We start from the raw sequence: 248657 nt of genomic DNA on the forward strand, positions 1-248657 counted from the left end.
AATGAGGTGATCGACATACATTTGCTCCAAACAACATTTTTTTAAATTAAAGTAGCAAATGTTTTTAATTCTTTTTTGTACTATTGAATTTAGTACTACTGACATTTTTTTGACAGCTGAAAACTAACGCCGTCAGTCACGCTGTCAGACGCTGTCAGTGATGACAGTCTGTCAAAAAATAACTCAGTACTCGTTTTGACAGTTGACAGTTCTTAGGCAAATTTAGCAAACCGCTGAATGACCACTCTTGGTGCAAGTGAGTGTGTGTGTGTGTATGTGTGCCATAATCGATCAGAATGTCACCATCCAATGGCGGATGTGCTTTACCGTCGTGTAAACACTAGCCGGTGACATAACGGTGAACAAGCTTAGCCCGAAGGTGTGGCGTCTAAATTTTCGACGCCATCGTAACATGTTCCTACCTGGTGTATGGATTGTGCACGCCTGTAACCGTGTCACAATGTCACATTATCTTAGTAAAACAAAAAATCTAGTAAATGTCAAATTTGTTTCTTGTCACTCCAAATCGTCATTTTTATTTTATTCGCATTGCAATTAATTGGTTAAAAATAAAAAAAAGGAAAAATCACAGAAACAAGCTTAAATGAATACAGATCGGAGGAAGTAAAGTACTGTGCTGTCCGTACAGTTGACGAATACGGAATAATAATAATACAAATACTAATAACAATAGTCATGTAAGAAGGGATAGAAAACAGGGTAAGGCGGTTTCAATCGCGAGCGGTTTCCTTCGAAATGATCAAAGCGAGCGCGCGCTGATGGGTTTGTTGATTTATTTATTTTCATTTTTACCCCTTTACCCTCTGTGGGGGGAAGGGGGGGGGGGGGCGAGGGCTTTCCCCTCATCCAATACATCTCCTTCCTTTCATGTTGTGTGTAGCGCTTTTGCTACCATTCCGATCGGCACACTCAAATATACGCACACACACACATATACACACACCTTACCACCTCCCTCAGGTTATGCCCACTGAAATGCGGGAAAGTGACATCAAAAGATTGCAACACAGACGCACGTGAGTAGCAAACCGACAGAAGCCAATTTCACTCCCCTCCTCCCAGATAAACCCACCCATCTCTCTTCCCGCCCACCCTACCACCTTATCGGTCTTATCACACCGAAAAGGGATTAGTAATTTCGGTATCAAAAGTTAATATTCCTATGGACAGGAAAAGGGTTGGGGGAGGGGGCGCCGGCAGAGAGGAGAATTGATGAAGCGAGGCTTTGAGGAGGCACCATAGAGCATAGGGCGGCACTAGCCACAAAGCGCCAAATCCTTCAACAGAGCCGGCTGTCGGCTGTCGGCTTGTTTCAAGAAAACCCCCCCCTATTCGATCATTTCACATCACCTGCCATGTCTGTTCTTCCCCTACTCGCTTTCCTACTCCCCATCCCCCCCTTAGCAAGGTGTGAAAGGTAGCCGGTTGCAGATAAAGCGCAAGAGTTAATTAATTAAAACGCGCACAATTATCGAACCGGGTCACTAGGGTATTGGAGATGGTGAAAAGAAACATTTTACCAGCCGGCAAATCAACCCCTGACAGGTTGTATGTGTGTGTGTGTGTATGTCCGTGTGTTTCGAGAACCAATGGCAACTATCAATACACGTTGATCTCTATTTGACATTCGAAATTAGGTGTTGTCCTGTTGAAACGAACTTCCCCCCTGTTCTCTTATTCCCCCATAAAGGTTTTGTATTTTTTTATATTTCCAACATTTTTGTTTTATGAAACAAAGCGTACGAAACATACAAACATACACGCGCAAAATAAACAAACAAAAAATACTCGGACTTAACCGACACAAAATGCTGGTACAAAATTCATTTGGGTTCCGAGCCGCCCACTTAGGAGCTTAAAATGCGCTCGAAGCTGTGATACTTCATCTCGGCAAAACATAAAGAAACAAGCGAACAAACAAACAAACGTAATACAACTTCCGTACTGATGAGAAAGCAATGAAATATCCTTCCTTTCTATTGCTTTCCGAACGATAGCTAGTCTGACAGTGTTTCCTATACCTTTTTGACATTTCTTTTTCTCCGCAACACCATCATAAACAATAACACACTCACATATATAAATACACATTCACACAAAAATACCGATCGCGGCCGGAAGCTCGTTTTAGATGCGCTAAAAAAACTATTCGGCGAACAAATGGGGAACACCACCACATGTACGAAGAAACAGAAGCAAAGGCAAAAACAAAAACAAAAAAAACAAAAATGCAAAACGACTCTACTCATGCGGTCGCCAAATCAGCTATCAAAACCAATTAACGGTGACGGTGGTGGTAGTGCCGAAGTTACAGATTAATGAAAAAAAAACACACAATAACTTAAATAATAACAAAAAAAAAGTATGATCTTTAACAAACAAACGAAAAAAAAACAAATTCTACAATACAAATTATTATAATTACTGCAGTACATTTAATGGTAATACTAATAATAAATATAAATGCTTTTAATCATATCCTGAAGGAGATGGAACATACTGATTGCAATGATGATCACTCAACAACAACAAAAAAAAACATACAGAAGAGTGGGCAAACAAACAAAACAAACAAAACAAACAAACGAACGAACAAACACAAAGGAACAACAAGGGTAGTAGCCATGTTATTTAAATACATGCATTGCTGCCGTTACGAAGCTTGTGTTGGTGTAAAACATGGTATAAAAATTTGGGGCTTTTAAAATGTTTGTTTTGTTGCGCCATTAGTTACCTAGACCACCGTCTAAGGTGCAAACAAATTCATCTCTGTATTTGTTTTAAGTTTGTATATAAAGTAAAGGAACGCACGCCATTCGTTAAGTACATCTTCATTTTCACTATTAATTGGTTCTTGTTTCACAATATACTGACACACGTATACACACACATTAGCAATCTGTTGTAATTTTTTGAAAAGTGCAATACACTGAAACAGATCACTCCTTCGGCCGCCATTTTGCCCCGTTCTTCATTTTGTAAACCATGGTACTATATAAGAACACAAGAACACAAATGCACGAGGAAGCGTTCGAGGGAGCTTTTCCGAGCAGGATGCATATAGCTAGCAGCTGGTTTGTTTTATTCTTTTGTTCGGTTTTGTGTATAAATTATGAAAGTGATTCAAAAACACGGTACGCTCCTTGGGAAGAGCGAAATGTGAGCCAAAAATTAAAAAAAAAAGAAAACCCGAAAAGAATAGTAAATAAAATTGCATTAGAAAATGCGCGCTCATGTATATCATGCGAAGAACAACTGGCGTAAATCGCTATTAAGGCGTAGATTAAGGCTTCTACAAGGTGAAGTGACAGGTGAGAGTGAACGTGAGATACAATGAGATGGTGATGCAGCACTTGGTGCCGAGGTGTGAGCTGCTGAAGCTTTTACTCACACAGAAACCCTTCAAACAGTCGGCACACACCCTGGCACACAATGTTTGACAAAACCTGTTTGGCGTTTTCTGTGTTTTAGGTGGCTTCAATAATTTCCATATGAAAACAGTTTTTTGAAAATAGAAAACGAAACACAACAACAACAACAGCAAATAAAAAAACAACTAATTCTCACTACCACATCTTCGATTGATAGAAGTAATCGCTCTATAGAGTATATGTTACGAGCAGTAAGGAAAACAAAAAAAAAATAAATCGTACATCTCGTATAGTAAAACTTAAGCAAGAACGATGAAAACCAAAAAAAAAAGGATAAAACAAAAGAAAGAAAGCAAAAGCAGTGAAAGACAAATAAGACAGCGGAACCAAAAAAGGAATAAACTAAACAAAAACCAAAATGAGAGGAAACAAGTAAGAAAACAACCCTCCCTCCCTCTGTTGTTGTGTAGAGGAAGAAATGGGCCAAAGTGGTCAATAACAGGGAAAACAGAAAAAAGAAACACACACACACATTACATAAATACACACAAATATGAAGAGCTGCACATTTGTGCCAGTTTTCTTACGTGACGTCAAATAAAGAAAGTTAGTTGGTGGATACGGCTTCCTTTCAAGCCCCCCAGCCCCCTTGTTCCCACTGGTCTGATAGAGGATTTGATATATAAGTGAGGCATGACTTTGCTGGAATAATGTAATTTAAGAGCTGTACAACACTGGCGCTGCTAAGATGCAATCGGAAACATCCATTCTAATATTAGTACTTTGTATTTAGTAATTAAAAACAAATATATATATATACATATATAATTTCAACCTGTTTGCTGTCTGTGCTACTTGTCCCTCCCCAAAAAAAAATTGCAACCCCCACAACCACCACATCTCGGTGGCTCGCACAGCTCGCGCGTTCCATCGAAGGGGTGTACACATTCGAGAACTAATGCCTTAATCAGCTACGAATTCGAATTTCGTGTGAAGAGAGCGTGAGCTAAAAAAAAAACAATTTCAAACCATACGCTTTTGCCTCCTAGTGGCTGGACGATTGCAACAGTGTCGGACATGGGCAAACATCTTTGTTTATCTGTCTCTTACTGTATGCGACCGTGGCACGGGGACAGCTGACGTTTGGTTCAAAACTGCATCCGCAACCAGCCATGGGGTGTCTACTGGTATGAAGCTCAGTTTCAAACACACACACACACAGTAAAACATGTATAGAAATATCTTATCGTATATTTAAAAATAATAAAACCATTTTCACTGAAGTTTTTATTTCCTTTTTTGATTGCTTTTTTTCTTATTTCATACAGGTTTGTTACTTAATTTTGTACCATTCTGTTTGTATATATACATTTTTATAATTTTTTTTTTAATTTTTTTAATAACTGAAGAGTTTTATGTTTTTTAATTAATTTTTCCCTGATATTTATTTGTTTTAGTACAACAAAGTACTAAATTAGTACTATGTACTAAAAAATTACTAAGTTTAGTTATACATCACATGATGTATAACACTTTTCCGAGTGACTTTGTTATACGTCGTATTTATTTGTTTTCGGTACACAAAAAAAAGTAAGCATCACTGCAGCCAATGTTGTATTTTTGTGATTAAAAAAAATAGCTCGAGCTTTGATATATGTTTAAACTTTGTGTCAAGAACCACTTCAATATCTTTCCAATACAACAACAACAAAGGAGGGAAAAAAAGAAAACAAAACAGTAAGATAACACAGTTCGTGGGTTTTGTTTTTCTTCGTTTTTCTCGCAATGAAAGTGTACAAGGTGGAATGATATTTAGAGCTACATAAATGACCCACCCATAAGAATATTTAATTGGTACACATTAATGACAACAAAATGGGGAAAAAAACAAACAAACAAAAAGGTGGGACATAAACAAGGCATAACACTTTTCTAGTTTTCCACTACAACCATCGAATGTAAGTATGCAATGAAGTAACTAGAAATGCGCAGCGCACCACTGATTTAGAACACTGAGATTGCATTTTTTGGGAATAGGCAAACCGTAATCAACTATTATTACTAGACGATTTAAAAAGATTTAAATAAAATAAAAACAAAAATAAATAACCTACAAAACCCTGCTCAAATGGAAGAAGAAAAGGAAAAACAATATTTGAAACTGAGAGCATGTGGAAGAGCTGTGTAAAATACGAGATTAATAAAAAAAAACATAGAATTTCAGGTTGAAATGGAAGAGCGAAAAGAAAAAGGAACAAAACAACAGACACACACAAAAAAAAGACAATTACGCACAATGACAAATTTACTTTTCTTCTATTTTTTCTAATAGCTGAATAAGAAACGTATGTGAGGGCTGGAGAAGGAAAAAATACGATTGAAATGCAAAAAGAAAAAAAAAACACATACACGTTACTGGTAAACGCTGTAAATTGACCGAGTATTATAAGTTTCGGGTTGATGCAAAACAAACAGAAAATGGATAGATGTTAAAACACTCGGCACCAAAAATACACGACAACACACCTGTACACATATCTATGCCATTGTCATTACAGCCGAACACTCGCACTGAAGGTACTAGAATTAGCAAGAATAGCGAGAAAATAAATAAATGGGGAAAGGAAAAAACAAAACCTTCCCCGCGCCCCCGGTAAAGGACATGAAAAATCTACAACAGGAAAACAGAAGAACAACAAAAAAAAACCAAAACACACATTCTTTATTTCTCTTACATTAGAAAATTATCCATTTTCTACGTATGAGTAACGAGACAAAACAAAAAAAACACCTATGGATAATAAAGTCGAACAATATAAAACTACAAAATAAACTAATTACGTGACTAGTTTTACTTTATTTTGATTTTCTTTTTTTTCTTTCTTTTTTCTATTTAAATCTGCTCAGCGCGATTTGCGTGAATTATTTCACACGAAAACTATTCCGCCTAAAAGTATGCAATTTTCAAAACACTCGCATCGGCTCGCGCGTGCTCTTTTTTGTTTGCCTGTAAGCAAACCGGTTTTTACGATTTTGAAGCTATTTTTGATATAAAAAAATAATTTTAATTTTATACATAACAATGGAATAGATTATGATCCGTATTATATTTGTTTGGTATATTTTTTATTGTTATTCACACCCCCAATTCGATAGTTTTATTGTCGCGTAACCTCAAACAACAAAGGGGCTATTTTTATAGGCGCGCATCAGTTACACAATTTTTTATGTTGCTCGTCAAACTTGAATGTTTTTTTATGTAATAGATGATAATGTCAAGTGTAAATTTATGCATAATCATAAAAAAAATCGCAACGTAAAACCCAATGACCGTTCCCCCTCACAATCTTCGTTAAGTTTTTCCAAAGCTATAAAACGAAAAATCGTCAAATACGATATTTGATTATTTGTAGCTTTCTGCGGTGTTTTTTTTGGAAGCAAAATTTCCTTTTTGGCGGAGATATAGTTTTTTATTGTTTATTTTCGATGCCCAAATCGGTTTTTCGGTCAATAGTGTTAACGCGTCTATTGAAGGGTTAAAAGTGCGATAAAAAGGGTTTTTTGTTTTTAGGGCAACAAAATGGTTGCGTAAAGAAAAAAGGGGAGAACTTTATGTTTGCTGTATTACTTGCCACCAAGAAGGATACGGGCGTAATTGTATGCGAGCGTGTCCGAGCGGCCCCAGGTCCCATTAGCCATCAGCCGGTGCCAGTAGCGATTTATGTGGTACGGGTAAACGATACGCAAATGGCACAGTAAACCCAAGCTGACGGTGTACAGCAGTATGGAAATGGGCACTTCACTGTCCAGCCAACGGACGGTGCCACATTTGGTGAATCGTGCCGAGCGCATGTACACTAGCCAGCCGAGCTCCGCCAGCTCCGTGATGGAGAAAGTAAAGAGCAAATAGTTCGGAAAGCAATAATAAGCCAAACCGGCGCATAAGCCACCAATCGCGCTGCGAACGATGGCCGAAGGTCGTTTGGCCGATGGTCGCGTTGCCAGCGTACAGTTCGCGATTTCGTAGATGGATTTGTAGCACGTTATAAACCCGAACAGGCCCAAATCGAAGCGCGTCAGCACGAGATGGCCGAGCCCGATCGGATCGGTCAGGAGCATCGGCATGCGGGGAAGGAAATTCTTCACCAAGCTTACCGCGAGCGCAATGTACACCGAGCGCATCATGGCCGTGATGATATGCTGCTGACAGTTGGTCGGTGACGGTTTGGGAGCTTCCGCATCCTGCGGTACATGCCGCACGGCGCAGTGACCATCCGGATAGGTGCAAGCGAACCAGAACCGTTCCAGCTGCAAACACTGCCGTGCCGCCATGATGCCCGCACTGAGCAGCGCGAAAATGGCGGTCGCATGGAGTCGAGAGTTGCGAAGGTAAGTGACTGCTGGACTGCGCGCACGTCTTATAAGAAACTCGATGTACTGCACGGCAAGGGTGCGGAATAGCGAGATAGAACAATGTAGTATCGTTGCTTGGGGGTATGGTTGCTGCAGCGCGTTACCGAGCGTTACCGAGCGTTACCTACCATGTTGAACAAACCGATACCCTGGGCTCGGACGATGTGCCTCGGTAGATACTTCGCCGTCAAACCGCCTGCTAGTGAAGGTATCAGCACAAACCAGGCCGCCGGAAACCGACCCATACACTTGCTGCGTGAAACGGGAAAAACACAAAATTAAACTCAATGAGCAGTCAGCTTTGTGCACAGATCGCACAACGGCAAGGAGAAACTTACTAGAACAGACAGAAGGCCAAGAAGCTACCGCCTGTCATTGGTAAGCCGGCCAAAATGCATCGCGCGTACTGCCGTAGAAAGTTTCGCCACACTTCCGGATCATTCCATTGCCGCACGCGGAACAGCATCGGAGTCTGTAATTGGATGGTGGTTCGTTTAATCACAATAGCAACGAAAAAAAAAACAACAGCAAAACAACACTTCATACTGTACCACAACAGCTGGCAGATAGTGGCGTATACCTCCAAGCACACCCTCCACGAAGAACGTACACCAGGCGGCGCCACAACTTTGATCGGGATGCAACACATCACGGCACGTTTTGTCGACCGTTACCAGCCGAAAATGTTTACTCAACTGACCCATTCTAATGACACTTGCTAGGCGGAAAAACAAAACATAGATTTAACGATAAAAGACACCACCGAAAAAACCCCGAAACTACCCCCTTTTTTACCCGATAGGGTGAACCAACTTATACCAGGAAGTGTGCGGAAGAAGAAAAAATAAAAAGAACGGTCCGTAAAGCAAGGTGAAACTTTCTAGAATAAATTGACTAATAAAGCTGCACACAGCACACGTAACGGACGTGTGGCACAAGACACAAAAAGGAAGGTTGACGAATGGGTCAGTCTGGTCGCAGCCAAGGCAAAATCCGATGGTTTCGCGTAAACACAGTGTAGAACGTTTTTGGAGCAACACAGTTTCCTTGTGTTGACACGTTTGAAAATTTAATTTAAATTAAAAAAAACACATTAATTGTGTTTATTTATGTTTAAATAATTACTTACTTTTGAATGCGTTTTAGAAAAAAAAAGCTTCAAATTTCATCCCATTAGGGTAAGTGTACCAATTGTTGTGCTAGCACCAATTGTTGTGCTATCGTTGGAAAAATGGATAATGTGAAAAAACCAGGATGATTTGCAGTCCCAAAAAAATTTCTTCACATAAGTTAACAGATTTCCTTATTTTCCCATACGTTTCATTAATTTCATAAGCTTATTTTTCGAAAAATCACGATTTTTAGTTTTGCTGTCAAAAAATCTGCAATATCTTAACGATTGTCTAAAACATGACCATTTTTTTGTTTTCAATTTTTAATGAAACTACAGCCCAAAATCGACATCAAAAAATTTTAAAAACTAGTTTATGGCTCACTTAAGCTAGAACCACAACGTTTTTGATAATTAAATGATACGAAATACATTATTTATCGTATTTAAAAATAGCACAACAATTGGTGTATGGAAAACCGGAATGCACCAATTGTTGTGCTATTTTCATGTTGGTTGTTTGTGCTGTCTTAATTCACTGATAAACAAAGTGCGTGTATTGGAGATAAGCATATTGACTTTCGGCAACCTTTATTTTGTTAAAATGAGTGAATTAAACAATAATAACAGAATTATTACATTAATTATTCACTACAAAAAAACTAGTTTTAACTGATACTTTGAACACACAGCCTACTGCCATCATTTTATGCTGACTTCACAAATTTCTGTCAAATCAAACCAAAATTTGCCTCTCTAAACCACGATTTTAAAATCAGTAAAAAACGTGTTTATTCTATATTTTTGAGTGATATTAGTTATCAAAAGTTCCTAAAAAACATTAAATTTCCTTATTATACCCATTAGCTTGAGTGAAATCAATTCAAATGGTGATTTTGGACTAGCACAACAATTGGTACACCTATAGCACAACAATTGGAACACATAGCACAACAATTGGTGCATTGAAGAGGTTTACGAAAATGACTATAACTTTTGATTTAAATGTTTAAATTACAAAATTTAAAAACGAAAATACGTAAAAAACGTGTGTCTATCGATTGGACTCTTGTTTACGAATTTTAGTTAAGCAGTTTTGCCACAAACGTCGTTCTTGTGAAAACGCTGTACAAACTCGTCCATAATTGGTACACTTACCCTACTAATGGGATTTTTCATTTCATTTCATTTCATGCAATTTATTGTTGGCCTTAAAAGTTTAACAATGTGTAACTTAAAAAAGCGAAAAAAAACTAAAAACTAAAGTAAACTTAAGCAAAACTAACGTCTATGAAATAGGAAGGATCCCGTGAACAGAAATAGACAACAGGTAGTGTGAGAAGTGCAATGTGTACAATGTGTACAACTTTTAACCTGAGCGATTGTGATTGTCTCCGTGGCAGAACAGGTAAGTGACACGCCATTAGTACGTCCCGTACTGGGTTCAATTCTTAACGTTAATGTGGCGTGATACTTTCGTAAGCGTTATACGACAATCGTTAAAATAAAAATGGCTGAAGGGGTTAAAAAAATCGAATGTACCAGATTACATTGAATCACCCGAAGAGTTCATTTAACGAGTTATTTTTCTCATAACGAGCACATCAAACTACTAAGGAAATACCCCTTTTGATGAGCAATACATATTGGTGACTGAGTAATAAGATTGAAAAAAATGACTTGTCATAAAATATTGAGGAGTAGCTCAGACTTGAACTTGTGTCGCAGGCGTCCAGTGTAGGAATGGGTATAAAAAACAATTATGTATATTGAAGAGTTTCTACCGAGAGCACATACAAGCCTAAACTCCTATAAAAGGTTAAAGAGTTACTGATGTCAAGAAAATTAAATTCTGCAACAGAAAATAAAACAATTCCTCAAGGAACTGAAGTCATTTGGAAGCTGTTAACAGTATCACAACAGCTCCACCCAATAGCGGTAGTTTTGGTCTGCGGCAGGAATTCCCTAAACCGCTCCCAATCGGCATTATCCCAGGCTTTTTAGAGTACGCATCATTTCCATCAATACATCTCAACTTTGGGACTACCACACCTACTCGGGCCATGTAGACGACTTTAGACAACCTAAAAGGACTCTACGGGTTTGGTTGTCCGGTGTCTTTTGAATGTCATGACCAGCTCACCGGAACCTGACGAATCGAATTCGCTGTACAATAGTGAGTTGTGAACTCGTCTTTTCCCTTATTACCCGTATAAGTTTAGTCCAGGTAGGGTTGAACCAACATTGCTCCATCTGTCACTTACAGACTATACGATATACTAGCAGAGACAGAGGAGGAGACACTTGGAAAGATAAAGATGGAAGAACGTCCAAACTGATAGAATTTTAGAACCATAAAACCTAACCTAACTTTCTTAAAAATCACAAAATCTAAGCCGCCTATATGACTCTTGGAAGAATATAACCCACAATCGCATAGAAGAAGAAGAAGAAAAAGAAAAAGAAGACACTAGCTCTATTTAAAGGTAGTATTTCTGCAGGTATTCGTGAAGGTATTACTCATGCGGGAAATTCAAAGTCCTATCCGATCTCTCTCAAAATTCCTTGAATATTTCTTCCAGGAATTCTTCTCCTCCGTTTTATGCTTATCGCATTGGATCCTTTTCTACTCTGCCAGATTTAGTTTCTTTTTATGTTTTTGCTACTCCTTCTTCGTATCAAGTCCCCTTTCTGTAGGTTATATTCCTGGGAATGCTCTTATATTTTCTCTTTGAATCCTACTCGGAACATAACCTAAAATATATAAACTGTTAAAGCAAATACGAAAAGAAAAGATAAATAAAAACAAAACGACTCGAGTAAAAAGTGAAATTTCCCACCAGTCAAGGTGATGACAAATGATCAAAAATTTAAACAACCACGAAACACCTTTTCAATGGCGACACACTGCTTTCACTCGTAGTACAGCGGCAGGTAATAATGTTTGTTGAAATAATTTGGCAAATTATGTTGGCTTTGGCCGGTGTTGCCGGAGCTAACTGCGATGTATGTTTTCTGCTCTCCATCCGATCGCCACGAAACCCCGCGCACGCGTGCCGCATGCGTGGAAAATTGAGAAGTGATGATCTTTTAATTGTAAGCCACCAGAAACAACCTTGCGATTACAGATATAGTGAAATCTTGTGCGAACCACCGGTAATCTGTTTGCTAGACTACTTCTCCAAACAAACAAAAAAAAGCCATGGCATATTTATATTGACCTTTGCTATAATTCGTATCGGCTTGTTTCCATTTTGGAAGTGATCGTCAACCTAGCCCGTTACATGTTCTTCAACAAACCTCCCCCCCTTTGCCTTGCCGTTCCTCATCTTACCTTTAATTCTCGCTGCATGCCCATCTGCAACTACGGGCCAAACGGCTTAAACTAAACTTCAGCAACTAAGACGGCCTATGGGGAGATGCCCAAAAACCACTTCTCAATGGAGAAGAAAAATTAATTAAAAACCAATCAATTGGAGTGGTGTAGTGTGTCGCCGCTTGAAAAATGTTGGTGGTACAAAGAAAATTGAGAAAAATGGACAACATAAGAGCGCCTGTTTGGGTGGCGGTGACGACGCATGATCGAATGAATTTGATGCCCGTCAGCGAAGAAGCATGAGATTTGTGAAAAGTATGAGAAGGGAGGGAGAGGGGGAGAAGACGGGAGGGTAGATTTAGGTGGCTCTCGCTATGGCTCGTCTATTAGCTTGGGTTTGATGTGTATGATTTTTTTTTTAGTTTGAGCTGTCTCCTTTGACCCTTAGGAAAACAAAACCGCTAGCAGTACGAAAAAGAAGGTGAAAAAATAACAAACGAAATGACAAACTAACTTAGCTGGGAGGCAGACAGAGAGCATAGCCAAGGTGGGAATTTGTGCTATGTTAACCTTGCCGCTTGTGATTAAACAAAATTAATAGCTTCCTATAAGTGACAGCGAACAAATCTGAAAGCTGATGAGGTAAATAGTAACAACACTGGTAAATATTTGTTTCATAACTTTAGTTAAATTAGGCATAACTAATTAAGCTGCCGCACGCAACAGAAACCCAGCAGCATCTGCTACCAAAGTGGAACAGTTTCAATAGGTCCCAATATAATCTTACCGTCCGTCTGAGGTCTTTTGTCATGTGACAAGCAAAACACAAAAAAAACAAAAAAAAGTTTAATAATTTCAAATATAAAAATGGAAACTTTTTCCCCCTTTTACAGAAGCTTACAAACACTGCACTCATGTTAAGAAGAAGAGGAGAAAAAAAAACGATTAAAGTTGCCGTGAATAAATCGAGAAACCAACACATTAAACCCGTGTCTAATCACATAGTAACCGCTCGTTTTTCGCATCGATTTGAGAGAAGAAAAAAAACATAATCTTGACATTGAACTATCGCAAACGCGAAACAAACCATAATGCATATCCCCGGAACGAGATTAATATGTTTTTAATATTTCGGTTCGGTTGTTTTTTTTTGTTATTCATTTCATTATTTTGTTTGTGTGTTTAATTATCTATTTGATTTTTTTATAACTTTGTTTGATTTTCTTACTTTTTTATTGATTCTTTTTATTCTTTTATTGTTTTAATTAACGTTTTACTTACTTTTTTCATTATATATTTATTTATGTTCTAGTGTACCAAATATTATGTTTAATTTAGTTTTGTTTTTCTGTTTATTCATTTATTTTAAAGTATTATTTCGTTTCAGATGTTAAACTTCCAATTATAATTATCTATTTCTTAAAGAAGATTATTATCTAAAAATTAATATATTTTTTAACCAAAAATGTAAATGTAATAAAAATGTATAAAACTGCAAAAACAAGGTTTTTAAAAGTTTTATTTAAGTAAGTTCTATTTATAACATTTTAATGAATAAAAAAAACAAGACGAAATATGAAGAAAGATAATAATAAATATAAAACAAAACATCTTTTATCGCTGCTGATCGGGACTTGAAGCTGACTTTAAATAGTAATTGGAAATTTTTATCTTCAAGATCAGCAAGAACAAGAACAAGAGATCTTGGTTTGTCATTTTAAGCTTTGTTTGAGTTTATTTATCTATAGCTGGATACTGGAGACTACGGCCTGGGTAGGGTTTGATACCGGTCCAGTCGTGTAAAGTCTCACGCCGCTTCCAACTACACTACGGGGCCATCACTTAGATCATCTCATCTGCTTAAGAATAAAACATTTTCTGCAGCCAAAGATGTAAAACAAAAAATTAAAATATACAAAATAAAATAAACATAAAATAAAATAAAATAAACATAAAATCATAATTCCTTAAAGATTAATAAATCAATTAACCCATTATGCACAATGTAATGCATCAATAAGAATTTAAAAAAAATATACAACCATAAATGAATCAATAAACAGCAAATGAAAACAATTTCATTAACAAACAAACAAAACCATCAAAAGAAAAAACAATGCCAATTAACCGATTGTGTTAAAATCAGCTTTTAACCCAAAACACTGTATCAATTTTCATAAGGCACGAATAAATTCGTCACAGCTTACACCTCGCCGGCGCACGTTGCGGGCGTTTGATGGATGAAGGATGAAAGGATGTAAACATAACAAACAATTAATTATATCTCGATCATCCGTTCGCGGGCCCACAATTATCAGCCCTTAGTTTCACGCACCATCAACACCCCCCTCCCCCCTTTTTTAATATGTTTCCATTACAGCAGGCAATAGGTGTTTATGGACAAACACTTTTGTTTGCTCTTTCTCCAGCCGCTTATAGGCGACCAATTAAATAGCCGAATGGGACCGAATGTTCCGTCGAACGCACAATCGTCACCGCTCTGCTGTGCTGTGGATCGTACGCAAAACCGAAATCGGGTGCAGAAGAAGAAGAAGAAGAAGAAGCAGACCTGCACCACACACACACACAACACGGACCCGCGTTCGTCGGTTTTCCATCGGCTAAAGGTCACCGATCGCGGTTCGGTACCGCCACCGTAAAGGCTTGATTTTATAAATATCGGTCCGTCGCGTACGTCGCGCCCAGATCGTCAACGTACGTCGCGTGGACAGTGTGTGCGCGCGCCCCGGGCAACCACACTCCCGAAAGCGTTATATCCCGAAAACGTGTTACATCCCGAACGTGTGCGTACCGTTACGGTGTAACGGAACCGTTTAGTGCAAGTTACATTTGGAAAGAAGCGACAGATAATGGTGTAACGCACGGGGGTGTGTTTAACGGTTGGAAAATTTAAAATTTAAAATTCAAAAAAGTGTAAAAGTGTGGGAATTTTTTTCAAAACAGTTACAACATTCCCAGTTACATCCCAGTACCAGTGCTAGCGAGTGTTCGGAATTTCGTTTCGTTGTTTTTTTCTTGCGTTGAAGAGAAAAACAATTCAAAAAAAAATCGTTTAAAAAACAAACGGAAAACACGCCAGACAATATGGAAAATTCGTTCGCTTCCGATCGGTGGACGGTACGGCGGGCAACCGCACTGTTGACCGTGTTTTCTCCCCTGACATTGGCCATGCTGCTCATACTGGCGTTTGTTTTGCTGATGTTCAAGGCGCGCCGGGCCAAGATGGTGAAGCTGATTGACCAGATACCTGGCCCCGTTTGTATGCCGCTGGTAGGCAACGGGCTGCAAATTAATGTTGGCTGCAAAGATGGTAAGCAAAAGCACAGAAAACAAAAAACAAAAACCACCCATTTTGCACGGCCAGTTATCAACGATCAACAACAAACAGCTGCTGCCAATAAGACAATAATATCATTCAAATTTGGAACGAATCAATCAATTAACGGCGCCAAAATGTGTGTAACGTGCGGCAGACAAGGCTGTGCGTTACCGTTTGCAAATGCGTACAGTGAACCGTAACGCCACGGCCATCACACACTTTTGATCAAACAGCTGTTCACAGTAGTGAAAAGGAAATTTTAACCAACACAAAAAAGGAAAAAGAAAAGAAAACCCGAAAATTAAAATATCCAAAAAACCAAACCAAAAGTGAGAGCGAAAAGGGTGCGCGCTGCATGCGTTACGTAACGCCGCAGCTAATCCATCCGGAAACGTCACTCACGGGCCCTGCGAGATACGCCGCAGCGCAGTTGCAGCGTTGCATATACGTGCGTTGCCATATCACACCGTTTTCATTTCGCCGTGCATGTGATGAAAAATAAAAAAAATGTTTTGAAAAAAAAAAAACAATATTGCCACGATCTTTGCCCATTTATGGGGCGCTATGTTAATTGCTCTCGCGCGTTGCTTGCGTTACGCATCGATGCGTCGCTTATCTAGACCCTTGAAAAACTAAACTCATCGTTGAAATGAACCGCAATAGGGTTATATGGATGAAATCGGGTGTTGGCGTTTTTGGTGTTTCCGTTGGCTTCCGCACCCCACTTACGCCCCCGCGGTCCGTCCCTTTAGCTGATATGCTGCTGGCGGGTATCAAATTAATTTTATTCCAACATTGCATTTCCATCCTCCTATTGGTGTGGTGATTAAGGTGAGCATCGTTTCTCACCACCATAACCACAGCAGCACATTCGCACATCGATGTGGATTTGTGTGCGTGTGTGTGGTTGTGTGTAACGCACAGTAACCTACCCGCTGGGATCATCGGTTCGTATCGATGGGCCCCCGTAATGGGGCGATGAGCAGTGATGATTGGAAATTTTTATTTTTTTTTCTTTTTCTCCCTGTCCTCCTCTTCACCACGATGGTAACGCAACGCCGGGATTACATGTAGGTCAGGTATAGAAATTCAAAATATATTATAGATACCATTAGGTAGGGAAACACCACCCGTGTGACCGACGAAATGATGAGATAACGTATGCAAAACATGAAACTAGGTTATCACACATGAATAAAAGAAACCAAGCGTGGAGTAAGAAGATAATACCTCCGCACGGAAACTCTATCTATTTGCCCTTTTTAAAAAAAAATGTGAAAAAAGTTTCCACCAACTTTTGCCGTGCGTTTCGCTTGACACTTTCTAGGTTAGAAAACCCTCATTTTTCGACACGACCTTGACGACACGCATGCTAATTTACTGTTTGTGTCTTCAGTTTTAACTAAATTAATTAATGTCAAAACAAAAAAGCAAAAAACAGAGCGTTTCTAATCGTTACATAATGGATGCAAATTTTGAATTGAGAGAGAGTGAGATTTACATGTTATTTGGAGGTTATTTTTAAATAAAAACCTTGATTTTTGTTTTGTTTATTTAAACGTTGTGGGGTTTTTAAAATGTTTTTAGTGGGCTTATAAATATTTTGAAGGTGTAATAAATTAAAAAAAGATAAAAAAGGCATTTGAACTTATATTATAAATTTATTATATTTTAATTTTAGTTTTGCAATGATTTTATCTCGATTGAAGAAAAAAAAACTTTCCCACCCTTTACCATTTTTAAATTTTTCTATATTTTTTTCCAGAACTGTTCGATCGTATTATAGCGTCGAGAAAAATGTTTGGCCGCCGACAAGGTATTAGCCGCGTCTGGAACGGTCCCATACCGTACGTGTTAATTTCCAAAGCTTCCGCCGTTGAGGTAAGTACAGGTCAAACATATTGCTTGCGAATGGTAAAAATGGATTTGAAACATTAAGCTGGCGCACCTGGAAAGTGCGTGCAATAAAGGGGGGTGGTGGGAGGGGGGAGGGGAACACACTATTACGTGACAAACTGCAACGGCAGGAATTTGGGGGAATTTTTACAACGAAAGCATGTAGAGCGGGTCCCGCTAGAATCAGCAACAATCGTAGTTGCTTAGGTAGGTGTATATTTTTTTTCGTTTTTGTTTATTTATTGCGGGTTAAAATTTGAGCTGTTCAACAAAATTGATAGCACCTGTTAAATGATGGTGATTTTTTGAACAGCAAATAAAACAAAAATATTCAACTTTTTTTTGTTTCAACGCAATTGCGTTTTCTGGAACTGTATGTACAGCAGTAATCGCATGGTACTGGTTCGCTCTCACGTTATCTTCTTATATGGCAAATAGTCTCTCTCAATCGTATAGCTTATATGGAGTAGTGAGTAAGCGCGCTGCTTCCCAATCACTAGAATGTGAGATCAAATCTCGAAATTACTCCAAATTTCTAAAGTCTACTTTCTCCACTACACTGCCAGAATTTGAACTCTAGAACGGGAGAAAAACGTGGTTGTGAGTGATATATATAGTGATTTTGAAATCACCAAACAAAACTTGACCCATCCAAAAACAAAAAATGTTGACGTAAGGTGGTCTCAAGTAAGGGAAAAACACGTCGCTTGTGTGCGCCCACGGGGTGATTTTTTAATCATCTTAAATGCTTGCGCTATTACGGTACCAACATACACACAGTGAAGGCGAGAAAACTACTCATCAATTTGGAGGATTTCTCTGTCACTTCACGTTCAAGGTGAAATTGCGACGAATCTCAACGTGGCAAAGAATAGTGTCCCATTGTAGTATTCTTACGCCACAAGCGGAACCATCCAAAATGTAGACTGACATTGAGCTTTCTCTCCTTGAATTAGTTACATTTTCAAACAAAAGGAAAATGTTCCATGACGTGGTGGTGGTGGTGAAAATTATTCATGCAACGTGTGTTTTACTTGTATTTTATGTACTTTTTTTGTCTTTCTTTTTCTTCCACAGCCAATACTGAGCAACCCGAAGCTGGTGGAGAAGAGCAACGATTACGAGTATATGAAGGCATGGCTGGGGAATGGTTTGCTTACGTCACCCGGATACATCTGGCATCCGCGCCGCAAATCGTTGACACCGGCGTTTCACTTCAAGATACTGTCGGACTTTGTGACGATCTTCCAGAATCAGGCGGACGTGCTGATCGAGAAGCTGACGGAGCACACGGTACAGGGTGAACCGTTCAACATCGTGCCGTACGTGACGCTCTGCGCGTTGGATATTTTCTGCGGTAAGTTTTCAGGATGTACGGTGTGTGTGTCGCTGGATTGTCTAATTCAAGGATTTTTCGTCTAACTTCCAGAAACTGCCATGGGATGTCCAGTATATGCGCAAAAGAATTCCAACTCGGAATACGTTCGTGCTCACAAACAGTTAAGTATTGGAGAGAAGAAGAGAAGCAGCAGATCCAGAGTTCTTGAACTCTTGAAGAACATCTTGAGAGAAGACCTAAGATATTCGTTACCATCACTAAAGCTACTCTTTCAATACCTCTCTGGTCGTTACAGAATTGGACAAGTAATACGAAACCGGTTGCAAAAAATATGGCTCCATCCAGACTTTGTCTTCAAACGCACCAAAGAGTTCCAAAAGCATCAGGAATGTCTGAAGGTGTTGCACAACTTTTCAGATCGTGTTGTCAGGGAACGGAAGGAAGAACTTCGGAAGCGTAAACAACAGCTAGATCAGAATAATAACAGCAACGGAAACAACCAGAGTAGTGATCCGGAAGGTGATTGCAGTGTTCTTCAGGAGGGTATATACAGGAAGAAACAACTTGCCTTTCTGGATCTTCTGCTCGAGGGTTCGGGTTTGTCGGATCTGGCGATCCGTGAGGAGGTCGATACGTTCATCATCGGTGGCCATGATACGACAGCGGCCGCCATGGCCTGGATACTGTATCTACTAGGTGCCGCACCGGAGATACAGGATCGGGTCATACAGGAGATCGACGAGGTGATGGGCAAGGATCGGGACCGTCGCCCAACGATGGCGGAGCTGAACGAGATGCGCTATCTGGAGTGTTGCATCAAGGAGGGTTTACGGCTGTACCCAAGCATACCGGTAATTGGACGGCGCCTGACAGAGGACGTGCGGGTCGACAACTACACCATACCGGCCGGTACTACCGCGATGATCGTCGTGTACGAGCTTCACCGCGATGCGTCCGTATTTTCCAACCCGGACAAATTCAACCCGGACAACTTCCTGCCGGAGAACTGCATCGGTCGGCATCCGTACGCGTACATCCCGTTCAGTGCTGGGCCGCGTAACTGCATCGGCCAGAAGTTTGCTATACTGGAGGAAAAATCCGTCATCTCCGCTGTACTGCGCAAGTTCCGTATCGAGGCGGTCAACCGACGGGAAGATGTACAGCTGCTGTGCGATCTGGTGCTGCGACCGAAGGATGGGCTAATAGTGCGACTTCACAAGCGAGACTAAATGTGAGCACTCCCACAAGTATCAACGCCACGGAAACGGTACACGAAACGTGGACTGGTTGGTTGGCAGCGTAACATCTCAGTATTACTTTGACATTCCCAACATTGTACGCGAGGCTCTAAGCTAATGCAAAAACGGGGGGTTGGGGAAGATGTACAAAAACTCAGATTTTAACTGCTACGGAGCTACTGTTTCCATCAACTCTCTTGCTTCGTCTACTGCTTTCCACTTGTAACGTTATCCATGATCTTGCACGTTGTAAGAAACCATGGTATGTCGCTAATATACTTCGCTCTACCTGCAACGGCACGGTCTTTCGCATCTAGCAGTATTAAAGCGTAGTTCTTTTCTTCTACTAAAGCGAAAGGACGAAGGAAACCATGCCACCATTACAAAGCGATATATAGGTAGCAGTGGTTACTATTTTCGAGCGAATCGGGTTGAAAACCTCTCCGACATTTAGTACGACAAGACTTCTAACATGTATCTACTTTTTATACGTAAAAGGAACAAATAAAACTATGTGGAGGAATTTGCTTGTTCGTACTATAAATGTTGTTGGAAAGAATTATCTGTTTATGATTAAAAAAATATCCTAGATGACAGAAAAAATAAACTTTAATGACGTTTAAATTTAAAATGAATGTGCAAATGAAGGCTTTGAGAACAAAAATATTCATTTGTCTCTCGCACACTCAAATTGATTCTTGATCGCTTATTGAATGATTTAAATCCAAAATGGAGCAACTCTTATTGAGTGTTCGGAAATGCAAAAAAGAGTGAGTCGCAGAGAGTGAGTGAGTGAGAGAGCGAGTTAGTGAGAAAATGAGTTAGTGAGAGAGTGAGTGAGTTAAAAACTCCAAAGAGTAGTCACAGGATTATTTTTTGGTGAATCACAAACGAGTGAGCAAAATATCCAAATCCTTATAACTCTTTTTCATTTTGTTTTAACTCTCTGAAAAGAGTCAATATTCCCATCGCTAATCACAAACTCAAATTGATTCATGATCGCTTATTGAGTGATTTAAATCCAAAATGGAGTAGCTGTTATTGTGCGTTCGGAAATATAAAAGAGTGAGTCGCAGAGAGTGAGAGAGTGGAATCGTGGATCCACTCCGACTCCGTGTATGGAAAATTGATTCCGACTCCGATTAAAAACTAAAATTGACTCCGGTGAGTTTGGACGAGTACAAGCTCGATCGATTCCTAATGGGTGCGATCGATTCCGGATGAGTCCGATAAGACTCCGGCAAAATTTTTAATTTACCCATCACTACAAAAGAGTAGTAAAAGGATTATTTTTCGATGAACCACAAACGAGTGAGTAAAAGATTCAAATCCTTATAACCATTTTTTTCACTTTGTTTCAACTCTCTGAAATGAGTCAATATTCTAATCGCAAATCACAAACTCAAATTGATTCATGATCGCTTATTGAGTGATTTAAATTCAACATGGAGTAACTCTAATTGAGTGTTTGGAAGTACAAAAGAGTGAGTCGCAAAGAGTGATTGAGTGAGGGAGTGAGTTAAAAACTCAAAAGAGTAGTCAAAGGATTATTTTTCGATAAATCACAAATGAGTGAGCAAAAGATTTAAATCCTTATATCCCTTTCTTCACTTTGTTTAAATTCTCTGAAAAGAGTCAATATTCTCACCGCTAATCACAAACTCAAATTGATTCATGATCGCTTATTGAATGATTTAAATCCAAAATGGAGTAACTCTTATTGAGTGTTTGGAAGTACAAAAGAGTGAGTCGCAAAGAGTGATTGAGTGAGGGAGTGAGTTAAAAACTCAAAAGAGTAGTCAAAGGATTATTTTTCGATGAATCACAAACGAGTGAGCAAAAGATTCAAATCGTTATAACCATTTTTTTCACTTTTTTTTAACTCTCAAAAAAGAGTCAATATTCTCATCGCTAGTTTATACACCTTTTCTCAAAAAAAAAATCACTCATGAGAGGCGCAAGGTTTAAATCCCAAAAACTCGTGGCTTTCTAACTTAACTCCTCACAACCTTACTCAATTTTTTTTGTATAACATGTAGCATACTCTTGGTCTTAATCTCGATTAGATAAAGTTTTATGTAAATTACAGCTATTGCATACCATTACAATCGGAATAGCTCGTGTTACAAACCTTGGATTTAACAATCAACCAAATCAAGTCATCTAGTGTACAAAATATCACTACAATGTCGTTAAATGAAACGTCATCAATAAAAGTTGAAGTAAACAATAAAATAAAAAATATCGTTTTAAAACAAATAAACATAATCTATGGAAATTAAACGACGTTGAACTTCAAGCTACTCAGTGTGGTGAAGAAAAAGAAAACTATTTGGCAAGAAAATGAAACCATCTACCTGAACAGCGGAAACACTAATGAGGCATAATTCAGTGCTTACCGAGCAGATAAGGAATTTTCGTTTTTCCTTTACGTTGTATTTCCACACACACAACCTTTCGTTTCGGTCATTCGGACGCATCTGCACCATGATATCGTTTCGCCGCCTAGTGTTGTGGCTGAGCAAAGACAATAAAAAAGAGTTACAAACATACACAGAAAAAAAATACACACCTTCGTACGATCATCTGCACGGTGATGCAAACGGTTAACATTAATTGATTTATCCACCGGTTTGCCAGCTGCACACTGAAGAAAGTGTGAAGCATGTATTAACACCATTCAACGGTTTCGGAAAATTGCCTAATTGATGCGACTTTAATTAATGGCATGAAAATGATCCTTACCTTTTGCAGATGTTTAGCATTTATTGTGCATTTCTAGTGCGCGTTATGCGCCTATTTCGGGTGGATGGTTGAATTACGCATTAAGGGGGACAGTTAATGGCCATTATAATTTTTCACTCGAATAGTTCTTACGGTAGGGATATTTTTGCGTAAAACGGTACGGTAGTGTATGAGCGTTAGTTTGCTTATATATAAACACTCCGAACGTCATGCTTCCCGTTTTAGTCGACGATTAGTTGCTAAAGGTGCTAATAGTGTATGCGCTAGCGGTAGTGAAAACAGAAATTGTGCAGTTTCTAGTTGAAGTTGTTGACATACCATGGCTTACAGTGAATCAGTGTTTACCTCCGCTATTGGTTCGAATAGCTGGACTAGACAGCAGTTCATGGAAAGTGTACCGAAAACGAGTGTTTTGCTGCTAGTGAGCTTCATCTTCATTGTGTGCTGTTTGGCTGCGTACCTGGAGCGTTATCGTCGTTTGGTGCGTCATATCAACCGTATACCCGGTCCGGCCACACTACCAATCATTGGCAATGCACTACTGATCAATGCTGACCGGGAAGGTATTAGCAGCACAATCAACCATTCCTACCAGGAAGTGTTTTAGATGTCGAAATTTCCTTGGTGTTAAGAGTGAAAAGAAATTAAACGCAAGAATGGATGTTTATTTACCGCTGCCCGCGAAAGACTAGACGGCGCAACATATTCTTTGTGCGCGTTTAAGCGTTTTAAGCATTTTTCGTTCGTGATTAATTTTTTTTTTACAATTTCGAAGCGTTGAAGTATATTTTATTATTTACTTTCGATCGTACTGTAGAATATACTAAATTTGAACTACCTTCGAATTTTTTGAACCCCCAAAAAATATGATTAGAAAGGAAGCGTTTCAGTCAAAATAACTGGTACGGTCAACCTAGTGTTAAACCACCCAAAAATATGCAAAAATGAGTGAACATTTGTTTAAAGTAATTTTCAAAATTAACACTAGCACTACTAAGCGTTTGAAGCGTTTTTCATTCGTTGTTTTTTATAAACCAATTTTGAAGCGTTGAAGTATATTTTATTGTTTATTGGAGATCTTACTGTAGAATATATACAGGCGTCCCCCGAGTTACGACTGTATTTGGGACCGAAAAAAAAGCCCGAAGCAAGGCGTAAGTCGAAAACGTCGTATGTCGAGAATACACCGTTTATAACCATACGTAGAGAGTCGATAATTCAAATATTCTAGAGGAAATAATAATCTAGAAATCGTTTTGAATAGTATATTAATTGATCTTTTCCTTAAAATATTTATCGAGAATGTATAAGTCTATTCCTACAATTTAATTTTTAAATTCAGTAAAGACCATGTTTTTTAATATTTGCTGGTGAAAATAAAAAAACTGACAATTTGAGCAAACTACTATCAAGATCAAAATCGTCGTATCTGCGAATCGTCATATCTTGAGGGGGTCGTAACTCGGGGGACGCCTGTATATGTAAAACTCATGTTTTGGAACTATCTTAGAATTGTTTAACCTCTAAAAATAATTTGACGAAAATGTCAAAATAACTGGTACTGGTCAATCTGGTGTTAAACCACTTAAAAACACAAAAAATGAGTTCACATTTCTTTAAAAGTAATTTTTCAAATTAAACACAACGGTTAATAGGTTAAAACCGTACACGTGTTCAAGACTTCACCTATTGAGCAGAATTTAAAACCATGTGATATGCTGATTGCATACTTTTAGGCAATATTTCCATTTGAGATTTGAGTATGAGAGTTCACGAAGTAATTTCCGAACGATTCAAACGATGTATTAAATCCATCAAATTTGCTTAATATTATCATTAATTTATGATATTGACAAACAGGCACAAATTATTGTGCGGAAGAGCTAAATAAAATCGTTATTCAGCCAGAATTGGGGGTGCGAAAGATTATGTGATGCGCGTTGCATACACACAGGCGTATTACGGATGCGTAAATGAAATATTTCAAACCCGACAACAAAGTAATTTTGTTTCAAAGGTGTGAAACTTGAACAAAATACGAACAATTTAATATCGTCTGGTGAATAAATTAAATAAAGTTAAATTACAATGCAACAAACATATTGAATATTTTGAAGCCAAAACTATTTAAACTAACGGCAAAAGGGTAAATGTAAATCATATTCTCACTTTCCGGCTTTTTTTCCTTTTATGGGTCAGAACTCTTCAACCGTATTATTGCTTCCCGTAAACTATATGGAAGACGGCAAGGTATCACTCGGATCTGGAATGGGATGACACCTTACGTACTTATATCTCAGGCGCAAGCAGTCGAGGTTCGTATATCCGGTTGTTGATTTTATCTTCCCTGTTAAATCTAACCATTTTTTTGGTGTTGGCTACTAATTCCGTCCCCTACAGAAGATTCTCAGTAGTACGAAAAACATTGAGAAGGGTCGTGACTACGAATTTCTACAGCCCTGGCTCGGTACCGGTCTGCTGACAAGCCCCGCCAGTAAGTGGCAACATCGTCGGAAGATCCTAACTCCTACGTTTCACTTTCGCATCCTGTCGGACTTTGTGGAGGTGTTCAACAAACAGTCGACGGTGTTGGTGGAGAAGCTAGCGCAGGAGGTAGACAACGTGGAGGGGTTCGACTGTGTGCGCTACATCACACTCTGCTCGCTGGATATTATATGCGGTAGGAATTTAGAAGATAGTAAGCGTAACGATGATCAATGGATCGCTATAAGTCATTTTTACACTCCCTTCAGAAACTGCTATGGGATGTCCAGTGTACGCACAGCAACAATCCAACTCTGAATACGTTAGAGCTCACGAGAAGTAAGTCGTTTATTGCTCGTCTTTCTGCAGCAAAAACGCTCCATGTAATGGAAATGATTTTCACATTTCAGAATTGGACAGATAATGCTCAATCGGCTGCAAAAGCTCTGGTTACATCCGGACTTTATCTTTCGCTGCACTCAGCAATATCAGGAACAGCAAAAGTGTCTGGACATTTTGCACAAATTCTCCTACCGCATGATCACGGAAAGGCGTTCCATCATTCAGGGTGGTCTCAAAGAATCGGATCTCCTGGTGGACGGGAACAATAACAGTGAAGCGGTAGAATCTCTTCAACTCTCCACGACGGGTCGTAAGCAACTCGCATTTCTCGATCTCCTCATCGAGGCGTCCGATGGTGGACGAGTACTTTCCGATATGGATATACGGGAGGAAGTGGATACGTTCATTCTCGGTGGACATGATACGACCGCTACCTGCATTTCGTGGACATTATTCTTGCTCGGGACGGAACCTTCCGTACAGGAAAAGGTGCTGGAAGAGATCGAACGTGTTATGGGTGGTGATAGTGAACGGTGGCCAACAATGCGCGAGCTGCACGAGATGCGTTATCTGGAGGCGTGCATTAAGGAGGGACTTCGGCTGTATCCAAGCATCCCGATCATTGGACGACGCTTGACGGAGGATGTGCGACTTGCCGACCATGTGCTACCGGCGGGCACGAACGCCGTCATAGTCGTCTACCAGCTACACCGTGATCCGGCCGTCTTTCCCAATCCGGAACGCTTCAATCCAGAACATTTCCTGTCGGATGCGGCGGACGCTAGCTCCCGGCAACCGCGTCATCCCTTCGCTTACATCCCATTTAGTGCGGGACCACGCAATTGCATTGGGCAAAAGTTTGGTGCACTGGAGGCGAAGGCAGTGCTCGCGTCCGTCCTGCGACAGTATCGTGTTGAAGCGGTCGATCGCCGGGAGAATCTTACGCTCTACGGTGAGCTAGTACTTCGCTCCAAGGGTGGATTAAAAATACGCATCACAAAGCGTAAATAATTTTATAGCAAGTGTTTTGCAGGATGTGATTTAATTACTAGAGATTTATAGTTTAAGTGCATTTAGTACATTTTTTTTCACTATTTTTAATAGCGCAAATGTAGGCAGTAGGAACGAGAAAACATCATCAGTAAAGCCTTTCCTATGTATGTCTGTAAAGACTTCTTATTTGGCACTATAATCTCTAGATCTTTTTTGACTTGTCTGTCAGATCTAGACTTTGTTCCCCAATTGCTTCTGAAAAATAGAGTGGAAGAATAATTCAGATCGACCAAGAGAACATTTTCTCAATCTCAAACAATTAATACAAATTTATAAAATTATGAAAAGAAAATTTTTTCGTACACAATATACTCCTCATAATAAAAAAAAATAGTGTCAACCAACATATGGTGAGATCAACTCCAAAGGCAATACCGTATTTTTCTTCTTCATTTTTTTAAAGAATACAAATTGAAAGAAGTTCAATACAGTGGAGCACCGATTATTAGGGTACCTTTTATCCGGCTGTCTCATTATCCGTGCAGCTTCTGAAATGACAGCTTCATATGGAATCCACCCATGTCTTTTTTTAATGCATCAGCATTTTCCAAGGAACAGTATGTACACCGTGTATAAGAGTAATAGATTTCTGGAAAAAATGACTATTGTTGATACCATATTTTCATTGGCTCAGACTTGAGAGGTTCCGGATGTAACTCTACTTCGGTCTTAAAACTTCGGAAATTGAAGAATTGTATAAACCAAGGATCGGAAGGATCTTCAAAAACTATCATGTTTGGAACATATAGGCGAGGAAAGCGCATAGAAGTGGATAATTAATAGATTCTAATTATCCTGGATACGAATTCAAAAGCGACACAGGTATTTTTATAGAAACAACATTCAATATGAACGATGAATCTAATTCAGAATCAGAAGATGAGTGACTGAAAAACCCCTATAGAATTCAACTCTGCAAAATCATATGCTGATGAGTTGTTAGAATTCATGGACAGCAAGGACAGCTAGGAAAAATAAGAGAAAATATTAAACTGTATTATATAAACGCAAACATTGTAAATCTTTTATCCGTGCTCTTCGATTATCCGGCCACCATTAGGTACAACATGCCCGGATAATCGGCGCTCCACTGTATTAAAAGAAAAATGTTTGACATTTGCTAACGTCTGTTACCCTTTAATTGTAAGTGTACTTGTTTATCTTTTACATTCAACTATCAGATCAAGTCCAGTGGTTGTCAAGCCAAATTGCATGAAACTTGTATGTTTGGCCGTTTGGCTTAAAAAAATGCATATCAAACTTTATAATCGGCGGAAAAAACATTCTAGTACCAAACAGTTGGAGAATGGGATACCGCAAGGTGTTGTCCTTGCTCCAACTCTGTTTCTTATAAGCATAGAGTTCATTTTAAATAGAAGAATTTCACATAGAATCCATAAGGTCCATTTTTTGTGGAGTCCATTTTACGTAGAAGAATTTTACAAAACGAAATAAATGGTTTACGTAAATGGTCTACATCAAGTGAATATGATATCGCCCCTGCAAAATGTAAAATATTGCATATTTGTGAAATTCGGCACAATAAGACACCTACATTAATTAAATTTAGAAACATCACCATCCCAAATGTTCGTAAAGCATCAATCTTAGATATTATCCTCGACTCTAGGTTGACTTTTTCAGCTCATTGCGCTCACACATTAAGTTGACTTAGAAAAATTGTATTATTCTCTTTAAAATAATAGGATGCGGCAAATGGAAGCTTTCATCAAAAGAGCTAAGGATTCATGGTTTGATCTCACAAGTCTACAAATCCTCCAGATCACCAAATAACCTCGAACTGGAAATCGTCCCTAGAATCACAACCATCCTATAGTCGACTGGTCGATGAAACGGTGTCTTCAAGCTGAAGTGAATTCTACTACAGCAAACCAATTCTTCAAAGAATTGAGAACGGAAAAGTACAATCAACATCATCACATCTATACGGACGGATCTGCCATAGAAAACGTAAGATATAAAGACCTATACGTTCAGATTCTCGACGTCAAACATATCCTTCAGCTGGGTTCCAAGTCATGTAGGAATAAAAGGGAGACGTATTGGCAAAAATGGATGAGACACTATCTAACGAAGATAAAAATGAAAGAAAGATACTATCCTTTCTAAGGAAAATAGGAATTTACGATCAAATCTAATGGATAATATATTTCGCACTGTAACTGAATATAACTGAATTCGATGTATATGTAACCTAAAAAAATCGTAGAATAAAGAGGTGAAGCCAGCCATAAAAGGCTCAAACCTCTATAATTTCAATAAAAAAAGAAAAAAAAATAAATAAATAAAATAAAATAACATAAAATAAAAAAAATAAAAAAATAATATAAAAGAAAATAAAATAAAGTAAAACAAAAAAAATAAATAAAAAATAAAAATAAATAAATAAAAAATCAAATCAAATAAAAAAAAATCAAAAAAATAACATAAAATAAAAAGAACAAACTTTACAACGCGATTTCGATCTACGCTGAAAAAATACGTTAATTTTTTGACACAAAAAAGATAAAATACAGACAATTTTCCCACTGCCAAACAATGGCCAAACAGTTTATGAGAATTTTCGGAATCACTTACCGGTCACAAGAAGAGGATATTACAAAAATTGATAAAAGGAAGCAAATGAAGTGACACGTTGACGAAGTGTCAACGCAAAATGCCAAGAAGATCTGACAAACGCTTGCGCATCCTTCATCGCACGCTAAGCTTTAATGTTAAAGCATTTTTACGCATTTAATAGATAATTAAACATGCTTCTTACCTGCTTATAGAACGCCGATAGAGAATATCGAATTGAGAATGGAAGTTTGATAGAGAATGACCTTGTAGAAGCACGTGAATTTTGCATATACACTGATCACAAGCCACTGATAATCGCATTTTAGAAATAATGAGCCAACACTACAGAACAACGCCGATTCTATTTCATCAGCGAATTCACTAAAGACATTCATCTTATTTCTGGATAGAAAAAAAAACAAAATCGCAAATATGTTGCGCAGGAACGCAACTAACATAGGAAGCGATCGATTACCAACACAATTGCAAAAACTTGACCGCACTGAACGACACTAAAAACACTGCTTTACCTACACCCACACGCACATACATTGAGCAGGATTGAGCGCGATCAACACACAACACGATCGACTACTAACACAAAAGCTTTTAACGCACCTTGCGACACTGAAACATTTCTCTCTCTCTAAAGCATGCACACACTAACACATCATTAGACACCGAATGAATGAACTATGTCCGGTAAAAGGACGCCACTTTTTTGGGGACGCCGCCGCCATTGCAAATTTCAAACTTTTCATACGCGTGCCGCACAGAAAATGAATTATAAAACGAAAACTGCACAACATATTATACAATTAAGCACAAAAATTGCAAGCATTTCACACTCTTTAGCATTTAATAAAAAAAAAAACTAAAATCATTCACTACAAGCACACTACACACTAAGGCATACAAGCGTACCAGAACAAAGGCTTTACCACGTGCTTTCACTCACTAAATAGTTAACTAAAAGCTAATGAAATAATTATTGATTATTGATACATTCTGATCAGGGCGGATAATTCGAGTTCGAAACGTTTCAAAAAGTATCTTTAAAACACTAGCAATAAATCACTTCCGAACAAAAGCCTTACCACGCGCAAGCTAATGATTGAATAGAAAGAGTACATCGACCTTTAAAAACTGCAACCATTGTGCCACAACCGTAAGCGTTGGAGATTTAGGTGCGACCGCGACCGAGTTTAGAACAAGACTGCGTAAGCCGGGAGAATTTGTTTCGTTATCAGTAACACGCACTTACACACAAGATTTGCAATCTTCTGCAGCGAGAGAAATTAACTAATGAGCGAAGATAAATGCACACACTAACACAGCGCCGTTGCAAAAGCATTACCGTACACTGAAATCGCACGCATCTATCGTTACGTATCGATGCCCGAAGCGATCGACACGAACACACACCTTCTTACGGCGGACCGCGCTTAGAATAGCTTAAGAGCAAAGACTTTCTTCATTAGTGTTAGAGGCCGTATGTATAGACGCATTTAGAACCACTAATCGCGCAAGAAGATCCTCTCCCAAAAAAGCACTACGTACAGTGGTTGACAGAAAAAAAATCGCATACTACACGATTTTATCTACAATATCTTGGAAGGGCGGGAGGGAGGGGGATGTGGAGAACTGCTCGACTGTTGTAATAAAAAAATTTGCTCGATAGCGGAAAGTTAAAAACTGCTCGAAAGCAGCACGAATTATACTTAAGCGCCCCAAACCAACATGCAAAATTATTCGCTCTCTTGAATTCAGTATTACAACGGAGTAAGTCATCATTAAGATGCGTAACATCAGTCAAAGAAGCGTAACACATCTCTTCAACATGGAATAAAAGAAATGTTTTAAAATTGCACTTTTACTACAATTTATAATTTGGTCCTTATCTCGGAAAGGAGGGAGGGAGAGCGTTGGGGCATGTAGGGAACTGCTCGTCAGTTGTAATATAAAATTCTGCTCGGTAGTAGAAATTTAAAAACTGCTCGAAAGCAGCACGAATTATTCTTAAGCGCCTCAAATTTACATGCAAAATTAATCCCGCTCTTCCATTCAGTACTACAACGGAGTAAGTCATCACCAAAGATGCGTAATACATCTCTTCAACATGGAATAAAAGAAATGTTTTAAAATTGCACTTTTACTACAATTTACAAAGCCATTACAACTTCATTAATTGATATTTGCAAATAAAGCCTTGATATATTATCCGTCATAAAGCTGGCTAAAAGTTCGTGCATTTCATTATGAAGCCACCCTTTACCAAGCGACTGAGGACACTACACACCGGGAGGTAGGAAAGCAAACAACAGAAAAAAGCGTTTTTTCTTTCGCTAGTGTTCTTCGACTGATAAAACAGCAAACGATTGCATTATGCTAGCCACCGGTGGTAACCTCGACTGCTTATTAAATCATCGACCGCTAATGATCAACCGATCGTACCGCGCGCGCGCGCGCGACATTCGCAGAAGTAAAAGTTTAGAGCGCTGTTGGAACTGCGCAGATGCATGCGAACGTACGGGCGACCCCACGGGAAGTGAAAAGGAAGCTCGGAATAAGCCTTGATCGGGTTGGACCCCGGTTGGAGCAAAAACCGTAAATAGCAAATACTCGAATAAAGGTAAAGGTACCAACGGTGCCAAGAAAATGGATTCACCTGGAGTGGAAGTGATTGTGCCCGCGTACGAATCACCCTCTAATTGATCGACATCCACACAACGTACAACGGTACAGTTCGGTACACCGGAATAGGCATGGTGCACACTTCAATCAGTGATCGTGTGTCTGTCTGTGCCCTTCCTGAGATTGACCCGTGTACCTCGCTACGAGCTAATAGGGGCTAAGGGTAGGTTATGTCCATTTAATGGCGCACAAGGTACAACCTGCGGTTTTCGGGCTGTTCACCCTGCGGCTTACTGGAGTGTCCTGTCCTCCGCGTGTCTTGGGAGTTGGGAGTTGCGGAAAAAAGGATGTGATACTAGCGACCAGATCAACGACACCGGACCATCGGTTCGCTGTTCGAGGGATGGGTATACACATTCAATCTCCTTCCTTCAAGACTCCTGCCTGCGGTGATCGATTCTGACAGGTTCAAGGGCATCTGGACAGTTTTATACGCTATCCCGCGGTGAGTGCCGGATGTGGATTGACTGTTGACCCAACCGTGAAAGGCGTCGGAACAGAGAGCTAATGTAGCAATGGAATTGGAAAATTCACATGTTTCTGTCTTACATACCATTACCGTGTTCGGTGACGGACATCGGAGCTTGAGGTCCCTTGGAAGTGACAATAACCAGAGTTCCTACCATTCCGGGAATGAAAACGTACGCAACTCTCTATACATACACGAAAACAAAAACATTAAATCGCACAAAATTAAGTCAACCGATCGAGACGGATGAGTGTAGTCCGGCTGTCGAACACGGACCATAACCGTGCCTAAAAGGTTGAAACAAATCAACCTACAGCAGAAGGTGATGGTGTATTACTGTTGGTGGCCTCGGAGGTGCGAAGTACACTCATTATTAATGATCGTATTAGCACGCCCGTACCGGTACGATACGGTGCGCGATGACAGATGTAATAATCTTTTAAAAGCTTGTTGAAGAAAAATTTTACCCTTGCACCGTATTATTCTTCATCAGCATTTCTCACTCTCAAACTTCTACGGAGTGGGGCGCTAATTGATGTACACCCTGAAGAGGGAGGGAAGGGGACTCATCGTGATCGTGAGCTTTGCGAGGAACACAAAAAAATGTTCACCAACAATTGACAATCGAAATCATAAACCATTTCCTATTTTCAAAACCTGCGTGACCTGCAGCTTCGTACTTGATCACAACACCTTCGCACTGACGAACTTCCGCCCTGAAGGTACTCGTCTCTGTATCTCATCAAGAGCACGCCACACTCATTAATTTTTGATTTTCTTTCCCATCACATCTATGAAAAAAAGAAAACAGAAACAAAAACCCCAAGCGCAAGTTTGTCTTCGTCTTCGATACCCCCTTATAGCTGTTTGTTATCGAGGACAGAACCAGGAGCACGCAATGAAGAAATAAACCACTGCAACCGATGGATCGTTTCATACGGTGGCCGTTGCAAAAATGCAAAAAAAAACCCGACCGGTCAAAAGGGTAACGCAAGCAATTTTCTTGTGGTTCAAGCAGCGCCGCGCCCTGTTATGAATGAGGTCTTAATTCCATGCATATTATGGGGAGTAATCGATTTATGCAATTAGCTTTAATAATAAATACATTGATAATAATGATAACACTAATAATAGCTTCCTCATTGCCTAGGCATTGTGGAATGATTGTTGACATTAAAGTGACGTGCAGGACGGCTCCTTAATTGGCTCTTTAGTTTCAATTTTACCCCACCGGGTGGAAAGCATACAGATCTTTTTCCTTAATTAGCTTCGAGTTTTAACTTAATAAAGAATGTAAACAAGACGATCGTTTTTTTAAATGGAACAGTACACTAGTCAAGCTTTATCCGAAGTTAAAGTAAATATTTGAACCAAAGCGTTTAATCTATTCATCTTGACTTGGGCTAATGGTATGCTTCTTTTATGTTGTCTGGTGTTATTCTTATGACATGATCAACACACCGGAAATCCGTAGTAGCGAAGGGAGAAGTTTTGATCAAAGTTCTTGTCGAGCGAGTCTTCTTCAAAGTTCTTGCCAAGAGCGTGAAAGAGTTAGACTAACTCAAGAGAGTCTTCTCTAATCTTCTTCCTTGGTTCTCTCACGATTAGAGCTTGTGGTACGCACTCCTATATTCCTGATTGTCTCTGTCTCTGTCTCTCTTCTTGGCTTAACAACTTCTAAGGCCACAACGTCCATTTCTGGCTTACTAGATATGTTTTATAGTCAGTCCTTGCTACTGGAGAACGATCCGGATGGGATTTGATACGCGGTCGTTGTCGTGTGGAGGTTAAAATCGAATTGACTCAGCCTGATCTAGGTCGATGTGTTTTTCTACTGTTAGAGATGAACGAGTCAGAAACGAGTGCCTTCTTGAGAGGACATGTAATCTTCCTAGGATATTCGCTAAACAGAATATTTCTTCTACTAAAGTAGCCTGTACCATCACCCACTAGAAAATGAAAGCAACATAAGTGCCCATGGAAAACTATCGGATGCATTAATGTATATAAAGCACATTCTTTGCTGCATCTTTTACTTTTATGGAGTCTTCTGGATCGTGGATATGGAATCCATGGCATCCACAGTATTTCTTCTTCGATACTTCTTTGAATACTGGATTTATAAAGGTTTTACTCTCTTAATGACTTACGTTTCAGAATTCAGAAGTCAGAATTTGTAAACAAGAATACTAGTCTCTGATTGCTATAGTTAAGGCTTTGGCTCTGACCATGATAGAGTCCGACTCGGAAGCAGAGTATCAGTTGACGGTGACAATCTCAAGGTGGTAGAGGAGTATTGCTACCTTGGTACGATCGTAACTTCGGACAACAGCATGAGCAGCGAAATCCTAAGGCGCATTGTTCAGGGAAATCGTGCCTACTAAGGGCTTCACAAACTCCTGCGATCCAGAAAACTCCAGCAACACGATTGAAATGCACGATATAGCGCACACTGATAGGTCCGGTAGTCCTCTACGGGTACGGGTCCTGGACTATGCTAATGGAGGACTCAAAGGATTTAAGGATTATCTTTGGCGGTGTGTGCGAGCAGGGCATGTGGAGAAGGAGAATGAACCACGAGCTAGCTGAGCCGTTTGGCGGTGCAGATATCCTCACGGTTGTCAAAGCTAGGGCACGTGATGAGGATGCCGGATTCATGCCCTACCACGAAGGTGCTCGTAGGAGGAGGAGAGAGTCGTGGAGGAGCACAACGAACTCGTTGGCTGCATCAAGTAGAGTTCAACCTATCGGAGATCGGATGCAGTTCCTAGTGGATCTAGTTTCCTGGAAACGGATTGGCAACCAGGTCATATCTTCGCGACGTGCTCGTCCACGAGCAATACAAGAAAGAAGAAGGCTTAGCTTAAGTTTTCGTTGTCAATTTTTGAACAAGAATGCCCTTATCCCTGGCACAATAGCAGCTTGATGATCTCACAGCGCCTTAAGAGTATTCTATCCATCTGGTGGTGTTTATCTTGTTGAACGTCACACAATATTACCTTGAGATAAAGCTAGATGAGACTTAAAAATATCATATCCAGACTATCAACAACTCGCTAATATAATATCGGTTCTTGAGGTTTTTGTTAGGTTAAAAGAATCCATCGAATGCAACGTATTGGACAAAGACTTTTACAGTGCTCTTTGGTAAGTACTACTTTTTTACACTTTGCATTTTACGTGTTTTTTTATGACAATTTAGCTCAAGTATGGGTAAACCCTACTCATTAAGGAGTGAAAACTTTTTTGCACTACTTTTACATTACTCTTCGAATGGCCCATTGATTGGGGCGGTATTTCAAAAGGCCCGACACTTCCTGTTCCCTAGAAAAGGACATCATCGATGGTAGTAATATCTCCAACCATATCACCTTCTGTCAGTATCTGACAGCTATAAAGGACGTTAAATTTAATGAGACAACTATTTACCGCCACTACATTGCACAAGAGAAAATAAATTAAAGCATCGACTAGAACAGTTGTAGTGACAGTCGACCTCTCACGTCCTTTTTGCAGTGTAACCATAAACAAACAAAGGAAAACCCCGTGCGGTCGTGACATTCAATGTAGCGTAGTACTAGCAGCGAAATAGTACCATATCGCTAACTATAAATGAATCAAGTACCTATCAATAAAAATACCGAGCAAATGCACCAAACCCAATCTAGTTAGACGCAGTCGAGCATGCAAGGTCTTACCTTAACATTGTCTTTAAGCATCCTTAGCCCTGACAGTTAGTCGTAGTGAAATGACAGAAATAAACAAAACGAAACATCCTAGAGCGGTTCAACGCAACCGCACGTTGATCGGCACCGTTTCACCTGTGCCACCGGGACCGTTCTACGACCCGATCATTCCCGAGCGTTACTCTCGCACACGAACCGAGTCTAATCCGTCTCGCTCGTTCGCGCTCGTGCTTGCGTTCGTGCGTACGCACAGCATTCGTCATCTCTGCCTTTTCGGGGCGATCTCTCTCCCCGGTTCACCGAATTGCGGCACACGCTCTGCAGACGGGCTAGCTTATAAATATTGGACTATCGGAAATGGGCTAAGTCAGTGTGCGGTGACTACTGCTCGACAGCTGACACAGATTTTTGCGCGGCTTTTTTTGCGGGTGAGGCGATATCCGTCGAAGCACGTTTCCCGTGACGTTTGTGCGAGTGTTTGATGTTGATTGTGTTTTTTTTAGTTTCTCCTTTATTTGTATGCACAGAAGCATTAAATGTGCAGTAAAGCAGTGAGACTGCTAGTAGTGAGCGAGCAAGTGCGTGGCGTGGTAAAGACAAAGAACACTAAAGTTTAAGTGCTTTCACTTAACTGCGCGCTACCGGGAGTCCAGCGACACAACAAAAAATCCAGCACCAACCAAAAATTCTAACATCTATCAAAAAAAAGCACACAAGTACGTGCGGCGCACCTTTAAAGCAAGCGTAACCCAGACCGGATCGATTCGTGCTTGCAAATATTCAAACCACATTTGAACAGTCGGCAAGCATGGAGGGCCTACTCGGTGGTAGCCTGCTGTTGAGCAAGCTGTCCAAAGTGTTCACACTGTTCTCGCCCGTCACGTTGCTGCTGCTGACGACCGTATCCTGCGCCATTTACGTGTACAACCGACGGCGGGCCCATATTGTGCGGAACATTGAAAAAATTCCCGGCCCCGCTGGGCTACCGATCATCGGCAACACGCTGCATATCAACGTAGATCACGATGGTGAGTAGATGATGCATTACGGTGACCACACACTACGCGGGTAGAAAATTTGGTTGAAAAAATCTCCCATACCCCACACCCCGACCTTGGGGACGTGGGTTCGTTTCTAAGCAGCAACCTAAAGATACTCAGCTTCCAAACACATTTAGTCGCAGCGATAAAAAAAAACCTTCGAACCGCTTCCTTGTTAACAACCTGCTGCGGTTCACTTCCTGCTTTACGAGTCGTCAAAACTCTAATCAGCAGCACAAACAAAATCCATGGAGGCTGTGAATTTTTTGGCGACGTATACTAAACCGAACCAGCAGCGTTTCAATTGAAGCATTCACACACACGCACACACATAGAGGGTCGGAAAGGGTCTTCCAAGTCATTCACCACCTCTGGATCATCACACCCCACTGGATATGGGTTAACCATCAATGCGGCAAGCATCCTCCACAACAAACGAACGAGACGATATTTTGTTCCTCTTAGCAGCATGTTGATGTTTTATCTATGCGTGTCTAGCTGGGGGTTTTTTTCTCCCCCTTTGCTGGTGACGCATACAAACGAGCTTCCAAGCATACGATTTGCATTTCAAATTGTGCTTATCGGTTTTGAAACGCCCATATGTTCTTTCACTCTTTCACGTGTTTGCAGGTTGTTTGGATACGTGACATAATATCAACTTTTTTCTATTTGTGGGCCAATAGAATTGTTTTTAACAAATAAAAAAAAACAACAGTAATAAAACTTTTTTTTTTATAACCAACAAATCAATGTACAACATCATTTTCATACCGATAAAAAAAGGATTTAATTGATAAAATGGTCAAAATAATTGGTACAAAACGAAAGACTTGCAATAAAAACAAGCGACGAACCCGCACGTTCATAATCTTTTCGTATCGTACGCGCGTTCGCGCTGCTACTGGGAAGAGTAAACGCCCAGTGTGTGTGTGATGGTGGTCAAGGTGAACGCAATTACTGTCTGCACAAGTGTACTTGAAACCTGCACTCCACCTGCACGTGTGCACGAGCACTTTCAAGTTGAATGAATTCGAATTTTCACTGTCAGGGGTAAGTTGGCATCCATTGGCGGTATTGGCTTCTCGGTACTGTGCAGCAACAAAACGGGACCATTACTGCTTCACTTGCGCATAAAATAGAAGGGCCCCGTGTGCATTGCGAAATGCCCCAAAACGCTTCGTATCGGGTGGTTACGGGTTGTCGCCGCATAACATATATCCGCCCTCGTGTGCATCACCTTCAAACCGGCCCAAAAGTAAGCGAGCCGTCTGATCATGGTTGCATAAGGCGGGCCAGTAGTAGTAAAAGAAAAATAAAAAAAAACCTAATCACTTTTCCTACTTTTAACCATACTCAAACGCTACGGATACCCGGTCACCCGGTGCCGATTCATTCAAATGCGTTCGTACAGCTTTTTTTTTGTTAGTGCTTTCGTAAGATCTTACCAATCTCCCCGACCCGGTGGTAAGCGAACCAATACGCAACCCAAAACATTTCGGCGATGTTGTTGTGGTGGATAGTTCGAACAAATGAAACTAGCCGTTTAAAAAAAAGGAAAAGAAAAAAAATCGATACCAAACCACGCCAGACACAAGTTTACAATACATTGTTTTTTTTTTTTTAGTTATTCTCCCTTTCCTCTTGTGCTTTTTGTACGAAAAATAGGGAGATTTCGGTGAAGGGGTAAGTTTTCTTCGCTCTTCTTCTTTGCTTTGCTTTTGATCAATCACTTGTCGAAATGAAACCCGCTTTCAAGGAGGGGAGCGAATGTTTTGGCCCTGCTCTTTTACCTCCTCTCCCCACCCCCCCACTCCCTTCCTCCCTTTTCTTCCCACCCTTCCCGTATTGCATTCTGGCATACGTTGTACAACCTTCTCCTAATCGTAAACCTTTTATTTTTCTTGGTTTTGTGGAGGAAAGGGGAAGAGGGGAGGGGGGAGAGAGGAGGTCTTAGACCTTAGGAATATGCAGCATTATGTCACCATAATACTAAAACGATGAAGGTTGTTTTTTTGTACATTTTTGTTGTTGTTGTCGGGGTACGATCAAATCCGGATAAAACGTCTCTTGCAAAGTTGTGTGTTTTGAAAAATGATAAATATGGCTTATTGACGTACACATTATTCAAACGTGATGATTTATCTTTGCTGTATTTTTGCACATCTTTCGCAAGGTTAAAAAAATGTTTTTTATAACCAACAAATCAATGTACAACATCATTTTCATACCGATAAAAAAAGGATTTAATTGATAAAATGGTAAAAATAATTGGTACGAAACGAAAGACTTCAATAAAAACAAGCGACGAACCCGCACGTTCATCCACTCATTGAAAATTCCTTTACGAAATTAAACAAAAAAAATCTTTTTTAAATTATAAATACACAATAAAGCAAAAATATTTTATATTTAAAAAAACACACACAATTTTAAGTGTCGTGCGACATCATTTCACAAATGTCGACTCCGTGGGCTGTATTTTTTAAAAAACCGATTGTTCCGAATCACGCTGCCACGCTGGTGGCATTCGCATGCGTTTTGGGAGCAAATCTTTTTCAAAATGCCATATGACGAATGGGAACGATGGTGGTTGGTCATTTGATAGAAACGGTTAGTTCACGCTAACCAAAAGTCTATTGTGTTTTTTTTTGGGTGTGTGTGAGCAATGGCGCAAAACACGCATTTTCCCAGCATTTTCTTTACACACCGCGCAACACAGATGTCGTTGCGCTGGTCAGCTGTTGCACAATGCACAATGCTAAGGTCTTTCACCCAAAACGAAGGAGAAAACAAAAGGCACAGTTTCGGGCGCAGTGATGCAAAAGGATGCACGGCTAGACGTGGTTAAGAGAGCAAAAAAAAAACCAAAACCGGTATGGTACGTCTCGTCCGCAACCTAACCTTGACGTGAAGCGTCCAAGATGGAGCGACACATTGTTTACCAGAAAAAAGGGCAACGGAAAAAATGTTATTTTCTGATTTAAAAATAAAACAACATCAACCAGGAACACAAACGTTCCAAACGCGACCGATTAAGATGGTGGTAAACGAAGAAAAAGAAGAAGAAGAAAAAAGAAGAAAAAAGAAGAAAAAGAAAAAGAAGAAGAAAAAAAGAAGAAAAAGGAAAAGAAAAAAAAGAAGAAGAAGAAAATAGAACCTTCCAACTTCAATAGAAACTTCAAGCAAAAAGAGTAAAATAAAGACGAAAAATTCAAAAATTTCAAAAAGAATAAAGTTACCTTAACAAATTCCGGAAATCGGGCGAAAAAAAGCAAAAAAAAGAACAAATCAATTCATCAGCAACCGTTTAATCGTATTGACTGCATCGAATAGGTTTCCTTTTGTTGGGTCGTATTTTCTCTCCACGGTTAGCTTGTTTTTTTTTTTTTGGAAAATCCACTTGCGTCAATCTGAAATGAGTTGGCAGATTAATGTTTTGCGATGGTTTTTTTTCTTCTTTTACCAAAACCGAAATAACACTTACTTGGTATGATTTTTCTCGTCTTTTAGAAATTTTCAACCGCATCATCGCTATTCGGAAGCTGTACGGAAGAATTCAAGGGTTCAGCAGAGCCTGGAACGGCCCACTGCCGTATGTGATGATCTCCAAAGCGAGTGCTGTCGAGGTAAGTAGTAGTTGGAAAATAAATTAATAAAAACTTTTTTTTTCATATTTTAAAATAAAAAATGTTTATCCTTACCAAAAAAGTTTCTACAAAGAAACAAACACATCAAAAGGGGTGGTTGGCGTTATTATTTTAGTCGCCATTTTTGTTCGACCATCTAGCGATGCAACAAGAGGAAGTGTAACAAAAACCTTCAAGCAATCGAATTCGTTCATGACCTCGGCATTGTCTCCTATGACTTTTGTTGATTAAATAGACACGATGGCGCTAAACAACGCGTTACTTCCGAACATGCCGCGTCAATAAAGCGGCAGAGGTCACCTCACCCGCCGGCCAAACCCACCTAAGCAGAGGAAGAAAGAGCAAAAAGCAAAAAAAAGAATTGGGTTAGCAGTGAAGGAAGAAACGAAACACGGTTTGCCACTCAAATCCAACGTTAAAACTGCTGGAAAATGGCCGATCCGTGCAATAAACGTATCGTAAATTTTGTACTATCATGGTTATATTTCAAACCACTAACGTTTATATTTATATTCGACTTTAACAACCTTCATAAGCGTTTTCCGCTTGTATAGCAGTCGTATAGAGTGTCCAAGTGGCCCTGTAGATGTGTACAGCAAACAGTGGACGATCTTTAAAAATTGAGAAAACTCCCTTTCGACGCATTTGTGTGTGTGTGTGTGTGTTTGGCCCTGTGTTCGATAGATTAAAATGTGTGTTTAAGTTAGTCTTCATTTGAGACGTTTTGTTTCGTTTCGATTTTTTTTTAAAGGTCACCAAGCCGAAGATCAAACTTCTTTTGTCGGTGAGATTTTTGTGCCTTTAACCTAAGCCTTTAACATTCTTACCAAAAAAAAACGCGGAAAAAGGAATACATTACCATATGTTGTGTCTGTGGGCAGGTTGTTTGGCTGGTGTGTGTCTTATCACAAAACTCACAACAAAAGTGAACGTAAACAAGTTTTTGCCAACTGGGCCTGCAAGTCCCAGGTCACAAATTCGTGGCACCGGATTAGGATACAGAATCAAACCACAAAACACAAACGCATCTCGAACCTTCTGGATCTCTTCCAAAAAAAACACCAGACAAAGTAGCACACAGCGTGGAAGTGGAAGAAAAAAAAGAAACCAAGAATAACGCGTTTGACGTGGAACGCTGCTGCAGCTAACGCTATCACAAAATAACTAGTTACCCCATTACCAGATACGAGTGATCGAATATTTAGTAGCACAAATAAAATTTGTGTACAAAAATATGTTAAATAACGTTTGCTTCCTAGACAAACTTCATGTTTAACATTCCCGAAACAAATAAGCATAAGCATCATTAATAGAATGCACACCAGTTAATATTAAAATGCAAAGCAGTTTACTAATACATTATTCAGCATTGTACATATTTTTGTTATTTGTTTTGCTACTGCTGTGTATCTGTGTAGAAGAACTCACGTCACAACATGAATGTAGAAAATTTAAAAAATTCCGCATCATTTGCAATTCTGCTTTCGGAAGCGTTTAAACCGGTTAAGATATGTTTCCGTCCTGCTCTTTCCATCTATTCCGATGACTATCGTCATGTGTGACGGTATGCTTCTAATACGCATGCTACGATTAAGAGTGTGTCTTTGTGTGAGTGTGCGTGTTTCGTGGACGTAAAATCGTCTAGACTTTAGCGTCGTATTCGGTTTCGATTTGCAAATTTTTGACAAAGAACTATTAAAAACGAAGCCAAAAAAAAGAACTCTATTCTGGATTCATCTAGTGAAAGTTTTCGCAACTGCAACTAGCCACCATTTACAGCCACCAGAAAAACAGAGGTCGATTAGATAAAACAAATCATTTTTAATCACACTCCATTATGAAGCGCTACAAACACGGCTAAATTTCAATCAATTAAAAAGAAAAACAAAAAACAAAAGAAGAAATCAAACAGCCATGTTAACGATTGTACTATAACTACGCAACAAAGCTTGCCACGATGTTGAGTTGGTGGGGTTTTTCGTTAGGCATCGTTGGACTGACTTCATTATACATTTATTTATCTCTTTGACAGAGGTTTTTGAAGCTATGCCCAGTTCACACTATGCTATCTTTTTTTTTTCCTGCTTCATTTTGTTGCAGGTAATCTGTACCAATAGTGGGCGATTAAAATTATCTTTTTCGATTACGCATTTACGATATTTTTTTCGTTTTTTTATTTTATTTTATTATTTTTTTTCATTTATATTTATTATTACGACATTTAGCCGTATTGTCAAATTTTTTACTTTTCTTAAAAAATAAATTCAAAAAAATCACAAACAGAATATTTTATCGAAGAAAAAAAAACAAAAAGATTAAACTTTGCAATCGGTGAAGCACACAAGGGAAAGTACACTGAAATTCAAACTACAGCTAGTGACTGCTACTATGTGTGCGAGCTTAAAACGCTTTTGCACAGCAAAACGCAACAACCTTCAAAAGTGCTCGAATACAACCAATATCGTGCGGGTAACAAAACAAGGAAAAATCAAACCACGTGTCGCCTTTCAATTTTTTGGGGTGCCAGAAGCAAAAAACCAAAAAAAAAACCCCCCGAAAAGAAAAGCATGTCCTCGAATCTGGACCGCGTCCGAAATAGCACCGAATTGCCCGTCTCTTTTTATTGCCAATCGACGCAGGCGTTGTGGATACATTTCAAACAGCACAACACAAGCTTTTATTTGGAAGGTTCTCATGCGCTTGTAGACACGCGATCGTCACCGGACATATTGGGTGAGCTAACGTTTTGTGATAGAGCACATGCAGATGATGTCTGATTTGTTTAATTTAAACAGCTGGAGATTAATTTAGTATTCAGGAAGTATTCATATTAATTAAAATCAGGAGCTAACGTCTTCTTTGACCGTTTGATTTCTTATCTACTCCAAGTTTCAAGATCGACCAATGCACTATCCTCTCCTTGGTAATGAAAAAGCAGAAGAACTTAAGCCACATCACAAGTTTACACTGCAGTTATTACCACCGTAGACTGTCTGGGCAAATATTTCGTGAGAAGAGAATACTCTCAAGGTATCTCAAATCTTTCCAAACAGACACTCAGCTCTACTGCAGAAGTGCATGCCTTTTTTATCTTCGTATTCTTAGAAATAATATCGCATTGTTGATACGGCTCCACAGAATGGTGTTAATTTTGTGTATAGCAAAATAAATTTATCGAAGCTATTAGAAGCATTCTGTTCTCCTAGCCGGAGCTCGCAGAGATACCTAGTTCCAAAGTCTTAGAAGTAACTGTCAAGAAGAACCTATCAAGTCTAACAAATCTGGGAGTACTTGCCAACAAGAACGGCAAATAAGAAACATTGTCAATAATGGCTGTGAGGTTTTTATTGGAGAATCATTCGTTCTCGTTTCGACACTCAAAGATTGATTTGACTATACTTTGAAAAAAATAGTACAAATACTGATTATAGTATATGTATCCAATATTTTTGAAAATCTAGTCTTCTAATAGGGGAGATCTGGTGTTAGACATGATATCTCGGTAGAAAGATATAAAATCCCATCCGGACCGAACTCGCAGTATGCAGGAATGACTATCTTAGAATATTCTCTAAGTGGACATAATGTCCAGGAAAGATCTCTTGAAGTTGCAGTGACAAAAAAGAAGAATAAGTCTTCTCTAATGCGTGCCCAATAGGAGCATCATGCAAATGTATAATGAGCATCCGAACTTAACCTTGAATATTTGAATATCTGATCCTTTTCCTCGATGGAAAGGTGAAACAAACATACAACAGCGACATAGACAACAAAAAAAAGATATCTGATTTTTTTCTTGTATTCAGGTAGGACGGCCTGGCCGTATTAATAAAAAAGAAATCTGATGTTAAATTTTTGAATCCTCCTAGAAAACGAAAGCGATTCACCAGTTTAATTTATGCGTTATCTGTTTACTTCCCCGCAGCGCATTCTCGGTAGCCAGAAGCATATCGAAAAGAGTCACGATTATGAGTTCCTGAAACCATGGTTGGGTACGGGTTTGCTTACCAGCTCGGGCAAGAAGTGGCATCCGCGCCGCAAGATCCTGACACCGGCCTTCCATTTTAAAATATTGGACGACTTTGTGGACATCTTTCAGGAGCAGAGTGCGGTGCTGGTGAAGCGCCTGGAAGCGGAGGTGGGCAACGAGAACGGATTTAACTGTTTCCCGTACGTAACACTGTGTGCACTTGATGTGGTGTGCGGTAAGTTGAGCTGATGCACGATTCACATGCATTCCGTTATTTCGAGTTATTTACGGGGGTTTTATTTTTTTTGTTTGTTGCTCCACAGAAACGGCCATGGGAAGACAGGTGAATGCACAGTGCAATTCTGATTCCGATTACGTGAAAGCTGTGTACCAGTAAGTTGGGCAAACTGCGCCAGAAGGTTGTTGTTGGCTAATAATAACATACCGTTGTGTCTCCACAGAATTGGAAGTATCGTGCAAAATCGGCAGCAAAAGATTTGGCTACAACCAGATTTCATCTTCAAGCTAACGCAGGACTACAAGAACCACCAGAAGTGTCTCGGCATACTGCACGAGTTTTCCAACCGCGTCATCCACGAACGGAAGGAGGAGATCCGGCAGCAAAAGTTGGTCGATGACAAGAACAACAACAATGCGAACCGCAGTATCGACGCGAACCAGGACGGTAATAACAACAAGGATGACTATCTGTCGCACGAAGAGTTCGGACGCAAGAAGCGACTCGCCTTTCTCGATCTGCTAATCGAGGCATCGCAGGATGGTACCGTACTGTCACATGAGGATATCCGCGAGGAGGTGGATACGTTTATGTTCGAGGGTCACGATACAACGTCGGCGGCCATTTCGTGGATTTTGCTGCTACTCGGTACGGAGCCTACCATCCAGGATCGGATCGTGGAAGAAATCGACCAGATCATGGGCGGTGATCGGGAACGCTTCCCGACGATGCAGGAGCTGAACGAGATGAAGTATCTGGAGGCATGCATTAAGGAGGGTTTGCGACTCTACCCGAGTGTGCCGCTTATTGCACGCCGGCTGACCGAAGACGTGGACATCGATGGTTATGTACTGCCGGCCGGTACGACCGCCATGATTGTCGTGTATCAGCTGCACCGCAATCCGGAGGTGTTCCCGAACCCGGACAAGTTTAATCCGGACCACTTTCTGCCGGAAAACTGTCGCGGTCGGCATCCGTACGCGTACATACCGTTCAGTGCTGGGCCGAGAAATTGTATCGGCCAGAAGTTTGCCGTGCTGGAGGAGAAGTCCATCATTTCGGCTGTGTTGCGCAAGTACCGGGTGGAGGCGATCGATCGAAGGGAAAATCTCACACTGCTCGGAGAGTTGATTTTACGCCCGAAGAATGGTTTGCGCATACGCATTGCACGACGCAACTAGTGCTAACGGTGAAATGGTACCGTGTATAAAGAGCTAACAAATATTAGATCGCTAACAATTAGCCTAACATTTAGCGTTTTGGAGCATTATGACAATTATGTAATAGCTATGTAAAAGATAAACAGAAAGGTACAAGATGCTCAATTATGAATAAATAAACGCGTTTATTCATAATTTGAACGATCTGCAAAATGTACTGCTTTCTGTTGCTTTTTTCTTCGAAATCGATATTGGATGGGATTTTGGTGTAGTGTGTGAATAATTTCGTATTCCTTTTTTATCTATATAGTGTGTATCTTACAAACACACACATAACAAACGTATGTATATATCGGTTTTTTGCATATATATACATAGTAATATAAGCTGTCAACAATCGTCAACAATTGCGTACATGCAGGCGTACCGACAACTCTCACTAGCACCTAGACTATAATGCAAACACAGTCTTGAGCAAACATTTAATTTACAAACGGTTCCTGACGACAAAATGAAATTCAAGAGCCAAAGCATTTCTTATATACCAGCAGCAAAATTGGGAAGCTACGTACTTTTACCAACGCGTGGGAGTGATTTATACAAGATAACAACTAGGGTAATAAAGTAATTAGACGTTTATCCGTAATCTTGTAACATTTTCTACAATTGTTTTCGTTTCGCAAATTTGTCCGAAAAATACAGACATCAAAATTAAGTCTACGGAGTAAGGTGTCAACTCCTGATGTCGTGAAAGCTTCTACATTCTTCCCTCATTTAGGTCTCGCCACCGGAATTCTATTTTTTCCCAATTATCCAAAAATCTACTACTTCGCTTAAATTTCTCTCCTTTTTCATGCGATACCAAAAGTGTTAGTTGTAGAAACCCAAGGATAAACAAGTTATAATGGAATGTAATGATAATCATAAAATAATATTATCATCAGTAGTATGTGAATGTCATCTTCAAGGATTGAGGAGTAGAATCGAGAATCCACTCGGACTCCGCATATGAAAAATTGAATCCGACACCGACTAAAAAACTAAAAATGACTCCGGCGAGTCCGGTCTAGTCCGACTCCGAGTTCGATCCAGTCCGAATGGTTCCGATTGATGCCGAATTAGTGATGAATAATCCGGAGTGGAATCGTGGATCCACACCGACTCCGAGTATGAAAAATTGATTCCGGCGAGTCCGATCGAGTCCGGTCGAGTCCGGTCGAGTCTGGTCGAGTCCTTTCGAGTCCGAATGGGTTCGATTGATTCCGGTCGAGTCCAGTCGAGTCCGGTCGAGTCCGGTCGAGTCCGGTCGAATCCTGTCGAATCCTGTCGAATCCGGTCGAGTCCGGTCGAATCCGGTCGAGTCCGGTCGAGTCCGGTCGAGTCCGGTCGAATCCTGTCGAATCCTGTCGAATCCGGTCGAGTCCGGTCGAATCCGGTCGAGTCCGGTCGAGTCCGGTCGAGTCCGGTCGAGTCCGGTCGAGTCCGGTCGATTCCGGTCGAGTCCGGTCGAGTCCGGTCGAGTCCGAATGAATCCGATTGATTCCGGTCGAGTCCGGTCGAGTCCGATTGATTCCGGTCGAGTCCGGTCAAGTCCGGTCGAGTCCGGTCGAGTCCGGTCGATTCCGGTCGAGTCCGATTGATTCCGGTCGAGTCCGGTCGAATCTGGTCGAGTCCGGTCAAGTCCGGTCGAGTCCGGTCGAGTCCGGTCGAGTCCGGTCGAGTCCGGTCGAGTCCGGTCGAGTCCGATCAAGTCCGGTCGAGTCCAGTCGAGTCCGGTCGAGTCCGGTCAAGTCCGGTCGAGTCCGGTCGAGTCCGGTCGAGTCCGGTCGAATCCGGTCGAGTCCGGTCGAGTCCGGTCGAGTCCGGTCGATTCCGGTCGAGTCCGGTCGATTCCGGTCGAGTCCGGTCGAGTCCGGTCGAGTCCGAATGAATCCGATTGATTCCGGTCGAGTCCGGTCGAGTCCGATTGATTCCGGTCGAGTCCGGTCAAGTCCGGTCGAGTCCGGTCGAGTCCGGTCGATTCCGGTCGAGTCCGAATGGGTCCGATTGATTCCGGTCGAGTCCGGTCGAATCTGGTCGAGTCCGGTCGAGTCCGGTCAAGTCCGGTCGAGTCCGGTCGAGTCCGGTCGAGTCCGGTCGAGTCCGGTCGAGTCCGGTCGAGTCCGGTCGAGTCCGATCAAGTCCGGTCGAGTCCGGTCAAGTCCGGTCGAGTCCGGTCGAGTCCGGTCGAATCCGGTCGAGTCCGGTCGAATCCGGTCGAGTCCGGTCGAATCCGGTCGAGTCCGGTCGAGTCCGGTCGAGTCCGGTCGTGTCCGGTCGAGTCCGGTCGAGTCCGATCGAGTCCGGTCGAGTCCGGTCGAGTCCGGTCAAGTCCGGTCGAGTCCGGTCAAGTCCGGTCGAGTCCGATCGAGTCCGGTCGAGTCCGGTCGAGTCCGGTCGAGTCCGGTCGAGTCCGGTCGAGTCCGGTCGAGTCCGGTCGAGTCCGGTCGAGTCCGGTCGAGTCCGGTCGAGTCCGGTCGAGTCCGGTCGAGTCCGGTCGAGTCCGGTCGAGTCCGGTCGAGTCCGGTCGAGTCCGGTCGAGTCCGGTCGAGTCCGGTCGAGTCCGGTTGAGTCCAGTCGAGTCCGATCGAGTCCGGTTGAGTCCGAATGGGTCCGATTCATTCCGGTAGAGTCCGAATGGGTCCAGATGTATCCGAATGGGTCCAGATGTATCCGAATGGGTCCAGGTGAGTCCGGATGGGTCGAGATGAGTCCGATCGAGTCCGACTAGTCATGGGTAAATTGTAAATTTTATGAAAACTGGTTTATAACTAATTACTGGTTAATATTCCTATTGTTTAGTTAGAACAGATTGTAAAAGCTAAAGGAAATAATCGAAATAATCATGGAAAAAAATTGAAGACAAATCTTTTCTTCTAATGAATATTAATAATTTGTATTTACGTCGTTTGATACCTGGGTACATTCATCATTACTTTCTGCTCGCACTTGATAGTAGGCCAATAAAGGTGAATCATTATAAATCCAGTAAGAATGAAAATTTGCCTATTTTCGCTGAATGGAAGCGCCTTGACACCGCTAGGCTAATAAACGATAATAGTGCCCCCCGTTTTTGCCTATATCGTCTATATTTTTTTTAATTCCCATAGTATTGCCTGGTATTTGTAAACCATATTGAAACGGACGAAAGTTGTATCGTTTCATTACACGGTTTGATAAGCATGATTGATACGATTACCTAATAGTTGATAGCCTTACTTTAACGAAAACAAAATCGATTATTTAGCGTACTGTTCAGCTGTTGTGATTCACAATCGGTACGATGCGTCCACGGTGTAATGTGTAAACCAAATCTGCACAATCGGTACACAAACGAAACCGGACAGCAAAAAAAAAAAGCATACACGCACGATTGTAAAGGGTGTATATATAAATGTAAAATTTGTGTGTGTGTGTATAATTATACGTAAAAGTGTAGAGATGTATATAAATATAAACCTTTGCGCGCCACAATCGCTACAAACACATATAAACAATCGCATTAGCCTAGGCCTTGCTGTATCGGAACACAGAGCAAGAATGAAATATTAAATTAGCACAGAAAAAAAATAACATGCAAGCTCAGTTGACGAAAAGTCCACCACAAAAAAAACCCATAAAGGATTGCGTGTAGCAAAATCCTTTATGAAATGCTTAACACAACCCGAAACAGCAAAACACAATAATTTTGCCTAAATAATGTGTGTGTGTGTGTATGTGTGTTTTTTTTTTGTTAAAAAAAACTTTTCCACATCTAAGCTTCCGGGTGAGGTAAGAAGCGCACTAGTTTTACTGCGTTCGAAGTTTGTTCGGATCGTGATAGTGTGATGGTGCCACGCTCGGGTGTGGCGGTGGCGGAAAACATCTAACGTGCTCGACGTTCGATCCTTCGATATCGTTGCTTTTCAAATATTTGTTCAGCACGGCAAAGATCTGCGAGTTCAGCACTTGGAAGCGACGGATGCGATCGACCATGCGCTTTAGATTCTATGGGGGAAACATAAAGAAAAAAAGATTTAGATAAAGAAACTAAAGTAGCTATAAGCATGAGATACATACAATACCCTTCACCGTGTCATCCTTGCCGTCGACGCGTTGCACGCGTAGAATGTGATAGCAAAAGTCCAGTGCTTCAAACTTGCGCTGCTGGTTCAGCAGCACGATAATAGTGCAACCGGCCCAGTGAAGACCTTCGCCAAATAATTCTCTGGAGAAATAGGTTACAAAACACACTTCATTAGCAAAACTGTTCGTTACCAGATAAAACCTCGTCACGTCAAACACATACTCGACCATATATTCCGTGCCTGCGACCGGTATGCAGTAGACAAACTGTAAAGCTGACCAGAGCCGATGAAATTCCGAACATTCGTCAATGTTCATCACACCGTTTATTGGTGGCGGACCCATCCAGATCGGATCGTCCAGAAATGATTTAACGCGGCCGAGGATTACCTCGAAAATGCTTAACCCGCAGCATAAACGTTCGCGCGTCAGCAAATCACCTTCGCGTGCAATCATGGCTTGCTGTAAAGTAAATACGAAGTAAAAGGTTAAACCTTTTTTTTATATATTGGACACCTGTCAGTGTTTACCTTGGCCGTGCCCAACTTTTCCACATTCGGCACGATCTGCAGCGAGGCATACTTCGCCTCGAGTCGCTTCTGTTTGCTTTCCGGCTTCTCACCATCCTTGCAGAACGGTCTCGGCAGTATATTCTGGAACGGTGCGGCATGCAGCAGATCACACACCTCCTCCTGCGACAGTGCCTGCTCGATCAGCAAACAGAACAGCAACGAATTGCCCATCTCGCGGAACGATTGGAACAGTTCCGTTTTCGCATCCGGGTACTGCACGATATCGACCAGATGTGCCTGATAGTAGCTTAGCACACCGGGCGAACCGTAATCGCACAGCGGCAGCTTGCAGCATTTCGGCATTGCCGACATGAGCGTTTTGGTGAACTGTAGTAGATTGCCCTGTACGAGCGGTTTCACAATATCCTTCAGTATGATCTCCATCACGACCGCTATGCCCTGGTACCCGAGCAGGCGACAAATCGCATGGAAATGGGGCGCACCGACAAACCCACCGTACTGGCTGTACTGCGTCGAGTAGGCCGCATTCAATGGTTTCGAGCCCCACAGATAATAGTGCGACATGACCGGTGCCTTATCGCGCGTGATCGGTCCGGAAAAGGCAATCTGCAGCTTGTTCCGTACGAACCGGTTCGTTGCCGCATTGTAGCAATAGTTGGCGAGAAAATCGTAGTTCAGCTCGACGAACACATGCAGCGTAATACGCCCGTACGGTGCAAGCACGTTATGATTCGCTTCCTTCAGCATCGCATCGAAATCATCCAGTGCTAACCATTTCGACAGCAGCTTGTGACAAAGTTTGTTCACCGACAGTAATGCTTCCAGCTCAACCACACCGGTTATATCGCTTGCCTCAAACCGACAGATTGCCAGCTCCAGGCTCTTCTGCATATCGGCATTGATGCGCTGCGTAATCAACTTGTTCAGATCGATCGAACGACCGAGCAGCTGAACGTGCCGCTGCTTCAGCAACGTTTCGTACCGATTGTTGCGCGGGTACGATTGAAAGTTAAACCCGAGCACTTCACACTCGACGCGGAAACGCTTGTCGAGATAGATACTACCCGCCAACTGCTTATAATGGGCAAACACCTGCTCGCTGAGCTTGTACACGAACTGGTCGAAGCACAGGTTCACCTCCGCCTCTACCTCGTCGTACAGGAACTGCTTCCGGAAGATGGTGAGCGCGTACAGCGCCGAATCGTTGTACAGATCGAGCGGATACAGCACGTACTCCATCATCGACGGTTCCTTGGTGCGCAGTATATGATCCGTCAGTATCCACGGCATTGACATCTCGATCGGAAACTGGATGCGCTTTTCCATCGTAATCAGATCGCTACACTCTTCGTTGTGCTGATGGCGAACCGTGCATTTCTTTAACAGCGAGAAAAGAGAAACGGTTCATATATATTTTTGCAATATTTTACAGTTCGCGTTTTGTGTCTACCACCTAACTGTTTCTATTTATCGCGACAGGATTTAATTTTTAGAATGCTAATGATTTTGTTTTTTTTGCTTCGTTAACACTAGAACTTCCGGACCAGTCATTTTGACTGAAACGCTTTATTTTCATCACTTTATTTTTTGGGGTTAAAAAATCCTATGGTACTTGAAACATGATTTTTACATATACAGTAGAACGTGGATTATCCGGGGTGCTCGGGATCGGACTGATGCCGGTTAATCGATTTCCACGGATAATTCCTCAAATGTCAAGACCATTTATATATCTAGATAAAGCGTATATAGTATCCATATACTATACTATGGTGATCCTTTTGATGCTAAAAATGATTCTGGATCAAGCAAATGATCATCAAATAACAATTAAAATTTAGAACGTAAAATAAAATCAATTCAAATATATCGTTTGGTGACGAATTTAATAATTTTAACCAAACTGACATCATTACAAATGTTCACCACGGTTCAACGGTGTAAATTTTCGGCGCACGGTTAATCCGCCCCCGGATAATCGACGTTTTACTGTATATTATTAAGTAAGATCTCCAATAAACAATAAAATATACTCCAACTATTCGAAATTGTTTAAAAATTAACCACGAACGAAAAACGCTTAAAACGCTTGGTATTTCTAGTGTTAAAAACAGCCTGACCGTAATATGATTTAGAATGCTAATAATTGCAATATAATTTTCCGAGTAATAATGAAGTTACTGCCCATCAGAAATCAGAATATTGCATAAAATTTAAAATTCATAGAATGAAAAAAAAATATTTAAAATGGTTTTAAAACTTCTTCTTCTTTCTTGGCTTAATGACCTCTAAGGTGACGCCGATCATTTCTGGCATACTAGACTTGTTTTACCACATAGCCGGATAGTCAATTATTCATTTTTTCAAAGCGATCTCATGCAAGTTAGCATTAAATATTCAATTAAATTAATCTTAATCACCCTGTACGAAATATGCCTTAGTTGATAATACTAGCGTTACTTACATTCACTTTTCTGCCCATCGTCATTTCGAGATAAAACTCCCGATACCACAGCTGCGACAGATCGCAACACTTCTGCAGCGTTTCACTGAAGCTAAGCAAATACGTCCAGTAAAACGATGCCTTGTGGAATGCATCGATCTGGGACAGACAGGACCCGTCAATGTCCTTCCGGAGCGTACGCTTACCACCGGACTTGTCCGCTATTAACGATTCCAGCATCGTGCGTACCATGTACAGCTGGGTGGAGGATGGGCCCACATTCAGCCGGGGCACATTGATCGGGAAACCACTGTCCGGATCCTTTTTGCCCTTTAGGGCGGGATCCTGGGACGGTTCTGTTCCCTTCTGCCAGTCGGCACACGTTTCCCGCACGGACATTACGATCGATCGTATCAAATCTTTCTTGTTCTTCACCGCCTTCCGGAGCGGTTCGCGCAACACCAGCTGCACAAAGTCCTGCAGCTCGGCATAGATGCTGCGCCGTATCGCTTCGCACAGGACCGTTTCAATGCGTGCCATGAGCACCTGTAGTCCCTTGATCATTGCAATCACCTCAATCAGGGCAAACTTTTCATCCTCGGAATAGTTGTAACGTGTCGCCCGTTCGTACTCTTCCGCCTCGGCCGGACATTCCTTGTTCTGGTGGTGGTCGGTCGGGTGCAGCAACTTCCACGAGTACAGCTCCGTCACAACGGACGTCCATTCGGACAGTAGCTGCAAACCGCGCAACGCCAAATCGGCGGTAGATTTATTTTCCGCATCCGTCGCATTGTCCTTGTACGTGGTCGTTACCTCGTTGCTGTACCGGGACAGCTCCGAAATGTACTTCACATGGTCTTCCCGGATCGTTGGCAGATGCACCATCAAATCGGCCTGCGGGCTAATAGCGGTCGAGCTCGACAGCGGCCATTTGCTTGGATCAAAGTGTTTGCTACGCTTAATATAGTTAAACGGTGCAATCTGCATATCGCCAAACAACGGTACCACCTCCAAATTTTTAAATATACGATCAATCCGATCCAGCCGCAGCTTCTTCTTCTGGTCCAGCTTGTTAATGTTGCAAATTTCCGAATCCATCAAAAACAACCCAAAACCCATCACCTTCACCAGCATGTGCTTCTCTTCCGGCGTCATGTACATCTTCGAGTCGTACATATGGACGCAGATATTTACCACCTCCGACAGTAAATCCTCATAGCCCGGTATCTTCTCGAGCGTATCCTTTACCGTGTCGCGTATTTTATTCTGCGTCGCAAGAAACATGGACAAATTTTGTGACTCCTGCAAACTGTGCGAGTCCGTCATGACCTTCAGAAACTGGGCCGCCCGACGGTACGTACTGTAATCGTTCTTCACGCTCGACTTCATATTCTTCAACTCGTCCAGCACGGCAAACATGTTGATAAACTTCCCGAGCGTCAGCAGATACGCTTCCGATACGAAATCTTTACGCTTTTCCGCATGGCATAATCGTTTCACCTCGCCGGAAAATGCTTCTATCGCTTTGCGCTAAAAAAAACACCAAAGAAAGAAAACATTGAACATTCCAAAAACGGAATTGTTTTAATTTGCTTTTGTACGCAGTGCCGCAACACTGTGCCGAACAACTTCTTGCGGTAACTGTGGTAACCCGCTCGTATCGTAAATTGATTGTTTGCTATTTCTGTTTGAGCGTTGCTTTGATTGTAGTATTTGTGCAGGAACGAATGCTTACTTGAAAGTACATGAAGTTTAGCAGTTTGTTCACTTCCGGGCTGAGCACTTCCACTGTTTTCTCGTAGATTTCCACCCGGTTTGGCTGTTCGTTCGATTTCGGTTGCGGTATGGCTCGCGAACAGCAACGCCAGGTGTAAAGCATCACCGCATGCTTCTGGCCCTCGTCGAGCAGTTGATTCTAGTGGCAAAGTTTAAGAAAAATGTAAGCATAACATAACTTTCCCGCACAACGCCGGAAAAAGTGGATGCTGCGTGGCATGCCACATTGCTGTTTCATGCTTCACAGCACATCCATCCTCCGATGCTATCTAGGGCAGGCACAGGCGTGCGTGTGCGCCACCCCGATACCAACCAGATTTGCATGAGTGGTCGCTTCCTCGATGTATTTAGCGATTCCCGTCACAAAACCGTTCCGATCTTCGAAGTTTGTATCGAAGTTGGCTTGATACACCACCGAGCAGGGCTGCGCTTCGATGCATGGCTGCTCGTCGGGCAGGGGAAGCTCATCCAGCACCTCGACGTTGGACAGTGCATCCGCTAGCGTTATCTTTTCCTGAGCCATGGCGTTGGTAGTGATGCTGCTAACCGTACAACGGAAACATTCATTAAAGTTAATACACTTTTTGTTTCAATTGTATGTTATCATTTAAGCATAGAATGGTTGGGGTGCGATACACCCCTCTGTGAACCGTGGGTCTTCTAATCGTTCCCCTGGTGGAACGTGTTCCCGTACTGACTGCAGTCAATAAGTTTATGCATTTTGAATGCAAATAACTATGCACCTGCACCTGTTGTCGCCTCCAACTTCATATAATATACTTACCGTCAAAAGCAGAGATGACTAATATTGCCAATAAAGATGATTAATATTGATTGATGTTGATGGTTGAGCTTCATACAACACGAAACACTTTTTCCACTTATGCTAACATTACGCTATACACGATACACTTGGTAAAGAATGTAGAAATTCTTCACTTCATTTAATATAATTAATCACTCCTTCCATGCACGTACTTCTGTACACAAATCTATTTTTTTAACTTCTCTTTGGGATTGCCGTCTACACCAACGCCAGCGTTTTACGCTATCGCTGGCTTTGCGCCTGTAGTTGTGCGGTTGTGCATTGATCTGTAGAGACATTGAGTCTGTGCGTGTAGTTGTGATGCTAAACGACAGCCGTCAACGCCTTTTAACAAGGCACAGGTGCAGACGTATGACTCAGTGAAAAGAGCTATATTTCATTATTTTTTTGTTTTGTTTTCGTACCATAAATTATATTGTTTAAAATGATTGTTTATCTTATCATTTAAACTATTAATACGTGTATCAAATTTGTCAGAAACATAGAAAAATGTTGTTTTACTTCCAAAAGCAATTGAGAGTGAATATTTCATTCGTTGATCCAATAGTCATAAACATTTTAATTTTAAATTATCATTGGCTGTTTTTATGAGATAATTTGATAGGTTATTTTTATAAAACATTGTTAGCAAACAATACAAATTTCCATCGAGTTACGTTGAAAACACAAGAAATATGTCAAAAGATTTGTGCTTCCATTTTGACAGATTAGGACCAAAATCTTGTGAGCAAAATTTACGATCAGGCTATTCTCGTGTAAAAAAAAACTTTCCATCAAAATGTTAATCATTTTTTAGAAAGCAATGCATCCTGAATAAATTAGGTTCCGCATAATTAAAAAATCTTCTTGATTCGTTCTGTTCTGTCAAAATCCTCTGTTTAAAATGGCCGCAATGTGTCTGGATTGGTCTTTTCATTTAAAGGATCCACAGTGTGGAAGGTAACCGTAGCAACCTGCGCAAAAATCAAATAACATCAATGAAAGTAAAATGTATTGGCTTGTTTTGATAATCCTTAAAATTTGAAACGTGCTCTAAAAAAATACCTAAAAACGAGATTCACATGTTGCAACTAAGCTTTCAGTAGGCTGTTGCGGTGTATTTCGTTTATTAAGCATTCTTAAGCACCTAAAAAGCTACGATGGAGGTAAAATCAGATCAGCCGGTTTGTTATGAGCTTTGTGTACTGTGTCAGTTAAACAGCACCGATCGTCATTGCTTAACTGAGCGGATACAAACCAGCAATGGTTCGATAACAGACGTTATTTGCAAGCATTTCTGGTTGTCGGTAAGTATGTTGCTTTGTACGTTACACTATTCTTTAAGATTAACACCTTCTTTTGCTACCCTGCTTCAGGCATCCTCTTGCAAAGGGCGATACATCTGCACTACATGCTGGGACTTAACATTTTCCTTTCATCAATTCTACATCGAAATAGAGCGGGTTCACTCTGTACAATCTACAGCAACAATTAAGCAAGAGCCAAACATCACAGAACATAAGGAATTATGCCCAACCAAGCAGCCGGACTGGTTGGACGATGAAAACACATTGCTAACAATTGCAAATGAAGTATATGTAAAGGAAAACTACACGGACAGTGATGCGGAATCCATTGCCATCGAGGGCATTGATGGTACTGATCGGGACGATGTGTCGGAGAATGATTCGAATGTTCCTTTATCATCGCTCAAGCAAGAAATCATATCAACCCGCATCGCCTGCCAAAACAACACCGTTGAAAGGCCTTCACCATTCCCCGGTGTAGGACTGTCGTTATCCCGTATTAACGGCCGTACGCTTGAGAATATCTGTCACGATTGTTTCCGTCAAGCCAGTCATACGCAAGCATCGGAAAAAGTGACGCAAGCACGCTTTTCCTTCGCCGCGTTGCTGAAACACTATCGGAAAGAGCACAACAAGACCGGTTATGCTGTTTGCTGCAATCGAAAGTATACGCGTAGAACGTCGATAAAGATGCATCTACTGTCGCACGGCAGGAAGGTCGCATACTGCTGCATTCCGTGCGGGATAAAGTTTCGCCGACAGGAATCTTTGGACGAGCACAATCTGCTCATTCATACGTCGGAGGAGGAAAAACAGTTCAAGTGTGGTCAGTGTGATAAATCGTTCCCCACGGAAGACCTGTTGAAATCGCACGGAACGTGGCATGAAACTATTGCTAAAAAGAATATAAGTTGCAACATTTGTAACCTATTGTAAGTAGATTGCATTTTGTTTTTGAATAGTTTGAAAAACATTTACATTTTTCGTAGCTTCGCCAGTCAACCGTCGCTGAAAAAGCATCGTACACTGCATCACCCATCACCGGAGAGCAATGAGGCACATCTGGCTTCGGGTAATAGCAGTAGTACCGAACCGACCGAAGAACGGCTGGTTGCTACTAAGTATCGTACTCGCATTTCAGCAGCAAAAATCAGCGAACAGGACGAGCTTATCAAGCGCCACTGTTTATTAAATTGTACCAACTGTGATTACTTTGCGGAAAGCTTCACAAAGCTCAAGCAACATGCGATGCAGGTGCATGGTATGCAAAGTTGTCATGTCGCATGCTGCGATCGTACGTACAACAAGCGTCAATCGCTGTATGACCACTGCTTAGTGCATGAAAATCCCGACTGTTTCCGCTGTAACGTGTGCGGCAATAGTTATTCCAGCAGCCGTAGTCTACAGAGCCACAAATGGCGTATACATACGCCGGCTACCGAACGTCCCTTTTGCTGCGACGTGTGTGGCGAAACGTTCGTGAAGGATTACCTGCTAAAGCAACATCTCGTACATCATCTGGCGAAGCATAAAAAGCTCAACTACTGCAACGAGTGTAATCGTTCGTTTACGACGGCGACGGTACTCAAATCCCACCAGCAAACGTTTCACGGTGGAGGGTTCAACTGGATCTGTGATATTTGTGCGAAAGGGTTTAATGGTCGCACACTGTTTGAAAACCATCGGCTAACACATTCGATCGAAGGAAAGACACAATTGAAGCATCAATGCGAGCTGTGTAAGAAATGGTATGAAGGAGATTTTTTTTTTTGCTTAAATTACTACACATTTGAAAGAGTGTAATTAATTTATTTTTCTTACTAAACTATAGGTTGCGCAATAAAAAATCATACCAGCAGCATCACATTCGCTGTCACAGTAGCGGCGGACCGGTGCTGTGTAAATTCTGCGGCAAGGAATCAATCAATGCGAGCGCATTAAAGTCGCACATACATCTGCACCACACAGCACGGCCGGAATATCCCTGTACGTTTTGCAGCAAAAGCTTCAAGACGTCACTGCGCTTACGGGAGCATGAAGCCACACATACCGGTACGATACTGTACCGGTGCCCGTGGTGTCCCCGTACCTTTGCCTGTGGTTCGAACATGTACAAACATAAGAAGGCTGGCCATCCGCAGGAATGGGCCGCCTCGGTAAAGAAACGGTTTGGTGAGCGATGAGTGATCCACTTCACTCGGGCGGTTTGATCATATTTAGTGAATTAATGAAAAAAAAAATCTTACAGAGGATCCCGAAGACGGTTTCACAGGGTTGTTTGAAAAGTGTTCAAATATTTTTTCCTAACATGTATTATGGATTATCTCAAGATTTTGTTTTGAGGTTTTTAGGGCAACTGTTTTTTAGGTTATACAGAAATTAAGTATATTCAATTATGCGACATAGACAACAATATAGGAGAAAGTATTTGGCGTGATACTTAAACAAGACATAGTCTTCTTAGCGGCATACAGTTTTAACCCATAAAGAACTATTTCGTTTCATTATTAGTTCCTTTCAAATTTATCTATTAAAAAATCCCAATTCATCCAGTTTAGTTTTTTGAAACATATTCACACCTGCACCTTAAGTTATTCATATATAACCAACATAATAATTATATAACCGTTCAGCGACAATCCGTGTGTTGAATTTTTATTTTATACAAAACGTTTCCCCCCTATCTCGTGTATTGGTCCAAGTGCAGAATTAGATTAAATCACTTCGCATTCCTATAACTTACTAATTTATGTTTTTGAAGACAAATCTTGAATTAATTATCAGAATATCGGATGAGTGCAATAAATTCAATGAATCACTTCACAATTTAGTTACACTATTGATAGGGCGGCCCGGTGGTGTATGTGATAAATGGCGCAGGTCCACACGGCAGGACCGGGTTCAAATCCCATCCGGACCCGTCTCTTCGTAGCAAAGAGTGACTATCCCGGCCACTCGGTAAAAAATAAGTCTTAGTAAGCCAGAAATGGCCAGGCGTGACCTTAGAAGTCGTTAAAGCCAACAAGAGATTTATAGCGAAACACAAAAGGCTGATGAACAGTGTACAGATTCCAAAAGGTGTTGGCAATAGTTGAATTTTCCAGGTCTAACTGAACTGTTGTTAGGTTAAGCATTAATTTTACCAATACGACTGAAGGAATTATTGTCAGTTATTAATTTCTGAAGCATAATACAAGTTGCAGGAAGTTTGTTTTTTTTTCAAAGCCCATGTTATTATTCTTCACCATTTCCTAATCGCTTCTGTTTACTCCATCAGCTAGCGTATGAAAGGGATGATTATTGCACATTCCACGCTTAAGTCAGCGAATCCAATAACGATTGTTCCGCTCTTAAGCTGGAACTGCTGTCGGCGGTTCATCTGAGACTTACAATAGATGAAGCGGAAAAGCTGATGATCTTTTTTTTGTCGTGCGATAGTATTCAGAGGACGCTTTACACGCTTCAGGAGGTGCCTATCGCTCGGGCTATAAGATAGTTTTTTTTTATGTTACCATCTTAGTACTTCATGTGGAGTAGATAATATCATATTCAGGAAATGACTAGATTTACAGGATAACTTGCTCGGGCAAGTTAAAGTTAGTGAAAATCATCAATAATGAAGCATGAGTGTCTGAAATATGAAGAACTCCTCGATGGATTTGTTGAGCGGAAAAAGCAGAATTATATCTCTTTTAAAATTAAAATTAAATTATAAATTAAATTTTTTAAATTAAATTATATCTCTTTAAATTTTATTTAAATACTTGTAATAAACAAAACAAACGTAATAAATGGAAGCATACTCTACCAGGCATTTGGGTGAATATCAATGAACAGCATTATTGTTCGAATCTTTCCAATGCCCAGTTATGTCAAGTCAGTTTTATAATCTTTGTCTTCTTTCCATAGATTATGTTACATCGTGTGTTGTGTGTGTGTGTGTCTGTATGGGATTTTTTTCCCTCTTCTTCTCATCATCCAATAACTACCCATCGATGAATAGCATTTAGGCCACATAACAACATTGACATCGATCCAGACATGTGGCAGATTAAAATATTCATAGTCTTCCGAAAAGCAAATTGCGGGGTAGTACCGCACCATGAATGGAATCCAGTGAAAAACAATAAAATTGAACCAACAAAAGCTTCCTCGATTGTGGAAGGGAAAGAAAAAACATAACACACAAGCCATTGAGCAGATAGATATTACGAACGTCGGTGGACAAGACTCTACTCCTACGGCTGAATGAAAAGAGAAAAGAAACTTTACGGGTACGGGGGAAAGGTAATTTTTCAACACAAGTCAAAGCAGTACGGAGTAAGGAAAATGATAACAACGAAATGCAACATTAAAAAAAAATACACACACACATACAATCAATGAAGTGTGTACACTTGGTAATAATCTTAAAAGAATAGGCATGATCAAATAATGAAAAAAAAACACATACACAGCCTCCATTAAGGTGGGGGAAGGAAAAACGAATAGTGTGGAGATGCACAAGATGATGGCTCGTGTGAGAGGCACACGGAGGTGAAGTAAAAAAAAGTGCGAAAGATCGCTGTGCACATGAAGTAGAGCCGGGTGGAAATAGGTGACAGACGTGGTAAAGTACTGAAGTGAAGAGGGTCCAAGAAGCAAGCAATATGCACGGCACCGAGATGAGCGCTAGACATCAGTGACGGTGCCTCCTCACTAGCTCGCAGCTTGGGTAACTCCACTGGGTGCCGACTTCATGCCGAATCCGGACGCTCCAACGAGTATTGAAAGTGAAACGCTAATGGTACCTACTCACCAACAACATCTCCACAGAGAAATACACACACACTCACACACACACAATCAGTCAACTCCACACATACCGTCCTCTCGTCTATCATTTATTCCTCCTGACTTCGCATGCCGCTGTTGCTGCCTGCTGCTGCTGCTGCTGTGGGCCTGTCGACCCAACAACACTCTTCCTCCCTTCCTTTCTGACACCTCTTATGGGACCCTTTCTCGTGTGATCCTCTCTACCATCGCACTCCCCCCCCCCCCCCTTATTTTGCTAAACCCCCAAGCCCCAGTCACCCTCCCCCCGGTTGGCGGTGGCTGGTACCGGTTTTAGGAATGCATTCACCACCTCCACCGAAACACAAACGTGCGACGGTGCGCGCAGGAATCTGCGGCGCTACTTGGCCTTTTTTCGAGCGGGCTGGCCTGGTACGTTACCATACGGTCGACGCAACGTTCAGTAAGCCGCCGACTGCGCTTAAGAGTAGTTTGCTGTCCACCTCGTGCGGTCGTCGAACGTCGACGTCGACAAAAAAAACAAGTCACTTTAAAAGCTCTCCTACTGCTGCATACGGTAAGCACCGGTAGTGTTTTTTAAAATACAGTAGTCGAAGAAGAAAAGTAAGAAGAAGAAGAAGCAAAAAGGCTTCTAAAACCGTGTGTGCATTAGGGTTTACGAATGTTGAGCAAGCAACCTTCCAAAACTAGCTCTGGGGAGTCTTAAACCAGATCTTGGTCGGCCGGAACGGTGGCGACAGTCTCTCCCCTACTACCCAATTCAAGTGTGTCCCCAACTCCGGTGTGTGAACGTATACCCGTACTACTACTACTACTAATTTGCGAGCAAACGCGTATAACTCGCGCGACAGCATCACACAATCAACACAAAACCAAAGAAAAAAAGCTTCAAATGGAATTGGAATGCTGCGTAAAGATCAGGCCTCAGCTGGTTTGGCTAAGTTGGCGAAACAAGCCCGCGGGTATCTAAGGGCATTCAGCACGGGTGCTGTGAGTGTGTTTTTTTTTTCGCTTGTCTGCCTGCAGGTCGGGTGTAATTGTCTCTTGAAGTTGGCCTACATAGGGTCTCTGCCTTTACAACAACAACAAAAACAACCAAAACCTCGTGAGACGTAAGGCGTTGGTGGACGTGGTGCTAAAGTGTGACTACGAACAGATACAGACACCCTCAGGGTGGTCGCTTCTTCCCTATCTCCTCATCACCAAATCTCCTTATCCGTCGGTCATTCCCGATTTCCCATTATCTATCGTGCAAGAGTAGTTTTGAAGCATTGAAGTCTTTCGTACACCCGCCCCCGGGGAGGAAAGGACGTCACAATTGCAGAAGATTCGTATCTTCAGATACCCGAACTCCCCCCAAAGTTTTGCCATCACTGAGGAAACGCGTGTGAAACGTATCGGAGTGTGGCGGCTACTTCTTTCGCTGTATAACATTATCTCGTATCTCGAGTGTGCTGGCTTCCCGCGAAGGATAAGTGAATGTCTTGACCGTCTTTTTTTTTTGAAACTTTTTTTAGTTGTTGTTGTTGTTTTTACCTTCTAAATTGCAAACGCAAAACAAACAAACGCCAAACATCGGTTTGTACCCTCCCCCCAAAAGCATCGCTCAACAGTGCGTATCCTATTATCGAAACAACAAGGTAAGCTTAGGTATTGCGGTCTTGAGTACGTTGTGTGTTTTTTTGTTGAGGACCCAAAAAACCTTATCTGACCAGATTCTTGAACAACTCGCTTTTGTAGATCAGCTTTTATTTTCGTTAATGCTTTTGCGCACGATACTTCAGCACCGCCTCCACCTACCCACCCTGCCATCAATCAACCTTAAAAAAATGCGCTTTATAAGCGATAAGTGGTTTCATATCATCAGTGGCACAAAATTCCTTCATCCCGTGTTCTAGTTCGCATTGCTGCCTGAACGCACAGCACACGCTTCCTGGTAAGGTTTGCGCGACAGGTCGCACGAGCTAAGTGATAGCTAGTGTGGTGTAACCTTCACTTTGCCTATCTACCTGTTTTACACACCCGTGATCATCGATCCATTCGCGCTTTATATATATATATATGTGTATCGGTGTCCTTCACATTTTGTCGCCTATGCGCCTAGGCTTAGCGTTTGCCAGCTGCGCAAGGTATATAGAGGAGTAGTTTTCCCTTTCTTTTGAGCCGAATGTTTAACTGTGCACCGGTAACGAGCTGGGTAAAACCGGGCGGGAGGGTGAAAAATAAAGTTGGAAGAAGGCAACAAAACAACCGAGCAAAAAAAAACTAGTCTAGAAAGAGAGAAAGGAACGTGTATCCGTTGGACGTTGCGCTGAGGAATCTTGCTGACATGGTACACGACGTTCGAGAAACCGTACCCAACAACGATTGCCGTGTATTGGCTGCTTCCTTTTTGCATCAAAGTTTCATCAAATTGTTTATGTCTTTACAATGTTTATCGATGCTAGGAAAAGACGTTAGCCAAAGGCAGAAAAACAATCATTTGTAGCTCTGGTTGAGGATATGCGTGCGAAATGTAATAAGATCATCAATGACATCGGTGATCTTAGCTCAACTTTCATGCGGAAGCTTTTTGGGGGCAGTGCGCTCCTATTGCCTATCGGCACTGCTACCACGGAGACGCTTCAAGATGTCACCAGAAGTCACCAGAAATGGTCGGGGGGGGGGGGGGAAAGCACACGCGCAGAGATACGTTGTCCACCACTGTGCAGAGACATTCCTGTACGGTGTGTTGCTCCACCGAGCGTCTCCTCAATTATCGCATCTGTCATGTGTATGGTAAAGGGTTATGTAAGTATTTTGCCTGTTTTATTATGTAATTACAATACTGACCGAAGATGATGTGGAGCTCAGACTCCACATTTGATACCATACCATGCGAATCAAGCCAAACACGCTAGTATTGACTGGTAGTGTGACAACTGCCCGTCCATACACTAAGACGATTGGAATGTTGGTCGCGTTTATACAGCATACTTCGCAGGCAATAATCAAACAGGTCAAAACCTAACACCTTTTGACGCATATTGGCCACGCTGTTTTGGCTTCGTTTTTCGTTGTTGTTGTTGCTGTTGTGTGAAGCAATCTGGTGTAATACGAATGCATTTTGTTTTCTGTTTTCCTTCTTCTTGCCTTGCCATTTGAAAGCAAGCTTGGAGGTGCTTGGATTGCGCACTCTTACATTTCTCCATCTCATGGGAAACAAAAACCCAGCAGCCAATATAGTCAGGAGGCAGTTCTATTGTCTCGTTGCAGTAGTGATTTTTTTCCTTCTTCTTCGCTACTTCTTTGATGGTTATAGCTCGCGCTCTGCGCCCAGTGTGCAGTAGGCGAACGCCTGCTACGTCCACAATGGCTACCGGTGCTAAAGCTCAGAAGAAAAAAAAATGTGGATGTGGCTAGTAACACAAAACACCCGAATAGTGAAACAAAACCATCGAATGACGACACATGCATTGTCCATTATGTTCGGAACTAGTGTAAACGGTGTTGTGGAATGTAAGCGAACGTTTGAGAATATTGAAAGATCAATTTCTGCTCCACGCATATTGTTGCGGTGGTTGGGTGATGCTGATGTAGAGAGACCGTGCTATACAGCGTTTGTGGTTAAGCATTCCAGATGAAAACGTCACACGTTTTTTTGCTATGCAGTTTTTGGGGTAGTGGAAGAATGCTAAGGATATACACACACCCGGTGTTGCAATCTGATTGACGTCTATTGTCAATAACGCTTAGTGTGTCATTAAGCTGTTAATTTATACGCAGCTTACTACTACTTCAAAACCCGAACCTTGAGATGTCTATCGGTATTGTATTGTAATCTAGACACCTACTAAAATCTAGTCGTCTAAAAACCCGGTAGTGTAGCAGCGTAAACCACAGGCCTTCGTACACAGGAACCACTGAATCCCGGGGACATTTTTTGGTGGAGGAAATTCATTAGTAAATCAAACCTAACAATACCGCCATAGTAAAACGCATAGCTAGAATGGGGAAATGGAACGAACCAGTTTCGTACTTGAAAACTGTATTCTAACCACCGCTGTACAAAAAGCGTGATCAGACCTTCCGCAGGAAAGAGCAAACACATAAATCGTGGCGATCTGTCATCTGTGTATAGGTCGGCTGGGGAGCTCGATGATTCCTCTTGAAATCGTGAGTTGGCGTTAGTTCTTCGGTTAAGTTCATCTTGTTCTTAGAATCTAAAACAATCCGGCACGGTGTTGTTTTTTGTTTTGAGGTTGCGTCTTGTCTCCCATGCAATACGTCCCAAATCCCCAGAGTTCGTGCAATGGAAGTTGATTCTTGAAACCCAACATTCCAGATGGCATGCACAACACTCCAATGGCAATGGAGGAGTACCTCGCTTGCAACCCTTTCACACAATGTCGGTATGTAATGCATTCTCCCGGTTATTGTTCCACAAAATGTTCCGGCATTGTGCATGTTTGGTTCACGTGCTACTATCGTTATAGTTATTTAAGCCTTACCTCCTCCTCCTCCCGCTAAAGTAAAGCTTTTCTTAATCCACCGCGTGTGTGTGTTTTGTAAATCGAACTACCGAAACCAAGTCCGACGTTGTAACCTAGTGGTTCCGGGTGATTTCAAAAGCTCAGTGAAGTCTCTTATTTTCCCCACGTTTCTACAACTACTTTCATTGAATTCGCGAACAGGAAACAACGCGAGAGTTGTCGGTGTTTGAAGCAGTGAAGTGAAGGAGAAGCAACAAAAAAAGCCTTTGTACACTACGCCAAACAATCGCGCGTACGCGCGTAGATAGTTGGCCGTTTTCTTTTCTCTTTCGTCCAAAACAGTGTAAAAAGAAGAAAAGAAAAGCAAAAGAAAAAAAGCAGATTTGCCTTTTTGAAGACCTGCCGAGTGTAGAATTTGCAATGTAGTTTCAGCTCGTAATGCATGCGCCGCAACGTGCACGCACAATATAGTCGCAGCCGTAGCTTTTTCGCTTCCGGCGGTAATACGACGTCTTTTTTTTTCGTTGTTTGTTAGACATATCGATACGTATCCGTACAGTATCGCTGCAAAAAACAGGCCGAGGCTACCCGGTTCGGGAAAATCTTTGGCTACGATCGCGTGTGCCTGGGTGCATTTTGAAATGTCTATGTTAATTGCATCATTTCGCGCTTTCTTCCACCGTGTTTGCCACGTTTTCCCTTTTTGCATGAGAAACCACCCCCCTTGTATTTAGCCTGCTGCAGTGGTTAATTTCGTCGGACGACGTGTGTTTCGGTGGTTGGTGTTCAAACAGCGCATTGATTTGGATGGATTTTCCTCTGCCGGAGAACGCATCCGTGGTGCGCGCGTGTGGAGCAGGGGCGACCCACCGTAATGAGGACGGATCGCTAGAAATGGTTGTCCGATTGGTAAAACCCCGTCCCTATATGTTCTGTGGAGCGTGATAAGTAGATCACTGGTACTAAAAAGTGGTGCAAAACATGCCCAAAAGTGTGCTGCACTTGGGGAGCGAGGAATCATTTTCGCATACCTTCGCTCATTGCAGGGACAGGAAAGTTTCCGTTTTCGGACATGGGCAATCTCGGGTTGTTGTGGAGCAATACTACAACTACAGCAGGTAACATATCTCAATACGAGTAGACGGTTAATATATATTTCATACTTTCATACAGAGCAAGTTCATGTTTGAAACCTACTTTTACCAAGAATATTGAAGTTAAAGGAAGGGTGAAAAACCTACACGACACTATCTTAATGCTGTTTCACATGAAAGTTGCTGTTTGGGAGGTCAGCTAGTAGACTTCGTCAGGATATTTTTTTTCTGTAGCTGTTCTTGCTCGCTCAACATTCGTATTTTTGGAAGTCTCGAGATTTCAGTATATTTCAGATCTATCATTTTGATCTTTCAGATCTTCGAGATCTTCAGATTTCAGATCTTCAGATTTCAGATCTTCAGATTCCAGATCTTCAGATCTTCAGATTTCAGATCTTCAGATTTCAGATCTTCGAGATCTTCAGATCTTCAGATTTCAGATCTTCAGATCTTCAGATCTTCAGATCTTTACTTCCCTTACTTAGACACTGTTGTCTACATTCTGATAGGACCATGCAACTGATTCTGATGTATCTTCTTTAACTAATCTTCCTCAATACAATTCCTGTACAGATTTTATTCCCCTTTAGGATGAGGTGATGCACTAACCCGGTAGGAACGAAACAGTTGTCCGCAAACCAATTCCTCAATATACAAGAGCCTAACCATACCAAAGGCAAGCAGTACACGGTACGTAATTTAATTGCAAATATTAATGTATGTACCTAAACGCCAGTGTGTTTTGTAAATCTTTCCACAGCCGATTGGGAGATCGCCAAAGCACCGATCAGTAGGTGGGCGAGGTGAAACGTCATCCTCAAGTCATCGAAGCAACGAACGCAGAACCATATAGACGGCACACAAACCCCCCGGTGGGAGTCGTCTTGGGGTACCTTTTTTTTCGAGGGGGCTATTCTGGGCCGCCGGTATAGCAGCAAAAAAAAAGCAAAATCGGAGGCGAACGAGCACAACCATGTTTCCGGTAAGTCGTACGACTGTCATACATCTACTTATATGCATTGTTTTCGGGTTTTTGTGGGGGGGTAGGGTAGAGATAGAGCTGATCGCAGCATGGCGATACCGTTAGTAACGTTTTGTTGGGCGTTACACCCGCGTACGGGATGCACCTTCGAAACGGTAAAGCAATTGACGCTTGTCACTATACTATTTAGGTAGCTGGGCAATGGTTTGTGCATTCGGACCAGGTACATCACCAAATGGGTTGCACTTTCCGCTGGACGTACGTTTACTGACATTGTTTTGTTCCCATAAGCCGTTTTCACCACGACCAAGCGTGATTCATTAATGGGTTTTCGATCGGTAACCAAAAGTGCAGAAGGTTTAAAGTCACGGTAAAAAAGGGTTCTTCTATTACCACGCTATTCCAAAAAAAAAAATAAAACAAAACCGTAATGGCGGATGGATAGAATAGTGTGTCGCAATAGCCCAGAACCTCCTACCCCGGGTGAGTCACGCTTTTGTGCGTGATCATCATTCAGATCCGTGCAGTTAAATTGTACTGCACGGATGGATTTACAGCTTCAAGCCGAATTTAAATTCATGCTGAGACACCACGCACTGCAGTAATGGCCTTTCCCAGTCGACAGGCTTGTCGCAAGCGTTGTCCATTGCCCTCGCTGCGTAAAGCGGAGTGAGTTCATTTCTAACATTTCATCACTTTACTTTATTTCGTTTGTGGTTGTTTTTTAAGTCTATTTCTCTTCTCTGTTTTAACCTTTTCGCTCCTACCTCTTGATGATTGTTCATGTCAAACATATTTATTCGGTAAATGATGCATGGTGTTTGTTTTTCACCCCCGCCCCGGGATTTCTTCAGTTCTGGTGTGCGCACGTTTAAATATTTATTCACGCAACAGTTCCGTAACCGTGGCTGGTTGTAAGAAGTTGAAGCAAAAGTACTACCAAAATTAGCAACAGGCAGCACAGACTCATCATCATCGTTACCGCGGCGCAGTAGGCTAGGATAGTCGGCGAAAACTATACTTCACCCCGTCCGTGATTTAATCGTAATATAATTAAGAAGCAACAACTTTTGGACAAATGTTATCCAGGCCTCCATTAATGGGGCGCGCGCATTCCATCTAGGCTGCGTGCGGCGCGCAAAAAAAAAGCGAAACTTCTCACAGCCAGTAATTAGACTACAATCGAACCCAACAGCTTACCAGCCTGACGGCAACGGACGGTGTGTGGACGTGTGAAGTCGAATGAGATGGTTGTCTTCGGAACGATCAACCATGCGTTACACCGATAGGCAATGCATGCAGAAGATAATGAAAGCCTCTTTAAAGAGGTAACAACAACAGCAAAAAGCAAAAAAAAAAATACAACACTATTCGTTTGGCCTCGTAACCCAGTCATTCAAGAGTTAAGAGTTTCTCATATAGATTGCCATTTTTTTTCTTCTGCGTACTGTTGTTCGTGTAGTGAAGATGCGTTTCCTCTTCCTACCGAAAACATTACGTATTATTACAATTGCATGACTGTGCACACAACAGCCACACTACTACCGCCCCCCAAAGGCACAGGTTGATCGATTATGGTTAACACTTGTAATATGTTAATCTTGTGCGAAGCTTGTTATTTACTAAGCTGGATGCAAGGTGATTAGAAAGGAGGTTAGATTATTGCATTATTTACTAGCGTACGCGTGCCAACCCAAAACGCAGTTACTCTTGCAAAAGAAAACAAAAACTGTTATGTTCATTAAGAAAACAAAAAAACCTAACAAATTTTCTCTACCCAAAAAAAGAGTTTCGAATACTTATCGACAAACAGATGCTGCGCGCGAGCGTATGTGTTCATTGTTTGTTTGTTTTTCTAAAGTAAGAAGGCCACCATATATTGATTTGACCTTAAAGGTAATGAATTTGATTCGTTTGGACAATGAATTAAAAGCAAAAGTCAAAAATAATAAGTATCGGATCGGGTCGTAACGCTTCATCGCACACGGATGCGACAAAAAATGCGTAACGCTAACGCTCGCTGTTGCGTGTTGCGAACAGAATGTTGCGAAAGCGTTATACTCATATAACGGTGGCCAAAAAAAACCCCGTTTTCCAGTACACGATTGATCGAAATTCGAGCAAACAAAACACTAACGCTACCGTGTCCGGTGGCTGTCATTTTGTTGTGTGTGTGTGTAATCAAACAATTTCACTTTTCTATGTACACACGCCATTTGCATCGGTGCGGTAAGAAGTGTCACTTTCGCCGCGTTACGCCGTGTAACAGTGGTTGATAGTAAGTCAACAGTGTAACGTGTACGCTAATTAGTAACCCCCCTTAGTAGACTGCGCAGGATTATGAGCTAATCGTGTCAATAATCGTAAGGAATGGGACGGAACTGGGCAAGAGTGTGGTTACCAATTTCTATTCGTTTGCAAACGGGTAACCTTGTGAAATTGGGCGACCTGGTGTGATGTCACACACGCGCGCCCGAAGATCTTCTGCAAAATAGGCTGCGTTATGTCCGGTATGCGACCCGGTATGCAAACACCACGAACCGTCCCATCAATGAACGCAAATCTATTTTGTGCAAAATGTGTCAATTCTTATCGTTGTGTGTGGTGCTTTTTTTCCATAAACATCAGCTTCCAAAGCACACCCCGGCGACACAGCAGGGTCACACAAAACGTAGCTGTGAAACCTCGGGCTAAATCTATCGACGAATGTCCCGATTTAACGCCTAAATGGCCTCGAGAAATTATCGGGGGAGCGCATCGTTTTCTGTTCGAAAGGAAAATCGGCATACCGGGTAAGGGTGCCCGTATCAGTCAGCACCGCTCAGCACCATTACCGCTCGGAATCGATTTCTGGTTATGGGTCGGGTCCGCGCGACCATTATGTTTGTGTGTCCGCATTTTTTTTTTTTTTTTGGAAAACATTACGCTATTAGCCAACACGCCCGAAACATCCTGCTAGTGATGGAACAGGTTTTTTGTGTTTCTTTTTTTTGTTTGCCCTCTTCTGCTTTTTGTTTTTGTCATTTCTTCCCCTCGCTTCGTTTCTGCGTTTTCATCCCCTTGTTGTAGCTGAAGCACAACACTCCAAAAAAAAAAAAAAAAAACAGGGGCATTACGCAACGCCTTTTGAGCAATATCACCTTTAGCTCACTTGACGGTACCGGTTTCACCGCGCTTCTGGGGTTGGAATAGCGGAGCTGTCGGTTTGTGGTAAGCGAAAAGAAAGAGGGCTACCACATTAAGCAACCTGATTGCGGAGACTCGGGCGATGATTAGCCTGATACACACTGGCTGAAAAACTGATAACTCGAAATAAATTCCAAATTGTGCGACAGCAAAAACAAACCTCCCCCCCGCAAGATACGAAGCAAACAGAACAGGTTGCCATTTTGGGAAGGCCATTTTGGATGGGGCCATTTTCTTTTTTGTTTTAAGTTTGCACTGGCTGTAAGTACTTTTACTTCTAGCTTCCTCACGGTGAACGTTGCTCTCCTTTCGATAATCGATTTTTATCAACCGATCGCCAAGGTCCTTCCCTTCAATATGCGTGAGAGGGCCCTCCCCACAGAGGCTGTTTGCAGGCACAGATTAAAATCCCGTTTCCAAAGAAGATGGATGAACGGAGTATTACAGTTTGACAAAGGTTTCCACCAACCAAAAAAAAAACGAAATGAAGAATTTTTGTATTTTCACCACCCGAAAAAAAAAGTGCAACCTGATCCGCTGCACGGAAAAGGAAAGTTTACAACAGACATCATCTCATGTACAGGAGGGGTAATAGAGAAGGCAGAGATACGGGGAAGTGGTGGAAGCGAGGGAAAGAAAAAAAGGGAGGCGAAACCATTCCGCGCTCCCCGAAATGAGCGGTACGATAAATTTAACCTCCGCTCACCTTTCCTGTATCCATCTTGGTCATCCATGATGGAATTTCCGGATGACACACCTTAACCGCTGACACACCACTTCTTCTTGAAACCAATCAGTTTCACCGGTCACCTTACACACAAATTGTGTGTGTGTGTGCGTGATTCGATTTTTGTCCACCGATCTTTCTCCAGCCACACGGAACCCGGCGTTTCCCCGCCCCCTCCGTGTATTCCCGTACTAGCTGGATGGTATTCGGGCTGGTCTCCGTGGAGTATTGCGCGCGATCACCCATCACCATATCAACCCTGGTGACGGCAGGGGTTACTGCCGTTACCGAAGATTCGACTACAACTTTCACTTAGCGCTGCCGTACGGTTGTTGTTGCTTTCGTAATGGCAATCAAAACAACACACCACCACCACCACCACCACACAATGGCATAAGCCGTTTAGTTTCCCACATACGGTTCGGTGGGATGTTGATGAGGCGAGGGGGAGAATCGGCTCTCGCGTGAGTGAGGGGTAGCCAACCTGCAGCAATTTGGATCCGGGAAAGGATATTGGATGGAGGGAGCGTTGCCTTGTTTTTTTTATTATTTTCTTCCTCCCGCTTCTTCTGCCGTTGTGTTGTGTTTCGTAATACCCTGCCCCCCCCACCGATTGGTGTGAAAGATACTTTTTCTAGCCGAAAGAGAGAACGTGCCAGAAGTCATCGGACGTCGGACCCAAAATCAACACATGAGCTTTAATTATGCGCGTACATGCGGTTTTACAACCACGACGAGCGTGAAGGTTTTACTTGGCGAACGTTTACTCACCGCTTCAGACATGATTGCCGCCTGTTGAGGAATTCCTGCCATTCTTGGAAGTATGATGGTTTGACATTTAAGAAGTATTACTTATCGTGCAAATCAATCTAATCGGTGGACATTGGGTTCCGCTTCTCCACGGTAGAAAAATAATGGACGTCTAGACTTCTGACTTCGTCGATCATTATAACTGGATTTTCTGATAATATTATTCAAGGAAGAACAAAGGCTTGAAGCTAGCACTAAAACAGCTTGTCATAATCGTCGATCAAGCATTCAACAAATTATTTAAACCCAAGCTTCTTCGCTCCAGTCTGGTAAAAAGCTTAACGCAACTAGACACCGAAGATAGACATCTTGAGGGTGAGCTTTACCTACATCACCAGAACACTAATGGCGAACTCAAACGAACAAAAGGGCATTAAAGTCAATGAATTCTATGCCGCTTTTCTATGTGGGTTGTCTAATTCTGGACTCGGACTACTTTGCCCAGAGGTGCTAGGTTGTAAAGGATTTGTTTTCGTATATGGTCATGCTAATGGAGTTAGCGTCCATATACTCAGATATGTGACCGTATGACATCTTTTTGATACATTTGATGTGTGATGATCATAATCTTTGGAAAGTCTTTTTTTGGCAGTGTAGCGTTATGGTAACAACATTGGAGTTCTTTAGCTGCTTGATGAGATAGACTAGTAGGAAGATTTTTACAATGGAAGAAAGAATGTTTTTGGGCACTTTAATAGGTTACGAATTTTAGCACAATCATTTAGCATCCATACAATTCTCTTCCTACTCTTGTTGCGCAGCTTCACAGAGGAGCGGAGCTATTCTTGGCAATAGCGATTCTAGCATTATGGAGCGGCAATGAATCACAGGCAGCTGACAACAACCAGCGTGTCGTTTGCTACTACACCAACTGGTCCGTCTACCGACCGGGTACGGCAAAGTTTACGCCACAAAACATAAACCCATACCTCTGCACACATCTGATCTACTCGTTCGGTGGTTTTACGAAGGAAAACACGTTGAAACCTTACGACAAGTATCAAGACATCGAGCAAGGTAAGTGAACCCGGTTCCTCCATTTTGCACTCTTCAGTTCGATATTATTTTACCTTCCCACATTCGCATGTCACCAGGTGGATTTGCTAAGTTTACCGGCTTGAAGACGTACAACAAAAATTTGAAAACATTGCTAGCAATCGGTGGTTGGAATGAGGGTTCATCCCGATTCTCACCGTTGGTGGCGGATGCCGAGCGACGCAATCAGTTCGTGAAGAATACGATCAAATTTTTGCGCCAAAACCATTTCGATGGACTCGATCTGGACTGGGAGTATCCGGCATTCCGTGACGGTTCCAAACCGAAGGATCGGGAAAACTACGCCCAACTGGTGCAGGAGCTGCGCGAAGAGTTTGAGCGCGAGTCGTCGAAAACGGGCCGACCAAGGTTGCTGCTGACGATGGCCGTACCTGCCGGTATCGAGTACGTCGAGAAGGGTTACGATGTGCCCAAGCTGAACAAGTATCTCGATTGGTTCAATCTGCTGTCGTACGATTATCACAGCGCGTACGAACCGGCTGTAAATCATCATTCGCCGCTATTTTCGCTGGAGGAAGCGTCAGAGTATAATTTCGACTCCGAGCTGAACATTGTAAGTAGCTCCACTCTAGCCCTACATCTGTGTTTTCGTGCTGTATTAAATTGGTGTGCTTTTGCCGTAACGAAATCCCCTCTTTGCAGGATTATAGTGTGAAGTTCTACTTGAAAGCGGGAGCAGATCGTGACAAGCTTGTGCTGGGTATACCGACATATGGCCGATCGTACACACTGTACAACCCGGACGCTACAGATATTGGGGCGCCTGCCGATGGTCCTGGCGAGCAGGGTGATGCAACGCGGGAAAAAGGTTACCTCGCGTACTACGAGATCTGCTCGAATCTGAAGGATAGCTCTGACTGGACGGTGGTCCAGCCGAACTCCAAGGCAATGGGACCGTACGCTTACAAGGGCAACCAGTGGGTCGGCTACGACGATGAGGCAATCGCACGCCGCAAGGCAAAGTACGTCGCTGAGAATGGGCTCGGTGGTATCATGTTCTGGTCGATCGATAACGATGACTTCAGGGGTACCTGTCACGGTAAACCGTACCCCATTATTGAGGCAGCGAAGGAAGCACTGTTAGCTAGCACAGAGTAAGTGTCCGTACAGATTAACACCCGCAAGACAAGAACACCACGTACGGGAGGAAGGTGTAACGTTGCGCAAGCGCATCGCACTAATTGTGTTTTGTTTCGTCAACCATTACAGAGTGGGCATAAACGATGTTGCTTCATCGGGCAGACCGCGGAAACCGAATCGTTCGCGCAGTCGACCCGGTTCGGCAACGCGCAACCGTGTGAATACTGACAACAATAACGAAATTAAGGCATCATTCAAAACATCTCAAGGGCGTAAAGTAGCTCGGCCGGTACGTGTTACAACGACCAGCACCACCACCACGACCACGACGGAAGATTCTTTGTACATTGGCGGAAGAACCACCACCCCGCAACCGCCAACCACTCCTGATCCAGGAGCAGGTAGTTGTCGTTTCCCTTACATGCGTGTACAGAGACGGATAGACATTGAGACTAATATTTTTTTTTGGTTCAAATTTTGATTGTATTTTTTTGTCTGTGTAGACTTCAAATGCGAAGATGAAGGTTTCTTTCCCCATCCACGAGACTGCAAAAAATACTTCTGGTGTTTGGATAGCCCCAGCCTCGGTTTGGTAGCGCATCAGTTTACCTGCCCATCCGGGCTGGTGTTTAACAAGCTTGCCGACTCGTGCGATTATGCGCGTAATGTGATCTGCTCGAAAACCGTCGCAACGACATCAACCACAAGCACTACGAGCACCACGACGACGGTAGCAACACCGACAACGTCAACCACACAGCGGCCACGCATTACGGTACCTACCAATCGTAACAACTTCTTCAACCGGGGCACATTTACCACCACTACCACGACTGAGCCGACCGTGGAGGTAGACTACTCCGATGAGGATAACACTGAAACACAGCCGGAAGAAGATCCGAAGGTGATCAAGGAGCTGATTGCGCTGATCAAAAAGGTTGGAGGCATCGAGGAGCTGGAGAAACAGCTGCAAGCTCAGGAGGATGGTTCGATACTGTTGAAAGATGCGGAATCCGACCAGATATCGACGACAGCACCGACCATAAGCAAATCGCTGTACGAGCGTGTACTGAGCCGTACCGGAAACGTTGGACAAAAGTTCCGTCCAGCAATTACGTTCACGCAGCAGGATAAGACGGGTTCGCCGGCGGAAAACAAATACTCCTCCGTGGTGCGTAACTCCTACACGAACAGTCGCGTTGGGCCACAAAACGAAGGACTCGATCAGCTGCCAGAGTTTGAGGGTGTGTTCCGCGAAAAGCCCAAGTACGTAACGTTGCAACGGGTTCGCCCAACGAAGGCAACTTCGATCGAGGATCGGTACGACGATGATGACGATATAGATGAGGAAGAAAATCAACCATCTACGTTTGCAACGAACAAACCGACCTCGGTTCCGAAGTACGTCAGCATTAGACGACAGCGTCCGACAACGATCGCCGAGCAGGACAGTGAGACGGATGGTGAGGATGCGTCACAGGACGATGACAGAGAGCCGGAGAAGCCTTCTGCAGGCGGTGCGCAGTACAACACGGTAAATCGTAACTGGTTCCGCAAACCGACGGAAGCAACGAATGTGGCAGAAAATGAACCGGAGCGTTCGTCTCCCAATCGGTAAGTTTGAAACAATATGTAGCATATGGCTAGGTAGCGTAACGCCTAGTAACGTGTTGTCTAACTGCGGTGTCGTTATCTTGCGTTATCGTTGCAGCTATAACACCATCGATCGTAGACGGACGACCAGCATACCGTACACCAGCAGTAGGTTGCAGGATGCCGAACGTGATGATGTAGGCACAGATTCTTCTCTTTTGGTACCATCTACAGACTTCCAAACCATATACACTACAGCTTCCACCACCACGATCGATTCATCACAATCTTCAGAACCAAACTTGATACCTTACAGCACACGACAGTATAGTAGTGTTGAGCGCGTTAACAGCAACACCATTAGCAACGACAACGACCGAAGCGGCAATAGCGAAAGTAGTAGTAGTAATAGTAGTAACGATAGCGATAGTAGTACTAGCAATGGTAGCGATGCTGCTACCACCACCAAACCAACCAATTTAGCATTTTCAAGCGCTACTAGTGCCGCGAACAGTGACATTGCTGCCGAACTGCCGGTACAGCAGTACCTGTCGAATGTCGATTACCAGCCTAATCCGGAGGTGACTGACACCACTGTACCAATTGTTTCAACTTTGCACAAAACGGACGATGGTATTAATAGTGACGGTTCCAAAGCATCACACAGTGAGACGACGCTAGAGGTAACCACCATACTTAACACAGGTGAAAGCGTTACTGGTAGTAGTGTTAGCAGTCTGGACGCTGGTTTGGAGGGTAGTGATACTTTTGCTAATAACGATAAGCGCTTCGAACCACTGTACGATGGTGGTGAGAAAGCTTCCACCGACTACGAGCCGATCGTTACCGTCACCACCACGACCGGTGTACCGTCCGTGCCGACGACCCCGGTCCCAGTAACGGCTAGTTCCTTCACTAACGATGCTACTTCTAACTCAGTTTTCAAATTCACAAGAACTAGGAAACCAACGACTACCACCGCTACACTAGAACCTGTCACTAACCCTAGTCGGAACGTTTCCCCGGGAAGTGGTGGTGTTGCTCCGATAAAGGCAGCCCCACGCCCATTCGCAGCAGGCGCACGTCGCACACGTCCGACGCGCCTGCCAGACACTGCGAACAGCTTTGCTACCGCTTCCGCACCAGAGCAAGAGTCGACGACACTCCGATCGGTAAAGGTGAGTTTTTCCAATGCCCAGAGATTTGATCTTTCAGCAAGCCGGCAGCGTAGGGTCGGTAGCGCTACGCCCGAAAGTAGCGAACTTGTAGATGCTAGACAGATTAATGAGCAGTCCGTGACGCGGGCAACCGTGCACGGTAACCGGGGCCGGGTGCGGTTCCGTACCGCGGCCGAATCATTGGTCGCTTCCACACCGCTGTCGTACGATGAGCCGCAAAGTACGCGCTCGTCGGATAGGTTTGTTAGCACAACCACGCAAACTACGCGCCGCCGCTCGAGACCATCTACCGGAGAACTGGCCGCTAATCGTTTCGCAATCGGTCGCACAACAGCGTCTACGACGAACGCACCGACGGCCGAACCGTTGACAACCGTTTCCGATCGTGGTTCGTTACGGCGTGTTAACTTCAGTCTGTACAGTGGTCGTCGCACGAGCGATCCGGTAGCAACACCGTCAACCGAAGAGCCACACATCGAGACGGAAACGTACGGTAACGTGACACCGTTCGATCAGGCAGAAATTAAATCGTACACACGTATTGCGGAGGATCCGTTCATGACGCAGGAACGCATTTTGCTTACGCTCGGTACCGCACTGCGGTATGGGTTTAGCAGCCGTAACGAGCTGACCAGCGGTACACCAAGTCCCACCTTCCCGACACAGCCTGTGCAGGAGTATTCCAGCACACTAGCACCGGCCGCTCGGTCTACCTTTAAGGGCCGTCCGTTTGGACGTGAAAATCTCAACAATATGGTAAACAATGGGTTGGCGGAAAACTTAAATGACATGTCAACGGAACAGAATTTCAATGAAGAAACCGTCACACCTGACAGTAGATACTTCAACGAGCTCACTACCGTGTACAACGTGAATGCGGCCGAGGTTGATACAACTACGCCACAGCCGCGAAAGCTCGTATCGTCCAGCTTAAGAGATCGGTACACAGCCAGTAGCACTACGGAAGCCGTCGACACAACGCTGAACGTTGTAGTGTCTGAAGTTAACACGAACAAAACATTCATTCCTGGACGCACACGTCCAACGCGCCCGGCACGGCTACGTACGACATTGGATACTAGCACGGGGTCTACTGCTTCGGAGCAGGAAGCAACTAGATCACCCTCACGCAGACCGTTCGTGCCGAGAAAGCAACTGAACACTGACGGTACGATCGGGTCACGGTTCTCCCCAACGGACGAACCATTCGGTAACGATGTGACGGAACGTGCGACCGGTATATCAACTACTAAACGGCAGCGTACAAATCGTCGCCGTACTACCACTGCCACTACGGCGGTAACTGCTACCGCTACTGAGGAAAGTCCCGTAGCTAGACCACGTGCCTCATTCAGCACGGATCAACGCCGACAGCGTTTACCGGCAAACCGTTTGCTGAAGACCACGTCTACGACGACATCTACCGAATCGTTTACGGCGGAACCGACGTACCCGGACAGTAATGTCGCTAACTCGGACTTTACCACCGTCATTACAGACACGTCGAACGAAATAGCCCCTGGATACGATCTGCTCAACAGTGACAATTTGCTTAACCTGCCAAATCTTCGCACCAATGAAGATCTTGATGAGGAAGATGCGACCGAAACGCTTTCCACACTAGCCGTATCCGTTACCGAAGCTAATCCGAATGCTAACTTAGTGTCAGCCGGGCTTTCGCAGCAATCGAAACCATCGTACACGCCGCCTCAGAAGTCGGCCGACACGGATGGTACGCGCATTAACGATAGTCAGCAAATTGAGTCCGAATCCATACCGAGCCGTAGCTCGACACGTGTCTTCGGCGGTGGTGCGACTAGACGTAAGTTTACAGGCAAGTTTGTCACCACCGAAGCTCCGGAACCGACCGAACCGATAAAGAAGTTTGTACCTACGCGACGCAATCGTCCATCTTTCTCGCTAGCTCGCAATGGCCGACTGTCAACAACAACGGAAGAATCGCTTATTGCCACTACTGCAGACGCTGACAGTAGTGGTGTGTCCGCTGGTCCAGCACCGTTCGTACCATCACGCAAACGTAAACCACTGCTACTTGGCAGTCGCACATCGACGACGTCAGCCCCATCGAATGAGAATGCGAATAGCGACGATACTGTCCAACCGTCCGCACGTCCAACAAGGCGTCGACCGGCGTACTCACTTAATCGTCCCGCACGGCCACAAGCGTTTGAAAATTCGTTTGACAAAGCAACGGTCACATCGAAACCGGTCGAGCAGAAATCGATCAACCGCACCTCGGTACTGTTGCCAAAGAGACCGAACCTGTTTGCCCGTACAACGACCACCACTAGCACGACTACAGTGGCGCCACCTGGATCGGATGCTACTGACAGAACGACGCTCGACGATAGGTTCTCCTCCTCGGAGGAACAGCGCTACAGTGGTGAGGAAAACGAAGGTGACAATGAAATTCAACGTCAGGGTAAGAGATTGTTTGGACAGCTCGGTAATGATGCTAGCAATAGCTTAGTACCGCTGGAAGCGGAGACAGAGAAACCACGCACCGATAGTCCATACAGTGGGGTACGACGACCAGGATCTCGTGTCGGCCCAACACCGGCCCGTGTACAGCCAAACGCAGGCAGCAATCGGTTCATCTTCAAGAACAACCAACCAACTGCGACGGGTAATGCGGATGGTTCGGCATCTGCGACTACACAGCGCACATTTACAACTCGCACGAGGCGACCGTTCGGCAACGTTGGTGGCTACAAACCGACCGCGCAGAACGGTACGGTACTGAGCGGTGACTCAGGTGTCCCGGTTGCAGGCAGCGTCACTACACCCAGACCACGGTTTACTCCTACGACGCGCACGCGTCCAACGTTCGGGCGTCTACGCTCAACTACGGTTTCGTTGGCGAACAAACCGGACGCAGGTGTTGAGGGTGAACGCGCCCAGGTTGCCTCGACGCTGAACGATTTGGAACAGGGTGCAGGGTTTGCGACACGTCGCTATCAGCCACGCAAACCCACGAGCCGACGGGCGAACTTTACCTCCGTTAGCGTGCCGGTCACGTCGGTCGGTAGTGGCTTTTACAATGGGACGCGCGCCGGGCAGAACGTAACACAGCCGGCGGTGTTCTTACTAACAACGAAAGATACGGAAGAAGGAGTAGCACAGACGACACCACAAACGAACAAGGAGACAACGCTGTCCGCGGCCGAGTTTCCAACCGACGATACAAAACAGCCTCACGTTTCAACGACCGCTTTTACCGTTGCCGCTATCGCTAGCCAGAACGGTACGGATGAGCTAACACCAACCACCACCACCTCACCCTGGCTTCTAGAGACAGTAAACGAGGCCGAAAACACTACCTCGTACGAGGATACAGTCAACACATTCAGAACCACCACCGAATACTACACCGCATCCGATGAGACTCACTACACGACACTGAATACGGCTGACACGATCTACACGATTAATGATAATATCGATATTGATGATGTCAATGTATTGCAGGACCGTAGTAGAACGTCGACGACCACCGTCAAGCCGACCACGCTGTACCACGTGTTTTCGATCGATAAGGAGAACGAATCGGTACCATCGTCGACCGAAATTTATCGCACCGAGGAGCAAGAGATCGAGCTACCGGCCGCCAACAGGACGGACAAGCTGGTCAAGATACACCGGGTAGTTGAGATCTACACGAAGAACACAAGCAATCCGGACGAGCTGCCCGTCATGCAGAAGCTTGGTGAGATCAATCGCAAGATTATCATACGGCTTGTAGAGCCGAACCGTGCCAACAATCGTACCGGTAGTGCGACCAGTACGAGCAGCAGCAGCTACACCGCCTCCACGCTTGGGAGCGGTGCGCCGGTAACGGAGCGGGTCGTCGACGATGACGAGTTGGAGAATGGGCGTGGTCGCACCGTTGTACTGTCGTCGAACAGTGTCTTCACCGTGGAGACGTCCACCATACCGCTCGAAGGTTTGTTTGATCCGGAAAAGGGTGTTGGGTTCCCGACCACTGATATGCCACCGCAGTCAGATGCTGAGCAGGATACGCCAACTGTAGCACCACATCAAGAAATCGAGCGTATCTCGAGTGTAGATTTTAGCTCCGCTACCGGTGCTAGCCCACCGGAACAGGATGACGAATTGCCGGCAGTGACGCAACTTGCCGCGGAAACAGATCGCTACGTACAGGTAACTAGCTTGCGGCCAGACCTGACAGACGATACAGATACGGAGTCGGTCAACGATGACAGACAGAAGGGCAACGTGTTCAAACCACAGACGACTGACTATTATGGTCCGGGCGAGGAACTTACCACTATCGCGACTGTTCCAGTTGAGGCAGAAGAAACGACCATCAAAAGCGTTACGTTCAGTTCCACCAGGACGACACCGGTGGTGTCGTCGTCGACGCAGCGCGAAATCGTACACAAGTACACACTGCCGGCCGAGTTCTCCTTCCAGGAACCGTCGAGCGAAACGACCACCACCAAGACGACAACGACGACACCCGCAACCACCAGCTCATCTTCAGCTCCGGAGGTACTGACGACCACGGCGGCAGATCTGCCCTCCGACAGCAGTACGGTGGTCGATCGCGTCCAGTCGCTGGTGTTGCCGAGCAAAGAGAGCAAGAGAAAGTACACCAAGCGCCCGGAACCGGTCCTTACTGCGTCGCGGGTATCTGACTTTGCGTACAGTAAGGATAATTCCGCCGAAGCTGACAATGAGCGGGTGATCGCAACTACCGAACCACTGTTCGCGACGGAACAGCCGGTACCAATCACCACGACCAAAGCGACCAACACACGCCACTACACAAACAATCGCAAGTACGTGTCGTCGCTATCGTTGCGTCCGAACTTTAGCACACCGGAGGCAGCGCAGAACGGTAGCCCCTCCTACAGGAAGTCGAAAGACATACCTGTGGTGCCGCTACCGAAGGTAATTAGCTCGAAATCGTCGACGTACCGCGTACCGACCACTACCGAAACGACGACGACGACCACTACCACCACAACGACGCCCGCACCGATTACTAAGATAGACTTCAACATCAAGTACGTGCTGCCGGTCAATCTGCCCGATTCGAACTCGCACGAGCTGAAGATTGAAAGCAAAAATGACAAGTACAGCATACCGCTGTCACCGATACTGAGGCCCGATTTTACTACGCGTGAAATATCCGGCGAACGGCAAGATCGCCAGTTTTCGCCCGTTTACCGACCCGAGCTGGATAACGATGAGCTGACGCGCCAGCTTACCAGCGATGCCGATCCGGTCGCACTCGAGGCGGAACATCTCGATCGTGAAATACTCGGCGACAGTGTCGACAGTAGACAGTCGGCAGAGAATGGTACGCCGCTCGGTAGCGGTACGGCAGAACAGCTCGTCAGTCACAGTGTACCGTCATCGGCGGCCTACTTCTTGCGCCGTACGGCCGAGGTTAGTTAAGGAGTACCACGGAAATAAGGCGCTTGCGGCACCGACAGCGTTACAAAAATTTCAACCCCCCCTCGCGGGGGGAGTTCGAAGATGGTCCAAGATGGTCGTTTACGAAAAGCGCGCGAAATAGTTTGCAGTTTTAATATTACCTATATAACGTTATAATGAATGTGTGTGTGCACACTCTTGAACGGGCGGCAAAAGCACATTATTTCATTTGTGTAGGGCTTATGTGTATGTGACATGTGTGTGTGTGTGTGTTTTTTGCATGTGTGTTTGTGTACGTGTGTATGTGTGTGAGTGTATGTGAGATTTTGAAATTTTGAGTGTCGGATGTGGAAACGATCTGACAAAACCATTTTACTTAACAATCCCGTGGGTAAGCCAAAACACTCAACAATAACAACAACAAAGCAACAGAAAAAAATGGCATAAATTCGGAATAAGGAATTTTATCTAATTGTGTGTGTGTGTGTTTGTGTGTTATTGTTTTTTCTCTTTTTTATCCTTTTTTTCTCATTGCTATCTGATTAATTCTGCACCTACTTTCCTTGTTCTTTGATTTTGTTTTCGTTTTTTTTTTGCTGTGTTTACCTCACACCGTTTTTAACTAATTAATACTCATACCCTTTACACCGTTGTGCACACGGAGTGACTAATAATTGTTGCCATAGGACCGCCAAGAGGTTAGAAATTAATGTACAGAAGCAAAAGTCCTCCCGACGTTTAGTGTGAATTGCATTCCATTTGAAACGTACCCTCAAACCGTTACGTGCGCCCACTTAAGCTGTGTCATTTATCGATCACTAAGCACGCCTGTCAGTGATTGTCATTTTTTTCTCTTTATTTACTAACAAAGTTTTTTTTCTTGTTCCCGCCCCCTCTTCCTGTTTGACATCTATTTCCATGTCGGTTTTTGGTTTATAATTACATGTTGTGCGTTTTATATTTTACCCCCCAAAAAAAAAAAACAAAAAGATGTGTGCTTGTCGGTACCGACACTCAGCAACTACTACCATCGGGACAAGTATCCGTCATGAAACCGGTTTTGTGCAAAACGTCAATCTTTGCAAACAGTTGACAAGCAATTGTGAAGTGTAACGTTACGGAATGTTTTTTTTTTGTGTTGGTGCATGTTGACAAGTGGTATATACGCATGGATCGGCGGCTCCCGCAAATGGTTGTGGGCAGCAAACGCCATGAAACAATTTAACAAACAAGATTTAAAAAAAAAGCACACCTGTTACCTGTCACCGTAAATAGTTAATTTTATCCTTTCTACTACTGATATTTAAGTCGAACATGTGTACTTTTGAAAAAGGTGGTTTCTCATAATGTTATAGGTACAGAGTAAATACATCGATCTAGAATCACACCAGTACAACCAGTCGTATTATCCCGGAACAGTGTCAGCAAGGACAGACAGATACTACCGATACTGTCCTATTATTTATTCTCCACGTACTGTGCGCTCTTTTCGCAAACTTTTACTATCTTTACATTTCCCGCCCCAAAACTCGAAAGGGTAAAGTATTTCGAACTAAAAAAAACCCTTTTTGCTAATTTGTTGTGCAAATTAAATGTGTTTACAAAGCTTTGACGTTGGAAATGATCAATGTGACAGCTTCCCATGCCCAAAAGCCAAATATGGTCTCAGCTGTCATACGCTAGTCGTTTTACCTAAACAAGTTGTTAGTATTGCAGTTGAACATTGACAGTTGGACTGAACAAAAAAACACACACATGGAAGCGAATGGTGTGTCGTAGTACACACACAAGCTACGCTTTCTCACACTTCATAATACGTGATACACACGGTGTGAAGAATTGTTTCAGCAATGTGTATTCCGCAAAACCAGAGCAACAAAAAAAACACAACCAGAGTGAAATTGAACGATCGAATACCTGCCCTTAGTTATTACCTATTTTACAGTACTATTTTAAACTAGGTATAACAAGACGATTCACTTTTTAATCTTTACTGCTCAGTTCAGTTGTTAGTTTTACAAGTTTTTAATTCTGTGTGACACAATGCAGCATGCAAACAATTTTATTCGAACAATTTTTTAACCTGTTGTTTGTGCATGTTTTTTTTCTATTTGGACGATTAATTTTACGTCTTTATGCAAAACAAAAAAAAAAATAGAGTAACACAAGAGTACAAGTAAAGGAGAAAACGTTGAAGTTATGGAAGTTGTTGAGCTTGAAGAAGCGTTTTGGTAGTAAGGCCAAGTTTTATTTTAACACGTGTGTATATGGTTCGCGATAAAGTGACAGTTAGTGACATAGAAAATCGCTTTTTTTTTCGAAACATTTCACCAACAAGCAGAAGCAAGTGCAACCGGACCCGTCAAATACCGTTACTAATCGAATGCATTACTTCACCTACGTTACCTTAAACTAAGCTTGATGTCAAGATGTATAGGTTTATAGTACAACGCATAACAAACATTACGGCGGACAGGAGTACACAAAGATAGAACACTTTTTGTTTCTTTAAAACTAGAAAAAAACCCACTAACCGAAGCGATTTCTTAAGGGTAGTTATCCGAAAAGAAGTATTGTAAAAAAAAAATCACACACAGTTATAAAAATTACTCCCATACCAATGACAGTTTTGTACATTTTTAATGCACAAACAAAAAGACATACGGCCAGCTTTCTCGTACATCTTTTCGATTCACACGCAAAAAAAAAGTTTTTTTTTCGAGCAGTTCTCTCTAGAGAACTTATCTCAAAGTCGAGCAGCGAGAAAGGTCGTCGCATGTCTCATTGTGTGCGTACTGTAGAAACCATAACAACAGGATGACGCACTCTCGAACACTAAAAGTACTGAGTGGACAACATTTACCCCGCCCCCCCCACCTTTACACTACAAACACACACTAATCGTTTGCTCTTCACTCAGTTGCTGCAGAACAAAGAAAAAAAAAAGCAAAACAAACCGGTATTACTAAGGTAGTAACTATCATTATTCTTACAAACACCATTATCGGCAACACAGTTTTTGATTAGCGTTAGCTCTGTATGGTGGGGAACTGTGCGTAGAGAGAGAGAGAGATCCAAACCAACAAAGAGGAAAGAACGCGCAACACGCGATGGGGAATGTGTCGCTATTTCAGCACACTTTACATATTACACCATGTCAACGTAAATGTAACACTGTGCAGTAATATTGAAAGTGAATGTACAATAGTCTATTAGGTAATCATGGTTTAGAGTAGGCACAGACACTAACGTTAGTGTGTGACCATATATGCATTTAGGTGCCGTCACCAGGGAGGTAATTCTGTTGGCTTCCACAAAACACGACTGTACACTAATCACCGGCTAGTAAATGTACTTTCTATAAGCTGTAAAATATATTGCCTCCAACCAGTGAGCATGGTACGTCACGTCAAATATCAGTATCCGGGTGTAGGAGAAGGTGTTTGACTTCTGACAAACAATGTATCACCTTTAACACGAGGAAAGGACGAGATAGGGACTGCGTAGGATAACGCAAAAGCATAGCAAAACGTTACCGTTTCTTTCAGTCAGATGTGCAAATGATAGGTTATGGTTTCATTTTGTTTTTGTTTTGTTTGTCGCAAGATGGCGCAACTTTTGTAACGTCAAACGGAATGTTGCATACCAACATGCGTGTTGCTTCAGCTTTATTAGCCATTTCTTTGGAGTCGTGGCCTACTTTTTTTGGAATACAAAACAAAACCCCATACATTTCCCTATACACACGTGATTTGCTTTGTTTAGTATACAATTTATGGGACTGATTGAGTGGCGTGTTGCAACGAACGGCAACCGGTCATGATGTAAGGATTTGAGGAGGAGGAGGAGGAGGTAGAGGGGGAGTCTTAGTTTTGTCTGTCCAAAACTCTTGGATGCTTGTCTGTTGGATGCCATTGTCAGTGGAGAATCATTCTAGTATGACCGGTAATTAATCTTCAACGAAGCATGATCCAAACGGTCGAACCGTCTAACGAGCTAACGTCTTACGTCTAACGGCGTACCTTGAAAAAAAAAACCCCCCCGAACCACGGCATAAGCACAAAACAAATCAATAACAGTGAATCGATTGAAGTAGCACTTGGGCTGCAAAGCGTGCCTAGCTTTTTGTTTGCACTGAATCTCTGGCGCTATGCCTATTGGATGCAATTATAAATTCAGGGACAACCACCATTAACCACCTTGACAAAATGGAGTTTGTACGGCAAAATAGGTTGTGCGCATTTACATCACACTATTTCGGTTTTTTTTTGTTTTGGTGTAACGACTGTCTGAATATGCGCTGTAACTGAAAGTAGCCTGTGATATAAAACAGTCCTTGTGATATTAATAGCGTGGATGATTGCTTCATAAGGCCAAACCGTTGGTTATGACAGCGCTTTACACTTACCTGTCATTTCAGTCAGTTTTGTAACAATAGTTTAAATATTTATTAAGAAAGCGTATTATTATTACTAAACTGTGCCGTTAGCAGTTGCGTTACAAAACGTTACATAAAAGGAAACGGGAACGTTAACCTGATTTTTAACTCCAAAAATGGTACAACTTCCCTCGCAATAGGGGTTTTGCCTTAAAGCAGGAAATTGTGTTTCTTCTTTTTTTACTTAAACGTTTGTTGCACATGCCTCTCGCAAACATCTCAGCTGGAGGTAATTGCCTTAAACTTTACCTTTTTCGTTGGTTGTTGTTTTTTATTGCTGATGGCAACTTTCGAAAGGCAACCGTCGGAAGATGATAATGAAAGGGAACCATCATGTAACAGGAAGAAAATAAATTTAGCACCTTCTTTCCCATTCATCGAAGCTCCTACATGTATAAATACAGCTTGGCCTTTCACCATCGCTGACCAATCTTGCATCGTTACGTAAAGCGATGACAATAATATCTTCCCATTTACGGGGGGCGGAAAAGATGTCGAAAAAAACAACAAACAAAACCAAACAAATTCAAATCGATCGTTTGTGTTTGGCACCTTGACAATGTGCTTAGGGCAAAGGCGGACATCGCTTCGGTGTCACCTACACGCGGAGCACGACGTTCGATCTAATCGTTGCACCACCGAGAAGGCAGTCATGATTCGCTTGCAACGCGGAGAAAACTTTCAATTTCAAAACCGATCTCCGGACGCTCGAACGAGATTGAAAATGGGGAGAAGAAGAGGAAGAAGAAAAAAAAACGATTTACGTGAACACATTGACTATATATACGTAACTTTCTCTCCACGTTGGTGCTGTGCATTCCTTTTTTGCCCTTTAAGGTGAACAAAAGTAAAATTGGAAAAATAGCGAACTCTCCCCCCATCCATTTACCAACTTTCACCCGGTTTGATTATGGTGCCCAGGAATGCTAACCGGTTTTGATGCAAAATCAATCAATCCCGGGAGCAGCGACAACGCGGTGACAACAACAACCGCTTGTCGCCTTGTCGGTCGAGCGGGTATTATGCAATGCTTTGTTTATGTTAACACACAACGCAATATAGTAAGATATGATGAAGAGTTGAAGAAATCTCATAAGAGATGTAGCTAAAGGATCTAGACATCTGATAAAGATGGTAACGAAGAGCCTAATATTTTTGAGTTCCAATCTCGTCTAAAAGGCGGATAATGCTATTTTCACAAAAACCAAACATCTTGTGTACTGAATGAGTGAATAAATATAACATAGACAGCCTTCAAATCAAACCAAGAAAACTTACATTCGTAGATACGCGTGTACGACCAATACCCCAACGCACCTCCCCATGTGGAGGACCTCACTCTAGACAAGTAATGAATCATAGCAAAACTAATAGGTAACCTTGGGTCGCCTATAGCTAATGCTGATTTACGATACAGAGACAGATGGTTAGAGCCGCTAATAATCTCCGGTAAAACTAATGTATGCCAAAGTTGAGCCAGCAGTGTGAGGCAAGATGGCAACTCTAGTAATTAACAACAACAAAAAAACCACGTGGGTGTGACAAATTGTAAATCTTAGTCCACGCAGTACCTTCGCGTTGCGTTATAGACGTCGAACGCCCTATTGTGAGTGTGGTATGGCAACTAATACCTTCACTTGCATGATTAGCTATTCTGAAATCTAGCACATGGATCCAGATCTTACACGCAACCGTTCAACGTTCAGTGGAGCACATGGATTGACCATGCTGGAATGTTGTTTGCTCTACAATGTAATCTACTACTAAAAACCCACACACACACACACACACTGTTCTATATTCTATTCTTTGCAGAAAACGAAACCTTCCACTTACTATCTCTTATGTATGTATAGCTATTACTGAGGTATTCCACAGTGTGTAGTACTATCTAGAAGAATCTCTAAACGTTTACGACGACAACGTGATTTAGTCGGCACTCGAAGAATAAACACTTCCAAAAATACACACGCACATACACACAATTTGAATTTGAAACGTTTAAAGTACAATAAACTGAAGAAGCAAAAACCCCAAAAAAAACCTTCCATCAACTCCAAACACTAAAGTTGTGCAAACATGCTACACTTCGCCACCCGATCAGACGCCTGAATGGTAGACAGAGTTTTACCGCCAGAAAAGCCTAACACAACTGCGCTATTTGTCAATCTACATCTACAAATGACACTATGCGTCTTTGAGACACTTTGTTTTCTGTTGTTTGCCCCATATTCCATAATACAAAAACCCTCTTTAAGCGTCTAATTCAACCTCCATCTCTTTCCTTCTCTCTCTCTCTCTTTTTCTCCGTTTCACGTTTATCTTGTACTTTTTTCCCCCTTTATACCGGCGTCCAGGTGCGTCCACAGTACCGTCCGAGCTTGAGACGTCCATCCGTAGGTGGTAGCGGTAAGCCAAGCAGCAGCCAAACGTCCAGAGAGCAGCCAGACACCACGACCGAACGCACCAAGAGCACGCGACGCTCTGAAGTGCCCTCTGCCAGCGTCGAGCAGGCGACCTCCGATCAGCAGCCGACGACAGCGACGACGCCGTCACTGTTGGTGCGCCGTCGCCGTCCCACCACCGCCTCGAGCTATCTGGCCAAAATTGCGAACCGACAGCGGCCGACCAGTGTGATGTCATCGACGGAGGAAACGACCACCGTCGCCACCGCCAAGTCCGAGGTGTCGCAAAGCCGACCCGGCCGTCCGAATCTCACCAGCAACGGTAGCATACGGCGCAAATATGGACCCGCTAATAGAACCGGTTACACTGGCAGCACCACCACCGCAGCGGGCAGCGAGAGCACCACGATCCCCAACGCTACCAGCGAGACAAGCCCAGGTGCAGGTAAGATGAAGCAACTCCGTGTTTGTGTGTGTGGGTATGTGCAGATGAAAGCGAAAATAGTGTGTCACCTTGCCCTCCCTCCCGGAATTCCTCACTCAAGGGGGTCAGATGGGGCTCCTAGTTGGAGTGTACCTCGGCGGGCATACGGGCGAAGGTCGAACGGAACGAGTCTGGTAGATGATCTTCTTATACAACCTCACTCGTCGGTCATGCAAATATATAGATGGTAGACGCGTTTTCTCGCTCTCATGATTAGCAGCCAATTCGTTGCTGCAGGCGAAAGGGGGTCGAAGAGGGGTGAGGAGAAGAGGGGAACGGACGCCGCAGGCATCACCAGATGAAATCTCTACCGAAAGCACGCGCACGGGACACAACAACGTAGTTTTGTTTGTCGTGATGGAAAGTTTTGGGTATTCTTTTACCACGTCCAGCTCGAATTTCGGACGTGAAGATTTACGGCGAGCGATCATCATCTAACTTTCTGTTCCCACAACGAGCCGTTGACATGTCGTTTATGTTTCGCATAAAGATGGTTTGTCTTGGAAATTTAGTGTTTCATCATTTTTTTAATTTGTTTAGCTCACTGTTTAGGAACTATTGCCAATTTGCATTCAAAGTTGTGGATGCAATCGTTTCTCATGGACAGTTTCCCCCAGTAATGAGGAGCTATTTTTTATTTCTGTGAGGAATATCTTTGGAACTGGAATTTAAATCAATCGAGTAATATATCTATACTTCGGTGTACTCCAGAAATTGGTGTTCTTAAAAAGGCAATCGGTTAAAGCATCTCAAAATCCAACCAGTTGCCATCAGAACTTTACTCAGACGTACAAGTTGTCTTTGTTTGAAGAAGCTTCAATTCAGGTGCTCCAAATAGGAAGATGATCTCATGAAACTTATATTTGGGAACTACAAAATGCTAGTCCAAATCCTTGGTGAAATTCCATTATTCAACAAAATTGGCAGGATTTTGTTGAAGAAATGTTTGGCTTAGACGAAACTCATCTTAGACCATTTAGTGGTAATACACAATTCTAGTGCTCTTTTTCCTCCTTTATTACCATGGTTAATGAAATCACATTGAAATAGTATACTGACGACTACTCAGTAACGGGAAAACAAAATCAAGAAATGAGGAGATGGAGATTTCCTGAGAAAACCGAAAAAAAGCTGAAAAAGACTGTTGATCCCGAGGGAAATGTTTCTTTAACGGAAAAGACTATAAGCTTTTTGAGAGCTTTCTCACAAAAGTGTCTATACTGTCTATGACGTACGTAACGAGTTCCAAAACTCCTCATGTCATACAATCGAACCTTCCAAATGTGCTGAACGCATTTAGACGCATTAATCGTCTACATCACATTAGTTGATTCCTTCATAGCAAAATAATCGCTGCAATGCCCCTCCCCAACATGCATACCCCACACGACTGATTGCGACAAACGTCTAACTCCCACTTTCAACGTTTTGCGTAACGTTCGGGATTTGAACACAGGGTTTCAAGGTGATCGAGACGACAATTTTGGATTTTCAAACTGCTGCTGTTTTCCCTTCCCCCGCTTGCATACTTGCATAGTATTTGAATATTAAATCACCCAGCAGGAGTTAGTTTGATGTTTTCGTGTCGTTTTGTAATGCCTTAAAAAAAGGTATTTGTGTCGGCCGCCCCCCCAAAAAACCACGCGATCCTCTGTTGTAATAATGGGGACCGATATGGGAAGACGGAACTCAGCATCTGAATCTACATACACATGACTCGAATGAATGCGATGAAGAGGCATCTGCATAATTAAGCAATGATTTTTATCGACTTTTTTCTGTTTCATATGATGAAATTCACTTTGTCTGTAGGAACCAGCTATGCAAATCATGGAAGAATTCTTGATTTGCTTGTTTTTTTGTTTAAATTAAATAACTCTTCCCAGACATGCGCACACAAAGATGAACAGGATGTGTGTTCTGGAGTGCATCTAGTGAGATGATCATGTCGTCTTTGAGTTTAGCTTGAACGTAAGAGAATGATGGGCCCGGCCATTTTGCAACAGAAAATAATTTGCGGTAGAATCTACAGATTCTTTAGCGTTAATTGATTTGTTTTTTCCTTTTTTGTTTTCTCGTACATCTTTCTTCATTTTACATCATGAAAGCAGAAGTATCTACTCGACCGGTAAATTCATTGTTTAAACGGCGAAACAATGGTTCGCCGCTGACGCGCACCACAACACCAACACCCCTAGAGTCAGTTCCCTCCTCTACAGGGGCACCAGTTAGTAGCAAGTTCTTTAAGAAAAATAAATATCGTACCGGTGGGCTCAGTACCGGACCGGGTGCCGAACGTAACGTTAATGAGCAGCAAGCAGTACCGGCCCAGTCGCTCGATGTGTCCGGTGTCGATCAAAACATTGAGCCCAGTATACGGCAGAACAGTAAGCTGTACAATGCGAAGAATCGCTATCAGCAGATAGGCGAACATGAGGATGGTGAACCGATCGAGCAGGAACTGATCGATGCGCTTACCACACTGTCGCGTGCACCGTTGCCAATCGTTAGCACGACGACCGTTCGCAACGGGTACGAAGGTGTGGTGGATAAGGAGTGGGTCCGGCAGCAGCAGAAACAAACGCCACCGTTTGTGGCGGAAGTGAACGGACGAGCGACTACGCACAAATACAACGTTACGCACGACTATCCTAACACGCTCGCATACAGCGTCCCAGTACAGGCGACGTCAACGCACAAATTGCGTAAGTAGTGGTGAGGGGGATTTTTGACAGGTGTAGCAACGCGGTGATACATTTCTCCGCTTCTCTCTCCTCTGTGCAGAGACACCCATTCAGAGGCCCCGTATTGCGACGCACTCGGAGTATTACTATCAGCAAACGACACCAGGACTTATTTACACTTCACCGATCGCAACGGCAACGATTAGTCCACGGCAGGACACTACCTTACTGTCACAGTTCCCCCGAAATCATCAACCGGCGCACTACGAGAGGCAACCCAACAGTGGTAGAAGAAAGCAGAAGGATGACGTTACAGGACGTACCTATCGTCCTGCTCCAATCGATTACGACTACTACGATGATGGAGATACGCGTAAAGTGGGAAAATCTAGTTCACAGGTAAGTACCGCGTGCTTGGATAAACCATGACGCCATCTTGGATTCTACCATATTACTTAATAATTCGATTTTATCATTCACTCCCTCTCCTCTAACAGGTTAAAGTGATCATGCACGGACCAGGCATTATCGAGTGTCTCGATCAGGGCAACTTTCCACATCCGCTGTCATGCAAAAAGTTCATCTCTTGTGCCAAAATGGAGATCGGAGGCGTTATCGGTTGGGAGTATACCTGCCCGAAGGGTCTCAGTTACGACCCGGTCGGTGGCATCTGTAACTGGTCCGCCGGGTTGGGTTGCAACGAGTGAACGAGTTGCCCACCACCAACCACTACTCAATATATTTAAGCGTGTAAAACCGTCCATTATTTGGGTTGTAGTTAAATGAAGCGAAACCGAACACTAAGACTGGTGTCTGCTCTCTTCCTGTTTTTTTAGGGCTAGCATTTTATAACATCGTTAATTATGTAGCTACATACCTTCCGCTAGTGGGGTTTTTTTTTGGTTAGGGGACTAATACCTAATACCTAGACCTGAGTAACCACCTAGCGTTGGAGGATGAGCCAAAGCCGAACGATCAGACTTTAGAATTTAGTCATTTATTCCAATCTCTGGAGGCACACTCTCTGCTAATGCGAGATTAGCATTAAGCTTTTTTTTGTTGTTGTTTAGTTTATCCTAGAGTTGTGTGAAATATTGGGCGTCTACTTACTTTTAAAATGATATGACCATTTTTTTTTTTGCTTCTTTGTGATAAAGTTTAAAACAGATTTCTTCAACAAAAAACAAAGAAAAAAGCAGACGTTCGCTTGGCTGCACACTTACCCAGTGTTTATATCAACTTTTGTTCATTTTATCATACCTTACCATCATCGTTATGTTTAAGGCAATATTTAAATTTAAACAAAAAAAAAGTTATCAAACCAATATCTCGCTACTTTTGCTGAGTGATGTTTTCTTTCATTTTTTTGGGGATTTTTTTTTCTTCTTAATTTTATAATTTGTTCTCATTATTTTCAACCGCCTATAAGTAAGTGGTTTAAAGCAAAATCTACAGGAAACAATTTGTGAAAGTTAGTAATATTAAAATACACTAAAAAACGAAACCAGTAGAATGGCCTCCTCTAGTATGAGATATCTACAAGCTAGTGGCGCTTTATCTTACTCTATTGGGTAGAACGGCAACAAGGACTGATGAGCTGTATCTTACTCTTCATGCATGAACATTAAATTTGCAAACGCAACGCGACGACTTTTGTTTGCAACAAAACAATCTCTTTATCGGATAGCAATACAATACACAACATTGTTAATGTTAATTTACTCCATTTTGTAATAAAATAGACATACGACGAAACATATGGATTTGGGTTTGTCTTTCTTTTTGGTGCGTGCCGAAATTTTGAGTTTGAACTCTTATTGAGCTTCGACCGTCCTCTATCACATGGAGGATGAGGATAAAAGTGATTGATGCTACTCCACTACAAATATGAAAAAAGGAGCAGGAAGTCCCAGTAAAAGTTTACGATTTTCTATCGCGAGCTTTATCCAAAGTGAAAAGTTGAAAGATAAATAGACGTTCTGCCATAATCGAGGAGTCTATCATGAAGTCTGGAAGAAAATTAAAGATCCAATGGTTGTGCTATAAAACTTGAGATAAATGTTTGGTATTTGGTGGCAATCGGGGCGGGCGGTGGTGTATTTGTTAAACGTCGCCGGTCCACAAGATAGGATCGGGTATCAAATCCCATCCGGACCGTGCCCCTCCGTAGCAAGGACTATCCGGCTACATGGTAAAAATAAGTCTAGTAAGCCTAGACTAAGTCTAATAAGTCTAATAAAAAAAAGCCATAAATGGCCGACCTTAGAGGTCGTTAAAGTCAACAAGAGAAAGAGTGAGAGATCCAAAGCGAAAAGTAGAAGAAGAGTCTAGAAGACTAGAAGAGAGTTTTGGGCTAAATAAAATTATGCCATGGTTGTGCTATAAAATCCGACATAAATGTTAGCAGCTTGACGGTTATCATTGGTGAAGATTCCGTAGGATATAATTTATAGCACCGAGGATGGTTTGACATATCCCAAGACGCATGAGAACGACATGCAGTTACATTGCGAGGAGATCAAGTGTTCTACTGTGAGAACTTTGCCAATGATAAACCTTTCTAAATCCGGATAAAAAAAAAGTTTCCGGTATAGATTTACTTTGCGACGTTTCTTATCTTGTTTGGAGCTTTTTGTACATTTGCTAGAGTACTCACATAAACAATAGAATATCTTGTACGTGGTACAAAAAGAGATATTAATCCACCATAAAGCATATACGATTTAAACACTTTACCATTACTTTATGATCGATGGCTAAAAAAATGCAATGCTGCTAGTGTTGGCATCTATCTAAACGAATCCGATTGCTAGTAGAAATGGAAAAAAATCAAGAATATATATTGTTGCTATAAACTACGTACTTTTCATTTCGTAAAGAGCGTTACTAGAGTTACTGATAAGTGGAATATTAATAAGAAAATTCTACGTACTGGCAATGACATGGAATTTATTATAAAATAGCATTAGCTACAAGTACCGAACATCGAACAGTATATTGACTAGTGGGAAGAGAAACAAACGCTAAACTACATAGATTTGGAAAAATGTTACTCATATCTAAACGCGACAAAAAAGGTACGCTACGTACTATCAACAAACACATTTTAGACTAACAATTGAGCACTGTCGTAACATGAAACTGATAATACCATCGAAACTGCGCATCACCTTTATATAGCATGATGTTTACCCAAAAAAAAAATTATAGCATAGAATTATATCAAATGAATTTTGGTTTTCTTCTTCTTCTCCTTCACACATTTGCTAGAAAGTTGTCACTAACCGATTTTGCATTACACTAAGGCACATGTAACTCGTGTTTAAGGCATCAATGTACCAAATGTTGCGCGTACGCGACATGATGTGCACTGATTTTTTTTTTTTTTGCAATCTTTAGCCGCATCATTCATCCTTATTAAGCTATACCATGAAAGGTAGCAAAAATGCAAGTGTTTTAAAATTGAGCTCGTGAACTAGTGAATCATGTTTTTTGTTTTGTTTGTTTGGTTGTACAGCCTAGCTTAAGCGTACCGCATACTTGCTGTTCCAATCGCGCTCGAATACGGATTGCAACTCCTGTATGATTGTACCATTGGTATCGAACGAAGAGATCACCATACCGATGCCGGCTGTATCGATGAAATAATCGCCGGACCAGTTCGACGTACCGATGTACGCCGTATTGTCCGTCACCATGTACTTGTTGTGGTTGACCCGCCCGAACGGTATCTTCTTCTGGTCGTCGGACGCCGGCACAATAAACCGGCGTATCTGTATGTCGACACCGTTCAGCGCGTTCGACAGTGCTTCGAGCGAATGGAGAAAGTATTCTTCCGACGGTCGGGAATGGTCCCAGAGCGAGATGAGCAGACGCAACGATATCTTCCGCTCGATAGCCGCCTTACGCAGCGCATCATCGATGTAAGGCCAGTAGCTGTGGAATACGCAAGCAACGGGCCAGCGTTACCATCTTGTACTTGCATGCGTTACGCTACACCACTTATACTTACTGCGTTATGCGCGTGTAAAGCGTTAGTGGAAAGTAATCCATTACCGATATGTGTACGAAACGGTTTGCCTTATTGATAACATCTATTATAGCAAACAGATCATCTGTTCGCCCCGTAGGTGACATCATTGGTGGGGAGCTCTAAAAAAACATTACAGGTTTAGTAACAGCTGTCAGCTTATTTCGGATGGTCAATATCCAATATACTAAACCAAAAGCTTTTCTTAAATGTAAACAAAAGCAAATACTTAGAAATACTTCAAAAGAATCTATAAGTGTAACTTAAGTGTAAGAAACTAAACTAAAGATTCTCTTTATTTTAACTGGGTGTAAGTTTTAATTAAAATAAACCCAGCTTTTTCTACTAAACCAAATCATACATTAATATAAGAATATGATTGAGTCTTTAGTGTACTGTCTTGAGCTTTCTGTTCTATGGTTTGTCACTTGTCATGGTGTCTTGTTTGTCTTAAAAATTTCCCAATGTAAAGCTAATTAGCTTTTTGTCTCTTAAATAGATGATTAATTTCATTGCCGAAATGGATGAAATTAGAGATAAGTTTATATTTTCTCTGGTACACGACCAGCGGGTCAAAATCGTTAAGCAATAATAGCACTTGAAAAATAAATATTATTTCCGTCGAGCATAATAGGGTAATGTCAGTAATGATTATCGTAATAAAAGCCGTGTTCGATCAGCGTAAGTGTATTGGTCCGTTATGCAAAAATTATACTAAAAAATTTAACGAATATAATTCATAACACTAGAACTACCGGACAAGCCATCTTGACTGGAACGCTTCATTTTCATCACATTCTTTTTTGGGCGTTAAACAATGCTATGGTAGTAGAGCCATGAATTTTACATAAAAAGTAGAACGTTGATTATCCGGGGTGCTCGGGACCGCACTAGAGATGTGCAAAGTGAGTAAGAGTGAGATAGTGAGATGAAACATTGTATTGAACTTTTTTCAATTTTCAAGTTAAAAATATTTTTTTAATTTTTTTTTTATTATTTTTAATTATTTTTTTTTTAATTTAAAGCATGATTTGGGTGAAAAGAAACTTAGTTCAACCAATTGGCATTAAAATAAATCAATTTAGAAAATTTTACTAAATTACTCAAAAAAAGGTAAGGTAAGCCTTAGGAAAATTTCGAGTTGAATATATTTTTTTGTTTTTTTATTCTTCTTTTAATTTAAAGCATTTTTTGAGAGAAAAAAAACATATTGAAACAAATTCGCATTAAAATATATCACATTTATAAATTTTGCTAAATTGCTCAAAAATGCGGAAAATTTTACATTTTCTCGAACAGGGTATGGAACTTGGTTCCTCAAATAACTTCTGGCACATACATCTGAGGGCATGGCCGTCCAAGAAGAAAATGTAGCCATTGGTGCCATCTATCGACCACAAGTTAAAGATTGGCAATCCGTTGGATACCGACCGAGTTATAGGCAAAACTTGGTGCAAAAATGAAGAAAATTTTCCATTTTCGCAAACAGGGTGTGGAACTTGGTTCCTCGAATAACTTCCGACACAGACATCTGAAGGCATGACCGTCCAAGAAGAAAATGTAGCCATTAGTGCCATCTATCGAGCGCAGGTTAAAGATTGGCGATCCGTTGGATACCAACCGAGTTATAGGCAAAACTTGGTGCAAAAATGAACCTTATGAAATTTTCAAATTTTTATAATTTTTAATTTTTTTTTGTATTTTTTATTTTTTTAATTTACAGCATTATTGGAGTGAAAAGAAACTTATTTCAACCATTTAGCAATAAAATAAATCAATTTAATTTATTTTTTACAAAATTACTCAAAAAAAAGGTATAGGCTATATAGCCTTAAGAAATTTTTCAATTTTTTAGAATTTTTTTATGTTTTTTTTATTATTTTTTTTACTTAAAGCATTGTTTGAGTGAAAGGAAATTTTTTTAACCAATTGATATTAAAATAAATCAATTTATAGAATTTTGTTAAATTTCAAAAAAGACTCCTAATAACGACTCACTCACTCTGAGTTGATTCACTAAAAAGAGTTGTTATTCTCATCTCTAGACCGCACTGATGCCGGTTAATCGATTTCCACGGATAATAGTCACTCAAATATCAAGACCATTTATATATCTAGATAAAGCGTATATAGTATCCATATACTATACTATCGTGATCCTTTTGATGCTAAAAATGATTGCGGATCAAACAAATTAATATCAAATAACAAATAAAATCATTTAAAATTTATTGTTTGATGACGATTTTAATAGTTTTAAACACCCTGACATCAGTACAAATGTTCACCACGGTTGCACAGTTGTGAATTTTCGGCGCACGATTAATCCACCCGCCGGTTAATCCGCCCCCGGATAATCGATGTTCTACTGTTTATTTTATAGCAAGATCTTCAATAAATAATAAAATATACTCCAACACTTCGAAATTTGTTTAATAATTAACCACACACAAAAAAACGCTTGATAGTTCTAGTGTTAAAGATGACTATTAAATAAAATCAAGACTTACCGAGAAGTAAGTGTCCATTGCTGTTTTGCCATTGAATTCAACGTGCGCGGGTGCAGAATAGTTAAAGCTGGCGGTATACTCTTTCGGCCATTTCGGAGGCAATCGTGCATCGGGTGCACCCATATCCCAGTACACGTCGAATATCTTGGCTAGATCGTACACGAGGCAGGAACAGTTTGTGCCCAGAACGCCCAGCTCTTTTACCTGCGTTAGCGATCGCCAGTCCATGTTGGCACTGCCAAGATAGAAGTGCTGCCGGTCTATTATCCAAACCTTGGTGTGCAGCACACCGCCACCGATTAGGCGTGGAAAATCGACCGATCGTACCGTGGCGGCGCCCTGCTTGGCCAGCAGATCCGTATCCAGATTGGGGGAGGCGGACGTCGGTGCACTTTGGGCAATTTTCACCTGCAGCTTCCGCACCGTACCGGCTTCGAACAGTTTACGAAATATCATCTCACCTTCCCGGGCGGATGAATGATTATAAACGTCCGCACCCTTTAACGTCCAGTAGAACGATCCAATCTCGACCGTTTCTTGCGCGAGTTCTAGGAGCGTCATCCAAGCCTGGAAGGTGGTACGATACGTTGGACTGTCGTCGGGATACGTCATACCCTCCGGTATGCTTTCCACCAGCTCGATAGAACATTTTTCCGCACAGATCGGTTGCCCGAAGCGGCCCAAACCCGCACGCGTCGGTTCGTCCCCGGCACGCTCGCTATGATCCATCAGTGGCAGCAGCACCACCAGCACAATCAACACTAAAATGATCGATATCGGTATGCAGGAGGACCATCCGTTCTGGCTCCAGCGATTGTCCCGATATTCCGAACGCAGCGCTTTACTCTGATCCCACAGCTCAAAGTCATCCTCGGGACCGTTCACGGATGTTGCCTCATATCCGCCACCTTTCACCGCTTCCGATTCTTTGTCTATTGCCGGACTTTGGCTGCGACCCATGGTAAGCTGTAGTTTCATCTTTTCCTCTTCACTAGAACCGTGCGAGTAAAAGCACAGCCAAACCGAAGCTGCCGATGCTTTGATTATGGTAACCTCATTAAGCCGCAAAAACGGGTGGAAACAAGAAAAACACAATGGTTGATAGTTGTTTTTTGTTGTTGATAGCCTGCTATTGTTGATAGTGGGCAGCGAATGCGTGTTTGCACAACTGGCACACTTTTAACTTATTCACCAAATCGCGATAGGTAGCAACACAAAGGACACCGTGATGGCGACCTTGGCGAAATTTATCCTTTGCCGCAGCACGGTCCGCATGAACTGTTTGTTCCCTTTCTTGGCCGATTATGTTTTTAACACAACATATGTGTCCATTTGTGTTAATTTCGTATAGAAACAAGGATTAAAGTTCTTCACTTTTCACAGCTCTTCACACAGCTTGGCGTTAGCTTGGCGTTTGTTTTGGTCCGTGCAGCAACTGTCAAATGCGTACAGAACGGCCTGTCGCGTTCATTCGATGTTCATTTCACATAAAATGAACACTCGACGAATGGGAAGTGCTATTGATCGATTTATGTTTGCACGCGTATTACACGTTGATAGTTGAATGTTTTTCGTGAGCTTGCAGTTCATTTTGGCAACACTGTACCGGATTCGAACTTTGCAGAAGAACACCATAAAGGTTTTTTAATGCTGCTAAAGCACGCACATGTGTTTAATCAACGTTATTTTCGTTTCTTTTCTTTAAATACCACCTCCTGTACTGTTATATTATTCAAGAAAGGTAAATATGTCCATGCCATGTAAATTGGAATGCGAAATGCTTTATATCCTTTGTTAGCAACATAAGTTTTGCGTAGGTGACCCATCCATTTTCAAGGTACATGAGGCTTAAACTAAACAGTGATAGCTCGAACACGATGAGAGTGAAGTCGAAATAAAAATTAACCAATATAGGAAGAGAATTAATTTTACCAGTAATTGAATAGTTTATTCTCCACTGTACCATCCCCACGTCTCGTATACTTTAGTTCAGTACTTGTACGCATCGCCGTCTCAACTTAACACCGGTAGATTCCAGACAACGTTACCCAGCAGACAGCCGGTAACAAGCAATGGGAACCGTGGGCTAAACTGGCTGCTAATTACAACGTGCGGTTGGCACGGTTTGTACTTCAGTTCCCTCAGGATCTGCGGTTCATTCCCATTGCCGCTGTACTGTCTCGCGTACTGCATCTCGTTGCAGTGCTCATTAAACGCTAGCAACCGTACGCCGTAATCATCATGCGGCGAACATATCACCCGTCCATCAGGTGAAAAGCACGCCTCCCGCATATAGCCCTCCACCTTGTTCGATTCTTGGATGTAGTAGAGCAACCGGCCACCATCGGCTGGCACGTGGTTGGTCGCACGTTTCCTCCGCACGGTTGCTTCCGGTGGCCACACACCCTTCTCGTTGCTGATGGTGGTTCCGTTCCGTTCATCCACATTGGTTTCGTTTGGTGACAGTCTTAAGTGCGGTGTATCTGCGAGGTTTGGGCACGACGCACCCGAATGACTCGGAAAAACACTACAAATACAGTGCATTGTTAGGTGACGTCGGTTGGAAACGTTACCGCCGATTAATGCATACTTATTGATCACATTCCGTTGCGTATTACACCATGTCGACTCACTCAGCACGGCGCTGTTGAGTTGTCGTTTATTTTCATCCACAAAAACGTACCGATTATCTCCCTCTGGATACGGTTCTTGTCTCACCTCGAGCTCGTCTTCCCTTTCCGGATTTACGTTCTCTTGATCCGTGTTGTTTTCTTCTTCACTCCAACTTTGTATATCATGTACAACGGACCACTGCAATAAATAGAAAATTGAATTCAGAATATCTCCTCAATTTTTCCCCCAATTTCTTCTTGTTCTTCTTCTTTCATTCCTTGATTAAATTAACTCTTGTACGTTAAGGACGTACGTGTTACTTACCTCTGTTTTTTCGTCATACGAAATATTTCTACTAACAGCACACCAGCCTTGAGGATGTATCTAAAAATATATTAAAATTTAGTAATACCAGACATAGAAAGAGTGAGTATCCACTTCAAATACAATACGCTGTTGTACCAAGTCTTGCCAAATTTAAAATCATCCATAAAAGGTTAGGTTCAGCTCGTTTATAGGATAGAAGCATACATACCGTTAATCCGCTAATCATTTCCGCATCGTCACCGGGTGGAAAGTCGCTCACAAACTCAATACGATTTCTCTTTCTGCTGTCGGAGATCGCGGTAGTCTTGCGTGAAGCGGACGGGACCCGTTGCTTACGCATCAGATTCAATCGGTGAATGTTTGGCTGTGGAAAAAAGGGGTTGCAAACGATGAAAAGGTGTGTGGTAACAGGTGAGTTTGGTTCGCGTTGATGCAGACATACATAACGCAGCAGATAGAAAAAAAGCGAGAAACAGTACAAAAACTTACGCGAAAGTCGACGAGATCGCCGGCAAAGCGGGCAAGGTGCAGATCGTGTACAAGCATTAAGTAACCGTTGCTCGTGCAGAGCACCAGGCGTGTTTCATCCGGTGCCAGTCGGCACCGCATCAGTCCCGGCATGTACAGCAACCGCTGGTACGTACAGCCCTGCTCCGTGCTGTTGTTCAGCTCCCAACCGTACACCAAACCGTCCAGTCCGGACGAGATGAGCAGTCCGGCCTGTTTCGCGTACTCGATGTTCTTCACCCACCCGCTGTGACCGTTTAGCGTGCGCAGCTTCGTCGATAGGTTACGCGAATCCCACAATGCAACGGTGGTGTCATCCGAGCAACTGGCAAAGGTACGGGTGTCTACGAATCTGCCGCAATTTGCAAAACGTGCCAGCAGGTTAGGGAGGTTGATGTATTGCTAATGAGGTGTCGTAGTTGCTTCTGCTACATACCTGATGCAATTAACGCTTCCATCGTGAGCGTTGTCAACGGCGCATATCTGCTTTTCGGTGAGTGGATCAAACAATACGATTGATTTATATTCACACGCTGCTGCTAACATTGTTCTGTAAGAAGCGAAAAAGCAAAGATTGATTAAAAATAGAAACGCATTTTTTATTCTAATTCTTGATTTTAATATCGAACGTCTTCAGGTACTTCCAGAAATATAACTTGCCGACTTATAAGAATTTATTTCCAATATTTAGGCTTTTTTTTACTCGGTTAGAACGGCCTGGCCGTATCAAGACTTATTTTACCACGTAGCAGAATAGTCAGTCCATTTCTACGGGGGGACGGTCCGGATGGGATTTGAACCCGGTCCTGCCGTGTGGACGGGCGCCATTTATCACATGCACCACTGAGCCGCCCCTAATAATTAGGCTTGATTGGTCTAAAAAGTACAATCTCAGTTTGTGCTCCAGCTTAGACAAAGTACTTTAAGGTAAATTACAGCTAAAGGAAATTTTTTTTAAATTGCTTGAGAGAAATAGTTTTGTTTTCCACTTAATAAAGTAACTAACAAAAAGTACTGTAAAATACTACTGAAAACCTCTTCATCTCCCTCTCACCTTCCGGTTGGCTTTTAAATGAAACATCGAATGTTTTATTTTGCCCTATCAATTCGTATGTTTCTGCATGCCGGTATCGTTTCGTGCCAAACTAACCCCCAAAAGCGGTATCAGGTTCCAAATCGCAGCAAATGCGCGATCAGTTATCTGCAAACTCGGAAGTAATTCACGGTAAGCGAGTATGTTGCAGAAATTTAAACACAAACATTAACGTTAGCTTGCCGCACGGCGACGCTGTCTGGAGGTCCCGCGAGCCCGCACCGTCGTCGTGGGGTTATGGTCATGGTTAAGGCAATGCATGAAGAAGCAGCGCCTTGAAAAAAAGGGTAACCTGTACAACAAAGCGTTTTGCGATCGTGCCGCACTGGGCAGACTGCCGACAGACGGACGGCATGTACAGCAGCTGCTTGTGCTTTATCATCTACAGGTGTCTTTGGAAGCGGCAGAAGCCGTTTGCCGACTGCTCATCAACGGTGCGCGGTTAACTGCTATACGATGGAGAGGTTAGATTGTGGATCAAATTAAACGTTACATGATGTTTGGCTAGTAGCATGTTTACTGAGCGAACCTTTTTTTTACATACCATACATCCATCCCCGCGATTGACGTACGCGGTTGGTGGTGTGCTGCTTAACGTTATCGTCCAACATAGGAAAAGGTGTTGAATGTTGAGCAGAGTTGGTTTTTGCCTACTGAAAACTCGTTTCCAGCCACCCCGCCGACCAAGGTCGATCCGTCGATACCGGCTGTAGTAAATCCCAGGAAATTTACCACTGTTAAGGTCAAGCTAGATGGTCAGACTATCAAATCACCCTGCTTATAGTACACGATACACGGTGGAACGGCAAACAACCAGAAGGGTGTCTACAGTTCTTGCAAGATTGAACCCCAACGCCGCCACATTCTGGTTTGTTGGAAAAGCCCCCATGAAGACCACAATTAACCAGATTAACTCGTTATTCGGTACATTAATGGTAAGCCACTTTTTTTGTTGCCTTTGCTGGATGATTCACAACCAGTGTGTGTACTCCCCATTTGTTTGCGGAAGTCACTAAACAACAATAGGAAACGGTCGCCCCCCAAAAACAAGGCGACATCTTCGGAACTGATTCGTTTCGAGAATTCGCGATAAATTGATTGATATAACTCTTAATGATGTAATAATGGAAAACACACACCAAAAAATCAAGAAACTGGTTTACAGTACAGTAGATTGCCACCATTAAAAAGCCCCACCGAAAAAAAAGCAAATGCCCGCAACCATTTAAAAAATTGCAGAGAAGCATTAACTCCTAATGCGCCTCGTATCGTATGTCAACAGTGAAGTTCTGTGTGACGGTATTTAAGTTTGGGGCTTGTTTTTTTTCAGAGCTGGAAGTTTTTATTTGGCTCACCGCAATATGCGGATACGAAGCGAAGATTATTGTCGCCGTAGTTAATTCGCACAACCGCTCTAAAAAAACCGGCGTATCAAACCAAGCTCCAGCCACAGGTGGAGAAAACGCGGAAGCCGGATATTACAGTTGGATCTGCCACCGGAACGGAACAACGGTCGACTAACCTCGCTTCCAGCAGACCCGAAAAAAAAACGCCCGAACGGCCATAAACTTTACCTCCCCTACCACACCTGAGCAAAAAGCGAATGTTATGCCACCTTACTGTGACCCGTTCGGGTCCTCCCCCTATCAATTGCGAAACCCTCTAATGGAATCGATCAATCAATTACGCCAGGAAGTGTGTACGGGTGGCGAAGAAAATGCTAACTCCGTCCAAGCAGCAAAAGACACTACAACAAAGCACACATACATAGGTGACGCACCAGGTATCTTAAAAATGGGCGGGGGGCCCTTCTCCGTTAGTAGATCAAGAGTGGCAAGACGACAACAACGAAAAAATCGCAATACGACCACTAACAACAACAACAAAAAGTGTCGCCTTATGCGATCATGCGATCCAATTGAAACCAGAAGCAAATTTCGAAGGACGCCCGGGGGAGTTCAACAAGCCTTTTTCCGAAAGTGGAGGACACGTTTTAGTGACGTATTCGGTGTTGCGTAATGGTTGGCTACATTAACAATGTAATAATGGCATTATGAGAGCAATTACTGAGGATTGCAAATCTAGTGTCGAATCGTTCTACTTACCCATCGGGTGAAAACTCCAGGTTACAAATAGCGCCACAATCCTGCCCATACCGGTAGGGACGTGACAGATCGTTCGGCAGTAACTTTGGCTGCAGTGACCGGAAGATGGTACGATGGATCATGTCGGTGTCGCCAATGCGCGGTGGCAGACCTCGCTCCCGCCTGCGGTACCATTCGTGCAGAGACATGCTTTCAATGTCACGGTTATAGACTTAAGGGCCGCCACACCACAACACATTGGGTACTGGTTGCGCGTGAAGTGATGACGCTTCTCAATACTCTGCCACTTCCGTCCGTTTTTGGTCCAAGCCTGTAGATATTAAGCTAAAGCAAAAAAATATTCCGACTAATTTGATTGCGATGGTAAGACACCTATACGGGGTGTTGTATGCTAATGACAAGATTTTTGAATTATAATATTTCCTCTTGAGAGTTATGTGGACGTTCACTCTGCTTCCTCTCTTTGCACATTGAGCAGTTTTTGGTTTTCAAATCGGTTGATTGGTGAATTGATGGTGGCAATGAAGCTAACCGTCCGTAGGGACACCGTCGGCTGTAACTCTATCCGTCCGTATGTCCGTGTAACTCATGATCTGACACGTTTTTTTTGGGGTCAAACCTTAACGATTATACCCCGGAGTTTTTTTTTTCTCTCTACCTGCCGTACACGGATATATCATCCACCGACACTCAACACTGAACTTGAAATAACCCGACCCGTCGCATAGGTGTGTAATTAATCACCAACACATGTACTGGTTCGATCGCAAACGGCACCACATTTGACCCAAATTCCTTCCAAACGTGATCAGCAAGGGCAACGATCGTATCTGATCTACCCAGCCCGAATTAACCACCGTACACGCGTGGGGTCTAGCAAAAATGGTTCTAGATTAGATTTACAATGCAACGCAATGCATCACACCAGCATAGCCCAGTTAGTACCCCCGAAACCGACCTGAAGGCTAGAACCACCTTTATCTTCCAAAAGGGTACGGACGACGTTTACGCACACAATATGCCGGCAAACCAGAGAGTGGGCACCAGGTTACCATTCACTTTCGTACAGGCTTACGTACATCTCGAGTACTATGCGGTGGCGACAAATAGACACATTGGACACATAGTTGCGGCACGCGGAAAAACACCTTCGACCTTTCGCCCGGAACCGTACGTACAAACGGGAAGATATGCCCCGGGACAAACAAATGCGACTTCAACTTAAAGCGGGCAGATCAACTAAACTTCGTTTCCCTGTTCGAACACGAACTTCGAACATAATCAGTAATGCGCGGCGATCGACAAACCGTGCCGTTGCGAGCGTAAGAAGACGTCTATACTCTACCGCCACTCACCGTACAATGCTGGCAGCCCGCTGCGCAGCGTTACACCGTTTGGCAGGTTTAGTAGCGTTACGCACCGTTGGATTCAGTGTGCCGCCGCTGATACTATGCGGTTGGCACCGGACACCTGTTGGATTGGAAAGGGAAACCCATAAGATGCTTGCCGAAGAGCGAAGCTGTACCGCGCTAAACATTACCAACACAGTGACGGAAGGTTACAAGGTGGTTCGGTCATTTCCGAACGATCGTGCGTGCGATCGTGGGTTCGGGTTGAGTGTGTGTGTGGTTTCGCCGCACGTTACTGCACCGGTGCCATAAGAAAACCCCGGCCAATACTACATCTGCAATCAATCATTGACTTAGAGGTTTGTGATAATGGTGATGAACACGACGATAAATCTTAGCTTATTGTGCCACACTGATTCTTTAATATTTTTTCTTCATTTTTGGCTCATAACACGATCGAAGGAAGGGTTAAGGAAGATGTCTGCTACCTTAGTACTATTGCAATTTAAAAAGGTATGCAAAGATGCATTATTAAAGACAAGAAACACGTCAAACAGAAAGAATGTTGATAAAAGAGGACGAAGAAGTGTCTATTTCATTACCATTCTCTGAACGGAAACTTTGCGATCAGCTGTTAAATGGCTAGTATGGTCCATATTGGGTGAATCTGATTCAGATTCATGAATCTGAACGAATCTTTGAACTGAATGAATGACTCTGAATCTCTATTCTGAAGATTCATGAATCCTCATTGAATTATGAATCCTTAGAGTTTCAGTCTGATGATTTATGTGGTTGCCCCTCCATCCCCGGTAAACAATTTTGGAAACCCCCTCATGTTGGAAATGAGGAATAGTTTTTGGGAGTCGGCTCATGATTTAAATGACTCTTCACTGAAGATTCATATGAATGACTCTTCAATGACTTTTCAAAAGATTCAATAAGCGCAACACTAGACCATACATCTTGACGGGTTTAAAGGATTAAAATTAGTGTTGGGTGAATCTGAATCACATTGATGAATCTGAATGAATCTGAATATTTGTTGGGAATTTTCATGAATCCACATTTAATTATAAATCCTAAGAGTTTCGGGATAGAACGTTCATTAATGGTGACCAACCCTCTCCCCCCCCACTTTTGGAACATGCCCCCCTTTCCCCCGGTCAGCACTTGTTAATTTTTGGCAAGGAATAATAAAAGATTCATGAATATTTCTTGATTGATTTAAATTTATGACAATTTAAAAACATTTTGGGAGCCGGCTCATGATTTGAATAACTCTTCACTGAAGATTCATATGAATGACTCTTTTCAAAAGATTCAATAAGCACAACATTAGACCATACATTTTGACGGGTTTCCAGGATTAAAAAGGATTAAAATAAAGAAGTTGCTCTTGTTCGTTGAGGAACACAAAAGGACAAAAGGACAAGGTGAATTAAAGTTATAGCTTCTGAAGTTGAAAATCGGATTATAGTACAATTAAGCAAGCTAGTGTACACAATTGATATGAAACTTACCTGTTTAAATGATCCATTAAACTTTGTTGGGTTAGGACGGAACGTAGATAGTCATCAACACACGTTGGTCGTGGACGGATTCCGGTTCTCCATGTACTTTTGCTGTAGAGAAGACAAATATATCTGGTTAGTATTAGTGTTCTGTATGATGTATCTCTGTTTTACAACCGTAACCAACTCACCTGAGTCCAATGCACAAAAGTATAGTAATCGTTGTATAGTAGAAATGGCTGCTAATGGCGACCAGTTGAAAGCTAAATAATTACTCTACGATTCTGTTTCAGATGCATACAGATTTTACTATACTGATGCCGAGTGAGTAATTATGAAATTTTTAATATATTTAGTCCTTGTCTTATTCGCTAATAACGTTTTTTTAGTTCTTTTTCTTTTATAGCTATCAACGCGTTTATCAATGTCAGACCATTTTTGGGTGCTTGCTTGTATTACGAATAAATCATTTATATGATTAAGATTTTATAAGCAAACCTATTACGACGGCTTTAGACGTTTTGATGCCATGAAACAAGGGGTTATAAAAGCTACGGCCCGCGGCACGCCGGCCCTTCCCATTCTTCATTATCCATGCTAGTTGGTTCCAGTCACGGAAGTTGAAATTAATACGATCCGCGCTCTGAAAAGTCTATAAATTCCTGTCCTAAAAATAGTAGCCAGTAAAACTTCCTGTTTTAAAAATAATTTAACTGAGTTGGGTTGCAGTTCATTCTTTTAGCGGCTTTACGAATAACCCCAACCGGGTCTCCGCCGAGCTTAAATCCATTTCGATAGTGACATCTTTTCCTGTGCTTGCTTTGCGCACCACAAATTGCAGCTTACCACCACGGGCATTATTTATCATGGTTTGGATTTGATTCAGCCCCTTGAAGTTTTGCGACGACAAAGTTCCAATTTGTAATATCTTGTCCTTGATTGTTATGCCCTGCAAAACAGTTGGTGAAATTATTATGAGCACGATACAGTTGGCTAAACTATGTCGCTATAGTTCGGGTTCTAACCACTGGTAATCAAACAACAAAAGCAAATGCATTTACGTACATTGTTAACTACGTAATGGTACGCAACACAAAGAGAAAACTGTTAATTACCATTCGATCTGCAAGCTGTCCTGGTTCCACCTTTTCCACTACTACGAAGGGTTCCAATGTCGGCTTTATCACATCCTCATCGCAATCCGCCACACTCATCGGTTCGATCGGGAGTTGTTCCTGCACAAATGTGTTTCGCTCCTGCTCGAAGAATAAGGCCATTCCTTTTTCAATCTCAGCCATAATCTTTTTTCGATCATTCTGAAGGTAAATAATTGAATTGCGTGCTTGCCGTACGGCATAAACATCGATATCGCTCCGGGGGTATGATTCGCCGTCCGTCACCGGTTCGGACAACCCAACGTTGTTCTGAAACAGACAAATCACCGTTCACAACTTGTACCTTCTTCGCTTGAACAACCAGCTTCGTACATACCGCTTTCAACACCATTCCGTGCTGTTCGATCATCGTTTCCAGCTCCTTCATTCGGTCCATAAGAGAATATAGAGTTTCAAGTGACATTTTGCATCGAATGCTACTGCCTCAATATTAATATTCGTATAATGCGCTTCACTCTAACCTCTTTCCACATGAACAATAGAACATTCAACGTATTCCGTGAATCAACAATTTACCTTTGTTTTGTTTCGTCGAAGATGGACCGGTCAATTTGACGTTTCGCGCTTTGCTGTCACAACGTCAATCTCGATTATTCGTACCGCGCTCAAATGAAGGAAAACAAAAGCGCTGCGTTCAAAAGCTGCGTCGCTCGCTCAATGTACTAATTCTACATCAATTATTATGCATAGGTTGGGGCGGCCCGGTGGTGCATGTGATAAACGGCGCCCGTCCACACGGCAGGACGGGTTCTAATCCCATCCGGACCTTGCCCCCGTAACACGGACGGACTGTCCTGCTACGTGGTAAAATAAATCTTGATAAGGCCAGGCCGCTACTAACCGAGCAAAAAAAAAAAATTATGCATAGGTTGATGATTTCTTGAAAGACAGGTCTTCTGGTTCTAAACGGCGTGTCCCTAGGTGGCCACCTAATCCAGCACTGTCTATAATGTTTAATGTTAGTTTGGTGCATGAAGAAAACCCATGCTCATTTGTACCGGAAGATCCGAAAGAACTGCCTACCCTATTGAAATTGTGTCTACAAGCTTTATCCTTCAAGTGAAACACACGAATGTATTCAGATTGCCATTCCGAAGAGAATGTATTTCGCTTTATTCAGAACAATCAACTAAGTTCCAACTTTCAATAATACATCATGTAACATTTATGAATGTTTTTTACAGTTTGATAGTAGATAGGTAGTTCGTGTAACATTTATAAATGCTTTGTACAATTTCATAGTAGATAGGTAGTTCGTGTAACAGTTGTAAATGTTTTGTACAATTTGATGTACAAACAAAACCAAAACCAGGAAAAATATTTAAATGTTCGGATTTCGGAAAACTGCGTGAACATATCTGTAGACGAGAAAACCTTCATCCGTATGCCCAATTTGGAATACGCAAATGCAATTTGTGCGCGTTCTACGATATATGAAAAATATTTCGTTACCGTTGAAATTGAACATTCTATTATCAATCCCCATGGGGTTAACCTGAGCAGGATATACTCCAACATCCAACAGTACATCGCCATTTTCAACCGCATGTTCAATATCCTGTAAATCGAAGAAAGAACATATATTCAATTCAGTTAATCAGAACAAGAGCAAGTTTAATCTTACCTCATCTCCCAAATAAAAAAAGTTTTGAGCAGATACCACCGTTGCGACAGGTTGCAGAAATTCTGCTGCTATAGGAAAGACGACCGCCGGATGATTATGCATTTCATACGTAGCCGGTTGATCCACCTCCATGGAAACACTTTCGAGATCCTCATCCAGTTGACCATTATCGTGCTAGAAACGGAAAAGCGAATAAAATTAATGATATCCAACACCTGAATATTTTCCGCTCGAATATTTGTGACATGTTTGTTCGATTTTCCCATTCATATAGTGGCTCTGCACTGCCGAAACGACCGCAGGACTACACTGGATGCACAAAAAATGATCCACTAGATCAACAGACTTTCGAAAAAGTCCCCTCAACATGAAATTATATTCTAAATCAAACTATAACACACTAGAATCACGGTTTACCTCCTGTTGTTGATCAGCAGCTTGTGTCACTATCTCTTGTTCCGTTTCAACTTCCAGCTCGTTTTCCACATGCTGAAAACGCAATAGAGAACCTTATTAGCGGAAATTGAACTTTCAGTGCGAGTCTCGAATTACGTTTTACCTGCACAGCAGCTAAAACGTCGTTTTCCAAGTGGTCAGCCGGCACATTCACAGGGTTGTTCTGTAATTGGAAAATGAAACATTATTCGCGTCATTGACAATACTCCACGTGGAAAGGCTCGCGTCTTGTTTTGTACATGTTCGCGGTTTCCGATGAAAAAAAAACAACCGGCGTTGCTGAGAGCAAGACGGTGCCGTATCGAGCATGAAACCAAGATCCACCTCCGATCGCTACTAGGTAGCTATTTCGACTTTCGGAAAAATCACATTAACAAGCAAAGCTGTTGGACGCCAAAAAGTTTTTCCGTATCATTTCCAATGCTTCCTTTTGTTCTCCGCCCATAGGTGTGAGAACAGCTAGCTACGTGCAGCGTTGATATTTGCGCGGGTTTTCATGCGAACTTCTTACCTCATTACAGCCCGAACTTTCCCCATGTCCAGCGATGCTGGATAACGTCGCCTTCTCCGTGTTTGTATCCTGTTCCTCCGACATGGTTCTAATAAGTGCGTGCAATCAATACTAGCGCGTTGAACGTGGAGTTCTTCTCGGTAAAACTAGTCAGTCTGCTTCGGTTTGAAACTCGTGTCAACGCACAATTGGAACCTTATTTCGAGCTGCTCATTATTCGTGTTACAAATTCTGCTGAACTGTCATGACGGCAAATGTTTCGAGCTGTTTTTTTTAACTCGAATGTGAAACGTCATATTCTTGACATCATATTTCGAGTTCAAATTATTCTTTTTTTTCATACATTCTCCTCTTATTTTATAAAGAAGATTGTTTCCTCTTGATACATATGCATTTAAAACCACAAATAAAGGAAATCTAAATAAAAGCCAATAAGATATAATAATTCTATTGCATGTGACCAGCGCACACAAATGATTCAAGCTTAGAAGAGCGACCACCAGAGGGCGCCACACGTAAGATTTGTTTCAAATCTCAAACTCAACTGAAAAGAGATTTTGTTTTGACAGCACTGTCAGTTAGGGAAGCAACTGTTGTGAAGAGCGTCCCACGATCAGGCTTCACCGCGGAATAAGCGAATACCAGCGTTCGATATTTTATTTGGATGTGTTTTTTTTGCCTGATTTGCAGACCATCATCAATACACTTTGCATCACCGTCCAGAAAGAAACCAGCCCGATGATGTACGATCAGCAAATCGATGAAAGGGGCTATTTGTTGTACCGGAATCGCTACAATGGCAAAACGGAACAGGACAACCCGAACCTGCTGTTTATCCTGCTGACAATCAACGAAAAGTATGCTGGTTCCCGCTACAGCACGTATCGTTGTGCTGGTAAACTGCACGCACTCCAGAAAGCACTGTACAGTTAGTATGCATTTGCCGATCTGTTCCATTACGCCGGATTTTAATACGGGTTTTATTTTTCCCCCCGCCCTCCGCAGTATCATACATTCCGTTCGAAATGGTCCATTCGATTCTGAACCGCCATCAACTGAACCTGATCGACAGTGCACCGTCCATCAAACCAAGCCAGCTTATTAGTGTCGTGCACGATATTTACTTCGCCGCCACACGCATGGGATACTTTGATGAGCTAACGGCACCGCCAAACCTGGACGCAGTTAGTGCGATATTGGCCAGCTTTTTTTGGGCCGTATTTGATCCGAAGCGTAGCAATCTGGTGTCGGTGCTGGAGCTGCGACAGACCTTTCTGCTGCTGTGTGATCATACGAGCCACGCGCAGCTGGTGTGGGAACATTTTCGGCTCACCAGCGATCACAATCTGTGCGTGTCGCGGCACCGGTTTGAAGCGATGCTGACCGTACTGTCGAAGGTGCTAACGTTTCTCGGTGAACCGGACCACCTGAGACCGTCGATGGTGCAACAAATCACCGGCGAATGTTTCGCCAACTATCCGGGACTGGTCGGGCTAACCGAGTATCAGTTTTCCTGCCTTTGGAAGCTTTCTTCACTCTTTTCCTACTACGCGAACGTGGTTTCGCTTTGCAAACGGCTCCGTGACACCGAACATACCACCCACGGTATGCTGTGTTACGGATGCCGGATTACGATCCGCGGGCTACGCTTCAAATGCCAGCGCTGCCGTCAAGTGTCGCTCTGTATCGAATGTTTCACGTCCGGTTATAGTAACAAGCGCCACAATATGGCACACAAGATGTACGAAATAAGCAGCAGCGATACGGACGATGGTTCACGGTGTAATGCATGGGCTGGCAAATTGTGGCGATGGTTAAAGACGACCAACAATCCTACCGGTGGCACTGGTGGTGGTATACCTACCTCGCCATCCACTTATGAAAATTTAGAAGCAAAACTGCTCGATACGAAAGCGGTCGATTTAATGCAGGGTGAGGAAGTGTGTGTGGTACAGGAGCACGAGGGGGACGGCGATCGTAAGAACACCCAGCGCAGAGAATCGATGGTTAACAGTACGCTGAAGCGCAATATGAGCCTGTTCAGCAGCGTCGAGTACGGTGTGTTTAACAATACGCAGCAAAAGAATTTGCTCGCTAAGCTGGCGGTGCTGGTAGAAACGCTAGAGGAACAACACGAAGCTACCCGCAAGCGCAAGGTGGAATGTTGGCAGGGATTAACGGACGAACAGCGCCAAATGACCGATGGCATGCATACCCTGTTCGAGAACTTCGTGGCACAAGTGGCGGAAGGATTGACACAGCTAAAGGATATTGGAACGCAACTCGGACAGGGATTACCACAGTGTTCCAGCACACCATACCGCCAGGCAGCCATTACATCCGATTGCACTGCCGATGCTACACAAGAAAGTAAGTTGAAAATAGATTTTGTAGAGAAGGGAAAATTTCTCACACTTTTGTGTGTTTTTCATTTCCAGAATCTGTGGGACGTTCGCGGATAATGGAAAAGACGGAATTGTCCGTGCGTGACATAAGCACCTGGTTTCACATTGAGCTGGACCGTGGACAGCAGACGGGCGAAACAGAGGGAAAGGACTCAACGCTTCCGCCTGTGATCACGGAGGAAAGGACACTGAAAAGGGACGAACTCTCCTGTCGCATCGATCGTTTGAAGATGGACACCCAGATGGTAAACTTTCGCGATCTGCTGTTGAAAGTGCGTGAAATTGTCGATGATTCGTACAGCGATAATACCGAGCTGGCACGTTCCACGCAACAGATCGAGAAAGCGCTGGATCGTATCATCGCCGAAGAGGAACAGAAGCGGTCTCAGCAGCAATTACTTTAGGAGTGTCTGAAACAGACGTAATAATTACATCACTCATTTATATAGATATATAGATATATATTGTATTACTGTATCGCATTCACATTCATCCCTACGCACAAACGCGGCATGATCTTTTCCTTTTTTATAGATTTTACAACATTGCGAGAATAAATGTAAATTGGTAAACAATAGAGCGGTCCGTTAGTGGTCCCACACTACCACGCTCTCCAAAGCAAACCACTGATTGCAAAAATTAATTTAAGCATCTTGCACAATGTTCACGTTTCTGTGACGGCCACCTTCACCTCATCCAGCACCAGCTCGATCTGTTGGTCCAGTGCCAAAATGTGACCGATGTTGCAGCTTTCCGTACCGATGAAGGTAACCAGCAGCGGTAGCTTGTTCATCTGCACCACCTGGTAACCGGTGTAGATGGAAATGATGTTCCGATTTCGGCCGAGTCCCAGCTTGTTCGATTGCTCCGTCGCCATCGTGAACGTGGTGTGGAACGACGGTTTCATAATCATGCCGAGCGATTTGTCGTCACCGACCTTCATCAGCGGCACACCGTCCCGATCTGTGATGATGATGCAGTTCAGGCCGGACACACTGTGTGAAGCATTGGTTTGCAAATTCGATTAGCAAAAGATTTGTGCGATTGATTCACGCTCGTGTACTATACGTACCGTTTCCGGATGTTGTGAAAGAACCTCTTCACATCGTCCGTCATCCTGGACGCAGTTTTTTCTTAACGGAAATTTAATTTTCTTATGTAAAAAACTATTTTAATTTTCTGTTTGCTAGAATCACTCAACAGATTCAATGCAATAGTATGTTTACCATTCGCTTTTTTTTAAATCGTCTCAGATTGTTTTGATAAGAAACCGATGACAGCAAAACAGAGCAGGTAAGCTCATATTGCTTTTTTTTTTCTTTCACCGGGTGATTCATCGACGATAGGCCTTTGTCGATGAACGATTCACGATTGTCGATTAACGTAATCGATATTATAAAAGATAGTACATATTTATTTGCTTCCAAACGGATTTACAATAAAAAAGCAAAAAAAAAGAATAATAAAAGGCACAACACTGCATTTAATTTAATTTTCTATTTTGTACTCGCTAAATTGAAATGCGTTCCATCATGCGCCTCATGACATATGTCATTCGGAACCTATTTGACAGTTCGCTATTATCTTTCCTTTTCTTTCGCGCCTTTTAGTCATGCTTGAGCGTACCAATAGATTGATCAAAACTGTTAACAACACGGGAAAATGCGTCACTAATAAGAGAAAAAACATTAGAAAAGGTTTTTCGCCGCATAAACGCTGACAATGATGTGTATGATGCTGGGTTTTCCGACTGAGCATGTATGGATGCTGCGTCATAGTGTTCGCGGGACGTACGATTGTGTGGGAAAGAGAGGAGACATGTAAACAGTGCCTCCATTTTCCAGCTGACTTGACAATAAGAACGTGCGTGTATGTGTGTGTGGAGTGGAGTTTTATCACACCGGCGCACATACAGGCGCTTGTTTAACTCTTGATTCGACCGTTGCGTGTTACGGACGGACAAGGACGAACGTTCTGCTTGTGCGTGCTTGTACTTACACTATTGCGTTTGTTGCAAAGGACATCCAGCTGTATTGTGACAAGTAGTAAGACAAGGAAAGCTTTATTGCAAGAAAAAAACGTGTGTGCGAGGCAAGTGTTTGATAAAGGCGGTAAACATAAAGAGCGGTGGAAAAGAAACAATAACAAAAGAAACAGAACAGAAATTGCGAAGAAATTTGTTTTGTTTGTGATTGCACGGCCGTTGAATGGGCGAACAGCCAAAGCGCGATTTAAGGTGTGCTAATCGTTTATTTTTTCAACCTCAAGCTGCAGCTTGAAATTGTATCGCAATAAATCGACCCAACACAGTGTCCCGCATATTGCGTGTTCGAACAGGTGTACTAAACCCTTTCCCTGTGTGTACGATTGTGATAAGAAAATCATATTATCAGTCACACATAGAACGTTTACCTGCGCGCGCGCGTGTGTGTGTGTATTTTCTGTTTGTATACGCGTGTGAATCGCGACCACCGCCATTGCTCATTATCGTGAGGGCGAGGAAAGCAAACGAAATAAAAAAAGAAAAACAAAATGAAGAAATGCATTCACCGTGTTCTGACCTAAAATTGTAAAGCCGACCAACGACCCTGCAGTCCGCTTCACATTCGGACAATATAAAGTATAGCAAAGCGTGCGACAAGTGTGTGAGTCATTCCGCCCGACCAATCGCGTGCGTGTGTACATTTCGCAAAACGAGGAAAACAAAAGCAAAAAAAAGAAGGAATCCGTAGTAGTTAACGACTTTTCTTTCTGGCTGGAGGGAGGGTGTTTTGAAGTGCAGTAAACGAAAATAAACCCCACGGGTCTCCTTTCCATGCTTCCCATCATGCCCCAAAAGGAAAACGATATGGCGTGCAGTCGTCCTTTCAGGGTCAGCTCTGCGTCCGGTGGTCGGCTATCGATTGGTTTGATCGTCGTCACTCTCATGCTGATGGTAACAGGAGCACAATCAAAACTGGTAGGTGCTCCTCAAGGTGCTTCAATCATACTCAAAAGTTCAAATACTACTATCAACATGTTCCAGTTTAATACTTATATCTAGAAAATAGTTAATTATTTAGTATCTTTCTGAAGGAGGTTCTGGATTAATCTTGATTCGAACTCCACAATCTAGGATGTCATCCCGATCTTTTGAGATCAATCGCGATTGATCAATGTTGTGTGCAAGATTGTCCGGTGTCAGTTTCATAGCATGACCGCGAGCGACTCTTAGCTGTTTCACTTAGTCATCGACTTTGGATTGCTCTAATAACAAAGCTTCAACGTAGATTGGTGTCGTATCATACATCTGATAAGGCACAGACACCAGATAAGCACACTAAAGTCCGTCAAACAAAGAGAACTCTTGTTATCTGCTTGGTCTTAGTCTGGCAACATGTTTGCATAATTGTATAGGTGAAGTCTTTACTCTTGTTACTTAAGGGAACAGATTTATCGTTAAATTTGAGGCTGGACATCGAGAGACTGATGCGTTCTTGATGTACTTAAACTCATCTTTAGAGTTCCTCACGTTCTGTTTTGTCTAAATTGAGTAATATTAGTTGTAACGCGTAACGTAATGTAACGCAGTGCAGCTTTTTGTGTTATGATAATGTTGATGAATACTTCCTATAAAGGGGAGCGTCGTTTATCCGGGTACCTTTTATCCGGCTGCCCCATTATCCGTGCAGCTCGGAAATGACAGTTCCAAAGGTGAATTATCATATTAACTGCAAACCGGTGATGACTAGAAATAAAAGCCTCAATAGCCTCAACACAATTGACTCAAGTTCGACCAAAGAGAAAAGATTTAGTTTGCAAAGTACACCTAAACAAATTAACATCTAGCTTTAGAAGAAAAAAGTTCACCCATTACACACTAAACACTAATACAGTAGAACGTCGATTATCCGGGCGCGGATTAACCGTGCGCCGAAAATTGACAACTGTACAATCGTGGTGAACATTTGTACTGATGTCAAGTTGTTTAAAATTACTAATCGTAACCAAACGATACATTTGAAATGATTTTATTTTACGTTCTAAATTTTAATTGTTATTTTAAGGTACTTTGCTTGATCCAGAATCATTTTTAGCATCAAAAAGATCACCATAGTATAGCATATAGATACTATAAACGCTTTATTTAGATATAGAAATGCCCTTGATATTTAAGGGACTATTATCCGAGGAAATCGATTAACCGGCATTAGTCCAGTCCGGATAATCGACGTTTTACTGTATTTATCAATAAAAAGAGTTGTGCCTATTATCCGTGATATTCGCTTATCCGGCAGGGGGCAATTCCCGATGAGCACGGATAATCGGCGTTCCACTGTATCACATTTTCTGTTAAATTTTCATTAAACTGATCCGTGACCGTGTCAGGAAACATTAATTATTGAATAATGGTTACTTGCTTGTACTCAATCACTCTTAATCGTTAACACAATTTAAGTCAGGGTGATTAGTTATACAATTATAGATGTTTTATTTGCTTTATCATTTGTGTTTATTTGTTATCAAGCTTATCTGTGTTTTATTGATACCAAAACAAACACTTCAAACACATAACTCAATTGAGCGATAAATGTCTATTGCGGTGTATTTTTTTTTTCGTATTTCCTTCACATGTGTACTATTTTGAAAATATTGTTTAATATGAATCCTTTTTTTCTCTGCATACTTTTAGTTGGTAAATGGTACCGATTGTACCATCCGCGAGCCACTGTACAACGTGACGTTTGACTTTAATGCACTCAGCTCGGATCTGAATCACCACGTGACGTCCGAGGAGACTAATGAGCGTTTCTTCTTTAACGTGTGCGATAAGGAACAGTCCGGGAAGGATAATCGAACCGAACCGCTAGCGTACCTGGTGCGCCAGGACAAGAAGATAACGCTCGGGTATGAGGCACACCTGCAGCTGGATAATGGGCGTATGCAGTTTTCGTTCTTGGGTGAACCGTGCGGCAATGGGAGCAACTACACGCTGGATATAATATTGCTGTGTAGCTATGAGCGTACACCGGCCGATTTGCGTGTGATCCCGCACACGCCGGACCAGTGTCGGTACTTTATTTTTTGGGATACGCCGCTTGCCTGTCAACCGTTGCCGACCGCACTGGTGGACAACCGATGTACGGTGCGCGATGGTACGAATAGACATCTGTACAATTTGCTACCGTTGGGCGGTGCCAACCATGAGGTACCGTTGCCGGATGGAGGCCGGTTTGTGGTGTCGGTGTGTAAGCCGGTCCGTTACGGCCATCTGACGATGTGTCCACCCGGGACGGGTGTTTGTTTAATCAATGGAACCGATTATCGTGATTATGGACAGGCGGTAGCGGAACCAAAAATCGATTCCACCGGTCGGCTGGTAATGGAGATGCGTTCGAAATCGGAAGCGTGTCAAAATTCGTTGATTGTATTTGAATGTGGTGCGGAGGATGGTATCGAAACGGGACCGATTTATCGTGGGAGGAAAGATAACTGTACGCATGAATTTGTCTGGCGTACGACACTTGCTTGCCGGGATACGCGTCCCTGTTCGGTGAGCAATCCGATTACGGGCACACAGTACGATTTGAGTCTGCTGGCGAACCGCACGTACACGCTGACGTCACGGGATAATCGTACGTACGAGCTGGGTGTGTGCCGTATACCCGCATCGAGCCACTGTCCGCTAGATGCGGGCGCATGCGAAGTAACGGCAAAGCAATCCGTCGGTCTTGGTGCGATATCGGCCGAACTGCAGTACGAAACGACCGGTGCACCGTACCTGCTGTACCGCTCGGGAGCAGTTTGCGATGCAAATAGCGGCCGTCGGTGGGAAACACGGCTAGAGTTTATCTGCGAAACGGATCCGGTTGAGGGTGGCCGCACCGGGACGGTTGTACCACCGATCGTGGTAGAAAATGGCGAATGTCAGCTGGTGGTACACTTCGAGACGGTGCTTGTCTGCGAACCGGCCCTGATGGCGTGCGGTGCATACAACGAATCCACCATCGATCAGTACGTCGATCTATCGCCGTTGATGGATTCCACGCAGAATTACGTTGCCCGCAGCGAGGGAGATCAAGGGCGCCGCTATTTTCTTAACGTGTGCCGACCGCTCGTACCACAGTATGGGTTAAGCTGTCGCGGTGGTGCGGCCGCCTGTGAAGCTACCTTTGACGGCGTTACGGCACGTAACGAAACCACCCTTGGCTTTCCGGACGTATCGCTCGTAGTGGCGGGTAATACCGTGCTCATGAAATATCTGCGCGGTGATCCGTGTCCGCAGGATCCGCTTACAAACCTATCCACAACCGTGGCTTTCCACTGTCAAGCGACGGCCGGTCGGGGGCAGCCAGCTCTGGTCGAGATTGAGCACGGTTGTCATTATCGTTTCGATTGGGCAACGGCTGTTATTTGTCCACCCGAGCTAACCGTACCGTTCGAACAGTCCAACTGTAGCTTCCACAATCCATCGACCGCAACCTGGATGGGAATGAACGGTGTGCTCGATGAGCTATCACTGTGTGACAAACAACCGGTTGCCTCCATTGACTATCGTACCGGATCGCTCACCATTCGCTATACGGAGCCTGATACGATCAACTGCAGCAGCATGAACGGTAAGGGATATATACAAATAACATTTTTTTTGGAGTTTTTAGATATTTAGAAAAATCCGGTTAAAAAATTCAAAATAATTTTATGACAAATAACGAAAAGTTATAACCTCAAAATATCAACTCATTTACGTTTGCACAAATTTTAATTTTTTCTCAAAACCAAGCAATGAAAATTGATGAAAATTGGTATTTTCTTGAACAAAATGACTAAAAATTTTCATCAGATATTTTTTTAAACACGATTAGCTAGAAAGGAAGTCCTCAAATATTAGATTCGTATAAATTATTGCATAATATTTTTAATTTTTTAATTTCGGTTGATTTATGATGCTTTCTAGCTAAAACTTCTTTCGTTTAAATACCTTTCGAGTTTACTTTCATGTGAAAATATTCTTAATCTTTATTCTGAGTTTCTTCTAAAAAAAAAACATAAGATTACGATGTTGTTCCTCGATCCCTCTCTAAGTGTGTGGAAAATTCATTTTGAGGGGTTGTTTTTTTTATTAATTCTCTGTAAAAAACGTTTTTAGGTGTGAAAACATACAACGTAACTGTTGCCTGCGCACCGGACCGTCCTCTCGAACGAATAGCGGTAAGTGTTTTTTGTTTGTTTGTTTCCCTTTTAACAATCTAATTAACATAATGCTAATGTAAACATTAACAATTTAAAATATCTTGATTTTTTTTTCTGTAAATTCATTTAACAACTGAGATTCGTGAATTATTTCACCATAAAGTTGGTATTTTCGTAGTTTTCGTGAAGGTATTCTATTGAAATTGTTTTGATTTTGGGGAAATGTAATATCTATATATAATAGAGAAAATTGCAATTGCGGTATCACATATTACGTTTTGTATAGCAGATGTTGTTGAGATATGTATGAAATGTATAGCTAACCGTCGGTATTGATGGTTATTGTTAACATCTGCAATATTACGTCTATTATGGTCTTTTTCTTATTTTTTTTGTTCCAAATGATTGAATCATTTTAAAGCATAATGCATTCTTAATAATTATCTTGAAGTTTGCATTGGCCGACAATGTCAACCTGTTGTCTGATTTTGTAACTACTATTAAGCCGATAGTTCAAACTTGCCGTTGCTGATGGTAAACGGTGACACTGTTTTGTGGATGGATTGTTCGTTAAACCTGTCCAATGGTTCACCGTTCGGTATGTTTTTGCTCGAGTGTGTGGTTTCGATTGGTGGTGTACTTTCCAGCGATGGTGTTGACATCTGGGTGGCGGTTTGCAGCAGATTTAGCTTATCGACCGATGCCATACGTATGTTGTTGGACGCCTGTACACCCTTGAGCCGGTACGGATGGGGCATCGCGTACCGCAACTTGTCCCAAAACCACGGATCATCCCACCGTACGTACGTGTTGGTTTTCAGGTACGCCCGAAGTTCCGCATCGAGCGTATCGATATTACCGATATCTTCGTAAATGATCGGTATGACACGATTGCGCTTGTCCGCCACCGACTGTAGGTACGCGGTGTTAAACTCCATCTGGCCCCAAACCGATTCGATGTAGTTTGGCGACAGCACGATGATGGTGCGGCGCGATTCTTCCACCGCTTTGGTAATCTGTGTTCGAAAAAAACAGGAAATGTAGAAGATTAGCACGAATATTGAATGATAAATGTGCTTCAGAGAGGAAGAGGAAGAGGTAGGGATACGAACCTGCGAGGAAATCAATTCGCCCGGCATAAAATCACGCACGTGCCAGCAAAGCTTAAAATTCATCGGCTCACCCTCAAGCTTGGGCATCAGCGTACTGACGATAAAGTCTTCGTCCTTGTGCGAGTACGAAATGAATGCATCGTAACGCTTGTCCTGGTCGATCTGCGCTTCGGCTACCAGCCACCGCAACCGATCGTGCCGGAACAGCCACACCTTTATCTCGTGCTGGTAGCGCGTGTACAGCCAGTAGCATATAAAGGCAGCCACCGCCAGACAGGTGACGGTCAGGGACAGCACCACGATCAGTATCGTCCTATAATTGCACAGCTTTTTCTGTGTACCGGAGTTGAGCGGCTCACCGTCCGCACACCGAAGCTCCGTAAAGTCCGTGATGCGTGCTACGTTATCGGCTACAAACTGTAGCAGTGGTTCATCACATTCGCATTTCCAAGGATTCGCCGACAGACTGATGCTGCGCAGCTCGGTACGGTTTGCTAGCATTGCGACGAGCTGCGCATCGAATTTCGACATCTGGTTGCCACGGGTATCGATCAGTTCGAGACGATCGGGCAAGTTGTCGTACGGTAGCGTCGTTAGATTGTTGTTCGCCACATACAGCTGCCGCACACTGTTCCAACCTTCACCCAGAGTCGTCGGTAACGCACGCAGCATATTGTTCGCGAGATTCAGTTCAATGACATCGTAACGAACGTCCAGTACGGACGGGCTTAAAATGGCGGGCGCAACGGTTAGATTTCGATCGCTACAGTTTACTATAATTTCACTTCTCGCTGGACGTTTATAGCAAGTACACTCAGTTGGACAGAAGTTATTGGCCGCATCAAGCTGACAGATCAGCTCTTCGGGCGCTACATCGTACAGCGCGTGGTAAGCTAGCGCTGGTGGATTAGCGCACAGTGCCCCTTTGAAAGGGGACGTTATTTCGGTGTATCCCTTCGCACGGATGCTTTGGACGAGCGGATAAAACAGACAATCGCAATTTAGTGGATTACCGTTCAGTAGTATATTCGGTGGCAATCGATCCGTGAAGTTTTCCACTTGAAAGTCGAGCCGCGTAATGTTGTTTGATTGTAGATTGATGACTTTAATAGCACGCGATGCAAACCGGAAGTTCATATCGCTCAGCTGGCTGATCCGGTTGTGCGACAGATTGAGCTCGGTCAGTTTCGGCATGAACTTTGTAAAGTCTTGAAACAAGGTGATAATCTCGTTGTGCGACAGATCCAGTATCATCACATTCTCCAACGTATTGAACGGTGTTTGATCAACTACGAGCGTTTCGCCGTTTTGATACACCACAGGCGTACCGTTCACGTGCAGTGCCACCCGGTTGTGGTTGAGAATAAGCTTGCGAAGGGAGGATTGATCGTTGAACGTATGCCAATCAATTTCATGCAGCTGGTTGTGATCGAGATACAACTCTTTCAACATTGATTTCGACTTCAAAAGTTTGCTGTAGAAGTAGAAGAAAGAAAAAACATAAAACAATTAATTTAATTCCTGGTAAATTTGATGGGCTTGAGTGAACTTACTCATTCAGGGTCGTTAGCATGTTGTGGCCAAGATTTAGAATTTCTAATTGCTCCGTATCCTGAAACAATTTATCCGGTAGGCTTTGCAGCAAGTTATAGCTCAGATCGAGAGTTTTCAACCCAGTTGCACCGGCAAACAGATCTTCCGGCAAACGATCTATCCGACATTGGGCGAGGTAAACTTTGGAAAGTTTTTTTAATCCCGCAAACAGTCCATCCCCTAGGACAAGTCGCTCGTTATGCTGCTCCTGAGCGGAGAATATGGTTAAATTGAAATTATTCTTCAACAAACCACTCGGTAAGCTGGACAGGTGGTTATAATTCAACAGCAGTTGCGACAATGCGGGCAGCGAATCAAACACATCCGCCTGTAGCTCTGTAAGCTGATTACTGGAAAGATCGATATCGTTCAGCTTTGGCAGCTCCACAAATTTGTCCAGTCGCTTCAGCTCGTTGTTGTACAGCGTCAAATATTGGAGGTTCGGTAAGCTACTAACTAACCCGGCCGGCAGTTCGCTCAATCCATTCTCCATTAGTTCCAGATTTGTTAGGTTAGCTAGCGGGCGCAATAGCGCCGTAGCGACACGGGAACCACCGTCCCCTTCGCGCAAATCGAGCGTGTGAAGCTTGGTCAGACTTGCAAACAGTTGATCGTTGTCGAGTGGCCGCGCGGCGGAACGCTTCATCGAAAGCACCTCCAGTTCGTTCAGGTCGGCGAACAGCACCGGCTCAAGTGGTAACGGTTCGCTGTATTTAGTATTTTCCACAAATAATAGCTTTTTTATATTGCTAACTTGCTCACGTTCAATAAATCCGGCTAGGACGTCGACGAGCGATTGATTTCCGTATGGCATCGGGCAGTAGTAATAAGATAGGTTGTCGATCTTACTCGCACTTAGGTTGGGTAAGTTTGTGATGGTTTGCAGTAGATTGAAATCTGGCTTGTTTGTACATCGCACCTGTAGCTCTATTTCGCTAGTCTTCTCCACTTTCACACGCGTCAGTTTGACTCTGAATGTGCTACACTGCAGATCCCATTCCATGTCCCTGTAGATAGTGTTGCTGATGCAGCTTTGGTCGCCATTAGATGGGGCTAGGAACGCCAGTACGGCTAAACCGATTAACCAAAGAGGACGCATCGCAAACAGAAGTACTTAAATTTTCGTTTAGAATTATCTGTAAAGACAATGAACAGCAAGATCGTAAGTGGTAATGAATTGGTTTTTGGAAATTGGTTTATGAATTCTGGCAGTAATCTTATCATTGTTGTTACTGGGGAAACACGCCTCGTCTAAACAAGACTTTGAGGTTAATTTGATACGGTAGCATCACTTTCAATAATGGCACGTAACACTCTGTCTTTTAGGGGGCGAACAACTACACCAGAAACTATCAACGTATGAGTCGATGACAAACCAGGATTAGAGAACGTTGTACATATCGATGGCTGATCGTACGTGACTTAAAGCTTCCTCAAGTTCTCACAGTCGTTGTGGGTTTTCTGGGTTTTCGTTCCATTCTAACCGGTTCATCAATTCGTGACATTTTTTTGAGATGTACTTCAACGATAGTTACTCATAGCAGCTGGGACCCCAACGCTCGACCAAACTGATCGCTTTCAATTCCAATTCCGAGCTTCGTGGCGGAATGGCGGTGCCTCGGAGCTTGTCCAATGGCTGTCCATTTTATAAAATGGATGATTTGTTTCGACCTTTCTGCAGTACAAAACGCAACCAAAAGAGAAAAAAAACCTCATAGCGTACTAAAACTTTCATGAAGCTAATATACGTGTTGTGTGTGCGTGTGTGCGTGTATTGATGTGCACGGGGATTGTTGGTGATCGATAGACCAGAAACGCATGTGAATGTTACTGTGAGCCTGACATCCGAGCTCTGCTGACGATGATCGCGGAACGGGTTCGCGCACACACTTGTCCGCTTATCACATCCACTTCACCGCGGTTGGTGCTGCTGCTGCTGGGCAAACCGGTTATGTTGATGGCGCACCGAATAACTCGCCACAAGCCCTAAACAAACAAGCGTGTTTAGGTTTGCTGGCCAGCAAAGAAAAACATTCCAAGAAATTGATTCTACGATACGTTCACGACATATTTATTCCGGATGAAATTATGCATGGTGAAAAAAAATGGATGGAAAAAAGCTTACCTTTTACCCCCTCCCACCTCGGTTGCTGCTAACTGCGCACCACGATGCAAATGTTTGTGCGGTGTTGTTGCGGGATTTTTCAGACATCGATTTAGTACCGCCTTGGCGGGGTTTTCCCGTGACTGGTTCCGCTACGCCACGACACGTGCGTGCACGTACTGTGAATATGTGTGCGTGCACGGTACAACCAAATTCACACCCCGCGCGTGTGTCTCTGCCTATTGTTTGCGGGGTCGCGTACTATAAACAAATGCGCGATCGTTTTCGAAGATGACGTGCGTTACTGGCGCTGGTATTGTATCGCATGGTGACGGAACTATGCGTACCCACACATCTACACTGTTTGTTTCACTGTATACCACAAAGTCTGGTTGCGTTTAAAACGCACGCCAGCGTTATTGTAACGTCTGGAGCCGTGCGCTGGCAAGAGCATACTGAGTATGTACGGCATGAGAAGAGCTAATGTATGCTGCTCTACGCTCACGGCACGTTATTAATGCAGGGTTTTTCACACGGTGTCCAACACTAGTGCCTCTAATGGTTGGTTTTACCATTTTTTTTTTTAAAAAGGCTACCTACATATCCCTTCGTTTGTGGGTAAGAATAGGACCAGGTACATCATACAGGAAAATTAGAACTCTTCTTCAAATTTCTTAAATTAAAAAATTCTGTGCTGAGGGACGGAATTGTTTTATAATATAATACGAATATCCGGTTTTAAACACATCAAGTACTTTGTATTATGCTACGCATCTTCCATTCTAATAAATCTGAACTGAAGCTAGACATCTGTAATACATGATCCGAGACGAACGCTTACGAAGCTGTGGTTTTAGCATTCCTGGTTTGTTATATAAATGCATTTTTCTGCTTGACAACCGAACGTACAAATATTGAGTTTGTTTTATGCGAATTTGAGGCAGAAGGAGAAGTAATAAAGCGTTTAACTGTAGTTCGCGATATTATTGCAGTGTACATAGATTGAGTAGAGAAAAAGGTAGAATTAACCTTAGTAAAATTAGTATAGAACCTTATACTTATAGCAGCTTGCTATAAAAATATTATATCTAACTCATCTTTATTGACATGCGCTCGTTCAAAGTGTACGATGCATTTCGTAGTAAATAATTTGATCATAGTGCTTTGGATTGCATGTACGTAGGAATGCAATTATTTTGTTTTGACCGACGTGGCGCTTCAATTAACAATAACAAGAGTTTTCCAGTGTCGTATGATGTTAGATTTTTTACAAAATAAAAACAGTTATAAAACCAAAAAGATACAATCACATTGCCAGTTGAAACATATCGGTTTCACTGTTCGTAAATAAACGTCTTTGTTTGAATTCCTCAGCATTTTGAGCGAAACATGTTGTAAAAACAGGAGAAGGGTTGTTTGCTATATTTTTGTTTACATTTTTTATTTTCCATTGGGTTTAACCAGAAACTACGTGGAATTTAATCAACGATGGTGAAGTAATCTGATCTTAACTGGAAATAAAAAGGATTTTGCCATGATTAAGGGCCGGTGTTATAGGTGGTAGCGGAGGTGGGTATTTTATACGAATGCATTGGTACCCCTTTCCCATCCGAACCGTTGTCCCGTAACGAAGACTGTGTGATAAAAGTAAGTCTATTAAACCAGAAATGGACCAGACCTTACGTCATGGCCTTGGTATTTTTCAGAATAAAACATTATCGATATAGTGATCTTATAAAGTGAGTGGAATAGGAGAATCATAAACGATTTGCATAAAAATACAATTTGAATTAAATATTATTGAATATCTTCTCTTATTCCATTGAAGAGAAACTCCAGACACGACGGGTTCTTGTGTACAGACTTCTCAAAGTCTCTCACCTTTTGGGGTACTCCTATTCCTGGGAAATACCTAGGAATGACACCATTTGCAAGATGATCTGTTAGCTGTTAGACACACTAATGGATTATCAGTCGGTTTCACCGGTCGAGAGAATTCTGATGCTGTCAGTACTTGGGTCTTGTACTTGTAAGTAGTACACTAACATCGATTCCACAGTTGACTAACTCTTAGCTTGGTTTTCTCTGAAAATTTTTGAAAGATTAAACGCATCTTCAAATTCTTGATACGACCATGCCGTTCTAATCGAGCAAAAAAACACATTCAAAAAGATTAATTAAGAAATATGGATGTACTTAAGCACAGAAGTCAGAATTTGGAAGATTTTTAAAGTTTCTTTAATTATGGAGATTGGGATCTTGGAATATTAATTAGGGAGATTGAAGACACGGATTTTATTTTAATTTGTGGGTCTATGCAGAATAAGATTCATCAGGATCCCGACAAAATTAATTCCTACTAGTTATCGAGTAGACTATAAACGACAAACCTATCTCAAATTATTGAGAATAAATGAGACCAATATCACGATGTCATTATCATTTATTTATGCCACCACGTGCATAACGGTTTCGCTTACAATCTTACACATACACGATTTTTTTTAATGTCTAGTATTATTCACAAGCTAAATCTAGTCAAACGAATATGCCGGATAAGATTAATTTAAAAAAAATTGGGAAGATTTGCAACAGAATGCATCCAAAATATGTAGGAAGAAGATCGTTTTTTTTGTGTATTAGACACAACATTACATACAGTTGTGACTGTATAGAGTACGTGTCCGATAGGGTAACATAATGACTTTGAGTGCACACCTTCTTAAATTAATAAACACACTATTACGCTCGGGATTTGCCCGTTTTTTTGCAATGGTTTTTGGCAATAAAATGTAGGTAAACACACCTGAAAGAGTTGCATTGGTAAGAACCCCCCCCCCCCCTCCCCTTGAGGTGCGGTTTTTGCCGGGGGGGGGAAAGAAATGCTATTAAAAATTACGCCCCAAAACTACTTGCTAAACCGTCGTCGGTTTCTTTGATCGTTTGCCTTACGTGTAGTAGCTTTGGATGGTGCCAGTAGAAAGGAAGGAAGGGAAACATTAGTCTATCTGTTGAGAGGCAGATCAGTGGATAAGCTATGATGAAAATAAATGTATGTTTTTGTAAAATGTTGACGTACGTGGAAATACGCGAATAAGAGTACTAATGCCCACACGCCTTGTGTGCCGAAGGCAAACGTATAAGAGTGCATCTGTTGCTTTGAGTGTATCGGGCATGACGGGTTAATCTGTACATGCCCGATCTTTTTTTTTTTTGCTACAATGCTCAGTCTATTTGGTTGTTGCGATTTTTGCGTCCGCCATATTTGCTATTCGCACGTCCATCATTGTTCGTCTGTTTCGATCGGAGTTGATTGAGCGAACTTCCTGGCCCTAAACGTCACTTTGCTTTGCATTGCTGTTGATGACGAACGCACCGTTAATGTGACCACTGACACGGTAGGGATTGATCGGCTGATGATAGTAGACGGGCGGCGTACCCGTCACCGTACCGTTGCCACTGATAATGAATGGACCGGAGGCGGGTGCCGTACAGGCGGTAGGTTCGGTTGGTGGTGTGGTAAGAACGGGCGGTGTGGCCGGTGCGGTTTGTGGTTTAATAAGCTCCATTTTGTCGTCCACCGTGGTACCGTGCAGCTGTTTCATGAAGAGGCCGCCGGCGGTACTGACACCGGACTTGACAGCGGTACTGGTACCTGTGGCGCCTCGCACCTTCGGTGGATGCGGCATGGCAAAGCGCACCTTGTCCCAAAACCATGGATCACCCCAGCGCACGTACGTGTTGGTGTGGAGGTAGGCGCGCAGTTCCGGCTCGAGCTCATCGATACTGCCAATATCGCCGTAAATCACGATGATCAACCGGTTGCGTCGTTCCGCCATCGATTGAAGATGTGCTGTGCGGAACTCTAGTTGACCCCAGAGAGACTCTAGGAAGTTGGTCGACAGCACGATAATAGTACGCCGTGATTGCTCCACTGAACTTGATATCTAGCGAGAAGGGTAATGATAAGATTAGACAGGTTAAAAAAGGAATAGTCTTACTTTGGGGATGCCACCATTATCGGAGGGTGTGTCGATATTTACCTGTGAGGAGATCATTTCACCCGGCGTCCAGTCACGGACGTGCCAGCAAAGTTTGAAGTTCATCGGATCACGCTCTAGCGTCGGCACCAGATGTTCGGTTATGAATGCTTCGTCTTTGTGGGAGTATGATACGAACGCATCGTAAAGCTTATCCTTGTCGAGCTCCTCCTCAGCGACGAGCCACAGGCAGATACCGTGCTTGAACAGCCATACCTTCAGCTCGAGCTTGTATGTGTAGTACACGAAGGAAAGCATCGCCGCTAGACAAGCGAGCACTGACACGATGACGCACACCAACACGATCGTGTGCGTACGATCGGTACACAGATCACCGAGCGTCGTATGCTCCAGCTGCCGTCCGTCAGAGCAACGAAGTCGTCCAAAGTCCTCTATACGGCGTTGGTTCGTGTGTGCGAACGTCACAAACTGTGTCGCCTCACACTCACAAGTCCAAACGTTGTGGGCAAGTCGCAACGTATTCAGTGTCGTGCTTGCGCTCAACATTTCCGCAATGGGGGCGCTCAGTTCCGTAAGTCGGTTACGGGTGAGATCAAGTAGACGCAATCCATTCGGCAGCTGAGCAGTTTCTAGCGTACCGATCGTGTTGTTTGATGCGTACAGCTCACGTACCTCACTCCAGCCGCCGGCTACTGTCGTCGGCTTATCGGGTAGCACACTGATGTTGTTGTTCTCGACGTGCAACTCAATAAACCGATAGCCGAATGTGGATGGACGGGGCAGTTCCGGTACCTCCGTCAATCCTTGGCTACTGCAGTCCACTATAACACCCATATCTTCCGGACGTATAAAACATTTACAAGCGGTCGGACAATGGCGTATCTGCGTCGTCGGCGTGTCTAGATCGCATAGCAGCTCCCGTGTCGGTACATCCTTTATTAGCATTCCCTGCAGGTGTTCCGGACCCTGGCAGGTAAGGGCATCTGCCACCAGCTCCAACCGATCGTACACAGCGGTGGCCAGCTTGTTCTGAATGTACTTTGCAAACGCATACGCAATACAGTTGCAGTTAAGGGGGTTATCGTTCAGCAGTATCCGCGCTCTTCCGGTTTGCTCCTCGTAGCTGCGGCGTTCCAACAATACCAAACGCTCCATATCAGCGAGATTGATCTCGATGATGTTATTGTGGCGCAAATCGACCGTAATAGCTGGCGCCAGAAATTGAAGGTTCGCGTATGTCAGGCTAGTGATGTTATTGCGCGTTAGATTGAGCCGCTGCAGTTCGTGGGTGTTGAGAAGCAGATCACGCGGTACCGCCGTCAGCCAGTTTGACGACAGATCGAGCTCGCGCAGTTGGTGCAGATGCTGGAAGGGTGTACCGTCCTGTACGAACATACCGAACTCGTCCGGTGCGGGGATATCGCTTGGATCTTCATCGTTCTTGTCCAGTGCCGGTCCGGGCAGGGCGTTGAGTGTTTCGAACGCCAGTTGATTAGCTTGCAGATGCAGCGTATGTAAGGCGGTTGTATAACGGAATGCGTTGAGCTCGATCGTATGTAGCTGGTTGTGGTCGAGATAGAGTTCCTCTAATTTTCCCAATGCCTTCAGTATGTCACTACAATGGAATAGAAAGCATGAAAAGAATATTTAAAACTTGAAGCTGACTTAAATAATTCCGTTGTACTTACGCGGAGAGTTCACCAATTTGATTATGCGACAACCGGAGGGTATGTAGATCTCTGGTATTCTTTAGCAATCCATCCGGCAGATTTGTCAGCTGGTTATGCTGTAGCTGTAGAATGTACAGCGCTTTTTGATCCCGCAATAGATCTTCGGGTAGTTGACGAAGTTGGTTGAAGGCAAGATTCAGTTGGGTTACGTTGGGCGATCCGTGCAGCAGCGTACCGGGCAGACTGGTGAGTCCCATCCGCTCCAAGTTAACCTGCTCCAGTGCCGGTAAGTTCTGCAAGAGATCGCGCGGTAACGTTTCGAGCTCGACCCGCTGCGACGCTAGTTTCAGTTTCCGCAGTTCATGGTTTGCTCGAAACAAACCCTCCGGCAGGGAGCGGAAGTTATTGAAGCCCATCGCCAGCTCGGTCAGGCGGGGCAGATCGGCGAACAAGTCGCTCGGTACCGATTCGAGCTGGTTTGCCGACAGATCCAAACGCTCCAGCTCCGGTACACCGGTAAACACCTGACGGCTGACAGTGCGCAGCTTGTTGTGCCAGAGTGTGAGAAGCTGTAAGTTTGGCAGATGGCGCAACAGTCGTGGATTAAGTTCCTCCAGACTGTTGAAGCTTAGCTCGAGTATGCGCAGTTTCGGTAGGGCATCGAATATGGTCGGCGGTAGCTGAAAGATGTTATCCCGCATATCTAGCCAGGTGAGATTGGGCAGGTGTTCAAACAGGTCCGGTCCGATATCGCTTAGTTTCGCATTGCTGATGGCGAGCCGATCGAGATTCTCCAACCCGGCAAAGTGATTCCTCACCAGTGACGCACTGTGTTCGTGATTTGCATTATTCTTCAGCCAGAGTACCTTAACCTGTGTGGTACCGAGAAACGACACCAGCTGTAGAATGGACTGGTGGCGTGGAAATGGACAGTCATCGATCGTTAGCCGGTTCGTTTCACCGATCGAGAGCTGTGGTATCTGATCGAATTCATAGCGTCGATTACGCTGACAGCGCATCTCCGCGTACTGATGCGGTTCGATGCGCAGATGGACGGTCGAGTCCGCTTCCGGACAGTCGATCTCTGTTTCGGCACCGGTGTACGAGCGACAGGAACAGTTCCGTAGATCCGCCGGACAAATGCCAAACCCATCGAGTCCGACTCCTCCACGGTAACCGGTAAGAAATCCTTGACCGGGGTGAAGAAGTAGAAGCAGTATTGCTGTCAGAATCCTCCACTTCTGAAGATAGGACCGTATGTCTTTGGAAGCGCTCATTGTGATCGTTGCGTTTGGGATGTTTTTGATAACTCAGTATAAGTCAAGTTTTTTGATTGCAGACGTTGAGGATATGCTTGGCAATTAGGACACAAAGCTTTGGGAAGGTGACACCATCTGGTGATACATTTTCTTGGTAATCCTCTTTACTTCGTCTACCTGTAAAAAAATCGGAAAGATAAGAAACCATCAAGAAACCGTTGTGTTAAGCCTATACCCTTACAATTAATTGGATAAAATTCTCTGGATAGGAAGGAATTAAAGCTGAAGGTATAAGATCGTAACAAGAATCAAGTATACAAGAAAGAAAAAAAAAGACTTCCTATCTGTAGCTGTCATATTTTATTCTACCCTTATTTAGCTCTCCAACGAGAATCAGATATATACCAGCTGTACGTTCACTTATTGCGTTACGAACGGTTCTGGTCCGTTTGCTTCCCCCCGCAACTGGACGGTAACAGTTTTGTTGTTGTATTTCGATTCGCAGTGCTTCACCTAACGGAGATTTCTCGTTTGCTTTTACAACCGGGTTTGATTGCGGGTTCTTGCCCCCTTTGCTTCACCGTACCGTGTCAAGACGTGCGCGTTACAACAGGACAGCAGTGTAGTTGCACGGTCAAGCGAGTTTTAAAGTATATTTCTTTTTTAAAAAAAAATGTTATGTACGGTTCCGTTTCGTCGATCGTTTGTTTGAGGAATTCTTACGAGAGGTTACTATCGTGTTTTTAGTGGTGCTGGGGATCCATTGCTTCCGGGGGGGGCAGTATTACCGGTAGTAGCATTGGAAACATTTACCAGAAATCCAACTTTAGCCGAGAGTTCCAAAATCCAAACACCACGTAATGTGTTCCGATGAAAGGTGTATCATTGATTGAAGCAGATACACAATTTTTCTCACAAGCAGGCTTTCACTCGGCAGTGAAAATGTGGCAGCGAAAATCGTTTCAATAATTCCACCGCACCCTCCCACGATTTTCCGGCTTGTGTGATTACTCCAAAAAAAAAAGAAAAAGGGGGAAAAAACGTAGCAACAAACGAACTCACTCCCATTTCTACCGTTGCGTCTCGGTTTTACTGTGCGGTGGGAAACTCCATCTCCATTGTCCACTTCCGGCAGACGAAGGGATCCTCACTCTTCCACCCAACATTCCGGGTGCTCCGGGTGCATTAAGATTGAGCACCAAACGATCCCACACCCATCGCGAGATGTGATACTCCGATAAGAAGTCCTCGGTGTGTTCCGGTGTCGGTGAGCTTGCCTCGTCTCACTCCGCTATTCCACTGGAAAACAACCGAACCGTGCCATTTGCCTTACCACCGGCAATGGTTCATGTTTAATTTGGGAATTTATTATCGACCCTTCAGAGGTCGATCTTTTTTGTCCCCTCTCTCTCTCTCACACACACCCTCCGCAGTAACTCCAGCTTCCCAAACTTTGCTCATTACTTTGCGACCGATTACAAACTTCAGGTGATATAATCGCCAGAAGACCGGCGGCCATCTGAAAAAACTCTGCACTGCTGCAAACATGCCGCTGTGGAAACCTAGACGAATAAAAGAGATTGAAGCGACAGTATGACAGCGAGTGGAGTACGAAAGACCAAAAGTGATAGAAAATGCAAAAGCGAAGGCCACGCAAGTGGAACGGCTGTTTTCGGAAAGGAAGGGGGGAGCAGGGCGTGGGGGAGGGGGGAGTATCGTTTTCTTTCACCTTTCTTTTCCACCGTTCCCGTCCCCCGGTTCAGTTCACCGTTTTCTGTTGACCCCCGCGCACTAAAACAAAAGGGAAAGCGAGTGAGCGGAAGGACGGGGCTGGGGGGGGGGGGGGGTCGATAGTTTTGTTCCATTTGTTTTCCACGGTCATCCGCGGAGGGGTTTGGCTGTCTGTTTTTCAATTCAATGCCATTATTAAAACACTGTCGAGGGAAGGCTATTTCCATTTGGGTGGTTTCTTTCGAGCGAACCACTGACTCTTGTTGCAGCAACAACGGTGGGAAACCGGGGGTTTTCTTCTTTGCTGTTAAGTGTATCGCTTTTTTTTCAATATTTTTCAAAAATTTTGTGTTTGCAGGTGTGTGGGAGCATAATTTTTAGTAATAAGCTGATTGATTAAAACAGACTAAATTGATAGCGCATTATCAGACACGTTTATGTCTGTACCAAAAACGCCCGAAAGTATGCAATGTATCATCATCTGACAGGTGTTTAAAAGCTTTTAAGAAGGGATTTAGTAAATGTCAAAATTAATCCAATACACACAAATACACTGAAATACAGTGGAGCGCTGATTATCCGGGTACCGTTTATCCGGCTGTCATATTATCCGTTTAGCTGGGAAATGATAGTTCCGAAGGAGAATTGACATATGAAATGCAAAAACCGATGATGGCAAGAAATAAAAGCTTCAATAGGGAATGATAAAATTTTCTCAAATTTGAAAAAAGACAGATTTACTTTGCAAAGTGTAAATAAGAAAATTAACATCTAGCTTCATAAAAAAAGTCTATCCATAACACACTAAACACTAATATTTATCAATAAAAAGAGTTGTGCCTATTATCCGTGATATTCGCTTATCCGGCAAGGGCTGAATCCCGATGAGCACGGATAATCGGCGCTGTACTGTACACTCAACAGTTCATTAGACAGTAGATTAGAGATCTTCAGATATACACTAGTAGATCAGAGCTCAAAAAAACGTAATAATTACATACTTTTAGGAGCCTAATACACTATCCAAATGGAACGTCGTTTGTGGAATGTTACGAACAAATCATATAGAAAAAAAAACAACGAATTAATAATTTCAAAAAATAAAAACACTCTCACACACCGGTTGTACCGCCGGTCACACATTCATGGTTGAGTTTCGCTTTCGGCCAGCCTTCAAAATACGTCCGACGTGACATTGATAATCAACACAAAGTCAGTTCGTGACCGCGTACAAATATCACTTTCGCCACCGCGATTGCGATCACAAAGAAAATGACTGGGAAACTGGTAGTTTCAGTAGATTTTGTGCCTTTCTTTGGTGTCCTTTACAGCTCCACGTTTTTTTGTTTTGGTTCAAAAAATAAAAAAACACTAATTATTAATTTCACATGAGCATAAGCTAATGGAAGCTGCGGAAAGGCCGGGGAAAGGAAATTGGGAAGTTTCCAGCATTTCCCATGAACCCGGAGGCGTGTTTCCCCCCCCCCCCCCCCCCTGTAGAGATAGCTGTTTTGGTAAACTGTAGCATGGATAAGCTACAAGCTGGAGCTGTGGAGTAGTTTCAATTTTTAGGCTTACCTATTTCTCCTCGCCCCCCCCATTTCGTCGCTACTTCTCTTCCAAATGTGCTCCTATGGAAGGGTTTTTATTTTTGTGTTCCGATAAATCTGCTTGTGAATGAATTTTTCTCGCCCCTGGTATTTTGGTTGGGTTCGTCTGCGCGAAATTAACTGTTCATGCAAAAAACCTTACCCAACCCTTCCCCTTCTCCCCTTCTCGCGCCTCTGGCACACCTTTTCCATACTTCTGTTACGCTTCCTATTTTTTTTTAAATCGAAAAGCAAAGCAACCGATAAGGTTCAATTTCCTCCCGTCAATCGATTCCCCAAAAAAAAACCCCCCCGATGGTGGTCTAATTGATTTTCCAGCACGGAAATGTACCCCCGTTACACTACCCCCAATTTCGCATTTCTCACGCCAACGAACTTTGGTGGATTGCTGTGTGTTTTTTTTTGTGTGTTTCGTCTTATGTTGGAAAACCGTACAATTTTCTCTCCTGCCTTTGCAATGCATACTTCCCTGTTGGTATTATTGTACCGGATCGAATGTGTATAATTCCTTCACGGTTCTGTTCCGGAATTTTCCGTGTAGTGTGTCTGCTCAGTGCTCAGTACGACGGTTGGGCCTAAAACTTTCCAATCATCCAGTACCACGGGTTTTTCGGGGAGTTTCTGGTCCAACTTCCACTTTGCGCACAATCCTTTTGCTTTTGGTAGGTCTTTTGAGGTAGGGAAAAATGGAGGAGGGGGGGGGGGAGCAGGAGTGAGGGGGAGATTTGGTTATGGTGTAAAATAGTGAAAATGGTCCCGCGTTTTATGGAACGGATCTTATCCAACGGAAATTGGAACACGATTAGTAATCCCATTCCTTATTTATATCTCCAATGGATGTGATTGCTCCAAATACTTGAAGTTGGACACAGTGGGCAAACATTGGGAAATTCAAAGAGTCAGAAGTCTTTTTGTTTTTGTTCGATTAAAAAAAAATATTGGAAATATATCAATTTGGTTACTGTAAATTTTGAATGATCAACCACAAAACAAGTCACAATGTAGCTCTCCTCCTCTGAGGTACCTAGGAGCAATTTCCTTAATCATGACTCCCAACCAAAAACCTTACCAGAAATGTGGCATGATGTGCACCATATGTCCACTGATCTCACGTACGTGCAGAAAGATCAAAATTTGCTTTCGTTTTGTGTAAAATTGTACTGTACTTCCCTTCCTTGTTGGGGTTTGGACGCCATATTGTCAGGTATCTCACCCATGGGAAGTAGCTGACGATCCTTGGAGACTCCAAACTATATTGGAGTGCTCTGGCATCCAAACCGTCCGTTTGTTTATCTTGTCGCGACGTACCCTGGGATAAGCTGATCCGTCCACCGTTTTGTGGTGATGGCATGTCACCGGGAAAACCTGTATGTAGAGCGCAAAATTCGATAATCTTGTGCCACACGGTGATGTGTTTCGCATACGGCTCAGAGACCCCATGGAGTTGTTGATTCGAGGTAAAGAATCGAATAAAAAAAAGTCTGGCGCAATACGGCACCCGAGAAACGGTTTGGCACGTGGTTCGCAAGGCAGTAGGCAAAATATGATACCCAACCCAGTTTCAGACGGACGGTGGACACACAACATCAAATCTCTTCAAACGTCCGAAAACTAGAGCGCGGTGAAAATAGGGTCAGGAGAAGAGAGCAAAAAACCTCTGGTGCGCCCTTTTGTTTTTTGGAGTGACAGCCGTCCAGTCGATAATCTGCTGGCTCCGGTTCCGGTGTACTGTTTCTACCTTCGAGGGGTTTCGTTTCTTCTGCAGTGCTTTTTGATGCAGACGGACAGGGTAAAGTGCAAGTATGCAAGTAATTTTTTTGCAGTACGGCAAACAACCGCACTATGGGTAAGCGCTGGACATAAGATGGCAATTATATTATAATTTTTATAAAAATATTTCATATTATTTTGTAAAATATTTTTTTATGAATATTTTTTTGAAATATTTTTCTACCTGTATAAAAAAAATTAAAAAAATATTTTTTTATGAAAAATTTGTTAAAGTAGTAAAAAAATTGAAAAAAAAAATATTTTCTTAACAAAAAAAAATGTTTTATCGATACGGCCAGGCCGTTCTACCTGAATAAAAACAAAAAAACAAAATATATTTTTTATGAAAACTTTTTTAAAGTAACTAAATGAAAAAAATTGAAAAATGGAAATTGAAATTATTTTTTTTCTTAACAACAAAAAATGTTTTATCAATGCGGACAGGCCGTTCTATACGTTTGTGTTCCACTGGTACTCCCTGAAGGGAATTTACCCAACCGATAGGTATTAGTTTCATTCCATAAAATGCAAAAAACAAAAAACAGGGAAAACAAAAAAAAACACATATTTGCAATGTAAAATTCACCCCCGGTGAGGGTTATTTCTCGATAAACCGGGGGAAACTTGATAGAGTGGTTCCTATATCAAGCTGACGCGCGTTCGCTGAGAGAGAAAAAAATATATATGCGTTCGTCGGCAAATACTTTCACACAAAATTCCTAGAAGGTTACCAATTAGTGTGAAGTACTATAGCACACGGAAGCAAAACGAGCAGTGCGCTCGGATGATCTCTGCCTTCAGGGGAGACGACATTGCGTTTGAAAAAGCGCAAGACTTTCTGATACGTGAAACGTGCACAAACGTGTTGCAGCATTTATTTTATTTTATTTATTTTAAAATTTTATTTAACCGATTTATATAAGAACAAAAAGAACAATGCGAGAGTGAAAAACCCAGGTGACGGGACTGTCTGGGGGTAAACAATATTGGGATTTTGGCTGGAACGTTTACAACAAAAGATTGGTGAGATTTCTTCCGTTAATCGTTTATTTGTCGGGGTGTGAAAAGTGCACGAAACAAAATAAAAAATAAAGCAAAAAGGTTTTTTTCTTCTGTTGCACAACTTTAAAACCGCAAAGAAAAATTTGTTGCACGGTGGTATTACGTGCGGACATATGTTTGAAAAAAAAATTAAAAAAAACATTGGGTATTAAAATAAATATTTAAAGCAACAATATTACTGACAGAGGAAATATAAAACTATATCGAAACAAATCTCCGCTCGGTGCATTCTATAAATATATTTCCCATTTTCCGGGTGTTGCTATGCTTTTCGTTCTATGTATCTGAACCTTGTTGCAACCAAACTGGGAAAAAAACGGCACGAGAATTGAGGTTAAAACAATGTTCATTAAAATAGCATCCGCTTTTCGTTGTTGTTTGGTAGCGAAAGCAGAATAACGTGCACACGTGCGGTGCCTTCCGTTGAATGCATTTCATTGCATCTCATATGCATATCTCATCCCCACGATATACCTGGGCGTGCAGCAAATGTTGTTGCACTTGAATAAATTGTGCGTAATTTCGCTGGGCTGGAAAATCCTACCCAAAAACATATGTGTAGGTGTGTTCGGTTGTGTTTTCCTCTGTTGTCTTTCGTTCGCTTCTTCTGTTTTTTCCAAGTGTTACACATTTCACTTGAACGCTTCTGCGATGTGCTTGAAGCAAGTATCTTTGCCAATACAACCAAACACATTAAAATCCATCAGTTAGGAAATACTGGAAAAAACAAGGTAAAGACAACACTATAGCCTTTCCTTGGTTTCCTTGCTATCATAACTTTTTCATCTAAAAAGGAAAAAAAAACACGATCACTAACAGCAGATGATGGATCGTTCGTGTTGTGAAGAAGAATTAAAAATATATGCGTATTTGTACAATTGGATGTGTATGGTTGTGATTGTACTGCTGCTGCTGTGTCCATTTTTATGTTCTGTTTTATAACTTGAATCACTCCCTCTCCATTTTTTTTCTTTTAATTTCCCTTCCCTTTTGGAAGGCTTGAAAGCGTAACAATTATCACCGCACCTTCGCGCATACGCTGGCCCACGGTTAACGATGATGACATAATTTACTTATTTCTAATGCAAGAAAATTCCTCCACCCATCATCACTGGCATGGGTTTGTAGTTTTTTTTTTTGTACGCCAACTCCATCATCAAATGGCCACCGAAACAGTGCCAGAAGACCAATGGCGAGTTGGTTTTGGTACGGTGAAAAATTCGCCACGGTCTGGTTGGTATCCCTCCATTTCTCTCCCTCTCTCTCTCTTCCTCTTTGTCTCTCTATCGTTCTGTACGGAATGGTGCGTGGACCGTGCCGCGAAAAGCGATCGTAAAATGAATGCAGCCTTCTTTTACTCCACCTCAATCCTTCAACCCCCATCCGTTGCACACAGTCATTCATAGCTACTATTACGGTGGTTGAGAGCTGGACGCTCATCGTTGGGCATCATTTTGAAGGTGTGTTTTGCGGTGGAACAACAATCTATTCGCACACTGCTCACTATGCGGACATTTTCAAATGAGGCAAAAAAAAAATAGTAATCTGATTCATACACACTTATTGTGCCACCATTCGGTGTGTATATGGGTGATGAAAGCACGCAACCAAAAAAAAAATCGTTTTGTTTTAAATTCAAGCACTCAATCTGCGGCCGTAAACGGTCCACTGATGAACGTTTGCTAGTTGATGTAAGTATACTCGACCGCCATTACGCAAACGCTTTCTGCTTTTTTTTTTGTTGCTTTGTCTTATCATTTTGACAGCTAAAATGTTTAACTTGTTCTATTATGACAGCAATTGTGCTTTTTTGAAGTTTTTTAGTTTTTCTTTTTAATTTTAATATATTTCTCTTCGTTATTTTTCGTTTTTCTTGTTTGTTGCAAGATATTTTTTTTCTGTGCGTTTTTGTTTTACCATCGGCGTTTTGCAGTGTTTTAAAACTATCCGGTGAAAGAGTGTTTCATTTTTGTCAAGATGACTTATAAGGATTCCTTAACCACCTTGGCTAAAAATCTTACTGTCTCGGTAACCTAAAATGTTTTTTTTCCATTTTTTATTTTTGTTTTGTTTTTGGGTCTGAAGATACCCTTTAACCCACCGCCCCCCACAAACCCCCCTACCTGATTTTGTGGTTAAGAATTCATTTGGCGCCAATGACTGCACCAGTTCGACACGCACCTACAGACACGCGTTGAAGGGTGTAAGATAATTAAACCAACCCTTCCCATGTTCTTGGTGGGGTGGGGAGGGGGGGGGGGGGGTTTGGAGGGATGGCTATGTGAAGCAGGAAAAAAGCGGTTTTTGTGGAAGATATTTACCCCCGTTTTTTCCCCCCTTCCTCTCTTTCTCTTCTTCTCTTCAACATTCTTTCCCTCGCATCTCTTGTGAAGAACCAAATAAAAAGGCTTTAAGAAGCGGTGGAAATGGTAGGGAAAGGGGCTGGGGGGGGGGGGGGGGGGTGAAGTTTTTTGGTGGGTGGAGGTGTATAGGAAAAGGGGGACAAACAAAATCATGCAGAGCAGAAAGAATTAAAGGCAGGTGTGGAAACATCGGTACGCGCGCGGCAAATCCATTCTTCCACAAACCGCAAGAGACTTGAGACGGCCAAGGCGACGAACGTGCAAAATTGGAACGTGGTTTACGCGAGGCGCGATTTTGTCTAACGGTGAACATGCCGTGCATGAATACCCTCGGTGATCTCTTGCCGCTCCCCCCTTCTCTCCCTCTCTCTCTCTCTCTCTCTTTCTCTTCTCCCCCATCATCGTTTGCTCTCGTTTCGTACGTACAGCAAAGTGAGGTTTTGTTTTAAAGAGGATGCTTAGAACGGGATGCAAGACGAGAGTTGGTGGCAACATAAATGGATTTGGTTGGGTGGGGGGAGGACAGGTGGTACGGAATATGAACGAGAGGCGAGGAAGTTGTGTTACGCTATTGCGCCAACAATGAAAATGGATTCGCGCTGGGGGCCAAGTAGTGGCGAAGAAGAACATGATGTGAAGGAAGAAAAAGAAAGGAAAAAAAACAGGTCGGCGTGTGTGTGTGTGTATATTCTCTTCGCTTGTGCTCTTCGTTTTCTTTCTTGTCTGTTATTTTTCATTACCCTTATTTTTCATCCCTTGCGTGCTCCTCCTCCCCCCACCCCCTCCTCCCCCCAAAAAGGTACTCTTTGCCTCTTTTTTTTCATCATCTCACCGGCAACTATTCACCATCAATGAGATTTTGGGCTGCAGGTAGGGTTGGTTCGGTGGCCAATGTTGACTGACTGCGCCGTCTCTTGACTAAGGCCATGAGAAAATGGTTGATGGAGCAAGGGTTGGCCCTCTTGCCGTGAGAAGCTGCGAGATGAACGTAAAACCTGGTAAATACTCGCGGAAACGCATACAACTTGAAAAGCAAAGCAAAAAAAAATGGTTGTTCGACTGTGTTTTGCGACGGCTCATGTTGGATCATGCGATCCCATTGCAAACAATCACGGTTACTGCGTCGGCTCATGAAAGGTGTAACCAGCTACGAAAATGATGATGAACGAGTGAATTAATCTTAATTCAAAATCGCAGCATAATAAACACATACATACGGAAAAAGGCGCAAACGTTAAATGAAAGGTAGCGACAAACTAGCTCAAATTTCTCACAAGCGAAAAGAAGCAAAAAAAAACTATCGTCCGGAATCCGATCAGCGATCGCGAGATCTTCTGTCCTTGTGGGGATGACGAATTTCTATTCATTTGTGCATTATGAGATGTTGTTTTCTTTTCCTTTTTTTGTTGCGATATTTTACCTCCTTACATCATGGGAGTTTCAATGTGTTTTTGTGTATTTGATCCAAATTTAATTAACGATACACTGGCACTGCAATAGGACCAGGCCTGGTCGGTGGCAATAATAGGCAACTAAACTTAATCAGTTTACCACTATTATTGTTGCCATGACAAAGGGATGAAAAAGGTGTGGAATGGACAGATGGGAAGGTGTTAAACTCGCAACAGTATGGCAAAAGTGAGACATGAGGTGTTGAGGATTTGTTTTTTTCTGTGTTTGCCAAACACTAACTGTTGAATATGATCAGCTCGTCATCACTTCCCCCAAAGGGGAGGGGTGTACAACAAGAGAGAAAGAGCGTTTGGTGGCACCGGGAAAATAAAAGGGTCCAGCCAGGCACTCAATTCTGTGCCGTTTAGTTGTTGAAATTAATTTTTTGGCTTCACACCTCGCCTCTCTCAACCTTTAGCGGCCCCCGAAAAAAAAGCCACACCGGGAAAAATGTGCGAGAGGGGAAAAAAGCGACAGGAAGGGAGGGGGGGGGGGGGAGAGCAACGGGAATGGAGACCATTAAAATTTACTCAGACGCAAAAGCACTTGTATTTTTTTTGGGGGCTTTATTTTGTGTTGTTTTTTTTTCTCCATTACCTCATGATTCCAGATTTTCTTTCCCACCCCCGGTCAGATTTTCACGTCAAATTTTCCCAGATTTGCAGCTTTTCCCCGCTCTGCCGCTGCTTGAGGTTAGGGTGCGGTTGAGGTGATTTTCTCTTCCTTTTTTTCGGCACCATTACATTTGTGCTTTTGTGTGTAAGCTTGAACAGTGAGCGAACGATTTCCATCATAATCGAGTAAAACGATTTTGCAGGGGTGTAGAACACGGGATGCAAAGAGGGTTTAGGAGCATTGCTGGAAGCTTTTCAGTGATTTTTGTTTACAACATGCACGGTTTTTGGGATCAAATTATAATTGAATCTTTGTACATTGTAGTGACTAGTTAGACGTCAGGATAATTTAAGTCTTAGTTATTCAACTATTCATCGAAAAAATATTAAATTTTCTTTTTCTTGGCTTAACAATCTGGAATTATTAATAAAAGACAGAATATTAATCATTCTATGCCAAAGAGAACAAACCCCGAAATTATTGATCCGGATAAAGTGCGAAATAAGAAGAATGATTTGATGAGTTAAGATTAAATTTTAAAATAAAATCTGTCCATCAATTGTAAAGAAATCAAGTAACGATTTGAATCCAGGGTATGCCAACATTTGATCTGACCAAAATGAATTACAATTGATGTGTAAAACTAATCTTTCTTTATTCCTAAAACTTCAAACGCCAAAGTGCCAGCGAAAAAAAATTAATTATTAACCAAACCAAAATGTGCCGATTTGACAACCCTGCACAGCTGATGCTGCGGCTGCAAAAAAAGCGCTTCTCCCAATCGCTCTATCTCTCCTTCCCCGCTTTCTCCCTTTCCGGGACCGGTGTCGGAAACATTGTATTATTTTTGCTAACCATGCACCATGGGCATCATGTGTGTGCGACGGTTTCGAATTGCATTCATTAGCATGCCGTACCACCCTGTGCTCAGACAGTCCTGGGTGTTCCACGCTCGGTATCGCTCGGAAGTCACAGCCCCCGGCACACACACGCTAATGGTGAGCGCGAATTAAGTGAGCCTAAAATCTCGACTGTCAGCACAAAACAGTTTGACGGGGGAGGCTGAATGAGTTGTCTGAAGTGTTTTTTGTTTTTTTTTTTGTTACATTTTGCTGTGCTATACTATCCCCGTTTGATTCGTAGAAAAAGGCACGTGTAGAGATATGGCGGGACAACTAAACCGCGGTTTCCCGGCGATTTCTTGAGTTTTCCTTCCGCTGCGTGCGAACCCGGGGGGGATGACGATTAGTAGCTCGCCACGAATGTTAATCCCTCCAAAAACCTGAGACGACCCTTTCGCCGTCGTGTCTAGTTTATAGGCGTTGGTGTTTAATGTCAACCGATTCCGTTGTTTTTTGTTTTGTTTGGACCATATTCTGGACAGGAAAGGTACAGTACAAACCGAATGAATTATTCACCATCGACGCCATCCGGTGTGAGTTGTTTCCCAGATTGTTCCCACACCAGTATGGACACGGTGGAGGACTTGTGACTTCATCCCGTTAGGAATTTCGAGCATCACCATTGCGAAGCGTGGTATGGATTTCGGGATCCAAAGCAAATCGAACTCAAGCAGCGTCTTCTAAAATAATACAATTCTTCTATAAATATTCGCCCACAAATCTTCGCCTTAGAAGCGTTGTGCTCCACAACAAAAAAAGAAGCGAGTACTGCTTAGTACCATTGCAGCAGCAAAACCGAACGATCAGCAACTTCCGGTACAGCGTGCCACATCGAGTTGGTTTCCGAAAGGGGTTGGTTGGCGTTTCGCCCGACCGCGCATTTCAACAGTCTGGCTTTCGCTTCGAATCGACTTGCCGGACTAGCCATCCGGAAACCCGGTAGGGTGAGTACCAATTCGGCCCCCAACACACACACACACACACCCTTTTTTTTGAGGTGCTTTACCAAGGTAGTAGGTGTAGTCTACTGCTTCACCGGTGCCCGGAATCAATTTACAAACATCCGGACATCGAGCAAATTGGGTACGTCCGTGTCATCCCTACCCGCGGGTGAGGAGAACCAGAGGGGAAGGAGGTAGGAAACGTACCAAACAGGAAAGGTGGTTCGAACAATTGGTTCCCTGAGAGCCCCCGGTCCATGTTCCTGCTGCCGGTGTTTTGGAAAGTAAATCATTGCCCGGAAAAGCTGTGCCTGTCTGATGTGGTCACACCGTTACCGGACGGCATGTTCCGACCATTTGCTGGGCGTCGTTTCATTGACACGGTTTCCTACGCTTGCGGTCAGACAGACCCACTACCGGTTTCGGAAGAACGGAAATAGTTTGAGGATTTAGCTCAGAAGTCCTTTGCAGCTGCACCTGTTGACATTCTGTGCCGTTGGGAAAGTTTCTCCCATCATGTGGAATACCTGACAGAATGCTCCATCGGGAGATGCAAATAGCAGTTGTCCACCACAGCACGGTGCAAGTTTGTTCATTGCACTGTCATTGCCGGTATGTATCGGCATCTGATCAGGTTTGGTGAATTGTTTCTACACCTTGAAAGTTTCACTACAGCGTCTGGGTGCAGGCAAGGCAACTTTTAAGCTGTTTTGTCTACCGAGGCGTACAGCGTCCTTGGTGTTCTTCTCCCCCGTAACAAGAACAAGCGCAGTTCAAGTGCAAAAAAGGTTTTACGAATGGAACTCTGGTAATAGCAGGATGAGAAGAAGTGCAAGAAATGCTTAATACTTTTCGCCTTGTTCGTAATCCGTTCCACTGCTCCTCCTTCATGCTCTCCAAAGCTCCTCTTGAAGCTGTTGCTGCTGTGGTTGCACTTTTACGCTGCATTCTTTCGGTCAGCATTTACGGCCCTGACTCACTCATTTAGGACGTATGCGTGTGTGTGTGTGGTGGTTTTGTGTAATTCCTTTAGCCAGTTTCTCATCACAAACTTCAACTCCACTACCTCCCCTCCAGGCGATACTTCTCATTTGCTTCCCTTTTTTGTGTATGTGCGCGCCCGGAATGCTTCTTCCAAGACACGGATGCTTCTGGTCGCAAGATGCGACAAGAAGCGAGAAAACGGAATGGTAAAAACAAAAAAAAACGTAACTGCACCATAAGATGAAGGCTTTAGGGTTAAGTACCTCTAAAGAGTGCGTTCTTGCGCCGGGAAGGAGTTTGCACGATGAGTATGAGTGGTGGCATTTGTTGCGGACAACATTCCAGCGTGTTTGGGGAAGGCATGACTCTGTGCTGGAACAGCAGAAGCAGAAAGAATGCTTTCCTTTCATCTCACTCTCTCACACGTGGGGGAGGGCGGGTGCGCATTTAAGAAGTGTTCCGGAGCAGAATTCCATGCCGGGCTCCCAGTATTATACGTCCGGATGTTTTGTGGCGAATTATAATGGCGCGAACACAAGATGGCGCACGGGGGAATGATGATTGTGTGTGCGTCTGTGCCTGCGGCAAAGATATCTAGGATTGCCTGCGTAGTTTGTAAACACAACGAACCAGCAGCACGAGAAGACGCGCGTGCAGAGTTTACATCACTAACGTCTTAAACGTCTTAAACGTCTTAACTTTTTACCTACCATGCAAAATGCCGAAGCCAACAACTACCCGGGTGGACCGGGTTTGTATCGTTCTAAACACACTCTGATTGAAACAGCTCGCTTGTGGCGATCTCTGCCAGAGCGTATAGAATGACCTCTGACCCAGATGTCACATCTGAGCGGGCGCGCACGGTTAATTAGACATTGTTCTGGTGCGCATTCTCTCGCTTTCGCGCATCATCTCCTCCATCCTGTCCAGCTTGACAGGTGGCGCTCGATGCGTTTGCACGCGTTATCTTTTTGCCGAACGCAGAGTGGAGAACCATTTGCACGGAGTATAGAAGAGAGAGAGAGAGAGAGAGAGAAGAAGCGTCACATAAGCTTTGTGCGCATTCGAAGGATGAACAGGTTTAGAGTGAAAGAGATACAAGATTGATTGTTCCTGGATACGAAAGAGAGAGAGAGGACAGAAGCGGGGAGGTTTAAAAGTCGATTCTCATCCGTCATTCGCACGGGACAGGAAAGGACAAAAAAAGAAAACCGCTTTTAGGTTTTTAGGTTTGAGGCTCCAAATGTTCCAAGAACAACAGAAAAACAAGATAAAATCCCAAAAACCAGCATCCAACACCATCTGTCGCGTATTTTTTTTTCTTCTCTTTCTGCTCTCAGGCAGATGGTATTTCCGATTGGGGGGTTGTACAATTCCACCGATTGAGCCGACATGTACACAAACAAATAGAAGTAAACCATCATTTAAACAAAAACAAAACAAAAAAAAAGCGGTAAAAGGGTTACAAAAAAAAGGAAGTCATTCGTTTCTTGCACTGGTAGGAAATTATATGGCGACGGTGATCACCAGATGGTTCGCTCGGTGCATTTGGGAGATAAACCATCACACACATAGTTAAGGGAATTGTTTTTTCTTGCGGTAACTGCTGTGTGGAACTGTATTTTCCAATTTTCTGCACACCTTTCCCGTGTTCGTTCACTTTATTTCTACCAAATGATGTCGTTCTTATTTTTTTGTTGTTGGTTTTTTTGACGTTTTGCGGTTTGCTTTTTGCATGTCACTTTTAATTTTACTTGCTGATGGGGCGTCGTTTGGTGTTTTTACTTATTCTCGAACCAAAAAAAAAAACGAAAAAGAGTTGGATGTACGGGAAACGTTCGGCAAATGGAGCCTAGTGGGCTGTTTTTTTTTGTTGGTGCGTGTGTTTGTTTGGATTTTTTGGTGGGAGCCTTTTCCTCGACCGTCACACTGCTGACGAACGTTGATATTTCTGTACAAAAATCGACCCAACTTGGATGTGTGTGTTTTTTTTTTGCCGAAGCGGTGTCAGTGCGTTGACTCGAGGTGTATATAGCCAAAGGTTTGGAGTTTGATTGGTGTTCGATTCGGATGGTTGTGGCTACGGGAACGAGGGGTATTGTGGTGCATCCTGTAGCCCTTCTTGTGCTCCGGCTGTGCACAAATATATCTATCGGCAAAATGAACGGCGCAAACACACAAACACAAATCCTGCAAAGTGTGGAACCCCAAAAAAAAACGGACAGGTGCGCACCCCTGGAACACGTTGCGAAGGCGAAAGGATATTTGTTTGTATTCGTCGACACGCACACGTTTTGTGTTTTGTTATTCTTTCGGGTTGTGTTGGGGGCTTGTATTTCAACCTACTACTCCTTTTCCCAACCTTCGAAGCAAAAGGACACTCACATACACCCGGGGATGGAGAGGGGTTTTTTTGGCTGTAGTTCACCCAGTATTTAATACACGATCGGGTGAACAATGTAAACAATTAGTGCCACACATGCACAAAAACTAAATCCACTATCACAGTACAACCCGCAAAGTGTACTCCGTACACACAGGGAAAGCACACTAAAAACTAGAGAAGCACTTGACCGTAACGACACACACGTCCTTTACAAAAAAAAATATAAAATGTTCCTGTTTTAAATTTTAATAGAAAAAGTTTGCTTTTTTTTGCCAACTACAAAAAGTTTGAGATAGCGGTTTTCCCGCTCGAGACGTACCACCAGTGAGCAACAGATATACGACACGAAAAACGTGATGCAGTCGGGTTGGTCTGCACACAAACCTTCACGGCCGACGACTACCGAACGAATGACGCACTCAAGTCTTCCGCTGCGAGGCCATCCTCTGCGCAGAGTAGCATAGCACCGGTTAACCGGTATTGGAAGGTGGCCAGTTCTTCGGCGAAAGAACAACGGGCACTCATTTGGCTGCGTGAGTGCCACCGTGCATGATCGTATTTCTACAGTGCGTGCCGATTTTTGTAGTGACGCTTCGTTTGTTTATTGTTAAATTATCGAATTCTGGTGAGAAATGCTCTCAATTACGATAGTATTAATTTTTTTTTAGTATTTTTAATATAATATAAAAAAAGAAATAATTCTTGACTAAATAACCAACTTTTTTTCTTACTTACTGAATTTACTGATAAATCTTTTTTTGTGGTACTACAACCTTAAGAGACCTTGGTATGCTACTTACGTTTTTACCCGAATCAATGTAGTAAGAGCTGGATAAATGGATAAACTACAATACAAACTCAGGAGAGGTCTTGGAGTACCCTTGACTGATTGGCTTTCCTTGACGTTATTTACCCTTAGAGCAGGATAGTAAGTACTGCGTATGGAGGTTCGGTCCGGATGGGATTTGAAGCTCGCTCCTGTCGGTGTAGAGATCGGAGCCGCTACCATCTCCACCTCTGGGCAGCACCGGATAAGCGAATAGAAATCTACATTTAATCTAAACTTACGTGAACTTACGAAATGTAATATATTACGCTAAGCAGCCGTATTGAAGAAGGAAAGGACAAGGAATAAGAAGATAAAAAGGAACAGAAAAACATACTAACTATTATTACAATTGCAAGTCGTTCGACGTGATGATCTCAATAACATAATTTTAGATTTTATTACACATAGCATCACAGTATGCACCGTTCGGAGTACAGTATCAACGACCTCATAAAATTTGGAGTCGCCCGGAACTCGTTCAAACTCGCAGCCTTCAAGATGTGTCTTCAGTCCAGCAACCATGTCGATAATGTTGATGCATGTGCAATATTTTTTGTTTTTTCAACTAAAAATAGTAATTGCATCGAAAACCCGGTACGGTCGCTATTGGTACGGTAATGTTCGCACGGTCTGCACGGTGAGTGCCCACGAAGCGTTTCGGCCAGCGTTCGGGTTCGAGCCAGATTGGTGAGTGACCTACACGTTTTGGAAGAGAGAAACGTAAACAACAGCACTTCCAGTCGTATTCCAATTTTTGCTCTTTTTACATGTTGCAAGGAACTCATTTCAAGCGACTGGAAAGCATGGGAAACTAGAAAAAAAAGTACTGCGTGTGTGTGCATCCATATGTTTGGAACAAAAATGCAACCAAGATGCAACATTCAAGCCGCTTGAATGTGCGATGAGCAAGAATATGTTATCCCCAGTACATGGGTGTATACAGGGGGGTGGGAGAGCTCTCGGTTTGCCGGCAGAAGACGGAAAAATGGAGAAATTATATTTAAATCCAAGCCTAGCCTAGTCTTTTCCTTGAGGTTTTGTTTCGCTCTTCCTCTTGTTTGTTTCGATGTTGTAGGTTGAAGATGCTTCGGGCTGAAGTTTTGTGCGCTGCATCTGGCATGATTTGCAAGATGTTGAGAACACATGTTTCGGTTGTCTCTCTTCCCTTCCATTAGCATGTAAAAAGTTTTCGAGTGGAACTGAAGTAGTTACAGCATCGACAACCTTTCACGCCATAGTGCAAAGGCATTCTCAGGCGGAAATGATTGTTTGTGTTTTTTTGTTTGGAGGGATTGTGTTTGGATTGCACAAAACTTCAATTAAACAATTTTGAGTGATGTCTGCACTCTTACCTGAAACCGGTGCTGTCAGGTTTATGAATTCTTGTTGGAAGAACTCAAAATGTTGCATTATACTGAAAGGCGTCTAGACATGCAGAGACATTCTAGACAATTTGTCAGCATTCGGAAGTGGTGTACGAACGGCCGGATGTGGTTTCGTGTTCCTTTGGTGTCACGCTCCGGTAGGTGTGAACACCGTGAATACCACCCAAGACGTTCCGTATCATCATCCAGGGAATAGAAGGACGTCGATGGGTACCAAAAACAAAAACCAAACCGGGCTTGATACTGGAAAACACGTCTACAGCACAGGCACAGGCGTAATAATGACGATTAAGACACATTCGTTGTAATTACCAGGGTCCAAGGGACAAAAGCTTAACGGCACCCCAAAAAAACCTCGCTGCCGAGAGAGGGTACTTGGCGGCGCTTTAACAAGCGTGTCCTGCTGGTAAGCTAAGCCTCCCGATGCGGCATTTTTGGCTTTTACAACTTCATCATCATCATCATCATCATCATCCTCCTCGCCAGCCAGTCATGTTTGGCCACCTTGGGCTTTTTGGGAGGACCTTCCCAGCGAGGTACACAGAAAATAGGACGTGTATAGAGAGACCAGAAAAACGAGTCTTTGTAGAATGTAGAAAGAACGGCAGGAAGATAAAAATACGTCTACGTCCTGAACGGTGAGGAGGAAAAATAAACAGCAAAATAATAATGATAATAAAATCATTCGCCCTGGTACTCGTTTGTGCGTACCTTTTCTGGAGGTTGGGAAAGGGAAAAGTTTTGTGTATCCTGTGGCTTCGGCTTGCATCATAAGCTACGGTTCCCATAGATGCAGCAGAAAAAGGGGATTGGGAAGGTCTTAACGCATGAAAGAAGTTTCTTGCAGGGGTTTGCCTAATGCGGTTATATAGTTTTCCATGATTTTTTTAAAGGTTAAACTATTATTTTACAATTTTTAGAATATTATTTTCAGTAGTTTAGTTACATTTGTATGATGCCAACACATGTCCAAATATGAAAATGTATTTAGAAATCTGTTAAATTTATCTGCCTCGAATTCTGGCGAGTAACTCTGTAAAGTAGAATAGTTTATTTTAGGTGTTGATAGCAAAGAAAAATTATGATGAGGGCCTTTCAAAACCCTAAGCAACAAAAAAAAAAGAAAAGGTACAAATAATAGGAAAACAAAGGTGGAAGGTTTAGAGGCTTTAGTTGTTTGCTTCTTCGGTCATGTGGAAATGGTGCGCGGCGGCGGCTTTTTCTAGTCCTTCATCGTAGCGTCCTTATATAGATCGAGCCAGGTAGGCACTGCAGCTGCATCTTCTGCCCTTGTGTACGGTTCCTTCGCTGAGCGTTATAGACTGTTACGCTGCACTACATTTTGCCTGGGCTAAACTATCCTTAACAACAAGCCAGAAATGTACAAGCAATTATTTAAATTGAGAGAGAAGGAGAGGTGAAGAATCAAGAAATCCTGATACTACAGCCCGTTTGCCAGCAACGGTGTGTAATTATGGCACGAGAAATGCAACAAAATGGAAACCCCCTCCTAATAGAAGGACCTCTTGACGAATGCCACCAAAATGTCAACGCAACGTAGAACGTGTTCCAGAGGCTTTTGTTTGTGGTACAGTTTCTCAGGAAAAAAAGGAGAAGGCATGTGTCGAGTGTTTCGTTTTTTGAAAGCCGGTGAACCATTACCGTGTTTGTCAGTGCTGGTGTGTTATTTGTTGCTGTATTCTCAAAGAATAAAACAACACAACATCACCATAATCATCATCATCATACGCTGAGATGCACGCCACATACCCATTTCGGGGTGATTTTGCTTGGAGAGCACTCAGCAATGGAATGGGTCGGTTGATTGCATAATGGTTCCTGCTTATTAAGACACAATGCTGCACAAATCTTTTGTTTGTTAAGGAGTTGATTTTCAGCAAAAAACGCAGGATACAGTATTTTATTCTGAACTCAAAAATTCAGAAGAAAAAAATTTGCGCATTGCATATTGCATACCTTTAAGGCGCTCATTGACTCATTAACAGATTTGCCGTAAAGTATGCAAATCGCATGTAAATAATTACTTTTACTAGGTTTTTTTCTCTCTATTTCTTCTATTTTCCTTTATTTTGTTTCACAATTGCTAGTGGCAAAACATTATTAAATTTACCTTTATTTAAAATAATAAATAAACATGTTTGTGAAGTGTTTGTTTCTACTAATTAAACCATTACATGGCAAGTGTGCAATCTCCATTAACTCATTAGAAAGGTATTAGGAGTTACCTACCGTCTAGCAGTTCGTTCGCTCGCCACAACCATAAATAATAAACTGGAATAAACTTCCTAACGCAACAATGCGCCTTTGTCGGCGAGTCCTTTCGCCGCATGCTGGGTTTTCGGCTCAAGATGTCTTCATCCTCTCTGATACCTGCGATGGTGTGCGCCGCCATTGTTTAATGGACTACCCGGGTACCCGGGTGAACATATCCGTCAGGTGGTTCGGTTAATGCAGGACGCCGTCAAGCACGATGTTTGAAGCATCCATCACACACTTTCCCCTCTACCACTCTCATCATTCCCCCGGGGGTCTCTTTGTTCCGGGCTGAAGTTTCATACCGATCCGGTGAGATTAATGAAGAACTGGTCATGATTACCATGCATACACCGCACACCTTGCTTTTCCTGTTTCTGTTGCGTGTGTTTTTTTCTTTCGTTTTGCACATCGTTTTGTGATGCTTGTATGTGCCGGCCATCGATTGGATTCTGTCTTCCGAGGTTATATAGACATGCTTCTTATACCCTGCCATAACTAGCACAAAGTTCAAGATTTTTTTTTTATATTTTCAAACCAGTAAACCAAAAAAAATATGAAAACTTTTCCAACAAACAATTCAGCTACAGAGTCATCGTGACTTTGTGATGCGAAATTATGCTCCGGGGAATAATGCTAACCGGCACACGACTCCTGGCACTAAATTCTCAAACTCCCAAAACGCACCAGATAAGCGTGCAAAAATGTTTTGGGCTCTGCTTCCGAAGGGTTGTGCTTCAGTTTTTCCACTTTTCCCCCCGGCGGCTCTGTGCGGTATAAATAAAACTATTAAATATGGAAGTTGCGAAGGGTGAGTCTTGGGATCGAAGGTGGGGGGGAATAAAGGGAAGACATTGTTTTTCTCCTGCACACTGGAGAAGAGGGTTCGTATTGTTTTACTGCATGTGAATGGGTGTTCTAATGCTTTATACCGTAGTGAGAGGGAGGTAGAAAACGGGTAGGATGAGCGTGTGTATTTCTGTGTAACAGACATGGTGGAGTGCTGCTAAAGTAATGTGGAAAAGTGGAAAAATGGATGCTTTTTTTCCCGGGCCACAGAGGGAGGATATGATTGCACGTGCACACGCTTGCAAACAACACAGCATCGGTGAGTTTTCTTGGCGGTTTAGACTTTTCTTGGTGCGGGAAATTCGGAAGGTGAGAACAGGGGAGGCAAGGAAGGGCAATTCAAGCTAATGCAGGGATTATTATCGGAGGTTAGCCAGGGGAAAACCAATTACGGGTTGTTAAGATCGTGCGCGGTCGCGCCTTTACTGCGCGTTTTAAGGTGCGTTTACACGGACTGGTTGGAAGATTTCGAATGGTTACAACTAGTGTTGGGTCAAGAGCGAAAGAGGTACCTCAATCGCTCCTCTCATCTTTCATTCAAGTAATGCTTTAAACAAAAAAAAACGAACAAAAAATAATAAAAAAATTAAAAAAATCTAAAAATTTGAAAATTTCCTAAGGCTATAGCCTTAACTTTTATTTGAGTAATTTAGCAAAGTTTTAGAAAATTGATTTATTTTAATCCGAATTAGTAGAAATATGTTTCTTTTTTTCACTCAAATAATGCTTTAAATAAAAAAAAATTTAAAATAATATAAAAATAAAATTATTCTAAAAATTTGCATCGCACAATCGCTCCTGTTGTGCAGTGCTCCGTGTGGAGCTTCCTCAAGCGCGCCGCACACTTTAGAGAGCGAGAGCGGTGCGCTCCGCTCTTGCAAAAGAGCTACTTGACCGAACACTAGTTACAACAAAATAAAAAAAAAAACGTAACTTTCCTAATGTGAACAAATTACTAAACGCTGATATTAGTTGTTGAGTGTGAAAGGAACATAATGTTTTGATTTGTAGCGCACACACGGCCATTTCACCGGCCGCATGTACTATTTTACTCAGCTGTCAGCAGATTTTGAACAGCTGTCAAAATGACATCACAATATGGCGGCACTGTCAAAACATAGTGACACTAGCTGTGTTTTTGTTTTATCTTGATTAGATATCGTGTTTTTGTTGTCGGTTGTTGCAATAAAAATGTTGTAAAAAATAGCAAACGAAAGAAGAAAAAACCGAACGAAAGTCGCCCGTGTAAACGAGACGTCATCTTCGTGTACCGGTTGCAGCATGTTTTTATCGCTCTCAAGTGGCTTCGCATCCGGAATCGTAGCCGTGGTAGGGTGGACACAGACACACGGGCTCTCTCGCGTGTCCCTAGCTTCTCATTTTCGCTAGATCAAGCAGATCATGCGGGGGTGAGTAATAGAAGTGTGTGAGTAAAGGAGTGCGCCTGGAAAATTTCACTAAAAGGCTCCTAATTGGAACCGGCCGCCCTCTTAAAGGCAACACCGTTAGCGGTGGTGGTTTTTGGAAAACAGATAACTACACTCTGAACATTTCCGTTTTCGGAGGGAGTTTAGAGATTTTTTTTTATTAGTTGGTATCTTTTTTTAACATGTTTCTTTTGCTCGTTTCGCTCCCAGATCCGTTGAGTGGCTCACGATGCTCGGGTGTCATAAATCCAGACTCCGGTTCTTGTAACCTCTTAAAACGTGAAATATACGTTCGCTTTGGCTGGTGTGCACCTTACTGGTTGATCGGAGTTGTCGAGAACAGACATCCGGAAACGTAACACTTTCTTTCCTGCAGTCATGATGGAAATGATTGCCCCACAGTTCGTGCTATTTGAGTTGCTGGAAAATGGAAAGAACCCAAGTTAGCTTGAAAGATGACTCCGACACTTCGTGCGAGGTCTTTCGTCATAGATTTGGGGCATTGGAGAACAATGCTATTCACCGTATTGAGCATCCAAAAAGCATCTGTAACGATCCAATTTGTTTCCAGCAATAAAATAGTGAATTACTTTCCTATTGCGAACGCAGCGCAACGGTACGATCATAAATGTGTGAGCCGCGTCTGTATGTTCATAAGTCTTCCCGATCAAATTTCTGCCAAGACGGACGATCCCGGCCAGCTAGCCACAGATACACAAATCAAATAAAGAATTTCATTCGCATACCGTCCACCTTCCATACCGTTCCACACGTACGGTGCCGGTTTCGGCTGTGGACGTGTTGAAAAAATAAAAAAAAATAGGTAAAACATTGAAGAAAACCCACCGGGGGTATTGGGTGTCGAACGCTAGGGGCACACACATTCTTCCTCGTAAACGCGCGCAGGAAACGGTACGGAAACTGGGAAATCCCAATGTTATCTGCTTCATTTGGGTTTCGGCACGATTCTCGAATTTTATGTGTACCGTCGTCTTCACGCTTCGCCGGCATTAAAGTGCCCCGACGATGAATGTGCTTGCATTCGGTGCATCTTGACATTCTTTGCATACATTACCGCAACACACACACACACGCACATACAGTCTCCCTCTCTCTTTCTTTTTACATCCTTTTCTGTTCCTCGCATTTATTTTTTGCTTCCTCCATGTGGACGTGAACCACGTGAACGTGACTCATCTTTTGTCGTCCAGCGCGTCCGGAAGGACACAGACTCCTCTGTGCTGCGGGTTATGCTCAAGGTACTTTACAGGGAACAACCAGGAAGGAACGGTGGAATACAGTTTGGAAGGAAATTTATGACCACTTCCAGCGCTTTTTTTATCTGATTTATCATTACAGCCCCGAGCTACGAGACCAGCCTGGAATAGTGTGTGACCCATGATAGAATTGGGTGCGAAAGCGTGTCCAGCTTTTCTGGAGTTCTGGCCCTCAGAATGCCAAGAGTTCCGAGATGGCAAAAGATGATCTTTTAAAACTGGACAAAACAAAATCTTTCCAATTGTGTAACAAATTAATTTTAATTCTGCTTAAAAATCATCTAATTGCGACTTGAATGGTGCGAAAATATAATAGACATTAAATTTTTGACAGCTGTCAATGTGATGTAAGATATACTCTTAATAATCTGAATAATAATTAAGCTTATAATTTTTATTTCATAATTTTTATTATTAGACCTTTTCAAGAGTCCAGGATACAGTTCTTTCCGCAAGACTTTTTAATTCTCGTGTGTTTGACATGCCTGACAACTGTTCCTGGGAACTCGTGGACATACCGGTAAAAATACTTTACGAGACTCATCCCCGTGCTAGGAATCTTCTCAAAGGTTAAAAACAGTATAAAAAATGGGAAAAATTGACAGTTACGCATTCTTCTCGCCTGTAGCGCACCCAACGTTTACATCCATCTTTTGGTAGGGAAATATTGTTGTTGGGAAATTCCAACTGTTGACCGGCAATAAAACCGGGCAACGAAGGTTAACCGTTGATACAACCCACCCAAATAGGTAGTGGAAAGTTTCACACACCCCCAAAAACACTGAGGTAAGGTTATGTTTGTTTTGACACGTTTTGGTTTGTTACTGTACGAGGAGGTACTTGCAAATGGCACGATCTCACGTCTAATCCGCACGTCATCGATATACGGTGACGGGAGGGTAAACGTGACATCGGCATGTCCTTCGTAAGGATTCGACTTTGTTCTCGCCTGGCCGTTGCAAAACAATTACCAGATAGCAGAGAGAAAGAGAGAGAGAGAGCACCAAAAAGCGCATCCGGTGGCAATCTGCCGTATGTGTGGGTTGCTAATAGTGAAGTCGTAAAATGCAAACTAACCGTTGGGAAGGTTGTGATTTGATGTGGCATCTGTCATTCCCACGCAGCCTACAAACCGCCGGGAGTACGGTTCTTGTGGATTCTCACGTCTGTGGCAGGAGGCGATGTAGAATTGTTGGGCTGGAACAATTAGCTTCCAGCGTGTTCTGGCATTAGACCACCGGTTAGATCTCTCGTACCTGCTGTGAAGTGCGTATTGTCCTGGAGCCTCAAATAATGTTACCTCCTATACTAGTGTTCTCACCGTAGATAACCAATGTAACGTACATCAGGTCTAACAGTGATCAGACTGTCCGTAGACGATATGAGTGTACACACAGGTGTTCAGTCTGTCTACTAGCCGGAAGTCACGATGATAAAGAACGAGTTGACCAAAGGCCATCCTGGCAAAAAAACCTTCCCAATAAAAGTCTGCAGAGTCACGTTCGGTTTGTTTGATTGATTGGTCGCCATGATATAGTCGGCCATATTGATTTTTTTTCTCAGATCAATGTCCAACGTGTCAATCTGGTAGCTGGTAGATAATTCCATTGTACGCACGGATTTTGCTTTCGCGAAAATAAACATAATTTTTATCTTGAAAGAGTGCGCATTAACAAACTATCTGTATAAACCTTGCAATAAACGTGAGCAATTGTGTGGATATAATTTTTTTCTTGTGGTTTTTGTTTAGCATAATAGACGTAGTAAAGTGAAGCATTTTCCCTTGATTCTCTCTAGAGATCTCCGCACCGATGTCTGGTTCGTTTCCGTTTGTTTAGTTAAGATTCGATTTGTTTGCTGCACTGTCAGCTTCCTCCGGCGTACACACCCGGAAGCATGAAACCTCCACGGCCTTTCGGGCACTGCGGTTTAAGTGGATCGTTTATCGTGTTGAAGGGAGAGGAGGGGCGGAGAATGATTGGGGGAGAAATGCCAAACCAAAGAGACTAAAAGGAACGTAGGAAACAACAACCCGCGGTATAGCTCGGGTAGCTATAGGTCACGAGCCAACCAATGCGCTGTATAATGGGTGATGGTTGAAAAAAAAACGCGCCTGACAAGCGTCGGGCGGTTTTTAAGGGCTTAAGAGCAAGAACAGTTTTACCGGGTTGGGTTTTTTTTTTTGTTTTGGGATAGTCATTCACTATATCCAAGCTGGTATGGTGCTTTAGAGAACGAACGAAAAAAAAACCCGGAGAATCTTTAGATAAAATTAGATCCCGCCTCTGTGCTGCGGAACCCGCGCGCCACCAACGATACGTGGCGTCGTCCATTATCATCCTCATTAAAGTGGCAAGACTATTGATGTCCCGTGGGTGTGTGTGAGTGTATTTTTTTATGCTACCCTTCCCTACCTTTCCTGTGTAACGGTTGACACACGTCCGTTAGCTGCTGTAATGCATTCTGTGATATGCCTCGCATTACTGCGTGATAGGCACGGTTTTCATCCCTAATACACCACCGGGAGGCTGTTGTTTTCGTACACTGCCTCGCCTCGGCGGGAAGAATATGTTCCCCTGTCTGTTTCCTATATTTATTTTGACAGTTATTAGTTTGTGTTTATCTGCATCGTATGGGAAATGGGAAGGAAATGGTTTTACTAACCATTTTCGATAATCAGTATTAATGATACGTTTCAAAAATAATTCCTCACTTAGTGGTAATAAAGTGTAATGTAAATAAATCTTTGACGGAAAGATGAAGATACTCAGCAGTGCAGTTGAAGTTCGAATCTAGTACACTGTTAACTACTACCGTTTACTCGGTAACGCACGGTAACGCACAGTAACGCACAGTAACGCACGGTAAATGCACTAGTGATGGGTTCTCGGAATCGCACCCACGGCTCCGAACCGCTTCCGAGCATAGCAACTCCGGCTCCGATTCCGGCTAGGTTAAAACCACGATTCCGCCTATAGCCGTCCGGAGCTGTCGGAGTCGTCGGAACCGTCCGGAGCCGCTAGTAGGCAGCCGGAGCCGTCGGAATTGTCTTAGCCGTCCGGAATCGTCCGGAGCCGTCCGGAGCCGCTAGTCGGCAACCGAAGTCGTCGGAATCGTCGGAGCCGTCCGGAGCTGTCGGAGTCGTCGGAACCGTCGGAACCGTCCGGAGCCGCTAGTAGGCAGCCGGAGCCGTCGGAATTGTCTTAGCCGTCCGGAATCGTCCGGAGCCGTCCGGAGCCGCTAGTCGGCAGCCGGAGTCGTCCGGAGTCGTTGGAGCCGTCGGAGCCGTCCGGAGCTGTCGGAGTCGCCGGTGCCGCTAGTTGAAATATGCAAATGTTTCATTTCAACTGATTGTTTTTACCAGATTATATAAAATTTGCTGATAGTGCAATAATCTACGTTATATCATTGTCAACTAGCGGCTCCGACGACTCCGACGATTCCAACGACTCCAACGACTCCGACGGCTCCGGACGACTCCGACAGCTCCGGCTGCTGACTAGCGGCTCCGGACGGCTCCGGCGGCTCCGACGACTCCGACGGCTCCGGACAGCTCCGGACGGCTCCGGACGGCTCCGACGATTCCGACGGCTCCGGTTGCCGACTAGCGGCTCCGGACGGTTCCGAATTCGGAGTATTGCATCTACCTTCCGGAGCCGCTTCCAAAATTTATGGAGTCATTCGGAAGCGATTCCGTTTTTTTTGTCGAATTTACCCATCACTAAAATGCACCAGCTTATCAACACCATCAGCTTGCAGCTTAAAATCTCGACCAGACCCCGATACTCTCTTTCGTTTTTTCCATCTCCCTTTAACATACTCCACCGGAAATTGTTGAATCAATTAATCATGAATTGCTGTGCTAGTCGTTAAGTCTAAACGGCGCAGCCCCCATAGGCAAATTAGATTATGAGGCAATCATAAAGAAAAGAGTAAAGAGTAAGCTACTAAACAAGTTTATAATGCTAATTAAAGGCGGGGAATGAACGCCCCCTTTTTTATAGGGCCCCCGCCCAACCCTTGTACTTTGCTGGTGGGCAGCGAATGGCGCCTTAAACCAATATAGTAAATCCACCAGATAAAGAGCTAGAACAAGGGTCTGATTTATAAGCATTATAAACAGAGTTTTCTTATCGAACAAAGCAGTAAAGATATCTCGATAACGATAAATTTTTGTAATTCACAAAAATTAATAAAACAAAAATGAAAATAAACCAACAAACACACACTTCTGTACAGAGCTGAAGACTTCTTTCTTCACACACACACTTTCGTACAGTGATGCGCCTTCGAGTTATCCAAGGGGAAACGAATGTTTGTCTGTTTATGTTTTTATTTTCGCCTCGTTGTTTTTCATCTCGTACGACAATCTTCAGCCGCGTCTGCAAGCAAAAACATAAAAACAATCAAACACAGCATGGCAGCAAACAGTGCGCTCTCTGGGCAATGCTTATTTCGTTTTCGGTCGAACGGTTAAAAAGGATCGCCCTGTGTTTAGTTTACCCTTTTTCTTCCATCGTTTTTACGGGAATTGTTGGAATTTCGGTTTTGTTCCGAATTTCCATTGGAAGATCGTTTTTTTTCTGTAAGATATTGTAGTAAGCTAAGAAGCTTTGGTTGATCGAAAAAGTGGTAGCTAAAAGGGAAAACAAATAAAAGAAAAACTACTTCAGAGCATTTGAAAAAAATATTTGATTTTTATTCTCGCTCACTTCATCCATTTAGGTCGTTGTTTTTGTTTGCCAGGTTAATGAGTGTGTTTGGAGCAAAACGACTATGCAAATGGTTTTTGTGTGTGTGTGTTAACTTTGTCCATGTGTGACTGAAGTCGTAAATCCATGACGGGGGTTTTGTTATTGATTTATCAATCCCTTTATGTTCCCGCCCTACTCCAAAAAAGACTAAGGGAATTACACATGGAGGAGGAGCAATCTCGGTTTGAAGCATTACGAACAGTGATAATAATTAACCACACAAGAGCAGCCGTTAAGCAGCTGTCCAACAACAACAAAAAAAGGGGGAACAGGTTACGGATATTGGAGTGTAATCGTATTTCCCCAAGGTGTTCGTGCACCCGCTCCAGAGTGAAGAATTGGAAGTTGGAGTAATTTGTCATTTCACGACCCAACACGTGTAACACGTGTCTGGAACGCATTTATCACATCCTTACGCACTAAGGCTCTGGGATCCCCAAAGCCAATGTCCATGGTCAAGTTGAAGGTAAAATTCTTGGTTAGGAAAAACAAGGTTTATAGACGAGTACCTTCCAGAATTTATTGAGCGTTCGCTGCGGGAATTAAACCGATCGTCCTGCGGTTTTACAATCTCAGCTGTTCCCATCCGATAATAGTTTGACAGTGTTCCTGACGCAAGAGAAAGAAAGAAAAGAAAAACCACCACATAGCAGAAATTCGATAGGTTAGTTCGGCGTCGAGAACTGTAAGGCTTGCTGCCCCTCTAATGCGCGTGATGTGACAAGACTTCCACAAACAGAGTAAGTGTCTTATGGCGGTGAAAAAATAAACCATCATCCAATACACACCACCGTCCACCGACCTGGTACGTAAAGGTTATTCGATATTTTACCTTCAGAGTTGTGGTCTTATTTTTGTCCTATTATTTCACCTCCAAAAAATCAGGCGTGAATGCTTTATTGTGGCGAGCAGGTCTTCCACGGCTTGTGAGAAAAAAAAACTGAATCGGACCGCTGCTGTTTCCGAAACAGTAAGGAATCTGGGTATATTTTTTTTTGTTGTTGTGCCTCAAACTTTTAATTCTGAAAAGAATTGTCTTACACGCGTAAAACAATCCGATTGTAGTACGCACCGATAGTGGAAATTGCGTCTCCACTTTGTACCTTACGCGGGTGTATGCGTTTTTTGAATCTTTTCAAACAATTGAATGCACATGCACCGGGAAGCCCCTGGGGCGGGATTTGATCTCCGTACTTCATGCGCGCTTCTTCTCACGTCCTTTTTTTCTCTCCCTCCTCCTCCTTCCTGGTGAAGACCTTGTGTCTGGTTCCATTCTGGTGCCGCTTCCCAGGAAACGGATGCGAAACATAAAACTGCGTCGTCGTCGTTGTCGTCTGATATTATGGATGGTTATATCTGTTCGGAATGTAATCTTCCACTCGGAAGCGATTTTCAGGAAAAGAAGTTTGCATTTTTATGACACCCACTTAAACTTCCTGCACCCAGAGCGCCGTGTGGTGTGCTCCAGAATTCCGAGCGCTCCCTAAAGTGTTTGGGCTACCACCGGTACATTCTTTATTAATTTAGACTAATTTAGGAAGTTGCTGTGTGGCTGGTACTGGTACACTCAAGAAGAAAATGGATGGAAAGAGGAAAAGATTGACTCGCTCGTTGCGGTATCGTTGGGAATGGGAAGCATAATTGAAGAACCAAGGACCACCTTGATCGAGTGTGGGCTCGCGGTTGCTTTAGATACGCGCTGGTCGCTGTCTAAATGCAGCTGGACACACACGATGGCAATAATTATTAATGGTTTGCTTCCACTCGTAATTACTAGTGCGCGAACCGAAAAAGCAGGAAACGATACTGTCTATTTCACACCAGACATTGATTGGACATTGATCCTGATCTTCCAAACCGATGCCTTATCCATGAACTAATTCGAAGAAATTGCTGTTAATACTATGGATCATAACGGATACTGCCGAATCACTGTCTGGATGAGTATTCTCGACCAGTTTTTTTATCGTGGCATTGGCACGGTAAAGGGGTGATTTTGATGATAAGAAATATTAGTACGATAAGACTAATGTTTTTGGAAAGTCGTTGGACTCTTATCGTTGTATGTAACTATGCAGATAGTGTTCGTCTAAGTACAAGAATCCATACGTCATAGGTTTTGTAAGTACGGAAGTACGGATCAGCAGCGCTTTGAAGGTGTATGAAGTAATCTTACTCATCTAATCGAATCGGACTCATCCTCATTGCAATGTCTGTATATTGGAGAATGAGTTGAAGCGATCTGAAGATGAGTTTAATCAACTTCATTGATTTTCTCTTCCTGTAATCGCTCCAATTCTTGGTGAGTACAGTACAAGAACTCCGTTCAAATATGAACTCAAGCACGTCATACATCATAAAAATGAAAATTGTTACAAAAAAAGCAAAATCCATACAAATTAAAACGCTATTCAGAGCGCATACTGTCATTTAATGCCATTAGGGTATTCGAAATAATTCCACAGTTGGCTTACTTGTCGTCCGTCACCGAGAGACACGCGTACTGTACCCTCCCTGGTCGTAGCAGGAGTACGGTGTACGGTTCGCTTCACTTTAATTGATGATTGTATAAGCACACCCCCACCATACCTAAATATATCGAGAACCCCAGATCGAACTACGTCTAAAAATATATCGCCCAAAAATGGGGTAATTCGTTACCATCCTCTCGTCTCGTTTCTTCATACGGACACAATACGGGGAAGGAAAAATGGTACATGCATCCATACCACAGCTGTTCACGAAATGTTGAGAAAAAAAAGGTGTCGCATTTGTATCTTCCACATTCCTTTTACGCTCTCGGATCGATTGTTCTGGTCCCTGCGGTACGAGGAAAAGGAACGCATTTTCTGGAAGAATGAACGATAAGATCTAGCGGATGATGATGATGGTATGGACGCACCAGCGTCTTTACGGTGGTTATATTTTTATCACAATTAAAACATCACAAACAAACGTATATGCACCTTCTGACACCAGCAGTAACGTGCGTAAATGTATGCCTAATGATGAAATATCCATAACCATAAAAAATCACTGCTCATTACCAACGCGTAGTGCTCGGCCCCAATTATCAGCTGACGGATTAAAATTGTTACTGCAGATTAATTTATTAGATGTTGAGAAATGATTAAAAAAAAAGCGTGAATATTCGCAAGGTAGCCTTTATCAACCGATAAGCGAATTGTTCGCATGGAGACGATAGCAGAATCTTTGCGATTAGTATCAAATTTCGGGATCTAGCTCTTTAAAAAAAACGTATAAAAGATTGAGCATTGAAAGGTGCGAAACTCACTGTGGCAAAAGTGCCGATTGGGTTTGGTAACGTGTTACGGTAGCTCCAAAAGGATTTGTGTGAAGTGTTTTGTTACCTCTAGAAAGGTACAAACAGACGAAAAGCATAATAGTGTAACGTATTTATGTGGTGCAGTGACTGGGATACTCTACAGAAAAAAACGAAGAAAAAACAGCATCAAAATTTCATGATGGTACTGAAAGTTGGTGGCAGTTGGAAGCAGTTGATTGTGTTGCTGTTCGCAATGGCTAGCTGTTGCGTTGCCGCACCTGCCAACGGTTTGGCGGTGTTTGCTGACAATTCGCTGTGTCCGGAACCGAGATGTGTAACGTACGAGGAAATCAACACGCTCTGGACGATACCGGATCCGGCCTATTTCCTCCAGTGTCGTCCAGATGTAACCGGTGACTGGTCATTGGAGCAGATGCCCTGCGCACCTGCAACGCTGTTCAGCTTTAGGCATCAGGTATGCGTCCATGTCGAGTACTGGGAGGGATGCGACGGTTCAACACCTTCAACACTCCCAACCACGGCCGAAACGACCGAAGATCCAGGCACTACAGAAATAACGCCAGAAGTAACGCCAGAAGTAACGCCAGAAGTAACACCTGAAGTAACACCAGAAGTAACGCCAGAAGTAACGCCAGAAGTCACACCTGAAGTAACACCTGAAGTAACGCCAGAAGTCACACCTGAAGTAACGCCAGAAGTAACACCAGATGCAACGCCAGACGCAACGCCAGGATTGGATCCGTGTGGTGCACCGGAGTGTGACACCTACGTACATATCAATACCCTTTGGACGCATCCATCGTACGACTACTTCTACCAGTGTCACCCGATCAATGGAATTTGGGAACCGATCGCGATGCCGTGCGCACCGCCGACATTGTTTAGCTTCCGGCAGCAGGTGTGCGTACTGCCGGAGTATTGGGAAACACCCGACTGTGTTGTTGTTATGAGCCAATTATCAATCGGCTAAGTGAATCAGCAAAATAAACAAAAAAAAGGGCACAACATTTATCGCAACTATTTTATCCTGTTTTTAATACCTTGCTTTGGAAGCAAAACCCACCTTATCAATCAATGTTCTGGAGGGACACATGTACGTACGTCTACACTGCACATTCAGAGCTTCCTGCTTCTTTTCGCCAATGGTGCTTCTTCGCACTTCGTACATGTGTAGCAGCGTGGGGTTTGCTTAACTTTTTTTTTAGATGCGTTACCATACAAGGAATTTGTTCCTTTGCTAAAACAACACGTCACTGCACAGGAATGTGTAAAATAAGGGGCTAGAAATTGACACCGCACTACTAAACCCCATATCGCAACTTTACCCTTGGAATTGGCGTTCAAGATCACACCGAACGACTGTTGATCGGTCCTAACCGGAAGATTCTTCTACGGAAAGAATGTATGTGTGTGTGTGTGAGGGAGAGAAAGAGCGAAATAGACAGCGGCAGTAGTCAAGCGTGACAGTTGAAGTATGATGTATCGCGGAAGGTTGATTGTTACCGACCGACGTACGACATCCTTAGTCTCAGATAACAGGATAGACTACTAGCGTTTCACCAGCGCATTGGCGCAAGAAAGAAGGGTACCTGTTTGCCTCCAGCGGGTTTTTGGGGGAGAAAATCGGGAAGAAGCACCTATAAAAGTAACATACCGGTTGAGTCGTGGAACACTTCGCATCGTAACGCTGCATGTTCGCTCGTCCGAAAGCGAAACCGTCAAACTGCAATCAAATCTACAGTGTGCCAACAGTGTGGTGTGATATCGTCCCAGGTTAGGTGAAAAAGTTAGTCTTGAAGTTAGTTGGGGTGGTACGTCTCCAGTCGGCAAACAGGGACACTGTTCGTTGGAATTGCAGATTTTGTTTTTGGTATACTCCGGTGTGTTTGGTGTGCTTGTACTTGAACGATAGTAGTCGAAATGGCCTCGGGAGGAGGCAGATGGAGTGTAGTGTGCGGTCTCAGTATACTACTGCTAATGGTCGGATGGTGCACCAGTGAACCTCAATCAGCGTCTGCAAACCTCTGTCAACCGCGCTGCTGGAGCAGTGAACGAGACGTGCGTTCACGTTGGCCGGCAAGCGCTAGCATCAATCAGTACTGGGAATGTTTGGTGAATGGTGGTCAATGGTATGCACGGCTTCGACTTTGTCCCCTCGTTGGGATGTGGTTTGATGCGGCTACCCAACAGTGTGCATTCACCGATGCTGGTTCGTCACAGGAACACGAGCCGATGTGTGGTCGACGCTATCCAACCAACGGGCAACAGTTTGCCGATGGTAACGAGTTGTGCCCGAGCCCAAGTTGTGCCACGCAACCACTAATAGAAACACTGTGGGGCTATCAGGATCCGGCCTATTTTCTGCAGTGTCGCCCAGTACCGGACGGTAGCTGGGAGCTTGAGCTGATGCCTTGCGCACCCGGCACTTGGTTCCACTTCGTACAGCAGGTGTGCGTTATCCCGGAGCTCTGGGAGGCATGCGACGGTTCGGAAGGTGGTGATGATGGTGCAACAACTACGGAGATAACGACGCCCGAAATCACCACACCGGAGCTAACGACGCCCGAAATCACCACACCGGAGGTAACGACGCCAGAAATAACGACCCTTTCCACACCGGATCTTGGTACGGATGATGGTATTGTACTGCCGGACGATCCTTGCAGTGGTCCACGATGCGTTACCTTGCAGGAAATAAACACGCTGTGGATTCATCCTTCAGCCGCCATGTTCTATCAGTGTCGACCACTCATGGGTGGCTGGTCACCGCAGGAGATGCCATGCGCGCCTGGTACACTTTTCAGCTACTACGAACAGGTATGCGTACACGCACAGGACTGGGTTGATCCGTGCGGTGTCGCTACTACAGTAGAGCCGCCAGTAACGACACTGGAGCCACCGGTAACGCCCACACAGGAGCCACCGATAGTGACCACGCTTGAACCTGGCCAGCCGCCTTCATTCATCGATTGTCTCGTGCCGAACTGTGTGCTGCTACAGGACGAGGTGCTCCGGCTGCCATCGAATGATGGGCCGCAATATTTCTACCGCTGCATCTTTCTACTCCAGACGGTGTGGATCCCGTTCCAGGACGTGTGCCCAGCCGGGATGTACTTTAGCTTCGTGAACCAAGGCTGTGTGGATCCGTCCGAATGGATCGATCTGTGCCCGTCGGACCCGGTCGTTACGACACAGATGACGACCGTGTCACCAACACCGACGATGGTACCACCACCGACACCGTTACCGGTCGTGTGCGGTTCGCCCCGTTGCACTACACCGGCCGAACGGAGCATTCTTTGGCCGAGTACGGTAGCCGACATGTACTACCGGTGCGAGTGGATCGAACGATTCTTCCAGTACATCCCAATGCCGGTACGGTGCGATAATTTCTTCTTCTTCGACTTCGAGCAGCAACAGTGCGTTAACCCGCTGGATTGGGTAGACATCTGTCCGATCTTTCCGACGCTACCGTCACCGACCTGTCCGGACTGTCCCTGTCCCACCTGTCCACCAGCGACGGATCCACCGGCCGATCCCGATCTACCGCTGCCGATCATCTGCGGTGCGCCTCGATGCGTTACCGCACAGGAGCGTAACTTCCTGTGGCCTGCACTGAACCCGAACGAATACTACAGATGCGTCGACAATGATGATGGTTGGGTGCAGGCAACATTGCAACAGTGTACCGACGGTCAACTCTTCCAGACACTCGAGCAGCAGTGTGTGCCGGCGAACGAGCACGACAACAGTGTGTGTCCGGTATATCCTCCAATTGCACCACCCTCAACGGAGCAGCCCGATCCCGATACATGCCTGGAAGACTTTAATCTGATACCAATTTTGCCTATCATTTGCGATATTGCGCGCTGCACGACGGAGATAGAACGGTCGGTTTTGTGGCCGCTGAACGACCCCACGCGTTACTTCACCTGTGAGCAGCAGGAAACGACCGGCGAGTACGTACCAGTGCAGAACGAGTGTCCCACCGGGCAGAGCTTTGACTTTTTGGCGCAGTGTTGTCGGGCGGAACCGCAGGTAAGCGTGTGTCCGATCTATCCACCACTCGGCACAGAACCACCAGCACCGGATCAACCCGTCTGCCTGACCGATGCGTACGATCCGAGTCCGCTCATACCGATCGAGTGTGATGTACCGCGGTGTCAGACCGACGTGGAGCGTAACACCCTGTGGCCCTCTGGTAACCCCGAGCAGTACTTCCGATGCGTCGAACAGACGGCCGGTCTGTACGAACCGATCATGCTGACGTGTGAGGCACCGGCCAGCTTCAACTTCTTCCTGCAGTGCTGCACCGTGGAGACGCAACCGTTGGACGTGTGCGGATTGCTACTGGAGGAGTTACCCGATCCGAGTACGCTCCCGCTTCCGATCGTGTGTGATCGTCCACGCTGCACAACGGAGCTGGAGCGTAACTTTATCTGGCCCGCTACCGATCGGCGACTGCTGTACCTGTGCGAACCGGATGCACCGGTCGCCGGTAGCAACGAGATGACGTTCACCGCCCGCATGTACACCTGCGCGGACGGTAAAGCATTCCACCCGTGGCGTCAGGACTGTGTGCCGGACTACGAATGTCGCCTGAACGTGTGTCCGTTCTTTAACGGGACGGGTACAAGCGTGACCACCACCACCACAGCAGCGACACCGGGTATAGGTGTTGGACCGATTCTAACACCGCCTAACATTGGCTAGCCACACGATGACGGTGGTGGTATTAATGTATTAACGTAGTAGCACTTGTGCAGTAGTGTAGTTAGTTTGCTTCGCAACCCGGTTACCACTAGCCCCTTTATCGCTTCCTCCACCATCACATGTCACATCATGCAGTAGCAGCAGCAGCAGCAACCAGTGCGACACACGTTTATCAGGTGTCAGGAAAGAACAAATTGGACAGCGTGTCCCATGTTAACAATCGTACGTACAGTACAGGTCGAAGGAAGGAAGAAGAAACAAACGAAATAAAAAAATAATGTGACATGAAAGATATGAGATCGGGTGTATTCTTTTTGTGGTTTGTTGTTCTTTTTTTTTTAAAGGATGGATTATTTACTCGTTCAACGGACAGCAATCAATCTTCCGTTTTGTTTTGGTGTTTTTTTGTTGGAGTTTTTGTGCAGAAAAGCTGTTCAAGGGAAGAGCATCAACTTGGCAGTGGTTGAGTAGGTTGTAATTTAAAGGTCAATCATCATCAGGTGTGCGACAACGTGCTTGTCCGGTACGTGTTTGTTGCGGCATTATCGATGACAACGCGCCATCTTCACATTGACGTCTGTAAACGGATCACCAGCATTTCCGTGCTGAGCTGGTTGAGGAGGGGTTTTTTTTTTATTTCATGTCAACTATGGCACGGGTTGCCCTTTAGCGTGCATCTTGACTTGGTGGTTACTGTAATCAACAAACCCGATTTATCAACGGGAAGCCGATCGCCTAACTCCTTGTGACAGTGACCGATAAGATCTGTACTAAAAGCCGTACTACGTACGTATATAAAAGAGCTTACCATTTTTATGTTGCTATTTTTGGGGCCAGTTTCACTCGCAAAGATGTTTACTGCATGGTTTAGCTTGATAACACGCTTTCCGGTGCATTTCAAGATGATGCAGCGCATTGTGGCGAATTAATAGAGCATACATTTAGGGGTAATATTGTGCGCCGAAAAGTATGCAATACGATGTAGAAGGAACGTTTATTTACAGTTAAAACTAATCGCTTTAATTAGTGGATTAACTTGACGCTTACTGTACAGCACGCTTTAAATAATAATTTTAAAACTATAATTGTAGTTATTTGATATTCAAATTGATTACACCGTTTTCACGTAGTTCACAACGACGGTACGACGTCAATTGTGTGTATGTTATGTTTCATGTTTCCCACGTTCCGATCACGATCGGAGTGACGTTGAACACGCTACCCGTTTTGTATCATGCCGTCAGCCGGCTGTCATCGGTACAAGACAACTGTCCGTCTGCTGGCAGCGTTGGCCGGGAAGCTATAAAAGCATCTACCAGCACCACCAGTGCCGTACAGCACTGCCGATGGGAGGAAAGGGATCGTTGTGGTGTATACGTTTCTACGCACTGCAATGAACCGCTCGTGTACTAAACTAGCGCTGTTCCTTTTGGTTGGATTAAGCGTGGGCGTTCGCACGACACCGTCGGACGGTGGCGATGGTACGGCAAACCCGCGCTGGACCATACGTCCGATGAACGTCAACTGTCCGCAACCGGCCTGCACCACGGCGAAGGATCTCAATACACTGTGGGCATCGCCGGACGCGACCCAGTTCATACGGTGCCGACCAGCACCGACGGGATACTGGATGATCGAGCTGAATTCCTGCGCACCCGGGACACTGTTTCAGTTCTCTAAGCAGGCGTGCGTCGCCACAAGAAATTGGTCTTCCTGCTGAAGAACGGTGATCAGCGGTGCGTTGAACGATCGTTTGTGCTTGTGAATGTGCTTGTATTGTAGCTGGTGGAACACAGACTATACTGAAGCGAAGTAGAATAAATAGTACTGATACATAGAAATTAACCCGTGATGTGTTGAATTAGATAAGAATGTAAGATCGGAGGGAACACTCCCCTAGGGAGCTGTGATAGGTGTGTATCGATTGAAGAACAGATTGTTTGATCGTTGTTTCACAGTTTGTTGTTGTTTGAACTTGCTTTATTTCCAAAAACCTGAACACAACCATTTTTTTTTTTGGTCGCTCGGTCTGTTCTTTAGAGGTGACTACCAGCTACAGCATGGTTTGCTGTCTGGTAGATGGTTACACCTTCTCCATCACTACTGGTCTGGTCGGGAGAGTGGAGCGCACACCGGTTCCCACTCCCAGTCATTCCAGTCGACACAGTCGAGCTGCGTCGGATGGAACGCCTGATCCTGACACGAGCGCAAGATGGCACGCTCGTTCAACTTCGTGCACTCCCAGTAGCGCGTCGGATCGTAGTTGTGGCGCCAGTAGCCTTGGTCGATTTCTTCCTTCGTTTTGCATCCAGGCTCACCGTTGCTGTTGTCTCGTATACACCGGGCTGCCTCAGTAGCACCCAGCACCACACACAGCAGCATCAACGCTAGCAGTAACACTACGGTTAGACGACGGTTGAAGATCGTTTATAATTAACACACATCTTTTAGTACACACACCGGTCCAGGCTTTTTATGCCATCACGGGGTACGAAGGTATTCACTTTTTTCCTCACTCAACAGCGTTACCGGTGTACTTACCTTTCATCTTGCAAACTGGAATGGAAATGTCATAGGACAAATCAGTGCGAAGGGGTGTTTTATACCCTTCGCGGGTGACTTCATCACATTCTTACCAGCAAAACACCAGCACCGTTATCTTTCACGGGCATTGGAAAGATACAATCGCCTTCGATATCGATGCTGTGCCGTGAGCAAGCACTCAGAACAACGGGGGGCGATACAATTAACTTAAGTAGAGAAACTGTTTACCGCATACAAAATTCCTTTGTCACTGACGAAGTTACCAAAAACAAAACCGGTGACTTCATGCGAATGAGCGAAGTATCTTTGTGGACAAACGTACATGCGCTTTATGGACACTATTTCTACAGAGCAACTCTCAAGAACAAGGGATCCTAAGAACTCTGAATGGACATTCTACTTGCAAATTTCTTAACCACGCCAACACTTTGATATTGGAGATTAAACAATTTACTGGAATATTATACACAGATCTTGTGTATTAGGGTTATCACCATGCGTAGTAGTGAAGGAGATAAGCTATTGCTATATGGATATACTATTACCATGTTATAGTACACAACTTTTTGGAAATCTACGCTAGAAAGCCTTGACCGTATGTCTAGATTCCACATCTTTCTTCTGCAACACTATAACCTCACGAGGTTTTGCTAAGACATATCTATAAAGTCGAGTGAATTACTCCAGAACGTCGCGTATCAGTACGACAATCATATTTCCTGACATGTGGAGAACGTGATTGATGTCATTCCTCCTACGTTCGTTATTCTGTCCTTTCTTAGGACATTAACACTTAGTAGACTTCCGTAGCGGCAGCGACTAAGGGCTATACGTCGTACAGACTGTGAGCTACTGATAAAAGAATCTGTAATTATCTAAATAAGTACATTGTAGATATTGCTTATCTGATCGTAACAAAGTAAACTATATTCCGAAGTAAATATTGCAGATATACTATTCTTAGCAATCATCAAAATATAGCAGAGATCATCACAGTCTACTTCAAACTCTTTCCAGGACTTATGCATCATTCTCTAGCTTAGAATAGATAGATATTAGATTAGATAGATAGAAAATGTAGATATCTTTCAACCGTAGAATATCAACTTATCTTATGCGCTTGCTATATTTGTTCGTTGCAGTCAACATCCTGTTTCGAAATCATCAAAAAGCAGTCACCAACTGTTTGTGCTTTGGTTGGTCGCAATGCGACTATACATGATGACAGTGTGCCGACAAACCCAACGAAAAGTCCAGCACATTCTACCACCCATCCAACCACGGTGCCCACGGTTACCAGCACAGAACCGATCGGGACAAAGGTTCAGCCCGAAGGTGCAGGCTTGGGAGCGTTCGGTAGGTGTCGGCAATGTTTCCTCAAAACATTGTTTCGCAGTTTATCAAACCGTAGATCTTATACCGATATTTCCGTAGGTATCGTCATGATATGTCTCACCGCGGTAACAACCCTGAGTGTCGGTACGCTGTACATCGTGCGACGACATCCGGATCGCTGCCATCAGCTGCACTCGATACTGCTGTGCCGTGGTTCGTTCTGGGTGATAAACGATTTCCCCAGCACGACGTATTCGCGCGTGAGTAATATAGTACGGCTGTGTTGGCGCCTCTCGTAGTGTTTTAGAGTAAAACGGGGGGTTTTTGTTTTGTTTTGCCGTCTTGTAGGTGGACAACAGTGAAACGTCTAGCCTGCTGCTGAATCCATCGAACGTCCTGTCTGATAGTGATGATGATATGTTGATATAAGAACGATCGCAACAACCTCCTAACGCCTCCTCCGAGGACACTTGGATGTACTTATGTTTTTTTTGTTGTTATTGAGCATATAGTAGCGAAACCATTTTGTACTTGCAAAAATGTTCCTTTTGAAACCAAATGCATAGGGGGCGCAAGATACGTTTTATTTTCTGTTGTTATCGATCCCCCCTTTCTCTGAAGACCAGGATGTGATAAAGAAGACTAACCAGCGGCCAGTATATCTTAAAATATCTATCCTACAAAGAAGAAGATCCCCCCCGGCAGCAGACTAGCGGGAATGATTTCAACGGTAATAACGCTAACGCCTCCTACTAAGCACCTTGTCGTCCTTGGGCAATTGCTGTGAGCTACTGTGATGGAGTATGAGAAACAAAATGGCGGAGCAGAGTAGTGGCGTGTTTAGCTAGTAAGATGTTTATATATATATGACTGCATGTGTGCGCTCGCGTTTTTTGTCCTGCGTGTTTGTGTGTGTGTGAATAGTATGAAGAGATAAAAAATGTGGTCGATGCTCTAGGATCAAATAAAAAGATGCACTGTACATTCTACTATGCCGCCTTGCGTCGTATAAATGTTGCTTGCTTGCGGAAAGAAAGGAAGTGTACCCTAACGCCGCCTCCGAACGCGTATCACTGACACTGGCCCCTAAACCTATAAAGATAGGACGCAGAGTTCGGTCGATATACTTGATTAATCAGCCATCATACGCATCGGATAGATTACCCGTGCGCGGCATTCTTTCATGGCCTTCCGTAGGTTGGTTTCTTTGTTGTGGTTGTTGTCCTTTTGCTCCACTCTGATAGCTATTGATAGCGGGATGTGATGCTATTTTTCCGCGGGTGCTTAAATCCTGCGCCCCATTCGAGTGTTTGACATCGAAACGGAAAGGCAATGGAAAAGCTGTTTGTCTTTGTGCTGTTGTATTGTGGTGCTTGTGTCACTGTCGGTTGGGCGGAAAGTGTTACTGCCCGCCTGTATCCCGTCGACTGTGTCGTACCGAGCTGCGTTACCGAGCAGGATCGTGCGACCGTATGGCCGTTTGAAGATCCAAACTTTTTCGTGCGCTGTGAACCAACGGGCACACCATGGGAGCTGGTGCGCCATCCCTGTACCGGTCGGCGATTGTTCCATTTCGCACGCCAGATGTGTATCGAGCCGACCGTATGGGAGGAACCGTGCGCCGATTTGCCCGGCCTGGAACCGTTGCAGCCGTGTGCGGAGGTGCGCTGCGATACTGCGGCCGATCTGCGCCATTTGTGGCCGGTCGAGGAACCGTCCACGTTTCTGCAGTGCATACCGCAGGCAACTGGTGGCATAGCGCCGGTGTTGCGCAACTGTCCGTTCGGGTTACTATTTAGCATGCGCTATCAGGCCTGCATTACGGTGCACCGGTGGCAACGTGAGTGTAGCTTCGGTGACAACACACCGGGACCTACCGGTGGTGATACTGACCCAACCACAACGGAAACTGCATCAACAACCGTGACGCAACCGACGACCACCAGTCCTGAATGGACATTGTGTCAGCCACCGACCTGCGTGCAGGAAGATCCAATCCTCTATCCACATACCAACCGATCGTTCTACTGGCAGTGCGTACCGCGACCAACCGGGTTCTGGGAGGCCCTGATGAGACCGTGCGCTGCCGGTACCTATTTCCATTACGGTCTGCAGCAGTGCGTCTTTCCAGCCGATTGGGTTAATTTCTGTCCCGTCTAGTTCTCCTGCAATTGTGAAACGTAGCGATTTGGTTTATACTTTAAGATAAGAGATCCCATCCAAGGAAACGCACCGTACGTCGAAAACAAGATACGATAAGGCACCTAAAACGACGGGTGGAGAACGATTTCCGGCAATTGACCGCTATATGCGCGTGTATGTACTATATCTGTTCATAAAAAATGTGTTGTTCCTGTGTCTGCTTGTGAGCCAATAATCATTTCAAGCTGTACAATAAATCATAAAGCGCAGCAACGAAACATCTATCAAACCTTATCCACTTATCAGGCGCTTCTCAACTTCAGAAGTCCCCTTAAACCGCTCACGGTCGTGCATCGTCCTCAGCCAATCGTCCGGCTTTTCTAGCGGACACATCAAATCTATCAAACCACCCCGAGTGTTAAGCAATCAATCGAATAGCTGTTTTGAGAAACGAATTGGATCTCTTTTTACAAGTTATCAATATATTCAGTTAGTTGCTTAGTTACACGTACTAATATACTAATCTCCCTGTGCTAACACATCCACAGCCACTAACCTAACTATTTGTCCTGACCGTCACCATGCGAACCGTGGTCTTTGTAGTTCTCTATGATTAGCGATTTGTGCCGTCGCAGCGTTACGGATAGATTCTCCGTGCGTGGTGTTACCGATACGATCTCCACCCGCGATACGATCAAATGGTCCGGATTGGATGGACTTGGTCCGCGCACCACATCGATCTCGTCCTCCACCTCGAGCTGTGCGCTCTTCTTCATCAACCGCTTGCCGTTCACCCGTATCTTGCTGTCGTAGAACAGTGTTTCCACCTTGTTACGCGCAATCCCCAATCCGGCCTTTAGCAGCAGATCCGCCCGCATCGAGTTCACCGTGACACGAACCGTACGGTTGTGTTTGTCCTCGAGCAGCTCCTCGTACTCGTCCACACCGTCTTTCCGTTCCTCCTCATCGTCCAAATCATCGTCCACAGTTCGGGCAGACTGTTTGCTGGATTTTTTCGATTTACCACGCACCGGCTGATGGTTGTGTAATGCTGATAGTTGATGCACCAGCAATGTTGACGGTGGCCGCTCACTGCACAGTTGATTGCGTTGTGTAACCCGTGGTACCGGGCTGGCTCGAAGCACACACAAACCGGCACGAACGTTTGCAAACGTGCTGGTTGTAAATGAAAACGTCCTTTGGCGTAAAATGAACGACATTTCTGCCCACGGGAACGCTTAGGGTGGCGTATATTTACGAATTGTTTTGTTTTGGTTTTTGGTTTGACAATCGCTGTCAAATTGTGCGTTGGTTCGGATGTTTTCCGCTAGATGGAGCTGTCAACACAAAAGCAACCACGTGTAAGCTTGAGCGGTGTGTGAGCTTTAGCCTGTGTTAGCTTTTTACAACCCCGTTACGAAGCGTTACGAACGAGTTTAATTTGAATTTTTAAAATATTAACAGATGAAATTAAAGTTTTATGTACGCGAGATAGAGTAAAATCCAAATAGAAAGATAAACACGGTAATATTCCTCCACCGCAAGCTAGGAAAGCCAAAAAAAACTATCACATAATCCCACGTGTCACATAACTTCCGACAGCCACGTGGCGATACGACGTTTCATATCCAGCGTTAGATTGGTGGAACAAACGTCCATCGCTTTCTGGTGGAAGATGGGTGATACGTGTGGGTAGAATGCGTAAACGTGCCCCAAATAACCGAAGGAAAACATTTGCACGAGCCGTAACATTGGGAGACGATGTAACTGCCGTAGCAAACTCCCGGTAATGCTCGCCTGCGGCTTGGTGACAGCCAGTGTTCTATTACCGCAGTACTCCCAACCCATCTCGATGGCTTTGGTTAACCCGAGCGTATAGATTTGATAGGTCGGATAGAGACAGTAAGGAACGCCAGCTAAAAATCCAGCCACCGCTGCATGTGCAACTTCTTCCCGCGCATTCAAACGTCCCAGCAGACAACAAACGGCTCGAAAGATACCGACATAGCACGCTAGAAACATGCCCAGCTTAAGATTGCAGGCAGCGCGGAATTCGTGCCCAAATATCGCTAGTGGATTTTGTGCGAGCAAGGTGGATTTGCGCAGTACGGCACGTCCCGCCTCGAGGATGACGCCAACCATGCCGTACTTGAGCATGCCGTCTGCAAGATACTGCCAGCATCTGCCAGCATGACTGCAAACACTGTCGGTCGGTTTGCTTGAGAGTGGAGCGTCCTGGAGTGGATTGACGAGCCAGAACTGTTTCACAACACCGCTACGCAGACAGGTAAGAATAATGGAGCTGAACGCCATAAAGGTAAGCGTGGCTAGCGTTTTGGAGCGACGTGCAAACTGTATGGCAGGCGTAGTACTCTTACGGACTGCTGCTTCCAGGCTCTGTAATTGGTTGATGTGGTTAGTGTGAGGAGCTCCGCTTAGATACCACCAAGATCGGTTACCATGTTGAAGAAGGTGATTGCTTGAAGACGCAGCAGTTGCTTGGGTAAGGGTGGTCCAATCGCAACACCAAGTAAGCAGGGCCAGAACATCACACACCAGTAGTTGAGCCGGCCCAGTAAGTTGCTGTCGAGTATTTTACGAATATAGTGAAAGCTGCCCGCTAGTTACTGTGGCTTAGATATCACTCACTGTAGTACACATTGGGCCGAAAGGGACAGGGCCGCCTGTATGTAGGTGCAGAGTGAAATGTACACGTACTGTAGCGTGTGCTCGACCAGATATCGTACCGTAACATCGTTTAGTTTCACCAGTGGCGGTAGCTGACGACAAGACAAGAGACAGTCAGAACAACAACCGACACACGACAGAAGCAGCACACATGGCCCTGCAAACATATCGAAAGGCGTACCACTAGCAGCGGAATGTACAGCTTGAAGCTGCCCGGCATTATAGTGCGCCAGAAGTGCACATTGTACCGGAGGCAGCTGGCGAACCGTGGATGCCAAAGGTCACGGCAGTTCCGGCCGGCCGCAACACGATCGAACAGCTTACTTGATGACACCATACCGCTCACTGAGCTGGCGTGTTGAGTGCGTACAGTTTTTTCGGGTGTCTTTAGATGGAACGCGATCACTACAAACCAATACTAAGGCGCCATCCTGTTTATTGACACCGTGTGTCACAATACCACGAAGAATATGAACGAAAGCGTTATGAAGTTGCCAAAAACAATAATCGTGCTGCGCTGTTTTGGCTGTTGGTTCATTGGCGCACGGCACTCCACGAATGTTCGAGCATCCACGAGACGAGTCGTCGCTTGATGCGCTCCACACGGAAGCCGGAACAGTAGTTGACGCATTTCGCGTTGAACGGTGGCGAGAGATGCGAATGAAAGACAAGCGCATGGTACATATAACCGATCGATAACATGTGGACAATGCGCAGGAAGGGTATGCGCTGCAGTAACTTCAACCAGCCGGATTTCTCTTTGGATGTATTGAGATGATGCTCCCAGGACATCTGTGAAGGTAGTAAGGGAGTAGCAAAGTGGAAGAGCGAACGAAGGAACCATATTTCTTACCTCCAGAAGTTTTGTAAAACCAAGTGTGAATATCTGATACTTCGGATAGATCAAGTAGCTGACACCGCTGAGCAGTCCGGCTAGTCTGGCATGTCCAGAACGTTCGCTCCCAGTATGATGCGCTAACCAGCAGCTAATACACCGGAAGCTACCAACGTACGACGCTAGAAAGAGGGGTAATTCTAAACCGATGGCTTTTCGCAGTTCCAGAAGAAATCGCGAAGGTTCCCCGTACATTAGTGATCCCTTGGACACTAGCGCACGGGCGGCTTCAATAGTAAAACCAGTCAACGCGTACTTCCAGATGCCCTGTAAAGTAAATTGCTCTGGTAAGATCGTTTGACATACTCAGGTCTCTGTCAGGTACATCACCCACATCAAAAACATACGATTGGCAGGAGGCATCATGCAGGCAAGGTGTAGATTTCCGCTTCTGAGGAGTGTTTTCCATTTTGTCATGCTTCGACGTTGCCGGGTACATGATCCAGAACTGGTTGACTGTCCCTGTCCGCAGCACGTCCATAATTTTGGCACTGAACAGCATGAAGCAAACGGTTGCCCAAAGTTTCGACTGGCGCAATTTCTGCACATACCGTAGCTTGCTCTTCTTGATCATCACCTCCAGCATCATGTTGAAGTAGGTAATGCCCTGGAGACGTAAGTGTACTTTCGGTAGTTTTGGAACTAGTGCCGCACTAACGACACCTGGTACACCCATCAGCCAGTAGTAGTGCAGCTTGCCGAATAGTGTACTATACCGTGAGAGAGGAATTATTTGTTTTTATGGTTTTTGATACACAAAACAAAACTAAGCGTTCGTATTCCTACTAGAATAGACATTGTAGCGTCAGGCCGGTGATTGCTTCGATGTAGGTTTTGAACGAAATCGACACATAGCCCAGGATGTGGTTTCTCCAGTATTCCGCCGTATAGCCACCACCCTTCACCAGCGGCGGGATCTGATACGATGTGGAAAGAATGCGTCAAGTTTCTAGATTGGTTGATTGGCTCGGTTGGTTGATGTTGGGATCGCTTACCACCAGCAGTGATAGATACAGTTTGTAGCTGCCGGGTAGCAATGTTTTCGTAATGCCTACGAACGATTGCCAACAGGTGGCATACTCCGGATGGCACAGATCACGACAGGAGCGGCCCGCCGTCACTTGATAGAAGCACTTGCTCAGCTCGGACATGATTTGGTTTCTTCGGCACACTATACACGCGTCCTAAACCATCGGCTTGTCACGTTCAAATGGCTATACGTTCTTGCTGCGTACATGGCACACGGGTTAGAAATTATGCACGAAAGGTCATTGACGTGGAGTTATTCCAGGTGGAGCTCATGCGGACATGGTTGTAGCGCATAAAACACCGATGGCCAGTGCTTTCGTTCCTAACTTGACACACAGATGGCGCTAGTAGGTCTATTATTTCATTGAAGAAAACAGCTTATAAAGGACATTCTTTGGCTAGCAAAACATATTACACAACTAACACTCATCAAACTTTGCTTGGATATACAAAACTATGTCACATTCTATACACATCTAGCTTTTTTTTTAACCATTTGCAGTAAAAATTAAAAGTTAATCCAAACCACGTTAAATAGTGTAAATAAGAACCAAACATGGCAGCATCCCATTCAACACGACCACATCAATGTGAGGTTAAGAATCGAGCAGCGAAATTCTCTGATGCGGTTCGGGAGCTAGGAAGGATAATAAGCTATATTAAGCAAGGGATTCTTTTTCCATTAATTTCAATTCAAACACTTACGCATAGTTGGAACAGATGTCGATAAATTTTAGGGCAAACTTAGACATCGCCCACGGGTAGTAGGCACGGGAGTACGTAACATAGCACATCGATACGATCCATACGAGTGATGAGAAGGAGACACGATCAAGACGCTGTACGAGCGCGATCTTTGCATACTTTTCCATCAAGAAGTTCCAATTCGTCTAAGAATAAAGGGCATAAACATGGAAAGCTACTTTTAAGATCAATTGTTAAAAGTAATCACACTCTACCTGTGTTAAGGCGCAGACGGCTAGATTGAAGATATTGTAGCTAGGATATAAGTAGTACCAGCAGCCACTTGCGAAACCGGCAAGCGTGTTATCGTGCTCCTTCACCTCTTGGCGTCGCCGGGCTAGTAAACACGTCACTAGCTGCAAAAAAAAAGTAAAACAATATATCAAAATGCTAAGTTTATGCAGTCGTGTGCGTCTTGGCCAATTGGATTGGGTGCGTCCGGTAGTGAGCCACTAGGTCATACACGGTTGCGCTTGAACCTGATTAGAAAATGTGGAGCAAGGACTTCTGCAGTCTGTCTGGGTTTTTTTTTGGTGTATCTTCACTTACCCGAAATGTTCCGTTGTAGAGCGTCAGGAAGAGTATCAGTCTGTAGCGGAGACGTAACAGTGATCGAAGCTTTTCGGCGGGTGTCTGATGTAGTTGGCCGATGGTGACAACCAGACGTCGGGCTAGCTCTAGAATCGCACCAAAGGTGAAGTACGTACGCATACCGTTCAGCACGTAGCGTGCGCAGGTACTTTCCTGATGATAGCAAACACGCTCACAGACTGTCCCGTTGACCTTCTCCTGAGACGGTTGATGGTAGCTGCGTTTGAGTGGCTGTATGAACCAAAACTCCGTCCGGTGGCGTGTTTTGCGCGCATACCTTGCAATACCGGCACTGATGAGCATGAAGCAGACCGTACCAATGGCTCGGGATTCGCGCATCCACGCGAAAAGTTTGCCTTCACGCGATTTGATCCAACACTCGAGATTCTGTGTGTGTTGATATCCGGGAATAGATGCATTAGATACACTGACATGAAGAATTCAAAACCACCAAAACCATGGAGATAATTGTAACACTTACCGCAACGACGATAGCCTTGGCGTGGGTCGTCTGTACGTACGACGGCATTAGAAACATGGCGCACGAACCGAACAGTGGTGCCAACGACACAGAATAGTTGTCATGTATTCGACCGGTAGTGCGCATGATCAAACAAAACATGCCCGTCCAACAGTTGGCCACACAGAGCGCATTCAGCATCATCGCCCCGAACTCGCGGGAAGTTTGCTGAAGAATCGCCACCGATACGGCACGCCGGTTGTAGACGAGCAGCAGCAACCGGAGCAACGATATCGGCAGGAAGAAGTGTACGTTGGAGCGTACGGTACCGAACAAGTTATTCCACGCAAACCGTCCACAATCGAACCCGGGATGCAGAATCTCCCGGCAGCTAGCGCCCGCAATCGCCTGCTCAAAGTACTTGCTGAGCGCTGACATTGCCTGCTGGAGTGTTTGCTTCTCTTGCTTCTAACAGAGTGCGCTGCCGTAAGCTTACCTCGCACGCTTTACAAATGGTTTCGTTTGGTGTCTCTTTGCGCACTGACACCCTAACAACGGTGACGATCTTCTTTCCCCATCTTCAACGACCCGACGATGACCGGCCCGGACAGAACACACGTGCAAAACGTGTAGTCTCCCACCACCACCACGGCAACAACAGCAACAGCAGCAAACGTACAGCAATAAGCAATGTTGGCGAACCAATTCGGCTTCACCAACTATACCACCTTAGCATTAATTAGCCGCCGAACTATCGCGTGCGCACCGAGGATTGTCATCGTTGAGCTTTTGGATTAGCGTTTCGTTCTGTGTGCCTCTCACTCTTTCTCGCTCTCTCTCTCTCTCTCTCTCCTACTCTTGCTATCTCGAGTACCATCGTGGCTATAGCGAGTTGCGATGGAATAGCTGAGGGAATGGGTAAGAAGGAACAAAAAATTGAGGCACTCTCTGAGGCAGCTAAACAACTTACGTATAAATGCATGGTAATGGTAGAAAATCGGTAACCGGACCCTTCCGGACCAGTGCCTCCTTGCCCACCACAACAAGTACAAATTCTGTTCCCCCCCGTCATACGGGCGAGGTCATACACAACGGAACCACACGCACGCATACGTCGCCGGCAGCTCAAATTGTCTCAAATTTAGCGATTTGCTACGAACGACGTAGGATAAGTAGCATATTACTGTACCACAAGGTACTTCTCGTCAGTTTGAAGCATTTGCGAATTAGGTAATATGGAGGACGGTTAAGATAATAGTGATAAAGCGCCTTAATTTTAGTATCTAGCATGCTTTTATTGCTTTCTTCAAGCTTCACACTACTTAGTTTGACAGTTAGCTCAGCTCGGAATTGTGGATTGCATAATACTTTCGTACATTTGACAAACATTCACATTTTATAGCAAAGTTTATAGCGAGTGCTTTAATGACATGTGACCTTCTTACAGCATGGGTACTTTAACGTCCAGTAGACCGACAAAAAAAAACAAGTAACCCTCAAGAACCCCTTCTCCTGGGTGATCACAATGATAGATTCTTCTACCAAAGCTGTTGGACTTCTTGTACAACCACATCCAAAAAAACGTAAACGTGTTTCAATTATTTGGCAGCAAAAAAAACCACAGACACATTTCGAGCTGCAAACTTTATTTTATAGCCTTCATATTTTTTGTTGCTTGCTTGCTTTCGTCTCTGTAATGCTGACGTTGCAGTGCGTCATCCTCGCAGAAGGTATAATATTTACCATAGCTAACGGTGAGGCTGTCAGTGTTTTGTTTGTTTGTTGCAGTACAAACGCGTAAAGTTGCTTTCGAGTTGGTTAAAAAGCAACAAGCCACCAAACCAAAAACCCATCCAGCGATGTGTGTTGAAGCAGACACCGGAGTCGAAATGGTCGCCTCCGTTTGATGGACCGATTGCGAATGTTGTTTCGATAAAGTGTCAGTTTTGGGAAGTCTAGTGTCTATCTCGGTATCGGTACGGATGCAGAAAACCCAATCCTGTTGGTAAACGGGGCAATATGTAATGAACACTCAATCATGTCGGCAGGTTGGCTGGATTACGGCTGATGCTACTGCTCGGTACCGTCCACTGGGAACGATGGTTGCCCGTTCGCTTGTAAATCTTCCCATCTACCAAAGCCACGATAACTCAACGCCTGGGCTTGGGATGATAAATGGTCACCACGGATACTTCTCCACTCTGCCTTGCGAGTGGAGTGGAGGACAAAACGAGCATGCTAGGTTTTTGGTACCGCTGAGAAGTCATCGATCTAGATTTTAAAGGTGAAATGAAAAGCTATAGATAGCTGCAGGTTAATATCTTCCACAGCTACGCAAAACCTTACCTCACCAGACGAGGTGTGCAGTGCGCAAAACGTGGAACCATTCAAATTAAGCCGTTTGAAATCGAAACAGTGCCCGTTACGGGGCACTAATTTAAATTAGCTGTCGTCGTTCCGTTCCTAGGTCGGTGGCGTCGACGAAAGTGGCTTTTTGATTTATGATTCATATCTGCTAAATGGATGGCGAATTGGTAGCCGACAAATCGCTCTACGGAAATGGGTAACCGGCAAAGGCTCTTCGGTGAACCTTCATCGGTGAACGTGTATCGATAATAACGCCTGGTGCAGGTAAGGTTGGACGTCCTGGGATGTATCCCTTTTCAGCAAAAGGAGATCTCCGGTGGAAGCCTTCCGGTGCCTGAGATTTCACCGTCCGTCAGGCTACAGACTAAGAGGTGGTGAAAGCGCCGTCAGGGCACGCCACATCCAATTATCGTTGGCAATTTAGCCGGTAGGCTATGCATGCATTAGCCACCCCGAAAGAGGTACTGTCTGGTGTTTTTGCTCATGGGTACCAACACCAAAAAGGGGTATGGGATGTAAGTTCAAAAATTGATGCTTTGCTCTAATCAAAGACTACCTTTTATCGGGTTTCGGGAGTTTGGTGGATACTGGACAAAGGTGAGTCTCTTTTACGAATTGCAAAAACCGTACCTCAGTATACAGGGTTATACACTACAGAGGACGTTCTTGACGACTGCCGTTAGTCTCCTACATTTCTAAAGCGTTTGTGGTGCATGTAATCATATTTCAAACAAATTTCACTTGAACTTCAACAAACGACTTCTAATGATTCGGTACCTCGGTGTACATCCCCCCTCCTCCAACCACCCCTCGGGGGCGCCTGACTTTGGCGATGTATTAATTTCAAATTGCTACTTTACCCAACCTCCACCCTTGGTTCAATTAGTTCGGCAAACCGGTTTCTTCCCCTCCCGAACAAAAACCGTATCATCAGTGAGTCGTCTAAACGCATGACGGTCGCAAGACGTCGGTTTTTGAGGAGCAACATGGCGGCACTATTAATCGAAATCGTCAATCGAATTTGAGCCGCATCTTGTTCCACACGCATTTGTCTTCATTGCGTTCCTGCTTCCTGCTTTTTGGGGTTTCCTCAGTTCCAACCCCGCAACAGCACCACGGCAAAGTGTCATGGCCGCGAACGAGCAGCGATAATGATGCGCCTCGAATCATCATCCGGATTTGCTTGCGATAAACTTCAGATAATGTGCTCAACAAACACCGACCAAAACCGAGTTTTGCTTGTGGGTGTACGTGAAATGTAGCGGAATCAAGTGGAAGCCAAACACGATTGCCATTCTTCCTTTCCACCGTCCGCGGCCACAGGGCAAATTCCACAAACCCCGGAAACGAACCAGCGCAAGTTGCATCCGGTGCCCCGAGTGTAGTTAATTACTTTGCGTTAGTGGTAGCGTCTTTGTGAGGTGTGAAGCTGCGTTGCACTTTAGGGGCGCGCGCCAGGCAGCAAACAGCGAACCAGTACCAGATCCTGATATATGTGGAGAATATTATTCATTATGTAAACATTAATTTGATGATAAGAGTAATTTGCACTTGACAAATTATGGCTATATTTTAAGACATTAGATAGTAGGCGGTAACTGGGACCTGGTTCCTGTTGATGCTTAAAATGTGTTTCTGCTGGTGGAGGCTCTGCCGCGGGGGGTTGTTGTTGTTCGTGAGGCTTTTGCCATGCGGATTGTATGCTTTCAGGCGCACACGGATGACGTTTTTGCGCGGGCTGAGGATAACCTCAAACTAATTCGATTACCATTAGCATTAAGTGCCTTTGGCCGGTACACCGTTAGCAATCTAAAACACACACACACACAAACACATATACAAATAGTAGGCTCATGTATTTATACACAAACACGCTACGGAGCAGTTGCTATAATGAGTCGTTTCCAAGTGTAGGTGAATAATCATTATCGTCAAACAACGGTACGGTTAGATGTGGGTCGCACAGGAAGCAAGTCAAATGGGCAATTATCCGATCCGTGTTGATTTCTCCCCCCCTCCCAACCTGTGTTGTGTATTGATTTCCCGCCAATCGATTTATCAATTTGTTCAACAGTGCAGAGCTGTCAAAACCCGTGCTATAACGCGTTAAACACTCGCATCAGTGGAGATGAATGTAAAAACGACGAAAAGTGTAAACCAGGCAGAAGACGTTGTAAACGTGTCTTTTCCACAAATCCGCTCCTAAATGGTCGTAAACCGTGTCGTGATTTTTCGTTTGACACATTAACGAAAGAGCTGGTAATGCGTTTGGTACGTACGATTTGCCAAAAATAGAAAGAGTCAACAATTAAAAAAAAATAGCTCTAGGATAGCGAATAGGGAGGGAAAAAGGAAACGTTAATCTTTAAGATGCATCATCGATTGTATCTCTGTTTGATGCACCACTAAACCTGGTAACCATGACGATGATTCACGACCATTTTACCAAGAGCTGTCAAATGGTCCGGAATGCTTCCCCAGTGTTCCTCCGTGTTTACTAAGACCGGGGGAGAATAAAACACAGACAAATCATCGTTCACAAAAAACGTAAAAAAAATCAAAACACACAACAAACAACAACAAAAAAAAAAGTCACAAGTCACTGACCCACGGTCCGGTTTCGGAAAGGATCAAATCGTGATATTCCGTACGGTGTGACAATATCCACCATGACAGTTTAACTATCGCCGACCTGTAGCACTCTCTGTCATGGCGTCGTGTGTATTGTTTGAATATTTCCTTTTACCCATCTTCAAGATGCGCTTGTTTGGAGTTTTTTTGTGTGTTCTTCTTCCTCAATTCTCGCTTGAGCCGTTTACTGAGCACCCGTTTCTTGTTTGATTTTTCGTTTCTACTGTTTTGTTCTCAAAAAAAAATAAAATAAAATAAAAGGGTGCCTTTGTTAACCCCCGGGCTGCGAACCCGCGGTGTGATGCGGGCTCATTCATTCGTCTTCCAGGGGCTAAGGCTAGGGGGCTAAGATCTTTGTTAGGTTTATGAATTACAAATTTCCGCCTGCTAATAGGACAGTTTTGCCGTTTCCATTTTCTCCGCCGTTCCCATTAGCACCGGGTGCCCCGTTTTATTTATTTTTTTTACTATCGATCGTAGTTTCGGGCTCGTCTGATTCAATTCAGCAAAGGCAATCATTTTGCTCCAGCCAAAAACTGTCAAAATAACCATCAAACGGCAACGCGATAACGCTCATGGGAAACTGTGCGTTGAGGGGGGGAGGAAGCTGTAAAAGAAAAAAACTTGGAAGGATTATAAATCTTGTCCCAAGAATTGCTGGCGTTTTGATTTTACAAGCGTCCCGTATCGTACTGTTGGAGATTTCTTTTTTTTATTGTTTTCGGCGTGTTTTTATGTCGTTGCTCTGCTGCACACACACACACGGGCCACTATGCACTTTCACGACTATCGAAGTTAAAGGAAGAAACGAAGGATGCAAAACAAAAGCACCAAAAACCTAACCTTCCTCAGTGAACTGCACAAACGACGCTTATAGCACGCCGGTGCTATAAAACTGAAGCGTGTACGAAAGTGCATCCCGCCCGTTGGGATGAGGATGTGTTTGGATGGTTTGGCAACAGAAAAAGCCACAAAACACGATAACACGATTGACGGTTGAGTGTTTTTTGTTTTTTTGTTGGTCGGGTGCATGTGTGTGGACATTTTCCAGCAGAAAAGTGTGTTTTATTGACCGGTGGTGCCAGATTTGCTACCAGCCAGCAGAAATCCGGGACGCCATAAAAGTCAGTAACCATGTACGGAATGGATCCGTACGACTCCGTGACGCATCTCCTACTTGACGTTTTGAGTAGCCTTAACTACCGCATGTGTGAGATTGATGTAGAACGGACGCTTGACTACGGGTGACGAAACGGAAGACCACACACACACACACACACACACACATTTGTTTGTGATGTGATCCAATTTTGTCTAACCGCTTCTTTAGCCTTGTAGCCGGTTGTTTAGAATGCATCTGATGGTACTAAACGCTACTGGCAAAAGGTGTAGGTGGAACCCATAAAAGATGGATTGAAGTTTTGAAACTATACATAAAGGTCCTCCGGTCTCTGAACGTCGTAAAATTCCTGAAGCAGATAGAATTGCGTTCCGTGGTGAGATTTTTCACAGAGGATATTAGTTTGATAGTTGCATGTGGTAAAATGGCATACATAAACGTCAAAATTCTGCATTAAAACAGGCTAGTTTTTTCAAGAATTGAAAGTCCTCCAATGTCCGGAACGTGCAAGAAACGGTACTAAATAATTAACATTTTACCTGTATCCTTGAGGTCTAACTAGGTCTTCCAATAAACTGGAACTCTTGCCAAGGTTAAGTTTATAATCTATAAAATCTTGAAAACGATAAAACAACCAATGTCCTGAGTGACAGCTGAGCATCTAAAACCAGACAATCGATTTGCAAAGTTCACTAAAAAACCAAGGAGACGACAAAAAAACTTACTCACACACACACACATAACGATCAATAACATACTAAAACTTGTAGAAAGTTTCCATCCGCTTTACAGCAAATGCTAAGGAACAATAACAAAAAAAAAGATGGAAGAAAGACGATAAAAATGTCAGAAGCTATAACAATTATCGATGATAATATTAACTTTTCCTTTCGACTTTTATGGCAATCTTTGCCGTCGTCTCACGGGACATCGTAAAGGAATCCGGAACCGAACCGGAGGAGGTTGGATGGCTCGTAAAAAAAGCGGTATCATAACCCATCGTGAAAGTCAGTTTTGCCGAACGAAAAGGGGATGGTGATGAAGGTAATGTGAGAAAGAAAAAAAAACGCTGCATTGGATTGGTCTGATGCCTCTCCATAGGGAAACGTCTAGCAGATTCCAACGACAAATAATGCACCTTTATGTAAGTTGACGTAAGTACAGCTAACACGAGTTTGATTGTGCATTGTGTGTAACAATTAATTTTTTCTTCCTTCTGCTCCATCCCACAAGGTCCCGCGAGCGTGATAGTTTGCTACGGCATGTTTCCACTTCTTCTGTTGGTCTATCTGCAAAAAGGACAAAGGATCTAAAACAGGGCTAATTATGTTAGCCAGTCGACGAGCTGACCTTTTTCCTGCTTAATGGGTGCTTTGTTTCGTTTCGTCTCGATTTATGCTAACGAAAACAATGCCCTTTACTGGTGGAGTGGAGCATTTAACAGTGTCCTGTAAGTGTGCTCGGGGGTGTTGGAATATTCATTATGGAATTTTGTAAATGTTTACTAGACCCACCGGTCTATTAGCTTTGCCGTTTTAATGTTATTGGACAATTAGTTAATAAAATAACTGCGTGTTTTCATAGCCAAGGAGAGAGAGGGAGAGAGTGTCTAGAGTTGACATTTTGTTTAATTTTTATTTTGAATTTTTATTACCATTAATAAGTTCAAAAACACAAAACATTTAACGCTATTGTCAATGACCGCCTGCCTGGGTAAGTTTTGCATTTTTATTTCTTAATATATTTTTATAGGAAAGTCGTACAGATTTTAAATTTTTAAAATGCCTAGAAAAAACATGTTTTTCTACTTTTCATATAAAAAGAAAAAAATTTAATTTTTTTTTACCATTTTTTAATTTTTTTTTTTTCGATTGATACCTCTTATATCTACAACCGCATACACGGGTAGGCCATACGATTTGTATGGGGTTTTCATTTTCTTCGGATGCTAAAGTATATATCTCTTTATTTGCTCGCGGTATTTGCATGAAACTTTCAAGAAAGATGGGTTTTTAATTGTCCAACTAATATCATTTAGCTAATAATTTTAAAAATGCTGATTTTGTTTATTTTTTTCTTTTTTACAATTTTTTCTCCGTATATATTTAGGATTTATATGGGAGTTTTCCTTTTTTCGGAAGTTTTCTGGGACAACCTTCAGGATAAATAATTTGAAATATTAACACTTGAGTGTTAGTAATATGATAACATTTGAGGTTTATAACAGCTTACGTGGAAAGCTCTTAATTATAAAATAGAAAAAAAGGATTTATTGTTTTGTTTAAATAGCGCAGAGTTACGAAAATAATACACAAAGATTAAATATGATTAAAGATGATTAATTGGCTACAAATAACCCCGAAAAACTAGATGTATATGCTTTATACACTATTTAGAATCCGAAAACTAAAAAATCCCATCCAAATCGTATGGTCTACCCGTGTAAGCGGTCGTAGATATATGGAGAAAATTTTGTAAAAAATGCAAAAAAACAAAACCAGAATTTTTTAAAATTATTAGTATTAGTATTAGTTGGACAACTAAAAAAATCCATCTTTTCCATATTTTTTTAGTCGTAGACACTACGGTTAAACATTTGACGTTATGTAACGCCGGATGTAACGGGTAGGCAGAGTAGATGGCCGCCGGTCAACGGGGGGCTTCGAAGCCATCTTTGTGGTCAGCTCAGTTTGCTGTACGCCAACGCCAGAGGGTGTGTGTGTGACAGAGAGAGTAAGGAAATTTCCAATCAATGCCTGTACTAAACATGCCAATGAGATACATTTGTGTTGTGCAGTGGATTTTATTTAAGAATGTTGTGTTTTTTGTTTATAAAAAGAATTTATATACATACATATTTTTAATGCCATAAATGTAAAAATGGATTTGATCCAGGGGCTTTTTTTCCATTCGTCTCCCGGAGGAGCGCAGTGTGTGCCGAAAGAATGAGAGAAGTTGCGTGACACCCGCTTCACCAATTATAGTTGTGTGGGTGTAATATGATAACGCTAGCAGAAGAGATAACGATCGTTAGATAAAGAGAAGTTGTGATCAGTAGCGATCGGGCAGCAATACGCGTAAGTTATACGAAAAAAAAAGCTTTCGGTACAAAGCGATTTTACAATAATTTGGTGGCAAAAAGTGACGTCCTTTGGTGTCGAGGACTTTATTCGATATAAACAATTGTTAGCATATCAATTCGAGTGTAAATATTAAGTTTAATAGTGAAAATTTGTTTAAATTGTAGGCCGGCGTCGGCTTGGGTTTTTGTCACAGCGTACGCTCTCGAACGAGTGTGGTGGTGTACACGAAAGCTTAAAGTGTGTAAGTGAGAGAAAGGATCTTCCATCTTGTGCGGAAGCTTGTAAATTATTAGCATTTTTGTTGTGCAGTGCATTTTGCCGACGAGTTTTATTATAAAACCATGGCATAAACGTGTGGTGTTTGTTTTTATGATAACCTCTGAGCTAGCTTCGGTTATTTAATATAATTTCAATGTACATGTTGGTACGGTTCAACAGTACATGTGGAAAGTGGCTCTGTTCCTTTGTGAAAAGAAGAAAAAAAAATGATAAAAAAGTGTTTTTTTTGGTGAAAAAAAGTGAAAAAAGTGAGTCTCAATGAGCTTATTGTGTGAAATCATGTATTAAAAAATGTGGCAAAATGTGTTTTAGATGTGCTAAAGCTCGTGTAGAGTGCGTATGTGCCTTTATGCACAAGAAAAAAAAAGAAAAAAAGAGTTAGTTGTATTTGGGTGTAAAAATAAGTTACGTGAAATAATGTTTTAAAAAATGTGGCCTTTGTGGGCAAGTGTGGTAATTAAAATGTGCCAAAGCTCGTTTAGAATGCGTATGTGCCTTTGTGCACAAGAAAAAAAAGAAGAAAAGTGTTAGTTGTATTTGGGTGTAAAAATAAGTTGCGTGAAATAATGTTTTAAAAAATATGGCCTTTGTGGGCAAGTGTGGTATTTAAAATGTACCAAAGCTTGTTTAGAATGCGTATGTGCCTTTGTGCACAAGAAAAACAAAAGAAAAAAAAATGTGTTAGTTGTATTTGGGCGAAAAAAAAAGTTGCGTGAAATAATGTTTTAAAAAATGTGGACTTTGTGGGCAAAAAAATGTGCCAAAGCTCGTTTAGAATGCGTATGTGCCTTTGTGCACTAGAAAAAAAAGAAAAAAAGTGTTAGTTGTATTTGGGTGTAAAAATAAGTTGCGTGAAATAATATTTAAAAAAATGTGGCCTTTGTGGGCAAGTGTGGTATTTAAAATGTGCCAAAGCTCGTGTAGAGTGCGTATGTGCCTTTGTGCACAAGAAAAAAAGAAAAAAATGTGTTATTTATATTTGGGTGTAAAAATAAGTTGCGTGAAATAATGTTTTAAAAAATGTGGCCTTTGTGGGCAAGTCTGGTAATTAAAATGTGCCAAAGCTCGTTTGGAATGCGTATGTGCCTTTGTGCACAAGAAAAAAAAGAAAAAAAATGTGTAAGTTGTATTTGGGTGTAAAAATAAGTTGCGTGAAATAATGTTTTAAAAAATGTGGCCTTTGTGGGCGGTTTTGTGGTAATTAAAATGAAGTGCCAAAGCGCACTGAAGTTCCTTTGTGTATTTTCCTTTGTGCTCTGAAAAAAAATGTTGTTTGTTTTTGGTGCGAAAAAGCTATCAAACTATCGTTTATCGTGGTAAGTAAACCTATTTGAAATAGAAATATAGGAAGTAATATTTTTACTAGATGTGATTGATAGCTATTCCGTCTCTAAAGGGTTTGATCCGCCTGAAATTTCACTACAGTGGAGTGCCGATTATCCGGGTACCTTTTATCCGGCTGTCCCATTATCCAGTTCCAAAGGCGAATTGACATATTAACTGCAAACCGGTGACAGCAAGAAATAAAAGCTTCAATAGGGAATGATATAATTTGCACAAATTTAAAAAAAAGAACAAATTTACTTTGCAAAATGTAAAAAAGGAAATTAACATCTAGCGTTATAAAAAAAGTCTATCCATTACACACTAATATTTATCACTAAAAAGAGTTGTGCCTATTATCCGTAATATTCGCTTATCCGGCAGGGGCCGAGTCACGAAGAGCACGGATAATCGGCGTTCCACTGTATTTAACATTTGCATTGTATTTACATTGCATAACTTTACCGCTTTTGTACCCTTTGTATGGCGCTGTCTGTAAAAACGCCTAAATGTATGCAATGCTTACTAAGAAGGCTGATTATTTATAAAAAATGCTTAGGAATTTATTTCTTGGCAAAATTCATCGAATGAAACAATGAAATAAAATAACAAAATAAATGCATTCGACAGTGAAAAAGAAAAGCAATGACAAAACAAAGCAACCGTACCGATCACAAACATTACAATAACTGTCAAAATTTTGACTGACGGTGTGCAAAAACTAAAAGCAAACATCTAACGGTGACATATGCAACCGAGACTAAAATTCAATAAAACACCAATAAACTAAAATCAAACTACCAAAAGAAAGAAAAAAAAACCGTGCAGCCCATAAATGCAACATTGAGATCTTTGTCGAGGCCGAGGCTTAGCTTTTATTGTTTTCACTCTATTCGCCCGTGGTTCGAGTACAAGCCCTTACGGTGAAGGGTCGTTTGAAATAGTAAAAAAAAAAACACACAGCATATAACTCATGGAAATGCCGCTTTAAAACCCCTTTTTAGCAAATCCTTCCCTTACTCTAGGAATTGAATGTATTTTTATTTTTTCATCTTTGTTGCCCCCCTGACCGAAATGCTAATGCTTCGGGTACGTTAAATGCAGCTCGATAGTTGTCAGGACAGTTGTCGATTGGAATTTATGTTGTTATTTCGAACACACACACACACACACACAGGACATTGGTAACATCCAACCAACATGGGTTACAGCTCATGCGGAACTCGCGAGAAATTGAAGGGCCGCGAAAATAGCGCGGTGGTAGCAAAAAATATTACAACAACAGAAGAAGAAGAAAAAAACACACACGAAACACGAGTGTCAGTTGGTCTTTTTAGGTGGATTTTTTTTCTTCTTTCTTTCTTGATAATTCTTTCTCTTTCGCACCCCTTTTACGTGTATGCCACACATGTAAACACACTCGTCACTATTAGTAGTCGGGGTTGCAAAGTTTTAAAATGCTTGTACGGGTATAACGAAAAAAAAAACACAAAGGTTACTTTAAAATGCGGGGCAAAAAGTGGTAACACGAAGAGAGAAAAAAAATCCGCACCAAATAAATCGGGCAGGGTGCGGATAAATTGCACCATTGGCAAGGTTAAAAAGGTAGCAGACATTAGGAAGCATTAGACGAGGGAAGGGGTTGAATGAAAATAGAAAAAAAAATAAAAAAGATTTACCAAAAAACTACAACCCAACAACAAGGAAAGAAAAGAAGATAAAAAAACACACAACACCAAATAGAATATAACAAAGGTGACAACAATTTAAACAGTTTAAAGTACCATTCACGCTGCACGCAATCGCCTATCGAAACCCATAATGGACGGGCGGAAAAAAGAATGAAGAAAGAACAACAACAAAAAAAAAGAAGGGACGAACCCGAAAATGGGTTAAGCTGTCAAATTTGTGATTGTTCTACACGCACTCACTGTTCGCGCCGTCACTTGCTGTTGGCCTCTCGCTCTCTAACCGCTTCCCACTCCACACACAGACACACAGACGCACACGTTCAGTTCGGGGGTTTTTGCACGCGCTTGTTTCGCTTTCTAAATCAATCGAATTAGACAATTTTATTTTCACGTTCGTACCCTCTTCGGCAATGTTATCGGGTTGGGGGACTTTCTTTCGTACTTTTTTCTTCTCTTGTTCGGTTTTCTAGCGTTTTTTTGAAAAGTTTTATATTTTCGTTCCCTATTTTATTCTTTTAAAAGATGGGTTTTCGGCTTTACGGTGTCAATGATCCTTAATCGCGCGTGTTTCGATGTGCATTTGGTTGGTTGTTTTTTTTCTTTTGGGTATTTTTATAGCATCACAGGGTTTTCCTTTTTTTTGTTTTGGGCCCAGTAATGCACCACTTTCAAGATGGAATTGTTACACGATTTAGTGAGTGTTTTTTTTTTTCGTTCTTCTCTCGATTGCTTTGTGTTGCGAAAGCAGTTTTTTTTGTTGGTTGTTGACCGTCTACTGGCAAAAAAAGGGGTAAATGTGGAGTGTGTGCAATTTTGTCGCGGCTAATCGAACGCGGCCTAATGGTTTTAGACAACAAATCATCATCAACCGGGCAGGCAGGGCAAATCGATCGGCGCGCGCTCGCGCGAACACACTGTTTTGCGGCGTGTCCAGTGTCGATCGTTAAAGCTGTCAGCTGGCGGACGATAAATAAAACGCACTGTCAAAAATGTGTTCCGCCTGTGACGTCTCTACCCAAAAAAAAAATGTTTTAGAGCGAACTTTTCGCTTCGGGGAAGCGCTTATTTGTGCCTTATCGCATCGAGTTGACATTACTAAAAGGAATAGCCCTTTCCACTCGCTTCCCTTTTGGGCCTTCTCCGCTCCATTCAGGATGCATACGGTTTTAATAGCGGACATTCAGGCGCTTAATGGTTAACGGTTTACAATACCCGGTTAACAACCGTACGCCATAATATCCCACACACACACACACAGGGGGTTTTGCAGCAGATCGACGGCGATAAGCCGAGATTAATTCGCAGCTCAGTCGAGCGAAGACTCATCAAACTTTACTCTTATTGCCTGCACGACGAATTCAAGCTTTGCCAAGGAAATGTGATCCTATATAGCGTGTGCGTTCCCGAGCAAAAAAACGACTATCAACTGCTTTATCCAGCATCACATTGCTACGCCCCAAAATGCGTTGTTGATGACTGGCACATGATGGAGGACGAAATGGATGAGGAAGGAGCAAAAGAACAAAAAAAAACACAGTCCAAACAAACGTTCCCCGAAGGATACGCGCGCCCCAGACGACCTGTCGATCTTGATAGCCGGAATGGACGAATCGTCTCGACGATGGAGGGGCACACAAACAAATCGTTGTTCTACTCCCTGTTTTGGGATTTTGCACGCCCGGTGTTGGGACTAATTAGAGGATTTTATTTTTATGCGTATCACATTTAGCAGCTTCCGCTGTATCATGACGCGACGGGATTTACTAAGCTATAAGTGTATTACTCCCAGTGACGGGACGCGATACGCGTACGAGAGGATCTATTCAATATGGGGTTTTCCCATCTGTACAGTGTAAATATCCTGTAAGAGAAGACCTAGAAGAATTCAAAACCAATAAAACGCTTTTACATATTTTTAGTTTTTTTTTATAGAAATTGATAGAAACTGTGTTTTATTCTTTGTAGAAATCTTTTAAGCACTTTTATATTTAATTACACTGCAAAAAAAATCTCTTGATCAGCATTTATGAATCGTTAATGATTTAACATTTATTGATTGTTTTTAAAATTACCGCCTAAATGTATGCTAAACCACGAGGCAATGGCTGCTTATTACGAACCTTTTATTTTAATTCGTATGGCTAGATAACCGATGTACAGAAAAATAATTAAAACTAATTTTAATGAAATAAAATTTAAAATTAGATTTAATTTTTTTAATTATAAAATATGTCTGCAAATATAAAATATCATGTAAAAATATCTCTGTTAAGCGTTAATGGTATCTAAAAACAAGTGATTGCATACTTTTAGGCGTTTTGCGATCATATACCATTTTATTATGGCACAGAATTATAGGAGGAAATACACGTTCATATTTTCTATTCAGAAATGTAAGTATTTAACATTAATTTTGATTGACGAGGTTAGTATTCTGGACTTTTCAATTAAATTTATAATTACAGTACAGAAAAAAGGGGCTCTAGACGCCATACAATGAACCATAAATAAATGTCAGTGATAAAACTCCATCCCCATGGACGAAGAGATGGCCCCCCTCCGGCGAGTTGTCAGCAGTAGGCCGGTGATTACAGCAGCTGAGATTACAGCATGATAACAATACTGGTTTGGTGGTTGCTTATTGCCTAGAAATTAACACCACGGATCATCCATCGAACTTCGAACCCCTCGGTGCGCGTTCATGGAGTTAGGCCTCCTCTATCCTTTACCTGTAAACACACAAACGCACGCATCTTTACAGCGTCAATTAGCGGTGGATAAAGAATATAAAGGAAGTGTTCGCATACGCGAGTCATCCTCTCCCATTCTCCCCCGTTTTTTTTTTTTTGGCCAACTTCACTTCGGTGGCTAATCTTCTCATATTCAAATTAATTATCAAAGGATTACAGTAGAGAGACAGCGCCCCCCATCCGATCGGTGATGTCATGCGTTTTGCAGCCCTTTCGGGCGCAGATGGTCCTATCTCTCCCACCGCGCGCGCACACCGTTCACGGTCGGATTGATCGAAGCGAACCGTTTCTCGCTTGTGTAACCTGCTTCAAACCTCAAACCTCCCATCATCGGTTTTATTGTGTTGTGCGGATGAAAACTAATTAAAAATGCTCATCCTCGCGCGAAGATAATCCGTTTGGCAGTCGGGGTACGACTGTTGCAGGTTGCAGGGCAACAGGCGCTGAGTTTCAAAAATGGAAAACGTCTACCCTTTGCGCGCGCTTTTTAGCTTGTGATTGAGTCGAGCGCGATTTCGCTATCGGGTGGGCAACACCGCGAACCTGACGACCTGACATTTGTTGTGCAAAATCATAACAGATGGTTTCGTGTCGCGTTTATTTTGGGGATGAGTAACCTGTTTTTCGTCCGTAAGAGGGTGAAAGAATTATCTTCTTTTTTTCTTTCTTGCAAACCACTAATCGCTAATTAGCTGGGGATTTTTCTGGAGAGTGATAGCAAAGTGTCTACTACTACGGTAGGTAACTTATTTCTAGCACAATTTCAGAACTCCTAAAGGATGATGTATTTCATCTCAGCATCCTCTTTTCTATAATAAAAACTTGTTGCCCGTGTTACAATGTTTACCCATACAGTACAGTGTGTTTAAAACACTCCTCACGCACCGTCGCTGGTCCATAAGTTCCAATTTCAAACCATAACTTCCTAGCCCATCCGGTTTTTGGTTCCGGGAGTGTATGGTTCCGTACCAAAAGTTTGGTTGTAAATTTTTACGATAATTTATATTGATGCCACTGCAGCTCATTGAAGACTTCTTGCAGTCAGCGCAGTCCTGCAGGGGTGGACACGTTTTTACTTTGGAGTCAGCAATGGAGGTGATTATGGCAAACGATGGGTGATGATGATGATGATGCTAGTGGAAGTAAAATGTTGCACCACACACAAAGAAGCATCTCGGACGAAACTGTGCACGGTGATGGTACTCCCGGTGATGGCATAAGATTAAATTCGCGCCCTGTCAAGGAATCGAACAATAAGCCATCCGAATCCGGTGACAAAGCAAGGTCCTTGGGGGAGAGGCGAGGACAAGCGTAATCTTGCACTTTTACTTCCCAACCGACCCGAGGTCGAACCCCCCGGGTCGTGGGAGAGTCGTTTCAGCAAGACGCAGAAGTTTTCTGAGTGTCAATCCCAGTTGAAGTGGTGTTTGAAGTTATGAACGGTATCTTCCCCATTCCTGGAGGATCGTGTGTTTGGCAGCTTCAGACCGTACGGAGTACCATTTGCATAGGTCCCCCGCATCCGGACTCGGGGATATCAGTTTTGATGAAGCAACTGGTCGTAAATCACCACCGGAAGAATGCTTCTTTGTTGCGTACGGCGGGTGCATCACTTTATCCGGCAACGGCAAAGCGAAACGGAACAATGAAGATGGCAAAACATCAGCAAACCGACACTGTACCGACCGGGTTCAATTTATTCTGCAATGTGAGATGGTTAAAACTTTTTCCTCTTAATAATCGAAATAAACTCTAGCACATATTTGCTGCTAGCAGAATGTTGAATGAGTCATCCGGAGGAGTGCGCCCAGTAGCAACCTGTCGTCAACGTTTGCCACCGCGAACCCCGGATGGCACACAGACACAACATGCGATGTAATAGTTTTAATGTGCAGTCCAATCAATTTTTACGATGCAATGCAGTGGGTGACTGGCGGGTAGTTTCTGGCTGAATGGAACCCACCCGAGACCCACGTGTGCTTATGCCCGCATCTTAACACCCGGTGATCGTGTGCACACTCACACGCTTTGTTTGTTGGAAAAGGGGTTATAGTTTTTTGCAGTTTTTAATGCTTTGTTAGCATTAGTGAGGATGCATTTCATGGAGAATCCTGGTTTTTGGTGGGGGAGGTGGGATTAGCCGACCTTAGCACTCTCGCTGACAGTCACACTATCTGGACAGAAGCGCCAATGGCGGACTGAGCTGATGAACTAATGGAGGTTCTAAATGTCACGTTTTATCTTTGACACTTGAATGGAATGGTTATTATTTTATTCGGCAAATTGTTTATGGACCTGAATATACATTGTTAACCTCGGTTTTGAATCAGTTTTCCGTTCATATTTCTTTGTGTTGAAGTTATCACAATATACAATATAATATTATTAAATCCGCGAACAACAATAGACATCAATATAAAAAAACTTCAACTTTGGGGAGAAAATGTCTCTTGTGGGCGAAGTCTTACATTCGCTATAGACAAAGACGCTTTCAAGAGATGTTTGAAAACTCCACGGATTCCTTTGCTTTTCCATGCATAACTATTCCAATCATAGCTCTATGACATGTGCTATAAAAATGCTATAAAACCTACGGTTTTCAAAATTTCGCGCTCTTAAATGTCAAAATCCACTTGTCATCTGGTATTGAATATCTCGAAGACTTCATGTACTATATTTATTCATCTGGTTCAGACTAGTCACATCACGAGAATGCAAATTGTTCATGGACCTGAATATACATTGTTAACCTCGTTTTTGAAAACTCCAGGGTTTCCTTTGCTTTTCCATGTAAAACTATTCCAACCATAGCTATATGACATGTGCTATAAAAATGCCATAAAATCCACGATTCTCGAAATTTCGCGCTCTCAAATGTCAAAATCTAATTGTCATCAGGTATTGAGTATCTCGGAGACTTCATGTACTATATATATTCATCTGGTTCAGACTAGTCACATCACGAGAATGCAAATTGTTCATGGACATGAATATACATGTTAACCTCGTTTTTTGAAAACTCCAGGGTTTCCTTTGCTTTTCCATGCTAAACTATTCCAACCATAGCTCTATGACATGTGCTATAAAAATACTATAAAACCCACGATTTTTTAAATTTCGCGCTCTTAAATGTCAAAATCCATTTGTCATCAGAGAATGACACTGGATACCCAAAATGAATATTTATAGCAAATATATTTGAAAGTTTTTTATAAATAATTTCAACCTTTGGTAAACCATTCCAATTATTTAGTAAGGATCTCTAACATGTTCAAGCAACTGAATGGGTTATTAGAAAATTAGTCTCAACACGACCTAAATCTGTTCCGAAATCAAACATTATCCCGCGGCGAAGTGGATCAGTACGTCTTCATAAACGATTTTGTGAGGCCACATGTTTCAAATGAACTTTTGCCCAATAATTTTAAACCCTTCACCGCAACCCTCCACCCGTGACGGGATGAACTTTTTCTTTCCATCGGGGTTAAAAGTGATAGAGACCAATTTACACGACCATATTGCAAATTTGTGTACGTAATTTGCATAAACATACCGCACCAACCGGGTGCCTGTGGTACTAATAATAATATTTAATAATACGGGGTACTCGAAATTTGCCAATCGAACGCTTAACGCGGCACTCGATTACATCGTGCCGACGAATAAATCTGTCACCAGTAGCAAAAAACCCCCGTGCTGGATCGGGTGCGCAAAAAAAACACAAGGGGACGACGGATCAATTATGCTCATCGATACCCAAATTGGTGGCGGATGGTACGTTTGGGAAATGTAATAAATCAGCGAGCTAGGAATGTGAGCAAGCGGTGGAATCCAGCCCACCCAAGCATATGCTGTCTTTACTTTTCTACTAAACAAAAAACAGCAGAACCGTAGAGTGACAAACCGAAAAAAAACCACTTCAGTGAAGGGGGATATATTGGAGAGAAAGAACAATTTATGCATATTTTATTTATTGGGTTAAGCGCCCGATCCCGTTTGCTCTTTTCTGCCTGTCCTGGTTCTGCCGTCGGGTTGCATTTGCATTTCAATTGGATCGTGTACGCGTCACAGCCACGTGGTAATTAGCGGCTTGTTTTCGTAAGCATGCGAGAACAGCGTTGTTGCGTGAGTGTGCGCACGCGTCCACACCCTACCTCCTCCGTCTCACTCCCCCCTCCCAATGCGTACCCAAATTCGGTGGGCACAATTTGTGCGTAATTCCAGTGCGCAAAATGATGCTGGTAATTAATATTGAAAAATTCATAATTGACTGCATGGTAGCGGAGAATAAATTAAAACCATTTTTTCCCAAGGATTCAGCCACTGACCGTGACGGGAAGTGGATCATCGCGAAAAAAAAACAACTCCCGGACACGGTTTTTGGGGTTAAAGTTTTATCGACACTTAAGGATCTACCCGGGCGTCATTAGTTTTAGGGGTTTGAAGAGTTGAATTAATTTCAATTTCTACCAGTCGATTGAGGAAGCGCGCGTGTCTCCTGGTAGTTGAGTTGTTTTCATTTCAGTGGTGTTTGAGATCATTTCACACTACGTATGGAGTGTTGGGTAAAGCATACTTTTCTACATAACAAATAAACAGGTTAGATCTCAGTAGTATCATCCAAGAAGTAAGAAAGGAAGATTTTGTCTATTTCTTGGAGACCTGTTTGTCTTCATGAGGGTTTTGGAGATCTTTATAGCTAAATAGTTAGTTTTGCCTGTTTGGAGCTCCAGCACCAGAGCATATGTTATTATCTATATGCTCTGAGCTCCTCACATAGAATTCTTGTTCTTCACGATACATCAGTAACCTTTAGACATGTATTCACCAAGATCTCATCCTTTGAACAAATTGTTAGAAAGAGGAGAAAAAGAGAGATGACAGGCTCTTGTGTAGGGTAGGAATTCACTAAAAGCTACTCCAAACGCTTCTCCAGGAAATTTAAGGCAACTTTGAGAACTTTGAGAGGGAGTTCCTATCTTACTTCAGCTCCAGGCTTGAGATTCAGACATCATGTCTATGATGTACTTCAGATATTATTTCCTTTAGATATTAAGTCTCAGACAAGAATTGTATTTCATTGCAATATTCAAGTACGTATCGTATTCGTATCGTAAGTAGTACGTATTCAAGTACGTATCAAAACATCTTTCAAAGGCGTAATATATCTAACATATCTCATTTCACACTTTTTGTTCACGGACTCAGTTCTTGTCGGGTCGCAGTTTTCCAAATCCAGTCCAAATTAATCACCGTCAGGCAAAACGGGGAAAACTGAGAAGTTTGCTTGGCAAGTCCCACGGGGGTACGCGATGAAGCGTCGTGCGACAAATGCCGGACACTTCACGCCGGCGCCGGTGATTGATGATCGACGCACCCGACCGGAAGCGTGTCCTTCGGGAGGACGTGCCAGGGCCAAAACGCGCGCGTACGGTTAATGAATACCGGAAGCGGGCGCGCTTTGATGATGATGTGTCGCGCCCCACAGTCCAGGGCATAAAGTGCGAAACCTTTTGTTTTGTCAGCGCGGTAGAGAGGGCGGTAGCGATCGTGTGCTTGAGTGGTCGTGTTTCGGGGTGGTGAACCTTTTTTTCCCCCGTTTTTCTTTTTCATCGATTGCCCTGAAACGGCCGTCCTTGGAATGGTTGAGATTAATTAGGAAGGCGTGCGACTGTGGTGTATGGTGGTTGAAATTTAAAAGTTACCCAGGAAATGGTACCGAAAACGTGGGATGATTGCATGCGAGATGGGTTTTTGATAGTAGGTTCTTAATGTAGACACTTCCGGAACGTCACCTCACTAAGAGAGCGATAAGTAATTTTTGCTCAGTTTATAACACCCGGTTCAAGAGTAATGTCTTGTCTTGTCGCGTCAGTTTAACCCTTGACCACCAAGTATCGATTGATTAATTTTTATGAGTGTTACATTGAAGGTAAAATAAACCTTTTCGATAAATATGATCCAATATTATCCTGCTCTCTGTGTAGTACATCTGTTTATTTGTCAATTGATGTCACTTTTTAAATGTCACCCATTTGTCATACTACCCGGCGTGACAACCCTAGCAAGGGGCAGGTAATGTGTCCTTTTTCTATTTATTTCAGATCACTTCCAGAAAGGGGTTTGAATTATGCTGTATGCCCAAGGAATGCAACAAAAAAAAGATAATTCGATTCGGATTCGGATCTCAAAAAAAAAAAAAGATTTCATTCTGCCCGAAGATTATGCGATTCGTGCGAAATTTGTTCCCACACTGTATGTACCGCGAACCGATCAGTTCAAACGATTTATTTATCCATCACCACATCTATCTCAATCGAGTCGCACGTACCTCTCAATGGTACCGGTCCATCCGGACAACCGTCACAAATCGGGCGACTGTTTGCCACTCTTGACAGGGACCACTTTTGTGCACTTGGTCCGTACGCTTGCAACCGTACACGCAACCGGCGCTGACGATTCGTTGCGCCATTACGAAAAACCTTCCAAATGGGAATAAAGAAAAGAAAAAAAAATGACGCTTTGTTTAAAATCTCATTTAAGAGTGTCGGTTTTGCCGAACCTTGAATGATCCATTTAGTCACCAGTACGTGACAGTTGTCTTCTACTGCGGCACCGAAGGGTTAATAATAAGGCGCCCGATGATTGATTTGTGTTTTTTTCTCCCCCGGATGAATGTTTGTGTGTATGTGGGGGGGACCGGGCACAATTGGTTACGGGAACTGGGTGAGAAAGAAAATGGAGGAAGAAGAAGAAAAAAAAGAAAAAACGTCAGATCGTCTTTTGGGTCCGGTTGACGGATCGAAAATGACAACCGGAACCACGTGCTTGGAGATTTTGATTCGGAATGGTTTTCCAAACTTCCCAATAAGGGGGTGACCGACGCATCCTTACAGCGAGTGATTATCGGGTACGGTTGCAGTGAATGTTAGGTTAGGAATCTTCACGTGAGGAGGGAGTGAGGTGGCAAAGTAATTGGCGAAGAATTTGACTTTTAAACAAAAACCTCCCTCCCCCTTTATCCGACGTCTTGTCGGAGGGTACATTTTAAGGAATTGAAAATTACATGAGAAATATCCACCGAAACGGAACGAAAGTCTTTCGGCTTAGTTTGGCAAAGCCAGAAGGGTAAGGATTTGTAAAAGGATGAAGGTTCACGTTTCTTGTTTGGCTCGGGGTTGGTATTGGTTTTCTACCATTCAATGACATTCCTTAAGGTTTACAACACACACACACACACAAAACCCCCAAAGGATATTTCAATTTTCCGCTTCCCTCCCTCCGCCTGCTAGAAGGAATTAATTCCTAAGCTACCATGTTATGTTTAAGCATTAAGACACAACTATGTGTCGTGTTTGCTGCCAAAAGATTTTCTTTCTAATGTTGGAATGATTATTATTTTTCAGGAGGACAGGAAGACGGCAAAACCGGTGTGAGCAGGTAGGTACAAACTGGCAAAAGTTTTGGCAATTAGTTTTGCTACTTAGTATGATTACTTTTGATAGTTTTGATGCTGGCTGTTAGCTGCCTTTGTTTTCAGTATTGAATTTAAATAATATAATTTAAATAGATGATATTTCAACTATAAATGTTTGTTACATTATTATAATTTTGTTATAGTTCTTTTATGTAAATCGAATCTATTTTTCACATCCAATCGGTTTTTGTCTGTTGCGCAAACTTGACGGTGAATGTAATCAGTGTCGGTGGTCACGGTTTTCAGCTTACCCGCTACCAGAATTGAATTGTAAACAGCCGATCGACCGCCGTTCTTAATTCGTTCCTGTCGCACGACCTGTCATTTCACTGTTTCCAGCGTATTGCTCCTACCGAGCATAAATTTAGGCGTTTGCTTACTTATTTTTATTAGACGTTTTACTTTTATTGCATACCTTACAGGCGTTTTTCGTATAGAAAGCCACAAAGTATGCAATCAGCATAGTAAACATACTCTCAATAGAAAATTTCTTGTATTCCCATCAAGCATTTTATTGCATACCTTGCAGGCGTTTTTTCGTAGAGAAAGCCACAAAGTATGCAATCTGCATAGTAAACATACTCGCAATAGAAAATTTCTTGTATTCCCACCAAGCATTTTATTGCATACCTTGCAGGCGTTTTTTCATAGAGAAAGCCACAAAGTATGCAATCTGCATTGTAAACATACTCGCAATAGAAAATTTCTTGTATTCCCATCAACCATTTTACTGCATACCTTGCAGGCGTTTTTTCATAGAGAAAGCCACAAAGTATGCAATCTGTATAGTAAACATACTCGCAATAGAAAATTTCTTATATTCCCACCAAGCATAACTCTTCTTGGTCCTTTCCCATTACAAGAACGCAAAAATGTTAAACATTTGCTCTGTCTTCACCACTTTCTGTGTCTTTATTTTACACAGCAATCAAAACCAAACAAGGAACTGATTTTCCACAACCACATTACGCTTCCTTACTTTCCTTCAAGCTTAACGATTTAACGAAGCAACATCAAACGAATGTTGAGTGTCTACCAGGCAGGCAGGCGTCAATGTTTAATTAAAAACCTCCGTTCGTTTTTCTCCGCAATCTGCTTACGGGTAGTGCCCTTGACAGGGTTTCACTACGTGAAAGAAAAACTAAGTATGTGTACCGGATCTACCACGGTAAAGCGCTAGGAGCAGGTGACCGAGCTCTAGCATTTGCGTGTGTTGAAATCAATCAAAACTTTACACCGCAAAGTCGGAAGTTGTAAAATTGTCTTAAGATGTTTAACCATGCTTGGCCCAAGACATGCCGAACAAGCGTGGCATGGTTGCTGGCTATTGATTGTGGTTTTGCTGGAAGATGAAAGACGTATCGGTTGTTGATTTTTCCAAGACATACGTCCAAGTGGATGAGGATTGTGCCTCAGTAGTCCTTTTGCTCGGATGATGGTTTTAATGGAATTCTTCACAACGTTTTTAATGTGCACACTGGATCTATAAGTATTTCCCACTGGGAAGGTGGGAACATTTCCTCTCGAGTAGTTGACATAACGACCGTATAAAAAAAAAGTGTTTTAATCGAGGTAAATTCTCCCCCACATTAATGCATAATGAACAAACCAATTACGTCAGTTACGCCGTTTCCTGTAATGTATCTTAACATTGTATGGTTGTTTGCTTTGTCGTTTCTTTGACTTGGTACAAAATCATTATCATCAACGCACATTAACAACAACAAAAAAACTCCTTTTAATGAACGTCAACAATTTACAAATTGGAAGGAACTAAATTTCATCATCAGGCAGCACTAACTACCAGCAGGAATGAGCTATAAGTGAGCAAAAAAAAAATACTTACCTTAACCATAACCGAGCAAATACCATTAGAAGTGTAACCACACGCATCGGTCGATTAACTTTCCCAGCTTGCACACCACAATGCGGGAAACAAATTTTTTGATCAACAGCAAAAAAAAAAAAACAAAACAAATCTACTCTACTTTTCCTTACAGAAAAAAAGGTAAAAAATATGTATTGCGCAAAAAAAAACGCACAACAAAACGTCCCTGAATTGAAACAATAAATAAAACAAATTGATACGAGGGACATTCGATGGATAAATGGAACAAAAGACGATCAAAATGAAGTTAAAAAAAAGGCGCATAAAACAAAGTCACAACAAGAAGAATGTGATTATGAAACCGATGCTTACGAGAAAATTCGAATTCGAGGAACAAATTACCCGCATCGGTAACGGTATGAGTGTCAGCTGAAAGTCCTCATCTCCCTCCACCCTCATCATATTCGGGACGAGAGTGAAAATGAAACAAATAAGTTAATAAAAAAAACAATCAAGCTTACATACAAAAGAAAATGATGAGCATAAAAATATTTAAAAAAAATCCCCCCAACACACACACGTGATCATTTTCACCCGAAACAGTCAACAACAAAAAAAAGGAATGATTCAAATCAACGATACGTAATGATACAGCGAAGTGGTAAACAAACGACCCGAACAAACTAACTCCCAATTGCTGGAGCCTCATCCAGCTGTGCAACAACTCCGGGGGGAGAAAAACCGAAAAGTAGTTAGCGCGACACCCCCCAAGCAGTCCATCAACGGGGTGGAAAATGTTTGATGACTTACTCGTTTTTTTCGCTTTGCTTTTCCCTCGTTCGGGGGTTTTTGAGGATAATGAATGCTTTTTAATTCCACTAAAACAATTTAAGGTACGACTTAAAATGAACAAAAAAAAAGGAAAACAGGGAGCCGGAAAAACAAGCGGAGGTGAAAAATCAACCGACCGCAAAGCTGGCAACCGGCAATCGAAACTCAATCGTCGACAAATATATGCATAACAAACACGATAACATGATGGCAATAAAATTAAAATAAAAAGCAACAAAAAAACACACCCGAATGACACGATGGTGTTGTGGCCCCCTCTACGGGAATGGATGGTGGATGACACGAAACGTGGGAAGTGAAAATGCGTCCCTGGGTAAAAAAAAGGGAGACGAAGAAAAAAATACAACTCCCGTCGGTGCTAATGGAGGAAGGAAGCTTTACCCGATGTGTGTGTCTGTATATGTATGTCTAATTGCACTTTGTTCTAGTATGATTTATGCACCGTTTGTTATTGTGTGTGATGGATAACTAATTACAAGGATGATAAGACTGCTTTTCTTAGATGTGATTTTATTGTGTTTATTTGTCGTTCGAAAATTGCCATGAACGAGCTGCGCCTAAATGTATGCTATTGACACGTTTTAGTTACACTTATCGTTCAATAGGCGAAAAAAACATTAAATTGTATAACTTCAGGCGCTTGGAGAATATACATTAGCAAAAACGAAAAATTTGAACACTTTTAGGTAAAGTATTCTTGCATGTGTCATGTGCATGTGCAAACTTATCTCTAATACCGTTTAGAATTTTGGTCCTTTTAGCTCAAAGTATAAAGTTTTGAGAAAAATATTCATGTTGGGGATGTTTACTGCAAAATCTGCAAATATGTTTGTTGAAGATAAAGACACTAGAACAAAAAATGATAATATAGAAGAAGAAATAACTCTTAAGTGGAGTAAAATTATTTGTTCACGGAGCACGAGGATCTTGTCTTTCGCTTGCTCAACTAACATAAATAGTCGCTAGTTCTTCACCACTTCAAATCATCCATCCGGAAAGCAACGGAACGGATCAACAGCTGGACCGTGTCGTGGTCACGTCCAGGTCGATTAGGCTTGCGACCGTGTTTAGCGATCATTACCGCATTTAAAAAAAAAACGCCACGAAACCGTCAAAGAGGAGGACCTTTCTACAGCAGATGAGGAGCAAATTAATTCAACAGCTTCACCACTAATACCGTGTGTGGCCATGTGTCATAGATAGAGGTAGTCTATGGTATTGTAGGTGGTAGGTTACAATCGAGAACCCTCCAAAAAAAAAGAAGGGAAAACCGCAAACAGAAACTCCACACCCGGGAGTTGGGGAGGGGGGGGGGGGGCAGTGGTGACAAAACTCATCGTCCTCCATGTGATGGACCTTTAACCACCAAACGGCACCAAAACAATGGCAGATAAGTGGAGGAAATAAAAAAAAAGGCAAAACGCAAGCATGCATGTAGCGTGGCAATTAAAAACGCATATTTGAAAAATCATAATCGCGCCCACCCACCGGCGCAGGAAGAGGAGATCTCACCTCACGCGTAGCAAGAGCATGGCAAATCGTGGGTTTGGTCAAGCATTGGCGATTAACGTCACCCGAAATACGAACGTCTCTGTAAAGGCGTTTGTGTGTGGAACGTTTGACGAAGATGCTTATCTCCATACGTGGCATGGTATGGGACCACATCCTGGACGAGATATGTGGAGGAGTTTCCATAAATCTCCCCCTCCATCTCTCGACTCTACTGTTCGCTTCGTCCCGCAACGATACAGTCATCTCAATTATGATCGCACGATGCCCGTGAAGTGTGCACGGCAGCTGTGTTTTAAACCTTGGGGGGGATAATACCGGTTACGTCCGATAGAGACGGTACGGTATGTCAACCATTATTGCTGTCGCGACCCTCCACCGGATGGTGGTGGCGGAGTCCGCCAAAACGGGAACATACGGTTTTGAGGTTAAGTGGAAGTAAATTAATTAAGATTCAAATTGCTTCCGAAGCGTCCTTGGGCAGGACGGCGTTGACATCGTCGGGCTCCTTTCACGATCCGGACACGATCTTCTTAACCTCTTGCTACCAAATCTCCTCCCAAAATTTCAATGAGCCTGGAGTAGGAATTGGAGAATTGGGAAAAAAGAAGCTAGAAATCACTGATCCCCGCTTGGTTGCTATTAATTTTCTGCCCCCGTTTTTGCTTCAAACACATACACAACTCACTTGTACTGTGTACATCCCTTGGTTTGTAGCTGACAAGATGTCATACAAGATGTTTTTGTAATTATTTCCCACCTCCACGGTGCACCACGTGTTTGACGTCGGGATATGATTTATCCCGACAGCTCAGAGCATCGAGACTTGAGAATTGATTTAGAGGATGCGAGTACGTTCGAAATAGCTTACCGTATCTTGGGTAGCTGATCGGTAACACGCGCCATATATACACCACATCCGGCGTGGGTGTTTTTGAGGTTAGGGAGATCACGATCGATGATGGATCTCTTTCGGTGGGTTAGACCGTACGGAATGAAGCGGATGAGCTGCTTCCGAAATGGTCGATTGTCGGTAAGACACGCGAGAAGTCATTAGTGATCGTTTCTGGAGGGGATTATTAAATTATTGCCTGTCACTGCTCGATCGGACGTAGTCCGCCAGATCTCCTGAGCAGTCTTGTGAAGCACGTGTTTCGTGCCCAAGCGTTAAAATGGCTGACAGGAGCACCCGAGCTATCTTGTTCAAAAATATTGGAGAACAATTCTTGACACAATACCCAAATCACGCTACTCCATGTTAGCGAATAGCGAAGTTCCACGCGCCAATGAGCGCTCAAAGATGTCTACGTCTAATAAACATTTTGCCATCAACCATTCACCTATTATAGATGATCCGGTTTCATGAGACGCCTCATCCAGACGATGGTTTTTTGTGGGGTGGGTCACATTACACGCTCTCTAGTTCCAATCAAACAAACCCGCAGACTCTTGCAATTTCTCATAATTGCTCAAGGATGGAAGAATAAAACACCTCCCGGTGTACAGGTTTAGCGGCCGCGAAGCGGACATAAAAATGCGAGCACATAAAAACCGATCCCCGGATCGGTTAAGAAAACGGACTCGGACCGAAGAGGGGAAAAGACATGGCGCAATGCTGTAAATCTGCCCTCCTTTTTTTTTTTGGTGCGGTGCGGTTACCATCGTCACCGGCCTTCAATCAAGCGACCAATTCTTCTATCCAGAACCTCATGCCTCGATATAGCTGCTGCTGTTGCTGTGTGTTTTTTTTATTATTATATGCTTCACCGATGAATATCATTTTCCGCGCCACGCCATGTGGGATGTGGGGTAATAATTTATTTTTCCGCAAACGATGCGGGCCGCAGCTGTAATTGCTCTACACATTGCGCAGTTGACACGCAAACATGGGGCAAACGTCAAATTTTGCGAAATAGAGTAACAGTGTTTGAACTGTAATGCTGAATAGATATTGCTGGAAATAAAATCACAATAGAAATATTAATTATTTGTAAATATTTCATTTTTAGTTGTAAAGAAAGATGTTTTGTATTTAATATTGCATACTTTTAGGCGTTTTTTTTCATTTTGCTATAAAATAATGAATAAAAATCGCCTAAAATAATGCAATTTGCTTAACTATTTTTTTGAGAAAAATATGTCAGTTATTTTAAATAAGCCCCAAAAAAGAAGCTCCCCCCACCTCCTGTACCACCCACCCGTTTTCCACCCCTTTTTGGTACCCCTTTCCCCTTTTGTATGGAATCACAATTTTTTTTGCCACTGTTGTTAAAACAGCTTATAGAGCTCAGTCGCATGCTTTTTTTTCTTTCTTTCTGCATCGCGTGATTTTATAGGTTTTTCATCTGCCATCCGCGCGAAATGCGAAATTGATCCCGTTTGGTGCGGGAATTTTCGAGGAGGCACAAGTGTCAGTTTTGCACCGGGATTAGATGCCTGTTTTTGGGGAGGTGGGTGGGTGGTTGTGTTAGGTGAAACGGGTGGGTTTTTTTATTGGTGTAGAAATTTAATGTTTTAATTATGGTTGAGTGATTGGAGTGTGATGCTTTTAGTGGTTTTTTGGGACGATTTTAATGGGTTGCCTGTACTTCGGTCTTTTTCTTTCCTTCGTTCGATTGAGAAGTATACGCTTGCACCGATCGTTTCAGTCAATGTTTTTTTCTTTTGTTGTTGTACGACTTTTACGACCAGTCTCACTGGTGTGGGTTAAGCAGAATGGTTTTGATTTGTTTGCAAGATTTTTTTTTTGGTTTTTTTTTTGTGACCCGTATAAGAGTTTGTTAGAGAGATGGAGAGCATGATTAGGTGATGGTGTGTTAAGTATTTCACTAAAAAAATTTCCAATATTAAAATATTAAATTAAAAGCTAATTTAAAATATTTTCTAATATAAATTAAGTAGAAGTAAAAATATTAATTTTTATAGCTACTTGAGATAAAAATAATTTTAAAAAATATTTCCAACAGTTAACTCGTCATAGAGCACCGTCTAAGCGTGCTTCCTTAGCTTAGCGCTTCGCTTCAAAAGAAGACATAAAATTCGCTACCGTTGCTACCCGTGCGTTCGGGCCCGGTTCGGTGTGCTCATAAAAAAAGTGATTTAAATGGAAATTGGAAAGCGAACCAATTCACCACGCGAAAGGAAAAAAGCGGAAGCGGAAAGATGGAATACGGTTTTTATTTACTTGCTTGATTACAAACTGTCGCGGCCTGCATCCATCCGATCTGGACCGATAGCGAAGTGCAACTGATGGTTTTTTTTTGTAAGCGAAACGAAGGAACAAAAAAAAAAGGTTCCTATATCCAACAAAGGAAAACTTAAACTCCTTTCATCAAAGGCCGATAGAATGTGGCGCCCCCCCCCCGACTGCGAAAACCGATATGGGTGGCTTGGAAGTGTTTTGTAATTTCTAATAAATCGAATTTTTACGACATATTCCATGGTTGATATTCGCTGAGCGGTAAACATTAATTCAAAACGCCTAGCAGCTGTAAAATGGAAGTTTGAATTATTTGGTGGGATTTTTTTTGCTTTTACTTTTCAAATCACCGCTGACAGTTAAGACGGTTTAATATGACATTTTTCGTTTTTCTTCTTCTTCTTCTTCTTCTTCTTCTTCTTCTTCTTCTTTTTCTTCTGTGACACTTTGTGAATTTCAAATTTTTTGCACAACTTCGGTGTAATTTTACCGCAATGAAGGTAAACGAATAAATCCTTCATTGAATCACTTCAATAGGAATATATCATTTTGGAAGCGGGATTGCTTTCACTTGTTGCAACATGTGAAACATTTTATTTTTCATCGTCTACCTCCTACCTTCCCACCGTAATGTTGCGCTTGTAAATGATTTGTGGCTTACAAATATTGCTCTCCACGCGTGGAACGAAGCAATGCAGATGGAAACTCATAAATACGCCATGTACATGAAAGGTGGAGAAGATTTGTCCCTCGATTTTAAGGTATTTTTGGTTAAAGAAGAGGAATAATAATTCATCGAAGATGACATGTCGCAAAAACCTGGAGGGTAAGAATGCTTTAGAAGATTTTTTTTTAAAGAACAAAAAATCAAAGACTCGCTAAAGCAGGCTTCGGATGGAAAATAATCTCACCAATTGAAGGGCGCACTGCATCGCCGTATTATCCATCAAGGTAATGAAATGACGAGCTACCTGTTTGTCGTTTGATGTGGTAGCTTACCGGCAACGGATATATCTCCATTTTTCCTAAGTTTGAGCATTTCCAGTTTTTTTTCCATTGCTGAAACATTTCAGTCACGTGAAAGCATTGTATCGGGTGCACAAACAATCTAAGTAAAAGGGAAGTAATGCAGAAAAAGATTTTCCACTACAATCAGCTAAAGGATGAGTTCCAGATGAAGAAGCTTTAAATTTTGATTATTATTTGACGTACTTCGGAAGGTAGGCGACTCCCATTTATAGTCTATTGCTGATGCTTTGTAGTTGTTTTGTATAAAACAAAGAAGTAAAGTAAAATTAAGAGAAAAAAATATTGTGATGAAAATGACGCATTCTATTCTAAATGATTCTAGGTAGTTCTAGTGTTAATATCACTTAAAATACCGTGGAATTCCAAGGACCTCCATCAGCAATTTCCAAGGTCCTCCACCAGCAATTTCCAAGACTCGTAGTCAGAGAGAATTTCTTGGTTTCCTTTCGTTGTGGTGCAATTTCAGGTGGATTGCAAGGCTTCTCTTTTAACCCCCTGTACCTTCAGAGAGCCTACGCATCTTAGTTGTCAAGAGTTCCGTAGGAAGTCAAGACACTAGAGAGAGCAAGTTTGCCATGTCGCTCAATTAAGCTTAGTCATCTATCGTCCGAAGTGGTTAGGTTTTCCCCACGTTCTCAGCTGAAATCTGGAGAGACACGTTACAGTTCCGTAAGTCGTGGACGTTTAGAGTCGGAGTAGGAAATGAAGAGCCTATGCTATTCTTCTAGAAGCTTCAGATTCAACGACATCATCAACATCATTCATTTGTAGTGGATGTCACTAGGTCAGGTGCCTCCAAACTTTTTAGATAGCGGGCCGCATTGAGTGGAATAGCCACAGCTGAGGACCAATCTCGGGATATCTCGGGAGGGAGTTTGGAGACCCCTGCACTAGGTGATCCTGCAGCCTTATTTCGAATCCTCAGAATTCAATCACCGTTTAGGACCAGCACGGATAGTTGAGAGGGAGGGTCTCATTAGCCTGATTAACCGTAAAGAGTCTTCGGACGTATCCAGAAGCACTACTTCTTCTTAGTTTAATGACATTTGTGGATAATAAATTTCCCTTTACCACGTAGCCGGTAAAGTCGCTCCTTGCTACGAGAGAACGGTTCGGATGGGTTTTAATACCCGGTTCTGTCGTGTGAAACCGGCGCCGTTTATCAAATACACCACCGGGATGCCTCAGTGTCCCTAATTTTCAGCTATTTCCTAGACTCAGAGTCAGTCAGAAATAACTTCTTGGTTTCTTTTCGTTACGGTATTATTTGATGTGGCTTGTAAGGTCTCTCAACCTCCTGTATCTCCAGAGGACCTACGCATCTTAGCTGTTTAGAGTTGTATAGGAAGTCAAACCACTAGAGAGAGCAAGCAAATTTCCCTCAATTAAGCTCAGTCACCTATCGTCCGAAGCGGTTAGGTTTTACCCACATTCTGACCTGAAATATTTGGAGAGTTCTGTAAGTTGTGGACATATAAAGTGGAAATTGGGAATGGAGGACCTATGTTACCTTTCTAGAATCTTCGTATCTAGCGTCATCATCAACAAAATTCATCTGTAGTACATGGCACTAGAAGATCCTACAGCCTTATTTCGAATCCTTAGAATTCAATCACCGTTTAGGACCAGCACTGAGGAAGGGTCTCATTAGCCTGACTAGCCGTAAGGGTCTTTGGATGTACCCAGAAGGTCTTTTTCTTCTTGCTTTAACGATCTCTATGGTCATGCCGTCCATTTCTGGCTTACTAGACTTCCATTTACCACGTAACCGGATAGTCACCTTTGCTCTTCAGAGGGCCTCAGTCCTTGCTCTTCAGAGGGCCTACGCATCTTAGTTGTCAAGAGTCCCGTAGGAAGTCAGGACATCAGGGAGAGCCTGCTTTCATGTACCTCAATTAAGCTCAGTCACCTGAGGGTTTTCCCCACGTTCTCAGCTAAGTAAGTCGTAGACGTATTGAGTGGAGGTAGGGAATGAAGAGCCTATGCTATTATTCTAGAAGCTTCAGATCTAACGACATCATCAAAATCATTTATTTGTAGTGGATGTCATTAGGTGATCCTGAAGCCTTACCTCGAATCCTCAGAATTTAATCTGAGGTTGTGTTGATAGTTGAGAGGGAGGGTTTCATTAGCCTGACTACTAGTCAGGATCTCCGGTCCTGTCGTGTGAAACCGGCAACGTTTATAGTCCCCATAGAAGTCCTACTACCGACATCTAATACCTTTTTGAGGATGAACCGATAATAAGATTTTCCGTGTATAGAAATTTTGAATTATAGACCTAAACTAGATCTATTTACATATCAGTGCGATATCAGTATGTTAATCGTTTCTCTAAAATTAGTACGAAGTAGTTAACTACGTCATGCTAATCTTTAGATCAATGTTTAGATTGATCGCACCTGAAGAACGTAAACCTAAAAAGCTCCTAAAAACAATTAATTGCATACTTTCAGGCGATGCAAACACACCACTTCGTACAAACGCTTCAAGCGATATCAGTACATTTGCAGGAGCATTAATAGCGTTGCCCCTGTCCCTGCTCCTTCCCTTCCCCTTCCCTGCATCACCTTTTTATTGGTGTTTCGCACATTAAATGGTGAATACTTAATTTGATCCCGTTTTAAAATCAAACGCCTGCTTTGCTCATTTGCCCAAGTTGTTGGTGAAAATAACACACCGTTAAATGCGTGCGTACACACATTGTCGTGCTGCTGGTGCTAAACCTCTCATTTAATGTCCTCCAGTTTCAATCGCCGCTCCTCACCGTCACATAGTGCTACGGTGGTGGTGCGTTGCAAGGATTTTGCCGTAACTAATTACTATACAATTTTATTGCGGCCTTTTTTGTTTTATGATCATCATCATCATCGGTCGTCGGCGTGCCCGTAACTGGGTACCATTACCCTGGTTGATGATTACCATTAAAATAGTCCACGTCTTTACCGCTGCTGTCACCCGTGTCGTAACCCATCTTACGTTACGTTACGCATCTATACTAAATACAGCCGACACATACCGAAAATATACGGCGAAACGTTACGAGATTATCGACAGGCTTGGTAAAATTCGGCAGTAAATTTAGTGCGACGTTTCGCGCCTCCTTTGTGCTTTGGTTGTTGGGGGGCCGAGAATCGATTTTAATTACTCTAATAACGCCACACCAACGCCATTACAGTGTGGTGGTACCCACGGGTGTGGCAGCGTATATGCCAATCCAGTTGTCATCGGATCGGCGCAGTTTTTTCGGGCTGGAGGATGGGGGTGATTTAATGTGGGTGACAGCACACATCGCCCGGCACGTTTCGCATCTGAATCCTTTGCTTCTTCTTTTTTTTTGCTGCCTTCCATTGGTCTCGATGATTTAGAGTGGGCTATTCATTACGCTTCTAGTGTACCTCTTGGGTGTAGGGAGTATCTGTGGGCCGGAAAGCTCACACTAGAATGATTTGTTGTTTGCGTACGGGTCTACTTTTCCCTCGTACAGCTCATTTCATTCTCGATTCAAATTCCTCAATTTTCCATAGAGAAACCATGCTTTTTGTTCATGGTTTGCTCCCTTCGGTAAATCACTATCTACCGACCTTAGTCGTCGGCCGTCTAGATCTCTTTAGAAGAAATAAAAAAAAAATGCCAAGATAAATAAAATAAAAGGAACAATAGTTCCATGGATGGAGCAATACACAGGATCTCTATTTATCTGTGCCAAGCATATGCAAACAGGCATTCTCCCAACTCCCCACAACTCTGTGCGTGTGTGTGTATGTACTTACATATGTAGGAAAGGACCATTTTCCATCCAGGGCACGACCTACTCATATCCCTTCCCTCACTCTATTCCTCTTGGTCGCAAAGGTCAGTGTTATCATCCAGCCAGGGCTAAAACTTTTCCGTTTTTCACTTGCTTTGCAATGGGAAAAAAATGAAGTGCACGGGGGGAGGGGGAGGGAGGTTAGCACACACACACACACACACACACACCGTACCTCGTGCAGGGAAAATCAAAAGCGACGATCTGATTCACTTTGCCGCGCCGCATAATTATATCAATTATGCTGAACATGATTAAGCGATGCATCATTTATAACCGAGTCGGGTTTTGAAAAAGCGTATATCGATGGGTTTCGGTTAGTAAGCGACAACAACAAAAAAAAAACCCCGGACGAGGGACGGTCAGGTGGCAGAATGCGGGAACGTAGAGCGGTAGAATGGTACAATGATAGTCCTCGCTAACAATCAGATGATTTATTCCGTGTCGTTTAATAGTCGCAATAAGGAGTACGGGGCGAATAGCAGTGAACCGGTTTCCGCTTTTTTATTATTTAGCTCCATACATGTGTTGCCTAGTTTGTATCGCCGCTTGCATACATTCGGGCGCAACGCAGAAAAGGGTAGCGTTTTGTTGGGCAAAGATTATTTATCTATTTTTCATTGTGTTCTTTCTCTCGTGGTTTGTCTTTCGCTTCAGTGCGAGTGCATTTCATTAATTGACGTCCAATAAGAACCGAGCATCCTTAGCGTATGTGTTGTGGAGGACAAAAAAGCCACACATTCGCGTAAACGATGTAAAGAAAATGCTTCCTTATCGGTTATCCATGGGCGGAAGATAATCAAATCCATCTAACGCTTTCCAACCTTCTCGGGTAGCATTGTTGGAAAATTTGTCGTGCTAGAGCGTCGTGGTAGGTGGTCGGATGTAAGAAGGGTACACCCACCGCATGTGTAAACGGGAATGGATCGACGTGGTAATGTGAAGCGATTTAGAGTGAAATATTTCACTTCCATCCCGTTACCCTTCGCAATCCCTACCTTGGCTCAATAGTGTATCACTATCAAGTCGAAAAATAAAACGAATGACTCAACGAACGTCTCGGTCCGGATAAGGCATCACAGTACGTAAGGATGCACAGGATGAGGGCAAGCCAAACCGGTAAGGGTGCCGGTTAGTGACAGCTCAGAGGGATGGGGTTTGCCGCTCAATCAATTCACATACATTTATATATGAATGATAAAAAATGATCCCGCACCCATGAGTGACATGTGGCGGTTGTGGACGGTTCTCGGCATCATTCAGCAGAAAGATCTGCACCCCACCACCGCCTACCTGCCCGCCCGTTTTGCTGTGTGCAATGGGCCGTGGCGCGTGGAAAAAAATGATGCCGATGATGATGATGATCGTGATGCTCTACCAAGTGCTGCTGGTGCATATGCCCAGCGGGAACCACACATGATGGGCAGCGAGTTCGTCGCTGAAATGAAAGGAAGAAAGAAAAAAAGCGGACGGAAAGGCAAGACAAATGATTTTCACTTAATTTAATGACGTAGAAAGTCAGCCGACGCTACCGAAGCATTGGCAGGAAATAGATAATAATACAATTTTTTTGTCTCTCTCTCTCTCTCTCTCTCTCTCTCTCTCTCTCTCTCTCTCTCTTCCATCGGTTCATGAAGGATTTTTGCACACATACACATATGGAGTACAAGAAAAAAATGGAACCGTATGTTCGGTCCTGAGCCCTGAAACTGGACATGCTTACATCTTCGCCTGTGTCTTCGGTTCTTTAGGATCTTTGAGTTTTTTCACTCCGGAGCACACTAGAGAATAGAATTCCAGTAGGGTGATGATGATGAAATGCTCGTATTTATATCCATAGCTTAATGACCCGAAGAAACGCCAGCATAGTGACCATCTGATAAAAACCTTGAAAAACTGTACATCTATTTATTGTGCAAGTTATTTTCTGTTTGAGGTTTTTTTTTCGTGGAGAGTTCCATTTTCTGATGAGAAGAAATGACCACGTTTTGATTCTAAGGAGCTAATGAAGATTTAGTTGTACTGTAGTGTAATGTACACCGTTCTCTAGTGCTCTCACTCGGTTCGGTTATGAGCTCCGATTTGACACGGTCCGAGTTTAGTGACATTCTACGCTACGCCAGTAAACCTAACAATGTCCACATAAACGTCTTATAGGCAGTCAGTAGCAATAAGAATTTAGCCATTCAATCCACAAAAGCAGTAATATGGTAAAGTAAGGCTCATTTGCTCATAAAATCCCGATCGGTAATGAAATGATTTAATTGACGTCCATCAAGTGCATCGACGTCACTCATTGTCGCAACGATTTCCTGTAGATGCCCGATGATGGTGGATTATTGGTGAGCTGAATTGTTCGGCAAGGTAATGCCAATGCTCGTAACTACTAAAATCCCGACAATAACGGCAGGCAAAACTGCAAAATAGACCATACCTAAGCTTTTGGGTCTATCAAAATCGTCGTCCCGCTCCTGTAGTTTCGGTGTTCCGGTCGTAAAGCGCTTCACAATTGCGCCCTCCATAAATGGAGGGATATATAAACCTTTTGGTGATGGTGATCCGTGCTGGACGTTATACATATCTAGTTGGTGTGGTGTGGGGAACGATTTTTCGCGACACAGCATCTTCGTCTTTCCGCGACACGCGGCATCACGTCATCAACAAGTAAGGTAAAACGTAGATGTGTGTCATAATTTCCCCCCCCCTTAGATTGGACAACATTGTCCATTGTATGTGTGTGTGGTACAGCGAGCTAAAACTAAATCCCCGAGCTTGCGGGAAGGATGCGTTCCGCACGTCTACAAATTTACGACCAAGACGGATTCCGGCCGCATTCGATCCGTCTTCCCGGGGTGAATCGTTAATTGATATTCGACCTCCCTGCCCGCCACAACACACGAAATCGTAATTAAAACATTGATCTGTATTCATTCGTTGACGGTTTTGGAAGACGCTTGGTCGAATTTTTAGTAGCTCCAGCGTTCTTCCGTTTCCGGGCCCATCCGTAGTCCGTGCGCCGGTTGGATGCATCTCGCATGGCAGACGAGTAAACGAGCGAGATTTTGTGTCTCATGGTTTTTTTTGTTATTGTTCTTTGGTTTACTTCTGGAAACGGCCAAGCCGCTGGTCAATTTTATGAAGCGAAGCATTATCGTTTTCTTATGGACATCGAATCCCAGAATTCTGGAGACTGAGGAAGGGCTACAAAAGACGGTATAAAACCATCAACTGTTTCTGGTGTAGGAGACCGTGAAATCAATTCGCTGTCCCTTTATGAGGCATCCGAAAGGCTGGAAGGCTGGATCTCGTCATAAAGCGAAGACTGACGACGTACTGGGCGCTGGACATTTGTCCCGCCAGCTGAAGGATGGCACACGTACCAAACACATGCGTAATTATCTGACGGGGTGAACCGTAAATGGTAATAAAAACTTCGCATTGAATCTCTATTACCGCCCAAGGATTCTTGCCCAATTTCCCCGCAGGATAAGAAGCCGTATCGAACGAAATTCGACTGGTACTAGCCGATATATGGGGTAAGGGTGGATTTTTTAATCGTTATTAGGTTTTTTTTACGAGCCATCGTTTCCCGTGTCCATATGCAGGATTGCTTCGCCGTCTTTCGGACGGAAGATTTAGAGCGATCCCCCCCAATATTGGAGTTGGAGGAGTTGCTTCTAATTCGAAAATAAAAACGATCCAATTTTACTGTCCTCGGTTGGGTAATCGTGCGTTTTACGTTTTGTTGCTTCAGGTAGCAGTCAGACAGCAACTTCCGACCGGTGTTTCTGGTTAGCCTGCAGCTACAGGCTGCGGCCCGGTTAATGCGAAAGGTTCCTGCCGAACAATTATTCCCCTTTGAAATAGGTGCAATAAAAGCAAATCTCATCATCATCGGTACTTTTCGAAGCAACAAAACACAGCCGAACAATCATCATCGGAACAAAGGAAGCCTCTTAATACTGGTCCACCCGCACCCGCCATTCTTCGCGCCATACTTTTTCTGAGGTTAGGTTTAAGCAGAAGAACAAGACGGTCCGGCGCGGGTCGGCGGGTACACATGTGCCCGCCCGCAATCATGGCGTTGAATTTTAAATCTCAACTGACAAGTGTGACAGCAAAAATAATTAAACGTCGTTTGTTCCGAACCATTCCAGAATACCCGCAACGAGGAGGTGGCGGAAACGTGATGTATGGAGGCGGTGCGCGTACGCGTTACTGTACCAATTTTCCAATTTTTCACTTTCGCTGAGTCACCTCGGGTGTGCGGGTGTGTGTGTGTGTGTACACTTTTAGGACGGAGCAGAAAACCGGGTGAACATGTTTTCCAACCCCCACCCGGACCCTTGTCGTAGGATCCTTGTCACACGTGCAAGATTGCTACCGGAAGGCGATGATCCATGGACAGTTGACGATGCGTCGCACGGGAAGCGGACAGCGGAGAGGTGTCACACTCCGTGTGGTGTACATTGTGCTTGTTCACCGCACGCCCAACGTGCCGTTACAAGCATTTTCCATCCGTCTGATTGAGTGACGGGACTTGGGCCTTTTTGCCGAGGGTGAAGATGTCCTCAAGTTAATTTGTCACACGATTAGGGGTGGTTCGGGCGGGCAGATGGACGGAGATGCAGGGTGGATCGGTTTTTACAGACACTAAAAGGACTCATCGTCTCACCAAAACAACATCTCACACTTGGGCAAATGAGTACACTGGTCCCGGATTGCGCTGCTGTCGAATGCAGCACTAGAGCAGTAGTTAGTTGCTGGTAGTCGTCCATGTGTCAGCATCAGGTTTAAGGTCGCGGGTAAAGTTCCAACTCCTCGTTGTAAGTTGAAGGTTCAAAAAAGACGTAGACAAGCTAGTTGGCAGGCACGTTGACGGTTTGATATTGCTTTGATCTTACTTCCATTACCACATTACGTACGCCATTCGCAGGCTATTGTGAAGGTAGTGTACCATTTAAAGGCACTCACTATATCTTGAAAGTTTTGTGAAGTAATAGGCAGAGAAAACTTACCTACTACGCTGTGTGAATCTTTTCCAACAAAAACCTCTTCAATTGAAGTAGGTAACGCTTAGAATTTGTTCGTAAACTCCAAAGATGTTCTCCTCATCCGTATCCACATTCACGTGACGACCACACAGGCAAACAAACACACACATACACACACGTACATATGCAAACTAATTGGTTCGCAAATGAAGACCATTCTGCAGTGCAGTTGGAGAAGTTTTCCATTAGCGTGCCGTGCCGCGCCTACCCAACAGTTCCGGTTCCATTTGGGTGGATCTCCACTATTTCACCAGTCTCCAGTAAATCATCGTACACCCGTAGTCGGCAGGGTATAGACAAATTAATTGAATTGATAATTATTATCGAGAGCAAGTGTTGACTCAAATGCAGTCGGTAACCCCCCCCCCCCCCCCCTCCATACCATTCCCCATCATCACCAGCCAGAAGCCGCAGGAGGTGTTGATGAGGTCTCGGACCTCCAACGGCCGGGCGCCACTAAGTGCAATCAATTCATTAATCCCAAACCCCAAAATGAATGGCAAACCGTACCGGCTTTCCGGTGCCCGGTTAACCGAGCGAAATACCGGCTTGCCTTTTGGGCGTTCAGCTGGAAGGAGTTTGCCTTTAACTAGTTCTGCCTGTCGTTCCGCAATACTCCTCCCGAAGGGGTCTACTCCACCAAAGCGAAATCGGCAAATCGGAAATGGCGCGATGACGGAGATTGTTTGCCGAAGATGGGAAATTGTATTAAATTATGGTTACATTGTTTCTCGGTCAGCTCGGTGCCCCGTTGGGAGCATGGATGTGGGGTGTACACGGGAGAAGATGTCGATATCAAGTTTGGAAGTATTTTTCGCAAGAAGATCTTGGGGTTGGGCCACTTCTCGAAATCTCGAGCATTAAGCCGAGAATGAATGGAACACTTTATTGGATGGGTTCCTCGTTCGTTCCTGGCACACAAAAACCACAAAAGGTTTGGAGCCCGCGCGCAGGAACTCTTGCCGATTGTGCTTTTGAACGAGTTCCAGGCGAGACACGGTCGGACACGGCTAAATCCTTGAAACGTCGTTCTTTGCAGCTCTCTCTGCTTAAAACAACAATAAACTTTCCCCTGTTACCCTGTTCCGGTTCCGGGTTGTGAAGATGTCGGTATGTAAATTTCCCATCCCCAACGTTTGGTTGTGTGAGGCAAATCATTCGAAACGGTTAATTATCGGTCTCAGCAGGGTAGAGTCTCGGCTCGGTAACATGCGCCAGTAGTAGTTAGCAGCCGGAAACGTTTCCACCCGTCTGCTTAAGATTGGATCGCTTCTCAGACTCCACTCGGATTTTTGGGGAGAAAACAATACGATATGCGATATCGCAAAAACCCCCCGTTTTTCTCGCACCGCCCAGGGAGGCAGGTGGTCGACGTCGGGTACGATAGCATCCTTTTTACTACGTAATCGCGGCGAACCGTGACGGTGCGGGTTTTCGGTTACAGCGACGAAGACTTCGTCCTCCGTCCTTCGTCCCAACAAAACCGCCAATCCCCCCGCCCAAAAAAACCAGCCAATGAATGGGTTGTCTTCGTAAAAGGATATTCACGCCACAAGACGACGATGACGACGGCAGCGACTTATGTTTTCGGCAGAATGCTTCACCACTTTGACACACGGTCGCTCGTTGCGCGGTGGAACCTGCGGTTTTGGGTTTATGCGCGGACCGAGGGGAATAAATTAAGCTAGCAAAAGCACGACATTCTGCTGTAGCAAAGTTTTTCTCAATAAATTGTCAAAAACCTACACCCTCTCTCTCTCCAACTCTGCCGCCAGGCGGAACGGGAAAACGGTTCGTAGCGAATAACTTGCCTATAATGTTTGTAATCTACGCAACGCGCTGGAACCGGGGTAGGAAAAGGGTTGTCTCTGTTGTTTCCATTCTTAAGACATCCCACGTTGAGGTGTTATTTGTTGGTACACGGAGACCGGTTTACGGATTGTTAGCCGAATCCGTAGACAAGGTGACAAATTCATTACACAATTCCCCGGGCGGCCCAAGAAGGTCCAAGCGCACCCGAATAGAGAGTTCCATATTGAACAGCGCCGGGCTCAAATTATCGCTCGATAGGATTAAGAACCGGTCTCGGTGGTGAACGGTTTCTAGCGATGCTCGGATAACGTCCGGAAAGTAATAAATATCCGGAAGTAGCTGGTTACGTACCCGGGACACGGTTGAGAGAGCTAAGATTCGCGTATCCCGCAAAGACGGTACCGGCTAATGGAAAGAGAAGTGTCGGAATGGGAAAATTGAAATGTGTATGGGATCAGATCAAGTAAAATTTCAGCTAGAGCGTTGTAGCGCAACGCAATCCTATACCTGCGGTCTATCCGAATTTCATCTTTGAAGTTTGGCATTTCAACATCAATTAAACGATGTCAACCCATGTTTGTATAATAAAATGATTGTATTTTCTTTGAAGAGACAGCCGAGACATTTAACAACAACTTGACTTTGGAGCTGTCAAGTGTTGCATACTCACCAGACGGATTATTAGATACTTTGGAAAGATTACTCCTCTTTTTTATTCTGGTGTCTATGATTCTTTCATTGTATTGACTAGAGCATGAATATACAGACAAACAATATCTTAAATAAAATTAAATTAGACTTCGGAGATGCCTAAGTCAGAGAATTGATATTTAAATTTGAAATACTGAACTGAAATTTTGAATATCTGTTTAGTGCTTTGAAGTTAACATTTCTTCAAGGATTTCATTATTATTGAGAGTACCACCAAAAATTAAAAAAAAAGTTCTTTCATTTGATGATCCATCCAATTGGACTAGAATTCTTACGGATTATTAGTTGCTGTGGAAAGATTACTCCTCTTTTTTGATTCTGGTGTCTATGATTCTATTGACTAGAGCAGGGGTCTCCAAACTATGGCCCGCTGGTCGCATGCGGCCCCCGAGGCCCTTCCGGGAGATCCCGAGATTGGTCCTCAGCTGTGGCTATTCCACTCAAAGCGGCCCACCATCTAAAAAGTTTGGAGGCCCCTGGACTAGAGCATGAATATACAGACAAACAATATCTTAAATAAAATTAAATAAGAGTTTGAAGATACACATGTCAGAGAATTGATAAATATTTTTAAATTTGAGATACTGAACTGAAAGTTGAATATCTGTTTGGTGCTTTGAAGTTAAGATTTCTTCAAGGATTTCATTATTATTGAGAGTACCTCCAGAAACTTAATAACAAGCTCTTTCACTTGATGGTCCAATCAATTCTACTAGAATTCTTACGGATTGTTAATTACTGTGGATAGATTACTCCTTTTTTTATTCTGGTGTCTATGATTCTATTGATTAGAGCATGAGTATGTAGACAAACAATATCTTAAATAAAATTAAATTAAAGTTCGAAGATGTCTAAGTCAGAGAATTGATCTCTAAATTTGAAATACTGAACTGAAATTTTGAATATCTGTTTGGTGCTTTGAAATTAAATTTTTTTCAAGGATTTCATTATTATTGAGAGTACGTCCAGATGGGGCGGCCCGGTGGTGCATGTGATAAACGGCGCCAGTCCACACGGCCGGACCGGGTTCAAATCCCATCCGGACCGTCCCCCCGTAGCAAGGACTGACTATCCGGCTACGTGGTAAAAATAAGTCTAGTAAGCCAGAAATGGCCGGCGTGACCTGTAAGGTCGTTAAAGCCAAGAAGAGAGAGAGACGTCCAGAAACTTAAAAACAAGCTCTTTCATTTGATGATTCAACCAATTCTACAAGAATTCTTACAACATTTTTATAAAAACCTTGGATATTTTCGTGAAAGAGTAGATGTCCAGGGATTTGTAGTAATATCCTGGGAAAAAATAGAAATCAAACTCCAATCATTAAGTCAACCACCATGTCTAAGAGTCAAATTTTGCAACGAGAAAAAAGAAGCAAGAACTCTGTTGAATAACTGCCCAAAAGCATTCATAGCACAGTTTGTGGAAGTAATTCTCCATTCTTATCCTCTTTCACGTTTCACGGAACCCTTCGAAAACCCTTCGCACGGCGGCAGTAACTGCTGTTTACGGCAGTAATAGCGCAAATTTGTATTTATCCGTTTGTCTCCAGTTGTCTTGCCGTTTAGAGCTGTCATAAAGTGCAACCCAAAACCCATTTCGGCAGTCGGCAGCCTGGTAATGAGGCAACCGAAATGGATGCCAATAGTTCATAGTGGAGTGGTGGCTGTAAAACCATAAACGCTTAATCATCCATCAATCGCGCTGTATAGTTTCGGTCCTGGGAGGTATTTAAGCGCCTTCGGAAACGCCCGACGGTGGTATGGGCAAAAAAAGGGAAGCGTAATTAGGGTGCGGCCGTACCATTACCCAGGGCATCTTTCCCAGGGAATGTGAGCGATGGTTTACGATCGGCAGCACTGCTCCAGTCCGGTGCCTAAGCGCCTGCATTGCCCGGCAGGCACGATTTAACCTATACGTACGCAACAATGTGTCCGCCATGCAATAGCGGCAAAAGGTATCCCTGGTTACCATGGGTTCTCTACGGTTGCTAGGAGATGGCCTTGGTTTATGACCAAGTTTCCGAAAGCTGCACATTGTACTCCGTACTGTTTGTCAGCTGTGTCGCAAATAAAAAGCGGGAACTCACTGGGATTTTATTTTATTTTTTTTGTGGAAAGGGAAATAAAACTCCACGCCCTGCCAAATCTCAGTAGCGCAAGGTTGTAAAACTTTACCCCGTGACAGAACACGGTGGCTAATTTTTGCACACCAAACGGGTTCGATGACCCGATCGGTTGGTTTTAGTGTTGCGCTTCAGCAATCCGCCACCAAAAGTCCACTGCAGACATGCAACAATGTTGGACTGCCCTGCACCGAAAATGGAAAATCATCGAAACGAGTTCGAGCATAAATTTCCATAAACTAACCCCTTCCCTCCCCCGAAGGGGGGGGGGGGGGGGGAGGTCGGGTCCGTTAGTGTGAAGGCATCGTTGCATGCCTGGGCACGGGTGAAAATTGTAAATTAATCAAAGCGATGTACCAACGGCAGCCCCGGAATAGTATCCATTTTCCGCTGCACCATTCCAAAGGGAAAACGAAAAAAAAAAACAAAAATCTCCCACAGGTAACGCGAAGTAACGCTTACCGAGGGAAGGACCCCGTGCACAGACGTATGGCGATGTAATCCAATTTGAGGCTGAATTTATGATGAACAAGTGTAAATGCAAATGCACTATGACAAAGAGAAATTGTTCCAATGTGTGGGCAAGGAAGAGAGGGGGGGGGGATGTTACAGTCGAGAAGTGAGGTAAATGAAAATCCGCATAGCTGCATGATCGGAATTTTAAAAAAATATATACATAAACACAATCACGAGGTAAAAGGAATGAAACAAAATAAAAAAAAGAGAGGAAAAAGCTAGACCCACTTGACATTTTGCAAGCGCGCATCCCTTACTTTGTATGTTTTCGCGAGAAAGAGCGAGAAAGAGAGAGAGAAAGAGTAGGAAGGGAAAAAGGATGGGAAGTAAATGTAACAATTTACTCATCCATTACGCTGTTGGAGCCACTGTATACCAATGTGGTGGGGTCCTTCCCGTGAGAATTACACACACACACACACACACACACACACACACACAAAGATAGTCTGCCAACCGGAAGGGTGGAAAAAAGGGAGGTAAGGGGGCGAAATTGCGATCGGGAATTGTGCCGTGCTGCATATTTGATGCCCCCCGGACACTGTAACCACCCCAGAACGGGTCAGTGTGTTTCCCGCTTGAAATTGTTTCCTGTTTTCTTTTTCTTTTTTGTTAATTTTTTATGACATACATTGTTTGAAGGTCGTTGCACTGTTCGTTTGCATAACCGGTTGATTGAGCAAAAATTGAGAGAGAGAGAGAAAAAAACGAGTAAATTCCCACATTCAATATCCCTTTGATGTCCAGGAAGCTCCAGGAACTCTCGTCTATCGCAAGCGAAACGAAAAACAAAAATCACGCCTAAATGTATGCAATCCCACATACAGTAGTGCACTAGTAGACGAGCAGTAGTAATGGGTTCCCACGTTTTGCAAACGCTTCACGCGACCGTTTGTGCTGTTCATATTTATCGGAATGCTCTTACCGGCAGGATGGTGGAATGTAAATAAAATGGTTGCAGCGACTTTTCGTTGGCGCGTTGGCGATTATTTTGTAACATTGTTGCAGTGCCCATATAACCGCAACGGTGGAATTTAACCGACCGATGGGAATTTGTCCTTCCATGACGGCGAACGACCGGAAGACATCGCCCCGACTATCCAGCAGTGGCACAGGTGAAATATGTGGAAAATTAATATTTTCACAAACAGTTAGTTTTGCGCGCCCAGTTTTGTAACCGTTTGGGTTTGAAGGGGGAGGAGGGGGGTGGGGGGGGAATAGTGTGCAAGGCGTTTAGCTTTCGTACGCATTTCATTCTATTGGGAGGGGGGGTTGGATAAATCTGAAACCACTCAAACTAATCCACCATCCCAGTCGGCCGGGGGATGAGTTTTCCAACAACAAAGAGCGGGAAACATTCTAGCTCGCACGCTTGGTGCAATTTTGTGGCGTACGCCGCTAAATTTAATCTGCTCCTCACCACCCCCCCCCGACCCCCTCCAATCCCTACAGAGAGTACACCACGATGCCATCCGTTTCGGTTACATCTGCAATAATAACAACCGACCGACGTGGTCCGTACGGAGTTGACGGATAGAATTAGCCCCGGTTTTGATGGTGGTCACTAACGAAACACAAGAACCGACGAGAATTTGGCGTATGTTTCCGCTACGTTTCACTGTTTTGTGTGTTTGCTTCCTGTACAGTACCGACGCACCGGTAGATCGGCTTCCATGCAATTCAGAATCAATTTCGGCAAGCACAAATCCCTGCCCGGTGATGCAAAACAGTGGATGTCGCTATTTGTGGCGGAAGTCGTACATGAAGCGAATGCAAATGACAGTGTTTTTTTGTGAGGTTGGAGAGGCGGGGTGCAAACCGCACTAAAACGTTGAGTTTGCTGGAAAAAGGTGGATTTGGGTATTTGGGAAACAACGTCCCTTCGATGTAATGGAGGTGAGCAGATTAATATGGTACGCTTCGATAGCTTACGTCCACTACGGAGCCAACAATGTAAATCCGTATGAGTAGTACGAGGACAAAGCGAGCTGTAAACGAACAAATAAACATCTATTATAAAGATATTTAAAATAAAACTAACAAATTACAATTAGAAAGCAATTTATAAGAATGTATTTGTTAAAAATATTTTTAAATCCGCCGGAGGAGGCCCGGTGGTGCATGTGATAAACGGTGTCGGCCCACTCGGTAGGCCCGGGTTCAAATCCCATCCGGACCGTCGCCCCGTAGCAAGGACGGACTATCGGGCTATGTGGTAAAAATAAGTCTAGTATGCCAGAAATGGCCGGCGTGACCTGTAAGGTCGTTAAAAGCCAAGAAGAAGAAGAAGAAAAAAGAAGAAGAAGAAAAAGAGTAGTAGAAGAAGAAGTTTTTAAAATATTTATTCTTGCCCTGGTGTATGCGCAGTGAAACAATTTCCCTTATTTTAGCAGTAAATTAAACAGTAAGATAAGGGAAAAATAGCAAGGAATAAAATACCCATGTGGAATGGGTCAATTAACAACCAAACTGCCAAATTACCCTTAATGTACCCTTAATACCCCCGGGGGTGGCCCGGTGGTGTATGTGATAAACGGTGTCGGCCCACTCGTTAGGGCCGGGTTCAAATCCCATCCGGACCGTTCCCACACAGCAAGGACTGAATTGGCCGGCGTGAGCTGTATAGTTGTTAAAAGCCAAGAAGAAGTTTTTAAAATATTTATTCTTGCCCTGGTGTATGCGCAGTGAAACAATTTCCCTTATTTTAGCAGTAAATTAAACAGTAAGATAAGGGAAAAATAGCAAGGAATAAAATACCCATGTGGAATGGGTCAATTAACAACCAAACTGCCAAATTACCCTTAATGTACCCTTAATACCCCCGGGGGTGGCCCGGTGGTGTATGTGATAAACGGTGTCGGCCCACTCGTTAGGGCCGGGTTCAAATCCCATCCGGACCGTTCCCACACAGCAAGGACTGAATTGGCCGGCGTGAGCTGTATAGTTGTTAAAAGCCAAGAAGAAGTTTTTAAAATATTTATTCTTGCCCTGGTGTATGCGCAGTGAAACAATTTCCCTTATTTTACCAGTAAATTAAACAGTAAGATAAGGGAAAAATAGCAAGGAATAAAATACCCATGTGGAATTGGTCAATTAACAACCAAACTGCTAAATTACCCTTAATGTACCCTTAATACCCCCCAGGGGCGGCCCGGTGGTGCATGTGATAAACGGCGCCGGCCTACTCGATAGGCCCGGGTTCAAATCCCATCCGGACCGTTCCCCCATAGCAAAGACTGACTATTTGGTAAAATAAGTCTAGTAAGCCAGAAATGGTTGGAGTGACCTGTATAGTAGTGATGGGTTCTCGGAATCGCACCCACGGCTCCGAACCGCTTCCGAGCATTGCAACTCCGGCTCCGATTCCGGCTAGGTCAAAACCATGATTCCGCCCGGAGTCGCCCGGAGCCGCCCGGAGCCGCCCGGAGCCGTCCGGAGCCGCCCGGAGCCGCCCGGAGCCGCCCGGAGCCGTCCGGAGCCGTCCGGAGCCGCCCGGAGCCGCCCGGAGCCGCCCGGAGCCGCCCGGAGCCGCCCGGAACCGCCCGGAGCCGCCTAGTCGGCAGCCGGAGCCGTCGGAATCGTCGGAGCCGTCCGGAGCCGTCCGGAGCCGCCCGGAGCCGCCCGGAGCCGCCCGGAGCCGCCCGGAGCCGCCCGGAGCCGTCCGGAGCCGTCCGGAGCCGCCCGGAGCCGCCCGGAGCCGCCCGGAGCCGCCCGGAGCCGCCCGGAGCCGCCCGGAACCGCCCGGAGCCGTCCGGAATCGCCCGGAGCCGCCTAGTCGGCAGCCGGAGTCGTCGGAATCGTCGGAGCCGTCCGGAGCCGTCCGGAGCCGCCCGGAGCCGCCCGGAGCCGTCCGGAGCCGTCCGGAGCCGCCCGGAGCCGCCCGGAGCCGCCCGGAGCCGCCTAGTCGGCAGCCGGAGCCGTCGGAATCGTCGGAGCCGTCCGGAGCCGTCCGGAGCCGTCCGGAGCCGCCCGGAGCCGTCCGGAGCCGTCCGGAGCCGCCCGGAGCCGCCTAGTCGGCAGCCGGAGCCGTCGGAATCGTCGGAGCCGTCCGGAACCGTCCGGAGCCGTCCGGAACCGCCCGGAGTCGCCCGGAGCAGCCCGGAGCCGTCCGGAGCCGCCCGACTAGGCGGCTCCGGACGGCTCCGACGATTCCGACGGCTCCGACGATTCCGACGGCTCCGGCTGCCGACTAGGCGGCTCCGGGCGATTCCGGACGGCTCCGGGCGGTTCCGGACGGTTCCGGGCGGTTCCGGACGGCTCCGAGTTCGGAGTACTGCACCTACCTTCCGGAGCCGCTTCCAAAATTTATGGAGTCATTCGGAAGCGATTCCGTTTTTTTGTCGGATTTACCCATCACTACTGTATAGTCGTTAAAAGCCAAGAAAAATAAGTTTTAAAAATATTTATTCTTGCCCTGGTGTATGCCAGTAAAGTAAAGGCAATTTACAGTAAAGTAAAGGTAATTTCAGGGTTATTTATCCAAATTTGTCTCACTGGGTTTTTATTTTTCTTCGATCCCCTCCCCAACTAGCCATATCAATATACCTTCTCGTTCTGTCTTATGAACAATCAAACCTGCCAAAGCGAGAAAGCATTTGGCTGGTTCCCGACCAGCCAAACCAACATGCTTTCTCGCTTTGGCAGGTTTGATTGTTCATAAGACAGAACGAGAAGGTATGTTGATATTGCTACCCGGGTTGGGTCTTTGACCAGTGTGACCAGAACTACCGATTTATCTGTATTCCTACCGATTTTTGATTAGCCTACCGATTCACAGACAAGCACCCTGAAACTACCGATTTTTCAAGAATCCTACCGAAAATCACAGATTTTTCTTAATATGGGTGAAGAAGTCAGTAATGTCATGAATAGATTGTCTACAGACAATGAAACACTGAATGTTTCTCCCGAGGTTTGGCTCTTTTTGTGTCGCTGAGGACGACAAAATTCACAACATTTAAACATTTCCATTTACCCTGCGAAAACCACCCCCCCCCCCCCCCGCTCACACGTATTAGCTGAAAAGAACATGAGGCGAACAGAATTAGGATCATACCGACAACTACCGATAAATTTTTTGCTTTCCTACCGATAACGAGGAAAACAATCTGGTCACACTGTCTTTGACAGTTGTATTGCACAGGTTCGTACAAGCAGGGTGTTCTTGGCCAAGGTGTTTAATTTTTATAACAACCTTAGAATTATTTTATTTACATTAGACCGGCGGAATTTGTCGTATATCACAAACGACAGGAACAAACGTATGACGCTGTATGAAGCAGCTCTGTAAAATCCTACAAAACATGATCATATAACTATCGTCATACAAATTAATTGTTTTTTTTCTATAAACCTCGCAAAACATGTCGTAAGCACATCTTCCATTCATGCATCTTGGTTTGTCAAAACAGAACAAATTGTTGCAGCAGAAATTAACTGGACGGGAGCTCGATATAGTCATATTTATATAATAATAATATATATAAATAAAATCCACTGATGTACCGTGTATTGTGGGGACTATCTGCTCTTTTTAAGTATCAGCATCGTTGAATTTGCGACAGTAAACAAATCTTACCAGTGTTGCCAGCTGCGAAACCTTTTCCCAATCTTGCGTCATTTGTGTGCGCTGGTCAAATGCAATAAAATAATTATTTCTTATTGGATTATATTCTATTCTACCCCTTGATTTGTGTTTTTGAATCCATTTGTATCAAAAAGAAGCAATTTTCTTTACAAAATAACATCAGAACTTGAACTCCAAATATGTTGTCAAAAATGACGTTTAACTCGAGTTTGAAATAAAAGCTTCGCAGCATTTGCTGTCATGACGGCAGCAGAATTTGTCACACGAATAAACAGGAAGCTCGCACCAACGTTTGCATTTGTTCGTGGACACCGGTTTCAAACCGAAGCAGATCGCCTAGTTTTACTCGAGCAGAACTCCACTTTCAACGAAATAGTATTGATTGCACGCACATTATTGATAACAATGTCGGACGAAGAGGATAAAAACGGGGAGAAGGCAAAATTAGCCAACAGCGCGGAATATGGTGAATGTTCCGGCTGGAGTCAGGTAACGTGATTGTATGAAAACCTGCGCAAACAGCTGTTCTCACACCTATGGTGGAGATCAAAAGGGAACACAACCTTAAAAAAGGGAAATAATTCGGAAGAATTTTTTGACGTTCAAGAGCTTTGCTTGCTGATGTGAATTTTTCCGAAAGTCGAATTAGCTAGTAACGATATCTGGTGGATCCTGTCTCCATGTTCCGTCTGTGACAAACCCACTAATAATGTTTCATTTTCCATTTACAGAACAACCGGGCAAATGCGAGCACCAACCAACTCGGGGAATACGACTATGGAGCTGCAGATGAGGTAAAACGTTGTTCAACATGTTGCTCTTGGCGATCTGAAAGTTCAATTTTCACTAATCAGGTTTTCTATTCCATTTTCAGTATCAACCACTGTACATGGTCGCAAACTATTCGGATTCGGATGACAGTATGGAAAGTGAAATGGAATATGATGTTCGGATTTTGGAAGCTTCCGAATCAGAAGAGCATGAGGTATAAGGGGGTTCACATATGTATTGTGATTCAAAACATTGTTTGCAGGCTGCGGAGACTGCTTTTTTCCAGAGTCCATGGCATTATGCCTCCAGTGGAGTCTCTACAATCAAGTCTTCGGCTTCCACGTCGAAAGAAGTTGGATACCAGTTTTAGTTGTAGAGTTCTCCTTTCTTTTTTCTTCAACCGAGTTGTTTCTTTTTTTTTAGCAGCAAACTACCAACCCGTTGCTTGAATCAATGCGAAACGAAAATCATACTCCGGATGGCTTTTCTGTTTATTCGGAACTGTATCAGACCTTAACACCTTACCAACAGAGTGTTGAAGGAATTAACCGTTTGGAAAATTTTCCCTATGATCCAATGCCCGTGGTAGTATTAATGACCCGAACACCTATGGGAGTAGTAATGAATGCCGATATGATTATTTATACGGGAGAAACGGTAATATTGAAATGTTTTTTTTATTTTTTATTTGACTGAATTGACTATTTTGTTCTTTCTTTAACATTTTAGGATATTCCGTATGCCATTGAAAATGGGGATGAAATAATGCAAATTATAGCACCCTGGCCTCACGAGGAGCTATCGTTGACGGACCTGAATTACTTTCTGTTTAATTTACCAAGCCATTTTGTGTTATTTATTTATCGCCGAGCCCGCACAGGGTGTCTGTACGTATTCCAAATCGAGCGAAGCTCCGAAGGCTATCCCGTCTATACGTATATCCCGAACGTTGTAATCGTTAATGCAACTGCGGGGCACGACTAAATATTTGCCTTATTTCCTTGTTCGTTTTTTTGTTGCTTAATTAAATATTGTAAACTTCACCGAGCAATAAAAACAAAATTTTAAATTAATGGCCGGGTTTTGTGCCATCACGTAATAATGAAGGTTTTCCACCAAATTATCCTGCCTGAACTATCTATTTCTATTACCCTTGTACGAGTAATCGTTTTTTCAATCAAACGGTTATTTACCTCGTGGGAAATGTTCACAAGCTCACGGTGTGACTTTCTTCTTAATCAATCCACCTTCCGCGATGAAAAGTGGAAAAAAACAAAATTAGCAAAACGGTATTTTCGAGACAAATCGTTGTAAATTACTTCCGGACGATGCACTTGCATGGGTTTGACACATAAATTGATTGCTTAGCCGCGCGCTGGTGCTTGTGCGTGTCCGTTTGCGTTGTATTGACACGGGCAGTTTGGGAAGCGTAAAAACGAAGTACAAACGCATTCCAATAAATAATGGTATAAGGCGCGCGAAAGGCACAACACACGCTTTTGCAGAAAAGAAATATGAGCTTCCGCGCTGGTGCTCGCTCTCCTCGCCAGTACCGACCGGCCGATTAGATTAGACATGGTCGTCGCGCGCCAACCGGCAAGTTACCACCACCTTCGGGTTTCGGTTTTGTACTTGCTTGGTCCACCTTATTTATGTCCGTACGATGTCTGACCATTATCTATTTGCCGGTACCGGATCGTAACGACAAACGCAAAGAGCTAAATCCCTTTCCCCCCCATGCCATGGCCCTTTTCGTTTGTTTTAGGTTTTTCTTTCTTTTTTTTCCACTTTTTGTTCGTTCCTTTTTTAGTCCTTTTTTGGGGGAGGGGGGGGAGGTTGAAAAATAAATGACCAAAGACGTGAGGAAGGGCGGGACCCTATTGTTGTGCGGGTCCGTCCATTATCACTTATTTATTTACGTTTATTTAATTTAAATACTGTCGTAAATTGGTTTCTCGCGCGCCTACACGCTATTTGCGGTTTCTTTGGTTTATTGTGTGTGGGTGGGTTTTCCCCGGCGGGGAAAAAGGAGTAGAAGAGGGAAGGGATTTAAGAACCATGGTAATTAGAATATTCATTGTTTTCTAAACCAATCGAAACACGGTTACGGTACGAAACGAAGGTGTAGCAAGGTGGGGAAGGGAAAGTTGGGAAAATTTTGCCCTACAAGATGTGACTACCCCCGGTGTTACGGTAATCCGAGAACGCTTATCAACATACACAACACTTCAAACTGTGTTCGGTTACGTTCACTTCCGGTGGAATGGACCGGGGAGGTTTTTATCTATTTTCGATTTTTAACCTTCACCATCGTTCCACTTCGTTTCCAAAGTTTCCGTCCTGGCTGGCAGGGAAGGAACGAAGAAGCAAAAAAAAATGAAACAAGGGGTTAAATAAATATTTTATGCTAATGCAAACGATTCTCACACCGAACCCACCGCGCGGGTGCAGCAGGTATCGAATTTGAGCAGCGATAAAACAGTGTCGTGGCAGGGAATTTTCTCCGTTTGGTATCAGCTTCGTGTAATATTTATTTCTAATTGAAATTTCCGTCAGCAGTTTCCAACTCGCTCTTGCCTCTCTCTCTCTCTATTGCTGCAATTAGAAGAAAAGAAAAATGTAAACCGTTTTTTATCTTTTTTTTAAATGTAATTTAAGTATCTACTTTTATCCTTAAAGTCAAGTCTACAAGGAGTTTAGCAGCTCGAGTATGGTAGAACCACAAGAAGTGGTACGTTCCAGGAGCGAAAACTTATTCTTGTGCGAAGCAGAATAAGGACCATAGAATCGCGACCGAAAAAAAACCCGCCTTAGTCCGGTGCGTACTTAGACGAGGGCGAGAGTTTCACTGAAATGGCACTGAAAGTGCCTGTCATCACCACCAATTATTTTCCCATTTAGCAATCGGTACCGTCGTACCACGGTACTATACACTTGCAACGGTTCTCCTGTTCTCCCCCCTGGAGTTTGCAAACTCCGAAAACGACCGAGCGCGCTACATTTGCATATAAATTTGCCAAAGTCGGCCATCGAGTGCATTCGATTCCAATTAGTTTAATCAGAGTAATTTTCCAAAAATCGTCCCCCCGGTTTGGCCGGTGGCCCGGTCACACTGTTTCTGGCGCGGTGTAAATGCTTCCGCACAGCTGCGTAAGCTTCTCCTGGGCCTAAGGGTGGGTGTGTGTGGTGTGGTCAGTTGATTTGAGTTTCACCGACTCGTCGCCCACAATCGTGCGTTGGCAGAAGTGTATAAATCACCATAAATTTAGTCCCTCATTTTGCCACCAACAAACGTGTGGACGTACGGCGTTGTTGGGATGGACCGCAGTAGTAGCATTCCAACACCTGTGTGTGTCGGTTTTGCGGTAAGCTGACCGTTGGAGCGGTGTTATGGGGCCACCCGGGGGGCCCATGTTTATGTCCCTGATCCCTATGCTAAGTGGGATTGAGAACATGGATTCTCGTGCTAAAGAGTTAGGGAATGATTCGCTTTCGGCGCACTCACACACGCGTATTTTGCTGCTTCACATTAGGAACACGGCAGGGCAGGCACTAATCCTCTGTACCCGGCAGAGAACTATTTGGCAAAAATTCCTGAATGCCAGTTCAGAGTGGATTGAAATTTATGGCGCTTTCTTCGGTTTTGCGCGATATACCACTCTCGGCCCCGTACGGTGACAGCCACATGGCTTGGTACGCAATAAAACATCGTCCAAATCTTGACCCGCACATCCACACCTCCTAGTAGCACGGCAGGAAAGCTGTCACGGATTTACCATTTAGTACCGTTTGTGCTGACAGGTTTGGTCTGGGATCGGTATTTAGTGAATCTGTAAATTCCTACGTTTCGCCGGGAACCAACCAGCTTGGAAGAGCACGCAATTTAAGGGTGGTCAGCTTTTTTTTAGTTCATAATACCTGTAATGGAAAATAATACATCGTAAGAAGCAGCAATGCATTCAAGCAAAGCTAGCAAACTGTGTCACTTTTCATCAGAATTAGTTATCATTTTTCATTCAGTTTTGGGGCGGTATGTGCGAGACCTACAAAATAAAATTGTCTTCCTTTCGATGCACCATTGTGTGAACTCCTTCCGATTGTGTGGTAAATAAAGAAAAGCTGCAAAAAAATAACATAAATGTAGATCATCTGTAGCTAGAAGTTCGGCACAATCAATTCTTTAGCGAAGTTGAATCGAATGTCTCACGAGAGGAGCCTTTTTTAAAACTAATCCTGGTCACGGCACCAAATATGTTATATACATTTAACATATATGTTCTATATCTGTATGTACAATTGTACGTTGCACCATCGTTGCAATGCGATGCGACGCATGTTGCCCGACCTCTGCGACGTATCGTACGCACACTCACCTGTGCAACGTCGTACGGTGTGGATGCTGCGCGAAACAGTATGCGCGTTGGAAATGGAATTTTCGCGCCTTTTTACCGCCACCACGGTGTGTAAAAGCAAAAGCTTTCCCAGCCACCTGATGAATCATTGTTCGGCAACTGTTTTATTGCGTGTGAAAGAAAAATCTGAATACGCGTAACGTCATAGCAAGGGAAAAGGAATGACGAAATCGCTAGCACTGATGCAAGTCGTAAAATATAATTTTATATTTCAAAAGTTTTTATTTCCGTCCGAAGCGTTTGGACGTGTTGGGACGTGCACGATGAATTGAATAGTTTGCACATTTTGCACATTGAAAATTTCTTTTGCACATGCACATGTGCCAGTTGCCTGATGCATTCGGTGAAAAGTTCTTTGACGAGGACATGATGTCATATTTCAAAACCATCCAACACCGACCACATGCATGATGATGAATGTGGTTGATTGGGGAAAACTTTTTCCGCCCGGGTTTTATATCCTGCTGTGAGCTTGGGCAAAGATTTTCTAACATTATTTTACGGCACATTAATTTCTAACCCAGATTCGAGGCGGAAAAGGTTGAGTAACAAGGATAAGCTTTTGTATGATTACGAAGAGAAGAATAAAATTATCTCGTTTTTGTCACCTTTATAGCAAATAGGTTTAATATACTTTATTGATAATAAATAAAAAGAACAAGTGTACAAATATTATTTAAAAATTTATTCTTTTGAATTTTATTATTTGAAAATAAATATTTTTAATATCTTAAAAAAATAATAAATATTTTTAATATTTAATAATTAATTTTTAAAACCTTGTTTAAATTTATTTATAGCAAGCTCTCTTCACAAACAATATATTGTAATATGCTGTAAAAAGAAAATTTTACATAGAAACAGAATATCAATTTATTTATTAATTATATTTTTATCAGCTTTTAAAAGCTAATAAGAATTTTTATGTTTTACCTAAAAAAATAGTTAGTGATGTAATCCGTGCGCCTGAAAATAGGCAACAGGTATTACAACAAGAGCTTAAGCAACCGTTTAGTATAAAAATGTAAAGAATTGCTTCATGGTAAAAACAATTAACAATATATACTGTGTCAGTTTGTAACAATCAAATGAATCGGATTAGGATTTTGTTTTCGTTTTTTTTTCTATTAAACAAAAGACACGATGAGAAATTCTCATTGCCGAAAAAATCAGTGTTACCCCTTCAACAGCTAGAAAAAGGGGTGCATTAAATTTTTACTTCCACCACACGGTTCGCCCTGCATAGGTTAATCGACGGGTCGACAACAGAATTTGCATAAATGAAACATTCATTCCCGAACTCAAAAAAAAAAAACAAAATTAAACAAGGGAAGCAAAAGAAGGGCCTTGTACTATCCCTGTGGCATATCGTCGAATATCGATACGGGTGCGGTTCAATCAGGTACGACCCGTTTATTGCTAAACCAGCGTCAGCTTCCCGGTTTGAAGGACAAAAATCATTAACGCGAAGAAAACGCTTTGAAACGCTCCGACGGCACGTCAAGTCAAGCGCCAAGAAGTCGTATGCAAATAATGTTCCGGTCCGGGTATTAGTGTTGCACCATTTGTCGCCTCTTTCCTTCGCTGCTATTATTGCCCTAACCCTTTTTGTTGTTGTTGCAAAGTGCGTCTTCGGTCCGGAACCGGCTATGGGATGATGGGATTTTAATACCACATCATCAATCATTTGATTGTGCTGGTAAAAATGGTTTCTTTCTTTTTTTTTTTGGTTGGCGTTTTTCCTCGGGTTCGTCGCCTGCTTACCGCGCACCTGTTTCCGTTGGTTGGTTGTGAATTGGCGTAAACGAAATATTGTATGAATTTTAAGTATCAACGAAAAAAAACACACACAACCTCACACCAGCATCAACCAGCATCCACTTGCAAGGACTTGCCCTGGTCGAAACAAAACTAGCGAATGCAAAGCGAAATAAGAATTCGTCGTGTGAACTACGGTTGAACACTAACCGTGGGGATGTGTATGAATTGTTAAATTAAAAAAAAATGGACGATGAGAAAAGAGTTAGGAAACTAAGGAGGAGAAGAAAAGACGTAAAAAGGCAGCCAAAAAAAATGGACGAGAAGCACCCTCATAATCTCGGAGAAGGCAGAACAAGCTCAGGAGCTCGTAAAAGAAACACAGACAGACCCGATCCGGCCGGACAACAGTCACCAAAGTCTTCCCACTCTATTTTCTCGCGACCAACAAAAAAGGGTTAAGAAGAAAATTACTCTTCCCTTCTTTCTCCCTAGCATCCACACGAAATAGAAAATGTGGAAAATGAAATTTAAATATATTTACAAAACCCGACCCCCGGTTTGTAGTAGCATGGCAAAAAAAAGGATTTGCATGAAAATCAAGACTGTTAATATGCAAACATATTCATTTCGAGTGTTTTTTTGCTTCCACTGCATGTGTCTGGGGGCGCTCTAAACTTGCAAAAAAAAACAAGCGAACGAAGAGAGTCGAAGCTGGGGTTTATTTGTTGGGTTTTGGGTTTTTGTTTTGCTGCTTGTTTGAAATGATTTCATTTCCGGTTGACTTTCGACAGGTTCCCGGGCTGGACGGGAAAGACGACATCATTCGTTGCGGTTCCGACTTTAGAATTTACGCATTTTTCCCATTTTCCAGCTGAAACAAAAAAACAAAGATTGTCCTTCGGTGATAGTGAAGAAATGTCCGGAAGGAAGTGTAAGTACAATTTTCAACCGGATTACATATTTGACGCATTTTAATCAACCTGTTTTATCGATGCTTTCCACAGATCAATTTCCATTTCGGTGCCGAAATGAATCCGTTTTGTAAACGGAGACAATACGCTGGGAGGAAGCAAGTGACGCGGCCTCATCACACCAAACACGAAACCGAAACCCCGATTTGGCTACCAATCGTGTTGCAGAGCTGAAGTTCCTGATTGACATCTTCAGTGTCTGGTTGGCTCAGGTGGCACAGAAGCAGTTGTACACTCAGATAATTGTCTGGCTTCCCCAGCCGAGGAAACGCTGCTGAATGCCCCGCGCGAACTACCGTGGTGATTTGATGTGTTTGATTTTGTCGTTACCCGCGTCTACACAGGATCTCACAGAGCCTGTCTCCTCAGGCCTGGGCTACTGCTTGCCCGCGTGACTAGAGACTGAGAGAGGGATTGTCTGAATTAGGTCGTATTTTGTCATATCTGTCAGTGCGATTCCGCAATAAACGTTCCTTCCCGACTACGGGGAGATTGCGGCTGCTTGTTTTTCCCCCAGCTGATGATGGGATCTGCGGATCCGCTACAACTCTCTAGGCGAGAAGGTCCCGCGTCCCCTTTTTTGGTAAAAGTGTCTGTACAACCGCAGTAGCAGCTGCAGTACGAGGGTGACGGACAACCGCACGGCGTTGTCCTGCCCCGGTTCTAGGAGTTATTACTGTTATTATTATTATTATCATTCGCCCTGCAACAAGCGACGGGATGGGAGATAGAGGGGAGAGAGAAGGAACGCAGTACGTACCCTTGCGTGCACAGCAGGACAGCAACACGAGAGACACCGTGCGACTGGTTCCTGCAACTTGCGTGCTAGACGAATGTATACGCATCGCTTGCGCGTACTGTACTTTTAAGTTCGATCGATTCCAAATTCCCGGGGTATGGGGAAGCCTTCGGAAAAAGTTCCCGCCATCCTGTACTCCGCAGACGACGGTCGAGTGCACGGTATCTGCCTCGGATACAACTTTGTACACAACTGTACGCGCGCGCGGTCAACGACACCCTATACAAAACAACAAAAAAAAAAAACCCGGAACCGGGGGTTGTCAGTCAGATGTGCGGAAGCGCACTCCCACACCCTAAGCAATCCACTATTGCTACAAGGGGCCCAAAGAGGTTGACAGTTGACAGCGACATCTAGGAGCATTTGGACGGCACGATACAGTACCCCGAGTTCGAAGCGATCTGTTTCGGGGTCACATTATTTTTAAACTCACCAACTAAATGTCGAATGGATGGTGTACCAGCGAATGCGTCCCTTTTTTCCTCACCAAAAATTTGGTGCGGTTTTTACAAATCAATCACCGTCGGGAGAGAGTCACTTTACCCGAAGCGGCGGAGGTTACCCGTCACTTGTCACTTGATTTGTCGGGTAAGTTGTTCATCGTTCATCGGGTTGTAGTTTGCTGTCTTCACACTACTATTCAACATACGTTACAGATGTTACAGTTTTGTTCCTTTGATGGTACAGATACCCTGCATGAAGGAAAAGGGAAGTTGTATTAGTTTTATAGGACATAAATGTTATCCGCATTGCATAACTTACAGGTGCAATTTTTATATTATATCTTGCGTCCTGTCGATTAACCTTATTTGTTGGTGGTTGAAGACTCTGTAAAGAAATTGTTTTTGGGTTTTATTTTTCTTGAAGGTTAAAAGTCGATTTCTGGTATACACTTAAAAAAAAAATATTATACAGCGAAGTTACGGTCAAAAAAATAATTAGTTTTTTTCTTCAAATATTTTTTATAGCTTTTCCTAGTTGTTAAAGAGGTCTTTTTTAATGTTGTTAATTTCCAATTAATATAACTTCAAAGTGTATATAAAGACTACCCTGTATAGAAGTGACTAAAAATTAAATTTGCAAAGCAAATCCCTCACAAACGACGAACCCGAAATAAGATCGAACCGGGCACGATTGACCTCCTATTTGCACTGGTTTATGCAGTAGTGCATTAATGTTAGTTACGGCTTTTTAGATACATTTTTTAACAAATGATTTTTCTCACTCACACCATCTCCCTCACCATGGCCAACCCTACGGCGAGTACGTCGACGGGGACATAATAATCTGCTTTGTGTCCTGTTTTTTTTTTTGGCAACCAACGGTAACGTAAGGTCATCAATTTCACGGTACACGCAGCACCGTTAAACACCCCTAACAAGCTCGAAAATCACTGTCAAACGACAAAATTGGCTTGGCGTTTTGCGGTTAGTGTTGCTGCTACCTTTGCCTAAACAAAGGGGAAATTAACTCTGATTTTTTTTTTATTTTTTAGAATGTCTAGTGTTTTTCAAATTGAAAGGATCCGCTTAAGGACGCAAACAACATCACCGGCCGACCGCCAATGATAATAGGTGGTGACCTACACGTGCAAGCCATTGCCGTTTTGGTGCGTTTCATTAAAAATGCATTATTTTCCGTTAGCCGTAGTTTATCGCGACCACACACGCAGACGTATGTTGGTCAAGAATAGGTGAACAAAAGAGAATAAAAGAAATAAATCCCTTTTAGAAAGGGTACAAAACGATACAAAAAAAAGAAAACACTTTAAAAATATTTCAATTTACAAAAAAAAAGAAAAGAAATTAGAAACTTAGACAGGAAAACTAAACAAATAAAATTGCACAAAAAGTATGATATGAACAATGGGGTGGAAGAGAAAGATAGTAAAAAAGGGTCAAATCAATCGATATAATATCGGTAGCGTGCGTAACACAGGAAGGAATTATGGTTACATATTTCTAAGCATAGAAAAGCAATAATGATTTTGTAGGGTGGGGAAAAAAGAAAGATGCTGTTTTTTTAGATCAATATCTATCCATAAGTAAAGTTATTCAATCGGATGAGATCAAAACGGGAAACATACGCACACTAATAAATTGAATTTGAAAACGTTACACGTAACGTAACGTAGCGTTACATTAAAAAAGCAGATCGTTATCGAACGGATGAAACAAATAAAAGAAAAAGCATAAACATGCTGGACACAACACCCCGTTCTAACAAAATTCAACCCATCCCAGGGATTGACCAATAAAATAAAATAAAAAACATACACGCACACGGCTAAAATACAATTCAAAACCCCCTTCGACAATCAGCTAAAATCAAGAGAATAAGAGAGTGAAAATAAAATCCCAGGACAGACACACACATACTTTTTAGGCTGGAAAAGCGTTGTTGGTCCGGTCACAGGATCGTATTACAATTTTCCGACCATCATCATCATCATCATCGTCGTGTGAGCAATTACCAGGCTCACGGGGAAGGAAAGGGACAAGGTTCATATTTCGATCAATCACGGAACAAAAACCGACTGAACAACAACAACAAAAAAAGTACAAAAGCAAAGCAACAAAACATGAGAAAACACCAAATAGATAGCAAAACCAAACAAAACAGGAAGCGGCACTAAAACAAGGGCAAGTGGGAAAAAGAGCCTTAAAAAAGGGTCCCGGGAGGAAGGGGGGTGTCCGTCATCGTCCGTCCGACCGGTAGCCGTAGCACCCCGTAGTTGGAGTTAAATGAGGAAAATAAAAACTAAAATACAGTCCACCAATTCTTATTGAAGCACCCGGAGCGAGGGGGAAGCGTTGGAAACAATGTCCAGAAATCATCACCGGCCAAAAACCAGGGTGCAATACTGTACTAGGCAACAGAAAGAAGGGGATTTCTTTCCTTTTTTTTGGTTGGTTGTTGCGCATTTGCCGAGCGGCGGGACAAGGAACCGGAAAAAGAAGAGGGATTAAATTATGAGAATGTGACGAGTTTATAAAATCTAACCTTACACGGATACCGGGCCAGCAAAAGGGTGCAACGGGGCAATACTTCGGTTCTATTATTATCCCTTTTTTGGTTCGTTTCCTTTTTTATTTATGCTTTTTTTTAGTTCGTGCGAGTAAACCCATGTGAGTGAGCGGAGATTCTGGCAAATCTTCATGTCCTTTCGGTTCTGGTGGACCTATCGTCCATTGAGTATTGTTCATTGAAGGTCTCTATATGTATAAGCTTTGTCTTTGATTTAGTTTGTGTAGTAGCTTTTCGGATTCCACTACCCTTTTCCGACGAATATCCTTTCGGATCTCCTACCCCATGGTAGCCTAGTCACAACTCGTTTCGTTTTGGGCTAAAAAAAGGACGATATGTGGGTGAAATTAGATTTTATGCCGATAAAAGAAAAAACATTGTAGTGGAAATGGAAAAAAGGCTAGTTAGGTTTTTGCTTGTGACATATCCTATGCTTCAACATTATGTAGGGACTGGAATAGAAACGGACCCAGGGGTTTAATCCGCAATGGTCTTTGGTTGATTTGTAGCTTTAGCAGGAAGCTACCCGGTGGGGGGGGTGTCCCGGATATTCGCGTGCATATTAACAGCCGTCTGTAGCTCGGTCATTTACAGTTGGTGTCACACCAAAATTGAAACACTTGAGATTGACCCAAAACTGATAAGGAGGTGTTATTTTACTGGTTACCGGAACTGTACCGTATTACAATTATTAGGATCTTTTGAGGACACTGTCCACGTTGGTAAATTAGATAAATTTTACAATTTTGTCTCGTCGACTACTTGAGGAAGAATTTAGTCTTAGTGTTTCCCACATCAATAATAATCGTTTATAATTAAAGGAAAATTGATCTGTTCTGAAAATTTGGTGGATTTGACTGAAAGAAGATTGATTGGGGGAGGATATTCAAGATTTTTTATAACTTTTCTCGTAGTAGATTTCTTTGCAGTATTCAATAAGTTTTCCGGCGGCTTACTTACAAGTGTTTTGGTGAGTTTTAGATATCTTAGCTTTGCCAGTGAAAATTTCTCAAGGTTTCCCAATTCCTTGGACTTTTTTCCAACAATGTTCTGAGACTTCTCACAATTTCTTTACAGAAAGACAAGTTTTCCCAATTTCTTGGGCTTTCTTCCAACAATCTTCCGAGACTTCTCACAGTTTACTGATAGACAAGGCTTCCCAATTCCTTCAGCTTTCTTCCAAGAGTCTTGCGAGATTTCCTAGAGTTTACTGATAGACAAAGTTTCCCAATTCCTTGGGCTTTCTTCCAACAATCTTCCGAGACTTCTCACAGTTTACTGATAGACAAGGTTTCCCAATTACTTGAGTTTTTTTTCCAACAGTCTTCCGAGACTTCCCAGAGTTTACTGATAGGAAAGGTTTCCCAATTTCTTGGGCTTTCTTCTAGCAGTCTTCCGAGACTTCCCACAATTTCGTTACTGATAGACAAGGTTTCCCAATTCCTTGAGCTTTCTTCCAAAAGTCTTGCGAGACTTCAAATAGTTTACTGATAAACAAGGTTTCCCAATTGCTTGGGCTTTCTTCCAACAATCTTCCGAGACTTCCCACAGTTTCGTTAATGATAGACAAATTTTCCCAATTCCTTGGGCTTTCTTCCAAAAGTCTTGCGAGACTTCCCATAGTTTACTGATAGACAAGGTTTCCCAATTCCTTGGGCTTTCTTCCAACAGTCGTCCGAGACTTCCAGACAGTTTCGTTACTGATAGGCATCTTTTTGCTAACATTTCCCGAGAGATATTTTATTGTTCCATAAGAACATGTATAAACTGTAATAAAATACGATTGAAAATTTTTTATCCGTTAACTTGTGTAGAACATGTAAACTAATTAAGAGTACTTTGAGTATATGAAACCCCCCAAAAAAACGAGTTTCATCAAATCAACAACACACTAGCAGAGGTGGGATTTGGTGCGTTAACACTCACCCACCCACAGATGGGATTAGGGGACGTACGTTCGGAAATTAGTTCCGGCACTACCTGGGTTAACCGAGTGTTTGTTTGGTTGCACGCGTCACCGGCATAAGATCCCGGCCATAGTAATCCCGTGTTTACACAACCCGAAATCTGGGCTCCCGGGACTCCTGGGCCTCAAAAAAAGGGGGAAAAAGAACCGACATAAATTAGTGTTAAACAACCGAAAACGGGGATCACACACACACACACACACACACACACACACACACACACACACACACCACACACACACACACACACACACACACACACACACACACACACACACACGCACATTAATTGATCCTTTCGTCGGTAACATATCTTGAGCTGATGAAATGCATATTTGAACAGTTTATACCGCGCACGTTTCACTCTTATTTGCGGTGCAACCGTTCGGCACATTAATGCAGTGTGTTGAGATAACGCATGAGAATGGGAATTTGATGTGTTTCGCCTTCGGAGTAACGAATCCCACCAGGTTACGATCG

General features: G+C 43.2%; 21 protein-coding genes across 34 annotated transcripts; 10 read left to right on the forward strand and 11 right to left on the reverse strand.

Annotated features, from left to right (window-relative positions):
• Positions 1–6125: 6125 nt before the first annotated feature.
• LOC125770633 (uncharacterized) lies at positions 6126–8832 on the reverse strand. 3 transcript variants are annotated; one of them, XM_049440521.1, is made up of 5 exons: positions 8625–8832; positions 8357–8523; positions 8144–8277; positions 7934–8057; positions 6126–7829 (listed from the first exon to the last, which is right to left on the reverse strand). In XM_049440521.1, exons 2-5 carry the CDS (start codon positions 8507–8509, stop codon positions 7017–7019), a joined length of 1224 nt encoding a protein of 407 aa, XP_049296478.1. In that variant the 5' UTR covers positions 8510–8523; positions 8625–8832; the 3' UTR covers positions 6126–7016. The 3 variants fall into 3 exon arrangements, with proteins under 3 accessions (XP_049296478.1, XP_049296467.1, XP_049296457.1); XM_049440510.1 differs by having other exon boundaries at positions 8601–8832; XM_049440500.1 differs by having other exon boundaries at positions 8357–8832.
• A 5834-nt stretch (positions 8833–14666) lies between these two features.
• On the forward strand, positions 14667–20928 carry LOC125770602 (cytochrome P450 4c3-like). 2 transcript variants are annotated; one of them, XM_049440415.1, is made up of 5 exons: positions 14667–15563; positions 17338–17453; positions 18546–18825; positions 18898–18967; positions 19103–20928. In XM_049440415.1, exons 1-5 carry the CDS (start codon positions 15338–15340, stop codon positions 20034–20036), a joined length of 1626 nt encoding a protein of 541 aa, XP_049296372.1. In that variant the 5' UTR covers positions 14667–15337; the 3' UTR covers positions 20037–20928. The 2 variants fall into 2 exon arrangements, with proteins under 2 accessions (XP_049296372.1, XP_049296362.1); XM_049440405.1 differs by having other exon boundaries at positions 18898–20928.
• Positions 20929–24961: 4033 nt separating this feature from the next.
• LOC125762295 (cytochrome P450 4c3-like) lies at positions 24962–30774 on the forward strand (the record flags this gene model as incomplete). Its single annotated transcript, XM_049424229.1, has 4 exons — positions 24962–25105; positions 25191–25470; positions 25544–25613; positions 25685–30774. Coding segments are annotated over 4 exons (1437 nt in total), but the record flags the coding sequence as incomplete, so codon positions are not given.
• Positions 30775–35596: 4822 nt separating this feature from the next.
• LOC125767241 (cytochrome P450 4c3) lies at positions 35597–46366 on the forward strand. 2 transcript variants are annotated; one of them, XM_049433622.1, is made up of 6 exons: positions 35597–36526; positions 36602–37126; positions 40649–40764; positions 44711–44990; positions 45079–45148; positions 45217–46366. In XM_049433622.1, exons 2-6 carry the CDS (start codon positions 36907–36909, stop codon positions 46172–46174), a joined length of 1644 nt encoding a protein of 547 aa, XP_049289579.1. In that variant the 5' UTR covers positions 35597–36526; positions 36602–36906; the 3' UTR covers positions 46175–46366. The 2 variants fall into 2 exon arrangements, with proteins under 2 accessions (XP_049289579.1, XP_049289570.1); XM_049433613.1 differs by having other exon boundaries at positions 35597–37126.
• A 2695-nt stretch (positions 46367–49061) lies between these two features.
• Positions 49062–56111, reverse strand: LOC125767198 (cytoplasmic FMR1-interacting protein). 2 transcript variants are annotated; one of them, XM_049433542.1, is made up of 8 exons: positions 55794–56111; positions 55323–55551; positions 54969–55148; positions 53255–54763; positions 50788–52167; positions 50481–50719; positions 50252–50399; positions 49062–50179 (listed from the first exon to the last, which is right to left on the reverse strand). In XM_049433542.1, exons 2-8 carry the CDS (start codon positions 55530–55532, stop codon positions 49982–49984), a joined length of 3864 nt encoding a protein of 1287 aa, XP_049289499.1. In that variant the 5' UTR covers positions 55533–55551; positions 55794–56111; the 3' UTR covers positions 49062–49981. The 2 variants fall into 2 exon arrangements, with proteins under 2 accessions (XP_049289499.1, XP_049289497.1); XM_049433540.1 differs by having other exon boundaries at positions 55323–55548; positions 55794–56110.
• Positions 56112–56237: 126 nt separating this feature from the next.
• Positions 56238–59319, forward strand: LOC125767229 (oocyte zinc finger protein XlCOF6-like). The gene is made up of 4 exons (XM_049433590.1): positions 56238–57121; positions 57191–58053; positions 58111–58869; positions 58953–59319. The coding sequence occupies exons 1-4, from the start codon at positions 56975–56977 to the stop codon at positions 59302–59304; spliced, it is 2121 nt and encodes a 706-aa protein (XP_049289547.1). The 5' UTR covers positions 56238–56974; the 3' UTR covers positions 59305–59319.
• A 2984-nt stretch (positions 59320–62303) lies between these two features.
• Positions 62304–86931, forward strand: LOC125767193 (mucin-5AC-like). 2 transcript variants are annotated; one of them, XM_049433517.1, is made up of 9 exons: positions 62304–62471; positions 68055–68171; positions 68242–68463; positions 73948–74203; positions 74281–74795; positions 74885–75336; positions 75452–75723; positions 75826–76936; positions 77034–86931. In XM_049433517.1, the coding sequence occupies exons 3-9, from the start codon at positions 68455–68457 to the stop codon at positions 83536–83538; spliced, it is 9120 nt and encodes a 3039-aa protein (XP_049289474.1). In that variant the 5' UTR covers positions 62304–62471; positions 68055–68171; positions 68242–68454; the 3' UTR covers positions 83539–86931. The 2 variants fall into 2 exon arrangements, with proteins under 2 accessions (XP_049289474.1, XP_049289485.1); XM_049433528.1 differs by having other exon boundaries at positions 68072–68171.
• A 3245-nt stretch (positions 86932–90176) lies between these two features.
• Positions 90177–95285, forward strand: LOC125767289 (uncharacterized). Its single transcript, XM_049433726.1, has 4 exons — positions 90177–90805; positions 92953–93549; positions 93629–93927; positions 94026–95285. Exons 1-4 carry the CDS (start codon positions 90592–90594, stop codon positions 94233–94235), a joined length of 1320 nt encoding a protein of 439 aa, XP_049289683.1. The 5' UTR covers positions 90177–90591; the 3' UTR covers positions 94236–95285.
• A 1172-nt stretch (positions 95286–96457) lies between these two features.
• LOC125767269 (5'-3' exonuclease PLD3-like) lies at positions 96458–101620 on the reverse strand. Its single transcript, XM_049433686.1, has 3 exons — positions 100069–101620; positions 97541–97680; positions 96458–97464 (listed from the first exon to the last, which is right to left on the reverse strand). The coding sequence occupies exons 1-3, from the start codon at positions 101044–101046 to the stop codon at positions 97047–97049; spliced, it is 1536 nt and encodes a 511-aa protein (XP_049289643.1). The 5' UTR covers positions 101047–101620; the 3' UTR covers positions 96458–97046.
• Positions 101621–101990: 370 nt separating this feature from the next.
• On the reverse strand, positions 101991–108269 carry LOC125767259 (DDB1- and CUL4-associated factor 10 homolog). 5 transcript variants are annotated; one of them, XM_049433673.1, is made up of 8 exons: positions 108134–108269; positions 106714–107037; positions 103952–104065; positions 103498–103867; positions 103217–103372; positions 103006–103065; positions 102659–102879; positions 101991–102595 (listed from the first exon to the last, which is right to left on the reverse strand). In XM_049433673.1, the coding sequence occupies exons 2-8, from the start codon at positions 106899–106901 to the stop codon at positions 102082–102084; spliced, it is 1623 nt and encodes a 540-aa protein (XP_049289630.1). In that variant the 5' UTR covers positions 106902–107037; positions 108134–108269; the 3' UTR covers positions 101991–102081. The 5 variants fall into 5 exon arrangements, with proteins under 5 accessions (XP_049289630.1, XP_049289600.1, XP_049289620.1 ...); XM_049433643.1 differs by having other exon boundaries at positions 108069–108269; XM_049433663.1 differs by lacking the exon at positions 108134–108269 and adding an exon at positions 107793–108062.
• A 1636-nt stretch (positions 108270–109905) lies between these two features.
• Positions 109906–113831, reverse strand: LOC125767300 (26S proteasome non-ATPase regulatory subunit 9). Of its 2 annotated transcripts, XM_049433750.1 has the most exons (6): positions 113343–113831; positions 112935–112994; positions 112793–112864; positions 112376–112549; positions 111068–112309; positions 110860–111000 (listed from the first exon to the last, which is right to left on the reverse strand). In XM_049433750.1, the coding sequence occupies exons 1-5, from the start codon at positions 113424–113426 to the stop codon at positions 112073–112075; spliced, it is 627 nt and encodes a 208-aa protein (XP_049289707.1). In that variant the 5' UTR covers positions 113427–113831; the 3' UTR covers positions 110860–111000; positions 111068–112072. The 2 variants fall into 2 exon arrangements, with proteins under 2 accessions (XP_049289714.1, XP_049289707.1); XM_049433757.1 differs by lacking the exons at positions 112376–112549; positions 112793–112864; positions 112935–112994; positions 113343–113831 and adding an exon at positions 109906–110525 and having other exon boundaries at positions 110692–111000; positions 111068–111319.
• An 89-nt stretch (positions 113832–113920) lies between these two features.
• On the forward strand, positions 113921–116203 carry LOC125767235 (uncharacterized). Its single transcript, XM_049433601.1, has 3 exons — positions 113921–114270; positions 114348–115712; positions 115781–116203. Exons 1-3 carry the CDS (start codon positions 114081–114083, stop codon positions 116149–116151), a joined length of 1926 nt encoding a protein of 641 aa, XP_049289558.1. The 5' UTR covers positions 113921–114080; the 3' UTR covers positions 116152–116203.
• On the reverse strand, positions 116188–117038 carry LOC125767313 (ragulator complex protein LAMTOR3 homolog). The gene is made up of 2 exons (XM_049433771.1): positions 116820–117038; positions 116188–116742 (listed from the first exon to the last, which is right to left on the reverse strand). Exons 1-2 carry the CDS (start codon positions 116861–116863, stop codon positions 116412–116414), a joined length of 375 nt encoding a protein of 124 aa, XP_049289728.1. The 5' UTR covers positions 116864–117038; the 3' UTR covers positions 116188–116411.
• A 283-nt stretch (positions 117039–117321) lies between these two features.
• Positions 117322–176158, forward strand: LOC125767220 (cation-independent mannose-6-phosphate receptor). Its single transcript, XM_049433578.1, has 6 exons — positions 117322–118706; positions 120420–122346; positions 122877–122938; positions 174977–175190; positions 175269–175429; positions 175518–176158. Exons 1-6 carry the CDS (start codon positions 118563–118565, stop codon positions 175596–175598), a joined length of 2589 nt encoding a protein of 862 aa, XP_049289535.1. The 5' UTR covers positions 117322–118562; the 3' UTR covers positions 175599–176158.
• LOC125767208 (protein toll-like) lies at positions 122608–128221 on the reverse strand. 2 transcript variants are annotated; one of them, XM_049433557.1, is made up of 4 exons: positions 127751–128221; positions 125586–126761; positions 124033–125506; positions 122608–123936 (listed from the first exon to the last, which is right to left on the reverse strand). In XM_049433557.1, exons 2-4 carry the CDS (start codon positions 126722–126724, stop codon positions 123421–123423), a joined length of 3129 nt encoding a protein of 1042 aa, XP_049289514.1. In that variant the 5' UTR covers positions 126725–126761; positions 127751–128221; the 3' UTR covers positions 122608–123420. The 2 variants fall into 2 exon arrangements, with proteins under 2 accessions (XP_049289514.1, XP_049289523.1); XM_049433566.1 differs by lacking the exon at positions 127751–128221 and adding an exon at positions 127161–127641.
• On the reverse strand, positions 130154–135811 carry LOC125767204 (protein toll-like). The gene is made up of 3 exons (XM_049433545.1): positions 133419–135811; positions 131773–133345; positions 130154–131676 (listed from the first exon to the last, which is right to left on the reverse strand). The coding sequence occupies exons 1-3, from the start codon at positions 134675–134677 to the stop codon at positions 131062–131064; spliced, it is 3447 nt and encodes a 1148-aa protein (XP_049289502.1). The 5' UTR covers positions 134678–135811; the 3' UTR covers positions 130154–131061.
• On the forward strand, positions 166457–167556 carry LOC125767295 (uncharacterized). The gene has a single exon (XM_049433739.1). The coding sequence runs from the start codon at positions 166690–166692 to the stop codon at positions 167545–167547; it is 858 nt and encodes a 285-aa protein (XP_049289696.1). The 5' UTR covers positions 166457–166689; the 3' UTR covers positions 167548–167556.
• On the reverse strand, positions 173226–173890 carry LOC125767317 (uncharacterized). The gene is made up of 2 exons (XM_049433786.1): positions 173832–173890; positions 173226–173689 (listed from the first exon to the last, which is right to left on the reverse strand). The coding sequence occupies exons 1-2, from the start codon at positions 173836–173838 to the stop codon at positions 173391–173393; spliced, it is 306 nt and encodes a 101-aa protein (XP_049289743.1). The 5' UTR covers positions 173839–173890; the 3' UTR covers positions 173226–173390.
• Positions 176159–178587: 2429 nt separating the features above from the next.
• Positions 178588–180336, reverse strand: LOC125767282 (transmembrane protein 135-like). Its single transcript, XM_049433712.1, has 4 exons — positions 180181–180336; positions 179961–180091; positions 179771–179894; positions 178588–179708 (listed from the first exon to the last, which is right to left on the reverse strand). Exons 1-4 carry the CDS (start codon positions 180334–180336, stop codon positions 178896–178898), a joined length of 1224 nt encoding a protein of 407 aa, XP_049289669.1. The 3' UTR covers positions 178588–178895.
• A 79-nt stretch (positions 180337–180415) lies between these two features.
• Positions 180416–182512, reverse strand: LOC125767275 (uncharacterized). The gene is made up of 5 exons (XM_049433699.1): positions 181890–182512; positions 181681–181811; positions 181229–181604; positions 180853–181161; positions 180416–180791 (listed from the first exon to the last, which is right to left on the reverse strand). Exons 1-5 carry the CDS (start codon positions 182043–182045, stop codon positions 180534–180536), a joined length of 1230 nt encoding a protein of 409 aa, XP_049289656.1. The 5' UTR covers positions 182046–182512; the 3' UTR covers positions 180416–180533.
• Positions 182513–192399: 9887 nt separating this feature from the next.
• Positions 192400–236491, forward strand: LOC125771345 (uncharacterized). Of its 2 annotated transcripts, XM_049441896.1 has the most exons (7): positions 192400–192913; positions 193084–194514; positions 206369–206402; positions 235201–235263; positions 235344–235454; positions 235664–235897; positions 235970–236491. In XM_049441896.1, exons 2-7 carry the CDS (start codon positions 194465–194467, stop codon positions 236222–236224), a joined length of 747 nt encoding a protein of 248 aa, XP_049297853.1. In that variant the 5' UTR covers positions 192400–192913; positions 193084–194464; the 3' UTR covers positions 236225–236491. The 2 variants fall into 2 exon arrangements, with proteins under 2 accessions (XP_049297853.1, XP_049297844.1); XM_049441887.1 differs by having other exon boundaries at positions 192400–194514.
• Positions 236492–248657: the final 12166 nt, after the last annotated feature.

Source organism: Anopheles funestus, chromosome X (assembly GCF_943734845.2).
Source record: "Anopheles funestus chromosome X, idAnoFuneDA-416_04, whole genome shotgun sequence".
NCBI classification, from domain to species: Eukaryota; Metazoa; Arthropoda; class Insecta; order Diptera; family Culicidae; genus Anopheles; species Anopheles funestus.

Excerpts from the sequence above, each read along its gene's own strand:
- LOC125767259 (XM_049433673.1), bottom strand. The coding sequence starts at position 106,901 with ATGTCTCTGCACGAATGGTACCGCAGGCGGGAGCGAGGTCTGCCACCG. Across the intron at positions 104,066-106,713 it reads CTGGAGTTTTCACCCGATGG|AACAATGTTAGCAGCAGCGT; the intron begins GTAAGTAGAACG and ends CGCTTCTTACAG. Across the intron at positions 102,596-102,658 it reads CAACGGAATGTGATCAATAA|TGTTTTTCCGAGTCATTCGG; the intron begins GTATGCATTAAT and ends CTGTATTTGTAG.
- LOC125767313 (XM_049433771.1), bottom strand. The coding sequence starts at position 116,863 with ATGACGGACGATGTGAAGAGGTTCTTTCACAACATCCGGAAACG. Across the intron at positions 116,743-116,819 it reads TTTCACAACATCCGGAAACG|TGTGTCCGGCCTGAACTGCA; the intron begins GTACGTATAGTA and ends TGCTTCACACAG.
- LOC125767204 (XM_049433545.1), bottom strand. The coding sequence starts at position 134,677 with ATGAGCGCTTCCAAAGACATACGGTCCTATCTTCAGAAGTGGAGGATT. Across the intron at positions 133,346-133,418 it reads CAAATTGGTGAACTCTCCGC|TGACATACTGAAGGCATTGG; the intron begins GTAAGTACAACG and ends ATTCCATTGTAG. Across the intron at positions 131,677-131,772 it reads GTGAAATGATCTCCTCACAG|ATATCAAGTTCAGTGGAGCA; the intron begins GTAAATATCGAC and ends CCTTCTCGCTAG.
- LOC125770633 (XM_049440521.1), bottom strand. The coding sequence starts at position 8,509 with ATGGGTCAGTTGAGTAAACATTTTCGGCTGGTAACGGTCGACAAAACG. Across the intron at positions 8,278-8,356 it reads ACTATCTGCCAGCTGTTGTG|ACTCCGATGCTGTTCCGCGT; the intron begins GTACAGTATGAA and ends ATCCAATTACAG. Across the intron at positions 8,058-8,143 it reads TTGGCCTTCTGTCTGTTCTA|CAAGTGTATGGGTCGGTTTC; the intron begins GTAAGTTTCTCC and ends CGTTTCACGCAG.
- LOC125770602 (XM_049440405.1), top strand. The coding sequence starts at position 15,338 with ATGGAAAATTCGTTCGCTTCCGATCGGTGGACGGTACGGCGGGCAACC. Across the intron at positions 17,454-18,545 it reads CCAAAGCTTCCGCCGTTGAG|CCAATACTGAGCAACCCGAA; the intron begins GTAAGTACAGGT and ends TTTCTTCCACAG. Across the intron at positions 18,826-18,897 it reads CGCGTTGGATATTTTCTGCG|AAACTGCCATGGGATGTCCA; the intron begins GTAAGTTTTCAG and ends TCTAACTTCCAG.
- LOC125767295 (XM_049433739.1), top strand. The coding sequence starts at position 166,690 with ATGTGGTGCAGTGACTGGGATACTCTACAGAAAAAAACGAAGAAAAAA.
- LOC125767198 (XM_049433542.1), bottom strand. The coding sequence starts at position 55,532 with ATGGCTCAGGAAAAGATAACGCTAGCGGATGCACTGTCCAACGTCGAG. Across the intron at positions 50,720-50,787 it reads AAAAGTTGGGCACGGCCAAG|CAAGCCATGATTGCACGCGA; the intron begins GTAAACACTGAC and ends TTTACTTTACAG. Across the intron at positions 50,400-50,480 it reads GGCACGGAATATATGGTCGA|AGAATTATTTGGCGAAGGTC; the intron begins GTATGTGTTTGA and ends CTATTTCTCCAG.
- LOC125767289 (XM_049433726.1), top strand. The coding sequence starts at position 90,592 with ATGTCATCGACGGAGGAAACGACCACCGTCGCCACCGCCAAGTCCGAG. Across the intron at positions 90,806-92,952 it reads CGAGACAAGCCCAGGTGCAG|CAGAAGTATCTACTCGACCG; the intron begins GTAAGATGAAGC and ends ACATCATGAAAG. Across the intron at positions 93,928-94,025 it reads TGGGAAAATCTAGTTCACAG|GTTAAAGTGATCATGCACGG; the intron begins GTAAGTACCGCG and ends CTCCTCTAACAG.
- LOC125767300 (XM_049433750.1), bottom strand. The coding sequence starts at position 113,426 with ATGTCGGAGGAACAGGATACAAACACGGAGAAGGCGACGTTATCCAGC. Across the intron at positions 112,995-113,342 it reads AAAGTTCGGGCTGTAATGAG|AACAACCCTGTGAATGTGCC; the intron begins GTAAGAAGTTCG and ends TTCCAATTACAG. Across the intron at positions 112,550-112,792 it reads CTGCTGATCAACAACAGGAG|CACGATAATGGTCAACTGGA; the intron begins GTAAACCGTGAT and ends TTCCGTTTCTAG.
- LOC125767269 (XM_049433686.1), bottom strand. The coding sequence starts at position 101,046 with ATGAAACTACAGCTTACCATGGGTCGCAGCCAAAGTCCGGCAATAGAC. Across the intron at positions 97,681-100,068 it reads CAATGGACACTTACTTCTCG|AGCTCCCCACCAATGATGTC; the intron begins GTAAGTCTTGAT and ends ATGTTTTTTTAG. Across the intron at positions 97,465-97,540 it reads CTTTACACGCGCATAACGCA|CTACTGGCCTTACATCGATG; the intron begins GTAAGTATAAGT and ends CGTATTCCACAG.
- LOC125767208 (XM_049433557.1), bottom strand. The coding sequence starts at position 126,724 with ATGCGTCCTCTTTGGTTAATCGGTTTAGCCGTACTGGCGTTCCTAGCC. Across the intron at positions 125,507-125,585 it reads ATGCTAACGACCCTGAATGA|CAAACTTTTGAAGTCGAAAT; the intron begins GTAAGTTCACTC and ends CTACTTCTACAG. Across the intron at positions 123,937-124,032 it reads GCGAATTGATTTCCTCGCAG|ATTACCAAAGCGGTGGAAGA; the intron begins GTTCGTATCCCT and ends TTTCGAACACAG.
- LOC125767282 (XM_049433712.1), bottom strand. The coding sequence starts at position 180,336 with ATGGTGTCATCAAGTAAGCTGTTCGATCGTGTTGCGGCCGGCCGGAAC. Across the intron at positions 179,895-179,960 it reads TCGGCCCAATGTGTACTACA|CAACTTACTGGGCCGGCTCA; the intron begins GTGAGTGATATC and ends AATACTCGACAG. Across the intron at positions 179,709-179,770 it reads CAATCACCTTCTTCAACATG|AGCCTGGAAGCAGCAGTCCG; the intron begins GTAACCGATCTT and ends AACCAATTACAG.
- LOC125771345 (XM_049441887.1), top strand. The coding sequence starts at position 194,465 with ATGTTGTTTGTTTTTGGTGCGAAAAAGCTATCAAACTATCGTTTATCG. Across the intron at positions 235,264-235,343 it reads ACTATGGAGCTGCAGATGAG|TATCAACCACTGTACATGGT; the intron begins GTAAAACGTTGT and ends TTCCATTTTCAG. Across the intron at positions 235,455-235,663 it reads CCGAATCAGAAGAGCATGAG|CAGCAAACTACCAACCCGTT; the intron begins GTATAAGGGGGT and ends CTTTTTTTTTAG.
- LOC125767229 (XM_049433590.1), top strand. The coding sequence starts at position 56,975 with ATGGAGGTAAAATCAGATCAGCCGGTTTGTTATGAGCTTTGTGTACTG. Across the intron at positions 57,122-57,190 it reads GCAAGCATTTCTGGTTGTCG|GCATCCTCTTGCAAAGGGCG; the intron begins GTAAGTATGTTG and ends ACCCTGCTTCAG. Across the intron at positions 58,054-58,110 it reads TGCAACATTTGTAACCTATT|CTTCGCCAGTCAACCGTCGC; the intron begins GTAAGTAGATTG and ends CATTTTTCGTAG.
- LOC125767235 (XM_049433601.1), top strand. The coding sequence starts at position 114,081 with ATGATGTACGATCAGCAAATCGATGAAAGGGGCTATTTGTTGTACCGG. Across the intron at positions 114,271-114,347 it reads ACTCCAGAAAGCACTGTACA|TATCATACATTCCGTTCGAA; the intron begins GTTAGTATGCAT and ends CGCCCTCCGCAG. Across the intron at positions 115,713-115,780 it reads TGCCGATGCTACACAAGAAA|AATCTGTGGGACGTTCGCGG; the intron begins GTAAGTTGAAAA and ends TTTCATTTCCAG.
- LOC125767275 (XM_049433699.1), bottom strand. The coding sequence starts at position 182,045 with ATGTCCGAGCTGAGCAAGTGCTTCTATCAAGTGACGGCGGGCCGCTCC. Across the intron at positions 181,812-181,889 it reads TGTATCTATCACTGCTGGTG|ATCCCGCCGCTGGTGAAGGG; the intron begins GTAAGCGATCCC and ends ACATCGTATCAG. Across the intron at positions 181,605-181,680 it reads ACGCTACAATGTCTATTCTA|TACACTATTCGGCAAGCTGC; the intron begins GTAGGAATACGA and ends CTCACGGTATAG.
- LOC125767193 (XM_049433517.1), top strand. Across the intron at positions 74,204-74,280 it reads GTATCAAGACATCGAGCAAG|GTGGATTTGCTAAGTTTACC; the intron begins GTAAGTGAACCC and ends GCATGTCACCAG. Across the intron at positions 75,337-75,451 it reads GCACTGTTAGCTAGCACAGA|AGTGGGCATAAACGATGTTG; the intron begins GTAAGTGTCCGT and ends CAACCATTACAG.
- LOC125767241 (XM_049433613.1), top strand. The coding sequence starts at position 36,907 with ATGGAGGGCCTACTCGGTGGTAGCCTGCTGTTGAGCAAGCTGTCCAAA. Across the intron at positions 44,991-45,078 it reads TGCACTTGATGTGGTGTGCG|AAACGGCCATGGGAAGACAG; the intron begins GTAAGTTGAGCT and ends GTTGCTCCACAG. Across the intron at positions 45,149-45,216 it reads TACGTGAAAGCTGTGTACCA|AATTGGAAGTATCGTGCAAA; the intron begins GTAAGTTGGGCA and ends GTGTCTCCACAG.
- LOC125767220 (XM_049433578.1), top strand. The coding sequence starts at position 118,563 with ATGCTTCCCATCATGCCCCAAAAGGAAAACGATATGGCGTGCAGTCGT. Across the intron at positions 118,707-120,419 it reads CAGGAGCACAATCAAAACTG|TTGGTAAATGGTACCGATTG; the intron begins GTAGGTGCTCCT and ends GCATACTTTTAG. Across the intron at positions 175,430-175,517 it reads CCAGCACGACGTATTCGCGC|GTGGACAACAGTGAAACGTC; the intron begins GTGAGTAATATA and ends GCCGTCTTGTAG.